The sequence below is a fragment of the Diorhabda carinulata genome, chromosome 8, assembly GCF_026250575.1.
Source record: "Diorhabda carinulata isolate Delta chromosome 8, icDioCari1.1, whole genome shotgun sequence".
Taxonomy (NCBI): domain Eukaryota; kingdom Metazoa; phylum Arthropoda; class Insecta; order Coleoptera; family Chrysomelidae; genus Diorhabda; species Diorhabda carinulata.
The window spans coordinates 5,655,084-5,936,149 of NC_079467.1; the positions used below are offsets into that span (position 1 = coordinate 5,655,084).

Sequence of the window (281,066 nt, forward strand, 5' to 3'; positions counted from 1 at the left end):
GCCTTCTAATAGAGTTTCTCTTAGCGTACTAAACTCCATTCAACAATTTATAATAGTCGTCATATTGCAAACGGATTGAAAAATTGCGCCTTTAAATACAAGAACCCAAATAAATGTGAAATATATCTAACTCACAACATTGGAATCTAAAAGAATGAAGAAACAGACCAACAGGCCAAAGAAGTATGATCAGTGATTTGAAGTATACTGTAAAAGTAAAAATGAACATGATGATGATGATGAAGTGCTTGATAAAATCAGTGGTTTGCTTCAAAATCAAAATAATGTAAAGTAAAGATCCAACGAAGTATTACTGATACAGAAATAACTCAATATTCATTTGCCAAGTTTCAAATATTTCATATTTCAGGTAAATAAAAATAAAGGTCCTATTACACGGTCATATCAGTTATCAGTTCAGTTTTGGACTCGTTCAAACTGTCAGTTTTTCCTAGGTGTAAAAAGATAGAAACTGAAAGAAAACCCAAACTCAGATGGAGAAATGACGGAATGGACAGAACTATTTGCTTCAATTCAGTTCTAAGAATTCTTGTGTGTAAGCAAATGCGTCGGGCTCATGCTTATGCATCAGTTCGAATCTGCTTTTTCTCGATGGTTGCATGTCCTTGTTTGTGAATCATAAAGAACTCAAATTGTCACAATGCAAATATTACGAAGTCTGCATACGTGCTACAAAAGCCATGCTCAAATTACCTACGTTTAACTTATTACAAAATACTTGAAGGGGTTGAAAATGGTGAAAGAAACGGAACAGGAGCTGAAGAACTGTACAAACCATCAGCTGTTCTATCAAAAGCCAATAGTCAATAGCTACAAATATCATTTACTATACTAACTATAAATTCCTTTTGAGGTACCAAGTTTCAGTCGATTATCTACGCTAAAGCTACTTAAATGAGCCAGTCTTCATCTCCAATGCTGCGAGCTTACTATATAATATAAGTGGAATACTGATAATTACCTGAATGCGATTCACATTGATACTACTACAGCAGGCGCAACCTAAGACTGAGCTCAAACGGACAACAGCAATGAGTTAAGCCTGAAAGGAATCGTATAAAAACATCAACAAAACGGGAATTTCGACTGAGACTAAAACTGAACTAAGAACTGATATGACCGTGTAAAAGGACCTTTAAACATATTTTGTTTCAATGATGTGGATCTACGAGTGAGAAACCCTAGCTAGTGGTGATGATTTCATGAATATAAGCCATGTTGTACTAGAGTGAAAACTGTTAGGTAATAACTATAGAAAATCGTTATACTGACTATTTCACTGAGTAATAATTACGAATTTGTAGATTTTTACTCAGCGAAAAAATATGTCATCAACATAATCACTAAATTAATAAAATTGTGTTTTCTCATTGACACCATTTATTGTAATAACTAAAATCTCCATTATTCAGAGTTGATTGTAATACAAAGTTTCCATTACATTCATAAAACTTTTTAAATATGGCTGCTGTATACCACGTTAGTGCTTCAGATAGTTGTCTTTGTATCATCACCGAACTTCAACAACAATTTCCGAACTCATCGCAACCAAATCGTTCAACAGTGTTGAAGACGTACAATGGGCTCTGTTTCCGACGCACCAACTTCTGGATCCGTTACAACTTAACGAAAATATGGAATTAGTGGCGCTGGATGCGGCTATCGAGAGAACTTCAAATATCCGATTGCTGAAACGCATGCACTATCGAGTTTACCGTTCACGTCTCTTACACGCACTTGACAAGGATTATTTCGATCACATATTAGAACTTTACGAGTGGTACCTTTGATACAGCCAGGATGATTTCCGCATTTCCAGCAGCTATTTTGTGGTCGGTTGAAGCAACCTTCAAGCTAAACGGTACGGTCAATCGGCAAAACTGCGTATACTGGAACGACCAGGATCTTCACGTCTTCATTAAAGTCTTCATTGAAGACGTGTGTGGGCTGGTATGCACACCAGTCGCGAGTACTGTACTTTTTTAAAGATCACGTGAATTATCTAGAAGTGCTCGAAGATTTACATGGTCAAATGGACAACGATCCATCACTCGCGAGCATTCGTCATTTCATTTAGGATGGAGTTTCGCCACACTACGCGTTACGTGTGCGGGAGTACCTCAATGTTCTTTTTGGAGACGATGATTCATCGAGTGGCCCGCATGTAACCTGAAACCCTGTGATTTCTCCCTGTAGGGCTTTTCCAAGGAACGCGTTTTTGCAAGAGGACCACACACCCTTCCCGACCTCCGAACTACAATTGAAGAAGAATTTGAAACTCTTCGCGAACAGCTAGACATGCTTCGCCGGACATACCGTGCCGTGAAAGCATTGATCAAGATGAGCATTTGGACACTTACAGCAACCCTTCTTCAAATCCCTTTTATAATTTTTCCTAATAAATTAATTTTTTCCTCATGCCGACCTCTGTATTATAAGCTTCACTGATATTATTGTGTTAACAACCTTGCAATTGTTGTAGCTATAAAAACCATTTTATTAACTACGTCAAATTCTGAGTTGGATCTTACAACCTTTGAGATAACGAATTTAGTATAAAATGCAGAAAATAGTTTGTTACCAATTTAATCGATTTGTGTATGAAGCTAGATTCACCAGATTTAAAAAATGTGAAATTAGAAAGACCAAAAAATATACAAAAATAAAATATTTAGCTCTTAACATATATATGAGTACTAAGAAATTACAAAATATTATGTTTGATACACGAAAAAAGTTTACAATAGTTTAAAATATCCCGACTAAAAATTTCATAGTGAAACCACTTGAATTAATTCTTCTTTGAGACCGTATGTTGGGAAATCACACAAATCCCTATCCGGCCCAAGTTGGGCGATACCGATTCGACCCTAATCGCAAAAGTAGGCCCTTTCACATCGTTAACTCTACCAACACAATGTACGCATATGTATAATATAAGCTTTTTTTTAATTCTTCATAAGAAACTTCACAGAATATACTTTTTTACTTCTTCAATATCACTATTACAAAATATAAATTGATAAAAGTTTTGTAGAATTTTGTTAAGTCTACGGAGGTAGAAAAAATTTTGTATGAAACTCGTGAATAAATTAACTTTTTTTCGTGGGGTCAAACCGTCCTACTCGTGGCAAAAAGTATTACTTCACTCACTTGTTGCATAAATAACAATTTAAGATTGGTTTTTTCACGTAGTGTTACTTTAGATTTTTATTTCAAAGTTGGGTTTTCTCACTTAAGTCTCACACGGGGCCTAACTGAAAATGTGAGAGAATGACTAAAATGGCAAAAGTTCCTTCCGTTTAAAGTTGGGTTTTTTCACTTTAGGTTAACGTAAGTGCCAATAGAACAAAAACTAATGATGATTTTTTTCATTTGAGATTTTCAAATGAGGTTACTCAATAGCCCTTATTTGGGTTACCTTGAGGGGTAGATCCTTCTTGAAACCAATAGGGTCTAAGTGTACACAATTTCTAATCGAGATAAGCTGTATGTGTGAAAAGATATTTTTGCGCCAGGTACCAGTGCATGGAACTTGTAGACGTTTTCACATAAGCTAAATGGTTTGAAATCTTATAAATCACATAACATTCCAAAGTATTATCTATAAAGATTAGAAAATATCCTAGAAGTTCAGTCTTTGAATAATTAAAAATGGAAATATACATAACTAAAACTTCAATTGTGAACAACTAACATGTCGCTAATAACCTTGTAGTTGATGCGACATTAAACAAATAAATAAATAAAAAACTTCAATGTTCGCCAAAGTGGAAATGTTAAGAATAAATATATAATGCAACAAAGGTATGTAAATAGGATTAATGGAACCATAAAATACCAGTCTAATAACTTCATGTGTTGAGAATAGTTCTTGAAAAAAGAAACGTCGATTTGTACAGAATGTGTCATGTGATATTAGCTAATACCAACTTTCTTCTTTCAAATACAGCCCCCTGTTTATTATTCATTTTTTTGTTCTTCAGAATATTCTAAACATAATTTAACTACAATATCCTATACCTATATTCAACTTTTTTAGAAATATCAAGTGTTTTTAGATTTGTTACAAAAATTCACTTTAAAAAAATATTTTATTTCACAAAATCCTTATATGACACTAAAAACTTAATAAATAATCCTGAATCTTTCTCAATAATAAACAAAACAAAAAAATTATTGCCTAATGTGTTACTAGTGTTACTAAAAATCTCAGGCAAAAAGCAACAAAAAATATTATTAGGGTCATCTAAACCAATTACAAGAGTGGCTACAAAAAATGTGACATTCACGCTAAATAAGGCTAGATGTCCTCCAATTGAATTAAATAATACAGAAATACCACATGTAGATAGCGCTAAATACTCAGGAATCCACCTAGACAAAAAACTTGACTAGAATCAAGAATTGCATTGGTTGATAAGGAGAGAATCCAAAGTTTCACTTGGAAACGAAGTCCTTATCTACAAGTCTGTCATCAAATCAGTATGGACATATGGAATATTATCCAATCGAAAATACTCCGTCAACTGTAGAAGCTCCATGTTAAGTATCAAACCACACCATTCACGTGGACCTGGGAGTCTCCACTGCACAAGAAGTTATCCAAGAAAGGATCATCAAACTATAGAGACCCACCTAAACCCACTACTAGAGGAATTGTTAAAACCAAGAAACACAAAAAGACTTAAAAAAGCTGGACAATAGATCTAGTATAAGATATAAGAGGTTACATCACTGGATATAAACCTTATCAAGACATTATAGGTGTTAGATTAAGTAACACTCGCGAGCAAATTAACCCAAAGAATGTGAATAAATATTCTTATTGTTAATAGAAACTATAAATAAAAATTCAAATCGATTTGAAAATTTAGTGGCAGTTTTCACCCCCATGCGGTCAGGATAGTTTTTTTTTGTCACATTCAGGACTATCAAAATTACGTGAATGCCAAATTTCTTTTTCGCAGTTTCAGGAAAAAACCTCTACGACTGAATTATTAAGCAGAGACATAATTTTGTACGGAAAAATAGTGAACGCTTACTAGTTTGGGTTTTAATTTTGTATACAATACCTTTAACATATCTTTATAAAAAGAAGTCTGATGGCGTTAGATCAAGAGATCGTGCTAGTTCAGGTACTGCTGAATATTGAGTTGATGATGGAGCGGTGCTCCATATTGCTGAAACAATATTATATTTGCAAGAACTTATGGGTTTGCTGTATCAAGTTTGTCAAATTTGGCACGACATTATCTTAGAGCAATTCGAAAATATATATCTCCATTCAAGTTCAATGATAAAGGGGACTACGATATGATTTTATGACAAATCCTGTTCTTAACTTTTGAAGGATATCGCCTTTGTTTATTTCTCATCCATTGATGAAAGTCCTCCCATTAGAAAACGAAACATCTTCTAATTGGGTCACATCATATGTTCACAAAGGTGCGTTCTCGTATCGAAATCGTCTTCCATAAGCTCATCATGTGATATGATTTTATTTTCCTTCAATATTCGTAAACTTATGCGTGGCTAACGTTGATCAGTGGGACTTGTCGACCAGATATTTGTGGTTTTTCTTGGAACTCAAGGATAATATCCAATTTCGTGTCATCACTTACATTACATTGGCAGCTAATTTTTTATCTAAAATTCAAACTTTCATGCAAGTTGCTAAAGCTACGAGTTTTGAATAATAGCAAAAAATTTATTTTTTTACCACTTCATACCAGTAGAAAGAAAAGAATTATTGTATTGAGTGTAGTGTAGGGAGTTTATGAAATTAAATAATTTTCTTGTATTAATGTTAACTTTTGTATTAAATCTGAAAACCCTTCATATTATCGAAACAGTTGAAATACGTATAGAACATTGCACATGCATTACTTCTATAATTTTCTGAAGAATCCAAAAAATAGATGACATACAGAGTGAAGAAAATTCACACTCTGTATTTATAATAAATTACCTATATATAAACAAATGCTGAAACTAGTATTGACCTACAGGATTCAGCGAAAGCAACTCCCAAATAATCTGGAGAATCCAAAATAAAGTGCTAAGGAGTATCGTTGATGCAAACTAGTACTTTCGAAATTACAATCTTCATCTGACACTGGAGATAGATACTTTAAGGAAAGTAACTACTAAATTTGCCAAGAGTCACAAACAGGGGTTCTTAAAACATGTGAACATCCAGACCATCCAGCCCTTCGACAACACCTACTTCGAGGGGAGACTGAAGAGGACGAAGCCTCTTGAGTTAATTTTCTCATCTTATGTATTAGTGTTAGTCTTAATTGCAATAATTGTAGTACAATTCATGGAGCTTTTACTGAGTGAGACTAAGTTTAAATTCATTTATGGTAATTTAGAATAGAATCCGTTCATTGATCACGATGATAATCGAATTACAATGTTAGAAAACCTTCAAAGTTTTCTCAAAAAAAAATCACTTAAACATGAATTTATTTCTATTTGTTGATCCCACCATATGTCTGCATTGTGGCAAATAAATCTAGGCCAGTTTCAGAGTCTATGATGGGATTGGATTTGCAATATTTTTGCATCAAACCAATAAACTTCGAAATCGTTTATTTATTAGAAATCATTGTTGGTTCAAGTTTTAATTTGCTTCTTCGCTAATTGAAATAAAATAATATAGACAACCCTATAATCAGCAACGCTTAATATCGATATCTGGGATTCTGGGAATTTTAATTTGTACATTTTTTCAGTATAATACTCATCCCCGAATAACAAATAGGTAGCAAAGGCAAATTTCCTAAATTTCCAAGCTTCAGTATGTTTGCAACTTAGAATTCAACAATATGTGAAAGAAAGCTTGTATTTGTGAAGAACTAACAGATGCGTTCGACAAACACATAATGAAATTATTAGCTGTTGATCGAGTTAAACAATAGCCAATTGTCTTTAAAGTAGGTTACAAAATTTGAGGATACTAAAGCTATAGCTCTGTAGCTATTGGCTTGTCACGCAGTGATGCTTCAGACGAAAGTCATGATGAGATAGCTTGTTGATTGTACTTTTTAAGGTTTGTTTCGCAAATAAATTTCGAAGATGTGATACAGAATTTACAAAAGCCACATGCAGAACCCCTTACATTCGGTTTGATGGAAACTTTGTGCTAAAGAAACTAAGAAAAGAGACTAATATTCCATGGAATATTTGTCTATGGACAGTGAACAACAACACCAATTCATAAAAAGAAAGAAGACAGGTCACCACAGAAAGTTTTATAGCGAATAAACAGCATGGTAATAAATACAAATTGGAAAGAAGTAACTTGAAGGACCTCATTGTAAATAGCGAGATAATATATTAAAGGATCCAGAAACTATTCTTATGTGGATTTCGAGAAATTAGATTATAACATGTCGTGAGGACCCAACTAAAGTTTATGCCATAAAGATGATTCTTCAAATGTTGAGTTTCAAATAATGAATATATATGGATTCGTACAACTCTATTATCCAAAGTTATAACTTGAGACTCGTTGTAAGTCACACTTTTTGATCTTCTCTTCTTTATCAATCCAACTATGAAATTATTTTATAACAAACGCACTCTCTACAGCTAGAAACTGCTCGTTCGGTTTTCGCAATTTATTCATTGGATGACAAAAAATGGAAATATATAAATCAGCTTTCTCGACTCCAAGTAGAAATTGTAGACTTTAATTTCCACATATTCAATAGTTTAACAAGGCTCGGATAATCTCTTAAGCCTACATTCTCAATAACTCAATAAATAATACTCCAGACCAAAAAAAAACCCTCATATATCAGGTTGAAATGAAGGAATGAAAGTTTTTTATCTAAGACCGTGATTTCCGTTCAACCTGCGACTAATAAGTCCACTAATTGACGACATGTGAAATTAATATGGCGTTAAAAAGTGTGGGATTTACCATTACTTATTGATGGATACAAAATCAAACCGATGAACTAGAAGAATGAGTTCAAAATAAATCTTAACCTAATGACGATGATTTACTTTCAAATACAGGCATTATTAGAAATTGAAAATAAAAAGGCATGACAGACCATCAAATAGAGAATCCTATTTTCTTTTTTATTGCCTATATATATTACTAGTGTCATCAATTCGGTCCTGTGTAGAAGAAAGAGAAAAAATACTTTGTACAAGTGATCGCACAGTATAAAGTAATGTAAGAGGAAAGCAGCGTCCAAAGTATTTCAGATAAATTTCTGTAGAAGCTTGGATTATCAATTGAGGTTTAAGTTTTGTGAAATGCTTCGATCTATCTCCAGGCCCAAATTATTTGGGATATAAATGACATCAGTAACAGAAAAAAAAGGGACTGTCATCTCCATGAACACATGAAAACGCTTCAATTAACAGATAATGCAGCACGTGGATTCTACTACGCAGAGGGCGGAACCTCTATCTACATTTTCTTGAAGTGTGAGAGGCTACAAACTTCCAGGGAGCGTATGAAAGAAAAGATGAAGATCTCTAGAAGCTAGAGCTTTCCCACATTCTAAACTTTTGAAAAGGAGTGTAATTGATAAATGAATATATTAGTAAAATCCTCAGTATAACAGCAATAAAGAGGGACATAGTCCGTGAAATTGTGGATTTCCAGCCTGTTACCTGTTTATTGAAAGGGCATTGCTGTTGCTGCTGGCAATAGACACTTGTAATTTGATTCCAGTCAAAATTTTAACAAGTTGTGCAAGAGGCAAGCTTCAGAAGAAGCTCTCCTCTTGCTAGGTTTTTTATCCCACTTGACTCGCTATTTTTCAATTGAGCTGATACAATGCTGGAAAACGTTTCCCGGGGTGTTGATTTGTCAGCCAAAAAATTAAAATAAGTTAATCCCCACCAAGGCTCCTTTTTTTCTGTGGTCCCCATCCCGGACTTACAATTTGTTGCTAGTAACTTTTTCTCTCGTCTATATTGCACTAGAAGAGTTTGCACTTTTCTTTTAATCTCGGCGACAATAATTTATTTACACTTAAATCTTTTGCAATGTCATCTCTTCTCTTCTTTTGATTTTGTTTTTATAATCATCATTATTAGGGTCCCACAATAAAGGTTTACCTTCGTAAACGTTAATTAACCTTATCAAATTCTCTTGGCTCCAAAACTCATTTTACGAAAAAACCACACTTTTCCACTGAATATTTTAAATAAAAAAATACAAATCATAATGTTTATATCCAAAAATTACGTCCGAAAACCACTTCAAAATACACTAAAACAAACCAAACAGGTGGTAGGAGAAGTCACTGACAAACAATGTACGATCTAGGGAACGGGAACATTCTAGACAAACAAAAATGGCATCCCCTTTTCTTTCCATACATGAAATGTTTGTTGGGATAGCGTCCACACCAAAAACACCGGCAAACGTTGTTTGTCAAACAAAAAAGTTTGTCGAAATTTTCGACAAATGTTTGGCAAACAATGTTTGTCCATTGTTTGTCGAGTGGGGACGCGGCTAATAGAGGACAAACAGCATACCAGAGATGAAGCAGTACGCTACTCAGAGTGAATCCGTACCAAAGAAGGTCTATGTGGGTTTGTCAGCAATTAAACTCTTTCAGATCGTTTCCACGATGAAATAATGAATGCATAGGCAGTTTCAATGGTAATAATCCATTTATTATATTACGAATTGCTTCCTTATTCTCCCTTTTTTTCGGAATTTCCCAACTTACTAGGTTTTGTTTCAAGTAATATCTGGATATCAATTTATTGGACTGCAACGAATACCTGTTAATTTTGTCAAAAGTATAGATCTATATGAAGAGTAACAGTCATTATACAAATTAAAAATTATGTTACCTTGGGAAATATAGATATAATTTTGTTATTAAACGTGAAATTTCCTAGTCTATAATATCGTTAGTGTAGTTGTATACTCACCTCCCCGCTAACTTCCGATTGCACCATTATATACGACCGGAAGAATTCTTTTGTTAATATTCGTCAACGATTCAATATTGTACTTTAATTAGGTAGAATTTAACATAAATTATAGTGAGTCTGATTTAATCATTCTAGATTATTGTGTAAATACACCTGCTTTTCAAATGAAAACTACAAAATATGGATACTGAAAATAGTATTATAGAAAATGAATGTATTTTTGCTATTTTGTAATATCACCTCACAATATCAATTTTCTGATAAATGACCGTTGACTAAAGGAAAATAAATAAATGTTTATATACTTTTGCGTGTATGATTGAGGTATCTGGCGCCATCTTTTAAAGGAATGTGAAACTATTATTTTTGAAGTAATAGATATTTACAATATATATGTTGTGAATGAGATGGGAAATTTGTCCCACTGAATATCGTAATATTGAATTTACCTTCTACCAAAATGTAATATCAAACATTACGATACTAATATGAATTTCGTAATGAAATACTTTACCGCATGAATAAAGAATTAAACCTCATTAAACCTTATTATAATAATTAAACACAACACCTGTACAATTAGTGATGTTTTTCCAGCGGACGTGGAGGCAATTGAAGAATTCTAGTTTTCAATTTCAATTGAATTTTCTGTAGAAACGATTTCTCCTCCCATTATTTTAGTAGCTATATTTTTTTGGTTTTCTAAGGATGTTTCTATATATCCTTCAGCGACATTACTGGATTTCCATCCCCCATGTCTCCTCAAAATGTGCATATCAAAACCAACATCAGAAAGTAGGGATGCTGATGATCTTCTAAAACAGTGACCTGTATATTGTGATGGATTTGGTAGCTCCAGAAACGTTGCTATTTCTTTTGGAATGCGTCCAAAAGTATTGATACCAATTGGTTGAGAAAACCATTTTCCATTTTTATATAAAATAAAAAACCTATATATACAAGCAGTCAAAACTAGCGATGTTTCCTCTAGTAATAGCAAATTCTCTTTGAATTTTAGTTTTAGTATTCGGTATTTTGATCGTTATGAACGTTACTTCGTCAACTACATCAGCAATTTTTAACTTCATCAATTCTTCTCTTCGGCAGGCGCCAAATACACCTAAGATTGAGGGAACCTATAAAAATAATATGCTACATGGAAATATCACCATATTTATGTATAATCTTACCTTCATCATCAAGAATTGATCATCATTGGGTTCTTTCAAAAATCTGTGTTTATTTTCCTTTGAAAATGTACTGGATTTTTTCGGTTTGTGACCTTCACTTTTCCGCTTCAAAAAAGCCAATAGCTGTGAATATTTACTTATGTCTACATTTTTCTTCACAGATATCATTATTCTCAGCATACTATAGTGTGTCCATAATGATGATGCCTTTTCTTTTTCAGCTTTCCCAGCAAAATAAGGTAATAACATTTTCTACGATATATCACGGACTTTTTTTCAACTACACCAGTCTTCGAATCGCTTATATTCTTTTTAGTATCTATTGCGGGTACTAGGGTTTGTATTGCGTTATTTGCAGCAAGTTTTATATCAGAATCCATACTTTCATAGTCGGAACTCATGTCGATACAATTATACAAAACTGAAATGAACTCGTCAAAATTTACAGTTCGCAAAATAAATCAACAATGCGCGCAACACTTGCTTGTTATATGATTCCAATATCATTAATTTAAGGAACATTGACTAATTTTGAGTAAATAATTAACATTATTGATAGTAGGTAAAACAATGTACCATAATCGTATCGTAAAAAATTTTTACATTTCGCCATCTGACCAGAGAATTCGCCATCTTTCTAGTAATGTCATTTTTAAAAGTTATTGCCGACAACAATGATCAGGATTGTTCTAAAAATTCATTCCAGATGAAACGATTAGCTATATAGAGCTCTGCGATGCCGACACGGAGTCAGTCAGTCAATCAGTCTGAATCCAAAACTCCCAAACCAGAGTCTGAGCGCCATTACGAATATTTAGTGAGCACAGTGGAAGGCTTTGTTAATTTCTAACGGATTTCTGTGCCGTGAGAATCTGCGAATGGCAAGGACACCTAACTACAGCTAGTGATACACCAGTCAAAAGCACTTGATGTCTTGAGGCTAGTACATAATGGCACCTAGGTGTGAAAAGAACTCTAATGCAAAAGCGATGGCGTTTTTATTGGATCCATTGCAGAACAACTGTTAAAGAATGGTGCAGGAAGTGCACAGTCTATAGCGCAGTAAAAGGATCCCAAACCCGAAGTAAAGGTGCAATAAAACTGTATTTGTGCGCCCTAGAAGAGGATTACATTGGATGTAGCAAAGTGTTTCCAGTGACCGAAAATGGAAAGAAGTACTTTCTTATAGTCATGAACTACTCTAGGAACTAGCCCGAAGTTTTCACAATAGCTAATGAAGTCTTCTGTCTATTTGGTATACCTTTAGAAATCCAACTGACCAAGGAAGAAACTTCAAGACACATATCTTTCAAGAATGCTACAAGAAGCTGTGTATGCGCAAAACGAGAACTAGCAGGTATCACCAGCATTCCGATAAGATAAGAGAGATTCAACCAGACTCTGAAGCGAAGTCAATCTCTTGAGTGACCCCCAAAAGAATTAGGAAAACTATTTCCTATCATTCCTGCTAGCATTCAGCTCATCTATCTACGAATCCACATCCATAACGCCAGCGTTAGTTCATTTTGAAAGAGAGATTAGTTTGCTGGTGGAGACAGTGGTTACTAGGCCTCTGGAAGAAATATCTTGCATCACCGACTATGTTAATGAGCTTAGGAAGGAGATAGAAGACATATTCTTTCTCATAAGGGGTATTGGAGAAGAAATGAACGAGATTATGATTGCAATGGAGTTAGTTACTTTTGGTGCAGACGATGTTATTAATTTCTTAAAAACTAATTGTCATGAAAATGCTATAACAAAACCTGACAATATCAAAAAGCCAAAAAGAATTTTGGTTGAAAGAAGCAATACTCATTTAGTAACAGATTTAATGTCACAGAATCAACTGATATTTTATGAAAGTCTCACAACCATTGATGATTGAGGTGATATAAATGACATTTGCCAATGTCTCTTGTTTTGTTATGTATGAACTTTTATAATACGCAGCCTTTTTTGATAGCCATAAAAAAACCTGCCTTACTTGAAAAAATGAGATGACGTAAAAGAAAAGAATCAAGAAGTTTCCCTTCCAAGAAATTACGGTTGAATTACTGAACAATTATGGATTTATATTTCTTCTTAAACCAGTACAACCAAGACAAATTATTGAAAAAATAGTACATTTTAGGCCTTTAAAACCAATCAGTACAAATTTTAAAAATCAGTGATCACCGTAGTTTGAGATAGTGATTACGTCCTTGGGCCACTTTGTAAATCTGAACATTCTTCCATCAGTCTCCTTTTGGACACTTTTTTAGAAAAAGATTGATGATATCTCATTCTTATTTGTCTAATAGGAACACTATCATCAAATTCTCTTCTGTTAAGCAAAAAAATATCAGATCAGTATTTATTAAACCCTAAAACCTTTTCAGGTATAAGGCATGCTGGAGTTGAGTCATTACATGGGTTCCCTTCTCCATTCTTCCTGTCTTTTTTCTGTAAGTTCCTGCTTGATATATACTCCTTATTAATTGTTTTTCTTCCATTCTCATAACATGTACAAAGCATCTTTTTTGATATTGTTTCGAATTGATTTTTAATCGAAATTTTCTCTGATAGTTTTATTCCTTATTCTATTCTCTATTTTTCTTAGAAACCTCATTTCTATACTTTATATTTTGCTTTTTTGTATGAGTGTCCATGTCTCTGCTCCGTATGCCAATAAGGAACTTTTTCTGTCATTCATTTCTGTTTTTACTTGTTTTGGTATTTTCTTTCTGGCTAGAAACTGTGTCTTAATTGCATTGATTAATCTTCCAGCGGCTCCAGTTCTCCAGTTTATCTATTGTTTCAATCTTGTGTTAGTTTCATGCCAAGGTATTTAAAGCTTTTGACCTGCTCTGAACTCGATTCCTCTTTTTTTATCTTTTGTGCCTTCTTCTTTCGGCGTATTATCATCGACTTACTTTTGTATTCTGTTATTTTCATATTCATTATCTGTAGACTGTCATTGTATATTTTTAAATTTGAGTTCAAGGGTTTCTCATCTTCTGTCATTATTACCATATCATCTGCGTACATTATCTCGGATATTGTAATGTCTTTCATTCCCCAATATCCGACTTTATACTGTTTAATTTGTGTTTTATTGCTTCACTTCTTTTGTTATTTCGAACATATTTGATACCTCTTGCCTAACTCCGATATAGTTTTTCATCTGTTTATATAAAAACTTTACTCCGTTTTTTAATTTTTTTTTCTATTCCTCTGTATTCTACGATTTTCCATGTCATTCCTATTGACTGTGTCGAACGCTATTTCAAGATCTATAACACTGGTGTATCTCCTGTCTTCTCTTATTGCTTTTTCAATTATTTGTCTAATTATGAAATTTACATCTGTTGCTCTTAGTCATTTTTTCTATTATTCTCGTATAAATCTTGCTGATTATGCTTAGTTATGTGATTCCTCTATAACTGTTACAGTTTCTTGTGTCTTCTTTCTTGTATATTGGTGTAATATATGTTTTTTATGGTCTCTAGGATTTCCCTTTCTACCTCTTTTATCGTCAGATTCAGTAAATACTACAAATTATGTACACGTTACCATTTACAATCATCCTTAATAATTACCACTGCGTCTTAATGATCAATTATATCCGCAAGACATATGTCGATTTAACGAAATCGATTCGAGACATTATACGAGGACTATTTCATTAAATAATTATTTACAAATCTAATGAAATGACGATATTTATTTTAACTTGATTCGTTTAATTATTTGGGAAACAAATTTTGAAAATTTAGTTATATATTATATTTCTTCGAAACTCACTCTTCCAAATCACTCGTAGAAGAAACTAGGAGACAATGACAGATGTACAGATGTGCTGCTTGTAGACTATTTATATTTTGACACCTCTTCTCACCTCTGAAATTCCATACCTTAGTTAATAATTTTAATTAAGATCTGATATAGACTGATATAACCGGTCCTGTCCTATTATGTTATTAAAAGGAACCTTAAATTTAGTGCATGCGGCTTTTTACGGCAAATTGGAGATTTCCAGGAAATCGAAGATTCTAGAATATGTAAATAGTATATTTAAAACGAATCTCTTGCAGTAAGGGATTTAAGAAACAACGTGATGAATCGAAAAAATTAAAAGTAAACTAAACGGTCTATTGAAATAAATTAGATAATAAGTGTTAGTGAATAGTTTAGTGTGTTAAGTATTAGTGAATAATTCAGAAAGTTTAATGAATAATTATTGTAAGAATAAATTACGTAAGTACGATGCACTATGTGCATACGAGGTCTGGCTATTAAATAACGAGACTGCGCACATATAGGGCGCCCTAGACGGGTGGGGTAAAAAACGAGTAGTGCGTAGGGTATCTAGACATCTTGTCTATGCACGTCCCAAAACCATGTGTGATGAAAAACAGGAGCAACGTATAAATCACAAATTTCTCGTTATATTGAAAAAAACTCCGACTGAGTGCTATAAACTGTTGCAAGAGGCCTTTGGGAACAATTCTCTATCTCGTGCGCGTTTTTATGAGTGGTTTAAGCGATTTAGTGAGAGCCGAGAGAACAAATCAAAATCCACGTCAATGTTGATCGCTTTTTTCGACATTAAGGGTATCGTGATAACGGTTCCAAAGAGTCGGACTGTCAAACCAGACTTACTATTTGTCAGTTTTGGCAACACTGCGAGAACAAGTTCGTAAATAACGGCCCGAGCTGTAAAAGAACAACTCGTGGATTTTGCACCAGGACAACGCATCTGTCCTTAGCGCGCTATCTGTGAAACAGAATTTGGCCAGTAAGCTCGCCAGATTTGGTACCGTGCGACTTTTTTGGGTTACCGAAGATAAAATCTGCTCTGAAAGAGACCCGATTTGAGTCGATGTAAGCGGTAAAGCAAAAAACGGCAGAGCATTCGAATGTAGAATAATTTTTATAATAAAATCCTTTTTCGTAACTAGTCTCGTTATTTAATAGCTAGACCTCGTATACTCACTCCTCTCTTTGTGATTAAAAACTGTTATGTTAATAAATAAATAAAAGGATTACCAGTCAAATATTTGAAAATTTATTGGAGCTATTAAGAAATTACAAAAAAAATATTATAAGGAATCAAGTAAAAGAAGTAGCATACGCAGACGATTATCTAGGTCACACAATAGAAGACACGTTCAAAGAAAGAATAAGAGAAAGAATATAAAAAGAATATCGAACATTTGGAAAAAAAGTTACTCAAAAGCAAGAATATTAGTAAAAAGTACAAAATAAAAATATATAAAACATTAATAAGACTAGTGGTTGCGTAAGCTATAGAAACAACTGTTATAAATAATAATATTACAAGAGATGACGAGAGAATATTGAAGAAAAATGAAGAAATAGAAGAACAACTGGGAGGAGAAAAATAATGTGGTATATAAAAGTTCAAAGACTAAAATAAGCAGGACACATCATGAGAAGGAAACCTACAATAATGGTGAGGAGGATAACACAATAGATACCACTACGGCCAAGAGGAACAAACACACAAGAAATACCTGCCGAAACCAAATTGAGAACATACCAGAATCCTAGAAATAGTAGACTGGAAAGTAGAATGCAGAAACAAAAAAGAATGAAGAAAGCTGACAAAAGAAGCCAGGACCAACAAAAAACTGTTACAAAAAGAACAAAGGGAGTCATCCACCCCGATATAGGAATTAGTAGGCACACAAAGCGCTAGCCATAATCCAAGAGATTGAACGGCATAATGAATAACTAAGGTGGAATTTCTGGAACCGTTGGCGATATTCATACTGAATACACTGTTACACCACGACTACACCAATACTCACAATTACACTGTTTGACGCTCGTTTCGATAACCAAGTTAACCGTCATCAGAGACTGATGGTAAACTAAAATATTATAACTTGATTAACCTGTTTTGTACTGAATTTTCCCACCAATAATCATTCTCCCGCGAAAATTAATTCCAGTGGGAAATAAACTCCTTGGCGGGAATATTCATGTTTCTTTCTTTGGCCACTAAACTAAAGAGTGGGCTGTAAGGAATTGGACCTTTGTTCCTATTTAAGCTACTCTAACTCTAGCAATTTCGATGCTCTCAAATGCATTCAACAATTTATTATTGGATACATTCTCTAACAATTTCACATTATTAATATTTATGTCATAATTGTGACTGGCAGCGTGATCGGCAATACCTGATTTTCCGGTTCGTCCATTTTTCAAATGAGCTATGTGCTCTTCAAACTGGTTGATAACGGATCTCTTAGTCTGCCCAATATACTTCCTGTCACAATCAACACAGCTAATTTCATATATACCACTCTCTTCCAAATCCTTAGGATTGTCCAACAATTGTTTTATTGTGTTGTTGGATTTATAAACCAATTTAAAACCCACTCTGTTAAATAATCCTTCCAGTCCTTTTGTATAAACTCTCATTTCCTTCCCAGTTTTGTGAATTTTGGGAAAGCAATAGAGTTTTGACAATGCTACTTACGAATAACTTATGCTTGAGTGTATCGATGACAAGGTTTTCACAATTTTTAAGTATTTCTCTCACATTTGTGATCATTTTATTTAGCGGATTCTTTGAGATTTTGGTGTATGGTCCTGTTTCCATTAAGTTCTCTACTCTCTCGAAGTAGTCCTTCTTGTGCATTATAATAATCATTGTTTCCTTTACCTGCTTTCAAGTAGAAACAATCTTTCCTTCTCAAACTCCTGACAGTATTCGGATCTCTTCTGTTGACTGATGGTTTTTTATCCTTAGTAGATATATCTTTCAAGATTTTACTTCTGCATGCCTCCTGGACGAAGTTCCTAGTGTCTTGGGGAAGATACTGAATGGAACTTTCAATATATCCAATCAATTCGCCGAGATTTACCGTAACAGCAAATCCCAAACCCTTATTCAACAGCTCCATCTCATTTCTGTCAAACGTCTGGGAAGAAAGGTTTTCCACAATGTTGATTGACTTCAAAGAAATTTTCTTGAGCTGCGGTTTCAACTTCTTCAATTTCTCACTTGAAATAGATATCTTCTACTTAAATTTTGAATCAATGACCCTGAACATGTTTCTTTGAAACTTACACCAGTTTTCAAATTCTAAATCGCTTAATTTATGTGTTAGTTTTTTGTAAAGTCCATATGCTTCTATTTCAAGAATACTTCGTTTACTGTAGAGATATTTGATTCCAAGATCCTGGCAGAACCAATTTGTTTAACAGTCTTGGTCCCTAATACAAGCAAACCAATGTGCTAAGCAAAATGAATCAAGACTAAAAAAAGTGAATTAAGGGAGCGTCCATGAACCACGTGGTTTATTATAGTCCTTTTGGGACCTCTCCCTAACTGCCCGATGCTACGTGGTTTTGTTTCACAATATTTCACGCTTTCTACTACATATCCATCAAAAAAAATTGAAGAGTTCATTATTTTTCGTTCCCTAAGACGTTCCGTTACAGATTAACTATTTAATAGTATATATAAAACGATGAAAATCGTATGCGAAGAATAAAAGAGAAGAAACAATTTGGTCTCAATCACTCTTCTCTGTATCATTAATTGAATAAATAATTATTATTAAAAACATTCATTTATTACTTATTATGTTTTACATGTTTTTCGACTTGAATTCAGTTATTTAAATAGTGTTTTAAACTATTAAGTTTTCTCTTTTGCAAAAAAATATTTAATAGTAGCAACTATCTGTTACCATTGACCTCTTCTACTAAACCTTCCTCGTATAATACCAACATTTTAATTATCATTCGGAAAGATTTTAGTCATTCTAGTAGTATAGTTGGATTGGCGTGTTTCGGTTGGTTGACGTGCGTGTTTAGCTTAAATAAAATTGTAAAAACCATTTAGAACAACAAGCATCAATTACAATTGCTTGAATACAGAAATCGTGGTGTACACCTTCATTACATAAAATGTAAAAGACCGCAATCAAAATTCTTAAATAAATAATTGTGAAGAAACCTTAAAATAAAATAATATCCCTTCGTTTTATTATCAATAATTCGATATGTATTCTTTGAACATTTGATTTGTTCTATTTTTGATGATAGTGACGTTTACTTGATTAAATTGGATATTTTAGTATCCTCTTATAATTCATGATTCTCAAGGGCGTCGCCAAAGGGGACCGGGGGGGCAGCACAAAGCGACCAAAGACATAAGGCTGTGGTGCGAGCAATTGACTTCCTTATCTATTCCTGAAATTAGAACTTCCAATGGAATCACCAAAGATACTATAAATTTTTTTCGGGAATCAGTTTTGAGGAAGTTGATACCTAATATTTCCAGACTTTGCGAGACAAAATGGAGCGAGAAACACAAAACCATCAGAGTTCTTAACGAAAATCTTCCAGTAATTCTGGAAGTCTTTCATGCGGCTACTTCCAGAATTTCTTTCATTCTCGGGATTATGTTGGTGGCCAAATACTCGGCTTTGATGGAATCTGTTGTCAACGTTCTCCGATCTGTAGCTTTGGACGCGGTCAAAGCCTCCGAACACGTTAAAACCACCGTGAAAATCCGGAAAAAGTGACAGACGAAATTCTAAAAGAAGTTGCTGTTGTTGCAGAGAAATTCGGAGTGGAGGACATTACATCAATGACGCGTATTACGGGGAAACAGCGTCCTAGAAGTAATCATCCAGCAGACAGCCCTTCAGAATACTGGAAGAGATCTTTAGTAGTACCATACTTGGTCCAGGAAACCAACACCTATGCCACATCTGTTTTAACGTACTCTTTTGAAATCCTAAAGTGGACGAAAACAGAGGGTATTCAGAGGTTGACACGAACAATGATGACGAAGAACAACAACCACCACCCGAAGTCATCCACTATTAGAACAACACCCCGAAAGGAGGGTGGAAGAGGCTTGATCGACCTTATCAACCTGCCCTCTCGACAGGGAATGAAACTACGTGAATTCTTTCATACTAAATCGGAAATCTCAACTCTACATCGGATATCCAAGGCGGATAAGGATTATTCACCCCTCAACCTCTCATCGCCAGAATCTGACTTGAATATAGTATTAGACACCGAGAAGCTGGAACAATGTCACGGTAGATATCATCACGACCTCAACCAGCCACATATTGACAAGAAAGATTTAAACAGATAGCTTACTAGTGGCAATCTCTTTCCAAAGACCGAACTCTTCATTATGGCTATCCAGGATCAAGTTATTAACACGAAATCATCAAACTTCATCGGAACAATATTTAACCTCATCTCTTCGGCTGCTATCCAGTCGGCACTTCTCTTGTGGATTTTGGGAGTTGACCACAATGAGGACCAATACTTCTCCAATGTCTGTTTCGATAGTATAGGTTGATTGGTGTTTTTATTGGGCGTAGCTACAAGTTTCCTGTAAAATCCTTTTTGATTGCTATGAAAAGTAGTATTATTCTGTGGCTTCTTCTTTGTACACTTAATGTATCTTCCTAAACATTTGGATTTCGCTTTCAGCTTCTGCTGAAGCAGATCACTATACTCGCGCAAATGTTGTTAATGTTCTGGATGCTGTGTGTGAGTACATATTTTCTTGAATATTTTTCTGATGTGGTTTCTCAAACGTTCAGAGGGTTGTGCACAATTCTTGTACTCCGTTAGGCGTCCTAGCTCACTCCTAATGGTATCGATGGAATGTTCCAGGCGGCGTTGCCACCAGGGTTTTTTGGTGGTTTTATTGGTACGGATATTTGTCACATATATTTGCTGATTATGTAGACGGAGTATGGCAACAGCTCCACAATAAATGAGTGAATAAAGACTCTCTAGCGTATTGTAGTCGGTGTATAGGCTTCCTATTAATGAGTCGACTCCTGCAATGATGTTATCAGAGTTTTTGTTGGTCCTCAGCTTAGGTAATTTTGAACGACGTACAAGGTTTGTGCCCTCAAATTCCACCAATGCTTTGTGCATTTCGATTGACACTTCATCGACGATATTTGGTTCGGTATTGTCTAAATCGGGTATAGTCCGATTGTTGGGGATTTTATCTTCATGTGAGCCAGTGTGGGTTTCACCATGTGTACCGTTTGCATCTTGCACTACGAGATAATCATCTATTCTGTGAAGATATAGAAGGACTTCTCCTCGTATTTGCTGCAGGATAGGTGCTGGAAGCAAATTTTTTTTTTTCATAATACTCCTTTTCTGGTCAGTTACTCGTTGTTATGTTAAATGCTGCAATTCTGGGTATCTCTCAACAAAATCACGATGAATGGCATATCGGTAGGTGATCATATCGGTCTCCATGTTGGTAGCTCGGTAATAGTCGTAGTCGTAGGCACATTGACTTGCGTCGCCGTAGAAACAACAAGAGCCGGTTGAGGTGAGTTAGTGATGTGTTCCTCCATTATGTTGATTATCACAGTAGCCCTACTCGGCTACTGAGGCTAGGCGAGGGAGTCTGTACCTCATTTTTGGAATAGGACCCACTACCTAAATCCTGAACGGGACAAGAGGTTATGGTAGTACAATGCCCAATCATCCGTTTACTCCGTAAATTATACATCATAATTGTTTCGCATTTTAACCCTACTGCCAGGGGATAAGGAAGATATGAAAATTGAAAAGGTGGCCAAGGGAGGCCAAATAGAGAGAATAAAGATGTGATCCCACAAAAAGGCTGGTTGAAGAAACCAGTGAAACAAAGTAAGGATCGAAGAGTGAAATCTCAGTTTAGTCGTCATTTATTATTATTATTATTATACGAAAGACTTATACACTACTCAGCTTAGAGCCAGTATTATTTACCTATCCCGGATACAAAGTATCAAAAGGATTAGGCTCCGTTCACATAATGAACTGGCTGTGGCAAGTATTCAGTAATACAGCCTTCTGTATGTCGGCATCGTGCTATCGTGCAGGGTCTTAGGCACGACGCCAGTTGCTGACATAATAACTGGGACTATTTCCTCATTTTCGCTGTGCCACATTTGCTTAATCTCAATTGTGTTTGTTGAAAACGTTATGAGTGTTCGGTATAGCTACATCGAAAAGAAGGACTGAATTGACTCTTCTATCAACCACCACGATGTCAGGTCTGATATTCATCACCTGTCTATCGGTGATAATGGACCTATCGTAGTAGAGTCCAAAATTATCATTTTCGAGCACCTTCTGCGGCTGGTACTTGTAGTACGGTGTATACGTATTGAGAAGACCGAACTTGCTGGCCAGTTTCTGGTGGATGAAGTAGCACACTTGGTTATGCCGGTGTAGATAGTCGATAGAGTATAGTAGATAGAGCTAACAAACTACAAACAGATGTTATATGTTGGATGGTCTCTGATGTTTGTTGGCACTTTCTGCATTTGTCAGATTGAGTATTCGGATCCTTAATAATATTTTTCTTGTAATTATTGGTGTTAATAACTTGATCCTGGATAGCCATCATGAAGCCTTCAGTCTCTGGAAAGAGATTGCCGCCAGTAAGCCATATGTTTGAAGCTTCTTTGTCAACATGCGGTTGTTTGAGGTCATGGTGATGTCTACCGTGTAGTGCCTTTCGTGACCACTGTTCCAGCTTCTTGATGTCCAATACTATATTTAAGTCAGATTCTGGCGATGCGAGGTTGAGAGGTGAATAATTCTTATCCGCTTTGTATATAATCCGGTGCAGAGTTTAGATTTCCGATTTAATATGAAAGAATTCACGTAGTTTCATTCCCTGTCGAGAGGGCAGGTTGATAAGGTCGATCAAGCCTCTTCCACCCTCCTTTCGGGGTGTTGTTCTAATAGTGGATGACTTCGGGTGGTGGTTGTTGTTCTTCGTCATCATTGTTCGTGTCAACCTCTAAATACCCTCTAGCTCTGTTTTCGTCCACTTCAGGATTCGAAAAGAGTACGTTAAAACAGGTAAGGCATAGGTAATGATTTACTGGACTAAGTTGCCTGCATTTAATTCGGATTGCATAAGTGACTTTGGTGTATTGATCCTGGATTCTAGCTTTTGCCTGCTTGTGATTCAGCAACTTAACTTGTTGAAATCCTAGGTATTTGTAGACTTCTCCGTTTTCCATCGCCTGTATGATATCTCCGTTGGGAAGTTCCACATCTCCGTTCAGGATAATGCCTTTTTCGATAGTCCAAGTCCAAACTCCATATTTATATCGGTGGAGAATCGATGTGTAATATCGAGAAGCTGATTGATGGGAGATGAAAGAAGATGGGAGATAATATAGTTGGTGTCTCTGTTCGCTTTAATGTCGAATCCGTACTTTGTATCATTGAGCATGGTAGATAGGGGATTCATTGCAAGGCAGAACCACAACGGAGTTGCCCTGGTATATTCCCCTACGAATGAGTATTTCATCAGCACTGAGGGAATTTGGACCGATTTCAAGATGTAGGTTCGTTCGCCATCTCTTCATGGTTATAGAAAGGAAGCTTACAATAATTGGGTGAACTTTGTAAATCTGCAAGACCTCCACAAGCCAGGAATGAGATACTCTATCAAACGCTTTCTTATAATCCACGAAAGCAGTGATTATCTCTTCTGTAAGTTTTTTTTTCCTCTGATAAGGTATTTTCCTCGACGTGCTTATAAATTCTGTTGGTGAAACAATCTTATATAAAATGGGTAGGCACGTGATAGGTCTGTGCTAAGTGGGGTCATCGTTTGGGAGCTCTATGGAAACAAATGAGTGGAACCCGGTGCTAAAAACGTTGGAATATCTTCTGGGTTCTGTAGAAGGTGAGAAAATTGCTTCGCTAATTCCCTGTGTACGCTCGGGAATTTCTTAGCTGAAGATTCTAGATTCCAGAAGCACGTTTTTTTAAGAGATATATTAGTTAAGGATGTAATAACATATTTCAATTTTTCATTTATTTGTTAAAAGATTTATTCATTATTAAAATTAGTTCTTGTATACAAGTGCTGGTGGTTTTATTTGGATGCTGGTTTTAAAGTTCAAGAAATATAACAATAAAATAAAATAAAAACTCAACAACCCCCTTTAGGATAGACATGTTCTGATGCCCATAACTCTCTTTTTAAATAACGATCTGTCTCTTCGTGAGGAAAATAATTAAGATGACATAAACAACAAGATATAAGAAACATACAAATATGTCTATATTGCATATTAAACATAAATAGTAAATTAATATGTCCAATTTATTATAATATTACTATTCATTCTGTGGTCTAATTGGATACTGCACGTTCCAAAATACCGTCTCTTAAGCAGTGACAGCTCTAGTTTGTCTTGTTCATATTCCTACACTCGTTCATAGAATATCACATATTTTAGTATATATCTTTCTCAATATAAACGCGTTAAAAAAAGAAAGAATAGGAAGTGGAAAATTTTCGTTACCACGTGTGGTACGATTTAGAATTGTTTTGTACAAATGTCATATGTAGGTTAATCCACTGCGTTTTGCTTTACTTTTAGACGGTTTTGGTTTTTAGCTTGGAATTGACGGATTGTGATAGGTGTGAATTTGTGTGCAGTGCGATTTTGAGAGAATGGGATTAATCAAATGTTAGTGTTGTGCTGTCAAGTTATTCGAAATTGATACGTTAAAAATGAACTTCTAATATTATTGTTATTTCGTGTCGTATAATGCACTCTTTATTAGTTACTGGACGATTGTTATCCAGAGCATTTTGGAACGGAATCGCAAATGTTTCAACAGCTACAGATCCTAATATTCACAAGAAAACTGAGCCACAATTAATATCAGCTGTTTGTGGCTTTTCCAAAGAGAGAAGAATCCAAAGACTGATTAAAGGACAATTTGGTGATGATGCTTGGTTTACAGCAAAATACAAAACCGCGGATGTCTTGGGTAAGAAATTAACAACCATAACCTAACCTTTAGCACCTATGACGTTTTAAGATTGTCAACTTATCTTCACAATAAACATCGAGTCTCCTACTTTGTTATTCACAAAATATTAACAAACAAGTATTTCTTTTTTCAAATATTGAAGATCTCATTATGTTACATAATATTTAGATTGAGAGGTTAAGTAAATCTCGTGACTTTTTTATTTTATTATATATATTATTTTAATATTGAATTTTGACAATTTATAATGAGGAAGCAACTACTTTTCTTTACTATATCTTGTTTTTTTTGAATTATTGCATAATTACAAATGAACCAAACAATATACAAAAAATACCAGTCTTATTTGAAACATTGGATTAACTACTATATGGATAATATTATAATTTTCTTGATCTAAATTTTCAGTATGAATTTTGTAAATTTAAATCAATTTTGAAATTCAATCACATGCTAGATGTGAATGAAATAAACTTTTATTCAATAGTTTTTTTTAAACCTCATTTTTCCACAAATACCACTCAATTGAAAATTACATATTTTTATTTCCTCCTTTTTCAGCCGTGGCTGATGGTGTGGGAGGTTGGAGAGCGTATGGTATTGATCCTGGTGAATTTTCCTTACACTTGATGAAAACATGTGAAAGATTAGTTAAATTAGGTCGCTTCACTCCTTCGAATCCTTCAGAATTGTTAGCAAAAAGTTATTATGAACTTTTACATCATAAGAAAGCTATTTTAGGTAAGTTTTAGTATTATATAAAATTTCATATCAATGTTATTGTTTTTGTCTGACTTACAGATATATTCTTCAATGAACTGGTAACATTCATACTTTTTCATTGATACTTACCACATAACTGAGGTTCAAATAGTTGTTTCTTTTGATTTTTGTGTTTTTCATATCTTTAATAAATCATATAATTAATAATTACGATGGTTGCTACTTAAGTTTCAGGATAGACAAATAAAAACAAATATTTATAATTGGATATGGCTTTATTGTTTTTCAAAATAATCTCCATTAAGATGGAGATTACACTTTTGTATGTGTTTGAACCAATAGTTGCAGCTTTTTTTTCATTTCAATCCAGGAATCTCCAAAACATATGATTTGCACGCATCAACCTCTTCTTCAACTACTCTAATGGAACATGTCGAAATACATCAAAAAAAACAGGCAACCATTTGCTTCATAGTTCTTCATGCGTGAACAACTTTTGTTTGATTTGGCTGGTCTTGAAAGAGCCAAACAGTCAATTGTTGTTTGGTTTTGGGCTCATATGCATAGATCTAAACTTCTTAGTGAATCTATTCTCAGTTGAAATAAGATAATTAACAATGTTTGATTTTGGTGATAGTTTTGTATAAAGCTTTTATAATAATTTTTATTTTCACAAAACTTTATATCTATATATACTGTTTTGCAGCACCCATCATCAATAATTACATTATTTCTCATCTCAGTTATTTTGTCATAGTGTGGAGAAATTACAGAATTTTCTGATTACTATTTAACAATTTTTAATACATTATGTTTTACAAGAAATAAACTTTCCTTCCTTTGGATGTCTGAATAGATTTCCTTTTGGTCGACTGGCCCTTATATATATATATTCTTTTGCACCATTCAACCCATCGTTCTCTTCTGTCGTACTTATTCCTCATTTATCAGCATTGATTTTGTTGTAGCTCAGTGGATCTTGATATTGCCTTTTTATGGTTCTGACTTTTAATTATATTTACTATATTAATTTTCTCCTGATTTTCAGTCATAACTTAACAACCTTTGATCTTTGGTTATTTGTATTTACAATTATATCTTTTTATTCCAAATCTTGATTCACATCTACATCATTCCCCTATCCATGTTTATTTTCTCCTACATGACCTTTATTTTCTTTTATTTGTTATTTATTTATATTTCTATTGTTACTTCTAAGTATTATTCCAAAACCTTAGGGCATAATATTAGCATTATGTTCAATACTACTTGGTACGAATTGTGTAACTAGCACCCTCTATTAGAGTCAGTTATAAAAACAAATTCATTGAATGTATCAGCTTCCAAAAAATATTCCTATAAAATTTCAATACAATGTTGCCAATAATTGTGGCAAAATCGTAAAAATGTGTATATTTTTCCCCAAAACTCATCTAAAATATGGATGGCATTATTTTTTACTGAGCAAATCCCAAATATTTTTCAGTTTTCTATCTATCCCAGAGTTGGGATCATCATTTTCTGAAACACCCTGTAAAGTTTCAAATTTAGCTAAATAAAATTAGGATGCAGATTTAGAATTTCATACATTAGCATTAATGGCAAAAATAAGTACATTCGCCTTCTATGTAGTTTTTTGTACTCGAAGTTTCTGGAATAATACTCATTTTTTTAATAGGACTACTTTGAACCCCAATTAGTCCGAATTAAAAAGTTTCTACTGTATTTACAGCTTAATTTTTCAATCCAACATTCACCTCATAACTGTTCTGTTAATATTATTAAAAGAGTATCAATTTACATAGATACATCCCACTTCAGCATTATTCTCCTTGATACTTTTCCAAGTTTCTTTATAAATGGTTCAATTGTATTGTAATGAAGTTTTAAGCTATATTTTTATCCTTCTACAGAATATTCTAGTCACTAGAATAACTGCTTCTGTACCCAACGTGCTAGAGTCTAGTGCCTCAGTTATAGAAGCACTTCACGCTGGAAGTTAGCAGATGAATTTTAGAAAAGCATTAACATTTTTAATACCAACCTTGATGTATGTAAAATCTAGGGAGATTGGACTAAATAATTGAACCCCAGAGTATTACAGTATTATTTTTAACTTTATTTGATCTCGTTATATCCAAGTATTTGTTGTTTTTTCCAGTTTTTCATCTAATTTTCGCATATTTGTACCGTTTGATTTTATTTTCATCTGAATAATTTATTTTCACCACATTTTGTCTTTTTTATTTTTGAACTAAACAAATGATACTGGTCTTTACTTTCATAGGGATTTCTTGTAATCCCCTTTGAAAAGTACCTCATATGTTTCCATAGAAGGAGAAGAAAATGGTGCAATGTATGAAAAAATTTATAGTTTAAGAGATAGAGACGAGGTTTGCACATCATTGAACAGTGTGGAAAATTTTATTTTATACCATTATTTCGGTATTGTTAGTAATGGTTTGGTGGGTTTCTGACAGCCCTGATCATATAGGTGTTCGGGGATGAAAATAAAGTTGTGCTCATAACATGAAAGCTGTCAGCAACTCACTCATTAGACACTTGATAGTTCAAGAAGACTAAATCCAAGCTTTCTGACAGCTTAATCGCTTACCTGGTGTACTTATAGAGTGCATGCATGAGTCTAATGTGTTAGTGTGAGTTCAACCCCTAAACCCATCCCCTATACGCTCAGGGCTGTTAAATAATAGTACAAAATAAAATATATACAAAATAATACCACTATTTGATGTGCAAAACTCGTCTCTATCTCTTTGTTTTATAGTTTAAAAGTAGGTATTGAAATCTCTATTTACATTTTAGCGTCGATTGAAATATTCTATAAATTAAATATCACAGATTCTGATAACTCTGTATGGCATTTGTCTGTTTGTAATAACAATATTTGAGAATAAACTATATCGTAAATTATGTCTAATATACAAGGGCAGTTTGAAGAAACTGTAACCTTATTTCCCCGGCAGGAGTGGTAAATATTTGGCATCAGTTAAAGTATATAAATAACTGGTAGTCAGATGGGGTGAACAATTAATATTAAATTGGACCCCACCAATTTTTTAAGAAACGAAATTAAAAGTGAATGAAAAAGGTGGAAAAGCTGGAAACACCTTTGTGGATTAAATTAAGAAAAAATGAAACTATCTCCAGACACGATTATCCAAATTAATTTTTATTGCTGTAGACAGTGAAAAAAGTTTCAGTAACAAATAAATTTATTGAAAAGATAATAAATTCGCATCAACTGCATACCCAAAAGAATAAAAATGAATAAAAAGCAGTTATAAATTTAAAATAACTGAACTGGATTCCCAGATGTTGGAGTTAGGTTAGGTTAGGTTGTATTTGTTAGTTTTGTTGTGGTGCACTGGTTGAATCTCTTGTTGAGCTCCCAACGTGGCAGTTGTAGAACTGCGGGAAAAAATTAAAATGAGGAAAGAAACTGGTGCACAAATGGATATTACTGAAGAAGAAACAAGTAAGTAGAACAGATTTGAATAAAAAGGAGCTTATGTTCTAACACAAAAAAACTGTATTTATATATTTTTTAAAATATAACCAAATAGAAATCTGTTCTATTCTATCCGTTCTGTTTCCCAACTAAATAGAAAATACGAATTTACATGGAAACTGTTATATGTTTAAAATGAGATTAATAAAGATAACTAGGAATATAATGGATAACCAGCGAATATAAAGAATAGTATCACCACAAGTTTTCTAAAATTTATTTTTATTTGAACTCTTGAGTGTAGATAGGTAGAGGACGATTTAGAATATATTCAGAGGTTTTATTGAATTTCTCGAATGGAGTGGCAGGTTGATAACAAATTAAATTCTTCTAAAACTCTAATGTTAGAATAAATAAATCAGAAGTGACTACGTGAACAAAAAAATATTCAAAATGTTTGAAGAAAAACGTTTGCAAACAGAAACAATAGCTGAGAAAGGAGTAAGTGCATTGTGGCGATAAAACAAAAATCTTTTCAATAAATGCTGCAGTTTTTTCTCTCAAGTCCAGCATCAAAATGTGTCAGCAAATTATTGGCTGGTTATCGTTATCCTTGTTTCTACATAATCATTAAAGATTATATCTTTGGAATCCCAAAACACTGTAGCCATGACTTATAAAGGTTTTTATTTCTTTTTCCATGAAGTCTATAATTTTGATTGTGTTTTAGTTTTTTGGAGCATAATCGTGTACCAATATTTCTTTTAAATTTTTATTATGGACGTGCTTTAAGCAATCGCGACACCTCCTTGCATATAGCATTTTCAGACCTTTGTATATTTTTGACAATAATTGAGTATATGACCGTTCCGGATGTTCAGTATTATTCGTGTTCATATGACCACATTAAAAAGCAGAGAACCGCTTACAAATAATTCCATAGGAAAGAGCACTTTCAGAATAATATTTACGCTTTTCTCGTTTTTTTTTTTAATTTTTTTTTTTCGTGAAAAATGTTTAATTAACACTCAAAATTCTTTTTTCTTAATATTTGCCCAACTAGGAAAAACAGTTTACATGCTATTAAAACTAGTGTGCTCGTAAGAATATTGTGAAACTTGTATCAGAAATATGTCAGAAACTAACAGTATAATCAAAAAAGCGAATTTGTTGTTAACCTCTAAGAAGTGACTATTGCTTCAAACGGCTCTCGTATATAAGAAAATTTGCTGTTGTTTATAAAAAATTCACAAACACTCTATTATCATTGAGATCTCAATAACTCAAAACAAAAATAATGCAATTAAATATGTATTTTAAGCAGAACATAAACAATGTCACACTATTTTTCAACGTTACTAATTCTAAATATATCTTATATATATATTCGATGTATATCACACGATTTCGTTTTTGTTGCACATGACTTAAATGACGCACGTTTTAAATCACAAGATAGATGATGACGACTAACTTAGTTAGTGCCAATAATAACTAAACTGTCAGAAATTATAAAAGAAATTGCAATAACAAACATCGTGTTGATCCTGAAAAGGTGACAGTTATTTTCCATATCAGTTTACTAATAAGGGAAATTGTGTATAGAAAGTTAATTACGTGATTCTCCAATTTCTTCCGTCTCGATTTTGAGACCTCGATGTCCATGATTCGGCCCCTCATTGGAGGTTTGCCTGCTGATCTTTTGGTGGTTGGCTTCTCTTTGAATGCTTATTTCGCCAGCCGATCCTCCCCCATTCCGTCGACTTATACCTTCCACTCTCGTCTTCTCTTCCCTCTCCATCTGACTACATCTAGTTCCTAGGCCTGCCCAATATCGGTTGTGTCCCAGAGGGTTACCTCCGGCTATTGATCTAAGGGTTGTTCAAAAATTTGTTTTGTCCTGCCTGCATTCGCTCTCGTTTCTGCTGCGTAGGTTAGTATGGGACGTACAGCTGTTTGGTATTTAGGCACTTTGCTTGAGGTGGACATTAACTTGTTGCGCCATATAACGTTGCGCAAACTTCCGGAGATTCCGGCGGCCTTGATGGCTTGTATGTGTGCTTACTCGTAGATGTGTCTATTGCTTGATGCTTTAGTTCCTAGATAGCTGAAGTTCATAATTTGGTCTATCATTTTATCGTCTATTGCTAATTTTCAGCGTACCGGATCTTTACTTATTGTCATAGACTTTGTCTTGGAGATAGATATCTTCATATTGAAATTTAGCCATTTGGTTGAATCTGAAAAGCATTCTTTGTATATTTTCTTCATTTTCTACTATGAGGACAACATCATGTGCGTAGCATTCAATTCGGACCTCGCTGCTTCTGATCGTGTGTCTTTCTGCAGTTTTGTTTCCATTTATTATGCGGTCTAGGACAAGGTGGAAAAGCATTAGACTTACGACTGTCACCCTGTATAATTCCTGATATTATTGGAATTTCAGCTGTGAGTTGTTGCGCTGAAATGTGTACGGTTTAGATGGTTAAGTTCCTTGATTATATTATATCATTTTTTTACTCGTTCTTTCTGTAAAATGTGTATAACGTCTTGGTGTTTTACCCCGTCGAAAGCCTGGGTTAGGTCAACAAAGCCTAGGAAGGTCGGCTTATTATACTCTATAACTTTTTCTATTATTTGTCTTATTATGAATGTTGTGTATGAAGCCTTGTTGCTCTTCATGTATTTCTATATTTTGCAAGAGGTACTGTGTTCATATCCTTGTTAGAAGTTTCATGATGGTGAAAGACATCGTCAAGTTCAATAATACTGTCAGCTCCTTTATTAGTGAGTTGCTACCATACTTAATTATTCCGTTGCTGATATTGTCCTGGGAGGACCAAGAATACAACCAAATTTTTGCTGTACTAAAGTAGACTGATTTATTAATGCCAAAAAAATGTTTTATATTTCGTCAATCTATAACTCAGTTAGATTATAAGCTTTTTGACAACTTTAGCAATATTCCATAGTAACGGATACAATAACCGATGACCATAACTTGATCTCAATTATGCCATATTATAACATACATATTTGTTAATTTTCATTCTTTGCCTTGTTAATTCTACAGTATCTTATATAGTCCAGGCTACCAAGGTAAAAATACGGTATCACATCCGATTTCCATGAACCTGCATGGCTTTGCAAGAAAATTTGGAATTAAGCTTGACTTACCCTTATCTTCAAAATCTACCCTATGCCTGTGCAAATTACTCTTAGGAGTGAAAAGTACCCCTTATTGCAAAAAAATCAATAAAATTATACTGTCAACATTCCTTGTAAATGACATTTAACAATAACATACAAGTGCGTTTTGAGAAGAAAACTTAAACTTCTTGGTTTAATTAAAATAGAATAAAATTTTTATAAGACTTTATTTGGTCTATTTACACAAATTTAGTCAATTAAAAAACATAAAAACTTCCAGCATTAGCGAGATATATTTAGGATTGAGAGAGTGATGCCCCTAAATGTAGGCAGCACATTATGCATTTTTTTAAATAGGACACGTTTTCTTAAGTAGCATGCATGAATGGGCGTAGAAAAAGTATAGTATGTTACACGAGTTGTAAGCCCATTACGCACTCGTGAAATTTTTCACTTCTTGCGTAATGGGTTACTTACAACTCTTGTTATGTAATATATTATTAAGGTTTGAATCAAAGTTGTTTAATGCTTTAACATATAATTTTTTAAAAATCGTGCTTGATGTATTTTATCTCTTATAAAACACCCCGGTTAAAATGAAATTCAAAAATTACTTTGTGGTAGCTTACTTATATTAAATTGATTCTCTTTGTTTGTGTTCAACTCAAATATTTTGCATCCCAAATCTTCAACCCTTATAAATCAGTCCTTATTTCGAAAAAAATTTATAGATGTATTTATTTTTAAAGATTTATTTATTTTAAATGGACATCTTTATCTGTTTCTACTTGAGTATTTTGTAATTATAATTTTCAACCCCTATAAATTATTTCTTATGACAAAAAAAATTATTTACAAGATTTGTGCAATGTTATGCGCCCCTTAAAAATTATGGGTTATGGGGAAAAATTTTTAATTACGCCGGAAATTTGTTAAATTAAAAATGAAAATTAGATTTTATTTAGATTTTTGACCATATCTAGGTTAATTTCCAAGCAAATTAGTCGCTCAAAACGTATATTTATAGGAAATTTAATAACGTATGAGTTATAAACGTTTTAAATCTTTTTAGCTCTATATTTTTCAAAGCGCAACGTTTAAAGGGTTCGAAAATGACATCAGTCATACTTCAGAGCAAGATTTTTGTGGTAATATCTCAGTTATTTTAGAAGTTACAAAAAATTTAAAAAAAGAAAAACATTTTTTAAAAAAATACTAACTTTTTGTTCTTTATTAATTTTCATGTATATCAGATAGTTTTTTAGAAATTTTGAGAAAAAGGAGAAATTTTTAAAAATTTTCGAAAATGATTTTTCGACTGTAAACATAATTTTTTTCGAAATTATGCATTCTAAATCCTTCAAACTTCCCGAAAAAATTTATTAGTACATAAATAAAGTACATCATCACTGGATTATATTTTTTTGCAATTTGGGTACTATTGCTAAGGGTGAAATTGAGGGTGAAATTTTTTCTACAATAAAAATATAAATCGATTTTATTCCGGCTATAACTTTCTTAGTTTTTATGCTAGAGAGCTCCGCTGACTCATTTTGAAGATTTTCAAAAGTACTTTGAATAAGATTATATACAATTACTTCGAAAAGTTGGATTATAAAAAATTTTCGTTCGATAAAAATATTCAATTTTTTCAAGATAAATCAAAAGTATTTGAGTTATTCATGGAAAATCGATTAAAAACGTGTTTTTTTTCGAGAAAAATTTAAATTTTTAATCGCGCATAACCAAAAAATTCCAAAAAAATGCTAAGAACATTTTTTGCTTAAAATTTGGTCCTTCATTTCCGCGGTTATTTTCAACATGTTCACTCCCTAGTTGGGGTGGAACGCCTAGGTCAAAAGCACACGTCGGCGTGGTATAGATTCTGCTTTTTAAGGTATTCCCCATATGCCGTCAAAATTTGACTAAAATCAATGCAAGTTCATGGAATCGAACCTTGGTAGCCTGGACTAATGGTGTTATCTGGATATTGTGTGATAGACGTGTTTTATATAGTTTCTCAAGCACATTAATGACTTCATATTGAATTTTTCTTTGTGTACCGGCTTTTCCTTTCAAGCTAGCTGGATGCCAAATCTCATTTTACAAATAACCAACTGTTGGCCTCTGGTGATACAAGGGATCGCACATCCAGGATTTGTGATATGTATATGTTTTTGTTGGTACTTATATAATCAATGACGGAATGGTAGCCCTGAAACTTTATCGTGTTAGCTTGTGTTATAGTTTATGAAGCAAAAAGTCACCGAAAATATCGATGCAGTTCATGGCATGATTTTATCAGACCGTCGAATTGGGCTAAAACGGATATCTGAAGCACTGAATATTTCATACGAACGCGAATGGATCCCCAAATGTTTGAATGTTGACCAAAAGCGTGCAAGGGTAGAATCGTGCTCGATTTGAAAACGATGTAGGCTTGGGTACATTTCTACGATCCAGAAACAAAGCAACAATCGATGGAATGGCGAAACTCTGGTTCTCCAAGACCTAAGAAGTTTAGTCTCCAAAAATCTGCTGGAAAAGTTCTTGCTTCAGTTTTTCGGTATTGCCATGGAATCATGATTGATTTTTTGAATAAGGGTAGAACAACTGGAGATTACTATTCGACATTACTGATCACTCTACGGGAAAAAAATTGAAGTGAAAAGACGCGGAAAGCTATCCAAAGGTGTTTTGTTTTTGCAGGACAACGCCCCTGCATACAAATCTCATGTTGCCATGCAAAAAATTCGTGATTTAGGATTTGAATTAATAGAACACCCCTCTTATTCACCAGATTTGGCTCCGTCTGACTATCGTCTCTTTCCTCAACTGAAAAAAAGTTTAAGAGGTCGTAAATTTTCCTTCAAACGAGGAGGTAATAAAAGCTGCGGAGGTCTGGTTTTCAGAGCAAGAAGAAACATTTTTTTGAAAGGTTTAGAGACGTTGCAGATTCGTTGTAATAAATGTATACAATTTAGAGGAAAATATGTTGAGTAATAAAATATTTTGACATTGAAATTTTATTTGGTTCTATAGTAGGCTAAGAATTTTTCAATATATTCTCGTATATAGAAAATATGTGTTCGATGAATATTAGATTGAGTCGCTTGGTAAAAGAGCTTCTCCTTTTCCAATTTATAGGCAATACACACCATTTGTTTATATATATATTTTTTTCTTGGAAATTCGTCATATTTTAAATAAAATTATTATTTTCCTATTTATATATGGTGCAATCCAGGCATTAAACAGAACTTCTCTGAACACCACCAAAATCAATCACGGTACGAAGATTGGCCTGTATATGTACAACCAGGGCCATGAGAACATGCCCGAAGTCTGCACTAGAGGTGATTCTAAATCTTACACCTCTCCAAATATTATTGGAAAACATGCGGAAACAATTTCACTCGGATTGTTGCTGTAAAAGTAAATGGGATCAAAACATCATATTGGAAATTAACATAAATCCCATCAAATGATACCCAGATGGCACCAAAACAGTTGACAGAACTGGAATAGGAGTGTATGGACCAAGAAACAAATACACTGAGAGCTTGGGCAATAGAAAAATGTGTCCAGTTCAACTTTGGAAAGAATTATAGCAAAGAGAACATTATCATCTTGTCCGATAGCCAAGCAGACATTAGAGCTGAATAAATTTAACCTCCAATGGGTTGTGAGACACACTGGAATGGAAGGAAATGAAATAGCAGACAGACTTGCTGAAGTAGGAGCGGGGTAAACCCTTCGTAGAACCTGCACCCTTCTTTAAAATCGGCTACAGAACAATATAGAAAACACTAGAAAAAGATGTAGAAAAAAAATCAGTTACTGTAATGGAACTAGATCCAACCAACATCCTAAGTTTTATGAAAGGAGTGGTATTAGTAGATCAGCTGCAAACACTCCAGTGGCACAGTAATAGATCACAAAAGTTCCTTTGGGTCGCAGTGTGTTTGGCACCTTGTATTACATACATACACATATTTTGAAATTGCTCTCTTAAATAAATTTGAATTCTTATTTTTTAAGAAACCATGGTCGTGTTCTAATCTGTTTTTGTTTTGAAATATTGGCAAAACTCATTACAATTTTTAAATTTAATTACAGGTAGTAGTACGGCATGCGTGGTCATCCTCAATAAAGAAAACAGTACCCTGTATACTTCAAACATAGGAGACAGCGGTTTTATGGTAGTGAGGCGTGGTAAAGTCATAAGAAAATCTGAAGAACAGCAACATTATTTTAATACCCCTTTTCAACTGTCGTTACCTCCACCTGGATACAGACAAGAAGTGCTTAGCGACAGACCGGATGCCGCTATGACAGATAATATTCCAGTCGAAGATGGAGACGTCATCCTAGTCGCTACAGATGGTGTTTTTGATAATTTGCCTCAAACTCTTATAGTCAACGAACTTATAAAGGTGAGTTTGACATTTGGCCATTATTCTCTAAAGATCATCAATAATTATTTGTATGCCAAGGACTGAAAATGCCATTTTGTTGGACGAGTCCAACAAAGTAGTATTTCAGCCGCGGCGTACACAACATTTTTTATACGACGTATAAGATCCAAAACTTTTTCAATTACACTGAGAAAAGAAAATAAATAATACGATAAAGAGAATTATAAACATTTTATTTATTGAACAATATAATGTACCTTGAGGACAATTATTAATATTTATTGGATTGGATGCAGATGGAATATGTATATCTCTACTAGATGTTGTTGGAATCTCTGTAAATGTGTTTGTGGTTTCAGCAGAGGCTGGCCCAAATTCAAAAGTATACACCACAAGGTTTTTCTTGTTTTAGAGTATAGTACAAAGAGTAGTACAAACACCATATTTGCATATTCTAAATTTGAATAAGTATCTGGCTTTTTGCAACACTAACAATCACATAAATTCGAAATTAAACGTTCAGTTACTGTACACTGTACACTGACAGTTCATCAAAACGTCAAAATTATTAAATGCCTTTGAGCCTCGAACATGGCATACGTTGATAATGTTAAAATTCAGATATAAGTGGAAAGCTAGATGAACATTTTTAATTACTCCATAACTTGAAAAAAAAATGAAAATCGAATAAGAACGTACGAGTTAGTTTTCATTATTTTCACATGTATAATACACTCCTAGAGTTTGGTGCGCTCCTCCCGACCCACCTTGTGAGTCGTCATTAGAAAATCTTTGGATCCCAATATCTCCGTAACTACTGTATATTATGCATTCATATTTTACAAATAATCAAATTGAAAATAAGCTTTCGATTAACCGCAAAAAATTTCTGTGTAGTATTAGCAAAGATACTAATTACAATCATCAAGGAGTTCAGTAAAATCATCATAATCATCAAGCCTTCCAATCCTTTTTTTTTGAGGTGGATTACTCCTAGTTTTCTAAATTTTATTTTCTCTATAGTTTGTCGTTTGTTTTGGCTGCTTTTGTTATTATTTTCCATGTTTCCATCGAGTGTTTCGCAATGTTTCACAGAAATAAAGCCATTTCATAACCGTGGATGAAATCGTGGATCCATCACTTCAAACCCAAAACAAGAGAATAATCAAAACATTGAATTGAAGGTTGGGTGGGAGGACCGGCTCCGAAGAAAGGCAAAGACCGTTTCATCTGCAGGCAAGGTCATGTAGGCAGTTGATGGCTATTTTGAGGATCTTGACTAACCTAACCTAACCAGACTTAAAAAAATGGATCGGTGGTCAAAGATTTTTGGATATTGACGATTCTTATAATAAAAAGAGTTTTGAACATCGCTGGGAAAAGTGTATGGAGTTAAAAGGAGATTATGTTGAAAAATATATATATTTTTTCCAAAATCTTTGTGCTCTCTTTGTTATTCCAGGCACTTAGTTCGGCGTTTTGGTTGATTTATTAGTTTGCTCATAAAATTTTAGGCAATTATTGGTAACAGGAGCAACCACTTCAAATCGAATAAAACACATTGTTACACTAAAGTGTGAAATATTTACAATTGTTGAGATCTTCCGAACAAGACGATATTAAAATATTTAATACAATCGATACAGAGATTTTGATGGAATTTCAGTAGCAGGCAAGGTCATGGTGTCGGTTTTTTGGGATAATTTTCATTAGCTATCTTGAAAAAAGGAAAACTATCAACAACGAGTATTATGCGAACTAATTGCAACATTTGAGCAAATTAATCAAGCAAAACGGTCGGATTTGGCTAAGAAGAAAGTCTTGTTTGATCAATGCAATCCACCAGCTCACACATCCATTATTACAATGGCCAAAATTGATGAACTAAAATTTGAATTGCTATGTATTCGCCCCCGCGGATTATTTTCTGCTGCGAGACTTGAAAAGTTAAAGAGTTAAAAGGAGATAACGTTGAAAAATAAATATATTTTTTTCCAATATTTCATCATAGTGCATAACTGAGTAACTAATATTTTCCATTTCTTAACTTTCTGTTCATAATAATTAATATCTAACAAACACAAACATTTTGTTACACACATTTTTCATTAAAGAAGTTCGATTATGAATAAAAATAGATTTGCCTCTCTTCTAATTTTAACTTGCCTTATATTTTTAGTATCATTACATTTTGTAACTTGTTTTTCGTTTTATAGTGGACTTTGAACATTTCGATAGGTTTGTTTTGTAATAAATATTAATTTGTAATCATCTAATGTCTATCTTAAAGAAATCATGCCATTTAAATAGATAATACCCACATATATAAAACAAAAAAATAATTCTTTTTCATTCTAATCATGTATATAGAAACCAAGGTATTTAAATTAATAGTCCAGTCAAAATAGATATATTAGAAACTAAGATCAGGAACAACATCTAAAAACCGATACAACAAAAATGAAAACTTTTTAAAACGCTAAGATCTTGAGGAACGATTACAGTTAACAACACTGGCCGACAAGATTTTTGTAACACAGGCGAGACCTTTATTTTTGAAATGGAAATACCCGTTCAATAATAGAAAAAGTATTTATTAAGCACTAACACGTACCACTTTTCAATAGCTTAATTATTCCTGTTTACATTTTATGGCCGAAAAAATACCTGAACTGTATTATTCTGAATAAAAAACATGAAAATAACATTAAAAATTAGTATTCTGTTGAATTTCAAAGTAAGTGGTTCTCGGTTCATAGCGCAGAAAGTGATTATAAAGACGAAAATGTCGAGTCAAGTGCGCCGTAGTTGCAAAACTTCTCCTGACAAATTTTGCTATATTTGTGGAGTATTTATGGTGAAATCGCAAGCCAGGGCATTTTCAGCCTATTTCAAATATTTCGATACTTTAATTGGAGACCAAAACAAGCAGTGGGCCCCCTTCGCGTGCTGTGTTAGTTTTAGCGTGTTATTGGTGCAGTGGATGAATGGAAAGAAAAATAGCATGTCTTTTGCAATTCCAATGGCGGGAACCTATAACCATTTTGACGACTGCTATTTTTTCTAACAAAGACTGAAGGTTATTGTAAGAAAGGAGAGCACAAGATCGAGTATCCAAATTTGCCGTCTGCTATGCGACCTGTTCCCCATAACGAAGATTAACCAGTACCGATTGCGTCTTTAGATCCGCAAAATATTATTTTCGAAGATACTGGAGACAAAGTATCATCAGGAAGCTCCGAAGAACAATGCACCGACCCTATTTTTACTCCAAGAACCAGTTCTGGCGAGCCACATTTAATTGTTCAAAGTGAGTTGAACGATTTAGCACGAGATTTGGGATTATCAAAGCAACAGTCTGAACTTCTTGCTTCCCTTCTTAAGGAATGGAACTTGTTAGCTAAAGAGACAAAAATTACGACCTTTAGAAAAAGAAATGCTACATTTTCTGTATGGAAAACTTGATATTGAGCATAATCCCAGTGAGTGGCGCCTATTTATTGACTCGTCTAAATACAGTTTAAAAGCAAGGTTATTACACAATGGAAATTTAAAACCGTTTATACCAGTTGCTCAATCTGTGAAGATGAAAGAAACTTATGAAAATATTCGCTTGCTTCTAGACAAAATTAACTACAACAAGTATAAGTGGCAGATATGTGAGAACCTGAAGGTGATTGGAATTGTAATGAGATTTCAGGGAGGATTTCAGAAACATTGCTGTTTTCTTTGTCTATGGGACAGTCGAGCAGTAGATCAACACTATGTGAAAAAAAATTGGCAAGAAAGTAGTGAGTTTCAACCGGGATCTCAAAATGTCCTTCTGCCCCCCTTCACATTAAACTTGTATTGATAGAAAACTTTACAAAGGTTATGGATACAGAGGGTGATGGATTCAAATTCAAATTTGGACCACAAATAAGAAAATTTTATAAAAAAGCTCACCAGACAGGAACTTAGAACATGGAAGGCATTTGTTAGTGTATTGCGGGGATTTTTGGGCAACAATATGGATTCAAACTTCCAACAGTTAGTTGATGAACTTCTAGACGCCTACAAATACCTTGGTGCTCGAATGTCATTGAAAATTCATTTCCTCTATTCCCATCTGACATTTTTCCCGAAAACTTAAGAGCTGTCAGTGATGAGCAGGGTGAAAGGTTCCACCAAGATATTAGAATAATTGAAATTCGGTATCAAGGACGATGGGATTCGGCCATGATGGGTGATTACTGTTGGTTTTTAAAAAGAAAAAGTGCAACCCCTCGTAAAAGGAAAAAGTAGAGCTAATTAATATTTAAAGTGATTTTTTTTGAAGTTTTTGTTTTTAATAGATGTGAGGCATATTTATTAGATGTAAACCATAAATATTGTCAATATATACGATTTAAAAAACGTGAAATTTTTTCTTTGATAAATATCAAATATTTTACCAATGAATATGATTCTATAAATGTAACTTAAAAACCTTACGAGTTAAAATTATTTTTTTCATATTTTCGTATTTGTATAGGTCTATTTTATCACAAAAATTGTGATGGTCGTCATAAGATTTACTAAAAAAAAGTAAATTATTCGTTTTGTAAATCAAATACAAGAAAGGTTTTTTTTTTAAATTTTATAGAAGAATATAATTTCAACTTCAGTACATTGTGAATTGATAAAATATCGTGTCGATTAAGGTTAATAAGAATTTATTTACTTCAATAAGCCTAACGTCAAAATATTTAAATTTATCATTCAGATAAAAAACAGAATGATTAACAATGCAAATTGTTTACCACCTTAAAGCTCACTTCACTAATTAATACAAGGGTTGCAGCTCAAGTTTTGAAATAGACACATAAAAACAAATTTTTATAATTGGATATGGCTTTATTGTTCCTTAAAATATTTTCCATTAAGATTAATACACTTTTGCATGCGTTTGAACCAATTGTCGATTGAGGTACCTTCAAAACATGTGATTTTAACGCATCACCCGCATCTTTAGGTGTAGGAAAACATTGGCCTCGCAAATTATTTGTGATTTGCGGGAATAAGGAGAAATCATTGGGTGCCAAACGAGGACTATACGGCGCTTGACCCACCAAGTCGTTGTTCAGATTATTCAAATTCAGTTATTCTGAAAAAAGAGGCGACCAATTGCTTCGTGAGCGAATAACTCTTCTTGGATTTGGCTCGTTTTGAAAGACCTATATAGTCGATTGCTATCGAACCAAATGCGAGTGAAACTAATTCAATAACAGTGATGTCACATGACGATCTTGCAATATTAGTGTACGCAAGGCATCAATGGTTTCTGACACAACAGCCGATTTGGGACGTTGCTTCATCCTCAAAAGTCGAAGCAAGTTGATCGGCACTTTGCTAGTGGTTTAATCCACGTCGGAAGTCATTGAAAATCATCACACGAAAATTTTCGCGATTTAATTCCATTTTTGACCAAGATCAATATTTCAAGTATCTATAAAAAACTAAAATAGCACTCGTATGATAAAACGCTCCTAGTCCGTTCACTATTAAAAATGTCAAACTTGACAATATCAGATTTACCATATTCACATAGGTATTGTCATATTTCAAAACTTAAGTATTAGGAAAAGCGACTTTTCCTTACAAAAAATCTACTATTTTGAATATGTGGAATTTTCTGTGACTTTCGACGTGGGTAAAACCAACATCAGTGTACCGATCAACTCGCTTTGACTTTTGGTTATGAAGCACTATCTCGAGCCATCGTGTTTTACTGGTATTCCGAATTCAATCGTAGTCGCACTTCGCTACAGGATGAATTTCGTAAAGGTCGTCCAAAATCGGCAGTTATGCCAGAAAACATCGACGCCGTGCGTAAACTGATATTGCATGTGATACAGTGATATTGAGGCATATTTGGGCATTAGTTCCGCTAGTATACATTCTAGATTGCATGAATATTTTGCTAGCAATAAGATATGTTCGCGTTGGATATCGCTCACTTTGATAATCGCTAAAACAAACCTCGTGACGATTGGTCCAAATGGTCGAAAAATTCAATCGCAGTGCTGCAAAAGACCGTTACATGCGTCGAATCATAGATTTATGCATTTGAAACCGAAACTAAACAATAATCGACTGATTCAAGACGAGCCAAATCCTACAAAACTTGTTCGTATACGAATAAAATCGAAGCAAATGATCGCTTGAATGGTTCACTAGCATTTGTTTGCCAGAAATGTTCGATAAAATCAGGGAAACTAATCGCAGAAGACACCACGACAATGCTAGCTCTCTTCCACCAGTAAATATTTTTGAACAGTCCCAACATAGAATTGATGAGTATTGCTCCATACAGTTTTGACACTCAATGATTTCTTCTTATTCCCGTATATCAAAAATAAATTACGAGATCAACGTTTTCCACACCCGAAAAAGCGGTTGATGGGTTCAATTCACATGCTTTCAAGGTACCTCAATTAGAATGAAAAAAAAATCTTTGACAATTGGTTCACACGCATGCCATAGTGTATTGATCTTTAATTGAGAATATATTGAAAACCAATGAAGCCATAACAAATTATAAATATTTGTTTTTATTTGTTAAAACATAAGTAGCAACCCTCGTACATCACAGATATGTACAGTGGTGAGTTATTGATATCCCCTATGAGTTACTAGGCTGGAGTCCAAAAGGTTGGAATTTTGGTTGAATCTGATTTATCCACCCCCCTCCCTCATTGTGCTCTAACTATATTCAAAATTACCCAAAGTGGTTAACATAATATTTAAAAAAATGAAGTAGTGATCCTTAAATTTGCAGATTACACTGGTCGACAAAAACAGCTTGTAGTAACACAAGAATAAATAGCATATTGTGATAAAATGGACCTATACAAATACGAAAATATAAACAAAATTGTAACACATAAGTTTTATATGTTACATTTATAAAACCATATTCATTGATAAAATATTTAATATTTGAAAAAAAATAATTATATAATATATAATAATATATTGACAATCTTTATAGTTTATATCTAATAAACACACCTCACATCTATTAAAAACAAAAACTTCAAAAAAAATCACTTTAAATATTAATTAGCTCTACTTTTTCCTTTTACGAGGGGTTGCACTTTTTCTTTTTAAAAATCGATAGTAATCATCCATCATTGCCGAATCCCATCGTCCTTGATACCGAATTTCAATTATTCTAATATCTTGGTGGAACCTTTCACCCTACTCATCACTGACAGCTCTTAAGTTTTCGGGAAAAATGTCAGATGGGAATAGAGGAAATGAATTTTCAATGACATTCGAGCACCAAGGTATTTGTAGGCGTCTAGAAGTTCATCAACTAACTGTTGGAAGTTTGAATCCATATTGTTGCCCAAAAATCCCCGCAATACACTAACAAATGCCTTCCATGTTCTAAGTTCCTGTCTGGTGAGCTTTTTTATAAAATTTTCTTATTTGTGGTCCAAATTTGAATTTGAATCCATCACCCTCTGTATCCATAACCTTTGTAAAGTTTTCTATCAATACAAGTTTAATGTGAAGGGGGGCAGAAGGACATTTTGAGATCCCGGTTGAAACTCACTACTTTCTTGCCAATTTTTTTTCACATAGTGTTGATCTACTGCTCGACTGTCCCATAGACAAAGAAAACAGCAATGTTTCTGAAATCCTCCCTGAAATCTCATTACAATTCCAATCACCTTCAGGTTCTCACATATCTGCCACTTATACTTGTTGTAGTTAATTTTGTCTAGAAGCAAGCGAATATTTTCATAAGTTTCTTTCATCTTCACAGATTGAGCAACTGGTATAAACGGTTTTAAATTTCCATTGTGTAATAACCTTGCTTTTAAACTGTAGACGAGTCAATAAATAGGCGCCACTCACTGGGATTATGCTCAATATCAAGTTTTCCATACTGTAGAATGCAGAAAATGTAGCATTTCTTTTTCTAAAGGTCGTAATTTTTGTCTCTTTAGCTAACAAGTTCCATTCCTTAAGAAGGGAAGCAAGAAGTTCAGACTGTTGCTTTGATAATCCCAAATCTCGTGCTAAATCGTTCAACTCACTTTGAACAATTAAATGTGGCTCGCCAGAACTGGTTCTTGGAGTAAAAATAGGGTCGGTGCATTGTTCTTCGGAGCTTCCTGATGATACTTTGTCTCCAGTATCTTCGAAAATAATATTTTGCGGATCTAAAGACGCAATCGGTACTGGTTAATCTTCGTTATGGGGAACAGGTCGCATAGCAGACGGCAAATTTGGATACTCGATCTTGTGCTCTCCTTTCTTACAATAACCTTCAGTCTTTGTTAGAAAAAAATAGCAGTCGTCAAAATGGTTAGTAGGTTCCCGCCATACCAAAGGAATTGCAAAAATCGTGCTTTTTTTCTCCCCATTCATCGACTGCACCAATTTCACGCTGCAACTAACACAGCACACATGGGGCCCATATTGGAGCCCATGCTTGTCTTGGTCTCCAATTAAAGTACCAAAATATTTGAAATACGTTTTTTTCTTATTTTCGGAAAATCGCCTGACTTGCGATTTCACCATAAATACTCGACTTGTCACGAGAAGTTTGGCAACTACGGAGCGTTTGACTCGACATTTTCGCCTTTATAATCACTTTTTGCACTATGAACAGACAACTATGAAACTCAACAGAATACTAATTTTTAATGTTATTTTCATGTTTATTATTCTGATTAATTCAGCTCAGGTATTTTTTCGGCCATAAAATTTGCCGATATTAACCGCCCCTTCATCAATTTACCTACATGCAAATATAAACAGATATAATCAAGCTATTGAAAAGTGGTATGTGTTAGGGCTTAATAAATATTTTTTCTATTATTGAACGGGTATTTCCATTTTAAAAATAAAGGTCTCGCCTGTGTTACGAAAATCTTGTCCATTGTAATTACTGTATGGATATGAAACCACCAACCTTACTTGTTATGATAATCACAATCAAATAAATGAAAGTTTCACTGGTCTATATATGTAAATTCATTGTTATGTTTTATATCAATATTGTAATTATGATATAATTTTATTATGTTTTCTTTAATAATGCGGAACATTAATTATATATTTAAAAGAAATAATTGAATTAAAAATTCACTACCACATTTAGTGTCGATAAAACTTCTATTTATTGACTAATATTGTCATAATATGGAGTGTCTCAAACAAGAGTGACATTTATAATGGGTGTCCTAAAATTAACGCAAGATTAAAATTAAATAGAAAACGGACAAATGGCCTCCGCTTTTCATACACATTCACACTGATTTGTCGAAATTTTCCACGATAAAACAGCATAAATGTAACTAAATTTCGTTGATGCAATCTCCACCTTTAATGCACGCATGGTTGTGGGTTTGTTGACGTAGACCTGTGATTCTAATAAAATATAGTTCATTTCAGAAAGGTATAGAGTAATAAAATCTCATTAGGTATGCAAAGGAACCACAGAGTGACCCAACGAATATTTAAGCCACTTTCATAGTTTGGCATTGATTTCATTGTAAGAATTTTTTTATCAAGTGCAGGTAGTACCACCCGGATTGGTGTTAATATATGGGTTTAGCCTATTGTTATCCATTCACAAACACTGAAAATAGTGTGCCTAAGGCGTGCCGGTAGGATACTCGTAAAAATGAAAGCCGAATCTGAAATAGGGTTGGAATTAGGCAGAGGCACTAATAGAAGGTTAAACGGTACCTGTTAAACGCAAAACGTAACTGTATAATCTATTACTTAAATAATCCCTACACAATATTTCAAGACCTACATCTACGGCCGACACCAAAATTGAGCCGAACTGGACGGAATTCCCGATTTGATTAATCTACACCTTTCTGTACTAAATCACACGATCTAAGAGGCCAATTTTGATCACCTAAATGAGAAAGGACACAACTTGGAAATGTTTCATGTGGCAAATGTCCAAAATGTACACCAAACAGTGACACGTTGTGGATGCATTTACTTTTCAATAATCACATATGGGATCTCAGAACGCCAAAAGCGGCAATTTTTGGCGACTAACAAACCCATGAAGGTGAAAATGTACTTTGTTGCTTAGGATGATTTTGATCGAAAAATTTGTTGCTGCTCAATAATTCATTGAACAAACTCTTCAGTTGTTGTGTTAGTTGAATTTTGTAAGCAAGGGGACTCAGGTCTTTAGTGAGTATACGCTATAAAAATTGACAATTCTCATCCACGACGCCGAATTAAGGTTCCTGGATTGTCACCGACACTCTCGCGTACTAATATATGATATTTGAACGACTTGGTTTTGGACGACCAGTCGAACTGCGGCCGTCAAACTTTCATAACTTTTGAAATATGAAGACACGTTGCTCTATCTTATAACGCTTTTTCACTGACTCTAAACTGTTAGCTGTCGATTTATTTTCCTTAGGATTGTGAACACTTTACTGTGTAAATGGTGGCAAATTTAAATCTGGGGTTAATTTTGGAACATGTGCAATTAAATATAAGAATTTTTTCATTTGCTCTGAGGCTGATTCAATATCAAACAAATTTTACTGATGATGCATTTATGTACCAAAAGTCAACCAATTAAGCTAACTTCATAGAAATTGGTAATGTAAGATATCACAGGGCTTTTAGTGAGGTCTCCAAAAGTCCTTTTTTTTATTTTAGCTCCCAACACTATTTTTGATAGATCACGCATGAATCTTGTGTCTTGTGTCATTGTCAAACTTGTTCAGTTTGGTGTATAATTTAAGCAGGTGTAAACCTTATAAGGATGCGGCTGGTGCAAGAATTGAAGCCACATGATCTACCACAACCTCTAACATTTGGTGAATGGGCGTTGGCAAAGTTGGAGGGAGATCCACTTTTTTATCAAAAAATTGTGTTCAGCGAAGAAGCTCATTTCTGCTTGAATGGATACGTCAACAAGCAAAATTGCCGCATCTGGAGTGACAACCAGCCAGAAGAATTGCAAGAGCTACCAATGCATCCCGAAAAAATCACTGTTTGGTATGGATTATGGGCCGGTGGCATCATCGGGGCGTACTTCTTCAAAAGCGACGTTACTGGCGAGCACTACCATGTGATGATTGACAATTTTTTTGCCCAAAATAGATGAATTGGACATGCCTGACATGTGGTTTGAACAAGTCGGTGTCACATGCTACATGGTACGCGAAGCAATGGACAAATTGAGAGCCGCCTTTGGTGAACAGTTCATCTCACGTTTGGGGCCCGTCAATTGGCCGCCTGGATCGTGTGTTTTAATGCCATTGAACTATGCCATGTTGAGGCTAATGTTCAAAGAGATAAACCAGCAACGATTGACGCACTGGAAGCCAATATTGAAGCATTTATTCGTGAAATACCGACCAATATGTTGGAGAGATTGTGCCATAATTGGAGCTTGCACATCTAAAGCGGAGCCGCGGCCAACATTTGCATGAAATCATCTTCGAACATTAAATTATACTGATCGTTCTATCGATTCAAATAAAGATTTCATAAATTTTTTTTGGTTTTTTTCAAAATCAAATTCTATACCTCTTAAAATATCCCTGGTGATATTTACCACATTGCCGCATACTTTTAATTTGACGATCGTGCTCAGAAAAACTTTTTTTTCATTTGTTCATGACTGCCAGATTAAATTAAACATAAGTTGTATGATTTGAAATGAAAATTTTCGTAATCAGCTACTTTCTTTCTGAAAAAACTCTAGTGGTTACACAATCGTCATGTAATCAACGTTTCATTACAAATATATGCGTTAGTACACTTCATACTAAAACATTCCCTTTACCACAATTCCCAAGAAAATGAGTGGATATCTTTAATAGGGGCTATATATACGAGGATGTATTGATATCTAGTTAGCCTAGACCAGTTCCATGCATTAACAAAATATTCCGTTAACATAGCAACGAACAATAACTTATTAGAAGTGTCAGTGTAAAGTTTGTCGTCAAAAAAGTGAACCAGAGTTACGCAATAAATTAAAAGAAAAAAGATGTGAAAATCGAAAAATTGGAGTATCGACCATCATCAAGTACCTGTATTTAAAAGGGTTAAGAGATAAGCAGATTTACGAAGATATGCTTAATACCCTTGAAATTTTCCATTGAAGATGATGACCGTTCGCGAAGGCCTGTTTTTGTGTCAGTCCCCGAAAATATCGATACAGTTCATGACATGATTTTATCAGACCATCGAATTGGGCTGAAACGGATATCTGAAGCACTGAATTTTTCATAAGAACGCGTTCATCATATAGTTCACGTCAATTTGGACATGAGAAAAATTGCTGGAAAATGGATCCCCAAATGTTTAAATGTTGACCAAAAGCGTGCAAGGATAGAAGCATCGCGTTCGATCTGTGCTCGATTTAAAAACGATGTAGACTTCTTAAACCGAATTATTACTATGGGTGAGACTTGGGCACATTTCTACGATCCAAAAACAAAGCAACAATCGATGGAATGGTGACACTCTGTATCTCCAAGACCTAAGAAGTTTCGTGTCCAAAAATCTGCTGGAAAAGTTCTTGCTTCAGTTTTTTGGGATTGTTATGGAGTAATCATATGATTGATTTCTTGGATAAGGGTAGAACAATAACTGGAGATTACTATTCGACATTACTGACCACTCTACGGGAAAAAATTAAAGACAAAAGACGCGGAAAGCTATCCAAAGGTGTTTTGTTTTTGCAGGACAACGTCCCTGCACACAAATCTCTTGTTGCCGTGCAAAAAATTCGTGATTTAGGGTTAAAATTACTAGAACACTCCTTATTCACCAGATTTGGCTCCGTCCGACTATCATCTCTTTCCTCAACTGAAAAAAAAGTTTAAAAGGTCGTAAATTTTCTTCCAACGAGGAGGTAATAAAAGCTGTGGAGGTCTGGTTTGCAGAGCAAGAAACATTTTTTTAAAGGTCTAGAGACTTTGCAGGTTCGCTAATAAATGTATCGAATTAAGAGGAGAATATGTTGAGTAATAAAATATTTTGACATTGAAATTTTGTTTGGTTCTATAGTAGGCTAAGAATTTTTCATTATATCCCCGTAACACTATTAGACAGTTTCAATCTGAAACAGAAATAAATACCACCATCATTGAAACCAGGAACTTGCTACTGCCCTCCAATAATTGGTAAATGATATTCCAAATTATATACAAATTTGGTCAAATGAATTGACTATTAACAGTAGTTACTTTATTTTGATGGGAAACTTTCCCTGGTAGTTTTTGACACGTTCAATTTTTTTCTGTCCCAGCAGGGAGTGTGTTATTCCTTTCACACAAGTATTTTTGTACAGATTTTATTCATAGGTTTGTTTTTTCCTTCTAGATTTGTTTCATTTTCAGTTATGACTTACAATCACAGTGACTTTATTTCGACTGTTTATTCACCCATTTTCATGAAAAATCTTACTTAAAGAAAAACTGACAAAATATTTTTGTGTTTGAATAACACAATTTGAAATATTTATCTTATTTAATCCAAAAATTTTTCTGTTAAATGAATCAAGGAATGCAAATCTGAATTTTAACACCTTTATTTAAAAAAAAAAAAAAAAAAAAAGAAAAATTTTATCAGTCAAAAAATTGAATAATCTGCATTAAAATATGGAAATCTAAAATCTTCATAAGCATTTTAATAGTTTTTATGAATATTGTGTTCCCATCAATTAACTATAAATGTAAAATCTTATATTGATTTCTGGTGATGATAGGTCCCTAAAAGTCTCCCTTTTTTCACATTTTGACTCTGATGTCCCTTTTTTTAAAAAGTTATAACTTATAGCACCAAATGTACTTCTTAAAAAAATGCTTTTAAATCAATTTTCATAAAAGAAATTTCCAAAACTAATAATTCGTGAAGAATATCCACTATTTTCACTTTTCACTAAGTTTTTATATCATAAATTTTGAATTCGTAGGTAGGCCAGATTGAAAATAAAAAAAAATGGACTGAAAAAGTGTGAAGTGATGGATCCTCATTTTATCCATGGTTATAACACGGCTTTATTTCTGTGAAACATTGCCAAACACTCGATGGAAACATCTTCACGATGCTGTTTTTGTTCTATTCTGAGCAAACGCGCCACAGCTTCCTCATGTCCAAATTTTCAGTTAATATGCGATGTACCGCACTTTTTGAAGTACCTACTATGTCTGCTGCAGTACCGCTTTGTGTATTTTCTTCAACATTTCTGGAATCGTCACCTCACTTGATCGTATGGCCTCGTTTAAACTCTGCTACCCAATATTTTACTGTTGATAACGAAGGAGCAGTCTCACCCAGATTTGAATCTAGTTCAGCTTTTATATTGGTTAGACCAAGGTCTCTCAAAAAGTATTTTATCACATAACGATGACCAATTTCTTCCATGTCCACAATTTGACTGAAACGATTAGATTGTGTACTTTCTAACAGTTAGTGTTAGAAGTTTATAGTGCCATGAATTTAGTAATTGATTTCTTCTAGTGGTGGTGGGAAAATTGAATTGCCTGCACTGGACATATCTTTAGATGTTCAGGTATCATAATTGCGCAATCCAAATAAAAATTATCGATCAGCCAATAAATGAACCCAAACAAATCAGAACTGATGCTGCAACTAAATTAGTATTTGTGGGCAATTAATTTCTTTATCGCAGTTATTGCTTAAACACACGTCATTGTTTATCACTTATAATAAATTAAAGATAAATATTTTGAATGAACACAGTTTCTTCGTCAATAAATAAAAAGTGTTTCTAGAATGATTTGAAAAGAACATAAAAATTTCTTTGTCGAATTTCAACACAATAATCCTCAATTTCTAATATTTTCTTTTCGACGGTTCTAACAAATCTTTAAAAACCTTAGTAGTCTATTTCCATTTACCATTCATGTAAATAAAAAATAGAGCCAACATGTTTTTTACTTGTTCACAGATCCACCGTCTCGCACTATGTTTCAAAATATTGACTAATCACTTTTAATTTCAATGTTAATAGGCCAGGAACCAGCGGCAAAAAAAATTTGAATTCAAGCTCTACTTATCCCCTTATTCAAAATCTACCCTATGCCGAATGGTGCTTTTTATTTTTTAGTGGTGAAAACCACCCCTTATCATAAGGAATACAGTTTAAATGAGTTATTTGTAGATCTGTTGATATATTCTCAAACAAGTTTTTGATTAATCGGATTCATGCAACTCCTCCAAAAACCATCCTCTAAGGGTAGTAATATTGAAATGTTTTTTTTTAAAGTCACTCATTTTCATGAAAATTTGAATTCAAGCTCTACTTACCTTCTTCTACAAAATCTGCCCTGTGCCGAACCAAGCTTTTCATATTTTGGGGGGTGTAAACTACCCCTTATTGCAAAAAACTTTAAAATATTCGTTGTATGCATGTAAAATAAAGTTTAAATGTATTATTCGTAAACCTGTTGACATTCTTCAACACTTTTATGATCAATCAGATTCATATAACCCCTTAAAATCATCCTCTAATCATATGAAAAGTTGAAAAATAATATCTACGATTCTTTTATAATTAAAAATTATTCAAAAATGTATTTATACTGAATTGAGAATATTTCGTCGGTATTTTTAAGAAGTGTCGCTTTTTAAATATTTCAACCTTCAATGACAAAAAATTTTTTTACATATCAATAAAATTTTCTATTTAGAAAATAATATGAAAAACAATTTTGAATAATTATATTTCATCATCATTAATATCTTTATACTCTTCTCGTTCGTCTAGCTGTTGCTCGATTGTACGCTCCACGTTTCTCTTTTTCCAATGCTCCAAAATTCGTGCTCCGACATTTTGAAAAAAAAAAGTTGGTTTTTCGACAATAACTCGCTCAATTTTCAACCTAGAAACTTTTTTAAAAAAGCAAATTTATGGGATTTCAAGTACTTCAACGTCATATCAATTATAACTTTTCTCAACCACCGGATTCGAAAAGGGGTTTGGTATTAGAAAGCAAACTTTGAACTAATTTACCTCCCTCAATTTTGATGATACGTGGTTTAAAAAAGCTCTAAATTTTTGGCAAGAAAAACCCTATAATTAATATTCGAAACATTTTCTCATAACATGGATAGCTTTTGGTTTATTTAATTTCAAGATTCAAGAAATGCAGTGTTCAATTCAATCAATTATTTAGTCTTAAAGTAATTATTCAAAACTGGTCAAATCACACGGATCATATCAATAATTAATTATTAATTAATTGCAAGTGTATTACTATTTATATCAATTAGGGTGGTTTTTTTCAAAAAAGAAAAAAGCAGAAACCTTATTTTCGTTATAAATCAGTCACCTCTTTTGCAAGACTTTTGACAGTGCTCATTTTAATGGTTATTCCATGTACTTTGATAACGATCTCTCCAGATTTTTCCAAAAATTCCATCAATTTCAAGTTATTTAAGGTTAAAGGTTTTCAATTTCGGATTTCCCAAAAAATACTCATTGTTCAACGAGCAATAACTTAGTTAGTATTGAATTTACAGAGGTCCTTAAACAACTAATCTCTTTGTTTTTTATTAGCTACATTTTTGTTCTGAATGATTTTGCTGATAAAATAGAAACTTTTCAAGTTATTCATGAAAATCTCTAAAAAATGAAATAAAACATGAGCATTTTCAATCGTTAATAACTCTAGAACTTTATAAAAAAACTTTGTAAAGTAAAAGTTGCTTAGATCAATCTATCGACCTACGAAATTATTTTGATGAAATGTTCATCTCCAAGAAGAGGATGCTTTCACTCCCAGGGCAAAAGCACCCTTCGGTACAGGGTAGATTTTGAAAAAGGTTACAAAAATACTACCTTCATACCAATTTTGAAGAAAATCGACCTTGATTATCAAAATTCAACGGGCAATCCGTTGGTACCTGACCTATAACGAAACGTAAAACTTTTGGCACAACCTTGCAATTAATTTGCCAATATTATTCATCACACCTATCACATATATAATATACGTTAGAATCTGTCCTTGTCTCATTTAATAATATTTTTAATGAATAATTTTATACGAAAAAAAAACTCATGCCTTTAATATTATGTAAAAATTACTAGTATTCAAGCTTTCAACATAAACTGTACACGAGTATCATAAGGAACTTTACATACTTTTACCATATGTACGGCCACTCAGTGACGACAAGACAAGAATACCATATAGCCTAATGTTCTTTTCGAATATTTACAGGACTAAAACGTCCTTCAGATCAGTAGTTATAGATATTAGTACAATTACTGGTGTCGCCTACAATGTGAATTTATTTTTATTTCTAACCGAAAAAGAGTATTCCGGGTCTTTATGCAAATGATTCCGGAGTGAAAATAATGCTGTGTCATGAAAACATTTTCTTATAAGACCCCTTGTTTCTGAGCTCATTCCCAATAGTTAATAATTCGTAACTTTTACGGGGCAGCCTGTACAATCTAAATATAGCAAAAATCAATTGCTCAATCGATTTGTTAACAAAAATATACACTTTGTTTAATTCCATAAAATTTATGGTTTAGGAAATATGTAGATTTTTAGATCGTTGTACATACCAAGGAAACCGTTCGCCATAAAGAGAAATTCTGAAGAAAATTATCATAAATTGTAATTATTTATTGAAAATAGTTACAGAAGGTATTAAAACATAATCAAACATTTCTTGGAGAACTAATAAATAAATAAATAATCATTTGTACTACATACTAGAAGTAGAGGATAATCCAGCAAGACTGACCTACGCTCATTGCTTTCTAGATAAACGAGTTGATAATAAATGTGTTGGAAAAGTATTGTTTACTGATGACACACAAGACGGCTCTATTAATTCCCCAATTTACATTTATGAGCTCTGCGAAGGGAGGAAGTATATAAAATGAAGTGTAATGATATTAATAATACCGGAAATGTTTTAATTATCACAGTACCTTATACAAAAACTCATGTTCAACGTCGATTTATTGTTGTTGGTGAAATGAGTTAAACTTTGTAAACATTTATAAAATATATAAAAATCAACGACACACAAATGTCAAAACAGATCATTTCTTTTTGCAGTATAGAAAAATACAAAACCCAAGTTGTAGGAATCAATACTTTTTCAAAAATTCTTTAGCTTAGTACAACATATTTGAATTTATCTAATCCAGAAACTAATCTGGGCATACATTTGGATGCTCTTCGGCGTCTCTATTAGTGGATTCCGGTGGTAATATAATTCAACTAAAGAAGCACGGTGGGTGGAAATCCAACACAGTTGCGGAGGGTTTCAATTTCAACAACTAGTAAGTCTACGGTTAAGTAAAGTAACTTTTTTCCCTTGTAGGAATTGCCGGTCACACCGTCCTACTCGTGAAAAAAAAGTATTACTTTACTCACTTGTTGCATAAATAACTAATTCTTTTACTAGTAAAATAATGAACGCTCATTATTGCACTAGTAACAAATTAATGAGAAACGATAGCAACGTCTTATTATGGGCGGTGTAACCAATTAGCCGGAACTGTCATTTAATTTTTATTTAATTTCATGTTTGGCTTCGGCAGTGCAAGAATCTGGACTCGACAATAATGATAGTCTTCTACTCCTAGTAACATAATGTACTATTCTAGTAATTTCGTAATCTCCTACATAATAAATATGATTGATAATAACATAAAATCCGCAATTCTTTGAAACGCATTACAATCTCCCAGAAAAAGGACTAAATATTTCGCTCATTTGAAAGTTTAATCTTAATCAAAAATCTCTGTACTATAATGACAGATGAATATTTATTTCACTAGTGCAATAAAGATCCACTTTTTTTAATAAATATAGTTCAATAAAGTTGTGTTTATTGCATGAAAGTAGAAAAATTATTTTTGTTTTGTTGCAATTTTTTGCAATTGTTATTTATGCGTCTTAACTACATAATTTTAGTTATTATTTTAAAATTGTTGCTCGTTATTATTATTAGTTACAGTTTTTTATTGTTGTAATTCGATACAGTTTATCATTTCAGTTAAAATACTCGAAATTTATAAAATTTGTTCAAATTAATACCATGTTATGTGATATGTCATTATGATTGTTCAAATTTTATCGTTCACTAAAAATTAATTAACGTGCGATATATGTTTGTGTCACTATTTATGTAATTTAAAAATCACTTATTGCATTTTAAAAAATATTATACAGGGTGCAATGTTCAATACGAATCCTGGAGCTGGAATTTTAAGTTTAGCTAATACCAGTCCAATGTTTGACATTATTGTACTGCATCATTAAAAAATTTAGAAAATCAAATGAGCTGTGTAAACACTAAAGCCAATTAAAATTTATAGTCAATTCCACAGTTAACCCTGTAAATTAATAGTTGTTGACACTTTTAGTAGCTACACATGATATCCTACTTGAGGAACTTTACAAATAGTAGAAGTTTGTAAAGTTCCACATCACTCATCCTATATTAAATTTGCGAAACTGAAGGAACTTTCTTTGTTTCGTAGGCTAACAAATACTAACTCCATAATTTTATAAAGATCGTTAACTTCCTCCTATTATGATCTTCATCTATTTTTTGTTTATTTATCGTTTGTATCCTTGTCAGTATTAATTCTACATATTTCTCAGTTATAAAAATTCATTTCATTCTTTAACAATAACATTGTCTCGAACTATATTATTAGTATCGTTTTTCGTATTTATTTGCACACTTTCTATTCGTGGGTTGAATTAATAAACACTGTCTCTTACGTACTTAATTTATTCAGACACTGTAAATTACACTTAACTTATAATAATTTACTTATAAATATCACTTAAATAATTTCTGCGATTAGCTTTACTAATTCATTCTTTTCACTACGACTATTTATTTAAACTAACTAAACTACGCTCCCATAAATCATTTATATACCGTAATAAAATACTACAAAGTTCTAGAACGAAAATAGATAAATAGAATTACTTCGAAATTATTTAGAAGAAATACTGTAAATAAATCGCCATTTTTGAAATTTCATAGTAGCTGGACAGGGCTGGCCTAGGGAACCATTTTGCGAATTTGTTCGTAACTGTTTTTTTTTTAATTTATAAAATTTTTCAATTAGAAAGAAATTCACATTGGACTATATCACATTTTTGTCATTTTGCAGCGAAGTTTGTACACTAGTTTATTTACAACCATCATATTTCGAGCAAAATTTATAATCTTTGTTTCGTTCTGAATACACCTAAAATATCACATTTAACAAAAACAGAATAATCAAGTGTATTGTTACTTTCGCTATGTGGTAAACAACTGTCACCAATATAAATAAATGTTAGATACAGTCGGATGGATATTGAGTTCGCGAATATATTAAGAAAAATGTCCTCCAATGAAGAATTGATGGATTGTACCCCTCCAGAAATACGACAGGCTGCTGACGCCAGATGGTTGGTGCCAGATAAAAGTAAACATCGGTACTTGAATCGGTATTTAATTATATAGGAAGTGGTGAAGAATACCAGTTCCGAAAGTGTACTCTTAGCATATTTTGGAGACAAAAAAAGCCGTTCACTTTGTGAGCAATGTACAGGATGATTCGAATGATGCTACTAATTGAAGAAAAAACTGATATTTCGTAACATGGCAAACCTAAAATGACAAAATATGGGCTTCATTTCAATAAGTAGTTTGTTATTTTTTAGTACATGTGTGAAATAAGCTAATTTCTTAGGTAAAAATGAGTGTGCAATCTATCATTTTCATAAGTGATCGTAGAAAAAAGCAAGTACTTATCTGGTCAGTAAATAATTTTGAATTAGAACAAAAAATTTAGATTTTACAATTATTTCAAAACTGATCCATCATAGTGTCTACAGCAGGGCTTCTTAAACTGTGGGTCGCGACCCCCAGGGGGGTCGCGAGACTACTGAAAAAGGGTCGCAAAGATCTGATACTTTTCAATCATTATAAATAAAATTTTAAAATTAGTATACACACTACGTACAAATATAAATACAAATAAAAATCATACAAAGTACTATTGTAGTTTTATTATAACTATTTTTTGAAAAAAGTGGCAATGCAAAACTGTTATGTAGGGCCTATAAATGAAAATATGGAAGTAGCATTTAAAATAATAAATACAACGCGCTCCTCGATTTTCAACTGAACGTTTATATGGAGGAGGGGGTCGTTTAAAATTTCCTAAGCTTGAAGGGGGTCGTTTAAAATTTCCTAAGCTTGAAGGGGATCGCTATATAAAAAAGTTTAAGAAGTCCTGGTCTACAGTATGCAAATAAAGGAGTGAATGTCGAGAAACGTACGAGAGACACGAAGTTAAAATGAGAAAGTATTCGGATGAATGACAAAGAGGGTAAAATGCGCTTGGTGAAGTAGTACGGTAAATAATCAAATTACTAAATTCTGTACCCCAGAATAAAATATATATATATATATATATATATATATATATATATATATATATATATATATATATATATATATATATATATATATAAGTAACATTCTTTAATTATTCAGGAGACGTAAATGAAGGTATTAATAGTATTTATTAGTGTTTAATAATATGATTAATATCCAGGGCCGAGCCGTGCCGGGGGCCTGGCACCGGGGCGGCAAAAGGCAAAAGAAATAACAGAACCCCATCATGGAAAAAAATATTTAGTCGCAAAGCGCAAAGTGCCTTTCTTTGATAGCGACATTTCTCAGAAATATTGTTTTCTTATTATTATAACAATACCAAAATAGTGCATTGAGCGGCGTACAAAGATAATAAATAGATATTAATAAAGAATAAGCCGCGAAGAACGACAGAATATATTAATAGGTACTTTTCTATCCGACTAGACTAGAAATTTACCTCATATCTCGCCTCACTAATCAAATTCCGACTAGATAAGTTAATAGGGTGGCATATTTTACCCTAGGCTCAACCCTGTTAATATCTGCTAGAACAATACAATTCTATACGAAATAAGAACGCAGATATTTACTTAAAGAAACAGGTAGTGGGAATTCCAATATTTTAAACTTAATCTGGATGTATGTCAGAACAGAATAGAATTATTAAATTCGGCCACGCTGAACACGTCAAATTTCACTGTCGCTCTCACTACTGTTTACGTCCCTGTCACTTTTATCACTTTCTAAATCTAAAGTGTCACTGTCGTCGTTCTGTGGACAAATTATAGTTTGGTCCATATCTACATCAAAGTAAGGTTGCATATCCATATACATTTTTTCATACTCTTTTGCATGGTTACTTCCATTCATTTTCATCGAATGTATTAAAAAATTTGGTACAATGATATTTTACCTCTGTCATATTATAATATATAATTATAATATTTTATGTATATTGCGTAAGGTTGGTACTCTCTTATGGGTCATTTATAATTCAAAATATATCTTCTTAGAACACCTTTATCACAATTATCCAAGTCTGTTATGGGTTTTGATATTTTTCTATTTGCCTCATCTCCTTTTCAATATTTGAAATCGTATGCATACCTACACCTGTGGCAATAGCAACACGTTCTATTTGAATGTCCTTTATTTTCTGATGCTTCCCGGCGCATAAAATATATTTGCCAAAATTTCTCGACTCTCTCCAGTCAAAATTTTTCTTTTCACTTTTGATTTGAATTCCTTTTTATATCACTGTAAGAATAATAATACCTTTATTTTGCATCAATATTTTTTTCAGTATCCAATAGAAACAATGAAAGTAGGTCCACTATCTAATAGACACAATAGAACTGACAATAGTATCAAGTATATCTGCTTGAGAGACCGTACTAATCCCTACTACCATCTTGTAGTAACGGGCGCGGCTATTTCACACTCATTTCTGTATTTGCCAAAGTGTAATTTTTGTGTTTAAAATATTTCCATAATTTATATAGTAATAGTTGTATATTTATTTTCCCATAGATTCAAGGTGAGAGGTGTGCCGGTCGATTACAAATGGTAGCAAATTCAATAGCTTGGATGGCAAAAAACCTTTCGTATGATGAAAATTTTGTATCACCTTTCGCTGAGAGTGCTTTCGCAAATGGTATTAATACAATAGGTAAGTTATTAGATGATATAGAAAAAATCCATTATCACACAGTTTTAAACTGTCCCAAGACAGGTTGTAATATTTTTTGGAGATGGACATTTATTACGAACATGCATAATTGGAAAAAACTACTAAACTAAAATTGACTTTCAAGACTTTAAACTTCTATCTTAATAAGGAAATACATGAATAATAACAATCATTATATTCATTACAAACACTTGAAACTGTTAACTAAATCTGGTTTGTACTAGTTCTTATTTAGTTTATACAAATTGTTTTTTAAAATTATTACTAGCACTATTTAGAAGGTTTATAGCTGTGGAAATGAAAAACAGCATAAATTTCTTTATTATTTTCTAACAGGCCTTTTTATCTGATCTAACAACTTCAGATTTCTAACATATCGCAAAAAAATGATGTTGAGCAAAAATTAGAATAGTTGTTCAGCATGATAATGAATACTTGCAGTTGGAAAATGCTTCGAAATTAATCTAGGAAGAAAAATACTGTCAGATTTGTGACTTAGCAGGTAATTCTGATAATCAAGGTGCTATCAGAGTATATGCCGGTCACCAAATAGCGAAAATTTTATCACACATGTTCCCACTTTGTAAAACCACAATCGGCTTACAAACATAGATAAGGGATTCATCGTGAAAAATTGTACAGAGTTGTCTTCAATATAACAAGCGAATATAATTTCAGTAAAATTAAATGCTTCAAAGCTTAATTTGTAACTTAAAAACTAAAATAAAAGTTACATAGCACTTTTTGATGCAAATTACTTATAGAGCTGAAAAAATCTTTGCTATATTTACGTGATTTGAGGCATTTCTTCAATTCTCGGTGCTAATATTTGAACATTCTTTCGTTATCAGTCCCACAACGGAGAAGAAATTTTTGGGTGAAGCATTTAAAACACAGTAGTTCAAATGTAATCGTAAAACAGTGTGATCATTCTTCTTGGCCGTTCCGTCGTCTACGGTATATTATTCGACAATTATTTTTTATTTCTAAATTAACTATGAGTTGCTTCTTTATATAAATCCTGTTTGATTAAAAACTCCTGTATGCCTACTTCATTTAATTGGAATTGTACGAATTTTTATTGGATGACACGAGGTGTTATCTAACACAATTACACTGTTTGCTTGTAGTGCTGGTACCCGTTTTTCTTTGAACCAAAACTCGAAAAGAGTCCCTCCAATATCCTGATGGTAATCTAAGGAGCTAGCCTCAACATGCTTCGATATTAACGGCTCTAATTTGTCCTTTAAGAATCCAAGAATCCTTGTTTTCTGGCTTGACGTATCTCGGCCATACATGTGCCACTTGTCCGACAATCAATTTTAAAGGCTAGTTCCCGGGGCATTGTAAAAGTATCCACAGGCGCTTGAACCTTTCTGGAAGACTACAACGAAGATATATCTTCAGCGACCTCGTTTTAACGGCTCTGATGTTGTTCAATGTCTCAAATTTTGTCTTTTAAGGGATTTTTTGAGCCAAGAGGATAAAAAAAATTCTCGTCTGACGATGTCAAGACTATAAGCTAGCTAGGGTATGACGCCGATCTCGGTTTTTGTCAACTTAATAATAGTGTATCATTCACCCTACCTTGCTCACCACCGCATATATGCTTTTACCTCTAAAATGGGGTGCTTTCGTTTTAAATTCCTAATTAACTTTTGTTCAGTTTTTACTAACAGTACCACGACCGTCAAACCATGTTTCATACAAGTAATAGATTTGTCTCCCTTTATTACGATACTCCCAAATTTTTGTTAAAACGACTACTTCCCATTACAGTTTATCTTATATTTACTGTTTTATATCTAAAACCAAGTTTTTTCAAAAATCTTCCCGTTGATCGTATCGAACATACTTCAAGAATATGTTTCCTTTTTAGGTCTGCAAGTATACCTTGAAGATTTGGCATTAAGTTTGATGCGAAACATACTGTAATTTGTTTCGCATATTGGAGCTAACCATCAGGTTTGATTTTTTTAAAATTTCCTGAAACTTTCCTTTTTCGTCCCATTGTCCCACCTTACTTTGCAATTTTGTAGAGTGAAGTCTTAGAAGTTGTTTCCTGGATAATATCTCTTCTAGACATTCCTCGACTACAAAGTCGGTTAAAAACAATTAAAACCACTTTTTGAACATCTGTTGATAGATGTTGTCATCTCTTTTCAACTGTTTGATCTCTTTCTGTGCTAGGCTGCATCAAAACGTTTACTGATTCTGCAAATCGATTTGTTGATGTTTGATCTTGAAGCCACTGTGACTTCATACTCTTTTGTGCACAAAACTTTCATTTAAGAATAATTTGACGTTTAATATACCCTACCCACACTAACTATTGACTATAAATCAAAAACCCTACTAAAAATACCTACTTGATGATTATAGAAAAAATAATTGGAATTATGTATAACACCCTATTTACATTCCTTATTTTCTCAGAATTATTCGATTTATGTTGTGTTCATGTAATGTTTTTGTTTATCTATATTTTTGAATGATTCACTGATTCTGAAAATTAAATATTTTAATGGTTACCTGGACAAGTTGTTTACTATAAGATTTTCGCTATATGATGACCGGATTTTACTGAGCACATATTCAAAACTAGATGTGCCAAAGAGACTTGACAAAATAAGCAAAAATAACAGACGCTCCTCTGCATGGATTCTTAATCGAATGAGATCCAAAGGAAATGGAGAGTACAACACACATGCCAGAATAGACGTACAAATTAATTTTATACAGAGTGTCCCTAAATTCGTTTACCAACGCTCTAGGGGAAATTCCTTGATTCAAATTATGCCTATTGATATAGGGAACTTATGTCCGCACACGCAACCTTTCCAAGATACAGGGTGTTACAATAAAACGATTTTTACAGATAAATTTCAAATGGTGTAAACGATTGTTATTGAAGTTTTTTTACCATCATCAGGTTGATAAATTACTCGTTCTAGCATGAATAGATGAGTATTAGCTTTTTCCAGAGGTGTGTAGCAGTTATCAAATTTTTGAATTCTACCATCATTCCTTAATAAAAAAGTAATAATTGACTAAGCTAAAATTAACAATTTTGTGATCGTTCTTGCCTTGACTCTTGACAGCATTGATTAGCGCACGTTGTGGAAAAGGTGTATTAGAAATTTCTTCTGTTGCTGCTTGTATACAGCCAACAAGATCTTCCTCATTATCTACCGGACTCTGATAGACGAGAGACCGGTTACCTAGCATGGTCAACCCATTAGCCCACCTCATTCTGTCCATGAGTGGCATTTAAATGGAGTCATACATTTGCTGAAAAATGTACAGAAGCTCCATCATGCTGAAATATATTTTGTCGGGTATAAAGAGTTCTTCCGGGTTATATCCCTTGAAAATGTCAAATAAATTTTATTATGTAATCGTCTACTATTCCAGCCCATAAATTTACAGAAAATTTTTGCTGATATGCATGGGTAAACGTAGCATACCGGTTTTCATCCGCCCATACATGACTACATATTTGTATTCAATATGTGACTAAGGAATCTCATACTTGAAGAGTTGATTCTCTATATTATTTAAAGCGTTGTTTTCAAAATTAACTGTACGGATAGTTCGAAGTCGTCCGGCGTTATTCCTTCTAATATTTAAATTATCAGTTTCTCTTAATCTTCCATCAATACTGACAAACCCTGTATCTTGGAAAGGATACATTTGTGGACATAAGTTTCATATCCTGATAGGCAAAATTTGATCCAAGGAATTTCCCCTAGAGCGTTGACAAACGAATTTAGGGACACCCTGTATAAAGAGGTGCATTCTGGTTGTGCCTCACTGGGCTAAATCACTTCCTTCGGAGCTTTGATAGTGTCATATCCAGAAAGTACTTTAATTTGGGCAAAAACAAGTTACAGCTCACAGATTTGCCTAGAGAGCACTGTTGTCTCAGGAAAATTTATTTATTTTTTTTTGTAAGAACGATAATTATTTTCTGACATATATTTTGTTTCAGGTGGCAAACCAGATGATATAACGGTTCTTTTAGCAACAGTTGCAATATGAAACCTTAGCAAAGTAGATAGTTGAATTTACTGCATCGACACATAATATTCTGAAATTTAAACATCAGCAAATTGCCATGTTTTTGTTTTGCATTTCAGGTACTTTGTATATCATTGAATCATTAATACAATGCGATCTTTTTCATTTTGTATTCATTTTATTTCATAGGTCTACAGAATACTGTATATAAACAAACATTCCCAAAACAAAAATAAAAGTACAATTGTTTGAAATAACAGCAGTTATATCAAAGGATCAGTCAGTTGAGAACAATTTTGCAATGAAGCAATATATTCATTCATTCATTTTCTCTAACTTTTTACTTCTTAGATCTTTATATACACTGGCGAGCAAAAAATTGAGGTCACCTTAAAATTTTCCTGTTCTTTGAAATTTTACGTTTTCAGATAGTATTCGAAAACTGTACATCATTGCATGTGCTTTTGTAAGCTGAATGTTATACTTTATACTAAAGAAAAATGCATTTTTCTCTTGGATTTAATGATTTATTCTGAAGAAGCAACAAATTAACATTTGGGCGAAATTCAACATTTTGTTGTTAGGGAAGATGTGGAACGAACAAAATAAAAAAACTTGACATAATAACATGTATTCACTCCTCTTGCATTGATGGTTGCTTGCAGCCGACGCGGCATACCTTGAATTAAATTGCGAATCACATTCTGGTCGATGTTATCCCATTCCTGCAACAGAAATATTCTCAGCTCCTGGGCAGTTCTTGGTCTTGGTATGTGTCTGCGGATCAGTCACACAGTCTCCTTAACTCGTCCTAGACATGTTCTATGGGATTCATGTCTGGGTTGCGGACTGGCCAGTCAAACCGCCTAATTTCTACCTCATCCAGATACTCCCAGACAATTCTGAATGTATGTGGTCTCGCATTATCATTCATCTCGTTGAGTTGTAACTCTTTTTCGCCCATACCCTGATCTTCTAGTGATCAGGCCAGTCTCCAGAAAGCTCTGGTACACCGTTTGCACACCACAAAGACTATCACTACAATTCTTGCAGTTTCACATTGTCCCCGACCATCTTGTCACAGCGTAACAATTTTTGCCACAACAATCGGATCTAAAGGCATTATGGGCCTGTAAAATCACTACACTTTTGCAATCGTTAGGTGTTACACAAAGAATCGACAGTAAACTGGAAAACAGGCAAGGGAAATGTGAATGTTCAATTAGTGCAAAGGCACATTTTTTATCGTACTCTAATACATCGAATGACAGCTGTCAAGTCTCGGAGAAAATTTGCTTTAACGCCTACTAATCCTTATCAATATTGACGCTAAAATTATTCGCAATTTCCGAAGTGGCCCGAATTTTTTGCTCGCCAGTATATATATATATATATATATATATATATATATATATATATATATATATATATATATATATATATCGTGATGATTTTAGGTCTCAAGAAATGAATCAGGCATTCGATCCTAACAAAAACTTGAGCTTAAAAAATTCTTTTGCCATGCCATTCCACTATCCTTTTTTTCCGGTGATGAAGCTGATTTGACAACACTTTCAATTCCATAGTAAATTTTTTCGATGGATGAAAATATATTATCTCATTCAGTTTTTGTTTTGTGATTGTTTGTGATCATGGTGTAATTTTGGTCATATTCAAATTTAATATTGTTTTTATACACACGTGGAGAAGTATTGAAAATAAAACAGTTTTACTTCTTTTTTTAACGGCCGGTTCACACAAATTGGTAATTATATTTTTAGAGAGTGAGTTCTTACTCCTCACCTATACAAGTTAAGTACCATAAGCACCTTTTCGAGACATTTTTTTTGAATAAATCAAAAGTGGTTCGCAGAATATCCTTAAAAAAAATTCATTATACCGACATGACTAAAGGGCATCGTCTGACACAAAAAACGAAGTAAATATATAATTGATGCGTGGCATTGCAAAACTCGCTGTATCCATTTTTGGAAAATTTTCAGAATTCAAGAAAAACTGTGTTAATCGGCAACAAATAAGTAATTGCTTTTATCCAAACTCATCCATCACATCTAAATAGCGATTCTGATAAGACATTGAATTTCAAAGTTATACTTCTTGAATACAAACTTACATTGGCCTATAACTGAGTTGAAGAAAGGCTCTCCAGCTGTCGATATATTATTTCGAAAAGATTTTTTGAATAAAAAGCGTTTTGCTTCATTAAATTAGAAATGCCAACTAGCAGGCCTCTTGAAACTTCTCCAGTTGTACATTTCAACTTCTCCCATTTAGAATACAGTGCAATATTCAGAAAAAATTGAATGGTATTCGGAAGGTTGAATAATAACCGGGAGACGTCTGAGTTTTTTCTTTATTAATGCAAATACTCTATCGGATGGTGAAAAAGAGTGCTCGTTTAAACTTTTTCTGTGTTCATGTTCTATCCAAGTATAGCAAAATATCTTGTCCGGTGTCATGGGGCCTTTGGAAGATCTCGTCACAATGGTGAAATTGTAAATATACAATTGTCTGCTGTAATATGCACATTAGTCAAACCAAATTTTTTGACAGTCAAATGACATAATAAATAGGTCGCTTTGTTCGTTTTTTGGCTTCTTATAAAAATCTTTGTACCTCACTTTGTGAACAGCATGTTCGAAACCAACTTATTAGTTTCTTGAACATCTGGTTCCCTCTTTACTTTCCCTTTGAGCTCAATGCATTTGGAACATGCATTAGATATTGGTGAACCGAACCCTATGTTGTATTCCTGCTCAAAAATATTACTGAAAAACGTTCTCTTGGCTTTCAGTTCATCAAGCTGCTGATTATTGTTCATACACCAAAGCTTGAGCAGATTTAAGTCACCTGAGACGTAATGTCTTTGGATCAATTTACCACGAAAGTAATGACTTTCAACGCAACTTAGTTTTTCAAGAAGAGCCTTAACTGCTGCTCTTTTTCTTAGACCTCTTTTAATCTAGGTCCTCCTCTCCACTCTACCAGTAAAGTTCTAGACAGTAAAAATTTTTTTGAGAGGAGTTTGACTCGAAATGGTGAAATTTCTTAGATTTCGACAAACACGAATCAGGAATTATTGAGTTCCAACTTTTCTAACAAAGTACTGGGTACTCACCGTTTTTGATGGAACGTTTTTCTTTACAGGGCGGGATAGTTTTATAGGAAAAGATTGCATAAATTTCTAAATAAAAGTATCCTGCTGGATTTTGTCTCTATGGGAGTAAAACTGTTTACAGTGGCGTAACTACAAATTGGGTCCTTGTGCAGAGATCTTCTCGGGCCCCATCTGTAAGTGTCAAAGTATAATATAATTATTGCTTTAAAAATACCAAAAGATTCTTCAACGAACAATTATTTAAATAAAATAAAACAATAAATTTATTATGTTTCAAATCTCTTTATAAACTTAAATTACAAACAAATAATATCACACACATTGCAGTTTTTGAAGGAACATGCATAGATTCAAAATCCACCGTTACCGGGATATAGTGAGTTTTGCAATGCCACGCCTCAATTAGTTTATGAGAAAAAAAAAATTATTGATTGGGTGCCCAAGTTAACCCAGTTTTGGGGCTACTTGGTCATGTTTGTGAAATAAGTTATAAATTCCATTTGAAAAAGTAATATGCCCATATTAGTCAGAATTTAGATAAAATAAGCAGAATTAAACTTATACATACGAAAAATTTTTTTATTTTTCAGGAATAAAACACTAAATTAAGTGAAAGATTCTTTTAAATTTGTTATAAAGCTCTATAAACGAAATGAACACCCGTTTTTGATTATGATGAAAAGTCAAACTTTTGGGAGTCCAAACAAAAGCTATCTTATAAAACGTTTATGTTTGCGCAAAATCTTTCTTCAAAACTCATCCTTGCATAGTCAAAAATATCCAAATTTTGTGATGTTGAACTAAAATCAGCTTCATATTTTGATTTTCACTGGGCATCAGTCCAAATGTAATTCGACAGCAATGCCATTTGCGTTTAGCTTAAGATTAACTCTATTTGTATAGGTTTTTCTTTTTGCCTACGAAACTTCAAAATGCTCGTCTTTTCTTTTGTCCTTAACTTGCGGGAGCTGTGTACTAAGCTCCAAGCTGAAACATTCTCAATGGTTTTACTTTGCAAGTACTCTGAAACAAGGGAAGGGACCCAAAACAAATCTAGTGAGACAAGTTTTAAAAATTGGATCGTTACTTATAAGATTTCTAGCTGTGGAATGGAGATTTTCTGTCAAAATTTCCATGGAAGATTTCTTAAAAATAGTAATTAAATTAATGAATTTACACTGAGTTCACTGATTATGGATTTTTCATCAACAATTGAAGAAAGACCATTCGGGGCGCTCTCGGGCCAGGGACTTATCTAGTCCAGGCCTGCTCCAATAGTACTCTTGCGAACTACTTACGGGAACCCCGCGTAAAACAACATGATATAAAAATAAATCATTTGTTGTGTTCTAGCAAATTTATTGCACGTTTTGACATACGCAGCAAAAATTATTGCTCAATTTCTTAATAATATGCTTTAATTTCAATAGGGATTGTAATTTGGTTTATGCATGGGATCAAAATTACCTAGTCATATTTTGTGTATTACCATCGTCGTATTTATTTTTAATCTCATCGTAATTAAGTGAATTCGTTAATTTAAACGTTAATGTTCTTGTAAACGCGTCTTTTATTTGACAAACGAAATATTATGTAAGTTTTCAATGGAAAACATTAAAGTAAACCTTACTGTTATCTAATTAGATGTAAACTTGTATTGAAACTGAAAAATTTTGTGGTTGTGCTAAAAATCCCATTCGAATTTAATTTTTTAAACAATTGTGCGTACATTTTCTTTAAATAGAATAGTCTAATTATAATGTACCCAAAAACACTTGTTTATTTGCAACTTGACAACAATGTTTTGGTTAATAAATTAGTTGTTATTGATGTTTGACTTTTATTCAACTTTCCAAGCTAATTACATATAATTTGATTTGAAATTTATTTAGTTTGTACAGTTTTGCCTCGACAATAGTATGTACGTTAGGGATCCGCCGGCTCTTTCTAGGAGATCCGTTGTCACTTTGAACTGCGTCTACGGATTAGTGCCGGTGGATGTGGCCTCCTTGCTCGATTTTCTGTAAAACTCCGGAGGCCGACTAATCAGAATGCTTACTATCTCGTATGTTCTCGCTTTGTGTACGCCGGATTTTTTTCTAGGCATCATTAAATGTTCCTTCATGATTGCACCCATTTGCTTTTGCCCAGTTTATTACTTCCGCCCTCGATCGGTGGCTGAAGTCGGGATCATTGAAGAAGCTAGCAGCTTCTTCATCACTTTCACAGCAACGAAAGCTCCCTGTTGATGGAGAATGACCAAATGAAGAGCAGTCACATGAAGTGGAATTACTAAAAAGCATAAGTGTAACGAATGTTATTTAAAAATGGGTTTTACGAGAGGAGGGTAAAAATCGGCGAGTCCTTCCGAACAGTTCGATAGTTCCAGTTAAATTGAGTCATCATTTTGAGGTTAATCGCCCGAATCTTCACACCAAAGAGGAAGAGCACTGAATAAGGTGCTTCTCAACACTGCATGTAAACTCAAAAAAAAATCATTAATAAAAACGTTTTTTTGATAAATTATCAGGTGGCAAAGATATGTAAAGCTCATACTATAGTGGAAACCCTCATAAAACCATATGGCAGCTATTATCAAACAATACTGTCCATAGACTCATAATTGACATGTCAAATAAATGAATCTACTGTACAGGTACAAATTACTAGAATTCAAATTTGGAGCAAGTACATGTTAAGGTTGGTTGTACATTCATCTTTAACATTTTATAGCAGAGCTGTTGTTATGTTCTGTATTAGTTAGAAAGAAGTTGGAAGAGGAATTTCACTGTTTCTGTTCTCCTGGTCTTTACATTTGGAAATGTAAATGTCGTGCTCCGCGATCCTAAGTGGAAAGCCGTGCAACGATCTTGCTGGAATTGGAAAAGCGCTTACGAATTAGGCAAACGAATTCGAAGATGAATAGATCTCCTTTTTTTTACATTCAAAATATCAATTTGTTCCAATGGAACACAATTTCCATCACCATGTACCCGCATTTTGGCGTGTATTAAATCCTTTTAATACTGTAACGTTTTTCGTATTTATTTACATTCTTTCTATTCGGGCGGTGAAGTGATAAACACTGTCTTCACATATCCAATGTATGTGTAGCCATCGTATTTAAGGTGTTGTCTAATTACCATTTTGTCCATAACTAAACTGCAAATAAATGCTTAGAAGATACTTGAACTTTAATTTAAAAAAATCCAAAGCTTCTAATGTAAATCCTGAAGATGCATTAACTGAACACTACCACTTAGATGAAGACTTAGGGTGAGGCAAACAATTTTCAAATTTATTTCTGACATAATCATCGTAGGGAGAAAAAAGTGCAAAGTGATTTTTCCTACAATCACGTAAAAAATTCTTCAAAAAAACTTATTTTTTAAATAAAAAAGTTAATTAAACAATATCACACATGTGTTTAAAAGTATTTCAACATACGTGTTGAAAAGTGAAAAAATCCTACAAAATATTTTTTATTTTGTAATAATAAAGATGACAAAAACAAAAAGAATGATTATGAAATATTTCATAATTAAAGAACAGAAAATGAACCAATAGAACAATATATTTTTTGTAACTATATCAGATACCTAACAAGAACTGAATAATTATTAATGATTTTGTTTTACTTTTTTTCCTCAGACGTTATAAAAGTACACAAACTGCATTGCTTTTGGGTTGTGCAGTGTCAGTATATTGTTCAGCATTTTGTTCAAAACTGTTCATGTTTCTATTTGCAATTTCTTTCTTTAATGTGCTTGTGTTGCTAATGACATTCATTATTTTATTAGCTGTCATTATTCTATTATTTGCAGAGATATCTATGTACTGCTCAGCCAAGATAGAGGATTTCCATCCTCCGTAGGGTTTTAATTCAGCTGCATCTACCAAATTTGTTGCAGAAGAACGCCTAAAGGTGTGGCCCGTATATTGTTCTGTTGAAGAATGTTTTCCTTCACTATGGAGAATAGATTTTCATTCAACTACTTTATACATTACCCAGTAATAGTAATAACACTTAATTTTAACTTATCTTGCAGACACTAGTATGTATTTGAACAAAAATTACAACAAACTTTCAATTTTTATTTTAACACTAATATAACCTCAAAAAATCATATCGTCTACTTCTTCAGTCTTCTTCAATTTGTCCTTTTGCCTAACATAAGAAAAAGAAGCATTTCAATACATGTACGTTTTGTTATTTTTTAGTACATGTGTGAAATAAACTCTTTTCTTAGCTAAAAATAAGTGTGTAATCTACCATTTTCATAAGTGGTCGTAGGAAAACTATATTTATATCATTGAGAGTATCTACGAGTATAACATAACTAAAAACCCAACTTAACCTTAGAAAATACTATTATAAAGTAAAAAGTAAGTAATAAGTAAAGACACTAAAACTTTTTTTGTCAAGACATGTCGAGGGAAACACGATAATAAACTTTTACACAATTCCCCACAGTCCAGAATATTTTCAGGTATTTCTACCTGCAGCCAAAATTTTTTATACCCTTTTTTAAGTAAACTTTCAGCTCCTTATTGGTGCTAAGCTCGAGAATTGGCAGGTAGATATTTACTTTTCCGACACTGGAAATCACTAATATCAATCAACTTTACTTTTCTTTACGAAAATCTGGAAACAAATTCCATTCATTGTCCAGTAACAAATGAGTAACGTTTATCATTTACATTCGTATTTATATGAGTGAAGAATAATCAAATAAGTTCATACAAGATTACAAGCATACACACCACAAGTCGTAATTAAATTGCACGTTTGAACAAGTGTTGCGGACGGGACTACGACCGGCGCGGCAACGGGTCTCGAAACGTTATACTGAATATGGAATATGCAAATTTTCACAAGTAACAGTCGCTGAGCTTCTTGAAATATTTTCTGCCTATATTGGTAGAAGTCAAGTCCGTATTTTAGTTCTTCACTATCGAAACCGAATAAATTTTCATGAACACCCGCTTACGATTGTGAATCCCCATTTTTTGTCACATCCAACGTAGAACCCCGTCGTGTCTTCCCTAGGACCACCTGGACCACTTTGGGAATCACGGCACTAGAGTGATGACAATATTCCATTAGGTCAAAATTGATTTAATACCAGAACGATAGATTTATTTGTTTCTTTTAAGTGCCTTTTTGTTATAAAAACACATTTTGAAATTATAAATTATATACAATAAACTAAACCAAAACTAGTGATAGTTAATTTTAACACAGTGATATTGTCTCTAGTTACCACATACTGGCCATTTTTTATCGAACATTCTGTTCTTCGTTATCTCCAGCTCCCCTATCTTGGTTTTGATTTTGATTCTGCCCTCCCCATTGAAAACCACCTGGATTTTCTTCTGGCAATCTTTGGTAATCTGAATCATCTGGAAGAGCATCAAACAATGTTCTCCTACAGACAAAGAAATATAAATAAGTAAATGTATATGTAACCAATAACAAATTAGATTTTTCTTGTTAATTCTTTTTAATTTTTGGGTATCTAGTTTGATACGAGGTGTGTTAAAAAATAAGTAAATGAATTTTTATGGCAATGAATGAAAAGAGCTACGAGTCACACTGACACAGAACACAATTTTACGTTTGAATAAGATCCTACTGCCTATCTTAACAATTTTAGACACTGTAATTTCAATCGCGCTCTCGGTCATTTGGATTCTACCGACTCAAAAATATATTAATATTGCGGTGAATTTCGTTTAATTTCAGTCAATTTTTTCTTATTTTCTAGTTATACTAAGTATTTATTATATTTAGTTATTGTTAGTGCAGTCAATTTAATTTGATGGACTTTCGTAAAAAAATTTTTTGTAGGAAGTGGATTAATTTATTTCAGCAACAGTAACTAAGTTAGAATTTCTGGAATCTCATACTGAACACACTGTTTACACCACCACTCACAATTACACTGTCTGACCCGCGTTTCGATAACCGAGGTAAACTTCAGACCTTCAGCCTCTGAAGATAATAACTTGGTTATCGAAACGCACGTCAGACAATGAATTGTGAGTGTTGGTGTAAACACTGTGTTCAGTATAACCTACAGTAAGGTATTTATAAAGTAGTTTTCAATAAAATAAGTTTGATTTATAGTCGAGTGGCACTACTTTGCACAGAAAATTGAATTTTAACAAATATTTCAATTGTTTCTTTATCGAATAGTTTAAAAATTGAATACACAAATAAATTTGAATAAAAAAGATAATGAGAATATTTTTTTTAATTTTCATATTCACTTTCAACTGTAAAAATGTATGTTCATTAATTCCTGAAATCTTTTTGTTTCAGGCAAAATTTAGAAGCATGAGGGACTCAAGAAAATAATCCTTAGTGAAGCTCGACAAATCATACACAGTCTATATCAATTTGTGAAAATATAAAAATAACTAAAAATGCCTCTGAGCAATTTTAAGCAAAGACTAGCCAAAAACTGTAAAGTTTCTGTCGCCTATGTTTCAAATCGACCCTAAAAACCGTTAACAAACCTTCAATTTCTAAAGAATCGGTTAATGAAGAGTAAATTATCTAGTGTAGCTTTTTCTCTCACTTAAAACCGTTCTTCTTTCTATAATAATATTTGCTAATTGCCCACCCTTGTATATATTGAGTTTAAAACATTTGAAGAATTATTTATTCATACACAGCGATATATAACAGAAGGCCTACCAAGAAAAGAATATTCAATTCAGTATAAAATGAAACTGGAATCTGGCAAAATAGATTTGTTTTAGAGATTGATTAATGTTATATAAATAGGTGTATGTAATCGGTTCTGTGCATACAGTTGATATGTCATTAGTCACATAACCAATTATTATTATTATTACAAGGACTTGAAGTTTGTAAACTCCTCCTGCTTATAATAGATTATAGTTAGTATAAGAAAATTTAATATTTATTTCATTATAACATGACAGTTAAAAGAAAAGAAGAAATAGATAAAGAAAACTAAAGATGACAGGAAACTTCTAATGAAGAAATACGATATAAAAGCATTAGATATTCAAGAAAGTTGACAAAATACGAAAAAGAAGGACGGCCAATTACATATACTAATGAATTTTACATTCACAGTTCACATACGGTACCGCAAGCAAAGGGATGATGGCAAAAATAAATGCTTAAAAGCACCTGTGTCTAAAGGTCAAAGGTTTATTATCTTATTATATAATTGAAGCAGGATTCATACCTATAAGGCGTTTACAATTTTTAAATCGGGACTGAAAACCTGAGATTATCACGACGACATGAACAATATAAATTTTGTCAAGTGGTTGAAAGAAAAATTCATATCCCAAAAAAATGCGTATGAGTATTAGATAATACTTCTATCACGTGTAGCAACAGCCAAAGAAATCACAGAGCAATAAATGAACAGAGCAATCGCAATTCAAGTGATGAGCAGAAATTCTGTGGAATGCTAACGCTGGTCCAGGATGAGAAGCTCAAAGAATTTTAGTTTAAAAAAGGAGGGTTTTAGTTGGTCGTACAAGTGCAGTACAGCCCCACACACCTGTTGGTCCCATATGGTCACTAATGATAATCATCTTCGGCTAAAAAGAATCTAATGTACTCACATGAAACTTGGTGTCTTTAAAATTTTAACACCACCTCTTTGTTGTGGAAAAACATCTTCTAAGAAATAATAAATGTGTCCCACTGCGATACCCATTAAATCTACATAAACGGCATTACCCAAAAGTACAGAAAATGCTAGAAGGATCCAGGGTAAGTATGGAGCCTGAAAAAATAAAAAAGGAATATATTGAACTAGTATTTTGGGTAAGTTGGAATTTCTGAAACCTTTGATTATATTCATACTGAATACGCTGTTTACACCACCACTACCTTAACACTCACAAGTACACAGTTTACTTTCAGTCTCTGAAGACCATAACTCAGTTATCGAAACACGTCATATAGTATAATTGTGAGTGGTGGTGTAAACAGTGTATTTAGTATGAATATTTTAGAATTAAAGAATTAATTGCGAATAATGAAATTTGAAAAATTATAAAATTCAGTGCTGATTTATTTTGGATTATCTCCATATGATTACAATTATGCTAGGATAAGATAAATCAAGGGAAAACAGAAAAATGGAAGATAAAAAGCAGAAGTAGAGCCTTCTCAAATGTATATGGTACATTTGTGAAAAATAAATAATAGAAAAAAATACTTGTTATAATAATAATTAGGAAAATGACAAGCTACAGAGTTAAAAGATTCATTTGAGAGATTACAGATATTCAACTTTACTTATTAATGAATTACCACTTACCTGGAAATTTAAAAGGCCAAAAAAGTTCAATCCTACATAGGGGTTTCGTCTGGACCAAACATACACTAACATGATTGTAAATGCTTGTCCTAAGAATATTAAATTAACAAAAAAAGCAAATCCCTAACTTCAGTTAAGGAAAAGGCTTTTGTTACTATAGAATCAGTTTAACTCTAGAATACTACATTATAATAAATTTTACGAAGAGAGATTTTCTTCGGCTAATTTGTCATCACTCGTTTGAGTTGCAATTTCTAAAACTGTTTGTGATAATCATACTGAACACAATCTTCACACTACACCAACACTCACAATTACACTGTGTGACACGTGTTTGGATAACTGAGTTATCTTCTTCAGAGAATAAAGGTAAACTGAAAATAATGGACAGTTGTTATTATAGATCTAATGATAAAAACAATATATTTGAGAGAAGCAATGCAAGTTTAAGCTTGTTGTAAATTACTCATCAAATTTGTTTGTATTGTAGTTTCTATATACTTTTCTACAGTAACATACACTTTGCTATAAATTTTATCAACTGCTTTCAGATGCTTAACGGCTAGAAGTTGAAATAAGTGAAAAATAATTGAAAAATAAGTAGGAGGTGCCCCCACAAACCAAAGGGTGAATTGGGGAAATTTAGTCAAATTTTAATTCTTTGAATTCGGGAAGTAATTTTACATAGGAAACGTAAAGAATGGTGTCAGGTCCATGCAAACCAAAATAATTAATTATTAATTATCTCTACTCTCAAAGACGAAAGAATATATATATATATATATATATATAAAAGTCATCAAATTTACAACACAATAGTATTAACGTAATATGAAAGTAGTATTCTAGGATTAAATTTCAATCATAAACTTTCAGATTTAAATTATACTGTGAAAAAGGATACAATCATACACACTGCTCCAAACAAAAACATTAATACAAAGTCAGCTGTCCTGTTCCTAAATGACCCTTCCTCTAGCATCCTGCAATACCTGTATGTAAAAATCATGTTGAAAAAAAAGTTGAATCCAAATGTGCCAAAGAAAAGAAATGTAGTTACAAGTCTCCATATTTGACCCTGTTTTACAATCAAAATTGGATTAAAGTATAACTGGAATGGGGATGCTAGCTCCAGTTGCTAAAAAATAAAACATGCATATATGATTATTGAGTATGTAAGATGCCATTATGTCACTAAATTTAGCAAACCACCCAAAAAACAGTAAGCTTAAAATTAAGTGCCACATTATGAAATTTTCAGCTGTGCAAGTTTCTAAGAAATTGACTATTACAAGTTTAATGTTCAAAATCAATAGATAAAGGAAGTAGAATGCTTCCACAAATAAATTCTAATTGAATGCCCCGTTATTGGATGAAAGAAAAAAATTTTTATCAAAAAAATTATTACTATTCTTATATGAAATTTGCAACTTTCACACTTGTATTTTGAGAGTAAAAATGATTAAGTTCTCCACTAATGCTTATTGAATGCTGCAGAATATATGAATTTTTCTGAGACATCATGAAAAAAATGACTTTTTTCGAGTTTTCTCAGCAGAACTATATAATTATATACTTTTGTGGCCTCGTTAGGACCTAAATATTTAAGTGCTCTACTAATTCTAATTAGGACCTAGCAAGACCACAGCTGCCTGTAATTTTCCAATAATTATTGTGTTCTGAGAAAACTCGGAAAAAATAATTATTCCATAAATCTGCGACATTTGTTTAACATTAGTCTAGCACATAATTATACAGGTCCCAATGAGTCACACACAAAAACTTCATTTTTTCCGTGGCATTTAATCAACATTGATTGAGCACTTAATTATTCATCTTTTTGTGAAGCTTTTTACTCTACGAAAACAGGCGCGAAAGTCGTTAATTCCATGCAAGAAAAATTTTTTTTCTACCATTGAACAATAGTGCATTTAATAATGGAAGCATTCTACTTTCATTATCTATTGATTTTGCATATTTAACTTGTGTTGCTTTTATTCATTCTTAAGTTAACACAACAACCAATTTATCAGAAACTTGCACATAGAAAAATTTTGTAATATGGTACTTAGTTAGCAATTAATTTTATGCTTATTATTTTCCCTCTCTGCTTGCTAACTTTAGTGAAATCATGCCACTCCTCTTGTTTAATTTTTCTTCAAATATTTTGAATATTCCTTAGTTCACATATTGTTGTACAATAGTCACTTCTGATTAATTTATTCTAAGGGTCGAGTTCTTGCTATACCTAACAACAAAGCAAATTTTGTACTTTATACTGCTTTTCAGTATCATGGAAATGAAAATGTTGAAATAATACGGAAATAAGTTGATAACACTAAAAACATTGAATTAATACAAAAATAAATGTTTAATATTGATCAAACACACCACCCAAATGATCAGCAAACAATACATTTATCTGGGCGCTAATTTGCAACCATACTTCCACGGCTGAAGAGAGTCAATTGATATTAAGTAAATTGGATGCCACCAGCTTTTTAAGAAACAAAGTTAAAAGTGAATGAAAGGAAAGGTGAAAAAGCTGGAAACACCTTATGAATTAAATTAATAAAAACTAAACAAACTATTTCCGGAAAAGATTCTCGAAATGAATATTTATTGCTGAAAACAATTAAAAAGGTTACACAAATAATAAATTTATTAAAAAATAATAAAATTCGTATTAACTGCATATTCGAGAAAGCAAAATGAGCAAAATAAATTAAAGTCAACTCAGATTTATATATGATAAAGATAAGAACTGGGACTTATCTATGGAAAGCTGGGTTGGTTGCAGCCTGCACTGAATTCCAAGTTATTGGAATTGAATTTGGTGAGTAGGTTGTGGTGCACCAGTTGGGTTCTTTATAATGGTCAAACTCAAACCTGGCAACTGTAGAACAGGGATGATAAAGAATAATATCAGCACAAATTTCACAGACCTTACTTGATTTTATACTTTAGTTGTATTATTATTTATATTATTTTAGCAACAAAATTGGAGTTATATTGATTTCTTCAAATGGAATGGGAGGTTGATAACAAATTAATTTCTTCAAAAAGCTCAAACATTAGAATAAATAAATCAGAAGTGACTACTGTGCCACATTAAGTCAACTTTCAGAATATTAAAATATTTGAAGAAAACCGTAACAAGCCAAACAGCATGTTAGAAGTAAAAATCAAAGAATTACTTATTCATTAAAATATAAAATCAAAAACTTATTTTTCGTTTATTTACATTTTGTTATATTTAAACACAATATGAAATGTTCTTGTTTTTTGGAGTGTCTTGATAAACAACTTACTTTTTACAAAAATGGATTTTGTCGTTTCCTTTTAACTTTGGCCTTTAACAAATTATCAAGAACATATATTATTGTTAATCAATCCATATGTAAAATTCCAAATATCAAAAATACATAAAAATTGTCTCTATGTTAAATAAATATTTTCGTAACTTTCTTCAAGAATTGTCAAATTAGAGAAATAAAGATATAATAATCAACTAAACTTACCACAGCTAAAGTTGTGATAACGCAAGCGGTTGTATATGCCCTCGTTACCGGGGGCATATTCATATATTCATTCCTTAAAGTTTGGTACGCCATTCTAATAATTATTTTGTATCAGGACATTATAGAGGAACTAATTGTAAAGAATTATTCTAGAGTATTTTTTTGGCCACATCAGAATATTTACTTATCTTACATTTGACAATTCTGACAATTGTTTATTTGTTCACTTCATCAGTAATTGTTGATATTTTATCAACATAGTTTAATCCTCCATTTATAGGATATCTCGTTTTACATCACGCTATGTCTTAATTTACCTCACTTCTATTTCATGCTCGAGATTCGTCTTTTTTTTATTCTTTAGTATACAAAATAAAGACAAAAAGTACAGTAAAAATATATGAATTAAAGTGGTGATAAATTTGACAATATATTTGATACAACTGTCATAGGTATTACTGAGTAAAATTTTCCAGATTTTTATTGCTCACCAAATTATTGTGACATTTTCTCTATCCATTTCTATTTGTCTATGTTTACTGCATTAGTCGATTTCTCAACAATGGAGACAATTGATGTAAAACAGAAATACGTCTATTTTTAACAAATTAGTCGTAATTAAAATAATTTAGACTTTGCAAATAACTTTTACAATTAATACAGTTATAAAGAATTCATCTAAAATGTAGAATGTAAGTAAAATGGTGTAATAGTAAAGCAGTGGTGCGTGTTTTAGATACATTTTTTATTTATTTATACAAAACATCTCCAGAAATTAGTGCAAGTATGGAGGTTGTTGGAGATTATGAATATAACAGCAAAGATATAATAGGACATGGTGCATTTGCTGTTGTTTTTAAAGGGAGGCTTCGAGAGGTCAGTGGTTTGTTAAGGAAAATCATAATAAAAATAAACCATTATTTGCTTTATTCTAGAACCCGAGTTCTACCGTTGCTATCAAGAGCATAGTGAAGAAAAACTTGGCAAAGTCACAAAATTTACTAGGAAAGGAAATTAAAATTTTAAAGGTATGTAACAATAATTTATTGACATCATTTGATAAGAGTACATAGGGTAAACTGCATAGTGATTGGCACTTTGAGAACATATACGATTTGTTCTACAGAAATAATATACTTAGTTAAAAACAAAATATTATTTCAAGTCTCCAATGTTGCACTTTGTTAGATTAGAAATACAGTACCACAAGAAAAATTACTCTAAAATGTTGCTAAAGATAAATATGCAGTATTAAAAATAATCTTACTAAATTAACAGTCATTGGCACTACTTAAGAAGTCTTTAACACTCAGTACCTTAGTTATTGGCACACCAAAATAAAATGTAAATTTCTAACAGTGAATAGAATGTAATAAATAGAATATCTTCTTCTCATACATAAGAAAATACCACATGTAAGAAAATAAATCCTAGGAAATATTCTAAAAATATTTACCCATAATCTACAGTACTATTAAAAAACACAACAACATTTTTAGTGTTTTTAATACAGGAAAAAATATATAGCTTTTTATGATGGACGACATATTATACTTACTAATACAGTGGGGATGAAATGTACGGGAATGTACATAACATTTCAATCGAAAAGTTAGAAGATATAAATGTACATATAAGCATAAATCTTCTCATTTTCAGCTTCACATGAACTGTCATTACTTTTTAACAAAATCTACTTTATTTAAGGGCGTTTGAATATTGGAAATAATATTTACAACTGGCTTTTTTTTATTTCTATTGCTTTCAATATCAATCATGTCCTGTAAACATTACTGCTTTTTGGCTTTCATATTCTTTGAATACCTTCATTCAACTCTATTTCTTTTATTTTATTTCTCATTTTACCAGCCCTTGGATGTAATTACAAGAGACAGTTCCTTGGATTTTACTTTTCTGTTCTGTTTACCCCTGTTCTTTCAGGGGTATCAAACCATTGTACATAGTTTATAATTATCAATTTTGTTCTACTTGCAGCCGTAGTTTCCATAATATTTTCTTCTTTGTTCATCTTTTGTGTCTTCTCTTGATTTTGATCATTAACATTTGTACCCAAACTAATTTTATTTGCATATACTTCATTAAAATTACTAATTTGCTCAAAGAGAACAAGCCTCTCTGGTCTCACAATTTCTTTAAAATCCTTGAGTGTAACAACATTAGTTGATGTAAATGCCTTCTTAGCTTCACCTGAGTCTTCTTTTGTTGATACAGTATAATCTTTGCCCTTTGAGTAGTATAGAGCTTTAATATCTCAAGGAACAATTGCACATGCAAGGAATCCATTGATTATCACTGATTTTTCCAAATTTGATAGAGCTCTTACTAAAATGATTAAAGTGGTGGTACGATTTTTTTCTTTGCCAAGTAAGTACCCTTTTCTTCCATAAATTTTTTAATTGCTGGAATGTAGAAACATCGGCAGGTTGAAGTATTCTCGTCGAATTGGGATACAATGCAATCAATAATTGTAGCCCAAATTTCTTTATACATTTCATCAAAATTATCTTGATGCCTGGTAATTGCTCAAACATAATATTTCTGTAGTTTATTGATAACTTGATGAGTCAACTTCTTCGTATTCGTTTCGTACTCCTTCCTCCTAATCCTTTGGTTTTGTTTTTTTAGATTACGTCATCGCATTCCCATTCTTTTTTTATGTGCAAGTAGCATTCTAATTTTTCTATACATATATCATTGTATGGATTTAAATCCAATAAGCCTTTGTATGTGGCACTATCTAACGCCGAAACGCCGATAGGCAGATGGAGCAGTTTATACATGTGAGATGTCACTCTTTAAAATGCTGCTCTTCAAAAAGTGTCACACTAATATAGCGCCTTTATGAAGGGTTCTAATCACTATCAGGGTGCCAACAACAACAACCCTATACCCCTATTGTTATTATAGAAAATTTGGTTTTACTAAAATATATTGTATAATGTTGAAAGAATATTTGATTATTTTTTTATTTCTTTGTAGGAATTGACTAAACTTCATCATGAAAATGTTGTTGCATTGCTAGACTGCAAGGAATCTGCTAATTATGTCTTCTTGGTTATGGAAGTAAGTAAATATTCATTTATTTTCATATATTAATGAATTTGTACTGTTATTAAGATCATTAGTGAAGCTAGATTTATTGTTCTATTGAATTATCTTGAAATCATTTCTTATAAGTAATAAAATCAGGAAATATCTTTTGGCATAGCCAGTCATTTATATATTTATCACTTTAATACAATTTAATATGTTTTAAGTCACAACGTAAATAAAATGTAAGATAAATCATTAAATTCAACAAGATAAACAGGAATATACAAAACCCAAAAGAACAGACTCAAAAATTGGCCTTATGGTACCTGAGATTGAGGAATATATGAAAGTTTAAGACATCAAAATACATACATATACTGAGATCTATCTGCTAGGTATGAAGAAAAGAGACTTTGACCGGTATACTAGGCCAAGAACCAGCAGTAAAAAACGTTAAAATTTTTATGAAAATTTGGATATAAGCTCTATTTACCCCCTTATCAAAATCTACCTTATGCCGAAAGGTGCTTTTTATTTTTTTATTTCGTGAAAAATTGAAAAATTTCCGATTTTAGCATGTATTTGAGTAAAATACAGTTTAAATGAAATATCCGTAGATCTGTTAATATTCTCAAACAAGTTTATGATTAATCGGACTCATAGAACTCCTCCAAAACTATCCTCTGAGGGTAGTAATATTGAATGCTTTTTCTAAAGATACTCATAATCTTGATTTTCATTAAAATTTTAATTCCAGCTTTACTTACCCTTTTCTATGAAATCTTCCCTATGCCGCACTGGGCTTTTCATATTTTGGAGAGGGTGTAAACTACTCTTTATTGCAAAAAAAAATTTGCTTTTTAAATATCCAACCCACCTTCAATGATCAAAAATTTCAAAATTGCATTTGTTTACAGAAATAATAAAAAATTGGAATAATTTTCAAAATCAATAAATTTCTTTTTTAGAAAATAATATAAAAAACAATTTTTTCTTCCTCTTCTCGTTCGTCTAGCTGTTGCTCGATTGTATGCTCCACGTTTCTCTTTTTCCAATGATCCAAAATTCGTGCCCTGAAATTTTGAAAAAAAAATCAGGTTTTTCGCCAATAACTCGCTCAATTTTCAAGCTAGAAAATTTTTTAAAGAAGCATTTTGTAGGGGATTTCAAGTACTTCAACGTCATACCAATTAAAACTTCTCAACTCCCAGTTTCAAAAAGGGTTCAGCTCAAAGGGATTGCATAAGCCACATTTGGTATGAGAATGCAAACTTTGAACTAATTTATCTTCCTCAATTTTGATGATACATAGGTTTAAAAAAGCTCAAAATTTTTAGGCAAGAAAAACCCTATAATTAACATTTCCTCATAACATAGTTTTTGGTTTATTTAAGAAAAAATTCATTTTTTTTTTCAATATTACGGAAATGCAGTGTTCAATTTAATCAATTATTCTTTCAAAAATAAGCATTCAAAACCGGTCAATTCACATGGATCATATCAATAATACATAAATAAAGTTAATTGCAAGTGGATTACGGTTAATTTCAATTAGGGTGGCAATGGCGAGAGTATAATTATTTTTCAAAAAAGAAAAAAGAAGAAACCTTATTTTGTTATAAATCAGTCAACTCTTATGCAAAAGACTTTTGACAGTACTCATTTTAAAGGTTTTTTTATGTGATTCGAAAAAGAGTTATTTGAGGTTAAAGGTTTTCAATTTCGCGCTTTCCCAAAAATAGTCATCCTTCAACGAGCAATAACTCAGTTATTATTGAATTTACAGAGGTCCATAAACAACGAATCTCTTTGCTATTTTATTAGCTACATTCATGTTTTGAATTATTTTGCTGCTAAAATCGAAACTTCTTAAGCTAATCGTGAAAAACGGTAAAAAATATGCGTTTTTTCAATGAAAAATTAGCAATTTCAATCATTAATTACTCTAAAAGACCTTTAGAAAACAAATTGTGGAGTAAAAGTTGCTGACAATTAGACAATCTATCGACCTACGAAACAAATTTTTATCCGAAGGCAAAAATCAGCTGGTACCTGTCCTATACCTGACGAGGAATTAAGAATTTTCAAAAAACAAATTCATTTATCTTTGATATTATTTTAATCATCAATAGATGTTTTTGAATTTCGAATAGAAGCATATTGAAATATAAAATCAATTTTTTGTTGAGTCTAGTTTGAAAAAGCTTTGAAATTATTAGTATCAATGCAATAGGTCTCTATAAAGAATTGTAAAATGTTAATATATTAATGTTAGATGAGGTATATTTTAAGTTGGAATATAATTTTTGTTCAGCTCCTGAAGAAATCTCTGATAGCTGTTATAATTTAAAAATTTTTGCATTGAATAAATTATGTCTTAAATTAATGTATGTTAATTTTTTTAAAAGGTTTTCCGACCAGATACATTTCTGGCACTTTTTTGCCGTTCTCAGTTGGGGTTTCTAGAAGGGCAGAAAAAAAATTTTCACGCGTGCACCATGTCGTTTTTTTTTTGACTGATTTTCCCGAACTTTGGATCGCTTCTGGCGAGGGTTTTCCGACCGATCCCGTTTCTGGCATTAATGCATCGCTCTTAGTTAAGGTCCCCAAATTCATGTGAAAAAAATTTTACGCGGGTACCCTGTCGGTTTTTTCGTAGGGATTTTCCGAATCTTTGAGTCGCGTATGGCGAGGGTTTCCCAACCTTTTTCATTTCTGGCATTAGTGTACCGCTCTTAGTTGAGGTTCTCACATTAGCATGCATCACTTTTCACACGTGTACCTCATCAGTTTTTCCGGCACATTTTTCGTCGTGGAAAACTGGCTGTAATTATCTTTTGCGGCCTGAACGATCAGCCAGAAATGCCATACGGGGATGTACTAAGTATTTTCTTACAGTTCACGAACTCAAACGCCGTGTACCAAATCAATGCTGTTTTTGTAGCTAGCTCTTGGACTATAATGGTCGAATGTATAATTTAGAGAATATACTCAAATATAAGTTCTGTTTTCGCAACTTCAAAGGCTTATAAGTCAGAAACGATGGGCCACAGCATTATTTTCGCGTCATCTACTCACTACCGAGTTTTTTGCATCAAGTCCTGGAACATCCTGTATAAATAATTCATAAGTAGTTTTTAAATAGATCTAGCAGGGGAGAGAATATGATGTAATGTTTTGAAATGTCTTGTTTTGTTTTATAATAAAAAATGATTTGTTTACCTAGATGGAATAGTTTTAACTTTTTATTAGATAGTAAATGTATCATAAAATGGATACAATAAAATAATACTCAAAATCTATCAGTGTGTGCATCTCTTTATACATATTATACCTTTAATATCAATTTTTCAAATATTTGACACATAGATAGCAATAAAAATTAATTAAAAATGTACTTACACAAACATTGTCATCATATATAAATATTAGTATACAATTCACTGAACTGCTTAGATACATAAAATATATTCAAAATTATTACCTAAGCATACTAATTGTGCTCTCATTTGATATCTAGACAAATATCTAGTTTATTTATAATCTGCTTTAAATCTATAATTTCGTACGCAGACAAACTTGAAATTTGCGTTATTCCAAGTACAATTTTAAGTATTTAACCATTTAATAGTTCTGTCAAGACATACAGTCATTATTAAAAAGTAAGAAAGCTGCAAAAAAAAACCAATCATGTGATGCATCCATATTAGTTGGGCTCTCCTACTTTTAAATTTTCAATTAGTGGTAACCACACCATAAATTTCATTCCATACCTTAGCATAATAAGGAACATTTAATGAAAGGTAAACAACCAGAATGATTTATGGTTTATGATAACTTAATCTTAAGTATACACCAAATTTGCTAAAACACTACCTCATTATCTCAAGGTGTTGTCTATATAAAGAGTGTGTAGTTTTTGACTTTATTTTTGGCTAAAAGTAATGATGCATTACATCATCCTATAAGCTGAACATACAATCTGATCACTAAAAGATTTTCTTAATGTCATACTTGAAAAAATTGAAGATATAAAAATATCTTTCATGTAAAAACAACCTATTTCAGTATTCGTATTGTTTTCAAATCCCCTTTTCAGCTAGCAATTGAAAAATTTACAATACGGCAAGTAACAAACGCTATTAGGACAAAGCTAAATCCACTTATTAATAATTACGTTACCCTTACATCCACCCCACTTTGGACAGAAAAAGGTAATTGGGCTAAGACTAATAGCGAGAAAGCAGCACTGTTTGGCAAGCATTTGGAAACAGTCTTTCAGCTGTTTCCAATGGATCCCAATGAAAACTAAGATGCTGAAATTAATGGATGTTTACAATCTCCTTTTCAGCTAGAACTTCCAATTAAAAAATTTACCATAGGTCAAGTAACAAATCCCTCTTGTTTTTATTATTGGTTTATAGTTTTGATATTTTATCTTTTTGTAGAATTGTCTTAAGTTATTAGTATTTCCATCATTGTTTGTTTCTTCTATCATCCTATTAAGCCATTCTTTCTTTTTTCTTTTATAAATTGCATTTGCTCTATTCCTTTTCCTTTCGTATTAGTCCCTACTTTGTTCATCTTTTTTTATCAGCAATTTTGTTTCCTTTTCCCTGTTTAGTGTCTCTTCTGCCGTTTCTGCAATATTGGTTTTTATTTTCCTCCATGTTTCGTTAACCTCTTTTTTTTTTGTCTATTTAGTAATTTTCTGTGTGAACCTCGAATATTCTTCTTGATTGTCTCTTCTCTTTTTAGTTTTCCTGCGTCCCATCTTTTTGTGCTTTTCTTTGTTTCATAATATCTGCTTAGTTCTAGATTTTTTATTTTTGCCATACTAGATAATGGTCTGCTTGTAAGTTCTTGTAGCCGTTGTTTTTCTGCTAATTCCCTTTGCCGCTAGGATGGGATCTATTTGGGTTTCTGCGTTTCTCCCTGGGTGCCTCCAAGTTGCTTTATGTTTTGTAGGGTGCTCGAACTTGGTGCCTGTGCTCGTTATCGTTAGTTTCATTATGAATTGTTCCTTTTTTATTTCCTATCACATTTCGTAGGTAATTTTCTTTTCCTAGTTGTGCGTTTGCGTCTCCAAGTAATATTATCTCGTCTCTCTTTGGTTTCTTTGGTATTTTCACCCCTACTTGACTTAGCTCATCATAGAAGTTATCTTTTTCCTTCTCTTCTGCCACCTCTGTTGGTGCATATATATATATATATATATTGATAACTGTAACATATTTATTCTTTAATTTCAGTCTCAGAGTTGCTATTCTTCCATTTACTGGTTTGAATTTCTCATTTCTTTCCTTGCATAGAATCCTACTCCATTATTTTCCCTTTTTGGTTCTCCGCTAAATAGGAATATGTATTTTTCTTTTTTTATTTCTCCCGCTTTTTCCCATCTCGTTTCTTGTATTGCCGTGATATCTATGTTATATTTTTCTATTTCCTTTGCTACTTCTTCCATCTTTCTGGTTTTTAAAAGTCTTTATGTTCCATGTTGCTATTAATAGTTGTTGTCTTTCTTGGTTCTCCTTCTTTGATTTAGTCTTGGTTGTTTGTTCACTGCTATTTTTCTGTTTTGACTTTTGTAGTATCCCAGTATTGATTTTATTTTTTTTGCCATTTTTTCTTTTCTTTTTACTATGATCGTTAGCATTAACATTCCCATTATTATATTTGCAATTATTGCTATTATTTTCCTCTAACAAATTATTATAACTAACATTTCTACCAAAATTACTACTAGAGCTACGGTTCTTATTACTAAACTTATTACTACTGTCGTTTTTCTCCTGTCCTTGCCTTTTCGTTTCTTTCGTTTTCTTGTATTAGTTTTTCGAATCGTTTGGCTTCACTATTTTTTTCTCTGCGTTGCTCCATTTCCATTTTTCCCTCTACTGTTATTTTATTATAACCCACTTTTACTGTTTTTTCCTTTTTCTGTCTCTTCGTTCTCTCCCGCAGTTTTTTTCTTTTTTCCAGTTCTCCTCGTGTGAGATCTTCATTAATGTACATTTGTTCTGTTCTGATTTCTCTTAATTTGTGCTTATTCTGGAGGATACTGTCTTTTTCCTTTTCCGTGTTTAATTCTATTAAGCAAATTCTCTTTACAATTTTTTTTCTTGTTTCACTTCAATATTCAGGTTCAGGTGGGTTTTTGTTATTCTTTCAGCTGCTTCCTTCAGACTCATTTGATCTTCTGTATTCAGTTTTATTCCAGTTAGCAACAAGACATTTCTCGTTCTTTCTTTTTCAAGTCGATCAATTGATTTTCTTAATTCTGTCAGTTCTGCTGTGATCTTTCGATTTTCTTCTTTAATGTTCTCATTTTCCTCTTTTAGTGTTTTATTTCCCATAGTTAATTTAATTAGTTCTTTCTTAATGTCTTCTTGTTTACTATTTGATCTAGCTTGTCTTCATCTTCTTTGTCCCATCTTGTTAGCGATATTACTGCTTTTTTAGTTGAATAGTCATCATCTGAATCCATTTTTTTTACCCTTTCTGTTTTTTCAAATTTATATTCTATTATTAGAACTCTATTTTTCGTGTTTCTTTTAATATTGTTCGTCCGTCTCTGTATCGTAAACTATTTTTCGCCTTCTTTTGCTTCTCCTTATCTTTGGTAGATATGTTTTTTACGGTTATTAATGGTTTTTATCTTTAAAATTTCACTTGACTGATACTTGTTTGTTCCTGTTGATTTTGTACAATTATAATAAATATGTTATTTGTACTCACTATTTGGACAGTTGTTTGGAGTTTTCAACAGATTTTCCTAGCTTCAGTTATGTTTGTTGGGTTGATAATCGTATTAGATTTCTGTTTTGTTTTTTTCCTTGAAAAATTAGACTATTACGGTAGGTATGACTAGAAGAAAAATGGGGGGCACATAATTTTTCCCATGTTTTGAGACCTCCTGAACACGATTATGATGGTTTTTCGAATGTCTGTAGTTTATATATAAATCTATATATCTGTTTAAGCTACAATTCTTATTTTCGTCTCTCGAGCAATTGCTATGGGTCCGATTTGGTTCAAAATGAGCATACATGGCTTTTTTGGCGGCGGATTGATGTTATTAGAGTTTGGTTGAAAACAAATGAATATTTCGAGGGGACGCAGTGCAAAAAAAGTGATTTTTGACCTTTGTTCACCTCTGCAGGTCAAACGAAAAGCGACTGAAAAATGAAATTTCACATGTAGGTTCAATTAGTTGCGAGATGATTTCCTGTCTAATGTCGAAACTTTCCATCTCCACCCCTCTCCATTTTATGGTCATTTTTGTTATATTTTCTTATTTTTTGGCCAGAAAAAGTTTAACTAGAGGGTTCGAACTTTGCATGCAAGTAGGGGTGATGTTGAAGAATTGTCTTTCTCATGTTCAAAATTTTCTTCTTCAGTTCTTCTAGCACAAAACGCCCGAAATCATTTTGATTGTTGTAATTGTTGAACTGTACCGCCTCCTAATGAATAATACGAGTATGATCGTTGCTAGGGTTATTTTTTTATTTCCCATTTTCGAAATTTCGAGGGTTCGAGACCACCGGGTCTATTGAAATTAAGAATTTTCATTCGAGAGAGAGAGTTAACTTGTGAAATGAAAAGTTATTGAGGAATAACAAATTTTCCATATAAAGAAATAAGATTGAGAATTGATATCATTTCCAAGAATTTCATTTTATCGAAAGATTTGTTTGTGTATTAGTTAAATTCTTCATTTGACGAAAAATTCAACTTTCGTGATGGAGCTCTGCTGCTCACGGCTTTTTTTAAACTTTTATAAGCTCTCACGTGTCTATTTCCGTTTGCCAGCTTGAAAAATAGATATGAAAAAAAAAATGTTAATGTTAATATAATTATTACGGTACTCGATTAAATACTCTTGACTCGGCTCCTTCGTCGCCTCGTCCATAAGCATCAATCTCGTACCGTACTAAATCATTTCCCGGACTTACAACGTAAGTAACTATTGTGGCATTAGGTTATAAATACTATCGATATATGACAAATAATAATTTCGAAATGCCTATTTTCTCACGAATTATTTCCAATATTTTGTATAATTTTCTATTATTTTGGTTTCTTTCGTTCATTCCTCATTATTGTTGATTCCCATATTCTTTTTGTTTGTCTAGTGTCTTCCACTCATACTAGATGTATTCGAATACTGGTTGAAGGCCTAATTCTTTCTTCTTATTCTATTTTTTCTTGACTTCACTTCCATTGCTTACATCTTATTTCAATTTAATATCCAAGATTCACAGCTTAATTCTAAAATTAAGTGTATATATATTGTTTTAAAAACTTTTCAACCCTTTTATTTTTATTTACAGTCAACACGAATTTTTTTACCTTCTACTGCTCAGGGCACCACATCATTGGAAAATTATTCCTCCACTATTTCTATGTTTATGTATGCTACTTCAATTATTTTGTTGTAGACACGTCTATCTTTCAGGACAATCTTATATATTAAAAAAATTGATGATTTCCATTCCGAGCCCGTTCAGGCGTTCTAACCAACCGATTTGCTTAATTTTTTTTTCAATGAAAGGTATTGATGCACAGATCAGCCATCAACCATCGGATTTCATCTAATTTTCACCATTCTCAAGTTATACTAAAATGCGATTTCCCCCTGTAGATTACTTATGGGAGCTTTTCACATACACACCTTCTATCCTCAATATCTCAGGTTCTATTCAAGATAGAGACTTCGTTTTGGTTTAAGAACACTCGCTGAAACACCTTCTTTCTTTTGAGTTTTTGAACACTTAAATCGGTTTAGTTGGAGAGGAGCTAGGCGCGGACTTCAATGTGGAGTTATTTATTTTTGTAGGTTTTTGGCAATTTTTCTACATTCAAAGATCTATATCTCAGGTTCTAATATAGCTACAGACTTCGTTTTGATTTAAGAACACTAGCTGAAACAACTTCTTTCTTTTGAGTTTTTGAACACTTAAATCGGTTGAGTTGGAGAGGAGCTAGGCGCGGACTTCAATGTGGAGTTATGGATTTTTGTAGGTTTTTGGCAATTTTTCTACATTCAAAGATCTATATCTCAGGTTCTAATATAGCTACAGAGTTCGTTTTGGTTTAAGAACACTCGCTGAAACACCTTCTTTCTTTTGAGTTTTTGAACACTTAAATCGGTTGAGTTGGAGAGGAGCTAGGCACGGACTTCAATGTGGAATTATGGATTTTTGTAGGTTTTTGGCAATTTTTCTACATTCAAAGATCTATATCTCAGGTTAAAAGGGTAAAAGCTAGTTCCATATGCTTCCAATGCTTTTAGGTTTATATATGTTTGCTGAACGTTAAGGTCAGTTCACTGTAAGAACAATGTATTTTTTTCTGTTATTTCTTGACGTCAAAATCATCCAAAATTCATTTCCACTTACCTCCTCCTCCAATGCAATCTATTAAATATTAAAAATGCCTGCAACTTGTATAAATAAAAGACAAGTGACAGCAAAGAAGAACTAACCTTGTTTTGTACACCTAATATAATGTAAATAATTAAAAAAAACAATAAAGGAATGTATATGAACTTTAATCTTTTTTTGTTCATAAAAAATAATTAAATAAATTACACTTATTAGAAATATTTTCATGTTTTCCTAATCTGATCAAAATTAACATATAAAAAATTTATGACTAACATATTTTCAAGTGGTACATTCTCATTTTTTTTAATATATTTTGAGAAATAGATATGAAAAAAAAATATTAGTGTTGTAATTCTACTGAAAATTTTAAAAATGGAATTACCGAAAGGATGAGTATCAGTGACGTGAAGTAGAAATAATTTAGATAAGATGAATCATCTTATCAATCAACTTAAAAGTGTATTTTCTCTTAATTCACTTGAGATTTATTTCAAACATAAAATACAAGAATTTAGAGCAACTCTTAAACACTTCTGGTTGTTAACAATGACTTGAATCACAGCTCTGCTATAAAGTAAGAAAAAGAGTACTAACAACTTATGTCAAGGCTCTGCATCCAGGAAAATTACTATTTCCATTTCCAGAAAAAAGGGAAATGAGAATTACGATCAATTGTGCAAACATCTGGTTATTAAAATAAAAATAAGAAGAAAATATTAACGATTTATATGAAACTAGAAGTATATGCACTCGATGACAACTCATTATTTAATTGTTAATTTTATTATGTTGTTAATTTTGTCCAGGGGTAATTATCATTCTAATAACGCAAGTCCTCAAAGTATTTTTGAAGTAAACAAAAAAATTTGTAATAAAACCTTTTGCACTTTTTAATAAGCTATCTAGAAATTATGTATAAAAACAGTCTATGGTAAAATGTATGTGAAAACTCACAACTTGAAATGTCAAAAAATCTAAGTTCACTCGTAATCTTTGGTTTAACATCATTTTTCATCTTTATATTCAACAGAATTATTCTCTTCGGGTGACTTCATTAAAGGTTTCATCTCGCGACCTTCCTCAGGATCCGTTCTCGAAGTACCATTTGCCGTGGTACTAACTGCCACGGCTCTGTTGCTTCTTTTCTTATAAAAATTATAACCAAAAGCTGCTGCACCTACTACTAAAACTGCTCCGAATATTACAAACAGCAAAGTATTATTCTTTTTACTTGTCTCTTGGGTTTCACTTGCTCCAGATTTTGGTTCTTCTGCATCAGTTGCTGTAGACTCTGGAAAACAATGTCATTATAATATTCTGCGTGTAAAAGTTACAAGCTGATAGAAAGAGGAAGTACTAGTTTGTCTATAACAGTATAATTGTAAGTCAAAAAGAATTATACACTTACTAATGCTTTCGTTGGATTTACTTTTTGCCAACTGCTTATCTGTATCTTCCATGTTAGCGTTAGTTTTAAAAATCGCAATTCCACTTTGAAGCGGGTTAATCTCTTCTTGACCTTCTTTTTTATTCTTACTTTCTTCAACTTTTACTGCTGTTTCACTTGATTTAGATTTATCATCTTTGATAGATGTTTCCACAATTGGCTCTTGAGGATTTGCCACTTCCTGCGTTTTAGGCTTTTCTTCTTTTGCTCCTTCGGTTTTCGCTTCTTCAGGTTTAGGAGTTGGTGCTGCTTCTTTATTTTCTTCAGGTTTATGCGTATCCTTTGAAACGGATTCTGGAATTTCCGGAATATTCAGTGATTGAGTTTCAAACGATGATTTATTGTTTTCTTGAGCATCAGCTGATTTAGCTTCTTGAATTGGTTGTAAGTTATCAATCGGTTCAACTTTAGGTAAATCTTCTTGGGTTGGTCCTGGTTTTTCTGAAGATTCAACGTCTTGAGTTTCTTCGATTTTTTCTTCTCGTAGAGGTTCTACATTTTGTGATTTCTCTTCAGGGGATGTTTCCTCTAGTTTTGTACTTGCTTCTGGTGTTTCTGGAATTTTCAAAGATTGAGTTTCAAATGATGATTTATTATTATTAATTTCTTTTTCCGATTTTTCTATTGTTTCCTCTTGTTTTCCATTTGCTGTGGTTGATTCTACGCCTTTCGGTTCAATATTATCTTCAGAAAGTGAAGAAACAGAACTAATATTTTCTTGAGCATCGGCAACTGAGTAATCGACTGATTTAGGTTCTTCAATTGGTTGTACGTTCTCAGTTTGCTCAACTTTAGGTGATTCGTCTTGGTTTGGTTCGAGTTTTTTTGCTTCAACGTTTTGTGTATCTTCTACTTTTTCTTCTTGTGGTGGCTGTAAATTTGGGGATTTCTCTTCCGGGGATTCTAGTTTGAGTGTATCTTTTGTTGTTTCGTCGTCTTCGGGCATATCAGGAGCTGATTCTGGTTTTTCTGGAACGATCAATGATTGAGTTTTAAATGATTTATTGTCATCATCTTTTTCTTGTTCAGATTTTGGTACTATTTGTTCTAAATCAACAGAGTCATTGTTTTCTTGTTTATCTTGAGTTGGTGTAATCAATGACTGAGCGTCTTGGATTGCTTTTTCGTTTTCGACAGCATTAACCGTTTGTAAATCATCTTTATCAGTTTCGAGATTCGGTTGCTTATCATCTAAAGACTCTACATCTTGTGGTTCCTGTTCTGATTTAGCATCTAATTTTTGAAGCTCTTCTGGTTTTGTTTCCACACTTGGTTCTAACGAAAGTGATTGGGTTTTAGAAGGTAAATTGTCGTTTTCCGCTATGTCATCTTCGTCTTCTAAACCTGCTAAAAATAAATTATAAGAATATTTAGATATTGTTTAACACAAATTTTGAAGCTATAATAAAATAAAACTTGTTCAAGATTGGTTCGATTATATTCTTACCGTCATCTCCGGAACCTTCTTCCAGATTATCTTCACTAACTTCTCTTTTACCGATTTGATGATTCTTTGTGAAATCCAATTTTTTGTGTTTAATTTTGATATTTTCACAATCGATCAATTTACCAATGTATATTAAATCGTAATCCGTACATATCATTTGGAGCATATTTTGAGTTGACTTTTGTTCAGAAAATATCTGATCCTCTTCATCCCATATATCATTCTGAAGAAGAAATACTTGTTAATGAAGATTTCCAAAATGAAAAACAAAATGCAGTTATATGCATTGTAAAAAAAAGTTGATGTAACTACTTAGGCTCATTAGAACATGTCAGTGTATGCAGCCGAGTAAAATGCGCACGCGTTACGAGGAGAATATTTCGTCTTTACACAGACTATTTTCAAATTATTAGATCATTATATTATAAGTTTATCTTCTATATATGTGAAAATTTCAATACATAAAGTTACCATAAAATAATCTTAGAAGCAAATCTTATAACATACAAGGATGTATTGATATCTAGTTAGCCTAGATCAGTTCCAGGGATATTGCGTTACCATAGCAACGAACAATAAATTATTAGAAGTGTCAGTGTAAAGTTTCACGTCAAAAAAGTAAACCAGAGTTACGCAATAAATTAAAAGAAAAAAGATGTCCACCGAAATTGTGAAAATCGAAAAATTGGAGTATCGAGCCATCATCAAATACCTGTATTTAAAAGAGTTAAGAGGTAAGCATATTTACGAAGATATGCTTAATACCCTTGGAGATCGATGTCCTTCGTATGCGACCGTGAAAAATTGGACTGCAAGCTTCAAAAGAAGTAAATTTTCCATTGAAGATGATGACCGATCGGGAAGGTCAGTTTCTGCATCAGTCCCCGAAAATATCGATGCAGTTCATTAAATGATTTTATTAGACCGTTGAATTGGACGGGCATGTCAATAAAGCAAAAACCTAGTTGGTTTTTATTGAAACTGGCGGTGGAGCGGGTGAACGATGAACCTATACGTAGGAGAAACTTTAGGGGGTTACGTCCCTACGCCAGTTTCATTGGCGAAAACTTCATCCTAATGCAGAACATTGCCCGTCCGCATACTGCAGGTTCCCTACAGCAGTATTCACAGGATGTCGAAATTGCCGCTACGGATTGGCCAGTGCGTAGCCCGAGCTAAAATCCTATCAAGCATTTGTGGAATGAAAAGTTCGGGCTAGAATTCCGGCATCAGTCACGAAATCGTACCACGAAATGATGGGCTATTAAATTTTGTGCAAATCAGAGCGGAGATGATAAAAAAGATGTTACAGAACGTAGGTAACTACACCAACACTCACCATTACGCAGTAATCTGTCCATTATTTTATGCGAAAAGTATGGAATTAAATTAATAAAAATACAAGAGTAAATTTTGCGAAAAATATTACGTAATTCATGAGATGTAAGTATATGTTACTTACATCTCTTATAGTATGAGGGCAGTTATTTTATTACCAAAAGTTTGTACACTTATGGTTACTTTTCGACATAATCACTGAAGAGATTGAGACATTTGTCATATCTGTAGACAAGCTTCTTAATACCGTCTTTAAAGAATATTGTCAATAAATTCAAGTGGAGTACAAAACAGACTTTGAAACCATTCTGTCAACTCGTTTAATCAGGTCATCTGAAACGACAGATTTACGTTCTTGGCCCCCTTCATCACTCATGAAGTTTTCCCTATAAACACGACTTATTCTCCGATGGATTTATGCAGCGAAATGGCTTTCAGCCTGTAGAAAACTGACACCTGAATGTCAACAATGGCGAAGTGCGTAGTGCGAAGCTTCGCAGTCGCCTACAGCGCATGCCCGCTTTCTTCTGCACGTGTAGCGTCTGCACGGAGCGATCGGAGGTTGAAAACAAAACGGCCCTCATATAAATAACTATTTTCAGTTATGTTTATGTTTCTAAATGTTCTTGATTTTATGTCTCTTCTGTTTTTAGGTTAGTTTTTTTAACATTCCATTAGTCGCGCGTGTATCTACGAGATACATGGCTAACTTTTTGCTAAATATTTATTTATGTAATAGCTCTAGAAAATGGAGATTTGCAGTAGTTCTCGGCAGATGTATCTCGAAGCCTTTCCTAGAAGTACAATCGGCTGATTTTACTTTTACAACCCCTGGCCACCCTAAAGCCGTCTGACCGCCGGATTTGTACCTGCTAGATACAGCGCGACCAAAAGCGTCAGTTTATCTTCAGATTTAGATCTCGTTCATTTCGACGTTTTGTAATTATTCAAACGTAAATTTTATTGTTTTTAAGTTTTTATTTGTATTCTAAAAGTGCTTGTGCGAGTGTCAAATTAAAACAAGAGTACAAAAATTTACGACTTTTCAAAACCAGAAGATATTGAAGAACTTACTAGTCTCGCTTTTTCCGAGGACGAAAATTTACAAGAAGATGTGGATAACTCTGATGAATCTGAAACAGAAGACCACGTCGAGACAAGATCAGTAAGCTGGAGCTATTTTATGCTCTTGTCTTGTGTTACATTGAAATGATCATTGTAGGCAAAGACGATGGAGTAAAATTGTACCAAGAGTAACTCGATCCCGTCCTCATAATATTATGATGAAGTTACCTGGTGTAATTGGTCAAACAGCCATAAACGCCGAAACTGAATTAGATTGCTGGAATCTATTTTTTAGTGATATGCTAAACATGATAGTTGATTCCACAAATCTATATATAGAAAGTATAAAAGCCAAATTCAACCGTGAAAGAAATTGTCGTTCCACAGACTTGATTGAAATAAGAGTATTGTTTGGCCTGTTATACCTAGCAGGTGTATTTCGAAGAGGTCACCGCAATTTGAAAGATTTTTGGGCATCTGACCGGCTAGGAATTGATATTTTCAAAATGGCAATGTCTGAAAAGCGCTTCAGATTTCTACTCAGATGTTTAAGATTTGATGAAAGGTCTACAACAGAAGAAAGACGTGAATTTGACAAGTTAGCAGCTGTTAGGAATCTCTTCAGTAATTTCATTGAAAACTGCAAAAAACATTATCATCTTGGGCAAAACGTGACCATAGATGAAATGCTGCCAGCATATCTTGGTCGATGTGCATTTCGACAGTACATACCATCGAAACCAAACAAATATGGTATCAAAATTTTTAATAATGTTGCTAGATCAACTAAGAGGTGGCCGATGGTAATTTTTTACCATTTACTGAACGTAGCTGGAATCAACTCGCGGGTGATATTTCTTGGAAACAAAAATACGTCAGTGTCTGCATATTGTTGTAAAAAATGTGGAATTCATTTATGTATAAAACTCCATACAAATATGATTTGTAATAAATGTTATAATAAAGAAATTGAAGAGGGTGATTACTCCGATTAATTTTATAAGTTTGTAAAATATTTTGAATGAATAATGTAACTTTAAACCTAGTTCTGTCGATAACCTAATTAAGATTTTACACATTTTACATATAAAATAATTATTTTTTTTTTACTTGAAAAAATGTTAAATTAAAAGCGGAGAAAAGAAGTATTCATATAAAATTTGCTGTATTAATATATTAAAAATAATAATAACAAAAAAAAATTTATTTGATATATGTATCTGCTAGATACAACGCGACCAAATACGTTAGAAATACCCACGCGCCTAATGGAAGGTTAAATAATTTATAAAGGATAAAAATTGACGTCTCCACTAATATATTTTGACTTAAAAGATTTAATATTAGTCGAAACGTTAGATTATTATTAGATTAGAATAAATTAGAAATTATTAGAAAAAAACTAATTTTGAAACAGAAGAGACCTAAAATCAAGAACATTTGCAAACATAAGCATCAAATGGTCTAATAAGAAATTTTTAATTATGTAGCTATTAAAAAAAATATTGAACCTTACGTATATATTTTCGGCTTCCCAGTCATCATAGTTTTCAGGCGCATTCTGTAAATAAAATTAAACAGATAAAGATTATTTGTTTTTGCGGAGTGGGATGAAACGTTAAGTAAATAAATAACAATGATAAAATAATTCGTCCCATTTTTATTTATATTTATAAAACAAATGAATATGGAATGGTAAATTTTTTCTTTTATTTGTTAACAAGTGTTTTATAATATATTCCGACCGATATAGAGGCAGACACAACCACCTGTAGTGTATAAATTACATTCTAATTTGAAATAATAATAATTTTTAACTCCTTTGAAGATGTACAAAAAGACACAGAGTACAATAATAGCAGCAGAGATGGAACAACTAAGGAAAATAACAGGAAGAATGAGGATGGACAGAATAAGAACTGATGTTATATTATAACAGGAACCAATAGGAAACAAAATAGTTGACAAATGTTTAAACTGGTACGGACACATGAAAAGAAGGACACCACAAAACCTAGTGATAAAAATGACAATAGCAAAGAAGGAAAGGAGACTCAGGAAAAATTTGCTAGAAGTAGGTACAGGAAGAAGGAACAAAGGAAAAAAATCAATACAAATGAATGGAGAACGAAAAAAAAGAAACAATGGTTAAAAGTAAACTAAAACCCCAATATTCTAACATTCGAAAGGGCACAAAGAGTTCTAAAGCCCAGCTGAAAGTTCTAATTTTGTTATTCATTTAGGTAGAATTATCCAGAAAAATTAATAAAGAAAATCTGTCACATCTGATTTAAGAAATATTTATTAACACTGAAATACATAATTTTGATATTAATACTAAAGAAAATTAAAAATAACTAATTTTCCTTTCGTTTTATAGTTATTTGAATTAGTTTATCTTATAATAAACCAACCTAATATGTTTTCATACCAAAATCTTTGTTGTCGTTGTTCAAAAACCTTTAAATCTTTGTGAAAACGTTCCCCTTATGAATTCCAAGCAGATTTTTCATTAATAGATAAAAATTTCTCAAATTGAAAACCTTTCATAATTTGACGCATTTTTGGGCCAACAAATATACCCTCTTTCATTTTTCCCTATGTAATGTTAAGAAAAATTTTATGGAAATACCAAAAACATCACTGTTTTCGTCAAACGCATTAACAAAATTTTTCATGTGTAAATATTTAAATGGGGTAGAGTCATCTTATTGGGATCTACCCACAGCTCGTGTTTAATGTTCATTTTGCCCGGAATATACTTATTCCGAATAAGCCATTCTTCTCTTAGTTGATGATGTTTTGCCCTACTATCCCACAAACAAAGGAAACAACAGTATTTTGTAATCCCAATAACATACTGATGATCTTGAGGTCACCGCACATTTTCCATTGGTGCTCTTCATACTGCATTAAAATAATTAAAATACGCATGGTTTCACAGTTCTCTTTAACAATTGAAGAGCTTAGTAGATGAAGATGTTATGAGACAAATAAGTGGAATCAGCTTTAAAGTTTTTAACTTGCTCTTTTCCTCTACATAACACAAACCGCAGAGTTTTTTTTGCATGTTGTTGTAGTTTTATTATTCAAAATATTTATGCCTTGTTGACTTAGTTGTAGCTTATCAAATAAAAGTGAAAAACTTATTATTTCCATGTTCAACATCAAAATTTAACTAAATTTACATTTACATAAGAAAAATATTTATTGATCAGATCTGTTAAAACATAACTAAAAAATTAATGCAAAATTATAATCATGGTTAGAGATTTTTTCCATTATTTGTAAAAATATTTATATTCATTTTTGATGTAAGGAAGTTGCTGTAAGTTTTGAATTTTCTCTGAAGTCAAGCTCCGGTTTCAGTGGTCCTTTCCAGGTCAACTTCTTCAACTTGGATGGGTGTCGTCGCACCACGATTCTGTTTCAACAAGTTGACTTTCTTGAAAGTAGTATACGGATCACAGCAATCCTTGTACAGGTATGAGCCAAATTCTTCAACTCATCCATTTTACTTCATCTCTGAAAGCTACTTTCTCAGTGAGAATGTTCTTTTTTCGATTGATGAGTTTTTTTGGGAGGTCTTTAAAATTTCTGAAGTGAGAAGTCATATCAGTAACATGGTTGTTTATTCCACTGTTCTGTATAATATCTCGATATTGGTCCGGAAGGAATATGGTCTCATGTTTCCTCACATTTTTTTCGATTCTTCCAAAATCTCGATCTCTATCAAGATAAGAATGACCCACTTCGGGAAATTTATGCTCAATCACTTTACTGGTACAGGAATAACATTGTCGCATTCTTGTTCTGGCCTAATGAAGAGTCTGGTCAGATAATGATCTGTACACCTCAAAGAGTCATCAAATTCGATTAGGGTTAGTAGAGAGCTAGCCACCTTATTGCTTCCCCGACAAGCAACGTATTCATTCTACGTAAAGAATTGAGCATAATCCTTTGAGTGAGTAATGATGTGCACACCGAGATTATAGAACCACATCTGCCTCAAATAGAACGCCTTGCTCACACTGAGCTTTATCGACTGTATGGTAAGTAACATCCTTTCTCAGTTTGGATGATTCTCGGTCAAATCTTTGGAAATCAAATGCTTCTCGATAGCTTGCAGCATGATTTTCATTGACTTATCCCATTTCACTGGTGCTGCATGTGTCGCTTCTTGGATGACCAAACGATAAATTAAATTGAAGAAAAGATATGACGATATTTGCACTCGGCGACTTTGAAATTGTCAGGCTTTCCATCATTATTGACCTTTCCTAAATAAAGTTGATACATTTTTTTTTATTTATAGCAAAGGAGACAAGTACTTTTTATGAATGTTTTTATTCCTCGAATAATGTGATTTTTCGAAAGGGAAACTTCTAATATGATTTTCGATGTATTCTGAAACTGCAGCTATCTTGTGAGACCGATTTGTATGTTTACGTCGCTATTTGGGAGGTGGGACACTATAATCAGCCTTTATTGATTTTTGGATGTGATCAATTTTTTCCCTGCCAACTCTAAAAAGACCTGCTAAAGCAGTTTTGCATACACGGACATTTTCACGCTCATTTTTCACTACAAATGCCTTTGCACAGGCATTATTGAAATGCAGTTATACAAATAAGCATTTTACGCATTCGTGTCTAATTTATAAAAATCTCGTTAATGCAGGTTAAATTTGTTATTGCAGTGAAATGGGCATTTGTTATTACATAACATTCCCATATTTGGGATTTTCTTTTGAATTTCTTTACCTGAATATGATAAATAGGTTTCTCCTTTTAACTCTTAAAGTGGAAGAAGATGTCTTGTACCCATAGCACGTTCGTTCATTAACAACACGGCATCGACTTGTGCACATAACAACTTCATCCACTGAAAGTAGCTTTAGTGGAAGGATGCTATGTTTAAAGGAGAGAATAACATGTTCATCCACTAAGCTCTTCAATGCACTGCGTGTTTTTTGGTATGGACGGTTTTTATTACCATTATGTAATAAAACAGCTTTTATACTATATTTCGAAGAATCGCTACTCTGTTTTATCATAGTGTTGATTCATTGCTTCAAAAAGTCCCGGGATATCAGTACGATAAGAATTACCCACAATCTCTTTTGAAAAAATCTGAGTTAACGTTGCTTCTGTTTCTGAAAAACGTTACTTTTGAGTCTGGAAGTAATAAGTTCTATTGTTGTAAGCGGGGACCAAGAAGCTCTGCTTTCAAGAAAATACTACACATTCAATTCGGCTTGGTTAATTGAATGTGTAGTATTTTCTTGAAGTTAGAACTTGTCAGAATCACTAGAAATCGATTTGATTTCAACATCACTTCCATTGTCATTTAGTATATTTGCACTCGAATTACCGGGATGCACAGGATGTGATTGGTAGATCTTTCGAATGTAATACGGGCTTAGTAACAGATGAAACTTGGCGTTGCCTTATTTTTTATTATATCCAAAGTCTTCGTAACAAAAAAGTAAAAAATAATTTTCATGATTACTTGGTTTTGGTGAACCAAATGGATTGTGAACGTTTTCCCAAAACACATGAGGTACTCACTTTTTAACTACAATGTGTTTTGTCTTTTTTGAAAATATAACTGTCCACAAACATAACAAGAATGATCAGAACTTTTTTTACATATTCTTCTCGACATTTTAAGTCAATACTAAACAAGATAATTGTCGTTTCAAGCGATCAAATAAACAATAAACTATCGTCATCGCGTTAAATAGTAAAAAAAACCTTTGGCTGCAAGAAAGAAATTGTGCCGTTATAAAATATTTCTGCTAACACTTTTAGGTTTAAGGAATGTACATATTCATATACATTTATGTTGAAGTATAAGTTCAATTTTGTAAACTAGTGTAATCTTTTGGGAGTTGAGCAAAATAATCGTTTGTCTACGCCCTCATTTCTCCATTTGTCTGAAGTTGCTTTCCACAGACATTTTTTAGCGTTTAACGTGCGTCCATCTTTAGTAGCGATATCTCAAGTTGTCAATGTCAAGTAATATGTTGATAAAAACTGCAACAGGTCGAAGCGTCAAATTTTTCATTGAAACTACCTTCTATAAATTAACGTTTTTGTTAATATTTATTGCTTGCTAACGACAAATAATGCGTTATAGTCTCTCATGTCGAGAGTGCGATGACTTTTTTCACTTGTTTTAAATTTGGGAATCAGATAAACATGGTTAACATATAAATATAACTAGAGTGTTTAATAATTGCCTTTTACAACAAACTCAACCAATGGATAGTCACGGGAAAAAAACAATAGCTTCTATATACACCCAATGGTATTCGGAAGTGTTATTAAGAAAAGTCAGTGCTGGTAATATAGTTTTTTCAATGAACCAACGTTCTTTCGTAAGTTTAACCGTCGAGGGTTCCATACCGTTCAATCCTGAAGAATATTCCGACGTTAACGAATTAAGACGTTCTTTTATCGTTAATTATTAATTTCGATAAACGGGAAGTGATGAAGGATCAATTTAAAAAATTAACGAGCGTCGATAACACATTAGACTTCAACTAATGAAATCTTTTGTGAAGGCTATGAATAAAGAGGATGAAGGATACCTAAGACAAATCTTCCCCCAGTATAAGGGTATATAAGTTTAGCTACAAATTGGAAAGTTGCTGGGCGTTATTAATTTCACATAAAAGTATCGTGGAAGGATTTTTGGGCAATAATACGTGGTGTAGACGAATGTCAACTGTTTAGTCTGATGCCTACTCTTTCGAATGCGATGTCTATCGTGTCTGAGACAAACCAGTATAGCCTTTTTTTAAATAGGGGCTGTTTTTTATGCCGTAAAAATGATCGACGTAAAACTTGGAAAAACTGCATCTAAAACTTATAATTCATTGAAAGAAGTGTATTACAATGATTGTTTGTCGTGTCCACATGTTTTTGAGTGGTTCAAACCTTTTTAAAATGCTTGAGAAGGCAAAAACGGATGAAATATCGAAAAATTTTATTTGAAAATTGTAACATGCAAAAAGTGCGTGTAAAACTTATGCGTAAAAATCCTCACATTTGACCAACAGAAGTTTGAAAATACAAGATCCTAGTGCTAGACCACCCACTTTATTCGCCGCAGCTTGCACCGCGCGACTTGAAGTCTTGGACTTGGAGTTGGACGCGTTGAACGTAAAAGCGGCGCAGGTCCTGAAGGAACTGGCAGAAGGACTTCCTATACTGTTTCTAACAATGGATGATTCGCATGGAACGATTTAAAGATAGAAGAGGGGTTTATATTGGAGGTGATGATGAATAAATATACATAATATCAAAATAAAATACTTTGTATCATCAAGGAAACTTATAACCTTCAATTCTCCCTACCAATCAAACATTAAAATGCAATAAGTATCTATGATGTTTAAGTAATTGCCAATTTAGCCTCTTGAGCTACCCGTTTATTATAACATTCTCAAAAGCAATTTCGAATAAATCATACCATACTTGAATATATTCAAATTAATAAATATGAGAAACATTGATTAGATATTAATCACAAGGATAAAGAAATTATGAGTAAACACTTAGTCATTTTTACTAATAAGTTGAGTATTAGGTTCAAATCTTATAATAGAATTTTCCAAATAGACAAGCTATAAGACTAATATTTTGTATATAAGTGTAAGAGGATTGCTATTTAAATTGTTATGGTTCTTACCAAGAGTTTCCGATCAAAAAGTCTGATAAGTAAGAGTTTATTAATATACAGGGTGTTCCGGGACTTGATGCAAAAAATTCGGGTGTGAATATATGATGTGAGATTAATGATGTGATTTTTTTCATATGACCCCTCGTTTCTTAGTTGTGAAACTTATATTTTCAAAATTATACATTCGAACATTATGAATTTTTGATGAATGATTACTTATGTTTATTTAGTGTGTTTTAGGGAATAAATAATTCTGTACTACTACCTGAAGGCCAGAGGCGGCTCATGCCCAATGGTTAACAATCCGTAACTTTTACAGGGACAACCTTTACAATCTAAAGATAGCAAAAATAAAGTTCGTTATAAAGAGACTTATGTATACAGCATATTGTCGAACACTGTGTTACTTACATGAGGAAAACATTGAATTATAGAAAAATTTAGTTGGTTAGCATACAACTTTTCAAATAAAAACAAAAAAATATATAATACATGTTCGAAACGGACACCTTGCACTTCTACACGCTTCCGGAGTCTACGGGGAATATTACTTTGAACTTGGAAAAGCGTCACAATGGAAGTTTAATTCTATCGATCATTATTAATATAATATTCGATAGTATGTAGTTCAAATGTTTATTTATTTACTCATTAATTCAGCAAGTAATGTTTGATTGCGCTTTTATACCTCCTGTAAGTATTTTCGATAAATAAATAATTTATGATAATTTTTTTCAGAATGTCTCTTTATAACGAACGGTTTTCGTCTACATATCTCTCAAACCATAAATTTTATCGAGTTAAGCACCCCCTTTGTTAAAAATTCGATTGAAAAATTCATTTTTGCTATCTTTAGATTGTACCGGTTGTCACATTTTATTTTCACGTCATCTACTCACTCCCGAATTTTTTGCCAACAGTCCCGGAACACCCTGTAGATATTTCGATAGCGGATCGTCTCCTGAGTAGAATGGCATAAAAGTTGATTTAGAAAACGACCCCTTAAAAAGTTTTAGGCAATTATGTGTCTCATTTTAACCCAATTGGAAATTTCTCAACGTATTAAGGCTCAGTGGCGGTCAGCAAAAGGCTTCTTCCACAGACAGACTTAATCGCAAAGAACAACGCGACCTTTTCGAGGCTTTTCTTTCTGCTATCCGTCGCAAATATACAGACTTTCGAACTTAATTATATTGTGCCTTTCTCATTTTGAATAAATTGAATTTTGCTATCGATTTTGTATTTCTACTTCGTTAATTTAATCAAGTTATGGTTAGGTTAGGTTAAGTTTAATCGTTGTGTGGCGCATGTGCAGAGACGCCGTTATCCTACGCCACCTATCGATTTTACTGTATATTATAATTTCCCATAAGGTCATATAATTACCTATAACTTTTTCGTCTTTTCTTAAAAGAAGCTTACATGCCGTTTGACTCAGGAGACAATCCCCTATCAAAAGCTATTACCCTGTATTATTCACGAGGGTACAATGAAGCTTATTATTCACGAGCGTTAATAATAACTCATTATAAGTGAGTAGAATACGATACTCCATCCACGACTACTAAATATTTTTGTTGATACCAATAGCAACCGTAAATTACAAAATGTATTTAAATAACTACATGAAAGATTTACTTAATATCTCACCTTTGTTGCTAGGTATTTATCATCAGATTCTTTAGTTAAAAAGTTATTGATATCTTCGTAAGAAAAAATTTTCGCTTTTTATGCTGAAAACCTTATGATTTTCGTTTTTATAAATTCATAGCGTTGAAGTTTCATTTTATGTGGATAATTCAGTGAAGTGAATTAACAAAGCCGATTCAGAAAATGGTTTCGTTTTCCTTTTACTAGTTCACAAAAGTTTCATAGGCCATATTATAAACTTTCCTTGACTTTTCTGTCGATAAATTTGAGGAGGCAACTTCAACATATTCTTTAATTTCTGGTAGTGTTCAAGAAAAGGCCTTTTCATTTTCTAAATCCAGTTTTAGTTGACTTTTCAACCCAATTCAACAGAAAATATCAAAAACATGATTTGTTGTTGTTTCGTGCCTTGTAACTGCGGGTCCTGAGTTCAAATCTGGCTTAGGAAAATTAATTTTTCAAATTTTTTACGTGTACAAAACTGAATTGAAAAAATTCATTCAATCACAAATTTATATGAGCATGAAAAAGTTTGTTTTTCTAAACGACTGCCGCGTTTTCTAAACAAGGGAACAGAAACAATAACGAATTGATGATTCAGATCATTATTTAGAGCAGTTTGTGTAACATAAAAAGAATTTTTTGAGTCGATATGATATCATCGATTAATCACTGCATAACTGAATCAAAACGGCAGAAATGCGACTTACGAAAAAAATGTATGTACTATAAGATTTTCTATAATTTCTTCTCCGAAAACTCCAGAAATCTAATTATTTCGTAGGGAGATTTTGTATATTATCAATATTTTTCAATAAGCAAGATTGAATGGACCAACTAATGTTGTATATTAAATTTTTCATAATTCATAATTTATTCACATAATATTTAACTGTTATGATTATTTAATATTATATTTAATATCAGTACTTACAAATTCTATGGAGTCACCAAGGAAATTTTGTCCATTACTCAATCTGAAACAACAAATATTAGTTAATACAATATTAAGTAGAAGTAAAATTATTTTAAATATTCGTAATTTATTTCTGCGTTTATAACGTTTTTTTAGGTACGGCATACTAAAAATTTCTGCATGATTTATTCTGTTAGTATTTTGAACTTCTTGTTCTTTAAATATTATTCGTTGGCACTTGCATCTTCTACGCTACTTTAAGAGCGTTAACTCCAATTTTAGGTCGTAATTTTCGACCTAGTAGACAGGCAGTAACAAGTTTAGTGAAAAAGTTTTAGTCTACATATTCGTTGTGTGATGTTGCCGTGCCAGTGAGACTACGGGTTTGTTAAAGTGTCAAAAATACCGCTGCCGTTGAAACGTCCGTAGCAAATCAGTCAATTCAACGTCGTTCTCAAGAGTTTGGCATCGCCAAGACTACTTTATGGCGAATTTTGCGTAAGGATCTTACTTTACACCCATACAAGATCAGGATCAAGGATCAAGATGATCAATTTCATCGCAGGATCATCTTCAATGACGAAGCTCATTTCTGGCTCAAACAAAATATGCGGTATTGGGCTGATGAAAATCCACATCCCATGAAGGAGTCCCCAGACTTGAACGACGAGGCTTAGCTTGGACTAACGCTGGAAAACTCGGCCTTGGCAAACCAATAAAGGCCCTAGCCTGATTGAAGTCTGGGTAACTTAGCCCCGGTTATTCTATAGTCTGCCATGCCTGGCTGAACTCTATGTAACCTTTCGTCGGCCATCCCATGGAAACTTGTCATAAAACTATAATTTTATTAACAATATATTAAAAATCTATTTTCACTAGCAACCAGCCTGATCCAGAGTTGTAGACAAGTCTTGGGCTTATCTAGGAAACTAGGCCAGGTCCAGGCTTGCAAATCAAGCGAGGGACATTGTTATCATCCCAGAATCTCACCAAGTATAGGCCAAAAATAGCTTCCAAGCTAGGGCCAGAGTTGTAAATACTTGACCCAACTCTGGGACCATCGTAAAATTCTATATAGGATGTGTTTAATGAAAAACCACTTCATCCACAAAAGATAATTGTTTGGTGCGGTTTGCATGCCGGCGGCGTCATAGGGCCATATTTTTCCGTCGACGATAGTGGTCGCCACGATACTGAGAATGGTGATCGTTATCGCGTCATGATTATCGATTATTTTTGGCCTGAATTGGAATATATGGACTTGGACACTTGGAAACTTGTGGTTTCAACAGGACGGCGCCACACAGCACACTAGTTACAATCGATTTATTGACGAACAAGTTTGATGAGCGTGTTATTTCAAGAAATGGACCGGTGGAGTGGCCGCCTTTTTCGTGCGATTCAACGCCTCTATATTTTTTTCTTTGGAGCTACGTCAAGTCATTGGTCTATGCCGTTGGAAGAGCTCAAAGCCAACATTGAACGCGAATTAACAGCCGTTTCGGCCGAAATGTGTGGCCGAGTCATGGAAAATTGGCACCAACGAATCAACCGCTGCAAACGTGCCCGTGGTGGCCATATAAGCGAAGTCGAGCTCCATTCATAAATGTTTTGAATGTACTTCAACCCGATAATAAAGTTTTTGAAATATCTCAAATGGTTTTCATTTTATTTTGAAAAAAAGTTTTCAAGTCCTTATCGGAAAACCCCTTATTTATAAATATTTTTTATTGTTTTTGACTGATGCTTTGAACCGTTCAGCTGTTTTTGTCAAGGAAATGTTTGATCTATTGCGAGGAAATACTGCACTAATTTGGAAAAAACCTTGTATGATCAATGCTGATGTAAAATGATATAAATATATGATATTTTAATAAAGAATTAAAGAAAAGTCGAAACGTCAAATTTTATCTTCCAAAAATTATTAAAAAAACTAAAATAAAGAACATTTAGATGCATTGATATAAATACATTTATGTAATATTTTCGGGATGTCCTAATGTCTCAATTAATGATGGGGGACGCTTTACCCTCATGGTGTTAAAAAACAATGGTCGCATTTAGCTATCGAAACCATTGTGCAACTGTTGTAAAACCTTAGCGGAATCTTTCATGCATGCGCTTCAAACACAACGCGTTCTGAAGCGGATGCCATGTTTTGGAGTACTTTTAATTTGCGCTAGGTAACGGAACCGAAACGTGAGAAACCGAGTCAAAACCACACTAGAAATTTGTTAAATCATCTGTGTTCTATGATGAAACGTTAAGTTGTAACCTTCTTAGAAAAACAAATTATTAAATTCGGTCCTGAGGACGAGAAAAACGAATTGAAGCTTTATGATTTATTCTAGATAATTTCATTTTGAATTATAATGTCCGTTTTTATATACATATAAAAGTTATTGAGTGCAAAGTACCACCACCTAATGTATCACTCTTTAAGTTCAATAAAAATAATTTCGTTTGAATAAACTAAACAAAAAACAAACAATGTAGCATCTATGGAAAAAATACACCTGTCAAAAACTAAAAATTTACAGAAGTCTTATACAGCTTGTGCTAAGCGCTACGTCCGCTGAATGCGACCAATGCTTACTGAATGTACGGGATTTTTCTTTTTAGAGCTTAAAAAACTTCGATGTTGTTCATTTCGAAACTCTTAACAAACTATTGAAAGGACTATCCTAATATTTACGAATCTATATATAAAATATTTTTTTAGATTTACTTTTTAATATCATACTATTTCTATATAGATATGATTTATGTTATGTAAGCTTCATTTATAATACTTTATCAAATACTCACTCAAGAAGATCTTGATAACCATTATCTTACATATTTTAATAAACGTCATAGTTGCAACTTGTTACAAATAAGTCAAATTTTATTTGTTCAGATGGGAATGTTATTTTTTTCATCTTCAATTTTTTCAAATGTTCCCCTCTACACAATTCATAGAAATCTGGTAAACGTTAACAAATATTTCAAGTCTTGAACGGAAGTGATATTTTTAACGGAAATTTGAGACTAGTGAATGATTACCATATTATGATAAAATGGACCTATAAATATAAGATAATATGAAAAAAATAATTGTAACACGTAAGGTTTTTAAGTTACATTTATAGAATCATATTCATTGGTAAAATAATTAATATTTATTAAGAAAATAATTTCACGTTTTTTAAATTGTATATATTGACAATATTTATAGTTTATATCTAATAAACATGCCTCACATCTATTAAACACAAAAACTTTAAATATCAATTAGCTCTACTTTTTATGAGGGGTTGCACTTTCTCTTTTAAAAAAACCAACATTAATCACCCATCATGACCGAATCCCATCCTCCTTGATACCGAATTTCCATTGTTCTAATATCTTGGTGGAAAAAATGTCTGATGGGAGTGGAGGAGCTAAATTTTCAATGACATTTGGCACAAGGGATTTGTAGGCGTCTAGAAGTTCATCAACTGACTGTTAGTAGTTTGGATCCATATTGTTGCCCAAAAATCCCCTCGATACACTATCAAATGCCTTCCATGTCCTAAGTTCCTGTCTGGTGAGTTTTTTTGCAAAATTGTCATCGTCCAGCAAGTTTCTTATTTGTGGCCGAATAAAAATACCTTCCTCTAATTGAGCATCACTCAACTGGGAAAAGACTTCTCTAAGGTATTTGATTACATCACCCTCTGTATCCATAACCTTTGCAAAGTTTTCTATCAATCCAAGTTTAATGTGAGGGGGCAGAAGGACATTTAGACAAGTTCCATTTTTTAAGACGGGAAGCAAGAAGTTCAGACTGTTGCTTTGATTACTCCAAATCACGTGCTAAATCATTCAACTCACTTTTAAAAATCAAATGCGGCTCGCCGGAACTGATACTTGGAGTAAAAATAGAGTCGGTGCATTATTCTTCGGAGCTTCCTGTTGATACTTTGACTCCAGTATCTTCTAAAATAATATTTTACGGATCTAAAGGAGCAATCGGTATTGGTAAATATTTCGATCTTGCGCTTTCCTTTCTTAGAATAACCTTCATTCTTTGTTAGACAAAAATAGCAGTCGTCAAAATGGTTAGTAGGTTCCCGCCATACTAAAGGAATTGCAAAAGTCGTGCTTTTTTTCTCCCCATTCATCGACTGCACCAATAACACGCTACAACTAACACAGCACACATGGGGCCCATGTTGGAGCCCATGCTTGTCTTGGTCTCCAATTAAAGTACCAAAATATTTGAAATACGTTTTTTTCTTATTTTCGGAAAATCGCCTGGCTTGCGATTTCACCATAAATACTCCACAAATATAGCAAAATTTGTCACGAGAAGTTTGGCAACTACGGAGCGTTTGACTCGACATTTTCGCCTTTATAATCACTTTTTGCACTGTGAACAGAGAACCACTTACTATGAAACTCAACAGAAAACTAATTTTTAATGTTATTTTTATGTTTATTATTCTGAATAATACAGTTCAGGTATTTTTCCGGCCATAAAATTTACTGATATTAACCTCCCCTTCATAAAATTACCTACTTGCTAATGTAAACAGGAATAATTAAGCTATTGAAAAGTGGTACGTGTTAGGGCTTAACAAATATTTTTTTCTATTATTGAACGGGTATTACCATTTTAAAAATAAAGGTCTCGCCTGTGTTACGAAAATCTTGTCGACCAGTATAATTAGACTGGCTGCTGGATACGAACCTGTAGAGTTTTTTAACTAATAAAAAGTATATTTGTATAATAAGATCATGTCTTCGAATCAGTTTTATGTAGAAAACCGTGACTATTTAAATATTCATTTTACGTTCTGGTCTTCACGTTGATACGTTGTTGGTTTATATGCAGGTGAATCACTTTAACTTTAATTAATTAAATTACAGAACACTGTGATTTTCAACGGAAAATTAAGATTTTTGCACAAATACATACTTTTGAGGCTTGATATGAAGCCTTGTACTTTTGCAACTCTATATAAAGATATCAGGAATAATTTTATCTAGATAACCTCCTTTTCCACTAAATTTGATTAATTTTCATTGAGTAAGGATATTTTTCACGTCCACTTGGTAAAAATGATGTCAAATCAAATATTCTAGAATCGTTATTTAATTTTGTATCCATAGAGGGTGTCTCATATCGGTTTCCAATGTTTACTTTGTATATAAAATAATCATAAAAAAAGGAAGAATTAATATTCGTATTCTATGATTTCAATCCAACTTTGAGCTAGCTCTTTGAGACCTTGGTAACATCATTCTTGGGCTTAGATTCAAAAAATTGTCGTACTGAATTTTCAACTCTCTCGTTTGGATTCAAAATTTTTCCCGTGCAATAATTTCCCCATTGATCTGAATAAATAGTAATCTGACTGTGCAAGGTCCGATTTAAATGATGGATAGTAGTAGGAGGTCAATACTGCCAAGTCCTTCGATCTTATTTCGTAGTATATGGGCATTGATTAATGTTGTGTTATTGGTAATACGATCGAAATAGACGGCTAGTAACGACGTAAGAATCATTGTTCAAGCGATCCATTTCCAAAACGCGAAAAACCAAGCGAGAGCAGTGCCGATCCCCTCACCGCACGGCTTTTACGTTATAATAGTGCAAAAATTATCGGTCCACCCTGTAATATCTGCACTAATTGAACACTAAATTATCTACATTTCGATCTGAGTCGGTATTGAGCGTTTGGCGTATGAAGCATTACTACACTGTTAGCTCAGAAGTTTTTTGCTTATGCTACTCGAACGTAAAATGTTGCAGAACTAAACTGGCACTACATGAGAACTTATTTTTCTGTCAAAAAAAGTGATTTTGACCAATTGACCATTCCAGCTTTACGGACATATTGTATTGTGGGTTTTCATATTTACTTCATTATCCATATTTCTATTTCTCAGTTGATCTTCTATAATGCGTAGTACTCTTTCCAGTGTCTAAATTCGAGACAAACATTGGACGTACTATTGAAATTTGATAACAATAAGTTCTAAAGTGAGATAGAAATATGTCACACGAGAACGGCGCCATTAATAGATGAGTTTTTGAATTTCCCGCCTCTCAACTAAAACGGAAACATTATTCGTGTTAATGGACATCTCTTATTTGTGTCTTGTCAAAAACAGAACAAGCTGCGTCATTTAATTTGTGTTTAAAAGCAATTGATATCAGACAACCACGTGATTTGAGATGGAAAATGGACTAAAGTGAATTTCGCAATCATTGCTCAATAAAATCGTCATTCACACCGAGGTTAAGCTTGATAGTCACGGCTTTATCAATCGGGCATCCTATAATGCATTTTTTGAACAATTTATATGCGAGACACTTTGAAAGTGGATTGAGAAATAATGAAAAATTGTTTTATTTCGTTCCATATTTATTTACGAGGATGGTTCCAGAAGTACCTGGTCTGCCCTAGATATGGCGGTAGCAAGTTTGAAGACGCCACGTTGGTTAGTGTTTGTTGTCCGTGAATTTGTAAACATGAAAAAAATTGGTCATCGTTATGTGATGCAATACTTTGAAGGACGTTAGTCCAACCAATATAAAAGCTGATTCTACTCTGGGTGAGACTGCTCCATCGTTATCAGCAGTAAAATATTGGGAGCAGGAATTTAAACCTGCGAAGACCATCATCGCAATGGTCGACCGAATGATGTGACGACTCCAGAAATGTTGAAGAAAATCACAAAGCGGTACTGGATGATCAGACATAGTAGGAAGATCAAAAAGTGCGGTACATCGCATAGAAATCCGTGAGCAAGGTAGGTATCGCGTTTGCTCACTCTGAAACAAAAGCAGCTTCGTGAAAATGTTTCCATCGAGTGTTTGGCAATCTTTCACAGAAATAAAAGCCGTGTCATAACCATGGATAAAACGTGGATCCATCACTTGGACTGAAGAAGGAGAACCGGCTCCAAAGAAGGTAAAGACCGCTCCATTTCCTAGAAAGGTCATGGCGTCGGTATTTTGAGATGCGCGTGGAGTAATTTTCATTGGCTATCTTGAAAAAGGAAAAACTATCCACGGAGAGTGTTATGCGAACTTATTGCAACGTTCAAGTAAAGAAGTCAAGTAAAAACGGCCGCATTTGACTAAGAAGAAAGTGAAAACAATGCACCAGCTCACACGTTATTGCATTAACCAAAATCAATGAATTAAAGTTTGAATTGAAATATAAATATATGTGTTTCTAAAATTTTTGTATTTTCTTTATTGGGCCAGGTACTTCTGGGAGCATCCTCGTAAATTGTGCAGTTCTAAATTTACGATGCAACTGAGAAGCTTGTAGATTTCTTGAGTGAAAAGTCCACTTATAGTAAAATTAGCCTCCATAAAATTTAATAAAAGTTCGATTGTTATATAATTGATAAAATTGAGTATTTTCACTATCATCATAAAAAATAAAAAAGATAAATGTGTTCCTCAATTTGACGAGTAGGCTCTGAATATATATTGTCAATAAAATATGTAATGTAATGTCAAGAAAACAAGTTAATCTATTTGCAAAGATGGTTCGTAGAATATATATAATATTGGGAGTGGTAATCTCAAAGGTATCAATGATGACACAAATTTTCAGTCAACTTACGGTAGATATTAGTTTTAAACACCCAATCAAAATCTAATATGCTCGATATGGGATTCTTATTTAAAAAAAAAACAACTATTGTGCAACACTATTTATGATCATTAAGAATTTTTACTTACCTGAGAGTAACTAACAGAAAAAACAATATAACTTTAGATTTGAACATTTTTGAACCAAGATCGATGTGCCTGTTTGACGTTATGAAATGCAGAAGCGAACTGAATAATTAATAAGTGTTACCAGTGATAGTATGAAATGGATTACCTGTGATAAGATAAGATATATTTTATTTACGTATGTGATAGGTGATACTTTTTGAAATGGTGAACAAATATTTCTGCGTTATTATACCGAAATCCGTATAGTCATCAGTTATTTTAAATAATTTTAAATATCATATCGCCGTATATTTTTGTGAAACGTGATTAATACACTTGCCAAAAACTGTTCATTATTTTGGATTTCACTGTTCGCCACCATATTCGTTTATTCATCTAAACCCATAATTTCCAAACCCCAATGGGTCCATAGGAAGCTGACAATTTCCATTTTTGGATCTGTACTTCACATTTTAGGCGAAATTTGGAGATATGGTAGAAATGTAGCACCGGTGGTCTACCGAAACCAGTTATATTTTCAAAAAAAGTTCTCTCCCACCCAATCGCACTTTTTGGTCTAACCGATTCTCTCTTCCTTAATTTTTTTAATAGTCGTTTTAACTTCGATTATTATTCACGTTGTAACCCACTAGCAACACGCTACGCCACCCCACGCCATGCGACGTTGGTTCACGTGATACATTGTTGTGTACACATTTATAACACGCTCATTTTATTCTATAATATTCTGATCTCTATATTGTACAGAATGTATATACTATAAGAAATAATATTGTCGCGATTTTTCTATTAATAATTCTTGTTGCATTTCGAGTCAATATTTAATAGAAATCCAATGCGATAAACTTTTCTATAGACTGGAATACAAAGGCAAGAGAGGGTCATTGACAACTCTTACATCGGAGAATTTTGAATCGTCCCAAGTGGGATGGCGTGGCGTCGGGTGGCGTGTATTGGACTGAGTGTGTACGCAAATAATAGGCTTGTTTTTACTAAGAATAAATCGGATGGCTTTGAGTTTCTAATGATTAACCATGATAATTAGTAAATAAAAAAACAACTTTTCTACAAAAATAATTAAAGATTAATGATATTTTTGGAAAATAAAATCGACCAAATGCGGCGTTTAATCGCGTGACATTAAACACCAATCAGAATAGCGTGACGTCACACCTCGCTATACGCTTTGTTGTAGCTGTTATTTTCGTATAAAGTGACCAGTTATTTCGAGTTTTCAAGCAATTATTGTTAAATTAATAAAGTTCGTTTTTAGTTTAATCTTGAAAGACAGGTATAATTTGCCATGGAATCAGGATTTAACAAAGCAAACTGCAGTAATTTGTCCAAAATGACGCCGCTATTCTTGACAAATTTTTTGCAATGTTAAAACTTAGCAGTTACCAGTCAGAGAGTCACATTTACCCACTGTGGAATTAAAATATTTAACTGATTTTGAGGTTAGAGAATACAAAGTTTCAATAACTTTAACTTAATTAAGTCATAGCATTTTATATGTTATGTGTGGTATATTATGGTAGATTTTGCAAAATTCATTCCTTTTACTATACATTTATAAATAGATACATCAAGTTTTGTTTGATACTTACATCAAAATGATCTTCACAGAAATAATTTGTGGAATTAGTTGATAAAGTAAGAGCATCTTTCCTCCCTGCCATTTTTAACCACTTTCTTCGTATTTCTTTGTTGTTTGGAAAGTATATGAATAATTTCTCTGGCGTTTTTATCGTTATACTTCCAAATTGGGGCATTATACAGTATTTATGATACGAATTTATTAAAAAACACAATTGACTGTCATAAACAAACACAGCTGTTTCGCGAGGTGTGACGTCATTCAAGACGCCATGACAGTCTTGGCCGCGGTCAATTTCAAGTTTATTTCTAAAAATTCAAAATACTAAAGTAAAAAGTGTTTTTTTCTTGAAATAACATATTTTTGGGGTGAAATAGATGCTAAATTATAATTTTAAACTAATTTCAAAATTTTGTCAACTATTGTCAAATATTCTTCTTTTCTACTGGAATTTGTCATTCAACTAATTAATTAAACTCTAGTTTATGGTCGATAGCTATTAATAACAGACTATCTCTTGATTTGAGGAGAAAGTAATAAAAACTACACATTGCTCAACACCAACTCAACTTTAAGTTAAACGACTCTTATAAGAGATAAAAAATTCTCGATTCTAATTTTTATTTTTGAGGAATTTTTTTCAAAAAAATGCACTATTGCAAGCATTTTCTCCGTTCGTCTGTATGTCTGTCTGTAGCAGCGATATCTAGTCACAGGTAACATGTAGCCATTTCGGGCTTTTGCATTTAATTCCTGTATAGTTGTAGATGTGCCGAAAAGAAACATTGGGCATTATTAGGAAAAAATTAAACTAAATGTAGTGATAAATGTGAGGATTGTCATTGGTTCCATTAAATTGTTTTTTTCGATGATGTGGACTGCTTTTTGTCTAAACGATGAGATCTCAATGTCAAGGTGACATTCAACCTATTAACCTCTTAACTCTACAATATGCCGCGCAAATCTGCTATATCCTAAATGGATTACGAGATTACGTTCGAGACGCTTTATCTAGACTGCGCATGCTTCATGCGCGCAATAGGTGCGCAGAACTAACTGAAGCGTTCAGAGGAGAGAGAGAACGATACACTATTTGTTTCACTTAGTCAGAACACCTTCCACTTATAGGAATTATCCATATCCATTATATATATGGTTAAGTGCGTGTGCAACCAGACTAACACACTTTAAAATTTCAACACTAACCAAAATCTAATGTTTCCCGTACATTTGCAAAATTTAGTGCTTACAAAATGGAAACTTTTATTTATGATCATACTTTTCATTCCACAAACCAATTATTAAAAGAAAGTTCAAGAAATAATTATAACAAGATTATTAATTAAATAAATGAAATTATTGATATTTTTCATGGAAACTTCCTTTTATAAATTGAGATTTTTGTAAATATTTACTGATTGCTAACGATAAAAAATACGCCATAGTTTCTCGTGCCGAGAGAGCGATGACTTTTCTACTTGTTTGAGGTTGAGCTATGCTTAACAAAATTTCTAAGGCGTCTTCTAGACAATCAATTTTATTGCGCAATATTACGAATTGTGCAATATTATTGACCGTTTACGGTTAATATTGAAGATTGCACAATGACGGAACAAAAGTTTTAGTGAGTTTAATTTTTATTGCACCATATTTTTCCATTGCATTGGGTAGGGTTAGTATTGCGCAATATTTATTAGTTTCAATCAATGGCGTGACCAATTCTAGTAGATTTTGAAACTGTTCCAAGTTCAGTCGTACAAAATTTTTGAAATCTGCTTCCTCAGATATCATCAAATCATTTAAAAGATTTTCGTGAGTGAATTTCTGCCTTTTCTTGTACCAATCTTTCGTTACCATAGCAACGAACAATAACTTATTAGAAGTGTAAGTGTAAAGTAAAAAAGTAAACCAGAGTTACGCAATAAATTATAAGAAAAAATATGTTCACCGAAATTCTGAAAATTGAAAAATTGGAGTATCGAGCCATCATCAAGTACCTGGATTTAAAAGGGTCAAGAGGTAAGCAGATTTACGAAGATATGCTCAATATTCTTGGTGATCAATGTCCTTCGTATGTGACCGTGAAAAATTGGACTGCAAGCTTCAAAAGAGGTAAATTTTCCAGGCCAGTTTCTGTGTCAGTCCCCGAAAATATCGATGCAGTTCATGACATGATTTTATCATATCGTCAATTTGGACATGAGAAAAATTGCTGCATAATGGATCCCCAATTGTTTGAATGTTGACCAAAAGCGTGCAAGGGTAGAATAATCGCGTTCGATTTGTATTCGATTTGAAAACGATGTAGACTTCTTAAACCGAATTGTTACTATGGATGAGGTTTGGGTACATTTCTACGTTCCAGAAACAAAGCAACAATCGATGGAATGGCGACACTCTGATTCTCCAAGACCTACGAAGTTTCGTGTCCAAAAATCTGCTGGAAAAGTTCTTGCTTCAGTTTTTTGGGATTGCCATGGAGTAATCGTGATTGATTTTTTGGATAAGGGTAGAACAATAACTGGAGATTACTATTCGACATTACTGACCACTCTACGGGAAAAAATTATGTTGCCACGCAAAAAATTCGTGATTTAGGGTTTGAATTACTAGAACACCCCCCTTATTCACCAGATTTGGCACCGTGCGACTATCATCTCTTTCCTCAACTGAAAAAAAAGTTTAACAGGTCGTAAATTTCCTTCCAACGAGGAGGTAATAAAAGCTGTGGATGTCTGGTTTGCAGAGCAAGAAGAAACATTTTTTTTGAAAGGTCTAGAGACGTTGCAGATTCGCTGTAATAAATGTATCGAATTAAAAGGAGAATATGTTGAGTAATAAAATATTTTGACATTGAAATTTTGTTTGGTTCTATAGTAGGCTAAGAATTTTTCAAAATATCCTCGTACATACAATTAAAAAAGAGAATGTTGCTTTTAATCGGCGAGAATTATGTCCACCTCTGCTGTGCCTTCCTCATGCAAGAGAAAGTACATCCACATTTCTTCGTGATATTCATTTTATTTAATAATTTTGACAACTTAACCTTTGCGTATGGCTTACAATTTTTATCATTAGAAATAGCCTCATTTATCCCTGTATAGGTATAGATATTTTAAAATTGGTTTGTAGGTTGTTCAAACAAATTATGAATATGTTTCTAGTATTTCTATATTTCTAGAATTTTTTTACAACGGGCTATTATACATCGATGGTATCGGTATCGAGAATCGATTTTTTAGATATCGGTATCGGTATCGAGAATCGAACAATTTTAGTATCGACACATCTCTAGAAAAAAAGCATCCGAGAGTTTCCAGAGAGGTGGAAAAAGAGTATTAAGGAAACTATCTAGAAAAACTGTGAAAAATTTCAGCTCTGTAACTTATAATTAAAATTTTTATAGCAAAATTCCGGTTTATACTTGATCTACCCTCCTAATTTATTATGTGCTTATTTTATCTTATAATACCTCCTATTGTTGATTTTGATTCTCTGCACATATCTTTTATTTATTTACTTTTTTCAAAAAGTGTTGTGAGACTTTTAAAAAACTTGAATTTACTCCGTGTCTTTTTATATTACAGTATTGCAATGGAGGTGACTTAGCAGATTATTTACAAGGTAAGTTAATAAGTTAAAATTATAGTCTAACGAATTAATAATGAAATTAGTTAGCTACGTTATCGGTACATAAAAGCGTCTCCCTGTTTCCAAACATCCACCTAACCAAATTTAACACCATACAACTTCTGGCTAATGTGTTTAATGGGAAACTTTTTCACTATTCTTGATTGATAAGTCCACGATATGTAATTCAAAAAGAAGTCTTCTAGATATGCTCTCAATGATGAATTCAATGTTTGTATCCTACCGGTTAAAAGTTTTTGTCGACCCTATAGTTTGCGTGATACACAACAAATGAAAACAATACAATCAATTCCAATATTCATACTTAAAAGAACATATATAAATAAAAATATAGTAATAATAAAATTACAGCCTATAGTCGTTACATATTTAAGTTTTTTATTCATCGATGTAACCCCTTTTTGGCATTCTCTGTTCGCTCTCTTTTGTTCCCTTTGTTTTTCAAGAGATTCCATAGATGTGAAGCGAAAGTAGAATACTGCTTTCTAACTTCCTTGTCCAATTTTTCCCACAATAACTCAATCGGTTTGAGATCGGGCGACTGTGACGGCGAAATCGTTACTTTAAGCGTATTCCTCCTTCCCAATTCTTTTAAATACTCTTTGCACAGCTTCGAGCAATATTTTTTTATACTTTCTTCTCTTCAAAATTTTCATCAAGTCTCCAGTTGCTCTTCCTCCAAAACATCCCCAAACCATCACAGAGCCTCCGTCGTCTTATACAGTCGGAATTACACATGGATCTAACACAAGTCCTTTCTTCGACTTGCGCATAAACACTCTCCTCTTAGACATAAAAACCTCAAACTTTAACTTATTACTTCATAAAACTCTTTCCCACTCTTCATGCGTTTAATTTTCGTGTTCATTAGAAGTATTCAAAGGCATATCCCTAATTTCATTTATCTGGGCTGCTATCTCTGGGCCTATGAGTCGTCCATCACGTTCTTCGAAGTTGTCCTGAACATCTTCCTCCATAAAACTCTTACCCAATCTCCATGCATTTAATTTTTATGTTCTTCAGAAGTATTCAGAAGACAGATCCCTAGATTCAATTATCTGGGCTACTATCTCTGGGCCCGTGAGTCGGATATACGGATATTTTTGCCTTTACTATGAGAAATTGTGATTATTGCATGAGTTTCAACCGATAGTTGTTTGGTTTTACCCATTTTACAACTTACAAGTCTGAATTTGCGAGAACTAAAACCATTCAAATACAAACTTTACAAAAAGGTGTCTTGGTTCAAAAAGTATAAATCACTGCACGTTCTTGCGTCTTACAGGGTTAACTGGGACTAAACTACAATCATAAACACCGAAGAAATAAGTCACAGTTAAAAAATAATAAACAAATCAGCTGGTACAAGTTTTAATTTGTCGCGCTCACCGGCAAAATATGAAATGACGGACACTATTATTTCTAGTTTATAAGACATCGTTTCGCCCTTCGCATATCAATATGAAAGAGGAATTTTTCAACATGTATTAATTTTGAAATTTAATGAATAAATTATGAAGTGGGCAAAAACTTTTGACCGGTAGTATACATTGTTAGCCAAGACAGTACTACTAAAGAGGCTCAATTCAAATTTGATCTTATTTCTACATGAAATTACTATTACTAATACTATAATCTAGTTATTTATATTAATAACACTAATAAATATTTTTTTTTAGCCAAAGGTACTCTAAGTGAAGATACCATTCGATTATTTTTGATCCAATTAGGTAAGTTTCTTTTAAAATAAAATATATACATAAATTAAATATATACATGATACAGTCTATTCATCAATTTAAAGCTTTCTGATAAGCAATATTTTTTGTTTTGTTTTGTGGTACGTAAATAAACAACTTCCAATGAGTGGCCTTGCGATTTATTTATGGTCATCGCAAAGGCCAGACGTACCGGAAATTGTAAACGCTTAAAATCGAATAGTAAATCCATTGGAATCATCGGTATAAGCGGGATCAACACATCCTCTCTTTTGTATTTTGTCTTTATGATTGTTGCCTCAATGACGTTATTCATTACCTTTTTTAGAGCCAGTAATATTTCATTGCACAGTCGAGGTTGATTAATGTTACGCAGCATGATGACAACTGATCCTACTTTCAACTGCACATTGTGAGGTGGTAATCCAGGCAATTCCAGTGAATTTAAAAAGAGATTGAGATCCTCGACATCTTCATTTTTCGCCGCTAATTTTACTCGTTCACCCAACCAATTTGATTTGTGTTTCTATATAATTCCGACCAGTTTAATATTCATTCAACTTTTAAATTTTTTTGTCGACTCCCACAAATAATTCAAGATCAATATTAGCCAAATCGGTCCAGCCGTTCTCGAGCTTTAGCGTCTTAGTACTTCGTCGTTTATGATTTTGTCAGTCCACGGTATCTTCTAAGTGCGTCTATAGAGCCACATCTCAAATGCTTCAAGTTTTTTTATTATTTGAGCTTTCAAGGTTCAATCTTCCACTCCGTACGGCAGTACTGACCACACATAACATTCCATGAATCATATTCTGACGTGGAGGTTAAGGTAGTGAGAGACTAACGAACAGCAATTCATTTTTATATATACGAGGATCCACAACTTTTATTACCTCCTCGTTGGAAGAAAATTAACGACTTTTTAAAAATTTGTCGGATAGAGAGATAGTCGGACGAAGGCAAATCTGGTTGATTAGGGGGGTGTTCTAGTAATTCAAACCCTAAATCACAAATTTTTTGCATGGCAACATGAGATTTGTGTGCAGGGGTGTTATCCTGCAAAAACAAAACACCTTTGGATAGATTTCCGCGTCTTTTGTCTTCAATTTTTTCCCGTAGAGTGGTCAGTTATGTCGATTAGTGATCACAAGCTATTGTTCTACCCATATCTGAAAAATCAATCATGATTACTCCATGGCAATCCCAAAAAACTGAAGCAAGAACTTTTCCAGCAGATTTTTGGACACGAAACTTCTTAGGTCTTGGAGAACCAGAGTGTCGCCATTCCATCGATTGTTGCTTTGTTTCTGGATAGTAGAAATGTACCCAAGTCTCATCCATAGTAAAAATTCGGCTTAAGAAGTCTACATCATTTTCAAATCGAGCACAGATCGAACGCGATGCTTCTACCCGTGCACGCTTTTGGTCAACATTCAAACATTTGAGGATCCATTTTGCAGCAATTTTTTCTCATGTCCATATTGACGTGAACTATATGATGAACGCGTTCTCATGAAATATTCAGTGCTTCAGATATCCGTTTTAGCCCAATTCGACGATCTGATAAAATCATGTCATGAACTGCGTTGATATTTTCGGGGACTGACACAGAAACTGGCCTTTTCGATCGGTCATCATCTTCAATGGAAAATTTACCTCTTTTGAAGCTTGTAGTCACAATTTCGGTGGACACATTTCTTCTTTCAATTTATTGCGTAACTCTGGTTTACTTTTTTGACTTCAAACTTTACACTGACACTTCTAATAATTTATTGTTCGTTACTATGGTAACGCAATAGTTTGTTTATGCATGGAACTGTTCTAGGCTAATTAGATATCAATACATCCTCGATAATAAATAAATATACATTATACCAAAATTATATATTTCGTTTTTAATAGCCACATCTCATATACACATTGATCCAGAGTATTGATTTCTATCAAAAAAATAATTTTATAGTTATAAATTTGTATTAAATTAGATTTAAATTTTCCAGCTGATGCTATGAAAGCGCTATACGCCAAGGGTATCGTCCATAGGGATTTAAAGCCTCAAAATATTCTTCTGTCACACAGTGGTCCCAAATTACATGCTAAACCGTCAGAAATAAAATTAAAAATAGGTGAGTGATGAATATTTATTTACAATGACACGAGATACACTGAATGAATTATTATAATTTGAGTTACATCTAAAAAAAACCGGATTATTTCAAAAAAGAAAACGCAAAAAGATTAAATTTCATAAATACTTTTATATCAGCATTTATTTCATTATAAATAGGAATATTTGTAATCCATGTAAAAAATTTGAGAACTTATTTAATTGTTTCACACACTTCCACTATCATTTCCCCATTTTCATTTATAATGTATTTTCCAAACTGACCTATTATGTCATTGTTCTGTCTTTTCCTAGTTCTTCAATTTAAATCTCAGGTGATAATTATTACGTGTCTTGTTCCAATTTTATCCATTTTCTCCTGCGAGGTGTTTATGAACTCGTCTCCAGTTTTGTGCTGAATTCTATGCCAAATATGTTGATCCATAGTTTGCATATTTTCTCATTAACGGAATCTCACTTTTGTGTGTATTCTTCTCGTATTTTATTTTCGGCTCTATTCTCTTTGAAACACATTGAAATAATTTATAATGTTAATAATAAAAAAATGATTTGTGAAACATAATCTGTAATATAATTTCGAAGGTGTTGCGGGAAGAGGACTAAAAAGAAAAATGTCCCAAGAGTTTTTTAAAATGCAAACGTTTCTATCTTTTATCTAACTGGAATGTTGAAGCCTTGATAAAGATAAAATCAAATATCGAAACGTTGACATTTTTAAAAACATTTGGACAGTTTGTTTTTGAGTTCTCAACCCGCAATACCATTCGAAATCACATACTTGGAAGGACAATAATTTCAACAATGACATCTTCACCTGAGTTTTTCAAAATTATCGACAACACATGTGGCACGGAGGTAACAGGAATGTTGAAGCCTTGATAAAGATAAAATCAAATATCGAAACGTTGACCTTTAAAAAAAACACTTGGACAGTTTGTTTTTGAGTTCTCAACCCGCAACACCATTCGAAATCACATACTTGGAAGGACAATAATTTCAACAATGACATCTTCACCTGGGTTTTTCAAAATTATCGACAACACATGTGGCACGGAGGTAACAGGAATGTTGAAGCCTTGATAAAGATAAAATCAAATATCGAAACGTTGACATTTAAAAAAAACAATTGGACAGTTTGTTTTTGAGTTCTCAACCCGCAACACCATTCGAAATCACATACTTGGAAGGACAATAATTTCAACAATGACATCTTCACCTGGGTTTTTCAAAATTATCGACAACACATGTGGCACGGAGGTAACAGGAATGTTGAAGCCTTGATAAAGATGACATCAAATATCGAAACGTTGACATTTTTAAAAACATTTGGACAGTTTGATTTTGAGTCCTCAACCCGCAACACCATTCGAAATCACATATTTGGAAGGACAATAATTTCAACAATGACATAATCTGTAATACTAAATATTGAATACATACCTTTTTTGGCTCGGATTTTTCACAAACAACTTCTTTATTCTTATAACTTTTTGCGCTATTCCTTTTCAGTTTTCTGGTATTTTTTTTTTCCATTTTGTTATATCAAGAATACGTTTTTACTCCGTTCTGTTCATCCATTTTACCGAACTGAATTGTATGTGCACATACATGTCAGTTGTCTTGTACTTAACCCGTTATGACTTGCATGTGTTGGTTGAAGGGGTTCAATCATGACCGTCTTAAAGTGCAAGTAAAAATGACTAAAGAAATGCTTTTTGGTTCATTGGCACTTACAACGTTGTGGTTTGGCAGCCTTATATACATACTCGTCAATTTTGTTGTTATTTACTTCTATAAATAATACTTCTTTTTCAGCTGATTTTGGTTTCGCGAGGTTTTTACAAGATGGTGTTATGGCAGCTACGCTTTGTGGAAGTCCCATGTATATGGTAATTAATATTTTTGTTTAATAATATATATAGATAAACATGTACTATTTTTGAGTGTTTTTATGATCTTTTTAGGCACCTGAAGTAATTATGTCTTTACAATATGACGCTAAAGCTGACTTGTGGAGTATAGGTACTATAGTTTTTCAGTGTCTCACGGGAAAAGCTCCTTTTCAAGCTACTACACCTCAAGCTTTAAAGCAATTTTATGAAAAGAACGCTAACTTACAACCAATGTAAGTACCACTGAAATTAGATGATAAGTTCGTTGTTTGAAAAAATAAAATCGCGTCATAAACTTTCTGGCATAATGTATATTGGTCGTTAAAAATTAAATTTGTTGCGACCACCCCTAGAGGCCGGGACACAACTATCATGCATCCTTCTGATCCGACTACGATCATTCGATCGAACTAGTGTCTGAGACGGAAATGATACTAGAGTTTGAATAACGTTGCTTTCCGACACGTGTTTGATCCCAGTCCTACACGACCCTGATCATGCATCCGTTCGTATTCCGATCATGCATCCGTTCGTGATCCGATCGTGTTCCGATGATGCATCCGATCGTGCACTCTATTTGTTTCACGGCTGCAGGACGCGTGTCGGTTGAAATTTGTGATAACATTTTTGAGTTTTTGGAATATTAGCTTTTTGTTACTAAATTGGCAATAATGTCGGGTATAAAACCGGAAGAGCTTATTGAAGAGTGAGGAAATATACAGTACTGTATAACCAGACAAGGAGCAGTACTGAAACGCCGACTACAAAGACATGATCTGGAAAAAATTTGCGAAGAATTTAAATGTTATAGATACAGTACAGATTAAATATTATCCTTACTTATTACATACAAACTAGACGCATAAACACAATATTCGATGCTAAGAAGAACATTTTTCGCATTTCGCGATTTTAAATGAATCGATACTGGCGAGATTGGCGAATGGCCAGAGCTGGAAATCGGAAAGAACTCGGAAGCGTATAGAACATGTGTGCTCACCCCTTTCCGATCCTGCACCGATACGTCCTTTGGAGCAAAATCGGATCGGAATGGTATATGACAAGTGTGTCTCGGCCATAAAAAAACACTGATAATTTTTTTTTAATTCAAAACAACACGTGCCTTTACACTCTACACCAATGGTCACCAAACAGTCAATCGCGAACCACCGGTTGCTCGGGGTAATTTTGGGTAGCTCGCGGTGACGCTCAGCGGGTTTGCAACACTGAGTGTCTGGGAGCGCTGCAGCGGATTAGTCATTATCGTTTTTATTGACTATTATTGTCACGCGTGTAGCCGGAATGAGGTTATGTCTGTGCCGTATATGTTTAATTCACGTGTACACGTTTAAGCTCTTTCCTTGTTTGTACTATGGTTAGTTCAAGCAAAAAGCCGAAAAACTATCACTATCATGCAGTGTGGGAAACCGATTACTTTTTTACTCAAGTTAAAGATAAATGTGTGTGTTTACTTTGTAATTTTGTGAGTGTTTCTGTTGGAAAGAAAGGGATTGTTGAGTGTCATTTCAAGACAGTTCACAGTAGAATTGAAAAAGATTATCCGCTGAATTCAGCTCTGAGAAGAGAGAAGGTGATGCAGTTAAAATCTCAGCTAAATGCACAACAGTCAACTTTTTTTAAAACACTAGACAAGAACAAGGTAGCTACCGAGGCGTCATTCAGAAATTCCAAGGTCATAGCTCAACATAGGAAACCTTATGAAGATGGTGAGTTGATTAAAACTACATTTTTAGAAGCTGCAGATACATTGATAACTTCAAAAATAAAATTGAGATCATGTCTGCTTTTAAATCTGTGCAGCTTACTGCTGATACAGTGATGCGAAGAATTGAAGCTATGAATTTTGATTTAGTTTCACAGCTTAAAACTGATTTTGATCGTTTTTCCTTACAACTTGACGAATATATCAACTAATATAGTTGATAAAGCTCAGTTTGCTATTTTTGTAAGTAAGGTATTTGAAGATTTTGAAACAAAAGAAGAAAATTATGTATTTTTAGCATTCAAAAAGCTCATTGAATCTGAAAACATACCCGTGAAGAAGTTTGTGGCCCTAGCTACGGATGGAACTCCTGCCATGGTAGGCGTAGATAAAAGATTTATTGCCTTGTGTCGTAAAGACAGTGACAAAGCAAAATTTTTGTCTTATCATGGCATCATACACCAGCAGTCACTGTGTGGAAAGTTCTTAATTATGAACAATGTCACGAAAACAGTTGTCAAAATAGTAAATAAAATAAGAGCACATGCACTTCAAAGAAGACTGTTCAGAGAACTAATTTAAGAGTTAGAATGCCAGTATGGTGATCTGTTACTTCATAAGGAAGTTCGCTGGCTTACTAGAGGAAGAGTTATGCAACGTCTCAAAGAGTTGCTCTGATGAAATTCTTGAAAGATCAGGGTGAACATCTCACCGAATTGGAAGATCCCCAGATAACTGAAAAGTTGAATGGCTTAAACTTGCAGCTTCAGTTTGAATATAAGCACTTTCCTAGTCTGAAGCAGATCGTTGACAAACAAAATCCTCCACAACATCCCAGCAATAACCAAGAATAGGTAGAAATTCTTTCAGTTTTAAGATTTTAAAAGCATATTGATTGTGACACATTTTGTCAACTCTCCCTTTGTAGAGATTGATGCAGAAGATTTTTCAGCTTGTGCTGTAAAACATTTTGGTGAAGATCAGATTGCCGTTGAAATAGAAGTTGTTTATTTTCAGAATGACCTGTATCTAAAATCCCTCTCTACCACTGAAAATTCCTGGCCTCTAGTCCCCAAAGAAAAGTATCCAATTGTGGTTCAAGTTGCATTGAAATTGAAAGCTATGTTCAGTTCTACATACTTGCGTGAAGCGTCTTTTTCAAGTATGAAATTCATAAAAAACAAATATGAACATTTGGACAACTGCATCAGAATGGCGGCCTCAATATACTCTACAAACTTCAAGAAAATTCTTGATGACCAAAAAGGGCTCCACTGCTCTCATTGAAATGAACATTTAACCTTTTTTTGTTACACTTCCTATATATTTTGATTAATAATAGAAATCAATGTTTTAAACGGGCTTAAATTCCATTATGTGTACTTTCTTTGGTCCAATATTAATAGGTAGCTCACTAAAAGGCTTATAAATGCTAGGATGGTTCACTAACTCAAAAGTTTGGCGACCACTGCTCTACACGATCTAAATTAATTTTTCGGTATAATCATCTTTTTTTAGGAATTTTTCAGGAAAAATAGAATTTTATTCGAAATATAAAAGATTATAGTTTTCAAATCCATAAAAATAACAATATTTGATAAAAATTTTATACTGGACTTAAAGTATAAAATATATAGTATTTGCAGACGGTGTGTCATATACTTGGGCTAAATACAAGTTGGTTATATGAAAATTGTGAGAACTGGTTAGAAGACTCTAATTATCAAAAGTATTGAGCTATGTGTAGCTCTTGATATATGGATGGAAACCATGAATGAAAAGAGTTACATTACATTTTTTAGATAGATCCTTACCATTTCAAATATGGCTACCTCTACCAGGGAACTCCAATCAAATTATACAGCCGAGTTACATATCTGAAGTATTTAGAGATATTTTTAAAGGTTGGGACATACCACTATCTAAAGTAAGTTGCAGCGATCACAAGAGCTTTTGGTGATGCAAAACATTTGCCGTGTATTGCACATACAATTCCATTAAAAATACTTCAACTCCAATTATTAATTATTAATAAAGTTAAAGATATTGTTAAATGGATTGAAAACAGTGTTATACAATGAGACAAATTAAGAAAATTGTGTTGTGGTTGATAGATTTTTAGATATGTCCAAAATTGCTGCACAATTATTACTCGATGCTGCAGACAGTCCAAAATTGGTAACTGGACAGGATATTTAAATATTGAAACAGTTGTTACAATCTTTCGAATTTGTTACAAGAGAAATCAGGCCAGAATTACGTTACCTTATCTAAAATCATACCCCTGATTAGCTTCGCAGCTAACAAAATTTGTCTCATCAATAGAATGTGTTAATCAGTTGCAAACACTTCTCCTAGCTGGATGTAAAAAAAAATTTGGTCTCATTGAATTCAACACACTTGCAGCGTTGGCGACATTTTTAGATCTACCTCCATTTTCAAGATGCGAATGCGTGTGGGAGAACAAGACAAAAATTAAGAAACCCACTATCAAACAAATTGAAAATCTCTTCTATGCCTTTTTTTAAAATTTGAAAACACTCGCAATTCGCTAGTGTGATAAGTCCGTTGATGCGGCTTACAAATTTAAGAGTTGAGTCTCTTTCTCAAACTCGTTAGTCTAATCGACATGATGCAAGCTAGGCATGAGGTAAAGATTGGTCTGCAATAAATGATGCACTGGAATTCATTGTCGAAGGCAGAGATGGAAAGTTGACTACACAGTGACAAGCTACGGAACTGCAGCGAAAAGTATAGCACACAGAACCAGCAATGCTAGTCTCTGGACTAACTTTTCGCACAAAAAAAAAGAAAAACTTCAATTTTTTTGGTGATCTTTCTGAAATAGATACAAAACAGATGAAAAGTCCAATAAACTAGGCAGTAAGAACTCTGAAGGTTTGGAAGAGACGTTAGGCAATGAAGGTATTCATTTACATTATCAACTGAAAGATTCCTTGACACAACCGGAAGATATATGCTCTGCACATCTTCGAGATGTTTATCCGAATGCGGACATCCGAATTTTTTGAGTATTCCGGCTACAAATTTTCCAAGAGAATGATGTTTTTCCACTCCGAAAAGAGTAAGAACATATTTAGCCGAGAGCGAGTTCAACTAGTCCAAGAAATTCATTTCAACGATATAATCGAAGACAAAAGCCAGGAAAACTCATCTTTAACTATCTTTCATGTTTATTATTTACACTTAAAAATTATACTTCGTTAAAATAAGTTATTTTGAAATAAAAATATTGGATCAAAGTTAGTGAAATCTATTTTATTAAATCCGCCACTGTAAAAAGCCCAAAAATAGAAGAAAAATTGAAGCAGGAGCTTGAATGACAAATATATTAAGCTTCTTATAAAGCTTTAAGTTAAAATTCATAACTTAAAATAATAACGCTGAAGGTGTTTCATTTTTAACTATTTTTAACTATTTTCAAATCTCAAAAAAATAATTATTTAAAATTTAATAAGATACTTTCAGAGAAAAAAATTATTATACCATAAAATGAACTTAGATCGTGTAGAGGGACGTGTTATTTCAACGACCACCACAATATTAGATCTAGAAATAGAAGTGATTTACTGAATGTCATCATTTTAATAGGATTCCATTTGGAACAAGTCAAGATTTAATTGAACTTTTAATGGGATTATTGAAAAGGAATGCCCGAGAAAGAATGAATTTCGAGACATTCTTCAATCACAAATTTTTGAAGAGGCCTCAATCGCAGAGTCCCACTCAAGCAGGTAAACGAAATTTTATCAAAAATTATATGTTCAAAAATCGCTAAATATTATTCCACAGAATTGCCATTGCCAATATATGGCTCACCTCCAACTACAACGAAAGTACCCATAAGACCTGCGACTCCTGTTAAAATTTTAACCCCACCAGGTTCTCAACCAGGTAAGTTTTGTTTGGAATCTTTTTTTGCAAATATAACAAAATCATGCAATTCGCAAACACTCTTCATTAAATACAAATTGCTAATCATCGCTCGATATTTTAATCAACAATGCCTCGTAAAAATATTTCATAATAGGGTACTTGCATTTTTCAAAAAGTATTTATTTTTTTGTTGAAATGATATGAAATAATGTCAGAAAGTAAAATATTTGATTTAAAATTGAAAAAATAATATCTGAATATTTAATTGGAAATCGCAAACATATCAAATTTGTAACTACTTAAGAAAACGATTCTCATTGGTTTTGGTTTTGGTCTGATTGATTATCACGAAGTTATCGTTGCCAGCAGCGTAGCGTGTGCTGTTATAATACTGTTTTTATTTATTTCTTACGTAAAAATGAAAATTTTTTCTATATATAAGATAAATTAAAAGTATTATAAACTTCATTACTATGAAATATTAAAATTTGAAACTCGGGGAGAGAAGACCCTGTTGAGCTTGACTCTAGTGTGGCATTGTAAGGAGACATGAGAAGTGTAGCATAAGTGAGAGATCGCCGGTGAAATACCACTACTTTCATCGTTTCTTTACTTACTCGGTAAGGCGAAACGCGTGCGTCGTTCCCTCACGAGGCGGCGACTGTCACGGTATTCTCGAGCCAAGGGCACGAAGTGACGTATCGTTGCGTCGCGTACCGTTCGTCGGTGCAGTTCGTGAGGCTTCGTGCTTTGCGGACGATCGAGGTTCGTGTCCGGCGTTTCGGATGCGTCAACTTACCTCCAGCCTGATTCGATTCGAGGACACTGCCCGGCGAGGAGTTTGACTGGGGCGGTACATCTGTCAAAGAATAACGCAGGTGTCCTAAGGCCAGCTCAGCGAGGACAGAAACCTCGCGTAGAGCAAAAGGGCAAAAGCTGGCTTGATCCCGATGTTCAGTACGCATAGGGACTGCGAAAGCACGGCCTATCGATTGAAATGATCTTGGCAACAAAAATAATTAAATCTCGCAGGATCGTCAAAATGACCATCACTTTCAAACCTTTTTTGTTGTAGTGGTCTCGAATTTCTTGGCATTATAAAAATATACGATTTTTCCAATCAATACAAATTTAATAATAATGCTTATTTTAAAATAACCTAGAGAATAAATGTCGAATTTACTTCGTATCATATATTCAGTGTTTATTTCATACCTATAACGTATTATTGAAATGTTTAAACTACCTACAAAATTTTTGAATTTTCAATATTTTTTTTTTCTATAAATATTGATCAACCAGTTAAAATAATTATAATAAAAGTTGTATATAAACTATCCAAAACTATTTTTTTCTCACACCATGCAAGTACCCTATTCTTAAAATGAAAAAATAACTTTCAGATTTTCTCCAAAGTGACTATTAGATGAAAAGGATTTGTAATAGCTTTAACATATTTTTGAGATTTATCAAACATAAGCATATTAATAAAATTAAAAGGTATTTAAAAAATTAAATGCATCTCTATTTATGAAATAGTGTACATACAAGGCTATACATTCTATTAAGAACTACAGCCGCTGAGATTGAGCTTTCTTGACCCTGTATTGTTGTGAGTGGTAAGTGGAATGCACCCTTGGTAAATGCAACTATATAATAGTGATTATGGTACCTAAACCCGAAAAACGAACTGACGTTAAACAGATCTATCTCACCATTGCTCTTTTTTTCCAAATTGTTTGAGAACATTTTATATATATGTTGAAAACATCCTGTGATTTCTAATTGCCACTTCTCTGTCGTTGCAGTTCTTATTGCTCAGATTTTGTATACTCGTTGGTTTCCTTACTCCATGTACCCACGATAATCTTGGTCTTCCTCTCTTTCTATTCTCCTGCAGGATCCATTACATTATTATTTTTTTTGGTAATCTCATCAACATTTTATCACTACGTAATTACAGCCTATCACATGAGAATGACACGTAAAAATAGAAGTAACAGAAGACTTCATTCCGGCAAAAGATCGCCCAGAGGCCAAAGGAACGATTGCCTTCTATTACGAGTGTTTTATACAATTTTCTCTGTTTCGGCTTGTTTTCACATTATTTATTTATAGAAAAATTGTTAAAAATATACATTAGGGTAATTACACCGTCATTTGCTAGCACTGATTCATGTTTGACAGTTGACTTTGTAAATATTATTTGAATTTTGCTTAAATCATTCATTTTAAGGTTAGGTCTTTCCAAGAAATCTCTTGATTGTAGATTGGTATGCTTTGGCAATATTGCACGACTACATTTACTACGCCTAAAAACTCATTATAATTCATTGTAAATAATATCTTACAACTGAAATAACCTCACACATCCTTACTTATGACCGAATAATGCATCGTCCTGTCAGCTGTCAAAATGAAACTTTTATTCAGCAACCCACTACAGTAAAGTACCAAAAATTCTTTATGGATGGAGCCCATCGCATGAGTGCGAGAATAACGTTGTTATAATATCGAAATAGAAAAATATAGATATACCTAAGTGTGTTGATTGAAGAGTCGTCATGTGTTTTAGCAGGACGAGAGCCTCCAATCAGTAGGAAATTAACAAAAACATATCTTCAAATCAATATAAACATTTAATAACAACCAAACAGTAATTTCATATCGTTGATATTCATTCATATTGTTGATAACCAGTCGTTATCAACAACTCTATGTTATGATTTCCAGGCGAATGTTATAGATACAATGTTTGTTATATTGTCATATTCTAGTGGTACGTGTGTTTTGATTGAGTCGCAATGCACGTATATTAATTTATTGTAGACTACAGTTAACCTTACTGTTTTTTAACGATCTTCTGATTTAATTACAATTAGTAAATTCAATATGGAATCACTAAAAGAGAAGAGTACCCAACACCTATATAAGAAACGATTGAACAAGAAAATATTTCAAAAATCTGTTAATACTCAAGACCTCACTCAATATAGACCAACAATGGAAAACAATATTAGACGCCGCAATGAATAATAAATTCAGGGAAATCGACTGCGGGATGTGTGCCGTTAGCATTATCTTATGGGAACCTAGTTGGGTGACTACATAATTCATGGACACTGTAGGGAAGAGACAGTTAAAATGTAAATACAATCAATAAAACGCCTTGCATCACGCGGGATGTGAAAAAACAAGCCTATATATTCAATATATACGAAATAAGACGCCTGAAAACTGGAACGGCTACCGTAAACGCAAGAATAAGAGAACTAAAGAAAAACTGTTGGGGATAATTCACAAAAAGTATGGAGAGAGACATGTATGAAAGTCAAAGAAGAATATGGGGGATGCTAAGAAGTAACAAGCTCGAAGTCAAATATACAATACATGTGCCAGCAAATCAAGTATTGCTCTAGTATCCTTCGATCACTACTCAACGCACCATGGTACGTCACAAACAAATTGATCTATCAAGACCTCCATATTCCAACAATACAAGAGAGAGTACAAGAAAGAAAACGGATTTAACAACCTAAAGCTGGACAGCCATCCTAATCTACTACTACAGCTACTAACCAAGAACCAAACAACAGAAGACTAAAAAAGAGAGAAAGGCATATAGGTCCACAGCCAACAGAATAGCTCATAGAAAATGTATTTCTGATTGCTGTTAATAGTACAAAAATAAACTAATAAAGTCACACCAAAGAAACACCCTTTAAAAATCTATATAAGGAAGAACAAGACATGGAACATATACAAAATGAAAATAAAGTTTAAGGGTGTTAATTTTACTATTTTCTTATAAAAAGTGTCCAGTCCTTTGTATACAAGATTTTAGTTTGTTGAATTAGTTTAGTCATCATCATCTTCAGATTTTTCGTCGACTTCAGCAACAGTGGAAGTTCTCAAAGTTTCAAAAAAAGGATGGTATGGACGAGGAATGATGTTCTCTCTGCACAAACTCAATGCATCCGCAATCTTCAAAACAGTTATACCTGGCGGAATTGTTTGACTCTAAGAGTTGGAGTGTTGAGTGTGTCATTGCTTAACTTTCCTCGACGTTCGTCTAAATGTTTGAAGTGAGTTTTCATCTGCTGTTTTGATCGATAAATCTCTGGGAATGATTGTTATAGAGTCATATTTTCTCTTTATAATCTTGCCATCCAGGTTAAATGATTTCATATCTTTTTGTTCATAAGATGTTTTGTAAAATACAGTGTTTCCTGTATCCTTCCGAACCTCCAAACATTTCAGCATTCGTCCACACATTTTGAAAGCTTTTACCGAAAAGGTGAATAGCTCCTTTCCAATCCAGGACATCTTGTGTCCATTTCTTTTAGTGGCTAATTTCATTTTTCTTTCGATCAGTGATCACATCTCTTCCATTTTAGGTATGCCCAACAATTAGATACTTATGAGTTATAAATGGAATATCCAAGTTTTTCACGGCATTGTGAACAAAACATGGTTCTTATTTTACCCACTACTGTTGTCTAAATAAAAGACTAATCTTTTACCAGTTCCACAGCAATGTTCTTCCAAGTAGTTGTAGAGAAACGATATTTCTAGTGCGCCACGCTTGGCACATGCTTCATCCCAAATGTGACAGTATCCTTGTTTATTGGTAGCATCAAAAATTGTGAAATTGAAGGCATTTAATTTTCTTTTATAATAAAAGGTTGATACTTGCTCCTTTGGTAATTGTACAATTTTAAATTTTGTTCATACTTATGCTGTTTTGCAAAAGAAATACCGTTATCTTGACAGCTTCTTTTGTATAGTCTGTACATTTCGGCTTGGCTATATATTCTCTTTTAGTATCGGACCTACAATAGTGGTTCTCTATTCTAGCAAATAAATTTATATGTTCAATTATATTTTTGATGATTTGAGGGTCTGTTTTGGGTTGGTTCAAATGTTTGCCCCTAAGATCTGGCTCAATAACGCCTGTAGATGACGTCTTGTTTTTATAATAGTTAAAAAAGTTGAGCTAATGCATTATCTAGCAGTAATCATCTTTTTACAAACTTTTACTTTATTTCTGTTGATGATGAAATTGTAAGAATAATTTACTGATCTGTGCGAGTCATCTTTCTTATAAGAGTATTTTGGTTTTACTTCATCCATTAGCTTTGAGATAAAGTCTCTTTTTCTGTTGATATTAGTAAGCGTTAGAAAATCAAATAACAGTTTGTTTCTATCCTCCAAGTCAACATTTTCTGAACACTTCAATTGACACTCGTCTCCACAACTTTCTTATACAGTTTTTGTCTGCCTCAGGTTACCTGATTTTGTTTGATAACCTTCACCTGAATTTACTTTGAATTTTTTCACATTTCTTGTCCAAAGTTTATCATTTTTCAATATTTTTTTTGGTTCCTCTGTTTATTTCAATGATTTCTTGATCTTGGGGTCCTTCTTGTGCTTGTTTCAATTCTAATATTTGATGTTGTATGTTATTTTCAAGGTTTTTATTCTCTTCATACTCGCCATAAGAACTATTACCATTTTCATCTGGTATGTAATCATCAATCTCATCAGAAACATTGTCCTCATTAAGGTTTTTGCCATTATTTGCTATATTTATTTCTTAATCACAACTTTTAACTTCTTCCTGTTCCTCATATTTCCGATTATTATTGCTGTCTTCCGTAACAAGCTGAACTTCTTGTAATTCAATATTAGTATCACCAAACAAAAATTCGCCTTTTAAAACATCATCACCTGTAATATTTCCAATATTATTTGCCGTTATAATGTAAAGATCTTCTGAAATTCATTTCAGAACTGGTCTCATCTTCAACAAAATTTGTTTGTCGAATTTCAACTTGAGGTCGGTTTTCCATCTGAAAAACAAGTGGAACGAGTTAGGCCTTCTCTTAAATACACGCTCAGAATTGTTAAATAATAAACTTAAATTTTACTTTTTCATGATTCGCTTTGGATTCATCTACAAACAATATCTGTAACATCTTTTTCCTTCTGCCATTGAGATTTTCAATAAAACCATTCATTCCGGAACCTAATAACTAATACACTTTCAGAAATAACAAACCACAGGTGATGTCTATAAATAGCTGATAAATACAAAAACATTTTGTGATATTACACTATTGCACTATAATCAAGGTTTTGATTTTGTAATGTTTCAGTGTTGCTCTAGAAACTAAAAGATATTTATTGGTGAAATAGTGTACTATTTTGAGTTGTTATTGTATTGACCAACCAAAACCATTAGCTCAGTATAAAGTAAGAGTAAAAATGTAATATTTTTATATATTACCGTGTTACTTTGGACGTAGTTCAGTGTCCTTAATCAGAATTAGTAATATATCAAAATGTCAAAATTTTGAGATATTACTGTTTTCCACTGGGACAGCGATATGGAGGGAAAAAATATTGACCCTATTTACTAACAACATAGAAATACCAAACGAGTGGAAGAACAGCACAATAATATTTATTTTTAAAGGACAGAAAGCGCATCCAAAAAATTATCGAGGCATAGAACTGCTTGACAGTATTCTTGAAGTATTCACAAAAACTACTGGAAAAAATCACCGATACCATAAGTATACAGGAAGACCAACAGATCCACCATCGATGCAATATTCATTATCAAACAGATGTCCGAGAAATCTCTAGAGTACAATAAACCTTGTATAAAGGGTGTTTCTAAATTCATGCGACAAAATTCAGGAGGTGATTGTTCATATGAAATTAAAATGGGTCTTTCCTATAACAAAAGGTGGTGACTAAAATTGACTTATTGAAAAGATAACAGTTTACTATGCTAAAACTTAATGTAATTAAAAAAGGCAAAGTTGGTCATTTCAAGCATTTATTATGAATCGTATTACATTTTACATCTTTACTGTTTTCCACTCAATTTTTAAAAAAAATTATTAATTATGGTGTTTGTCATTGTTCTCTGCAGCTATATTTTGGAAAAAAAATTGAGAATAAAAAATATTTTTAAATAAAAAAAATTATTTTAAGTTATAATCTTATTTCATGAAACTTCATCTTGAAAAAAGTTTTAATATGAAATAAAGTGAATGTTGCTAACAGGACAGGGTTCCCAGCGACCTGGAAAGTCAGGGAAAATCAGGGAAAGTCAGGGAATTGCAAAATGGCCAGGGAAATTTGGAAATATTCTCAAAAAGTCAGGGAAATTTACAAAAAATTTCAAAAAGTCAGGGAAAATCCTAAAATAAAGTAAAATCTGGAGTAACTCCAGATTTTAGAAAATCCTTGCACTACGTCTCACCAGATGGCGCTTCTGAAATATTTTGCTGTGTTTCTCACTAGATGGCACCTCTGAAAGAGAATTTGCTGTACTTCTCACTAGATGGCGCCTCTGAAAAGAATTTTTTTTTGGTGCCTCTGAAAAAGAATGTTGCTTTAATTTAATTCTTAGCTTCTATATTAGATGGATTAATCTGCTTCTGTTAGTCTATGCAAAAAGTAGTTTTCTAATTTCTGTGCGAACCCATGCTGCTGACTACCTTCATATCTAAATGTTAAACTGCTAAGAAATAAAAATTTAGTTATTTAGTTTTTGTTAATGTGTACTCATTCTTCAGTTCTCTTTTCTTTTCCTTTATGAAATCATAATTTATTTATTTGAATTTTAAAAGGAAGATTTCGCTAAGTATTTTGTGCTTTTTTTTTTCATTTTCTCATAACAATTTATTATGCTACAAATTAACCAAATTTATTTTCTCTTTCTAAGTTTTTATTAATTTTTTATAGAAATCAATCTGAAGCTAATTGAAAATGCTTTTAAATTAATTTAATTAATACTAATAATAATGATTAATACTACTATTAACATTAAGTAATCCAAGCTGATTTTGCGTGTACCTTTTGGTCAGGGAATTTTTTGAGTTTTGGTCAGGGAAAGTCAGGGAATTTATCAGGCAAATTTTGCTGGGAACCCTGCAGGAATATTGAAAAAATACCCTTGATTGGTCCTTTGCGAGTGCCCCAAAATCACAGAATTTTAAGTTTCTAGCGTTACTCAAATTTTATAAAAAAAAAATAAAAATCTAATTTTAGTCACTACCTTTTAAGGATGGTATCTCTGAAAGGGCTGGGTTGAGGAAATTTTATTGTAGGGAAGACCCATCTTAATTTCATATGAACTGAATTTTGTCGCTTGAAATTAGATACACCTCGTATTCTTGAATCTCTATACTTTGGCCTGCTCTATTTTGTACATTGTTATTACCTAGTACTAATACCTTGCATTAAAAACGTCAGCAGAATAATAATTAAAAGTAATAACGGACGAAAGAAAACAATTTTGATATAAAGATAACTAATAGATCGAGGGCAAGATTTTTTCTCATACATCTTTCTCTATATTAATTATCTTTCCTTAATATAAAGTTTTTTATTACAACTTTTGTATATAACCTATTTTAAAATACATATAATCCTGCAAATAAGCTCCTTTCATATTTTAATACCTCAAATCAAATTTTATTATCATCTTTTTAACACACTTGTAACAGTAGGTAAGCATCGTTAATTTGTGGTTAGCTTTATATTCACCAACCATACATTTTCTTGCTTATTCCTTGTAGAATCACCTCGATCTACAAGAAACGCTCTCAGTTCAAGTCCTGAAGATGATTATGTTATAGTGCCCCAAAATATTCAAATACCATCGGACCACTCCTCGGAGAGCATTGAAAAAGAAAAACCTGTGTAAGTATTATTTTTCTTATTGAAACTTTTACAATTAGTTACGCAAAGTTTGCTGAGTATTATCGACATTCTAATTGATTAGTTTGCTATTCGCGAAAATTACGAAGTGAGCGACATCTGTTAATTTTCTTTCAAACTTCAATAGAAGTGAACAACAAAGCCAGAATACGAACTAATTTTGTTGTTTTATAAACAATAGAAAGTTTTATTTGAAATTTTAGTCTAAATAGTAAAATAATATACCTGTTTGAAGTGCTTATGAAAACAACCCCACATCCATAAGGTGCACTTCGAGAACAATAAAAACGTGGTAAAAGTTGTATTGTTACAAATGTACTAGTTGTTAAAATCCTATTCTAATTACTCATAAAACTCTTGTGCACCTTTTTGGTAGTTTCGTATAGATGTTCAAATCTCTTCCTCTCGTATTTACATGAACAAATGCATTCCCAATCTTTAACTACATCTTTCAGATTAATTGTTATCTCATAATGCTGGGAAGTCAGACCTGACGTCTGTAGACACAAACGTTTAATGGTTTTTGAATTGATTCCTTCTGGGCCACATAATACTTTATGTCCCGCTTTAAAAACCGCTTCACTTTCTTTTAATGGTGATGTTAAAAAATATGTTTTGTTCTAATCACACAAACACGTTTAGAAAATAACGGAAACAGTATATATATATATATATATATATATATATATATATATATATATATATATATATATATATATATATATATATATATATATTTGATTTTATTCTTATTTGATATTCATGATGTTGGTGATCTATTGATCAATATAAATATATAAATACGCAAATTGTGAGTGTCAATATCATATTTTGATAAAGACTTGAAGAAAAGTCGAAACGTCAAATTTTATCTTCCAAAAATTATTAAAAAAACTAATCTTAAAACAGAAGAGACCTAAAATCAAGAAACCGTTTCCAGCAAACTCTAAGTGGCGCGTAATTGACGTGTATAAAATGTATCAAAATACACTATTCACCTCTGAAATAATTTCGAAAACGAGTTCTGTTTTTCGAATATTCGGCGAATATTTAATTACAACCCCTCTGAAGAGCGTGAAGTAAATCGACCTTTTTGTCGATATTAACATCCACAATAGCTCGCAATTGCAAGGAGAGGGTGTAACTACTGACTAGTTTCAACGTTATTACGTCTCATCAGAGCAGTTTAACACCCCTCGTTCGGGCTTGGTACCCGAACTGAAGACAACGTCAAAGAGCGTCGCTATTTGGTTCATGTGATTAAACATTACACAGCGAACGCTAAACGATTTATTAATTTTTGAAAGAAAGATAAAAATTGACGTTTCGACTTTTATTCAAGTCTTTATCAAAACATGATATTGACACTGACAATTTGCGTATTTATATCAATCTATAGATCATCTACATCATGAACATCTAAATAGAAATTAAGTCAAAATAGAAATTTATTTTTTCCTTCGTCCTTACATCTCAAATATGTATCAGTAATTAATTAAATTATTTGTAGTTTTATTAGAATTTACAAAGTAGACCTATAAATTTTACTTAAATTATTTAGGTCTTTTTTCATAATATATAGCTTTTTCGTTCTTATGAATGTGAACCATTTCTAAAAATTCTTTTTTTCGTGTATTAGATTCAATTTCAAGAGTTCTTTATAATTGAATTTATGTTGTTTCGATATTTCATGGTTCGTTAATACAGTTTTATTTTTTTTTATCGTATTGATGATCTTTTAGTCTATTTTTTAAATACTGAGAGGTCTGTCCTATGTAGACAGCGTCACAATTAGTACAAGGCACTTGATATATAATATTACTTCTTCTGTTAATTGGTGTATAAGATTTTAATTTAGTGAAATATTTGGATAACGTATTATGTCCTTTATAACTTATACTAATATCATATTTATTAAAATAATTTGATAGTTGTTTGGGAAAGTCCTTGTACAAATGGTAAGGAAAAATGTTTTATGTTTTGATGTTTCGTTTCTGTTTTTTTTTCAATTTTTGTAGTATTTGTTTATCCTTTTATTATTATAATTATTTTCTTTTCTTTTTAGTTTTTGCTTTTGAATAACTAAGCATCTAAATTCAGGATCTGATAGTTGATTAGATCTATCAGCGAAATTTATGATCTGTTTTGTGACATGGATGACATGAATTGAAGTTCAAATATCTTGAGGACCAAGTTGGTTTCGTTTACCATACCTATTCTTATGTTATTGTTAATTCTATATAATGTGACATCAAGAAAATTGATTCTATTATTTTGCTCGACTTCGATTGTGAATTAAAGTTTATTGTGATGAGAATTGAATTTTTTATTTATGTTTTCAATTTGATTCTTTGGTACGGCAGTCATGCAATCATCTACCATATCAACACTTGAAATGGAAGCTCCCATAGCACAACCATCAATTTGTTTGTATATTTCATTTTCATATTTGAAGTACGTTGTTGTAAGTGTCAGTTCTGTAGCTTTTATAAATTTATTTTGAGGTATTTCTGTATATTCTTTAATTTAGTCCCATTTTTTTATTAACATCTTCTTCACAATGGTTATAGGAATATTACAAACTTTTTCTTTGAAATCCCATGTGTTTTTGATATAGTATTTGTTTTGGTATAAAATTTCTATTCAAAATATTTTTCAAATAATTAGATAATGGGGTAAGAGGAGTTTGAATACTTGAAACAATAGGTCAAAGGGGATGTCAAGCTTGTGTAGCTTTGGTAAACCATATATTTTAGGGGGTAAGGCATTATGAATTTTCAATTTTTTTTTATATCTGTTAGCGAAATAAAAAGTTGTTCTTCCCAAGATCGAATTAGATCACATAATTTTTGTTGAATTCGTAGAGTCTTGTCTAATTTTTTTGTAAGTTGTCTTAACGTTTAATAAGTAATTTCATCATTTTATTATTATAATCTTCTGAATTCATGATAACAGTTTTATTAGATTTATCTGCTTTCAAAATTTTGAGATCTCTGTTTTGATTGATAAATTATTTGGTTTTAGTTATATTTTGTGTTTGATATTGCTCTGTTATTGTTTGTTTTTCAATTTATTTCTAAAATTAGTGATTATATTACAAGTATTAGATCTAATTCTATTTTTAATTTCGTTATTTAGATGATTGGTGTTGCATTCAATATTAGATAAAATATTTGTCACGGGGAATTCTTTGCCACTAGAAATATTTTGTGCAAAATTGGGACCTAAAGATAAAACTTCTTTCACTTCATCTGGTATTACAGTACCAGTTAAATTTTCGATCCATTTTGATTTGTGGCAATAGGTTGTTGTTTTAATATTATTCATCAATTTTCTTAATATTTTTCTCTTTGCATTTATTAAAAAGTAATTCAGTTCTTTCTCGATATTTTTCTTCAAATTTCTATAAAATATTTTACTAAAATAAAATCTAAAACAACAAAAAACAAAAGAAGTAATATTATATATCAAGTGCCTAATTTTCCTTATTAGAACAAATTTCTATTTTGATTTTATTCTTGTTTTGATGCTCATGATGTAGATGATCTATTGGTTGATATAAACATCCAAATTGTCGATCTCAATATCATATTTTGATAGGCTGAAGTTAAGTCGAAACATCAATTTTTTAACAATCTTTCAAAAATTATTTAAAAAAAACTAATTTTAAAACAGAAGAGACCTATAGATAATAGATAAGTGAAAAGTAGACGCGATTTTAACTAAATTCAAAATATTAAACGGTTTCAGATTTAGATTACCGGTACGATCACCCCCCGTAACAACTGCACCAGTTGCTAGTCCAACTAGACCGAGCTTTTTACCCATATCAGAACCAATTCCGGTTCCCACTCAACGTGAAGCTTTTGAGAAGATTTATAATCAGTCCGAGAAGAAAGAAGAGCCTCCATCTCCGACTAAGGTTCTTTGCATTATGTTTAAAAACAGTTACTTTAATAGTCTAGTCAACAAATTCAAAAAATAAAAAAAATAGAGACAAAGATCCTAAAATATCACCTCTAGAAAAATGTTTTTGAAGGATTTTAGTACAGGTAAACAATTGATATAAGGTGAAAAAGTGGAATTTAGTTTTTCGTTAATAACTCGTAATTTTACGTGGAGCTCTTTTGATACATAAATAAGATTCTGCGATAAATGTTCATAAAAGTTTATTAATTTGTTAATTATGATTTTTTATAACTATTGCAATTAAATATTTTTATAAAATGTTGATATTTGTTTTTCAATTAATGCAGGGTGGCGCAATAGAACGTGCATATTGTATCATCTTTTTTTGCAAGGGCAGGGGGAGCCTAGCGTGGTTCGATGATTCTCGCACAAAATGACGGCACAAATCGTGCAAATACTCCCTTAAATGAACGCGTGACAGCCTTGATGATGCAATCGCCTCCATGATTTTTGGTCAACTGGAGCCAGTTGAATTGGCTACGTCTAAACGGGGACTGGCGCCAGTCAGCTGGCTTTCAGTTCGCTCCAGCTAACTGGCGCCAGTCAATGGACTCCCCACTGGCATCGAGTAGATGCAATATAAGTAATTGAAAACAAATTGATGTTTGGACAACACATTACCAAAAAAAATTTTCATAAATATTGTATTTCTCTATTTGAATAAAACAAAAATTATAAGAAATCAGAATTAACAAATTGATAAACTTTTATGAACATTTATTGTAGGATCTTATGAAGTAGTGGAATACTAAAATTCAGCGGAAACGCGACGCCTTTGATGTTTGTTTTTTATATAAATTTTTATTGTGGCAGACGGTTTATTTGCAGTATTTTCTCTAAATAATTTCTAGGAAGTTCTATTTATTTCTTTTGTTTCTTTATTTTCTAGAAATTTTGAGAATTTCTTTTGAGGTATATAAGGAGTTTGTATAGCGCAGCTTAGTTTAATTCGTATAAATAAATAAGAAAAACATTACAATATCAAAAAGGCTCTAAAAAGTTTCAAATTTATACGCCAATTATCTATACCTTTTATTATTTATGCCAACGGAGATTAGGAAAAATTTGTTAGTTAACAATTGAATAACATTTTGAAAAATGGTGATAAAACTTTTTTTTCTACGGGGCTCTATTTTTTCAAGTATTAAGAAGGTACTACAATTTTTTTCAAATGATATTTTGTGTTATAAAAAATTATTTTGATATATATTTGATCAACTCTCTTTAGCGGCGTCGTGCGCACACTGCAACAGCCGCGCGGAGCCCTATTTTCAACGTCAAATTGAAATTATAAATAATGGAGATAGAGATCTAGGAGTTGGGACTTTTTTTATCGAAAATTTCCTATTGTCACCGAGCTTTTTTCAAAATTGCTAGATTGTTAATATTTTTTGAGCTATTAACGAAAAACTAAAATCCATTGTTTTTAATCTTATTTCGTTAATAACAATTGCAATTTTGTACCTGCACCAAAATTTAAAAAAAAATTGGTTCAAGGGATGGTTGCGAATCCATATTTTTAGGACCTTTGGATCTATTTTTTAGTACATCTTGCATTCAAGTATTTTTATATAATAGGTGAATGGTAGCGGAAGTGTGCCAAGAACCCAACCTATAACTATTAAAAAGAGACCAGAGAGGCAAACCTCAGATATAGACATAAGCTCAATGTCACCACCTTCGGTAAGTAATTAAAATGAATTTTTCTTTCTTAATCACCACTTTTATCTGTAATAAGTTTCTGGGTACTTCAATCAGAGACAATACTGTAGATGTCAATACCATAAAGTTTATTTGATGTTATTAAAATTTGTTGAAGAATATTTTTGTGAAAAAACTGCTCAAAAATTTTCATTGGTATGATATCATTTTCGAATAAACTTATTTTTTTTTTTTATTTAACAAACATTTTATATACTCAAACTGTCCGTGAGCTAGAAAATAGTCCTAATAGTATTGAGAATAGTACATTTATATTTGTGCGCATGTGTATAGTTGTGCGAAGAGCGCGTGATCTCTTGTATATGTGGAAGAGCTCATGCGCACTACGCGTGCCTTGACAGGCCCCAGATCTGTGTAAGATGTTTCTTTTATTATTCTTATTAACAGGCATTTTATTACGGGTAATTTGTCTGATCAACCACGTACCTTAACGAAGAATTTTATTGAATTCTTATCACTACAGCACTTTTTCAATAATCTTATATGTCATGAATTTCTCCAAGTCATCTTAAATTATTTATCATTTCATGTTATTGCTTCTGGAACATTACTCAAAAGCTTTTTTACTTAATCGTTACTGAGATGTATCCGACCACGTAATTCGAATTTTACTGGTTCCGAATAAAAAACTAAGTTTAGAATGTCAACTGGTTTATTCGATGAAGGTAAAGAGAAGGAATTAATTACAATGTGATATAATTGTGATACATTAGTGACATAAATTAATATTAAAACTATTAATCATTATTTCTATATTATTAATTATTATTAAATAAATACAATAAAACTCAGTAAATATCAAGTATAATTAATAATTATTAATTACCAGTTTACGTAAAAATACTTGAGTAGCAATAATTTTTTGAAAAAACATTTTAATCGCAAAGTGAAGATAAAAAAATGAAAAATATGGATGAATCTGGTGACTTTCTACCAATCTAGCTAAATTCGGTTCAATATTGGTGAGTTGCAGCCTTAAATCACCACGTTCGTTGATTTTCAAGCGGTACCTTTGTTTTTTCAAAATGTTTGTAACCACACTGAAGCCTTTTTCGACGAGGGAAGTTGATGGAAAAGCGATAAGATATTTTTCCAGCAATGTTCCACAATGCAGGATACTGTGTTTTAATGGGAGCGTGCGATACTTAGTTGGAAAAGGTTTGAAAAGCAGAATGTATGATTTTCAAATTTTTAATTAAAAAATTGATAAAAATTATCAAAAAAAGATATATTACATCTATTCTTTGAAATTAGAAAGACTGTACAAATTATCCTAAAGAAAACTTGATCTACTACAGGAGACGCTCAAAATTTTTTCTGACAGAAATAGATCCTTTGTTTCGTTACCTCCCTAACCTTCTGTAGGGTCTAGATATCAATCGTATAACATTGTTCTATTATTTATAGGTAATAATTTAGAGGAGTCAGATCTGGTGATCTTGGTGACCATTCAATGAATACACGACGCCCAATCTATCTTCTCAGATACAAATTATTTAAAAAATTTCGAACTAGAGCAGCGTAATGAGATGCTGCTGAAAAATAATATCCTGAGTGAATTCGCCTGTATTGTTTCTAATTACATCATTAATTAGAACTCTCGAAACGTATTTAAATACAATGAAGCTTCATTGGAAAAACAAATATGTCTTAAGAAATTTAAATCTTGTGAAATATTATTATCTATGGTTTCACAATATTGTAGTCGTCTATCTGGATAACAATCTGTCAATTTTCAATTTATATGGATAAAATTTTTGCTTTTTTAAAATGTTTAAAACGGTTCTATAACTTACTTCGCAATCATTAGCAACATTTCTACTTGAAATGGATTGGTTTACTACAAATTGAGACAAAATATCCACTTCCCCAGAAGCGTTTTTTCTATCATCCCGTTTCTTGTTTTCGACAGGTCTCACAGCTTCATGGTAGTTACGGTATGCTTGACTAAATATTATAAGTGCTTCATATTTTTCTGCTAAACCACTAGGCGGTACCATTTTGATTATTGTGGATTGAAAAGTCACAAAATTGCAAGTTTGTTCTTATCAATATTATTGACAATCAATTATTGATAAATGCTTGGTTTTGTGACATCTATAAAAACTTAAGACACACCAACTAGATTGTTAAAAAAGTTTTCCAACCACGAAACGATCTAAAAATTACAAAATTATTAAGAAAAAAACAAAACGGTATAAGCGGTATTTCATTGTTATTTGCAAAGTGTGAATCTTAAACCAATAAATCGTTATTAAAAAACAATTATTTGAGATTGAAGCAAAGTGTGATACTTTTTGGAATTCAGGATCCACTTATGCCACGAAATAAATGGAGATTTCGAGCATCTCCTGTAGTAGATCAAATTAATTTCAAAGAGTTAATGTAAGTTATCATTTTCTGATAATTTTTATTAATTCATCGTTTCATTCAAAATTTAAAAATTATAAATTTTTGAGCCTGCTTACTCTCACTCTCAGCATTACTCTTTCCATAACTATTTTGACTTAGTTTCCTTCTGTTATTTTGTTCATCTCCTTATTCACCCAGTTTGTGAGCTACTACTTATAAAAAGAGACCAGCAATTGTTGAAACTATTTCAAAATTATGTTAAATTGTCACTTTTTAATACATTTCACTGTTTCAGCTTAAATATGTTTGTGGTACACCTCCAGGAGGTAGAAGAAGATCAACATCAGGAAGTCTTTGTGAAACTCCTCCTCCTCCGAATATATGGACAGTCTCACCTATATCCGTTTCAAAAAATCTGCCTATTAACTCCCCACTAAGAAGATCAGGTAAAAATGCTCAAGTTTTCTTTATAATGTGCAAAAAATTCGATCCATACTTCTCTTTTATGAATTAATGTACATAAATTAATATATTGATATCTGCAATTTTTGTATAAATGCTCAAGAAGAAACTACTGGATATCTACAAAAACACTCATTCTAAAGTTCACATATGGATCGAATTTTTTTGTCAATTAAGAATTTGAATAGAATTAGAAAAAGTATAGAACTCAACGTTTTATCTGTAATTGAGTATGTTTTGGGTATTTTTAAAGTTGAAATCTTCTCAAAGGTTGTGCGATCAAAACACACCGAAGCCAAGGGAAAGAAAGAACCCGAAAGTTTTTGCTTTATTACACTTATCACTAGCTCATGTTTGCATATTCATCACGACTGTATGTATATCTTTGTCAACAATTATTAAATATTAGATGTTTATATTGGGTATTGGTAAGCGATGGAGTCCCTCAGGGTTCAGTATTGGGACCACAATTGTTTCTGCTATTTATAAACGATTTATTTGGTTTTATTTAAACAACTTATATTTAAACGAAGAAAAAACTTGAATAAATAATATTTAGCTCTGCAAAACGAGATACTAGAGAGGAATCTGTAAAATTGTTGGGAATCACATTCGATCCCCGTAACAATTGGAGGGAGCATATAGATTCACTATGCTCAAAAATTTCATCACAGGTTTTTGCAATGAGATAATTGCCCCCCTATATGGGAAGTAATCGCAACCCTATTGGTTGTATTGGAAGTATTGGGCAACCCTATCAGAGTTCATTTCAGAAGACTGCTTTGTGTATTACTCATAATGCAATAAGTCGAGTACATTGCAGCCAACTCTTCACGAAATATAGGATCCAGCCATTGCCTTGCATGTATATATTTGAAACACTTCTGTGTATTCATAGGGGTGTACGAGATAAGGTAATTCAGTCTGAAGTTCACAGTTATACCATCAGGGGTGCAGGTAGACTCATTGTACCATTTTATGAGCTACATCAAACAAAATATAACAAACTTACGATACATTGTCTAACAAGTTCTTGATAAGAGCGTTAAAAATATGAGCCTGTGTCGGTTCTATGAAACTTTTGAGGCAATTTTTTTATTCAGTTTGAGACTTCAATTTTTAGTCTCACTTATTCCATTTTCACATATATGTTATGTCAGAAATCTAATTTGATGAAAATATTGTTTTCACTTTGTTTCAATTTTATATTTCATTATCTCATGTTATTGATAACCGCTTAGTGATTTACTATTGGGACTACACAAATGCTATTGTATTTATACTGGACAATCAATTGTATCGTATCATATCAATCCGTGTTATTGGTTCAGCATTACATATTCATGTCAGTCGGTGTTAGCAAAATGTGCATTCACTCGTTTTAATAATCAAAATTGTCTTTGCTCAACTTCTCAATACACTTAGTCCTTGTCATATTTTATTATAATTAAATTTTATTTGTACTAAGCTAATTCATTTTAAGATCCCCCCAACTGACTATTAACTACTCCCCTTTATATAAACATGTTTAGTTATTCATTGATATACATTCTAACTAGATATTATTTCATTTCAAATTTTCCAAAGTAATTTTGATATTTGCTATTTATGGTTTTACAGATCTTCCATTGATGTATTCCTAACTCCTACATTCATGGTAAAACACTCTCTTTTCGTGGACATTTTAGTTTTGTAATAGTAAACAGATAGTGCTGCTTTTGGCCACAAGTGAAGGTGTTTAAACTGGTACATCATTGTTGTATGCATTAATGTTATTTATAATATTGTTTATACCAATCATTTTTTAACAATTGTGGGACTACTGCACCCACTATTCATACACTACCATTACACCAACACTTACAATTATACTATCTGACACGCGTTTCGATAACCAAGTTATCATTTTCAAAGATTGAAGGTAAACTAAAACCTAACAATTTAACTTACTTGTTTTATACTAAATTTTCCCACCAATAAACCCCCTGCGAAAATTAATTTCAGCGGGAAAACCCCCATTACGTTTATTCCCTAACTACTAAATTATATAGTAGGCTGTAAGGAATTGGCCATTTGTCCGTATTTAAGCTTTACTTACATTTAACAATTTCAATGCTTCCAAATACATCTAACAATTTATTATTGGATACATTTTTTAACAATTTTACATTATTATTTATGTCATGATTATGACTGACAGTATTTGAAAGCATTGAAATTGCTGAATGTATGAGAAGCTTAAATAAAGACAAAGAACCGCCAATTCCTTACAGTCCCCTTTTTAGTTTAGTAGTCGAGGAATAAATGTGAAGATTCTCGCCAAGGAGGCTTTCCCACTCGAATTAAATTTCGCGGAAAAAGGTTTATTGATAGGAAAACAGGTTATTACGTTGTAGATTACCCTCTGAAGACGTAACTTTGTTACCGAAACGCGCGTCAGTTAGTGTAATTGTGAGTGTTGGTGTAGCGGTAGTGTAAACAGTATGATCAGTATAAATATCACCAACGATTCCAGATGTTCCAACTTAATTGTGGAACTGCTGAAGTATAATTATTTTTTTATTTTAATATTGGGAATGTAAATAATTTCATATTTTGCTCTTATTTTAACAGAAACTTTTGATCCATGGTTGGTGAAACGTTGAATTCTTATTTAAAACGATTTTTTACAATTGAAATCGACAATAAAAATATTAATTGTTAAACTACTAATCTCAATTCTTGGTACAGTGCACAGCTACCATAAACTTTTTGCAGGAACTTCGCCTCCAGTATTATCTGGTCCATTAGCAAGACTTCCCATTTTAAGCAGTCCAAACCTAAACGACAACAATAACCTTGGAAGATCACCTATTATTCCGTTTTGTACGAGAGCCGTTACATTACCAGAAATTTCTGAAATGGGTAATTATCCAGCCTTCCTGAATGAAAATTCTATCAGTAACGATTTTCACCCCATAACTTTCTTAGCGCCGGAGTTACCCGAGGAGACTATATTAGAGGTTTGTATATGATGATTGATAAATGTATTTTTATTTACTACTTTTTCAACAGTTTGTTTTTGATATAACAATTAGATTGTAATAAGTGCACGTTTTCTTGCTTCAAAAATTTAATAGTATATCTCATGTCAATTTCTATGGATTTTTTAAAACGCATGTATAAATTTTGACAAATAGTTGTGTACCACAAAACAGCAACAATTATTTCATCTTCTTCCTCTGATATTGCCTATCTGGTCCGAATATTTGCGACTAGCATGGCTGTTGCCCGAAATTGTTCTTTGGAAGCTAGACCATTGTCAGAGGTTTTGGAGCTAAAAGTTTTTTTCCCGTCCTAGTCCTTCTAACACCATATCGATTTACATTCCACGTTACGTCACCCAAATATTCCACTTTTCTTTTTTTTATGTTATTATGGACATCACATATTTTATTGTTGTATATTATAGTACTTCATTTAACCATGATATTCTCAATATTCTCTTAAAACACCACATCTCAAAAGTTTCCAGTTTCTTCATCGACGTCCATGATTCGACTCAATATTAACAAGACCAAACATAAATAAATGTATTTTCGTTGCTATCGGTGAAGCAAGACTTTTAAAAACATTATTGAATTAGATGAAAGATTTTCTTGATGCACATTTTTATTTCTGCCGAGTGATCCCATCAATCCCATTATATTTTTATATTATACACTCTCCTTCGTGCTTATCAAAGTCTGTAGATCTTCTAGACCGTCTGTAAATATGATTGTCACCTGAATATTTTAAATTAAATTAATTTGTGATCTTGGGAGGGAATAGTTCGTGCATGTTTTTGATACAAATGTTTTGCATCATTGATTAATATTAATCTTCTTTTCTTCATACGCACCAGTACCAGTATGTCTCTATTGTTTTATAAAATATCCTCCATTGAGATCAATACACGTTTGAGGTACTTTCAAATCATGTGATTTGAACGCATCAACCGCTTCTTCGGGTGTAAAAAAACCTCGCAATTTTTTTGATCTACGGGAATAAGAAGAAAGGTGCCAAACAAGGACTGTAGCTGGATCACCCATCAATTTGACTGTTCAAATACGTTTTTGTTTGGACTGATCTGCGAGAGCTCGTATTGTTGTGGTGAAGAATGATTCGTCTTCTGCGATTGGTTTCTCTTATTTTTTCGAACACTTCTTGCGAACAAATGCTGGTGTACCATTCAGGACTGAGTATTTCCATTGCTCCAATGAAACGGTGGCGATATGTCCAGTTATTTCGAAACAACATGCGACCATTTTCTTCAGTCAACTATTGAGACTTTTGTCTAGAAAAGTAAATTATATGGTTATAAAGAGATTCATAATTTCTGATTCAACACTTGTTTCCTTGTTTTGATTTTTTATTTACTTTGTTGAGTCTGAATAATCGTTTTTCGTAAAATTTCATCCCTTGAGTGTTAATAAGTTGATAATCAAATTACACATCAAAGAAACTGATTTGATTCGCATACAAGAAAAAAAAGCGAATTTCGTTATAGCTCGACTTTATGTTACAGAAAGAACACAATGAGACGTTAGCGAAGATAAATTTCGTCTTAGCCTTATGTAATTGCATCCTAGATTTGGCTGCTCAACGAGCAACCCCCATTTCCGCTGTAGTAAATCCTCCTCGACAGATCCAACCAGTTAACGAAAAAACACGAAGGGCGGAACAATTCGTTTTATTAATTAGAGTTTTGCAATTGCTGGGATCAGGTCTAGCCATGGCTACAAAAGAGTTGCAATCTGGACAGTTGAGATTCAGTAGTACTGTAAAGACTGGTGAGTATATTAATTTTGTTAATACCATTCTGTGTCCTTTACTTAAAATTTCATTGAGTTGCTATTTAATTCATCATTGAGGTAGTTCTTTTGGTTGAATTCAAAATGATACGGTGGTAAATAAATAATTATTGCCTTGAGGTACTTATAACCTCTTAAGTCATCAGAAAGCACTAGGTAAGAATAGGTCTAGCAGAAATTGAAACTAATGCAAATTATTTGAGGTGAAGGATGAAACTCTGGTTCACCTAGTTCCAGAATGACTATTCATTACAAGCATTTACAAACAATGTTTTAAACAAAAAAACGTCTAGAAACGAGAAGCGTTGCTGAAGCCGGTAGGGATTATTCAGTTTTTTTTTTTACATTCAAATTATAAAATAATAGAACGTGTGAATTTGAATAAGTTGCGTCCTCTACTGGATGAATGTATAAAAGAGTGATTCACGTATAAGACAGCAAGAGATACGGTGCTCGTTGTAAACTATCTTAATTTGATTATCGCGTGCTTTATTTATTGTAATTTAAAAGTCAACAGTTAAGAACAAAGTCCGTAGTCTTAAAAATCAAAGGTATTAGAAAATAGTGAAAAAACCCATAGGAGTATACCGGAGTTAATCAGAACTCTAAGAGCTGTACATGAAGAAAACAGCTCAGATAAGGGAGGAACAAAATTAAATATCTTTTTCTACATTCCTGCAACAAACACAACTTCATTGAACTATATTTACTGGAAAAAGTGGATCTTTATTGGACTAGTGCAATAAAATATTTATCTGTCTTTATAGTTCAGAGGTTTGTGATTAAGACAAACATAAACATTCAAATGAGCGAAATATTCAGTTCTTTTTCTGTGAGATGGTAATACGTTTCAATGAATTGCGGATTTTATTTTATTATCAATCATATTTATTTTATATTGGATTACAAAATTACTTGAAAATGCAATTTTTTACTAAAATGCCATATGATAACAATTTATAAACACAAACCCAAATACTTCAAGATACGCGATCACAACTATTATAATTTGGATAATGCAACTTTGCAGCTCTAGAAATGTCAGTCAAAATAGCAAGACAGCGTCATTAAACTTAATACCTAGTAAATCAAGAAAACCATGTGAAATTCGTTATAATCGTTTGGAAGAGTGGTGCTTTGATAAAAAAGTTGTAAATCTTAAAGAAAATGTGCTTCTTGCATATTTTTCAAGAGTACACAATGGTGAGAACTTGCCTATCTACAAAAAAAAATATTAATATTAAAAATTACAAATAACTAATGGCATTTATGAAGTACAACTCTGCAGTATTTCGGTCAAAAAAGTCAAAAGTATTTAATAGGTGACACATTTATCAATTTCTAAAAGAAGCTCCAAATTCCCAGTTTTTGGTGAAAAAAGTAAGTAATTATTGCTTAGCTTTTGTAAGACATTTAAAATAACTTGTTGTAGGTCGCTCAATATTTGGCATTGCAGGGTCATGTCGTGGAGATGAGCTCCAAAAATTGAGTATTGAAGACATATAAGAAGTAGGTTCACTTTTAATTGTAAAAGTGCCACGTTCAAAACTGACAAGTAACGAAGGTGAGGTTGAAGAAGGATTAAATTTGATCGATATATACCGCAAATACACAAAATTACATCCCTGTCATATTCCACATAAACTTTTTTTATCAATTACCAAAATGAACTCTCCAAGCTATTGGTGTAAACACGTTTGCTAAAATCTTGTATGAAATTGCAAAATTTCTAAATTTGGAGAATCCTGAGCTATACACAGGTCACTGCTTCAGGAGATCATCCACAACACTTCTTGCAGATACTGGAGCAGATATACTGGAGCTCAAATGACATAGCGGATGGAAATCGTCGACAGTAGCGGAAGGTTATGAAGAGCAATCACTTACAAACAAACTCAGTCATACAAAACAAATATTTCACGATGAAGAAAATGACAATGTACAGATACCAAGTACTAGTACATTTAGAGAAGTCACAAATCAAGAAGTAGAATTGAAAAATAATTCACTAAGAAATATTACTATTGAAAATTGCAAAAATTGTACATTTTCTTTTAATATTAATGGTACAAATAATGTTTAAGTTAAATTATTCCTAATTACTAGTTCCTAACTCTCTCGATGTTAAACCAACTCATTATTAAATATTTTGCTCTTAAATGACGCTTTTTATTTTTCTACACCTGAATAAAACATTTTTTTCCATGAACGTAGAAACAATATTGTATACAACTCGTGCAAAAAGTGTATAGCACTCGACGTGTTGTCAAACTCGGCCTAACAGCCTCGTTAGACACATTCACGTTGTGTACAATAAACTCTTACTTGTTGCATAAATAACTATTGCTAACTATTTTCTGTTTAAAGAATCTGATGCACAACAACACATTATATTGTATTGTCACTTCAAATAATTTATATCTTTGTTTATTTCATGCAGTTCTTTCTACGATGAATATGCTATTCAGGACTACACAACAAGAATGCAAACAACTCAATTATAATGGATTGATGAATCATATTATATCTGCAGATATTTCGGCTGATAAAATTATATATAGTTATGCAGTACAAGTGGTAAGAAATATTTGTTATTTATATATCTATACAGGACAGAAAAAATGGGGGAGATTTATTTTAAATAATCGTGAGAGGGGTTATTGCGGGATTCTCCAAATAAACTGATCGTTTTTTTTTTAATTACTCAGTAGTTAGTTCCTAAAATTACTCAGTTCAGTTCAGCCTTATTAAGTTACTTGATACGCATTTACTTTATGCTCCATATGGAATATACCTCCGTAAATAATAAAATCATATGAAGAAGCATTTTTGAATGAGCTTTAATTTTGGCCGGATAGATGGGTCAAATACCTCTATGTACGACGTTACTACACAAACACTCACAATTCACTGTCTAATGCGCTTTTCGATAACAAACCGAAGATAATTTAAAAATTACTAACTTGACCTACAATAAACTATAGAGTAGAATCTAAGCAATAAGCCCTTTTCCTTATTTGAGCTATTCTTATATCCAACAATCTCAATACTTTCAAATGTATCTAAAATTTTATTGTTGGTCTCTATTTAGTTAATGAAACTTGTATCAGACAGTGTAATTATGTGTGTTGAACAAGTAGTAGTAGCAAACTGTTCAGTATGAAGATCATCAATGGTTCCGACTTAGTTGTCAAACTACTAAATCAATTCCCCACACTGGGTACGGCCATATTGAATTGTTTGATTAAGTTGTAATTTTTGGAACCGTTAGTGATATTAATATTGAACACACTGTTTATACTACCACTTCACACAGCACTCACAATTACACTATCTGATGCGCGTTTCGATAACAAAGTTATCTTCTTCAGAGACTGAAGATAAAGAGTTTACCTTGGTTACCGAAATGCGCGTCAGACAGTGTAATCGTGAGTGTTGGTGTGGTGGTGGTGTAAACATTGTTTTCAGTATGAGTATCACTAACGGTTCCAGAAATTCCAACTTAGTTGTGAAATAATTAAATTAAATATCTTGTTAAAAAATACTGAACAGATTTGTATTGCATTTTTTGATGCTATATTTTTATTATGTTATCTAGTGTCAGTCAGCTGCATTAGATGAGTTATTCGCCAATCCAGAAGAATGCTTCCAGAGGTATCAAACTGCACAGATATTATTGCACAGTTTATCACAACAAGAGAATTCCCAGATAGATAAAACGGCTATGGTTAAATGTGAGTTAATCCATTTCGTATAGACTTTTTTATTTGTATTATCGTTTTCTCATTATTTTCAGACAAAGACGCCGTTGAGAGACGCCTTCAGGTACTCCAACAACAAGGCTATATTTATGCTACAGATCTCAGCTAGAGACGGTATCGTCTATTCAAACGTATCATATTTTACTCATAATGTATGGTATAATTCATATGTTTCGCTTTGACTAAATATTTTATGTTCGTTATTTTTAATATATAAATGAATATAGGAATGATAAAGCGTCTATCATTGCAAAATCATATTGAGGAGTAACACCACTGTAGAGCCCGGTTTTTGAACATCATTTTTGAATTTTTTTTTAAAAAACTTTATTTTAGATGCAACATCCAATTAGATGACTTTATTTGGACATAATTTGAAGTAATTAAATTAATTTTTACAGAGCGTCCAAAAACAAAAGGCCGTCAATACAGAAGCTATAAGCATTCCACTACCACTAACTTTTCGTTGTAGCTATTATCTGAAACATAAAAGTCAAGTTTTTCTTACTGTTTGAACTAAAAGCAAGAAAAGTACGTAGGGGTTTCCACCAATTTTAAATTTCAACAAATTGGCGAAAGTTTGAAAAGATAATTTATTTTCGTATAAAAAAATTGTGAAAAATCTGTCATAAAACAAAAAGTTTTTAATTTATTAATAAAATCCTACGTAGTTCCTTAGAAAATGATGTCAAAGTTTCAAATCAATCGGATCAAAATTGGCTGAAAAATTATGGTGGTAGTGTTAAAAAATGTGATTTCGAGTAAAATGCGTTTCCAGTTTGAAAACGGGACGACAAGCGTGATGCAACGTTCAAACTAACGCTACACCGAGGGTGCTCAAATACTTTTAAAAGCGGGCCAAAATGAAATTTTCAAAATGTCTCCTGGGCCAGAGGACTACATCGCGTACACAGTGCACACGCGAATGTTTTGAGTGGAGTTTCTCTGTCCAAGAAATTTTTTTGACAAAAACACTATCATTTTAAAGCATTTGAACAGAAAAACTTGTCAGTTAGTAAAAGATAATAGTAATAATAAATTATCTTACTTAGGTGTATATGCGAAAAAATTGTGTCTAGTAAAATATGTCACGTAATTTTTAAAGAATTATGATCCATTATATTAAGTTAATCGTTATTAAATAAATCAGTTAATGAAAGATTTTATTTTGATGTTTATTTATTTCTTAACAATACAAATTGTTTTATTTTGGTCATACATAGTTATAACATTTTGTAAATATAATAGTAAATAGAATTATAAAAAGAAAAAGCAAACATTAAACGTTAAAATATATTAGTTTTAGTTAATGCAAAACGTGAAATCTCGAATGCTCATTCGATATTATTTCTTTGAAAATTGTATCTAAATCATTTGTTGCAATTTTTAATACCGAGTGTAGATTTTCAAGTCAAGTCAATTAGTTCTAATGGAATTTCAATAGGAGCTTCTTGCACGTCAAAATTGAAAGATTGACTAATTAATCATAAAGGTTTTTCAATAGCTTTGAGATCTTAAAATCTTTTTGGAATCCAGAATGCAAGTCTTCTGTTATTACACTATATCTAAGAAAATAGTTATTTTCGTCGTGTTCCTAACGAAGGGGAATGATTTAGTAATTTCTTATATAAGTTTTTGGCAAATAAAGTGAGTTTTATCAAAAATGCTTTGACGTTTGAGTGCATATTGAAAGCGAACTGATTTTATAGATTTATATTTTGTTCATAAAAATATTTCACAATATCTACTGAAAACGAGAAATCGTTTAGCTATGCCATGCAATTCAGTGAAATCATGTAATTTTTTTTATCGACAAGAAGGATACTATTTCATCACGTTAATATTGAAACCTGTTCAAAACTTAACCGATGCTAAGCCATCGCACTTCAGTGTAGTAAGGAATTTAGTAAAAGTCATTTTCAATTTCTTTCAAAAATTCAACAACTGTCGATGATTTAAAGCACGTCCCCGGATAAAACTCATAATAGTAATGAAGTGATTCAATTCCAATACACTTCTTGATGAAAAATGTAAAAATAATATATCCTGTTTTGGTTGCAATTCTTTTACTTTGTCGCTGATTCGTTTTAGTAAACCCACATTTGTCCCTAATAAACTAGGACAGCCATCCTTAGTGATGCTATTTTGTTCAAAGTTAAATTTACTTTAACTAAACACTCTTCAACAGCAATAAAGAAGTCTTCAGCGGGAGTTGTACTTTTAATTGGATGTACACTAAGAAGTTCCTTGCTAATTTGACATTTCTTGTTAATACCTCGGATAAATATTAATGATTGAATTGTGTGAGTAATATTGCAGGACTCGTCTAAAGCCAGAGAACAATATGTAAAATCGGAAATTTTAGCTCTTAGCTGGTCAAGTAAATTTTCCGCAATATTTTCGATCCATCGTACTATTATTCTTCTCGGAAGGCTTACATTTTCAAAAATATGTTTCTTTTCGGGACAACATATCTCCGACACTTGTATCATGCATTTTTTAACAAATTGTGCTTAATTAAAAGGTTTGCAGAACTTTTTGTGTTCAATAGCATTTGTGGTAGATTTCTCGATATTACTTTGTTTGGTAAACACATTTTGTTGCTTAATCAAGTTTTTTGTAATGTTTTCTGCTACACTTTGAAGTTCTTTTAAAGAAAGTGATCCATATTTTGGATGTTTTGATTTAAAATGCCTGTTTAAATTGAATTCCTTGAAAACGGCAATTGTTTCCTGGCAAACTAAACAAATTGCTTTTTTATCAATGTTTGTAAAAAGGTATTTTACCGACCATGTTTCATTGAAATGTCTGCATTCCAAATCAACTTTTCTTTTTTTAGATTGACTCATTTTACAAAGTCCTACAAATAAATAATTTAATTATTGCAATCAATAAAATAAAAACAATGTTTTAAAATTTTACCAACAAAAAGTTATCTTTCCCAATTTATTATTATATTTGCAAAATAACAAATATTAGTCTCAAAAGAAATGACGATTATGCGACTAGTGCTAAATCAAAATAAACAGGATTGCACGTTCAATTCTATGTAGTAAGCCGACTATCCACTTTTTGAGAGTATGTACGTTGCAAACATTAAAAAAGGGATATGGTTACAGCTGTTCAAATTATAATACTCTCTATTATTTATATATTTAATTTTTTATATGTACACTACGCCACCCCTGCGCTACACTAATACACTATCACAGAAACAGTTTATAATCTCACTGGTGCCTCCCTTAGATATGTACTATTTACTAGTAGAAATAATCTCTACAGTGGGATATCTAGTGTCTGATGCTCATAACTCACTCAAATTTTAGAAAAAGAAATTGACTTTTTGAAATTCTTACAGTAGTGTTACCCCTAAAACAGAAAACAACTTCTTTTCAAAATTTATCCACTACATAATCCATTGTATTGTGAAAATTTTTTATTCAAAGTATAGTTATTAAATTTGAAATAGATGATTTAATTCGTCATATTTTTATGTAAACGAATAATCCTAGAATATTAATAAGTAGGAAATCAAATTATATCTGTGAAAATTTTGTTTCTTTGTGTAATAAGACATTGTCCTTTCTCTATTCCTTAAAATTTAAAGTAGTGACATGTAAACTTATAAACCATTTATGTATAAAATAGTTATTTGGAATGCTGGTTCATGGAACAAATAAATGTACAGGAATGTATGGTTACAATTGACACATATTATATCAGATAAAAATAGGTATTTTTGAAATTATTTAAAAGTAATAAATTCAAGTAAACTTTAAATAACCAAAATCTAAAACAATTTATCACTACGGCAAAAGTACTACGATAAATTCATTTAATAATGTTTTAATTATATTCTCTACATCACCTGCATTCCAGAAGATTTTCATTTGATTTTGATATAACTTATTATAACTTATTTTTCAAGATTTTAATTTCATTACTTCTATAAAAAAGGGGTAGTAGTTATTCTTACATGGACTCTACTGGAACAATATCTTCATTACCATAACTGAAAAAGAAAGAAATATAATCTCAATGTCATACAGATTTTTTTTTCTTTTAAATGCAATCTCAACGTATTTTATGTATGACTTCTTTACTCAGTTACCGATGACAATTTGGGTACGTCTTCCTACTCTATCAGGTGTGGATCCTGATATTCTATATTGCTTTACATTCAGCAAATATGTAGATTCTTATCCACAAAATTTGATTTGCTTAAACTTTAGGTGCAGATTTGCTCTTGAATTCTTCCGATCTCGTCTGGTTATAGTTTCCCAGTTTATATCAACTCTACTATGATCATGCAGTAGTCCATATTATTACAATGTACCCTGACACCGAAAGCAGAGTAATTATATTATCTCTACCTACCTCATTAAAGATGCCTAAATTTCCGCTTAATAGGGGTTTTCAGAATGGTTTCTGGCGCAGCGCTGGTTTTTGTAGGTCTCTTTTTGCTGTTTCTTTAAGTGTCCAGTACTTCTATAGCATGTGGACACATACTTTTTTCAATGATTAATAAACTAATTAACTGATTTTCGGAGAAGGTGGAATTATATTTATTTATCTTCAACACAACTTCAATTACGAAACAAAGACAAAAAAATAAAATAATAATAGTCAAAATCGAAGTCACACACTTCTTGTTGGCGCCGTTCTCTCGTCCCCTCTTCACAACGGTGGTCGGCTTATTGAGACTTGAAAGACTTTGTTTTCAAACCATGTGCAAACTATTTAATATATAGGACAATTGGGAATTCTTGTAATATATAACAAGTGGAGATTGCATCTCCCACCCTTAGATATAGGAGGAGATCTCACTAAGTCAGGGTAGTCGTAAAGACTAGAGGATGTAACCAGTCTTAGTTCGATCGTTACAAACATACATCAATAAACAAATTACAAACTAAATACAGTCCTCATCATTTTAAAAAATTGGTCCTTCGAATACAAGCAATAGTAATAGTGTTTTCGAACCTGCTCCTTTCTGTTATGAATTTCCTCATCTATACTTTTTCGCGAATTTCTATTTCTAACTGTGTCTTATTCTTTACCATTACTATATGCAACGGCATTAGTTTTATTATTTCTTGTTATACAGGATAGCCTTTGAGTTTTTCTTATTTTTTCAAAGTTTTAGTTTTAATAGGATATTTTTGTTTGTTTCCAAATCATATATAAAAATGGTGTATCTGGAATGTTGTATAATGATTTTGCAAGCATAATTAGTATTACTATATTTTATGAATTTTTAGGGATTTAACATATTTCAAACAATATTATCTCATTTAATACAGAGATAAAATAATTAACTTGTGTTTATTGCTTTTACAGAAATTACATTAATTTTATAAAACTTGTATGTGTAACTAATGTAAATAGGTTGTGAATAAACGTTTGGTTGTAATTAAAAATTGTCCAGTTGATGATGTCTTGTATTTATAATTATTGGCTGTATCACGATTACTATTAATTTAATTGGATAGTATAAAGAAAATATATGTTTTTTGAAGGTCATAGGGAAGATAGTCCACTTTTTGTTAAATCTAATTAGTGATTGTTTTCGGGTTACAAATAAAGGTCTTATGGGGTCTATTCTGTAACTTTTTTGGTTAAAAATAATCAATAATAGTTATATTTAACCACAGTGTATAACCATAGTTCGTATTCTATAATCAAAACCTAGTGGTACAAGCACCAAACAGCCGTTATAGTATTATTTATATCGATAAGGTGTGAGGATATAGGGCAATCCAGAACCATGACCTGCGCAACACTAATATGGCCGCTGGACAACAAACAACGTGTTCAATGCTATTGTGACCACTGGGTTTACCAATAATTTGGCCGTACCAGAAATAATGTGCTTGGAGCATACTTACTTGTATATGTAGATTTTTTTCTTTTATATTGTTCGTCTCGAAAAGAGGTGACGGTGAAAAATAAATGTTCTAATGTATATAATCTTCAGGTTTAATTTCCACATTTATCTTTTAGAAACCAAGCACGTGTAATGAATAGAAATTCCAAATTTGTAAAACTTTTTAATCTAAATAAGGGTGCCGCTCATTTTCTTTTATACAAAATATTTTGCTACATACCCATGAAGGTATAAGAATTACATGTATTCCCACATATTTAAAAGTTTTATGGACACTGAACTTCTTGGAACCTGGATGGTATCAAATGGATACAGGAACAATGTTTCACTTCCCCATGAGCCAACCGTCTGTAATGCTATAACGTTTTATTAAATGGGTGGGTAAGATTCATCATCCATTATATTCCGCAGGTCCATATTACAACAGTAAGGGTTTTACAAAGTAAATGTTCAGATAATTGCAAATGCTGAGTTAAAAATAATCAATAATTCATAATTGATAATAAACAAATGTCAAGCATAAATGTACATTTAGAACAAGTGTATTTGCAAGGAAATTTTCCGCGAATGCTCAGAATGAAGATTTAATACGCATTTAAACGAATCAGAGTTACCATAGAACATGTTAATGGAATTCTAAAAGGTAGATTTAGATGCTTGTGTAAAAATCACTGAATTATACTCCCATAAAAGCTAGCAAATTGGTTAACTCTTATGCTGTTCTACAAAATATGGCTTTGCATTTCAACGCTGTCCTTCTTGATGAAGAAATGATTGTTGAAGAGAAATTTATTGTACACGATGGTGATCGAGATAATAATTTTTATATACAAAATACAAGAAAACGTGATATAATATGTAATGAGAATTATACTTGATAATTAATAGAAAAATTTCTTCCTTTATAATTTAATTTAATTATTATCTTAAATTTACTCTTACTTCATTTTTTTTGTAACGTAATATTGCTCTGTAGAGGGAAGTATATCGGTCGGGAAATAAAAACCTATAAATACTATTACAATCATTTTTACATCACTTCTTATATTTCACACATTTTTTTCTTAAACCTTTTAGTTTAATGTTAATTTAATTTTGACTGCATAAATTAAGCTTTAATCCCTCTCAATTTTTTTTGTACAGTTGATATTCTGTAGCTTCCTTTGGAGGGTAAACCATATCTACATGTTCTTCAACATCGTTTTTTTCCTTATTATTCACAAACAAAACTAAAGAATTATTGTGTTTATACCTATAAGTTTGGTTACGAATTTTAATTTGTCAGGTGGCGGGATGGTTTTTGTTCGTAGAACACAGAACTATTGCATTTTCAAGGATTTTGTAACGTTGCCAATCTTGTACCTAATTTGGGTACATAGATATAATATATCGTTAAAAATTGGGAGTTAAAACTGAACAATGCAGAATACTCATCCGGTTAAATTTTATATCGATCTAGTTATAAATATATTAATAACCCAATGACTACAAATAACCGAAAAGTTACAGGACAGACTCCTTTATGTAGTTTTCAGGACCTAAACAGTTATCTTTTTTACTAGGTATGTGAACAGAATAAGATTCTCAATTATATTTGTTTTTTAACAACCTCTATTTTATTTGCAATCTGTAAAATTTACAAAGAGCCGATGGTTAATAGCAATATATAAGTTGTCTACTAGGATAATTGCCCAGGGGTAATTTACATTCACTCAAAAAAAATATGGTTTGATTGAGGCATAATTACAAAACAAATCACTATGAAACTAAAATCTGTCAGTAAAATCACACAGAAGATATCTTCTAAGCTTTCGCTGGCTGAAAGGTCTCATTAAAGGTTGAACCAATGTGTTAGGATAGGTTTCAATGCGGTGAGAATATTTCTGGCATAAGGGAAATATTTCTTCTTTAAATGACTTTATTTCAAGGTCACAAGCAATAATGTTGTTAGGTACATACCATGGAACATCTACAATAATTCTGAATACTTTTGACTGAAATCTTTCTAGAATTGCTATATTTGAGTTGGATGCAGTGCCCCGTAGTTGAATACCATAACTTCGGATGGATTTTAGTGTGACTTTGTATATTAGCAACTTGTTATTGATTGTTATCGGGAAGATAGTTCACATTATCTTTTTCATTATGTGAGCAGAATTAGAATGTCAGTTATATAAGCCCCAAAGTAGTTTTTACACAGGAAACTGCTTGAGATTGTGTACTATAACTCACATCACCTTAAGTAAAAATATATTTTTTTCAATATAGACTATTCATGTATATAAATTAAATTGTCATCAATCAGAGTTTCTACCATTGATTGTCAACATTTTTTTAAATGTGCAATAACATACCAGTAACATATCATTAAATTATTGATGAAAAAAAAACAATTTATGTTCAACAAAAGATAAAATTATCGATTTGTTGAATACATCACTTGTTATAATGCATCTTTATGGGTATCTTGATAATCAACTGGGCATTTTTTACGAATACTTGGTTTAACTAGATATAAAGGTAATGATGAAAATTGGCATTAATATTTTTGTCGTGTTCCATTTATCCTATTCAAGCTAAGTTATTAGAGGGTTGTGGCAACAAAGTAATTTCGGTTGTGTAGTATAAAATAAAAAATGATTCCGTGCTCATAAAATTTCTGGTCCTTATCAGCAAAAACGAACCAGGTTCGATTGAAAGTCATCATCATTTGTGAAAATTTGACCCTTCAAAGCATTCTACCGAATTCAAAACAAATGGTAATCAGTTGGTGTCAGATCAGGGCTCTATGGGGGTGTGGCATCACTTTCCAGCCAAACTCCAACAGTTTCTCACGAGTTGCCAAAGTTGTGTGAAGCCGTGCATTATCATGGTGGAATACTAAACCTTTCCGATTTGACAATACTGGTCGTTTTTCTTTGATTGCTTCATCCAGATTTATTCATTGTTGACATTAAACATCAGGATAATCGAGTGGTTCCTTGGAAGCATCTCCAAAAACGCAACAACTTTGTAATCCCACCAAACTGACAGCGTGAGTTTTTTTCATCAACAGTAATGATTCTTTTCAAGAAAGGGTTGGTTTCATTTCGGTTAAGGTGCATATCGCAAATGTTGATTCCTTGTGTTAAATCGTGAGATACCCACATATCATGCTTCTTAACTAGCCCAAGACATTTTAAGTGTTTTTTAATTGTTTTGTGCGATACTTGTAGCAACCTCTCAAACAGTTATATGACGATTCTCTTCAATTATCACTTTGATTCAGTGATTATCAACTTCAGTAGGCCGACCAGGACGTTGTTCATATTTGAGGAAAAAATTTCTCGAACGGAATTGTTTATACCAATTCTGAGACGTGCGCTCTGTTTACCAATCAACACCATAAACTTCACTTATTTCTTTGTGAGCAGCAGCAGCTTTCTTTCCTTTGAGGAAAAATGTTCGTTTCTGCACTTCATTTAAAATTAACTCACAACCAATAGCTTTAATAAAAATCACGCACTACTTGCTGCTAAAGCTACGTCAATGTGACCAGTATCACGTGACAAACGGCAAAGTACAGCACTAACATAAGTTATTGAAAAAATACAGCAACGCTCTCTATCAGTAAAAAGCGAAAGTACTTAGTTGCCAACCTTTTATCTTTTTATTAACTTTGAAGGATGACTAATATGACAACTGCCCAACATAAAGTAGTGTTTACCGTGTTAGTTATTTTATGTGCATGTAATTTCACCATTTTATCATTTTACTGTGAAACTTTGTCTCAGGCTAAAATGATGAGATTAACATGTTTCAACAGGGCAATCACTTAACTCCTCAATTTCGTTATGGTCATTATCGTTTGTTTAAATATGGAAAATAGTGAAAATTAATTATAAAAAAACAATTTTTAACCGAAACGTTACAGTATAGAAGTTTTGGGTTAATTGAAGGTCTGCTTAAAATGCCTACCCAAATTGTAATTCATGGCAGGTTATAACTACTACTTTTACAAGCATCTATTGGAGTCATTCGAAAAGCTTTGAACTCTTATTTTGAGTAGATTTATTATGTTATAGATTAGTTAGAAGTATCTATACTTATCAACCAATATAAATATTTAATTGAAAAACTGATCAACTATGGGAATAAATAAAAAATATATAATTTTATTAGGAGTAAATAAGAAAATTAACAAATACGTAGTTTTTGAAAACTCAATAAAGATCAGATCAAGCACGTTCATGTTAAAGAAAATAACGTTTGAAAATAAAATAAATATATTCCACAAATACGCTCCGAAATCATCACATGGCTCTGTCTCATCGACACTATTGTTAGTACTACGGGTAGTTCCCATCATCAGTAAGACTAATGCCGCTCAATAGCTTTCTGACATCAGCTTTCCTAAGGTCACTAACCTGATTAATTGCTGACTTCTATGTCATGACCAGAGTATGTGGTGTGGACTTAGCAAATCACTGTCTGCTCTTTTTTCTGATACGTTAAGACCCGAGCTTCGGGACGAATTTCTTTAAAGACCTTTTCCAAAAAGTAGATAAGAGCTGTCATCGTATATAAAAAGGAAAACAAATCACAAAACATGTGGTGAAGAATTTGTCTGGACAGACATGCTTCATTCAAATAATGCATATGTCCGCATAGTTATCAAGTTTTGAAAAAACGCAAAAATTTGGCTACGCTATAGATCGTGTAGTTGTCGCGTTTCCATCAATCTGACACTACCAGCTGGTCGGGCATTTTTATATAGAATCCATGTATAACTCAATTTTCGCATAAATCTTTTCGAGTTTTTAAAAAATGCTCCTCAATTGATATATGAGATTGATAAAGTGTAAAATAGCAGTAATCGGTTTAGTAAGACGATAACTCGGTATTCGAAACTCGAGTCAGACAGTGTGATTGTGGGTGTTGGTGTAGCGATAGTGTAAACAGTGTATTCAGTATGAATATCACCAACCAACGGTTCTAAAAATTTTAACTTAGGAGTAATCGGTGATATCCATTTAAAAATTGAAAGGAAAGATAAAAATATAAAAATGAGCCTATAGGCAAACTGGTATAGGGGATTTATAAATTTTTTCTATAGTAAATTTAACAAAAATAAGACATCTATGATCATAGTGAACAAATAATAGCATACCTCTAATATCTTGATGTCCTACTGAAATGAATATTTGTTATAAGCAAATAAATCTGAATTGTAAATCAATCAAGGAAAATATGTGTCACCAAAAACAATTTCAGCAATCAAGTAATGAAGAATAATGAAGTTTATTTATGACACTGAATATAATGAATTCGAAGAGAAGACTCACTCACTACAGAACTGTCAATCGGTTTTGACGCATGCGTGCTTTTGTATGCTTCTTAATAGCTATATCAACATATTAAGATGTTCTCATGGAATAGGCGCCGTTTGGGGTTGTAAATCTTAACTACTACTTTGACATCTCAAATAATGGAAAACAGATAGTTCATTATTGGAGGAAAATTTAAGGTTATTTTTTAGTTAGAGTAATATAGTAATAGTCGACTGCTTTTCATCAGGTAGATGGGATAACTTTTCAGATTGGTTTTCTGGTGATTGAAAATATTATTGCTTTGGATCTCATCGACGTATTTCAAGTGATTTCAAACAAGGAAAATGTGGGTTGATCACATTAATACTCAAAGAAACGATTTTTGTGGGTTTCCTTAATTGACGATGACCACCTCTTTTATTATTTTTTAATGAGAAACAATACATTCGTTCGCGACTAAATTTCAACAAACGGGATCGACCCGCATTTCACACTTGTTCAGACGAAGACGGACAAACGATACAGACCCACATTGGGCAGTGCGATAAGTTTGAGTGAATTCGAATGAATTTGAGTTCACAGCTTTCTGTTACCTATGGACAAGAAGTTTACTAAAATAATATTTAGACAAATCGTCAATTAACAGTGTTTTGATGACAATGAATTAATTATAGACTTCTAAAAATACCGTTTTTTGAATATCCATTATTTTTTGTTGAAATATGCTCAATAAATATATTTTAGACTTAGCTGAACAATTTTTCAAAAATTCCAGTTATATATACACAATATGAATTTAGCACATCTTTAAATAATTATGCTATAGCCTTATTGTACATTTTAAATTGAAATTTTTTGAAACCATGAGAGGTTTTCAAAAATCTCAACTTTTTTTGTTTATCACAATGAATGCAGATTATAAATTTATGCCAATTTTTAAACTTAATTTGATTATAATGTGGATCTTGGACTTGGTAACAACTATTTGATAAAATTCTGTGTAAATACTAATTTTCTATATTGTCATCTCTACATTCATTTATCCACTATTCCATTAATCACACACATTTAACCAAACCTGTCTCTTCCAGAATGCATCTTTCAAAGAAAAATCATCTCTGGAAGAACTTCCACCACCACTACACAATCACGTCTGATGGGGTAGTTAGTCTTTTTTGTTGCTTACTCTCTGTATAATATAGCAGAAAACTTGATTACGCCTGGAATGCCAAGAACCATGTTATATGATTAATTTGACAATGTTTAATCGTTTCTTAAAAGAATAAGTGGCTGTTCGTGTTGTATTAAGTGTATACAGTGATATTAAAATTATTTGTAGTCATGTTTATTCGGTTTAATTTAATAAATATAATAATAGAGAACAGTTGTTTTATTCAATATGCAGGGATAAGTTTGATGAATGCTTTACTGCATGAGAGACCCAAAATTTTACATGTTTAGTTCATAGAATAAAATGCCAAAATGGTCATTTTGGAACGGCTTTTTAAGATCTCAAATATATAAATCATATCAATAAAATCATGCTCTCACAGCTAGATTTACCATTTTACGCTCCTTGGTTCAATAATTTCCCCGCCCCCTAATAAGGTTAAAGTAACTCTCCTAAAAAATTATTTCAGCTCTATACGTTAATTTCTCCACGATGCAATTTTATCATTGCAAGTTTTTTGAGGAATTTACTTCTGGGTCCAACGAAATGTCTTAAAATACAGCAATTTCTTTCGTATTGGCTCAATCGATAAATAAAAGTGCATGATGGAACAACAGGCAGTTCGAAAACGTCTATTATGTATCGAGCAGCTTTATACAATCTCCCTGAATCACAACAAACTCTCCAAACCATCCTGCATTGTCGCAGAGCAGAAATTTGTTACTTTTCTATGGTGGTCCTCATTAAAAGATTAAAATCGTGGATTTAATTACTAAATCAAATATTGCCTTATGATATCCCATCCCATTTCCATGTTCTTGGACAAAATGAAGACACTGCTTTCAATGATCTTTGCTTAAAAGTAACTTCGACTTCTGCCAATCTTCTCTAATGCGTTCGGAAAAATCGGTCTGGATTAAATTTTCAAGATTTACGAGTATATGTATATAAATTCCGAATTTCCGAAAACTCGGACAATACGCAAACTATATCAGAATTGGACAGTCAGACGAGCAATTACGAACATATGGTGCATTCCGTACGCAATCACGTCACGACCACGCTAAGTGGAATAGATTTAAAGCGTTGCGTTTTGAGCTTTGAGGTAAATAATGTCAGATGGCAAAACAGAGAAAAGACCTCTGAGAGGTCTTGTTACAATTTGTAAATTATTGAATTTTTTAGTGAAGAATTTAATTAATTTACATTAAAATCAAATTGTCTTCTGCGTGTATAAATATGCGCTTGTTAATCAGTGAGTAGTCAGTAAATAATTGTAATCATAGTAAACGGATCGGAATAGTAAATTTTCAGCATGTGATCTGGAATAACGGGCGACAGAAGTAGAGCAGATAATATATAAGTTATAGAGTATTAAAAAATATATCTGATATTTCAGAAATTTTGGCTCATATTTTTAATCTATATATAAAAAATCGATAGAGCCTAAAGCTCTTGAAAACGTTAATATAATAAAACACAATAATTCACAAAGCAAATGATAAAAGCATTATTTCAAATTACAAATGAAACCAAAAGTGAAAATCGTAAAATCACTACAGACGTACCACAAGGTACTGTCTTAGAACATTTTCTATTTGTATTATACATCAACGAACTATGTAACTTGCTAGAACTATGCTCGGGCATTGGAATGCAGGATTACAATGTAATTGACTGGTTTAAAATAAAATAGTCACGTTACCTTCCCGGCTGGAGACTCTTCCTCGGGAAGTGGTATTCAGTCTCAGTTAACATATATAAAAAACTGGTACTTAAATGGGGTTAACAATTAATATTAAATTTTACGCCAGCAGCTTTAAACAAACAAGGTTAAAAGTGAATAAAAGGAAAGGCGAATGAGCTTATGAATTATATTAATAAAAACTAAACAAACTATCCCCGGTCACAACTCTCCAAATTAATATTTATTTATGAGAACAATAAAATGGGTTTTAGGAAATGATAAAATTCGCATTAACTGCGTATCCAAGAAAGCACAATGAACAAAAGTAGTTATAAATTGAAAACTCTATATATCAATTAAATTTCTAGAGAAGTTGGTGATATTCATACTGAGTACTGAGTACACTACACAGATAGCCAAATTATCGTCTTCAGAGCCTGAAGGTAAACTGTTTAGTCAGTGTAATTGTGAGTGTTGGTGTAGTAGTAGTGTATTCAGTATCTAGATATCAAAGAAAAAAACTGGGACTTATTTCAGAAATGCCGGGATGGTTGCAGCCCTTAACTGAATTCCAAATTGTTGAAGTAATTTGGTGTGTTGATGGTGGTGTACCAGTTGGGTCTTTGGTGGTCAAACTCCAACCTGTCAGCTATAGAACAAGGAATAATATCATCACAAATTTTACTACATTTGCTTTGATTTTTCACTTGTAGAGTATAGATAGAGGATATTTAAAATAGATACGAGAATTTATTGAAAAGGAGTGGGAGGTAGACAACAAATTAATTTTTTCCAAAACTTGAACTTGAATATTTAAAATAAAAGTAACTACCGAGACACAATACGTGAACAAAGAAATATTGGGAGAAACGAAACAAGCATGTTACAAAATGAAATACGAAATCGAAACTATGTATATGTTTAAGCAAACTTCTGTTCGATCAAAAATTAACTAAACACTGCAAACTATAAACCCCTACTACAACAGAATTACGCTCAGCAATTTTAAACGACTTTCTTTAGGCAACAACACAAAAAATGACTGCAAACTGATTTCACAAACATAATTCTGCTGGTCACCCAACTAATCACCCTTCTTAAAACTAAGAATTTGCAGTAAATTAACCTGTATTCCAAAAAAATCATAATTTTATTGAGAAGTAAAATGGTAAAATATTGATATAGCTTGAAAAAGAAAACATACAAACTTTTTGCAGTAAGAAAAACTAGAAATCCTAAATTCCAGGTTTTCCAAGACGCGTAGGAACCCTGTAAGTATTATGCATGTTCTTTCTTTATTATGAACTTCCGGGGTTTTCCTTTAAACTATATCAATAGTCGAATTGAATACAAAATCCTAGTTATCTCATTAGATATTAACTTGACAAAGATGAGAAAATTGAAGTTGTATCGGTATGGAAAGTAATAATTTTGGCTAGATAAATTTCAAACAGACTGCAACCAATTCATTTCTGGGTATTTTATAATCCTAGTATAAAATAAAACTACAATTAAATGGCGGACAAATATATTACAGAGAAAAAATGGTATTTATACAACAGATAAAAAAGTCGAAACTTCGATATCATCTTCAACTTGAAAGTTATAAGAATAAGCGATACTAATTTTCTTATTATCATCGACGCAAATACCAATACAAATCTTTCCCATAGTAGCTTCGAAGTTCCTATCGAAATATTCACAGCATTTTTTTTCTAATATTTGTTTGTGCGCTGTAGTAGCAACATCTTTGTCAGTCTCTTCTCGTTCGGGATATAGAATTCGCGTTTCTAAAAATATGCCAACACCGGAATCGTTTACCGTCAATATATCCACAGTATTACTCAAATTACTTCTGTAGACTTCCGCTTGGGTTATACAAAATTTACTAGCCAATATTGTGAACAATACGTTCTGAACGTCGTTGGAATCTTTTGGTTCTTCAAAATAATTGGAACTAGAAAACAGGTCGTTGAGATTTTTACAAAAATTTTCGAATTTCACAGTATCGAACGAAGATACCGTAAAAGAATTGGCTGAATTGTGTAAAGCTCTTATGTATTTTTCTTTAAATAAATATTTCCTTATATATGTATCTTTGAGGATTCTCGCGAATTCCAATCGCACCTCGGAATTCGGTATTTTTAAGCAAACTTCCGATTGATCAAACGTCAAACTTTCGTTGTAAGTCAAATAACCTAGATGGTAGAGAAGTTTCAAGATTAACGTCGGTGCGCATCCCCACGTATCTTCGCCGTTTATTATCTTATTTAAAGTTTCGAAATTGAGGTTAGTAAACGGTTTAGAAACGTCAGTGCATCTTGATAAACCCAATAACAATTGTTGGATCTCGTCGGCGATATCTTTTAAAGAAAATAAAATTTTGAAATAATCATAATGTTCAGATTGGCACCAATAATTTAGCGGTACCCTTTTGTTATCTAAATAATTTAAAACTGACCAAAGGTTACAAATGGATATATTATGACTGGGTACTATGTATCCGCCGTAATATTCGGCTATTATCCTCTCGGATTTTTCCCTTTCGTTAGGATCCATAATGAACTTTTTCAAAACTTCTGTTAACTCATCAGTCGTTACACCATAATATTTACAATAATTGTGGTTGTCGAGAAAATGAAAACTTTTTATATTAGCTGTTACTGTGAATATACCTGAATTTGCTATTGGGAAAACTCCAGTTAGGAAGGCCTTATCTACATAATGATTAGACTTAACTAAATTTGTTGTAATATTATGGATAAATTCGAGAATTTTAACAGTATCTGGATTATTCTTAAACATTAAACTATCGACATACGCGTCGTAATTATCTATTAAAATCATAACTGGTTTTTTAAAATGTAAAAAAAGCAGTTCAGATAAATAAATAAAACCCGTTTCAACTTCTGATAATGTTAGTTCTAAATTCTCACTGGGGTCGCAGTATTTTTGAAAATGTTCGTGACTTGATTTCATCAAAAGTCCTAAACTTTTCATGAGATACTGATGAGATGAGAAGGTTTTCCTTAATATTGTTCTGAATTTTGATATCATGTCATCAAAATCATTCAAAATACTTAACGGTTGAAAATTTATGAACATAACGGGATGCTGACCCATGTGATCTTTACAGAATTTCGGATGTTTTGTTATTTGTAATTCATATTCTCTGAATAGTTTATAATTGTAAGTTGTTCTTATGTCTTTTGGATAGCCATCTTCTCCTGTTACTATTTCTAGAAATCGCCTTACCTAAAAAAAATGATAAATTAATATTCTTCAACTTTTTCACTTCTTAGATCTTTTTTATATATTGTGATAATTGTTCTTGATTTTAGATTTGTTTTCTATAAAAATCATTCTAAAATAACATGTAAAAATTGTCATCATGAATATCAAAATAAAAACACAATAATTTTGACTAGAAAAATTAATTTTTCCTTAGCTTTTACATCTCAAAAATATGTAGCAGACATCAATCGAATTATTCGTAGTTGCATTGAAATTTATAAAATAAAACTATAAATTTTACTATTTAGGTATTTTTTATCATTGATACTTTTTTCGTTACTATGAATGTGAACCATTTCTAAAATTTCTCTTTTTCTTGTACTTCATTCAGTTTTTTTATCTTTATAATTGAATGTATGTTTTTTTTTAAACATTTCTTGGTTGAATTGTATCGAAACATTTGGTCGAAGTATTCAAACTTCTCTCACCCCATTATCTAATTATTTTGTAAAAACATTATACCAAAAAAGATAATATATCAAAACACATGGGATTTCAAAGGAAAAAATTAAAAATATAAAAATTCCTGACAGATATTTTTTAACACCCCCATAGAGGAATGTTTTGTGATATTACTCTCTGATTAGAAAGAGATCATTGAGCAAAATTATTCTAACCTAAATTACTAAGGTTGGAAAAATTAAAACTAGGGTCTTACTCATTGGACCTTGGGCTCTAATGTTTTAATAACACTAAAATCAGCGCGTTACACTTATCCGCACTATGTTCTGCTTTCTCACTAAATAATTGTTGCACTAACTCGAAGGGTTTAATCCTCTTACACTTATCCGCACTATGCTCTGCTTTCTCACTAAATAATTGTTGCACTAACTCGAAGGGTTTAATCCTCTTAAGTCTTCTGGTCATGTTCGTGTTGTCTATGAGACGTTCAAATGATGAATCTGCCGATGTTCACGTCTACATTTGAAGATCCCGATGGATGTCATTGTTTTGGCAGTACCAGGATGCATCGATGATGTTCCTTAGTATCTTATTCTGGAACCGTTGAATAATTGTGATTTTACTTAAACTGACACAACCCCAGAGTTGTATGCCATAACTTCAAATAGGTTTCAATATTTGTTTTTATAGAAGCAGTTTGTGTTACGTGGATAACTTGGAACTTCGTCCTAGTAGCTAATACATCTTTTCATATTTAATATCAAGCTCTTCAGAAAATACAGAAACAGTTTATTTTGTGACATAGTTTGGGTTAAACATGGCTGGCACTGTCATGCGACTGCACTGACTCTATCAAGCCACTGTGGTTACATTAAATTTAATACCATCTTTTAGTCCAGTTGCTAATTTGGTCAATAGATGTTTGCAACTTTTCAGCAGCTTCTTCGTGGGTATCTTCCACGACCATAACTGCCATGTCATCGGCGAAAGTAGCTATTGTGTGGCATTCAAGTTCAGAGATGTCACTACTGTATAACAGATAGAGCACTAGACTAAGTACGCTACTCTGGGGTATTCCTGCCTTGGTTTCTTTTAAATCAGAATACAATTCGTCTTGCTTGAATCTGAAATATCTATTTGACAGGTAGGACTTTAGGATTTGGGAATATTGTTTTGGCAGAGCCATTTCCAATTTGTGGAGTAATCCTTTGTGCCATACAGTATGAAATATGTATTTATTTCATTAGATGGAATTTATGTATATATATATATAAATATTCCTATTACAATTGTGAAAGATAAACTAGAGAAAAAATGGGTAAAATTGTAGAATACACAGACATACATCGAAACGAATTTATCAAAGCTATAGAACTAACAATTATAACAATCTACTTAAAATATGAGAATGAAGTATATAAATAAATTGATAGTTGTGTTATGAGAGCTTCCATATCAAATGTTATAGCACAATGGAAGATCTTGAGGAAACTTTCACAAGCAAATTTAATATTTAATTTCGTTATGTAGATGATTGCATTACTGCTGTACCAAAACATCAAATTGAAAACAGATAAAAAATTCAATTTTTATCATAAAAAATCATAAAAAAACTTCAATTCACAATCGAAATCGAAAAAAATAATAAATCATAATTTTCTTCATATTACATAAAAATAACAATAAATTAAGAAACCAACTTGGTCCTCAAAATATTTGAACTTCAATACATGTCATACAAAAAATCAGTATCTTATTATAAGTTTGGCTGATAAAGCTATCCAACTATTAGATCCTGAATTCAGGTACTCAGCTATTTAAAAAGCAAAAACTGCATTGAAAGAAAATAATTATCCTGACAAAATGATAAATAGCCATTTTAAGAAGAGGATAAATAGATACTACAATCCATTAAGAAACAAAACAGAAATCAAAACATAAAACATTTTTCCTCGCCATATGTACAAGGACATAATATATTATTCAAATATTTCTCTACATTTGAATCTTAAACACCCGAATATTATATATCAAGTACCTAGTAATGGTTGTGACGCTGTTTGCATAGGGCAGACATCTCAGTATTTAGAAAATAGATTAAAAGGCCATCAATACGATAAGAAAAATAAAACTGCATTAATGAACCACGAAATATCAAAAAAATATATAAATTCAATTATAAAGATTCAAAAATGCTTGAAACGGAATCAAATACAGGGAAAAGGAAATTTTTAGAAATGGGCACATACATAAAAACGAGAAAGCTATGACGATTAAAAAGAATCTAAATAGTTTAAGTAAAATGTATAGTTTTATTTTATAAATTTTAATGCAACTACAGATAATTTTATTGATGACTGCTACATATTTTTGAGATGTAAAAACTAATTTTTCTAGTTAAAACAGATTTCTAATTATAATAATAATATGAAATACGAGGATGTATTGATATCTAGTTAGCCTAGAGACCAGTTCCATGCATAAACAAAACATTGCATTACCATAGCAACGAACAATAACTTATTAGAAGTGTCAGTGTAAAGTTTGACGTCAAAAAAGTAAACTAGAGTTACGTAATAAATTAAGAAAAAAAAGATGTCCACCGAAATTGTGAAAATCGGAAAATTGGAGTAACGAGCCGTCATCAAGTACCTGTATTTAAAAGAATTAAGAGGTAAGCAGATTTACGAAGATATGCTTAATACCCTTGGTGATCAATGTCCTTCGTATGCGATCGTGAAAAATTGGACAGCAAGCTTCAAAAGAGGTAAATTTTCTATTGAAGATAATAACCGATCGGGAGGATCAGTTTCTGTGTCAGTTCCCGAAAATATCGATGCAGTTCATGACATGATTTTATCAGACCATCGAATTGGGCTAAAACGGATATCTGAAGCACTGAATATTTCATACGAACGCGTTCATCATATAATTCACGTCAATTTGGACATGAGTAAAATTGCTGCAAAATGGAACACTAAATGTTTGAATGTTGACCAAAAGCGTGCAAGAGTAGAAGCATCGCGTTCGATCTGTGCTCGATTTGAAAACGATGTAGTCTTCTTAAACCGAATTGTTACTATGGATGAGACTTGGGTACATTTCTACGATCCAGAAACAAAGCAACAATCGATGGAATGGCGACACTCTGGTTCTCCAAGACCTAAGAAGTTTCGTGTCCAAAAATCTGCTGGAAAATTCTTGCTTTATTTTTTTGGGATTGCCATGGAGTAATCATGATTGATTTTTTGGATAAGGGTGGAACAAAAACTAGAGATTACTATTCGACATCACTGACCGCTCTACGGGAAAAAATTAAAGAGAAAAGACGCCGAAAGCTATTCGTGATTAGGGTTTGAATTACTAGAACACCCCCCTTATTCACCAAATTTGGCTCAGACCGACTATCATCTCTTTCCTCAACTGAAAAAAAGTTTAAAAAGTCGTAAATTTTCTTCCAAGGAGGAGGTAATAAAAGCTGTGGAGGTCTGGTTTGCAGAGCAAAAAGAAACATTTTTTTTTGAAAGGTCTAGAGACGTTGCAGGTTTGCTGTAATAGATGTATCCAATTAAGAGGAGAATATGTTGTGTAATAAAATATTTTGATTGATATTTGTTTTCTGACGTTTGTTTAAAAGTTACAAGAACAGTTTAAAGGAAAAAAAGCCTGTTGGAACATTTAAATCTCACATGTGAATAATACTGAACGAGACATCACAACACGACAACGGCGTGACTATCCACCCACAAAGACAATAGGTACCAACAGCAGCTCAATGGCTAAGACTTTTTCAATATAGCCTCGTATATATGAAATACAAACAATTTATAGTAATGATAAATGAAAATAAATAAATAAGTAATTGATAATGATGCACCGCTGTGATAAGGGTTGTTTTGGATTACTCAACTCCTCCCTCCACAAGTTCAGAAAATCTGGGTTCACAGTTTTTCTGAGTTTTCTCTTCATCCAAAGAATAGCTGTAATGTCTAGTAAGATGAAAACAGGAATCAAATATAGCCAATAGAGATGGTTGCTTGATTGTTCCTAAAGTTTGTCAAACTTAATATTATTGAACTTGAACACTTTTTATTTCTTCAAAACTGATTCTCTGCACTTGTAGGTTTGATATTGTTTCTTTAGTTTCTACGCGTAAATATATTATTAGTATATTCAGGACGTATTGTTGGTTGGATTTCTTTTCTTTTCCGTATAATTATCCATCAATTTCTACCGGACAGGTAGACAACTCGATGAAAAACAGATTGTTCAATTTGCAGATGGTTTTTACTGTTATTTTTCCAACTGGAATCATTAAAATTTCTTCTCCGTGTAGTTTTTCTACTAAGGTTTCGTTTTTTTGGTAATAGGGCACTGGTTTTCTGAAGTGGTTAGTAGAGTGTGGACGCAGGCATTCTTCTTGAATAGCAAATCTTGCTTCCAGATGAAGATGTCTTCTACTTCTGGGCATATTTCTGTTACTGACTATTGCGTGCTACAATTGTTAATATGTTGCCTACTTTATTGAACTTGGAGCCGTAATTTTCTAAAGGATTTGAAGTGCCTATAACTGAATTGACCGACTAGCTAGTTCTAGTTCTAGTTTTGAAAGAATTGAGGTGGAAATAAAATATTTAGATGAAAGTCAGGGGATAAGAACTTCGGTAACCCCTATAATAGTATTTTAATGAATAATTTTCAGTATTTATTTCACTAGAAATTATAGATACCTAGCATAGTAATAAATAAATGCTTACTTACCATATCCATATTTGTAGATTTTCCAAATCCACGCGGAGCCGTTAGTAAGACACAATCGTATTTAAAAAGTTCTTCTATCAACAAGGATTTGTCAATATACACTCCACTTTCAAGTACTTTAGCAAAATCGTCGGATCCTAGATGAGAAATACTATCTGGATTCACCTCTCGTCTGGATATACTAACGGTATACGCATCCCTTTCTCCAAACGCACTTTCTTTGATGGTGATTGAGGCCTCGGGTTGAATAAGCTGAAAAGTTCAATTCAATATTAGTTTAATTAGTAGTACTATGGAAGTTTGTGGAACAATAGTATTTTGTCTCTACTTTAAACAGCATATTCTTTCTCTAGTGTATTTTCTATTATTCTCACCAGTTTCGAGGAATTTTCCATCTGTGACAAATAGAAGTGCTTGTTTCATTTTCTGTAATATGGAATACATAAAACAGGTAAATTTTCTGAATGTTATCTATAGAAAATCCACTACGAAAAATATTTGTTTTCTAAATAAGTTTGGTAAAGTAACTAAGGAAAAAAAACATGGAAACATTGGAAACAATTTTATTTGTATCTACTTTAAAGTCTTTAAAGATAACAAAACCAAAAAGTATTAAAACAGGGTGATATATTTGAAACAGTCCTAAATTTTTTTAAGAAGGATTTGCAGTACATAGTAGGTAAGGTAAGTAAACCAAAAAGTCGTGAATAAATAATCCGGAATAGTTAAATAATGCTAATTAAAAAATATTTTTGAAACGAAAAATCAATTTTTTCCATTAAATATGAGTCTTAGTTTCTGATGTCACACCCTGAATTATTCACATTCATGGTCTTTCTCTTTTTCTCCAATTCCACAGTTTCCAAAGTACCAATATCTTATTCAGTCATCTTTTTGTCTATTTTATATCTGCCAGCCGAGAAACATCTATTTTTTTTGTTATGGATCCAGCCGTTCTTCATTTTATCTCTATTGAATTTTGTTCTGTGATCTATATGACTGGGATACCACATTGGCTGAAGATATACGAAGGCCGTTTTTTTTTCAACCTCCGATCGATACGTATAGATGCTACGCAGGCAGAAGAAAGAGGGAATGCGCTGTAGGCGACTGCGAAGTTCTTTCACTACACACTCCGCCATTGTTGACATTCAGGTGTCAGTTGGCGTTGTGCTACAGCCACGTAAATATGTCCGCCATTAATGATGCTCCCGCCAAATGTGATTCGTTTTCTACATGTTGAAGACCGTAGTGCTGCAGGAATCCATCGGAGAATGTGTCGTGTTTATGGGGAAAACTTCATTAGTGATGATGCGGAAAGTTTATAGATGTGCATGATGAAGGGGGCCAAGGACTAAATCTTTCTTTTCAGATGACCTGGTTCAGCGAGTTGACAGCATGGTTAAAGAAAACCGCAGATTCACCATTACTGCTTTGTGTGCACAATTTCCAGAAGTTTCAAGGTCTGCTTTGTACCCTATTGTTACTAAACGGTTAGACTACATTGGCGGCAACTTTATTTGAAGAGCTTGTCCATAAATATAACAAATGTCTCTACCGGCTTTAGAAAAATCAAGTTATGGTTTCGAATATAATGAATATTTTTTTAAATGTAATAAGTGATTTCCAAACTATGTGAATAACCAATGAAAACGACATATGCGACAAAATTCTCGCATTTTTATTCAATTTTTAGTAAACGATCAAATCTTATCAAACCTATATAAACATCCAACAACCAAAAACAGTAACAAGTAACAATAACGAACAACAATTTTAAAACAATAACTAAAATTATCTAGTTAAGACGCATACATAATGTTGAGACATGTAAATTCTTGTGAAGTGTTTCATATTCAGTTTTATTTCATTTTAGAAAATTTTACTTACGAATTGAGTTTGTAATACCCGCATAACTAAAGTATTTTAAGTAAACATTTATTCGTACCGTATAGTGGTCAACATATTGTAAAGCATTTGTACAGAATGTACCTAAAACGCGATGCGAACCTATTCAATTCAAATTTATGACTAATTCTACACAGGCATTTTTAATCTGGGAACTTTTCGACTGCAACCTTCATTTAATAATTTTATTACCCTGGGTTTTCTCAGCTAAAGATATAATCCCTCAAAACAGGTTTTGAAAATTTCGAATTTAACAGTTTTCTATCATCAAGAAGTAAAAGGGGGGTACACTTGACGTGTTTTTACTCATATTTTAGAAGATGGTCGTTCGTCCCAACTTTCTCTTTTTTTCTAAGCACCACCTTACCCATTAAATAGAAATCATGACGAAATATGATAACTTCGAGTCAGTCCTCGACAAACAATTAGTCTTCGTCAACCATTTAAGCTAGTAACCACGAATAAGATCGCATACCGCGGATCTTTAACCGAACGTTCAAATATTCAATACCATTCAAATTAAATTTTATTATTATTATTATTTATTTACAATATTAATTCATTTAGTTAATTTAGTCGACTTTATTTTAAATCCATTTAAATTTGGATTAAGTTGAATGATTACAAACACATAAGAACTGAAATCGTTATTATTATCGTTTGTTTTGGCTGTTTTTGTTATTACTTTCCATTCCTTTTGGTCCCGGCATTTTGCCCTCCAGTTCTCTATATTAAGTGCTCTTATATCCTCCTCTATTTCATTTCTCCAAATCTTTCTCGGCCTACCTCTTCTCGTTGGCCACAATGGTGTCTATTACGTTATTCTTTTGATCATTTCAGTTGGTTTCTTCTCATTATATGCCCAGCCCAGTTGAGTCTTTGTGCTTTTATGTATCTCACTATATTTTCCTTCCCCTATTTCATTGACAGCGTGTAATTTCGGCTCCCAATGCTACGATGGTCGCAGGCTTAGTAATAGTGTAAAGGCGTTAAATCTAAAGAGCGTGGAGGCCAATTCTGGTAACCGAATCGGGAAATGACACGACCAGGAGCGAACTCGTGCAAGATCATCAATGCTCTACGGGCGGTATGACATGTCGTCAAGATCAAAAGCTTCCAAATGAGGCACAAGAAACTGTGTTATCATAGCACGATAACATTCGCCATTCACCGTTACTGCATTATCTTCTTCAATTTCGAAGAAAAACGGACCATAAAGCACACTATACAGTGATCCGTTGTGGATGCATTTCTTTCTGATGAATCATTTGTGATTTTGTTCGCAAAATCAGCAGGTTCCTCAAGGATCCAATTGGTGAATTTTTTTCGTTGTTCATGGTCTAATGGCAGAAGTTGTTGAGTCAGTTGGATTTTGTAGGCATGCAGAGTACTTGTTCAAACATCCAATTCTTGTGCCCGATTGGGAACTGACGTCTCTGGCCTTTCTGTCACATTCTTGCGAACTGCTGTGACGTTTTACGAATTTACGAATAATGGCGATTAAACTTTCACCATTTTGACAATCAGGACGCGTTGTTCTACAGTGTAATGCTCCATATTAACTAACTGTTAACTCTGTCAACATTCGATCTGTCATGTGATAATCATGCGACATTATGACTGGCGAACAAGGCGCACAATTAAATCGTGCGCTTTTATTGAAACATCCTCTATTATTATCTCACAAAAAAATATTATCATTTACATTGAACACTACACATCAACACAAATATGAGATTTGACTTTTCAATCCATTTTATTATTTATCGAAATTAATATAAGATGTAATACAAAGTGGAAGATCAAGTAAAATATTCGAATTTTATGAAATTTATTCAAAGTAACACCTTATTATGTGATAGGTCATTATGGTTTGATAAGATTTGATCGTAAAAATACAACATTGTCGCAATTATGTCGTTTTCATTGGTTATTTATGTAGTTTGTATATCACTTATTACATTTGAAAAAAAAATTATACAAGGTGCAATATTCGATAGGAATCCCTAAATTTTTTTTATTAGCCTCATGACATCCTCCCTGAGGGACTCTACTTATGGTTGAAGTATATGAATTTCTCCATGACTCACCCTGTATATGCAAGCTTTCCATATAATAATCATATCAATTTTATTTTTATTTTGATCTTTGCAGTCTAGTTTTTTCAACATTTGAATTGTTAATAGTCACTGGTACCAATGCTGTTTTAATCTTCGTTTGCACTTTGTGCTGATAGTTGTTTAACTAAATTAAGTATTCTTCTTTTCTTTTGTCTTCGATAATAATGTTTCATTCTATTTCTGAGTATCAGTCGGATTTCCTTTTTTTGATTATTTTCTAGCGATTATTCGACATTTCAAACGTTATTAAACCTAGTATGTCATTATCCCTCATTTTGTGAAGTTGTTTTTTTTTTATATTGTTCTTACTAATTACTGGTTGTATGTCTGTGATGAAGATCAAGCATTGAGTCCTCCCATTACTTTTCGAAATATTAGTGAAAAGTTTATATTTTTTAAATGAAAATTAGTTAATTCCTATACAGATACTATTACATTAGGACTGTTTCATGTCTATCAGACAGTTGAGCTTTTTTTGATGGATAATTACCAAGTCGAAGTGAGGTGGAGACAGGTGGAAATAGCATATGATAATTTTGTTGAATAAAGAATCGAAATTTAGTTTTAAATAGAGCCACCAAGAAATGTATACGGTGTCCCTCAATTCGACTGCTAACGCTCTAGGGGAAATTCCTTGGGTCAAATTATGACTATCAGGATAGGAAATTCATGTCCGCAAATGTATCCTTTCCGAGATTGGGGTGTTAAATAAAACGATTTTTTGTTGATAAATATCAAATGGTGTGATCGATAGTTATTGAAACTTTTTGACGATAATCACGTTGATAAATTACTTGTTCTAACATGAATAGATAATTTGTAGTTTTTTCTAGAAGTGTGAAGCAGGGGGTCGAAGACCATTTTCCCAGCTCGGATTTCCCAGAGTGTTAAATAAAACGATTTTTTGTAGATAAATTTCAAATGGTGTGATCGATTGTTATTGAAACTTTTTGACGATAATCACGTTGATAAACTACTTGTTCTAACATGAATAGATAATTTCTAGTTTTTTCTAGAGGCGTGAAGCTGAGGTCGAAGACCCTTTTCCCAGCTCTGATTTCTCAGGGTGTTAAATAAAACGATTTTTTGTTGATAAATATCAAATGGTGTGATCGATAGTTATTGAAACTTTTTGACGATTATCACGTTGATAAACTACTTGTTCTAACATGAATAGATAATTTGTAGTTTTTTTCTAAAGGCGTGAAGTTGAGGTCGAAGACCCTTTTCCAGCTCGGATTTCTCAGGGTGTTAAATAAAACGATTTTTTGTTGATAAATGTCAAATGGTGTGATCGATTGTTATTGAAACTTTTTGACGATTATCACGTTGATAAACTTCTTCTAACATGAATAGATAATTTCTAGTTTTTTCTAGAGGCGTGAAGTTGAGGTCGAAGACCCTTTTCCCAGCTCGGATTTCTCAGGGTGTTAAATAAAACGATTTTTTGTAGATAAATTTCAAATGGTGTGATCGATTGTTATTGAAACTTTTTGACGATTATCACGTTGATAAACTACTTGTTCTAACATGAATAGATAATTTGTAGTTTTTTTCTAGAGGCGTGAAGATGAGGTCGAAGACCCTTTTCCCAACTCGGATTTTTCAGAGTGTTAAATAAAACGATTTTTTGTAGATAAATTTCAAATGGTGTGATCGATTGTTATTGAAACTTTTTGACGATTATCACGTTGATAAACTACTTGTTCTAACATGAATAGATAATTTGTAGTTTTTTTCTAAAGGCGTGAAGTTGAGGTCGAAGACCCTTTTCCAGCTCGGATTTCTCAGGGTGTTAAATAAAACGATTTTTTGTTGATAAATGTCAAATGGTGTGATCGATTGTTATTGAAACTTTTTGACGATTATCACGTTGATAAACTACTTGTTCTAACATGAATAGATAATTTGTAGTTTTTTTCTAGAGGCGTGAAGATGAGGTCGAAGACCCTTTTCCCAACTCGGATTTTTCAGAGTGTTAAATAAAACGATTTTTTGTAGATAAATTTCAAATGGTGTGATCGATTGTTATTGAAACTTTTTGACGATTATCACGTTGATAAACTACTTGTTCTAACATGAATAGATAATTTGTAGTTTTTTTCTAAAGGCGTGAAGTTGAGGTCGAAGACCCTTTTCCCAGCTCGGATTTCTCAGGGTGTTGAATAAAACGATTTTTTGTAGATAAATTTCAAATGGTGTGATCGATTGTTATTGAAACTTTTTGACGATTATCACGTTGATAAACTACTTGTTCTAACATGAATAGATAATTTGTAGTTTTTTTCTAAAGGCGTGAAGTTGAGGTCGAAGACCCTTTTCCAGCTCGGATTTCTCAGGGTGTTAAATAAAATCGATTTTTTGTAGATAAATTTCAAATGGTGTGATCGATTGTTATTGAAACTTTTTGACGATTATCACGTTGATAAACTACTTGTTCTAACATGAATAGATAATTTGTAGTTTTTTTCTAAAGGCGTGAAGTTGAGGTCGAAGACCCTTTTCCAGCTCGGATTTCTCAGGGTGTTAAATAAAACGATTTTTTGTAGATAAATTTCAAATGGTGTGATCGATTGTTATTGAAACTTTTTGACGATTATCACGTTGATAAACTACTTGTTCTAACATGAATAGATAATTTGTAGTTTTTTTCTAAAGGCGTGAAGTTGAGGTCGAAGACCCTTTTCCAGCTCGGATTTCTCAGGGTGTTAAATAAAACGATTTTTTGTTGATAAATGTCAAATGGTGTGATCGATTGTTATTGAAACTTTTTGACGATTATCACGTTGATAAACTACTTGTTCTAACATGAATAGATAATTTGTAGTTTTTTTCTAGAGGCGTGAAGATGAGGTCGAAGACCCTTTTCCCAACTCGGATTTTTCAGAGTGTTAAATAAAACTATTTTTTGTAGATAAATTTCAAATGGTGTGATCGATTGTTATTGAAACTTTTTGACGATTATCACGTTGATAAAATACTTGTTCTAACATGAATAGATAATGTCTAGTTTTTTCTAGAAGTGTGAAGCAGGGGGTCGAAGACCCTTTTCCCAGCTCTGATTTCTCAGGGTGTTAAATAAAACGATTTTTTGTTGATAAATATCAAATGGTGTGATCGATAGTTATTGAAACTTTTTGACGATTATCACGTTGATAAACTACTTGTTCTAACATGAATAGATAATGTCTAGTTTTTTCTAGAAGTGTGAAGCAGGGGGTCGAAGACCCTTTTCCCAGCTCTGATTTCTCAGGGTGTTAAATAAAACGATTTTTTGTTGATAAATGTCAAATGGTGTGATCGATTGTTATTGAAACTTTTTGACGATTATCACGTTGATAAAATACTTGTTCTAACATGAATAGATAATTTGTAGTTTTTTTCTAAAGGCGTGAAGATGAGGTCGAAGACCCTTTTCCCAACTCGGATTTCTCAGGGTGTTAAATAAAACGATTTTTTGTTGATAAATATCAAATGGTGTGATCGATAGTTATTGAAACTTTTTGACGATTATCACGTTGATAAACTACTTGTTCTAACATGAATAGATAATGTCTAGTTTTTTCTAGAAGTGTGAAGCAGGGGGTCGAAGACCCTTTTCCCAGCTCTGATTTCTCAGGGTGTTAAATAAAACGATTTTTTGTTGATAAATGTCAAATGGTGTGATCGATTGTTATTGAAACTTTTTGACGATTATCACGTTGATAAAATACTTGTTCTAACATGAATAGATAATTTGTAGTTTTTTTCTAGAGGCGTGAAGATGAGGTCGAAGACCCTTTTCCCAACTCGGATTTTTCAGAGTGTTAAATAAAACGATTTTTTGTTGATAAATATCAAATGGTGTGATCGATAGTTATTGAAACTTTTTGACGATTATCACGTTGATAAACTACTTGTTCTAACATGAATAGATAATGTCTAGTTTTTTCTAGAAGTGTGAAGCAGGGGGTCGAAGACCCTTTTCCCAGCTCTGATTTCTCAGGGTGTTAAATAAAACGATTTTTTGTTGATAAATGTCAAATGGTGTGATCGATTGTTATTGAAGCTTTTTGACGATTATCACGTTGATAAACTACTTGTTCTAACATGAATAGATAATTTGTAGTTTTTTTCTAAAGGCGTGAAGTTGAGGTCGAAGACCCTTTTCCAGCTCGGATTTCTCAGGGTGTTAAATAAAACGATTTTTTGTTGATAAATGTCAAATGGTGTGATCGATTGTTATTGAAACTTTTTGACGATTATCACGTTGATAAACTACTTGTTCTAACATGAATAGATAATGTCTAGTTTTTTCTAGAAGTGTGAAGCAGGGGGTCGAAGACTATTTTCCCAGCTCTGATTTCTCTGCCACTGAATGAAATTTTTTTTCCAATTTTTGCATTCTTCCATCATTTTTTCATAGAAATAGAAAAGTAATAACATTTGACTACTCTAAAACTAACCATTTTCGAGAAAAACATCATTTTGTGACCGCTCTCGTGATTATTTAGAAAATACAAAACAATTTCCTCCGAATCAACTTACATCGATAGGTTAATGGTGTACTACAAAATGATAATTTTTCGTTAAACGTAACCTCAAATTTTCTAGTTCCTTAGTTCCTAGCAGCATCGATATGCGTATGCTTTGGAAAACATTGGGTGTCTTTATGATGTTCATGTGAAAGTGTGTATTATAAGATGAATTACCAAAAAATATAGAAAACAGATTACAGTTTTGAAGAATTAGCAGATATTCATTTAATTTACAGAGAAAATTGACTAAATTCGAGATTGGCGGAGAGACTGTATAGAGAAAGGTTTCCTCATAGACATCATCCGGGCCGTTCCATTTTTTCCAATATTGTCAGAAGATTGAGAGAAACAGGAAATTAAAATATTAGAACTGCCGGACGTCCGCGAACTACCCGTACTGTTTTATTTTGAAAACAACGTTTTGAATAATATATAGAATCAACCATCTTTAACACGTTGAGTCCCAACCAAAATTGATAAACTTTCCCCATGGCCCATATGGGGTGTGGATACAAGGCAAAATAATGAAGATTTATTTCGAATGAAAAGTGCAAAAAATGATATTTTTTGTGTGTATTATACAAGTTTGGAGTTAGCCAGAAAGATATTTTTCAAAAGAAGATGAAGAGATGAAATTACTAGCAAAGAAAACGATAAAGGAATATCTACTAAAATGGAAGGATAATGATTGCTTCCTACAAAGTATGCTGATAAGACAATAACCATTGACAGACGATCAGAAATGGTTGTAAAGCCTTAAGCCGTGGTCGACTATAACAAAGGCAAATCTTCTATAGATCTGACTGATCAAATGCCAACCTGGAACACTTCTTTGAGAAGGACTTTGAAGAGGCATAGGAAAATTGCTATTGAGCTGTTATTTGGTACAGAAATGGTAAATGCCAATAATCTTTATAAAAGAATAACAAAAAAGAATATAGCAATCACTGATTCTCAAATCAGTGTTGGTAGCAAAGAAGTTACTGGCGAAAAGAAACCAAAACCAAAAAACCCATTGCCTAATGAAGAAAGAAGTCCAAGTCACAAGGTAAGGAAAGATTGTGTAGGGTACAGTAAAAAAATCTTGAAAAAAAAAACAAAAGAACCATGTGTAATGTAATGTTTCAAGGACCAAAGACGGTTCAACCAAACTGTAAAACTCATTTAAATATAGTCCCTTGGGTCGCAGAGAAGGTTCGAAATAAAATACGTCGTGCGGTCTATAGGACGGCTCTGGGCAGTGGGGAAAGGGCAGTGGGGAAAGGGCAGTTGCGGGCCTATGGACCGCACCGGAGCTCAACGTGTTAAGTATGAGATCTCTCAATCACAGATTGAATACTAATAGATACTCTGTATGGAGAATCGCAAATTAACAATTATTGCATCCTAATAAATTCACAAGATGTTTCACCAAGAGATTTTGCGCCTAGCATGGAGTTTTCTAATTGGTATCTTCAACAACCTAGGGATAATGACGAATTTTTTAAATAGTATTTACCGATGAGGCAATGTTTACTAGAGAAGGCATGTTTAATTCTCGAAACAGTCATGTATGGGAGGATGAAAACCCATATGCTACTTTTACCCATGCATATCAACAAAAATTTTCTGTAAATTTATAGGCTGGAATAGTAGACGATTACATAATAGGACCATACATGTTTAGTAAAAAATTAAACGAAGAAATTTATTCTTCTTATACATTCTCAAGGGAAATATTACCAGATGATCTGGAAGAAGTTCCTCTTTATAACCGAAAAAATATGATATTTCAGCATGATGGAGCTTTTATAAATTTTTCAAGAAATGTATGACTCAATTTGAGTGCCGATTATGGCAGAGAACTGGATGGGTCGAGGTGAGCCGATTGGTTGGCCAGCTAGGTCTCCGGATCTTACTCCCCTTGATTTTTTCTGTGGGGGAATATGAAGTCTCTCACCTATCATAGGTATGATAGAGAATGAGGACCTTGTTTGTCGTATACATGCAGCAAAAGAAGAAATTTCTATTTCGCCTGATGTTTTCCGCAATGTGCGCTTATCAATGCTGCGAAGAGTCAGGACTTGTCTAAACGAATGAGGTGGACAATTTGAACAGTTGCTTTATTTCATTGTATATTGTGTATTATATTTGTATTAATGAAATGCTACATTTTTATTTTGCATCATTTATTTGTAAAATTATCAACTGAATGGTATTAGTGTTAATTAAGAATTTCTGGGAAACCTTTTTAATAGAAGACTTTTTCGAAAAGTGTTAACTTATAGATGTAAGTTGAGCCGGAAGAAACTGTTTTGTATTTTTCTAAATAATCACAAGAGGGGTCACAAAGAGAGCATTGGCAGTCGAAGTTAGGGACCCCATGTATAAAAATGAAGTGTAATAGTGTCAAATGTAGTTCGATAATACACCCATTAGAATATAATAATTGGAACTAAATATAAACTAAGCTAAAATAGTCAAAATACTATAAAAATGATATGATTTCTTTTACATATAGGTATACTTAAATACTATGGAATTTCATAAAATACATCTAACATACATGGAAAGTCGGTCAGGAGAATGGGAATAAACTCTTGATATCAATGTTCGAAGCGGTTTACTAAGAAGTATTGAGATAAAAAAGTAAATTATGTATATATTTATGAATGTTTCGACTTGTAGTGGAAAAAGTAGAATCTTTTCTTCTGAAACATCTCATCCATCAAATTATATCATTTTTATAGCAAGTCGACATACGATTTTTAGTGGATACATAAAACTGTAATTCCTCTACATCCACAATGCTCAATCTATTTTTTTGCAATTTCTTACCTGACCGACTCTCCCAATACCAACAAGACTGGTAAATGTGTTTGAAAAAAACCTGAAAATATTCAATCACTAAATTCAAGTCATAAACAAAAACAAATGTAATTGCAATTAATAATGTACTTGATATGAAGTTTGGGAATGTCAAAGAAGGAAATATTATCCAGAACCAGAATCCATATCTATTTACCGAAATCAATGCAAAGATTGAAGAAAACGGACAAAAGGAAAATCAGATCTTGGTATATTTAAAAAAATAAATCTCCAATAAAAGGTTGCGAACTTATTAAAAACTGATCATGTAGCCATAATTTTTCTGGCGAGATTAATAAATTGTTACTATTCATTGGTATACGAGCGTTATATATTTAAGTTTTGAGATATGACAACACTGAAGTGGATATGTCAAATCTGAAATTGCCATCATAAAATTTGACATTTTTTAATGGGGAACGTACTCTGAACGTGTATTTAAGTTGTTTACAAATAGTTGAGACATTCATCTTAATCATAAAATGAAATTATATCACTTGATTAAAAAATTAAATGACTTTCGGCATTGAGAATTTAACTATTTCAACATAACCATTACTATACAAATCCATTCGAAAATTCTACATAAAATTTATAATATATGGATGGTAATAAACAATAACGTCTACATCAATCAATTTTTTTTAATTTAGTTAATATAATAATCGGACTCAGACATGATTGTTTAATAGAAATATCAGGGTCTCCACGTTTTTTAAAAAATTTTAAAATTTATAACTCCCATATTATTTATGATTACGTGAGTAGTTTACATTTTAAATACTGTATATTTTTCAACTACTCAAATAAGTTTTTTTATACGGGTATTTCTTCTTAAGTTCTGAGATATGGCAACAAATTGGACATTGCCATCATGAAGTTTAACATATGAACGTACTCAAAACGTGCTATCATACGAGTGCTATTTGAGTTGTTAACAGATACTTGAAACATTCAACATTCATATTTGGGCATTAGTTTCACTTACATACTTTAAATATTGCATGAACATTTGGATGTCAATATGATTTGTTCGCATTGGATACTGCATAATTTGACAATCTCCAAATAAAAAAGCTGGTACCAATTAATTCAAAGAAATGCAACAGTTAAAACATCGAATGAATTGTTCATTTTTCCTCAGATCAAAAATAAATCCCGAGATCAACATTTTTCTATACCGAAACCATTGATGCATTCATAGAATATTTTGAAAAAGAATAAAGCCATATCCAATCATAAATATTTGTCTACATTTGTCTAGCTCAAAACTTAAGTAGCAACCCTCGTACAAATGAGACTAAACCTGACAATATATATTTAATTCCATTTTCCCTACAAAAATATGAATTTAAAATGTCTCTACGCATCTAGCATTAACCATATTCCCTTATATATCCTTTTTTAAAACCTAGGATCTTATGATATGGAGGACAATGGAACTTCTTATTTTATTACACAATACAATGAGAATTCAATTTTAGTTTCTTGGGTTTATCAACTATTAAGATTAATACTGCTCAAAGAGTTAAGGTAACAAATTGTTTCATTAAGTTGGTACATGGTAATATATAAAAATATTTCATTTCTTGACCACGTGTGTTGATTGGAGGTGAGGAGCCTCCAATAGAATCATATCTTTAAAATCACGGGTGTATTTTCCAAATTACACATTTAATAACAACCAAAAGTATCTAACATGTTGATACTGACCTCTAACAACCTATCTGTAATCGTAGTACAATTTTCTCTTCTGTTTATATGCTGAATAAAATATACAAAATATATGGTATCTTGACCTTACTCAATCGTATGTTTATAATTAAATGGTTTGTTATATTTTAGGGTCTTATTTCTATCAATACGTGTTTGTTGATCGAGTCGAATTACACGGTTTTGATTTATCGCGGCCTAGATATAAATATACAAAGTTCTAATCTTAATAGTAGGAATTCAAATTTTTATATACGAAAAAGAAGTAGGTATCAATTTAAATTATTTATAGATGCAATGAAATTTATAATATAGAATATTTAATTTTGTTTGTATCACTTCTGTCTTTTTGGTCACTTATAAATAACTCTTTTTTTTTTGTCCATGAACAATTTCCAACAATTCTATTTTGTATTTGACTTAGTTTAAACAAATTTTAATTTGTTCATTTTTTGCTACTTCGTGGTTTTTTAATGAAGCTTAATTTTTCTGTTTAATATTAATGACTTTTTAATCTATTTTCCAAATATTGTGATGTCTGTCTCATGTAAACAACATTACAAGGACCCTCAAATATATTATTTATTTACTGTTATTCTAGATTTCAGACTACTGAAATATTTTATAATATCCTTCAGTTCCATGTTTTAATCTAATATTCACTAAAATAATTTGATTATGTTGAAAATGTCCTTGTAATGATAAGAATAGGTATTTTCCATTTTGTTTGTTAATTGATTATAATATTTCCTTATCATTCTATTGAATATGTTATTTATTATTTTTCAAGAATAAATAATTTCTCATACTGCAGTTTTTACATTTTTAATGTTGTAAGATTAAATTTTTATAGTTGGTTAGCTTTATGACATAAAGTAATAATCATTTACTGTATCTGTTTCAGGAGTGTGAATGTTAATGCTTATAGCAATGATAAATAATATGAAAGTATAAAAAAACATAATTACATCTCCTCGTTCCCGCAATTACAATAAGATTGAGTTTCTTTACTAAAAACACTGTTTACACCACCACTACATCAACAATCACAATTACATTGTCTAACGCGCGTTTCAATAACAAATTTATCATCTTCAGAGACTGAAGGTAAACAGTGTGTTCAGTATTATTACCAACCGTTATTTTATATCCTTATACTGATTTAAATTCTGAATTATTAGATAGAAATTACTCCTCAAGTAATCAGAAGCAACTTAGGTTGTTTATGCATAACTTTGTTGATGATGATTTATTAGTTGAAGACCATTTTGAAACAATATCACTTAAAAACTTTATGAAAAAAAGGTTTTGGGCATTAATATTGTAATAGTGTAAAGTTGAGCAATGGCATTTGAAATAAGGAATTACCCCACACTTAGATTTAATAAATATACATTTTTATTAACAAAAATAGAGTTTATATACTTACTTCGATACTCTCAGATTCTGCACCAATGTCTTCGCATGTCTGAGAATCACCCAAATCCTCTTTAATTTTCTTAATTCGCTTGGGTTTTGGATGATCCATAAACAGAATGTATCCTAAAGAAAAATTAGTTCTTACTCAAAAAAAGTTAAGATAACATAACAAGAGTAAGCAAGGTAGAGCAATAATTGTAGTTTTAAAAAGTGTTTTGCTAATAGTTATTTTTTTACACTTAAATATAGGTACATAGGTACATTTTGAATGGTCTCAATTTTACAGTAAGGAATTTGTTGTTTTGAAGTAATGTAACTCTATAAATCACTTACCACATAATATAAAGGCATGATAAATATTTCTAGGCTACTAGACAAATGACAATGGAACTTTTAACACAAAATTCACCTCTCTTACATTTATCACAGAACAATAATCATGGTATTGTTGTTTTCATATCTAAAGATAAGGGCTCTACTGTAAATCTTATAATTATTTAAACAGAATTTTTATCAATTTTTTTTAAACTTTGAGGTTATTATTTGGCTTTCTTTTAGTTGCAAAGCATCACTAAAAACTATTTTAAAAAAATTTAGTTTCTAAAATAAACTTTTAACAAGATGGAGGCTAGAATATTACTTATATGGAATATATTACGTATATATATCCTTGAAAATTAATAGTAAGTTAAATTATTTTTAATAAGAATTTATATGCAGTAAGGTATGTGAATGATTCAAAGTATTGTGCATATAAATTTCATCCTCACGATATTTGTCATAAGCCAATAATAAGATGATATTGCAACCATTTTCTTTCATTAAACCCAAGAAATAATATCCATAAGATTTGTGTTGACTTTCAAATTCAAACTGTAGCATTGTACATAATAGGTTTATTGATGTACCTTTCATTGAGACCCAGTCATATGATAATAATTTTAAAAAAAAATTCTTTATTATTTATATAAACTATTTTTTGACCAATATGGAGGAAATTCAATAGGTGTATAGATTCAGAATATAAATTTACCAAAGCTACTTCCTCTAGAGAATTCATATCCCTAATTTTTTATACACTCAATTATTTGTTACTAATCAAATCGATAATCTCTACTGCCCCCTCACACATGAATCGATTTTCGCACTGCTTACCATCATTTTCATTGGAAGTGTTATTTAACTCGGCCTCAGATGCATCCAGGTGGCGCGGATGCGTCCTCCTCAAATGTTCTTTTAAGTTTGTAGTATTCCCAAAGAATTTCATTTTTCTGTTGCATATTTGGCACTCCACACAATGAATAACATCATTTTCATATATTTTAACAAAATACTCCCATACAACCGATTTTTTAACTCTAGGCATAACTTGTTAGTTTTCTATTTTCATAAAATTTGCCGATTTATTTTAATCGAGACGCTATCGATGACACGACTTTGTTGCTCGTTATCCATTCGTTACTTATCGTGTTGTCATCTATCAAATAGATTGTCAAAGTTTTCTTTTGAAGTGAACTAAACAGAACATAGTAGATTAATCTCTCAATATAATAATAGCCAAATTAGCTACGTAGGGTAGAATTTACTTCATAATTAACTTTACATTTCATAAATACAACCTTAAAAATGTAGAAATAAAAATACATGAACTTTTCACAAGTTTCAGATTAAAGCTAGATTGAGCATTCGAATTTTATTTTTAGGTAGAAAGTCAATTTTCATCTACTGAATTGTTTTTAATCGTCCCCATTCAAATTTAATCAAAATATTTCTTGATAAAAGCCTATTATGATTTCTTTCCCTTTTTTGTAATATTCTGCCATTTGTCGATGATCTTGGATCACTGAACTAAAAATAAAAATAAAATGACATTACCACTGATACTAGCGCTCCCTTGTGCCTTGAAAGTTTACTTTTCTTATCGACAACTCGAGAGTCTTCCATTTCTACTTCAACGTTGTGATGGTAAGGTTTATTCATCTTTTTTCTCTTGCATCTTTTTATATTTTATATAATTTGTTCATTTTTATAATTAAGAATGTTACAACTCTCCAGTTGGTAATAATATTTAACCATTTTTCGTAGTATATAAATCACATGATGATTTAGATAATTTTATGTTTATGGTTTAAACCGAAATATAATGTGGATATTTTTCTAGGGCGGTCTGATTTTTTAACATTACCGTTAATTTATTTATAAAATAAACATCGGTTTTGATATATTATTTTTTTAGTCTCACAGAAAGTTCAGTGCGCCACGTCATGGGTCGATGGGATTCTATCCCAAGAAGAGGTCCCAGAGACATCGTGGTAAAGTAAAGGCTTTTCCAAAAGATGATCCCTCTAAACCAGTTCATTTAACTGCTTTTATTGGTTACAAAGCAGGTATGACCCACGTTGTACGGGAAGCTGATAGACCAGGATCTAGTAAGTTTATATTCTTTAAATGTTGTTGCCAAATATTCATCGCTATTTTTTTCAGAAATAAATAAGAAGGAAATTGTGGAAGCAGTTACAATTTTAGAAACTCCCCCGATGGTTATTGTTGGTGTTGTAGGTTACATTGAAACACCACATGGTCTTCGGGCTCTAGCTACAGTTTGGGCTGAACATCTTTCTGAAGATTGTAGGAGACGTTTCTACAAGAACTGGTGAGTACTTGAATATAACAACTTTTATTGTAAATTTTCCGAGTCTAGAGTCACTAATTGAATTTCAACCTATTCATATTAGTGCTAAATGAACTCGAAGAGCAATGATACCAGCTCTTATGCCCCAAACTTGTTTCATTATAACATGATTGGGTACCTTGTGAGGCGACAGTATTTTTAAAGGCTGTAACTATTCGCACGTTCCCATATAAAATGGGATATTATTGTTTGAATTTGATAGTTTAGTTTGTAGTAGATAATTTGAACACACTATTTTTTGTACTTTTATTTGATCCTTACATAGTGGTGTATAATAATCTTTGCTTCAATGTTACTTTTTTCATACTGAATTGTAATAAGTATGTAGAGAAATACAGGATAGACTTTAGCATCCTTCATGAACCAGTTATGGGATTCTTTGCTGATAGCAATTACTGTTACAAAAACTTTGCATAGCTGGGGAGATGCACAAAAAGAGATGCACAAGAACACATGATTTCAAATCCTGAATGTGTTTTATTAGCACTGCAAAGTTACAATTTCAAACTGCATGAATCAGATCGAGATGTTCAGGATTTCTACTGTGAACATGCTCTTCTATTTTTTGCAATTGTTATTGGTAGATCTTCGGTTTGTATTTTACTATTAGCTGAAGTTGATATTTGACTCTTAAGCTACAATTAGTGTAGCTTTATGATATTTGTTGAACTCTATGACTAATGGAAAAATCACAGGTTAAACCATAAATACATAAAATACATAAAATTGGTATGTACTAAAGTCTGGTGAAGTTGTCTGGGTGAATTTAGGTGTTAAATAACATAATCATTTCATTGAAACAGCATTTTCTTCAACCTTCCGCTAGGGGCTAGTCATTGTGGATGGCGTACAGATTTTTTCTGTTTCACTTCCCAATTCACTCTTAATGATTATTTTATTTCTTATTACTATAGGTTTGTTCCTGCCCATTAAATAACCATTCTTTTGTATGGTAACTATTTTGCGCAATTAAAATAACATGTTCTAACAGACTTATGCATCGTTTGTAAACAGTTTCCTGGACAGTGCTTTAGAAACTTTGCTATTTCAAACACTTTCAATAACTGTTCCAAGAACTGTCCACATTGGCAAGATCATATTTGTATTTTGAACTGTCTTTACAAATACCTTTCATGGCATTTAAATAATATTCCATATGACTTTGGAATATTTCCCATACACAAGTGCTTTTCACTTTTCACATGCTTTTGTAGTGTTTGATTTTCTTGATTTGCACTGCTTACATGAACTTTTCATTGGGAACTGAATGTGAATATGTAACAGTTTCTTCAACATGCTTTTCATGTGTGGCCTGGTGTAGAACTGCTCTTTAATCAAATTTTAGCCAGATTTTTTTAGAGTAACATTTCTTCGATAATGAACTCCTGTTAGTAATCTTGAAATAAACAATATCTATATAACTAAAAAAATATAAATTACAAGTCTCCACAGGAACATGTGGATAGTCGCAGCCATTTTCAAAATTTACATTTTTTATATTTTCCATGGTATATTTTATTAATTTTCTGCAAAGTTCTCCACTGCCTGCAAGAGAACTCTTTGGAACTGTATACTGAGCTCACCAATTTAGCTCTAGAGCTTCTTTGGAATTTAAGCGAAGTATATATGAGGGAAAAAGCCTCCTCTAAACTATGAGGCGATTCCTCTTGTTCTTGCAGAAGTCCAGCCATGCAATTTTAAGATCAAGATTATAAAAATGAGTTTTGGTGTGTGCAAACAGGTACAAAAGCAAGAAGAAGGCTTTTACCAAAGCTTCCAAGAAATGGACTGATGATTTAGGTAAAAAGTCCATTGAGAAGGACTTCAAGAAAATTATCAAGTATTGCAAAGTTGTTCGAGTAATTGCCCACACTCAGGTTAGTACTACACATACATGTGCTCGTCTCATTAATATTGTAATAATTGTATTTAGTAATCATTAGTGACACGATCAGTGTTGGAGCTTACCCTCCACCTGGCAGCTTAGTGGTTTCAATTTAATGGGGTTACTGCTGCAGTGTCATAGATCATGTGCCCTTCGGGAGGCGCAGGAAGCATATTCCATATTCAGTTGTTTAGTCCCTGGACAATGAAACTCTGATAAACCATGCTTTCTACATAACTTTTTTGAATAATCTTAATTCTAGATGCTGGTTCAAATCTAATCAAATTTTTTTTTTATTTAACCTATTGAAATCTAGTTTATTTGAAACTGAAAAATAACATTTCTCTATAACTTGAGTTGTTAATAGTAAAAAAAGTTAACTAAATCTAGAATTGAGATTTTGGAGCAATAGTTATGTCTTTAGTAGCTAGAATTTTGTCTAATTAGTGAGTTGAGAATTTTCAACAGTGCAGGAGCTCAAATTCTTTTAATGAATACTGCAGATTTTTAATGAACAGGTGTGACTAAAAAGCTCTATTGTAGTAAAGGCATAAAAAAGGCAAATCAAATGTCCTCGTGAGCTTGGTGTATCGGATTCGCAGTCTTTGATTTTATTTAAGATTGAAGTTGACACATAATTTTTCAGGTCTCAACTAAATTAAAAGGGATTCTGATCTAGTGTCTTTGATATTACTTGTTCTACTTGGAAGGCGAAACAGAATTTTTCTGTTCTGAACTAAATTCTGGATTCTGGTCCAGTGTTTATTTTGTTTAATAAAACTTTTCAGGTTGTTCCTTAACTGCATTCTTTTAGTTGGAAGGTTTGATATTTCTTTTGCTACATGATGTGCAAGTTCATTACAAATAATTATGTGCAACAGGATCCATGGATAGGGTTGCTAACAACAATCACGTCTCGAGGTTGAAGGCTATAGATCTGATGAGTTTCACCCAGTAGAATTTTCTATAACTTTATTGCAGCAGACTTCTTTATTATTGAACTTATTGTTGACCTAAGTTTAAATATTATTTTTTTTTCAGATGAAATTGCTGAAACAGCGTCAGAAAAAGGCGCATATTATGGAAATTCAATTGAACGGAGGTACTGTGGCTGATAAAGTAGCGTGGGCACGAGAACACCTCGAAAAACCTATTCCTGTTGCTAATGTATTTGCTAAAGATGAGATGATTGATTGTATTGGTGTCACCAAAGGTCATGGATACAAAGGTAAAATCCTTGATAAAATATAAGGTCAGCAACAACACTTTTAAAGTACTTGCCCACAAATTGCATTAGAAATTTCTTCTAATCATGTTTTTTTTTTTCAAGAATTACATCTAGTTACCGAGTGAAAAAGCGATTATTTTAGATTGCTAGAGCCATATTTGTTATAATTTTATAATGATTGACACAACATATTTTTGAACCCACCAAAACCCAGTGATTGAACCAGCTTAAATATATGTAGTATCTATTGTTATTATTAATCAGTTTTAATGTTAATTTTCATAAATTATTCACTAAAGAAATATATTTGAATTTCATTTTAGTAGTTTTATATAAAAGAATCAATTAGAAAAATATTTCTTAGGTCACAGAAAAGATTCCTTCTGTACATGATGCTATTCATATTTAGTTGTGTTTGAAATTATTATTCTCAATTTACGAATTGTTGTATATATGATGAAATAACATGGATTGTGCATCTGATATTTTTGAAGATAAAAACCATGCTGCCTTCCTTCTGATGAAATTCTAAATTATATATTTACACATTAAGTACTGTATTTTTTTTTTTTCAATTTGTATAATTTTTTTCTAGGCGTTACTTCTCGTTGGCACACCAAGAAATTGCCGCGTAAAACCCACAAAGGTTTGCGTAAAGTAGCTTGTATTGGAGCATGGCATCCTTCAAGAGTTTCGTTCACTGTAGCCCGTGCTGGTCAAAAGGGTTACCATCACAGAACTGAAATGAACAAAAAAATTTACAGAATTGGTGCTGGAATTCACACCAAAGATGGAAAGGTGAGAAAGACGATTACAATGTGTATCTTAGGATGTCATTTTTACTGCTATACCAGAAAAGCTGGTCGTTTATAGTAAACGAAAAATGTCGCTGGGCTTAAGGGTCCAATAGCAGCTTGGCTCAACATAAAAAAGTACTCATTTAAGTAACACCAAGTTTTTTTATGTATATTTTTTACTAACTAAACATATTTACTAAAGACTGTTTTTGACAAAATTGAAAAAAAATAGCTTCAGTTTTGAATAGGACTATAGGTCGAAGTAAAGCTTTAAAATAAAATAATACAATTTTAGATAATGTTCTTCATATTAGTTTGTTTATTGTTAAACATTGGAATACATTCATGTCAAAAATTGAATGAATTATTTCACACACTTATTTATTCAATTTTTTTATTCAAATACTCTTAAAATAATTCTTATATTCTGTTGCAATGTACAATATTTTTGTTTTTCCTTTTGGAGAAAAAACATAGGGCTGATGGTTTGCAAACTCTATCATCAAATGAAAACATTGCAAGTCAAGGTTTATTAACACACTAACGAGTGGCCTAAGGATTTATTAATAAAATTGTCGTGGCCAATGCAGGGCACCCTGGAAACTGGGCTTGTTAGAATTCACAAGTGGTAATTGATTTGTGTGGATGAAGGAATTGATCGATTTAAATAAATGTATTTGTCCATCAATTTTATTCTGATTGTTCATATTTAAAACATCTCGACCCAACTTCTAAACATCCAAATATACAAAACCTGATTTAACTATCATGAAAACAACGTCCGTTAACAGAGTCCAATTGTGTTTCTGCATTAATCAATCAAATAACTTTTTTTGGTAGTAAAGTGAAATATTAATGCTGATTGGTCGGTAGGAATCAACACTGAAATCGCTTTTTAGTGCCTAGACACTGAAGTAACTGAACTGTCATATACTTCATGTTCGGCAGCAGTCGATTACACTTTCATAAGCTTACACCCCTTGAACATTTGTAATAATTCGAACTGTTATATTATGATTAACGTAAATAAATAGGGGATAAGATTTGCATGCTTATATTAAAAAAATAATCATATTCAGTTGTGTAACTAAACGCGACACTTGTAACCTATTTTGCTAGCTTTGATTCCAAGTATTTTTTAATCTGGGCGATCATGAAAATAATATAATATACAACGCGGCACAAAAGTCTCTTTGGTCACTGGTATAGTTAGTTGCCTCGCAACTAATCTTCAACTTCTCGCGATAGAAAGTATGATGTTAGTGCTTTTATACATAAATAACTTCTGTTGCTTTCTGCTTGATCAAAAAACCTTGGTTAATAGATCTACTTTTACATTTTTTAACGAACACAAAAAATTATTAATCCAATGTTTTCGGCGTACATACATTATACAGATTCATTTTTATATGTAAGATTAAAGTCTGTACAAAAGTATCTCTTCGAATATAAACTGTAAAACCACTAGTTTTGAAGTCTGTCAAACAGTAACCACTTCAAAAAAAGTAGCTTAGAGAAAAACGCGTTTAAAGTTTCTGTTTTTCCGGAAATAATGCGAATTTTTAAAGGATTTTGAGGACATAATCTTATAAAGATATAAGCTTTGAAAATATGCAAAAAATCGTTTTTTTTTTTTCAAATTAGATTCTCTTAAATGAGATATCTAATTTTTCCATGAGCTCTAAGCGTTTATTGGTCTCAAACCCATTAGATGAGTGATATAATTTTTTTATCTTCTATAAACTATGATACCTTTCTGGTATAGCAGTAAAAATGACCTACCCTAGTGTGAATATACCAATTTAGAATGATAGGGAGATGTTTAATGATGATAACATTTGAGCCAAAAGGATTATGACTAATACCTGATTATAAATGATAGGACTGACTAAATTAAAGATAAAAATTTATGTCTTCTTTATGTAAAATTGGGAATTCAAAAGTTTTTTTTTTGTTTCTAGGTTATCAAGAATAATGCTGCAACTGAATACGATCTTAGTGAAAAAACTATTACACCAATGGGTGGTTTTCCCCACTATGGTGAAGTTAACAACGATTTTGTCATGATCAAGGGTTGTTGCATTGGACCAAAGAAGCGTGTTATTACTTTGAGAAAGGTGAGTCACTGTTAAATTATTTTAAATTAGCTTGAAATAAATTTTTGAGATGTGAAAATTTAAATATTATTAACTAGTTTAATAGGAATACATTTTCTTATTAAAATATTTAAGACACAGATTTGACATTACACAGGTCCATAGTGAAAGTGCTTTATTTTACGTAGAATATAATGTTTCATAATGATGATAAATGCGTAGGGACATATGAACACCCTGATTACTTACGCGTTGGGAATCTCTCTGAATTTACATCAAAGTATATCAAATTGAGATCAAAGAATTATCAAACTTCATAATATTTTTTCTCTTTTCCAGTCTTTGTTGGTTCATACTAAGCGGGTGGCTTTGGAGAAGATAAATCTTAAATTCATTGATACATCATCCAAATTTGGTCATGGTAGATTCCAGACTGCCGCTGATAAGTCCGCCTTCATGGGCCCTCTCAAGAAAGATAGGCTTAAAGAAGAAGAAAAGGTTGCTGCACCAGCTGCGGCTGCCGCGTCTAGTTAATTTATCAATTCAATGTTTTATATTGTTTTGACAATAAACTGAGTTATTGAAAATTTGTGTTTTGAAATTGAACGACGTCTTCTATGTTGAGAGTTTACTTAATCAAATACGGGCTTAGTAGACCCACGTAAAATTGGAGGGAGATTTTTATGCAAATCATGAAAAAATGTAGACAAAATCTTTTTATATGGATCTGTTTAAAATTTTTTGTGACTTCATTTTAAAGAATATTTTTAGAAACTTTAAGAAGGTAAATAAAACTTCTGTAATAAACCTGTATATTGTAATAATATAAAATATTGCTTAACAATTCTGACCACTCTGATTAACTATCGACTATTGCAGTTATTTTCAAATCTCCAAGACTTTCTATCAAATCTTCGCATCCTTTCTGATTTCTCAATAAAGACTTGTGACGTTCCAGTTTATTCAAAAGTTCCTTTTTATTTATTTTTGCAACTTCTTCCAAAACATCTAGAACAAATTTATGAGTGCAGTTACTTGCTATTCAAAATCTAAAACAAGTTTTGACAAAATCTGGCACTTTTAAAAATAACTTTTTCAATGTTAAATTGTTGACAATGCGGGGAGATAAATTTTTTTTATTAAAAAAATTCTTCAGACACAAGTGCTCTACGAGTACCTTTTGATTTTTTTTTCTTTTCTCCTTAAAAGAAACTATTACGGCCTGCTTTATTATAAAGTTGCTTATTTTAGAGTCTGAATTCGCTTCTAATGGCATAAGTTGCTGTGTTTGATTCTTTCCTAATTAATTTGTTTTTCCTTCTTATAGTTCCCTTTACGGCATCACGTACTTGGTACCAATCTCGAAGGTTTTTCAACCATGAAAATCTTTCTATCCAGGCCGTGCATGCCTTCGATATTCCCTTCCATGATCAGCTGCAACAAGGTATATTTTTGATTTCTAAAAATGTGGCCAAAGTAGGAAGCTTTACAATGGTTAATAGTTCTCGTTCTCTGTTCATTCGTCTTAGCACCTCGTTGTTGGTAACCCGATCCGTGTGCATGGTATTTTAAGGATCCGTCTAAAGAGCCACGTTTCAAAAGCTTCCACCTTACGCATGCTGGAGATATGTTCTCTCTACATTTATTATTATATTTCAGCATATTTAATTTTAAGTTGACTGGAAAAGTTGATTACATAATGCCCTCAATGTTAACTGTTATTTTTTAAGGGTCTAGTACCGGTTATAAGGGTAAAAAATCATGCATGATTAAATATTTTTTTCTTGTTTTCTTTTTTATAATTCCATACAAAACTTTTTGTTTATTATTGATGGATAATAAATTTTTTTTCTTCAACATCATTTTATAGAGGGCATGAAAGTTGAGACTGCAAAAATAATAGCCTCCCACTGCGCTGAGATAATTCGAATTTGGTAATATAATAAAATTGCTCTTTTTATTGACTTCCTATGCTCTAATAATTTTTTTTTCTATTCTAAACACATATTAGAAATTACCTTTAACCAATTTCTGAACAGATTCTTCTTCATCGTCGAAATGGATTAGAAGTGTATCTATAATAAGTTCATGGTGAGCTTTGAAAGTTGAATTTTTGAAATTTTCCGGTACATCTTTGAACAAAAAAGGCAGATTTCTTAGCGCGGACAGACGTACTTTATCCGTAGGATCGTCCAATCTCTTTAGGATTTCTAAAAATACAATTTTATTAAAAATAATCTATAATATCTGTTTCAAAAATGATAAACCCCGGGTTTTCGGAAAAAAAACTTCTAAACTTAATCCTCATGTTAATGTACTGAAACTGATCTGAACTTTAAATTTGTTCACTTGAATCAGTTAAATTTTTTAGAGGTTAATTCCATCATTACATCTGGTTTTTAAAAAAATCTGAGGTTTGTACTAAATAAATAACTTTAGAGCTTATTTACAACACGTACAATTTTCTTTGTTAAATCAAGATCCTTCAGTATCACTCTTCGAATTGAAGAGTGTATCGAAGAGGATTCAATCTTCACCTATTCTATGTGGATGGACCTTAGAGTATTGGGAAAAAACTTCTAAACTTAATCCTTATGTATCGTGTTAATGTACTGAAACTGATCTGAACTTTAAAATTGTTCACTTGAATCAGTTAAATCTTTTTAGAGGTTAATTCCATCATTACATCTGGTTTTTAAAAAAATCTGAGGTTTGTACTAAATAAATAACTTTAGAGCTTATTTACAACACGTACAATTTTTTTTGTTTAATCAAGATCCTTCAGTATCACTCTTCGAATTGAAGAGTGTATCGAAGAGGATTCAATCTTCACCTATTCTATGTGGATGGACCTCAGGGTATTGGGAAAAAACTTCTAAACTTAATCTGAACTTTAAAATTGTTCACTTGAATCAGTTATATTTTTTTAAAAGGAAATATTTTATATAGTATAATAATTTACTAACTAATCACAGAAAATATTTAAAGGTTAATGCTACTGTATTGTCAAGATTGAAACTGAGACTGCTAACTTCCGACCATGTCTGTGGTCTATACTATGGAGTGTAAAGGAAAAGAGAACCGAAAGGTGAAAAAGTGCCCATTTGTAAACAGCAAATTATTGTTCGAAGACTACCAACATGGCACTAATGTAGCAAGAGGAAATTATTTGAATTTAGTAGTTATAAACAGAGTGAAGTGTGCTGGGTTGATGCTTCTATATTATGTTCTTGATTTTAGATCTCTTCTGTTTTGAAATTTTTAAAAGATAGATAAAAAATTATTGAAAAAACTACTTTTGAAACAGAACAGATCTAAAGTCGAGAAAATTTAGAAGTATTAATATATTAGAAGGTCTGAGAAATAAGAAATTAAAGAATATTATAAATTTTAGGTTAGGTAGTATGACTTTAAAATAAGAAATCAATTTACTATCCTACTTTAATAAATTCTGGCGCTGCTTTTAAAATCTCTCAACTTGCTATTAAAGCGCCACCTTCATATGATATTTTTTAAATATCACTTTTTAATACAGTTCTCCTTACCTATACGCTCTAAAGTCTATACATAGAAAAATATGTAGGAATTCAAGAATATACTTTGCAAGTGTCATTTTGGAATAAATAATTGGTATTTCATAAATAAAATTATAAACAAACCTGGATAAATCTTGGTAAGATATTCGAGTGTCCAAATATTCTTTCTGCGACAGTTTTCTTTCAACAGAGTCAAACACTCTACAGCTATCTGTCTGCTGCGATAAGATGGATCGTCCAACAACGATATCAACAGTGGTAATAACTCTTCCACTACGGGTGGTAAACTATCCGCAGAAAATATTTCAACGCCGTCTGTAGGTAAGAGAGCGCTCTGTAAACAAGATGCTGCCATCGTCCGTATAGCCTCGCATGTTGCACCTGCGCGCCATATTAAAGAAGGCACGAATATATCTATGAAAAGAAAGCATCTAATGATTATTAATATACAGTTTAATCCTTACTAGTCTGTTTGATAATGTCATAGTGTTCAGCAAGATTATCGCTAACGGTTCCAGAAATTCCAATTTAAATGTAAATACGAAGATGTAGTGATATCTAGTTGGCCTAAACCAGTTCCATGCATAAACAAAATATTGCGTTACCATAGCAACGAACAATAACTTATTAGAAGTGTCAGTGTAAAGTTTGACGTCAAAAAAGTAAACCAGAGTTACGTAATAAATTAAAAGAAAAAAGATGTCCACCGAAGGCCAGTTTCTGTGTCAGTCCCCGAAAATATCGATGCAGTTCATGACATGATTTTATCAGACCGTCGAATTGGGTTAAAACGGATTTCTGAAGCACTGAATATTTTATACGAACGCGTTCATCATACAGTTCACGTCAAATTGGACATGAGAAAATTTGCTGCAAAATGGATCTCCAAATGTTTAGATGTTGACCAAAAGCGTGCAAGGGTAGAAGCATCTCGTTCGATCTGTTCTCGATTTGAAAACGATGTAGACTTCTTAAGCCAAATTGTTACTATGGATGAGACTTGGGTACATTTCTACGATCCAGAAACAAAGTAACAATCGATGGAATGGCGACACTCTGATTCTCAATGACCTAAGAAGTTTTGTGTCCAAAAATCTGCTGGAAAAGTTCTTGCTTCAGTTTTTTGGTGTTGCTATGGAGTAATCATGATTGATTTTTTGGATAAGGGTAGAACAATAACTGGAGATTACTATTCGGCATCATTGAGACATTTACCTGTTTACAGACCGCTCTTAAATACTGAAAAATCCTATTTTATGAAAGATTATAATTATCTATAAGTATAGTCGTTATAGTCACATCGATACAAAAACAAAGTACGTAATTTGATACACTCAAGTGTCCAAGGGACACCAGGAATCAATTATCTATGATGTGGGTCCCAATTAAGATCGTGTACCATAAATCTTGATGAATACTATGAACCTTGAATTTAAGTAGCTAAATTTATGATTCTTTACAGCCACATTAATGTAAGACAGAAATTTAGTAATCTGAGAGAATACGTTAATGGATGATAAATATAAGGAACCCTTTTGTATCCTTCAATTAAATGACTAACAGAATTACACACAAGAGATTGTATCTCTGTCTGGGTTACATTTGTGCAATGTTTTCAAATTTAAATAATTTATAATGGGAAATTATTATGTCAAAACAGTTACTGCTCACTAAATAAAATGAATACGTAATTTTAATATTCTCAATAAGATTATTTACATCAATGAGTGTACAATTGTGTACTTGTGACAAAATTTGGCAACGTGATGTCCTCAACTTCACTTTCAATCTGAGTTCACAAAACTCACTAAAGCACACGGTCAAAATCTTGTGCAGATTGCTGGTAAAAGCTCAGTTAGGTCTCACTTGTGAGACAGAAAAGGGACGCGCATTGAACTGAGTAACGACGTCAAAGGTGAGAATTATGTGAGTTCCGGCGTAAATGGAAAGCAGCTAATAATTAATTTAAGTTGAAACTGGAAACTCATCTCTGTCTTAATGCGAATAACATAGCCAGAGTGAAGATACAATGGGAACAAGACGGGACCTTGCGCCGAAAGTTTGGATCTGTAGGAGTGAAAATTTCAAATGTTGCATTTATTTATTTTTAAAGAGGATATCCCCTTGAATCAGCTGCTAGTGCTGCATATGCAACAAAAGCGTTGCTTTCAAATAAGTGCAAGCAATCCAGAATGGATGAGTAGCAATGAGCCTGGCGTTTGAGGAAGAATCGGTGCAGCGATTAACTCAATATTCTCGACAATATTATGTTGAAATGGGTAAATCAAACTTATGATGGAAAGGAGACGAGAAAGAGGCAATCAATATCGAATGCTACATAAAGTTGTTGGATCGTTTCACCAAGACAATGCACCGATTCAAAAGTCGATAGAAACGATGGTTAAATTGAACAAATTATACTTCCTTATCTACCGTACAGTCCAGATCTATCCCCCAGTGACTACTGGCCATTCGCTGATCCGAAAAAAATGATCCCCGGTAAAAACTTCTGCTCAAATGAAGGAGCAATCTCTGAAACCGAAGCCTATTTTAAGGCAAAAGGCAAATTCTTCTACAAGTACGGTATCGAGAAGTTAGAGAAGCGTTGGAATTGATGTATTGCCCTTGAAGCAGATAACATTGATGAATAAAATCGATTTTTGGCAAAAAATGTATTTTTCTTAGTTGACCACTCGATTTATTGAAAGTATCTCTTTATTGAAACATTCCGGATACAAATATAAAAAGGGAAATAAAAGGAGAGCGTAAATAGAATGAACAAAACCGAGAATAGGGATTCCTGAGCATTTTCAAACCGCCTCATCTCAATTATGACAAGTGGACGTCCCACTCTCCAGATTTAGACACTTGTGTTTTTCTCTATTGATTCATTGAAAATTTCACAAGATCCAAACAATACTTTGGGCATGGGGCTACATTATAAAGACCAAATTTTCGTCATATTATAATAAACAGACAGATTAATTGAAAAAAAGGAATAATTATTTAAAATAATTTAATGTCGTCTAACTATAAAATTTTTGCATTCGTTAATACTATTGTAAACAACTGATCCAACGAATTTTGTAATAATTTGTTATTTGTTAAGCAACGTTAAAGAAATACATCAACAATTGTTATCAACTGACGATATGTATTTCATATTCCTCAAAAAAAAAACACATTGCATGGGGATCTTAGTCAGCAAAAGGATCTTCTATAAAATAAAAGAATCCCCAAAACAGGATCAGCCCCGCGACTGTGGGCGAGTCAGTTTCGCGTCTGCAAGCGGAGCCGCTCCGCGATCCCGAGAGTTCGTTTAGCGACCTTTAGTGTGGAGGTGCTCCGCGATTCATAACGTTTGAGTGAATGTTGCGACGAGGTGAATGAAAACCTCGAAAGTGCTGGAAGCGTTTTTTTCATGTAAATTGGCGTCTACTTTTGTCAGATATTGTCGATTGACATTCATTGAAGTCGATTGAGGTCGGTTGTCGCGAAATATAATTTTTTTTGATTAAAGTTTTTTTAGGACGGTTCCCGTTATTTACCAGGCTTAAAATTTGAGATAAGGTGTGGCAGACGGATGCACAAGATTTTATTTTGACAGATTATTTTTAATAGAGAACTATGTATCTAAATACGTCCGTTTTTATTAGCGGGTAAATCTAGTAGTGTCTATACATATTATATTATTTTGTAAATCTATTAAGTAGATATTTTGAAGAAAGAATTGAAAATGAATGCATACAATCGGAAAGTCTTAGGTAGTGTTCATATATAATTGGTCTTATAACTGGTTTTCAAATGTGTAGATTATTCAAATAATAATTTTGAAATATAGAAAAATTCTGATTATTAAATAAACTGACTATTTGTGCTATTTGTTTATACTATTTACCAACTAGTTTATGAAATTGATAGTTGTGGGAATATGGCGATCAAACACTAAAGTGTACTGTTTTTAATATATACTCCGAGCTTTCGAATATTTATACATCATCGGGGACTGAAAATATAGTCAAAATACAATGTAAAAATATGTTGTATACATTTTATAAACGTATAATGATATTCAAAATTACTTACATTAATTAACCGAAAATTGTACTGTCTTGAAATGTTGTGTAAATTATTTAACTCATGAGACACAAAATACAACACTGACACTTGACATAAATATTGAGTTTGTTGAATCTTGTTGCTAATAAGTCGTTATGAGAATGATATTCAATTATTATAGGTTAAGATTGTGGATGACTTTGAATTTTTTGAATTGATATGAAGATTTTCAAAAATTCAACTCTGTCCGGATAAACATAACTTTGTAGATTTTGGGTTGATATATATACTGCGGAGAAAAAGTTTCCGAAAATTTATTTACAATTATGAAAAAGTAAAATAAATCAAGTTAAGACAAGTTTTATTTTAAAAATACTACGATTAAAACCATGAACATATTTTGTCTCTTTCATTTTATACTGCTACAATTTCAATCAAAGAGACCACCTCTGACCGCCACTAATTTCTACTACACACTACACACTACTACACGTAGCATTTTTTTCTAACACACTTTTTGGTATATTATTCCAAGACGTTCGTAGAGCCAAAGAAGTAGGATTCAATTTTCTAGCTTTCCGATCCAGTTCATCCCACAATAAATCTATTAGATTTATATCCGGAGATTGTGGGGCCATTTAATTATTTCGAACTCACCACTATCTTCTTTATTTTATACATAGTTGAGACAAACACATACCCACGGCCAATTAAGCGCACCCCAGAAAGGTTAGTATGCGTTTTTAATATGTAATGGTAACCATTTCTGTCCAGGGCTCTTTTAATTCTGTCGAGATCCCCTACTCCAGCATATGAAAAATATCCCCTCTCCATCTTAGAGCCACCTCCATGTTTAACAGTTGGAGTTATAGGAATTTGGACTCATCAGTTCACAGGACTTGCTCCCAGTTTTCTACTGTCCAATATTTATGTGCAAAGGCACATTCTAGTCTTTTTTTTCTGTTTTCGCGTCGTAAGAACGTTCTCTTTGTACAAATTCTGTCATTTAGGACATCTTTTTAAAGCGTTCCTTCACTACAATTACTGATATCTGTTTATCGTGACTTTCATTGAATCGCATTTGAATTTCCGGTGCAGTTAGCTTCCTATCCATTTTTGACATGATGATTAGGGACTTTCCTCTGCTTTAGAAGTTACACGGGGCCCCATTGCGTTTTCTGTCCTGATTTGATTTGTACCAGTTTTTTCAATATTTTTTTTTTATATCATGGCTTCTAAAAAAGCAGGAAAGTGATTTCTGTTGAAATGAAACAGGGAATAATTAGAAGGAGTGAATGTGGGGTAAAACAGTGCGACCTCGTCAAAGAGTTTGGCCTCAGCAAGACCACCATTTTGACAAATAAGGATGCAATCAAATCAGCCAAAGTAGCCAAAGGAGTATCAATACTATTTCATGGAAAACATAGGTCTTCAATCCACGATGAAATGGAGAGGCTATTAGCGATTTGGATTAAGGATAGGCAGGTGAAAGGTGACGTAACAACCCAAGATATTATCTGTCACAAAGCCAAGATAATTTATGACGATCTAAAGAAAAACGTCGCTGGAAATATCAACAATCAAGATAATAAAGAAGAATTCAAAGCCAGAGGGGGTGGTTTTTTAGATTTAAGAAAAGGTGTGGAATCCATAGCGTTACTATGCATGGTGAGGCTGGCAGTGCTGACAAAAAAGAAGCAGAAAAGTTCTCTATTAACTTTCAAAAATTTATCAAGGATGAAGGATACTGCGTTCAATGTCGATGAAAAGGGTCTTTTCTGGAAAAGACTGCCGATCAGAACCTCCATTACAAAAAGAGGAGAAGAAATTGTCAGGACACAAAGCCATGAAGGACAGACTTACACTTATGTTTTCGTCTAATGCTGGCGGAGACCTCAAGATCAAACCTCTATTCAGTTCAGGAGTTTACCAATGCCCACTATCCGGATTCAGCTGAAGCAGTTCGTTATTTCCGGTAGATGTTGGAGAAAAACAAACGACTTTGGACAGGTTTTTCATGAAACCATCAGCCAAAAAGCAGAAAATGGATGAAGATGTGCAAGATTCGGTAGACTCTACTTAAAATTTAAAAAAATGTGTTTTTTTTTTAAATTATGTTTTTAGATGTATCTAAATAAAAATAATAACAAAACATTTATCTTTTTTTATGTCATCTTAGCATATTTTATGCTACAGAACGAATTATTTTTTCAACATGTATTGTTATGGGAAAACGCGTTTCACATAACGAACTTTTCGCATAACAAACTTGCTCCTGGAACGAATTAAGTTCGTTGTGTGAGGCACCACTGTACTGAATGTTAAAGATGACGATTTTCTTTTTCACAAACAGTGGGAAAGTCGAAGACATGATCGTATCGTTCTTCCGATATCAATTGAAGATTATCAAAACTTGTTCGAAGCACTTACCGACAATTTTATTTGATCTACCATAGGCGTAGATACCTCATTTTATAAATTTGTTATTTTATTCAAATACTTTTTAAAATATGTATATTTAATTGGAAAAAAATCATTATTATGCCTAGTTAATTTGCTCCAACTGGATATTGAATTATAAAACGTAAATAGACGAGTAGAATGTATCTGCCTGTAAGGGAGTATGGTTTAAACAGGGTACCAGACGTGAACTGAGCCCTTTTTGAACCCCATTCGTCTATCACAACTACGGTAGTCTTTTATCTGTCGCCATCGAACAATTCTTCACGATTTGGTTATTTCCATCCGTTTATTCAATTTTCTGTGTTCAAAACTACATGATGACAAAAATTGACGCAATGTTTCTTAACTTGTATAATTGTATTCTGGATAATCTGCTACCTTTTGCTGTATTATTTCTGCCGCAACCCTGTCCCCCTTATATAAACTATAAATTGTCCTACCTATAAAATCTTGAGTAACTTTGTCAACTGATTTCAGTTTTTCTTTACATATTTTTCGGTTCTATGATTGATCCATCTCAATCCCTTTCGGATAAATGAAAAATTTATTTACTCTAGTTAATTCAGCAATTCTTATTATGACTGCATTATCAGATTACTGAATATTTTCCTTTTTTCGAATTCGAATATATTTAAAATAACTACAGACGTAAATTCGGCAACGCTCATAAATCTGGCAACGCTATCGAAAAAGACAGTTGTGTCTAAGTCGTATCTGCATACGAGCGTGGTTTACGAAACTATTTCAACGAATTTCAACAACTAAATCGTTCAGCAGTGTGGAAGATGTATTGGAAATTCTTAAAAACGGGTTCTGTTGTCGACGCGCCTCGTTTTGGACCACCAAGTCAATTCAGCAATTCTTATTATGATTGCAATATCAGATTGCTGAATATTTTTCTTTTGTAAACAACCGAACATATTTGAAATAACTTGTTGTTGTTGTTGTTGTTGTGTTTGTATATCTAAATCTATTCTCACTACACTGTGTAATTTCATTGTCTTCATTCGCTCATGATCTAAAGAACGCCATATTTATTTTTATGCAAAGAAATTTATGAATTAAATAAATCTCACCTAGCCACGCGACTGCTTATTGCAGACTGTCTGGCAGGAATATTTTGAAGAAATTGTGTACAAACGCATTCCGACAGATTCGGCAAACAGAAATTCAATTATGTTTACGCCTCGATGTTTTCATGACTGAAGCTTTGTTAGAAGTTCACCGAATTTTATATGGGGAGTAAACATTCAATTAAAAGTAAAAACCTTGTCCGGAAACTTTCCGTCGGTAGTGTATATATTTTTTGTTTGTCACTGTACCTATTATTTTTAATTAGTTAGGCTCATTTGTTATTTATTTTATTGTTGCAATATAATTGTTATCTTTAGATCTTTTGTTTAGATATTCACCCTCCCGAAATTCCTTTCAATCTCGGTGCACTTTTCGTTTAAGGTAAAACGGCTCAGCTACCAAGGGTAAGTGCGTGAAAAACTGAAAACCTCTTCAAGGAATTCGAGGGCACCACGTCCTAACGATTTCCTTTTCGCTAGAGCTCACTGTCCACTTTTTACCAAATAGGTAACAAACTAATCCGTTAGCCATGTGCCGTTCCGGCACTAGTGACAGCAGCTGCCCTCCCAGTCATGTAGGAAATTGATTTTATTGCTATACATGGTCAAGTAAAAAATTATTACACTAGTGATAAATTGTTATACTAGTGACAGTAAAGTTTTCAACGCATTTCTACAAAATAATTGTTTTGAAAAAAGGAAGTGATGCTGCTACGCGAGGTACTGTTACTGAAATCATTGATAGCATAAAATAATCTGGAGAACGGCGACTGAGAGGAAGACGGCGCCTTAGCTGGTTGGAGGACGTTCAGGCGGACCTGATCCAGCTAGGGGTTCGACGTTGGAGGCACCACGCTCAGGACAGAAAGGATTGGTAGTCGATTGTTGAGGAGCAATTATTGAAATTTTTTTATACATACCTTGGACAAGTTTTTCTAAAAAGCCGGAAACATCTCTCTGTGTTCCAAATATAATGTCTTTTTTCTCAAATAGTGTAGCTAAAACGTACAATATTTTCAGACGACTTTCACAATCACAATCTATATCAAGGGCCTGCACGAGTATGTCTTTAATAATTTCCAAATTTTCTCCAAAAGCTTCTTCCATGTTTGTCAGAATAAATAAAAATATACATTCTTCTTCAGTAACAGTTACCCATAAACTTGGATTCTTATTAACGTGGTTCAGTAGTTTTGGTGAATAGAGTTTCCATAATTGTTGAATGCTTTGCAAATGTAGGGATTTTCTCAGTTCTTCTAAAATGTCCGCGTCGCTAATTTTATTTAAATTGTCAGGGTGTTTAAGAGAAAATACGGATACTGCTATTTTGAACAAACAGAAGCCTATTGATTCATCTGTATCTTTTTGATATTTTTCAGACAATACTCTTAAACATTTGATCAGTTCAACTTGATATTTATCCTAAAAATTAAATTAAAATTAAATTTTTCTAGTTTTTTATATTATACAGGGTACAGAGTGTTTCCTAAGTAATCTAAAATATTGTAATGTAATTTGTAATAAATGAGCTCAGAATAAGTGAAATTTATTTTTCCTGGTGAAGATACTAGAAGTAATTCGAAAGAATATGCTAAAGACTAACGCAAAAAACAAATGAGAAATTTTTATCACACTGATTTTTATGTTAACAACGATATCTGCGTTTATTAATAGAGAAAGAGAGATTAATTGGAACATTTTTAGGTAGAATTAGGGAAATTTCTTCTAGGAGTTAGGTTTGTTGGAGTTGGCACTGATACAGGAGTTGTTCATCTGCAGGGCTAGGGTTGCGTGGGGCTGTGTTGGCTGGAAAGAAGGAAAATCGACTGACCATTGGCTAGAAGAAAACAACAAGAGAGCTTTGGTGTATGTAGAAACGGCTCTTCTCGATTTGGGGATATATTTTTTTTGTTTTTTGAAATTTATGTTTTTTTTTCTTAATTTAAATGGCGGGTACAGGTGCGGCCATTTGGCTGGAGAACGGGTTCACCAGGTTGCAGAAAACCGACGTAGCGTTTATTAAATAATAATAAAATTACTAATATGCACTTTTTGTAATTATTAGTGAATGGGAATGTTCTGATACGTTCACTCATATAAATATTCGTTTACAAGATACTGGAACTTTGGCTAAGTCAAAGAATATTATTGGACTATCCAGAAATGTGATAACTCAACAACTGGAAAGCCAAATTATTGACCAACATCCAGAAACGACTTCCAGAAAAATTACTAATGAAGTAAATGGTAGTAACATAGCTGTTTGGAATATTCTAAAATATAATTTATTTGTCCATATCGTGTTAAACGTGTTCAACATTTTCTACCTAGTGATTATCCACTACTATGTATATAATATTGCCAATGGATTTTAAATAAAATCGCAAACAATCCCAATTCTGCTGCCAATAATCTGTTTACCGGATGAAGCCAACTTTTGAAGACATGACGTTATTAATTTTCATAATGACTACATTTGGGCAGATGTAATCCACATGCAGCAGTTGTAGCACGGTTCCAACACTCCTTTCCGTTCAATGTCGATTAATTCATAGAATAACCGGTCAACGTTCTTCCTGAACAGTTGATCGGTTATTTTTTTTTAAATGAGCTTCCGGTTCGTTTGAAAGATTCACATCTTATTTTTAGATCGATCCTAAATAGTTTAGTAAGTTCAGTTTTTAGAAAAACTTCGCCTCAATAATAAAATGTAAAAGCAAGTGGAATCGAAACACCAAATAAGAAATGAACAGAAATACCATTAAATGGCAGCAGACGGAACTGGAATAGGACTGTACATGCCCAGAACCAAGCACTCTGAAAGCATGGGTAGCGCACCAAGCATTTTCTAAGCAGAAATTTATGCAATTGAAAATTTCATTCCGATAAATCTAGAGAGAAACTATCGCAAACAGATCATCATCCTGTCCCATAGTGAAGCAGCCATTAAAGCTCTAAGCTCCAATATCATAAAATCCAAACACGTTTGGGAAAAAATTAAACGAGCTAGGAAACAAAAATAAAGTTAACCTACAATGGATTCCGGGACATACCGGAGCTAAAGGAAATGAGATAGCTGATAAGCTCGTTAAAGCGAGGGCAGACAAGCCCCTCATGGGACCCGAACCCTTCTGTTCTGTATCAGCTACAGAACAATGGAAAAAGTACCGGAAAAGAAGGTAGATAGGAGTATAACCAATTATTGGGACAACCTACAGGGGCTGGGACAGGCAAAGACTTTTCTGGGAAACTATAACCAAAGAAGATCTGCTGAATGTATCAAAATGAAGACGCTAGACCTAGCAGATAATGCGGCGTGCAGATTTTATTGTACAGAGGACAAAACCTCTATCCACATTCTCTCGAAGTGTGAAACTAAGGAACTAAGGAACTCCAGAGCACTACACCTGGACGCGCTTGAAATAGAAAACGAAGATCTATGGCAATTGCAGCCATCCCAGATTCTAGATTTTTTAAAAGAAGTGAGATTAAGGGATCAGCTGTGAACACTAGGTTCTCCAGTATCGAAGCAAAAAAGGGGGATACAATAGATCCTTTGGGTGGTAATGTATACAAGACCTCAAATCTATATGTACATTCATATACATGATTTATTACCACCATTTTGTCTTTCTGCATCGTTAACCTGTGAGGAAAATCTCAATTTTCTACATAATAAACTTCTAATTCTTGTGGTGGATGTAGTTCCAACAAGAAGAAGACATCTGTAGGTCATACATGACGGTGTTCCTCTAAATTTTACAGTTACTGAGTTTTTAGGTAACCCTTCTCCATAGCGTTGGATTGGTCGAATGTCTCAACATTCCCAAGGTCAACTATATACAATGGAATTTTTTAAAGCAACCCTGCTATATGTATAGATCTAAAATAGATCATTTGGATCGCAGTGTATACTCTACCCCAAAATCCATACACACATATTATTAGGAGGCGCATGAAGTGCTCCTCCACATTTTGCAGTGATTCAACGCGAGTTTTTAAATAACGTTTTCCCAGACCATTGGATAGGGTGAGGATCTCCACACCCGTGGTCCTCTAGTCGTAGAAGTCTGCCGCCGCGTCGCGAAGACAGCTTGAAACCTCTTCTTCCAGCTCTTCGTCAATTGTGAAATGCGTCCCTCCAAAGTGTATCTTCAACTCAGGAAAGAGATGGTAATCACTAGAAGCTGCTTCCAGACGTTGCCGTTTGTTGTCATGAATGCAGGATTTACTGATGTCATTATGAATTTTCATAATGTAAAGATGTAAATCCACATGCAACTGTTGTAGCATGGTTCCAACACTCCTTTTCGATCAATGTTTGCTTCATCGAAGATTATTTAATACGACTATTTTTTCTTCCTGAACGGTTTTACTTCCAGTTCGTTTGGAAGATTCACCTTTTATTATTAGATCGTTTCTAAATAATGACCAACCTAGGACATTCCTCAGGACGCAATTAACTTTAGGTATAAGATAGAATGGTTGGTTATTATGTCAAGAGATGTGAGATTCGATGAAACTTACTTTTACTACCATAAAAAAAACGAAATTTTGAAGAAGACCACTACCTCTATGAAGAGTAAAGTATATTAAGATGATCAGAAAGAAAAAGAAGACGTAGAAAAGAAGAAAGAACATGAACAAAGACAGAAAGATGAACAAAAGAAAAGAGGACGTAGAAAAGAAGTAAGAACATAAAAAAAGAAAGAAAGATAAACAAAAGAAGAAATATGAACAACAGAAGAAAGAAGATGAACAAAACAATAGGTATTGAATACAATGAAGAAGAAGAAAATGAAAACCTGCAAAGCGAAGGTAATAATCCACGAAAACACAAAATATACTTGAGTATCTGAGTGATTATGAAATGTATGAAGCATTTTTTTCTATGTGAAGTGAAGAAGAACCTAAAAATTACAAGGAACCGATGGAAAATTGTTGGTGGGAAGAGATCAAAACATAAATAGAAGCATTGAATAAAATAGACATTAGACTGATGTAGAATATGTTGCAGCAGCTGCAAGTGTTTGTGATTTGTTGTACGTCAAAGGACTGAACTGTGAAATTGCAAATAGCAAGCGTGCTAAGCACATAGATATAAAGTATCATTTCTTGAAAATTAAATAATATTGAATATATTTCAAGCAATGAAAATACTGCAGACTTGTTCACAAAGGGTTTGTCATGTGAAAAACTTTGTGAAATGAAGATTAATATTAATATCATTTAACACATTCACGACTACTTGGCACATATATGTGATGCATAGTTTTCCTTGGAAACTACAGTCATATATATGTGCCATACACTTTATTGCATTTGAATGCAAATCATTTCCTGACGGTCCACAGGCGAGAGATGCGATTTGACTACGGTTTCTAGCCACGTCTGGAGCGCACTTATTACACACAGTTTTGGAATCGGACGGACCCTGTAGACATAACCTTTAAAATAAACGTGGCTGCTATTGTTAATATTGGCTCCAAATTGATTGTTAATATCTGTGGTATTTGGTCAATAATAATAAAATTGTTGTATGTATTCAATGTTATTGAGCTAGGTCCCATTTAATACTATATAATTTAACTTATCTGTGAGTGTTTTGTATACAAATTTATTGATGACACATATTTGTAACACGTGGTTATAACTTATTATGTATTTATGTTACACAATTCTGTAATTACCAGAGTAGCCAACTGATTATTTCAAATTATTTTTATCACGAGATTCTCAAGTAGGCAATGCTGATGTATGGACTTTTGTTTAGTCGTATTTTGAATAGAATTGGGGTGGTTTTTTCCTAGAAAAAGTCAGTGTTTTTTTAAGTGGCTTTTGTCTTTGCCTACCCGGCCTTTAGGTTAGGTTGTTAAGGGTTAGAAATTATGTCCAGAAACAATCTAAATGACGATGACCTCGAACAGGAAGCGAATAATGCGGCTTTTGAGGTATAACGTGCCAGAGAACTGATGAAAATTGAACACCGGATTTAGAACTACCCGATGATAGTGATTAAATTATATATCAGCCTGGAAAGTGATGAGGAAAGTGAAAGTTCAAAAGAGAGTAAAAGGAATGTGTCTGATGAAGATGGAACTAATACAGATAATAAAGAAAATAACGCTAATCAAAATATGAATATCAGCGATGATGAAGGGAATAACGACAGTTACGAATAAATAAATAAATAAATGGGATCAACAATCCCAATGTTGAAGAAAAAAGTAATGTGCGCAATTGGACAGATACTAATATTGAAGAATTTCAAAAATTTTTAGGCCTTTGTCTTCTTATCGGAAACATACATATGCCCTTTTTACTACATTCTTGTAGCAGTGATTCTGTGTATGATCATCCTATATCTGGAAACACACACAAAATTTCCAATCTCACCTCTCACATCTTGAATAATGTTGACAAAGTATATTATCCATCAGAAAATTTATCGGTGGATAAAGCGTTACTCTTTTGGAGAGGACGGCTGAAATTTAGACAATACATACCAAATACATAAATTTGTACTCCTGAAGGTTTTGTATTAGACTTATTGATATATTGCGGACAAGGTACCGTGACCAATGAGCAAGGTCATGCTTTTGAGGTAGTAAAGAAGCTTGCAGGAAAATTCTTTCAAATGGGACACAGAATTTATATGGACAATTTTTACGGCAGTTTTAAATTAGCCAAATAACTTCTTGAAAATAAAACTTACATGTGTGCGGTACTTTACGGAAAAATAGAAAAGGAAATCCTCCAAGGGATGTATCTACAAAACTAAAAAAGGGTAATTCTATATGGAAAAGAAAGGGATGGACAAGAGTTTTAAATTGGCACGATAAACGAGATGTTCTTATGATTTCAAGTAAACATAAGTTAGGGATGACAGAAGTAACTTCACAAAAGGGAGTAAAGAAATTTAATTCTGAAACGGTAGCTGCGTATAACAGGTATATGTCCGGAGTTGACAGAGCAGACCAAATGACATCGTATTACTGCAAATCAAGAAAAAGTTAGGTGGACATGAAAGTGTTCTTTCATCTTCTGGACCTATGCATATGGAACGGAAATTGGTTGCTAAATAGAATCAATAAAAATTATCCTCTCCAGTACAGAGAGCATGTTCCATTCGTTCTATTATATTTCTAGTTTTTTATTTGAGTACTTTTCTTAAAAATTATGAGTTTTTTACAAATTTAAACATTCACAAAATTTGTCTTTAATTTTGGGCATAAAATCCTAAAATGTGTAGGATTTTCTTCAAAATATCAAGTCACGTTATTGTGACGTGATTTATTTTAATAATATTTTACTTTAAATTAACGACACATATTTGTGACCTTACATAATAACACAAAAAAAGATAAAGTAATACCAAAAACTAAAAAAAAGATTTTTGTGGAAAGTTATTTCACACCAGAAAAAAGTAGTTGGTTTATAGCATCGCCAAATTTAGGAATAGCAGTCGTGAACGTGATTGCACTGTTTCAGTATTAATGTTTAATACTTTCAATCGAGAGAGGGAGTGAACGGTGACAGATTAATTTCTCTCGTTTTTTTTTTTGATTTTTGTAAGGCTGATTGTTAAAATATAAAATAAAATTGATACATTGAGACAGTCTATTTTATCGGACTTCTGTCCAGATCAACCAATAACACTATCAATATGAATCTACCAACACATTCTGTTTTTTGATTATCAGCAGGCAGACAATAATAAGAAGAAAAATAACAAAATATCCCAAAAGAGATAAAAACACCTGATTAATTAATATAAATAATCAACTAGAAGATCAATGAATCAAAATTTACATTACCACTAGGTCAAATTCCTGCAGCAGAATTTAAAATAAAAAAATTAGGAGGTTCATTATCGATACTTGCATCATATTTGATAGTATTAGTAGAGAAAAAAGCAAGGATATAATCAGATCACATAATAAAATATGTAGTCAATATATCAAGAGAGCGGGATGAATTGGACAAAACATTTAAATAACAAAGTAGAAATCAAAATAAAAAGGATAAGAAAGGGAAGTGAAAATAGTCCAAGCGGCGACCGCCGTGAAAGGGTGGTTAACCAGAATAAGTACTAAATTATATTTTATTAAATTTTGAATATTAGATGAATAATAAACCATTGGTCTGGCGGACTTTGACGTGTCCAAATTTTGTTATTTTAATAAAATTTCTAATTTTTTTTTTTTGTAAAATCTATCCACATAACTTAAGTATAATTTTTCAGTTTACGATGGCGTTTTGACTAGATAAATACAGAAATTCAAGTCTGACGTTCTTGTTCTTGACGCAACTGTGTGTCAGACAGTCCCCAACAAACTTATAACAACAACAAATTTTCTATACAAGGTATAAAAAAAAATTAAACGTCAATATTTTTATCTTTTATTCCTCTTTCAAATAGAATTGGTCTGGCACGTGAATACTTGACCAAAATTTTGCCAGACCAAGGTTAAGTACGTTCTTCTCTCCTACATGTTAAACGCGAGGTTTTTTTGTTTTTAACGTAACTGACTTCATTCAACCATTTAACCTGTTTAATTTGTCAAAATGTGACGTGCGTGTTTCTAAGAAACGTCTATCTAGCTAAATAACCAGTTATTAAATTAAGAAAATGAAATGCTTTATCTGTAATCTCACTACTAACAAGGAGAAAGTATTATCGTTTAATGCTGACACATTTCGAAGATGTTGTTTATTTATTGAAATAAGAAAACAGAATCATTTCAAGTACGGCGATTTAATATTAATACCCGAATTACAAACATCTGCAGGTTATTATTTGAAATGTTACCGTAATCTAGTTGCTGTAAAAAAATCTGTTGTTGACGAATATGATAAATCTTCACAAAAAGTCAATACAAATAAAGATAAATTTGTTAATGTAAGTATATAAATAGAAATAATTCAAGTTAACAGGATTTTCTTTCATTTCAAATCAAATATATGTTTTTAAAAATTAGCTAAAAAAACTAGAATTATATAGTAGCAAATACAATTAAGGTAAAAAAAATTCGTTTGATGAACAATACATTAATTAATTAAACTAACATGAAATGTTCAAGACAATAAATCTTGAAAAAAAAAATAAATGATGTTTTGCTCCTTTTACTATCATACGATATTTGTTTCTTATTATGATATAAAAAGATTTGTTATCTGAGACCTAAATACTGCAGAAAACTTTTTTAACCTTTACAAAATTATTTCTCATAATGTTAAGATAGAATTTTGCAAAAAATCTTACAAAATCCATCTTTGCGTTTTTAATATAAAGATAAAATAATACTTTTGTAGAAATCGTTCGTCAATTATGCTTCGAAAATTGTAAAGTTATAAAAAAATCAATAGACTAAAAAATAAAATCCTCGCGTTTAACAAGTAGGAGAGAAGAACGTACTTAACCTTGGTCTGGCAAAATATTGGTCAAGTATTCACGTGCCAGACCAATTCTATTTGAAAGAGGAATAAAAGATAAAAATATTGACGTTTAATTTTTTTTTATACCTTGTATAGAAAATTTGTTGTTGTTATAAGTTTGTTGGGGACTGTCTGACACACAGTTGCGTCAAGAACAAGAACGTCAGACTTGAATTTCTGTATTTATCTAGTCAAAACGCCATCGTAAACTGAAAAATTATACTTAAGTTATGTGGATAGATTTTACAAAAAAAAAAAATTAGAAATTTTATTAAAATAACAAAATTTGGACACGTCAAAGTCCGCCAGACCAATGGTTTATTATTCATCTAATATTCAAAATTTAATAAAATATAATTTAGTACTTATTCTGGTTAACCACCCTTTCACGGCGGTCGCCGCTTGGACTAAAACAAAAACATAAACTGCGATAGAAAACAAAAGTATGACAGAATTGAGGATGGGCAATCAAGTAGTCGATAATAATACCTAGATAAACCTATGATTAGGAATATTATCACGAAAAGAAGAGAACCTAAGAAAAAGCAAAATGAAAAAATAAGACTATTGATAAAGAAGGAAATTGTAAAATAAGAAAACAGTAGGATTTCACAAAGTTATGGAGTGTAGAGGTACCTATACACTCCATATAAAAAGTTCAAAAAAACCATATCGCCAAGAAGAATAACAATCGAATAAAACTAAATAAAAGACTAAAGTTAAGGTGAAAAATAAGTAGAATCGGACCTCATGAAAGTGAAAATAAAAAACAGGAAACATTTAATAAAAAAAAAGAAATTAAAAGAAAAATTATTATAAACTTAAAAATATACCAGGACCAGCGTCGGATTTAAGGGGGGGCTGAAGCACCAGGACCAGTATCTAATTGAGGGGGTGTCTGAAGCCCCAGGCCTCGAGCAGGTTGGGATCCCGCAAAATTACTAATTTGATCATTTATTTCAAAAGCAATATTGGATCCATAGCGAAATTTTTTTCCATAAATTGTTTGGAAATATAAATAAAATGAACGGTATTTAAAATCCAATGGATAGTGAATGAATTAATTTAATTAAATTTTAGAAATTTAAATAGTTTATGAAATAAAATTTCAATTTATTTATCCTTCTAATTTATATTTAATACAAAATTAATATATTATATTTAAACAAGTTTCGAGCTGATTTTTATTTTTATCAGTGGGCCCCGGGTCGATTTTAGCCCCAGGCCCCACTACTTCTTATTCAAATGCTGACCAGGAACTATGGAATGAAGAAAAAAACAGAAAATTCATAGTTTTATATTAAATAGTTTATTAGTGCTGGCTTTTTTGAAACATACTCAAAAAACTGATTCAACAGTATCATTTACAAAGTGCCCTAGCTCTCTTGGGAGGTACTTTTGGATAGAGATCAATTAGATTAGGTGGACATAAAATCATAACTATTATCTGTAGTTTGCATTTGTTAAGAGGATTTCTGGGCTGTGGAACATAACAAATTACTTCTTAGCTGGGAAGTTCATAAAGCATAAAGACTTATACAACCTGTAAATATTTAAATATATTAGAGACTCTTACCTTCCGGCTACAACAAATAGAATCCCTGGCCAATATTGTACAAATGTTCTCAATATATCCATCTAAATACTCTGTGGGAGCTCCTTTCACCAATCCTTGCAGAACAGTCAAATGCCCATAATGAGGCCCATCTTCAATTATGGGTAACATAAGGTCAGACCAAACATTGGATTTAACAAAACAACCAATAATTTCAGAAGCACATTCAATATTGTTGACAACCCTTGGATCATCATCTTTTGCTGCTGAATACATCGAAAGAAAAAGATCTTGCAGATTTTGTGTGATACCTTCTTCAGCATGTAAAGCTAAAGCACACAGTAACTGGGCACAGCGTAGTCTCACATCTTCTTGCCAACTCATCAGCTCTCTTGCTATACCTGGTGCTATTTTACAAATATTACGTTTTACTAATCCTCTACAACCTAAATTGGGGCGTTTCACGTTTATGGGATAATATTTTGGAGGCTTTATCAGATAATCTGAAAGTAAATTTAGAATAAAAGTATATTAAGGTTCTCTGAATAGTATTTTTACAACAAATTACCTGACTCCTCTTTGAAATCCTTTTCATTTTCATTCTGATATTGAATACCAACTTTTTCCCAGAGTTCTGCTGCTTCCATTCTCGTTTCCAGCACCTCATCATTTAAGCCAGTAAGTAATAGAGGTAAAATTTTGTGAAAGAATGAATACCGGTCTCTATATTCCAGTAACCATCTTGCAGCTACCTATAAACAATAAAAAAATATTTTGCTCTATTATCTTAGATCTTTAATTGAGCAATTCTTGTATGTATAAGATGCATCTCGGAAACAGTTACAACGATCATGGAATTTAGTAAACAGGGAGTTTCGGAGGAAATAAATCCATCTAGCTAGTATTCATTTTTAGAAAATTTTGTTTTATTAGGGTTTAACATAATTAGAAGGCATTTGGAGTAGTCCCAATGCTATCACTTAAATCTCCCTGAAAAAGTAATAGTACTAGGAGGAGATTTTCACTACTGTCTGCCTGTACAGCCATGTGCGAATAAACCAAAGTTATTAGATCTTTCTATCAAGTGATATTCCTTATGGTCCAGTTCAAGACTTTTGAAGTTTGAATTAGGTAACGGCGAACTGACCCTAAATACTATGGAAGAAATTGAATTGCCAACATAATATCATTTCAAGCAATAATCTTATTGATGAGGTATTTGGTAACTGCTTAGCTAATGGAAAATATGAGGGGATGAAAGACTGATGATAATATAGTCGTCAAACTTCCTAGAGAGAACAAAATCTATCAAAACTATGGCTCAATGAAAGATCAACCTGAAGAAGCAGTTGAATTTACAAAATAGAATTTCTGAATAGTGTCAACATTTCAGACTTGACACCACACGAACTAAAATTGAAACAAAATGTGTTAATAAACTTGTTGTGTAATTTAGATGTATCAGAAGGACTATGCAATGGTTTAAGACACATGGTAACAAGTTTGTGTATTCACATAATAAAGGCAAAAATTATTACTTGTGAACAATCTAGCAAAGAAGTACATATATCAACAATAACAGTAGACTTATCAAAAGGACAACTGCACCATGCAGCGTCACCAAATTAAATCTGTATTTGCCATGACTGTGCCCAAATTCCATGGCAAACTTTTGAATCTGTTGAGGTTATCTTTAAGTCAAGTCCAGTCTTCATGCATGACATGTTATATGTGGCATTTTCTAAAGTTAAGAAACCAATTATATTGAAAGTTTATCTTCCGAATGAAAATCTTAGACATACCCACCCACAATATAGTATGGAAGAAACTCTTAGATTAGGACCCGATTTCAAAATGAAACTGTGATGACAAAAATATTTATACTTACGTAATTGGTTGATAAAGTACAAAAAATAAGTTTTTGTTCCTAATATAATATTAAACTAAATGCAATCGAGATTTTTTTAATTAAATAAATTCATCTTATTTTTATTATTATGTCAGCAAGATCGAAAAATATTCACATTTCATCAGTATGTGATTCTTTTTAAATATAATTTCTAGAAAACACAAAATACTGAGCAAAGCTCATCTAGGTACTTTATAAAAAGATTCTTACTTGTCCAACTGCTCTTCTGACTATGGGAATTTGATCGAAAAGTTTCTCAGCCAGAGGGCCTACAGCTTCATCTAATGCTTTGTAGCTACTATGCATCACAATTTCCCCAATAGCTTGTATTGCTTCAACTCTAACTTTGTATCTTTGGTGAGAAAAACATGTTAAGACAGGTTTTATTAGGGATTCTGCTTGTTTGTGAAAATCTTTTGGTAAAGCATTCGCTAAATGTATTATTGTACGACAACTTAATTCTTTTATAACTGGATATTTGTCTTTAACAGTTTCAGACAAAATTATGATTGAATCATTAAGAAATGGCACAAGTTGTGCTGTGTTGTTATATTTCGAAATTATATCTTCTAATAATTGAAGTAATTGCAATCTAATTTCTTCAGATTCCTCTATTATTTCTACTGAACCAAGTCGTTCAACTAATACTGGAAAGACGTAAGTAAGATAGTAGTCATTCAAAGGTAATTTATCAATAAGAAAATATTTTATAAATTTTATAGCCTGTTCCCGAACTGATTCTGTTTTATCACGTAGGCCATTAAGAACATAAATATGGATATCAACAAAAATAGTTCGCAATTCTTGATTGCTGAATTCGTTTTCTTTTGCTGACAAATACTTTTCTAAATCAGCAAAAGTCTGCTTTCTTATTTTTCTGTCTAGACTCTGCAATCCAGTACAAACTTGTTTAATATTCGATATTTTATCTTCATTAGATAAAGTTGGACTATTCTTCATTTTTGAAATTAATATTCTTTTACCAATTAAATCTTAAATAACACGGCCACATATAAAATGCAACATTTGTAAACATATTGACAACTTTCGTAGTCATGACTACGAATCTTCTTTTTTAATTGATTTTATTTAAGCATGGAACTCTATAGATGTAGCCGTCCCAGCATGAATTATTTTAGATGGCTATTGTCTCATATTGCCAAATAAATTTGAAATAAATGACTGCTTTAACTGACATTAACCTATTTTTGTCATTATATCAAAAATTTATTGTTTTAACTCCAAAATAAAACTTTAGAATGTTTAGATTAGTACCTATAAGGGTATTCAAACAAATTGGAAGGTCAGTTGAAATATAATATCTTTACATCCTTGTTCATATTCTGTTTTTTAGACTTCCTTTTCGAAGTTTGAGTTTAAGTACCAAAGTATTTAAAGAAAATATTGAAGATACAGGACCGATAAAATATTCTACAAGTCCCGCTAGCAAATACTCTGCTAAATCTACTAGAACTGGTGTACATTCTGAACCGAGATTATGGTATGAGCCCTATGTTATTATAACGAGTATAACAGTATTCATGATTTATTTCACCATATTACGAGAAGAAAACGATATAGATGAAGAACTAGGAAGATCATTATATAGCAGAATTGAGGGTTTAGAAGAATTTCAACTAAAACAGTCTCTTGCTTATAATGAATCTCATGGTGAGGATACAAAAGAAATCAAACAAAGGTTAGCAGAACTTGAAGCTGAGAAAACAAAGACAAATCAAGACGATTAAATGATAAATATTTGATTATGTAGGTATTTATTGTTTGTAATATAAATTGTTATATAGAAAGTAGTTCTATATTGTATGAAATTGTTAAGGTAACTACAATTGAAACTGCCTAACAGGACCCTGATAATGTTAGTATTTTTGCTCAATTATTTAGTACTATACTCTATTTTATGAGAATAGTTATTCTCTTGAAACCTGATATACAGGCATTAAAGGGACTTTAGATGCTGTCAGATAGTTGTTATAAGCAATATACAAAAGTACATAGTCATATTAACAGTCTGAAGTATGGGGATAGGTTTTGCATGTTCACTTGTTTCCAAATAAAATATAAATAAAAGAAATAAAAAAGTTTATTTTCAAAAAATACATACTTACAATAGGTATAGTTCACAGACTACACTTAGGTTTTAAGTTTGATTTATATATAACAGTTCCGTGTCTGGGTATTTTTGATGACATTTATAAAATACCGAGTTGAGGCAGTGTCAGTGTCTCAAAGCGTGTGTGATCAATGACTGGGACTGAGAATTTAGCTATGTCGGCTTGGATAGAAGATCTCGCCGTATTGGCGTTATTACTAGATGAAGAGGAAAAGCGGAAGCAAAGAAGATGGAGTGTTTGTTCTGTATGGAAAAAAAGATTGAGCGAAGGAGAATTCAGAATATACAAAGAATTGGTGGACGATGAATCAAAATTCTACGAATATTTCAGAATGTCACAGTACTGCTTCAATATTTTACTGGAGAAAATTAAATATCGTCATGAGAAGCAACTTACATTTTGGAAAACACCAATCTCGGCCCGAGAACGTTTGGCTATATGCTTAAGGTAAGTAGATATTTAACTATATTTAAATAAAGCCACTTTTTAAATTATTACATTTTTATTGAAAATTGTGAAAAAAACTGCTTGCTGTAGGTTTAGATTGATTTTGTTCACCAAAGCTGGAGTTGTGAGGTTTGACATAAGGGGAACTGATTTGTATGCGTAGAACTAAACAAAGCTCCAGTTGGCGATGGTGTTGTCATAGGTGTTCTATTATTCGAATTAATTTCAACAGTGGGATGCTGTAATTGTTCCTCCTCCAATTGCTGCACCACATTAAATAATCTACTTTTTGCCAAGTGTTGGTAGTATGGAGAAAATATTTTGACAGTTGCAGCGAGTCCGGAAAAGAAGGCATCAAGTGGATGTACATTTTCGGTTTTTTGATTATCTCCTCTAGCCAACAGATATTTCATTAAAGTAGTTGATGCTGGGTCTTGTTCAGGAAGTTTTCTTTTGGTTGGAACCGATGGTCTTTTTATAACAGGGCTCAGTTGGTCCTCTGTTTCAGTATGACTGATTGTATCTGAATTATTATCCCTAGTTGGTTGAGTTGCATGTAATTAACTTCTTTCATTTTCAGTCTCATGATGGAGTATGTCGACCGTGCCTTCCGAATTTGGTGATGTGACATTAGATAGAGTTTCTCTTTGGGCAAAAAACGGAATTAGGAATTGCAGACAATCATCATATTTATATTTTTTGCGTTTTTCTGCTGCTTGTCCACTTTTGGTAACTTTCTTTGCCAAATTTTTCCCAAATTGATCTACCATCTATTTTTGCAAAGACTACCTGAAAATACATAATTTGATAATTATACCGTTTATTTTGCTTGACATAATAAACGGGACAAGACAGATTTTATTACAAATTTAGGTAAACTTAAAATCCCGCTAAATATATCAGTTTTTTGTCACTTCAATTGTTTTCATATCTGGCTTTGATTCTAATAAAAAAACACTTATGGAACGCCCTGTATAATACAGTTACAAACTGCATCCTGAAATCCCGCTCCTCCCGTTTATTATGAGCAACAGTTTAGTTAGTATAGTAAAATTTGCAAAAGTAATAATGACTATTAATATTTTTTTTTTTCAGATAATTAGCGACTGGAAACTCCCTTAGAAGCATTTCTTTTAGTTATCGTGTAGGTCATGCAACAGTACATAAAATTGTACACGAAACATGTAACATTATAGTAGATGAATTACTAATAGAAGTCATGCCAACTCCAACAACACAAATGTGGAAATAAATCTGTACAGGATTTTGGAATCGCTGCAAATTTCCCAATTGTCTCGGTGCATTAGATGGGAAACACGTTACCATTCAAGCTCCACCCAACAGTGGTTTCAACTACTTCAATTACAAAAAAACCTTCTCAATTGTACTGTTAGCCCTAATTGACTCTAATTATAATTTTATTATGGTAGATATTGGATTCCATGGTAAGAATAGTGATGGTGGAATCCTCAGGCACTCAAATATGGGCAAAGCCTTAGAAAATGGCTTTTTAAATTTACCACCAGAACAAATTCTTCCTGGAACAACAAGCATTTCCACTTAAGAAATATCTAATTAGATCTTTTCCTGGAAATCAAATCGAGGATCCTGCCAAGAAGAATTTCAACTATCGTTTATGCTTAGCCCGCAGAATTGTAGAAAATACCTTGAATAATTTTATAGAAAGGTATGATGGATTTTCTTTGACTACTACCGATCCGACATCTTCCACAATAAACTCCGCATTAGACAATATTCCATTACAAGGTGGTAATGTAACTGAAGAGGCCTTTCGAATTAGAAATATATTTAATATAAATTAACGTATGCGTTGTAAACCTACTGACATACTAAAATATGAAAATAAACATATGTTTACTTGCCTGTTTTTTTGTATTTCCTCTCCTATTTTGTTCCAGATTTGCAATTTATGTTTGGTGTCCAGATATTTTGCATGTCCTGTGTCATAAATTACGGGGTATTTTCTGACCAATTCGATTAATTTCTCGTCATCCATAAGTTTAGTAAAGAATTTAACGGCAACTATAAGGAATATGATATTAAAAGCAGGATAAACCATAGGAAATGAGAAATAAACATGTAAATATTGTAATTATAATTATTTCTACCTCTATTATTGTTTTTATATTTTTTTATTGTTGTCGCTAGCACGTTATTTGCCGGGCATGAAACTCATTCTCTCTTTGAGTTCTGGCATAAATAAATAACTTATGGATGTTTTTCCTTTTAACAAATCAATAAAAGTTTTATGTTAAAAGTTAATTGTATTATTTTTAATTCAAATAAAGTTTAGCCTATGAGTCTAACCTGAAGTTAGCCGTTCCTCTAATTTGATAATTCTACACAGTTATCTGTTATAAATCGACTCAGATGAATATTCTATTATTTAGATATACAATATAAGGAAAATACTAGAAAATTATGTCAATTTTATATGATATAATCAAGAAGTTCTATTTCTGTGGAAGGATTACATATGATACATTGAACAAAATTTAATTATACTACACAATTCATATTATTTCTACGGAAAAGGAATCTTAACCTCACAAATAAGGAATTTTATCCATTATCAACGTAAGTATAGGTAATATTCCTTTTTTTTTTTTTTTTTAAAAAAATTATTTTATATTGTTACTATTATTATTATTGGCCAATAATATGTGAAGGAACTGACCTGAGATGATAATATCTTGCAATATCAGATCTAAAACTTGCATTTACTTCTGTGAATTGTCAGCAACAAATCTTCAACTCATTGGATTCGTAACAAATCTTCAACTCATTGGATTTTCTTCAGTCCAGATATTTATCTTCCATTCATCTTTAATAATTCGCAATTATTTTGTATTTTGATTCAATTTTAACTTCTATTTCTTATAACTTTGCACTCCCCATTCTCTTTTCTGCTGATACTCTTTTTCAATAACTGATGCCTCTCTTTTTTTTTTATACATAGCAACCATATAATATGACTGACTAGACTTTTGCTCTTGTCTCCTCACAATGTCCTTCACTTTTCAAACACTTGTCAGTTCTTATATTTATGTTTTTAAATAAACTTTTATTTCATTAATAGTTTATGAATTTTCAATATTATGGGTCATTTTGGCAACAGTTTCATATATTTTTTTTAAAAAAAATCAATTTTCCACTAAGTTTTATATTAATTTATAATTAATAACATTATTCTATGATACAAATTATGATTTGTACATATGCAATCCTTTTAGAATATATCATTTTTAATAAATAATTCCTTATATATAAAATAACTATAATTAATTAACTTGCAAATATCAATTCAATTTCTTTTATTTTTTTTATCGATTTTCTGCCTTTAGTTTAATTATTATCTTTAGTAAAACTAATCTCAATAAATTATAAATTTTCATTATGTACCTACTTGCTTTTAGATTTCTGATCATTTCAATATATACTGAGAAAATAAGAATAACATGATACTAACCTTTTATGTTAAGAATACCTAGCAAAATCGAAAATTTTCTTATTTGTTTATATGCACGTATGACGAAGAAAACCACAACTGACTATACTCATATTCGCGTTTATAAAAGTTCGTGCGGTCCGTGTCAAGCCCGTGCACCAGCAGTGCCCCCAGCGAAAATATCGATTTGGATGAATTTCTGTCCGGGCACTGACGGGCCTCGTCCGGGAAACGCCAGTGTATAAACAGTATCATCATGATGTACATCGGAAACTTCATAAAACGGAACCGACACGGCACTGTTATATATACCTAAATCGACCTTTAAAGTAATGGACCATTTTAGTCTGTTTTTTTGTAAGCTAAGTTTTAAATATATTTTTGATTTCACATTTAATTGTTATCAATGTATCATCAATATTGAACTAGTCATTAAAGACAACAAAGGCCCCCTCTCAGTCTTTACGGAAATTGGGTTTCAGCCAATTTTCCTGAGACTTGGTACAATGATAGTTTGAAGTAAGCCGATCAAAGTTCTCAATGGGCACAAAACACAAAAACCCCCCAAGCCTGTCAAAACTACCCCTGAAGTGTCAGAAGGTAGTACCCCGGGAGAAAGGGAAATGGTTTTGGCTAATTGTTCTGAGGCTTAATACAATGATAGTTCAAAGCAAGCTGATTGAAAGTCTCAATGGGAACGAAACCCCAAATTCCTCCCAACCCCAAAAACTACCCCTGAAATGATCAATATCGTGAAATGAGGAATTGTCTTATTTAGAAGAATATCTGCTTAAATGTGGGCACAATGAAAACATATTAAGATTAAGTAGTGGCAACAATTTCTGGAAAATTAAGCTCTTCTAGTAAAAGATACAGTTCATCTTTTTTGTTTCTTAGATATTGAATATTAATAAGAAACAGGCCTAGCATGCTATCGTTCAGTCTTTCAGGTGGTGCTTCCTTCTCTGATCGAATAATTTTAACAATAAATTTTTAATTTTACCTGGAGAACTACTGGAATAATATCTGAAATAGTTTTCCCTAATTTTTTGAAGCTGTAGACGTTTTTCCGTTAAAAAGAAAGACCTGAAGGCCGCTTCAACTTAACTGAACTAATGCCATACATATATAATGTGTACTTATTGGTTTATATAGAGATGCGGCTGGGACTTTGCCATTCGGTTTCAATTGTTTACAACAATAATAATACTGAAGTTTTAGAAAAAAATTATTTAATTTCAAAACTATGATTTAATTGGCAACTCAAATATTAAAATTAGTAAAAGTTATCACTTCCACAGTACCAATGAAATTAAAATGATTGTATTGATAATCATAACAATATTCAAATTGTACACATTGTTTGCTGAGCTTGATCCATCAGGGTATAACATTATAGTATTGCATCTAGTTTCATTACAAGCAAAACAGGATTTGAATGTAACATTCACTGATGATTTCTCTTGTTTATACCAGTCACAAACATCAGCTACTTCCACTGGCTTGTTCACACAACCTCTATAGATACCAGTTTTTGTTGGATCTGAAAAGGAAAACAAGATATCGAATTATTTGATTTTTAATATGTTTCCATAATGACAGTATTTGTGAAAATATGAGACTTTGTATCACATTTGTAGATTAGGTTATCATCTGATGTGAATAACCCTTCAGACGGATCATGATTTTTAGTCTTTATGAGAAACATCAGTCATCCGTTTCACAAACGGATATGGAAATTTAGCTTCTTTTTTTTAAACTCACTCAATATATTGAGACATTTTTTTATCCCTTTTTACTTTTTTCACAAACACAAGAGTTATAATACAATAAAAAATGCCACTTATATCACGAAGAAATAACTAATAAAAGAATATCTCAAAACAATTAATATTCGACGTATGTAATTATTAAATATTAATCAAATATAATTCAGTCTATATATTTGGAATAAATTTTAACGATATTATCTACTATGTGAAAAAAAAACTGAGACAGGTCGATTTTTATTCTCAAATTGATAATTCAAAGTATAAAAATATTATCCTCCTCCAACACCCCCTCTTAATTATAAGCAACCCCTCGAAAATTTCAAATAAGAAAGGGGATTTTAGTCCTCTGTTCATCAATATAAAATTTTTTCAAATTTAGTGCAATCATAACTGAGAAAATTAATTTTTAAGAGGTAACATTTTGATAATGTCTTTATTACAAAACTTTACGAATGTATAATATTTAGAATGTATTTTTCAATGTACTTTACAATTAAATTGAATGTTCAAAATGACCAGCATTCATTTCTTGATAATAACCGAGGCGATTTTGGAATCCTCGTATTTTGTATGACCTCAGGGGTTATTTTTTTAATTTCTCTCGTTATCATTACTTTTAAATCGGCAATTTTGTTTGGTCCATTGAAATATACTTCAGATTTTGAATAACCCCATAAGAAGTAATCGAGAGGAGTCAAATCGGAGGATCTAGCCGGCCATTCGATCGTTCCACCTCTTCCAATTCACCTATTGGGGAAAACCTCGTTTAAATAATATCTAACTGTACGTGGAGCTCCGTCTTGTTGGTAGTAAATAGATCGATCTATCTTATTTGGATGATTAACTTCAGGAAAAAGGTTTTTGTAATGAAGGCACTAAGAAGTTAATCAAAAAATCTAGATAAATCTCACCATCGATCGTGCCCTCAAAAAAATAAGAGTCAATAATTTTATTATTAATGATACCAGCCTAAATGTTCACTTTTGATTGTGAGCTTCACATATCCATGAGGATTATCTCTGCTCTAATATCTACAGTTCTGTTTGTAAACCGTTTCGTTTAAATGAAACGTCAGAAAAAAACTATTTTGTTTATGAACTACAAATCTGCGTTCATTCTGTCCATATTCAATTCTTGCCTTCGATCAGGATCATCTTCATTTAACTCCTGAATAACTGAACTTTGTAAGGGTGGTATTTCTCTTTATGCAACTCTCAAAATAGATGATTTACTTACATCATTGTCGACGGCAAGTTCTCGAGTTGTCTTATGCGGATTTTCCTCAATCTCTATTTTTTATCAGTAAATTGAACATTTCTACCATTTTTTTCAATATTTTTCACATGTCCAGTTTCACGAAACTTTTTTTCAATTTCGCCAATTGTAGACCAGATATTTTAGTATCTTCAAAGATTTTTTCCTGATGCTTAGCAGAATAGATATGAAAATACCTGATTATTTTTAAAGGATACGAGCCCCGTCCCATTTCAGTTGGCCCACTTAAAAAAATTCTAAATTATTAAACTTTATTTTAAAATTCCAAAAAGTAGCTGTTAGTAAAATGTTTTAAACTTTTAGTTTTACGTCTAAAATAGGTTTTGGATGAATATTGTCAAATATTTTGAATGATATATAATATGATGGAAATAGATAGGTCTTGTTGATAATAATTTTTTATGCATTTAGAAGGGTTCATTGTTTCCAAAATTGTGTTCAAAGTTTCATTAGGTCTAAAATACGTAAATAATAAAGTAGGCTGTATAAGTCATGTTTTCACAAAATGTTTTTTTTAATAAAAATAAAACCAAACATTTATTTCTGAAAGCCCAAATTAATACTACATTATTATTTCTTGCAAAAATAAAAACAAAATATAAATAACAAAACGAATATTCTTTAAAAAAACAAATAAAATTCTAAGTCAGTCATATTTAGTTAGCCTTCCGCGTTTTCAGTGTTCTGCCTTTTTGTAACAAAAGCATCTAATGTTGTTAGCCTTTTTCTTTTGCTTTGTTCTCTTAATTGTTCTTCATAAACGGATAGAGCATCTCTAACACCACGCCTTACTTTTGAGCTCCTGTCAAAATTCGGATCATTTTCAATGAATTGATCCATTATTTCAGTTATGGTAGACAAACTCCTTTTTACAAACGCCATCGAAAGTTCTTTTTGCTATTCTTCTGAATCACTGCTGTCAACATTTTTGTTTTCTTCTTGTTCAGTTAATTCCTTGAGCTCATCATTAGAAAGAGTAGCCGCTTCTTGAATTATTTCTTCGACATCATCCACATTTACCCCTTCAAAACCGGTTTGCTTCGTTAATTTTACTATCTCTTCCACTATTTCATCCACATCGACAGAGTGTCCAACGTCATCGCTCTTACTTAAATCCGGCCAAATATTCTTCCATACTCCTTTCTGTTATCTCATTCCAAGAAAGGCCTATGTTTTCTACAGCATCGACGATGTTGTAGTTTTTTCAAAATTCTCTTCTCCGTCTGTTTTTTCAAACATTTGCTTAAAGGTTCGCCGCAAGTAATAAGCCTTAAAATTTGATATAACGCCTTGGTCGATTGGTTGAATTAAGGCAATTGTGTTAGGCGGCAAGAAAACCACTTCGACTGGAATGCATGTTGTTAAGTCTGATAGTAAATGTGTTGGGTGGCTTGGAGCATTATCTATTAACAGAAGTGTTTTTTGTTCAAGTTTTTTAATTTCGCAATAACGTTTAACAGACGGGCAGAAATGTTCAGTGAACCAATCCTGGAAAATTTTCGCAGTTAAGCGATCTTTTGCAGCTTTAAATCCTGGTGCCCGTGTCTCTTCACGGGATAGAAATGTTCGTTTCGGCATTCTTTTCCAAAACAAGCCCGTTTCATCAACATTAAAAACCAATTCTGGAGGATAGTTTCCTTCTTCAATTATTTTTTTTTAATATCGCTGGAAATTCAGCCGCCGCTTTTGTATCACCACTTGCTGCTTTTCCTGTAATCTTTATGTTGTGAAGGTTATTTCGATGTTTAAATCTATTAAACCATCCTCGACTGGCAACGAAAGTTTCACTTTTGTCAATTGTCTTAGCCTGAATGTAATAAAAAATTCTTCTAGCTTTTTCCATTATGATAGATTGGCTTATTGCGGTCAATCCATATAGATAGTCGTTTTTCCATTTTCTCTATGATATTATTTCTAGAACGGGTAATTCTAGTTGCAGAGCTTGACGTAGTTGCAGTTGCCGATGACAGTATTTTTTCTTTATTCTTCATGATGGTCCTTATTGTTGAAGTTGGCAAATTCAATGAAGCACTAATTAGGGTATGACGTTCACCAGAATCTAATCTTCTAATCACTTCCATTTTAGTTTTGAGTGAAATGTTTGTTCTGGTTGCTTTTTTTTTCTTTTTCATTATCACCCATAGTAAAAAACTAAAGATCAAAATATTTGACACAGTAATATAATATTAAATATGTAAATTAATACCTACTTACAATAATGTCAACAAATGTTTCCAATAATTAAAATATGTTAATACAAAACGGCACCAAACAAGAAATACAAGTACACTCTTTCGGATATGTATTTGAAACCTATCGCTGCATAATATTTCGGGGAATCCCCGTATGCTGCGAGCGATTTCGGGGAATCCCCGGCTTGAAATAAAAGAGCGCTAAACCGAAACAGCGCTAAACGAAATAGCGTTAAGCGGGGTCTTACTGTAATAAGGTGATTATAATTTTTGAAATAGGTAGAGGAAAAGTTATTTATGAAAAAATTCGATTAATCATGATAAACTTATTCAAAAATGGGAAAAAGAACTCAGAAATCGCGAAAGTTGTAAGCATGTCAAAATACAGTGTTCGAAATATAGTTCGCTTGTATAAAGCAAATGGTTCGATTGTCCCTAAATGCCGGTACGTAAGAAAATCGAAATTGTCAAAGATAAAGACGTGCTAACTATGGTCAACTGAGTGTACTTTGGAGTAACGCAGTGGGTAGACGGGTTTCAAGATGCACATGTCACAGAGAGGCTCAAAAATTAGGATTTCGGACATACAACGTGAATTTTGTAACACCTTAGTTTAATGCATATTTTCCTAAATTCAAATTTTATTTGCATAGGCCAAGTAAAAGCCATTATTGACTTAAATCCAAAAGAAAAATAGGGGCCCAAAGAGCATAAAAATTGGAATTTTGAACGGTGGAGTTGTATACATTGTATACGAAAAAATGAAGCTTCTCATCCAGATTCTTTGAAGCGGAAAGTAAAATATCTGTAAGAGGAGTGGGAAAACTGCATTTCATAAACGGAATTGTCAATACTGAAAAGTACCTGGATATTTTAGAAGAATCATTGTTGCCAAGAGAAGTAACTTTAACCGCTGGGAAAGCCTTCATTTTTCAGAAGAGAAGTAACTTTAACCGCTGGGAAAGCCTTCATTTTTCAGCAAGATGGAGCAGCATGCCATAAGTCAAAAAAGGCATTAAAATGGTTCTCAGACAACAATATTTTAGAGTGGGTTTCAAGTAGTCCAGATTTATCACCAATAGAAACACTTTGGCATGAAATGAAAAATCAGTTGCGTGCAAATCCAGCTAGAACTGTCATGGAATTAAAAGAAAGACTACAAGAAATTTGGGATGATTTTACTCCCGAATACTGCCATAATTTAATAAACACCATGCCTCAAAGAATTACGGCTGTTATTAAAAATAAAAGGGATGTTACGCATTGGTAACTTTTAAAAGAATGTTTAATATTTAAGCTTTTCTGATTACATTTGGTTTGGTAATTATAACATACGTTAAAACTTATAACTCCTGGAAAAGTATCTGAAATGTTTATAGAATATGTAAAGTGCTCAAAACGAAACAATTTGCCGGTTTTTATTAGCTGAAAAAGCAATAATTAGTAATTTTTTTCAATTGGGCCAACTGAAATGGGACGGGGCTCGTATTTCAATAGACCAGACAATATTGCTGATTTAAAAGTTAGGATAACGGAACAACCTAAAAGAATAACCCCTGAGGTCATACAAAATGTTGTACGAGGATTCCAAAATCACCTCGGTTATTGTCAAGAAGTGAATGCTGGTAATTTTGAACATTCAATTTAATTGTAAAGTACATTCTAAATATTATACATACGTAAAGTTTTGTGATAGATACGCTATCAAAATTTTACGTCTTAAAAATTAATTTTCTCAGTTGAAATTTGAAAAAACCAGCAAGGTGCCACACGATCCCCTTTCTTATTTAAAATTTTCGAAGAGGTGCTGATAATTCAGAGAGGATGCTGGATAATATTTTCATACAGTAATTTAAGTCAATTTAAGAATAAAAATCGAACAGTTTCAGGTTTTTTTCACATAGTATATAATAACGCTAAAATGGAATTTATTCCATACATATGGAACATACATGAGCAATTATCAAATATAAAATAATCAATCAATCAAATATAAAAAAAACCTGCTTAGTATCCTGTGAAAGGCAGTAAACCTCCGATATCGGTGTAGAGTAGGGTTAGAGTTAGACGCACCCTTTACTTGCTCCCTAACGAGATCTAGTACCAAATTTTTTAACATACAGATATTCCGTTTGAAGGGTTAAAAACCACCATTAAATTGCTCATCGCCATGTTCCCATGAGAATTACATTTATTGATAAATTTAATCTGATAAAATGTTTCATATACACATTCTAAAAATGCATTATTAATCAAATTATCGATTCGAATATTGTTAAGTTTAATTTATATAATTTTAATTTGATTGGGTATGAAATATAATTTAAGCTGCATTTGGAATCTTTTTGTATTTTATAAGATTATTTTTTGATAATGATTCCGATTAAAAAAGTAGTTGTAAAAAAGAAGTCTAGAAATGTACAGAAAGTTAACACATTCGTTCAGTTCTACTCATAACTAAATCAATCAATCACTAGCTTTTACCCGCGGCTTCGCTCGCATCGAATCCATTAAATAAGTATCAGAAATCATTATAATAGAAAAGAACGAACTCTGTAGCTATATTAGAACCTGAGATATAGATCTTTGAATGTAGAAAAATTGCCAAAAACCTACAAAAATCCATAACTCCACATTGAATGTCCGCGCCTATCTCCTCTCCAACTCAACCGATTCAAGTGTTCAAAAACTCAAAAGAAAGAAGGTGTTTCAGCGAGTGTTCTTAAACCAAAACGAACTCTGTAGCTATATTAGAACCTGAGATATAGATCTTTGAATGTAGAAAAATTGCCAAAAACCTACAAAAATCCATAACTCCACATTGAAGTCCGCGCCTAGCTCATCTCCAACTCAACCGATTCAAGTGTTCAAAAACTCAAAAGAAAGAAGGTGTTTCAGCGAGTGTTCTAAAACCAAAACGAACTCTGTAGCTATATTAGAACCTGAGATATAGATCTTTGAATGTAGAAAAATTGCCAAAAACCTACAAAAATCCATAACTCCACATTGAAGTCCGCGCCTAGCTCATCTCCAACTCAACCGATTCAAGTGTTCAAAAACTCAAAAGAAAGAAGGTGTTTCAGCGAGTGTTCTAAAACCAAAACGAACTCTGTAGCTATATTAGAACCTGAGATATAGATCTTTGAATGTAGAAAAATTGCCAAAAACCTACAAAAATCCATAACTCCACATTGAATGTCCGCGCCTAGCTCATCTCCAACTCAACCGATTCAAGTATTTAAAAACTCAAAAGAAAGAAGGTGTTTCAGCGAGTGTTCTAAAACCAAAACGAACTCTGTAGCTATATTAGAACCTGAGATATAGATCTTTGAATGTAGAAAAATTGCCAAAAACCTACAAAAATCCATAACTCCACATTGAAGTCCGCGCCTAGCTCATCTCCAACTCAACCGATTCAAGTGTTCAAAAACTCAAAAGAAAGAAGGTGTTTCAGCGAGTGTTCTAAAACCAAAACGAACTCTGTAGCTATATTAGAACCTGGGATATAGATCTTTGAATGTAGAAAAATTGCCAAAAACCTACAAAAATCCATAACTCCACATTGAAGTCCGCGCCTAGCTCATCTCCAACTCAACCGATTCAAGTGTTCAAAAACTCAAAAGAAAGAAGGTGTTTCAGCGAGTGTTCTAAAACCAAAACGAACTCTGTAGCTATATTAGAACCTGAGATATAGATCTTTGAATGTAGAAAAATTGCCAAAAACCTACAAAAATCCATAACTCCACATTGAATGTCCGCGCCTAGCTCATCTCCAACTCAACCGATTCAAGTATTTAAAAACTCAAAAGAAAGAAGGTGTTTCAGCGAGTGTTCTAAAACCAAAACGAACTCTGTAGCTATATTAGAACCTGAGATATAGATCTTTGAATGTAGAAAAATTGCCAAAAACCTACAAAAATCCATAACTCCACATTGAAGTCCGCGCCTAGCTCATCTCCAACTCAACCGATTCAAGTGTTCAAAAACTCAAAAGAAAGAAGGTGTTTCAGCGAGTGTTCTAAAACCAAAACGAACTCTGTAGCTATATTAGAACCTGAGATATAGATCTTTGAATGTAGAAAAATTGCCAAAAACCTACAAAAATCCATAACTCCACATTGAATGTCCGCGCCTAGCTCCTCTCCAACTCAACCGATTTAAGTATTTAAAAACTCAAAAGAAAGAAGGTGATTCAGCGAGTGTTCTTAAACCAAAACGAAGTCTGTAGCTATATTAGAACCTGAGATATAGATCTTTGAATGTAGAAAAATTGCCAAAAACCTACAAAAATCCATAACTCCACATTGAATGTCCGCGCCTAGCTCATCTCCAACTCAACCGATTCAAGTGTTCAAAAACTCAAAAGAAAGAAGGTATCTCAGCGAGTGTTTTCAAACCAAAACGAATTCTGTAGCTATATTAGAACCTGAGATATAGATCTTTGAATGTAGAAAAATTGCCAAAAACCTACAAAAATCCATAACTCCACATTGAATGTCCGCGCCTAGCTCCTCTCCAACTTAACCGATTTAAGTGGTCAAAAACTCAAAAGAAAGAAGGTGCTTCAGCGAGTGTTCTTAAACTAAAACGAACTCTGTAGCTATATTAGAACCTGAGATATAGATCTTTGAATGTAGAAAAATTGCCAAAAACCTACAAAAATCCATAACTCCACATTGAATGTCCGCGCCTAGCTCCTCTCCAACTTAACCGATTTAAGTGGTCAAAAACTCAAAAGAAAGAAGGTGCTTCAGCGAGTTTTCTTAAACCAAAACGAAGTCTGTAGCTATATTAGAACCTGAGATATTGATAATAGAACGTTTGTATGTGAAAAACTCCCATTAATAATGTACAGGGGGAAATCGCATTTGAGTATAACTTGAGAATGGTGAAAATTAGATGAAATCCGATGGTTGATGGCTGATCTGTGCATCAATACCTTTCATTGAAAAAAAAATTAAGCAAATCGGTTGGGTAGAACGCCTGAACGGACTCGGAATGGAAATCATCAATTTTTTTAATATATAAGATAGTAACAAATATATAAATACAGACCACTAACCAAATCAACTCAATCAAATATACATTATTCAGAGTGAGTTCTATGTATGGAACGCCTCAATTATCTCAATACGATTTTCACAAATGTTTGTGTCTTGTGATACGATCGGTATTATGGTGGTATTTACATCATTGTCAGATCTTTCCTTTTTCCCGAAAAATAATGAACTTTGTTATTTCAAATAGATCACCCTGTATATTTTTCGCTTTTCGATATCCTTAAGACATACTTATTATTTTTCATTTAAAGTTCCCTATTCCTAAATGTCATAATTTCGGAGTCATAGCTACATTTGCGTTATCTCCGCCGAATTTAAAATAATGCATTTAGGTGATTATAACTACTACAATAAAAAGTTTTACGTTTCAATAAATTATTATTGTTGAAGTTCAATCAAGTTGAAGTCACAATGGATCGTTCATCTGAAAAAGAACGAATTGATATTTTAATGATATTATGATATGGTGATAGGCGTAGAAGTCAACAAGAAACGTGTAATATCTTTAATGATTTATATCCTAACCGAAATCCCATAACAAGATCTACTATCAGTAAATTAGTAAAAAAGTTTAACGAAACTGGTTCAGTAAAAGATTTATCCAAATCACGGCGTAGAAAAACTGCATCAACTGAAAACAAATCATCAGAGGTTTGTGTCCTGTTAGAAGACGATCCACATTTGTGAAGTAGAAAAATTCAGTATTAGAAATTTTTAGACAATAACAATATCCCCAACGACAATATTTGGCTACAACAAGATGAGGTATCAACCTAACCTCACTATGCGTGTGTGGTGAGGCAACACCTAAATAATGTGTTACCCAGAAGATGGATTGAAAGGCGTGGTTTTATAGAATGGCCCCTGTGATCACCCGGCATGAATCCTTTAGACTATTACCTGTGGGGTCACTTAAAAAACAAAACCTATCAATATTCAGGAATTAAAAGATAGGATTACTATAGAGATAACAAGAATTGAGCAGTCAGGGATGTTGCAAAATGTATTGCAAAGTTTCAAAATCGCACGAATTGAAGTAAATGGACAACTTACTGAGCTGTAATAAATTATTAAAGAATATTCAAATTAAACGAGTTTATTTCGCATTTAGGTATAAAATATATCGCATGAAAAATAATCAGTATTTCTTAAGGATTTCTAAAAACACAAAATATATAGGGCGATCCATTTGAAATAACAAACTTCATTATTTTTCCTTAAAAGGGAAAGATTTGAGAACAATTTAAATACCACCATAATACCAACTGTATCACAAGACCCTTATGCACAAAAATTTATAGAAATCGGAAAAGTCGTTTCCGAAATAATTGAGGCGTTCCATACATAAAACTCACTCTGTATATAAAAGATACTTGCCTGTATTGTTAATGTAAGCTGATAGACACGCAGCAGTTGTGTTACCAATTTGTTTGCAAACTGTATTTGCTGCGTTATTCTTTACAGGATACTTGCATTCTTCTGAATGAGATGGATCACAGTCATAACATATTAGGGTTGTGTTGTTTTGACACAATCCTGGAATGAATCCCAAATAGTATTTATATATAGGTATATATGTTCAGAATTATTCCTACCAAGCTAAAAATCAGTAAATTTGTTTAAAATATAATGAAAAATAAAATTTTGAAGTTCCCCATCATTCTCGTGTTTGGAAAAAAATTATTCATGATCAAAGGTCAAAAAAATTAGTTTTCCACGATTTTCAACAAAACGGTAAGTTTTATAATAAAAATACTTCAGACGAAAATTGTAGATCATAAAATTATCTACAAAAAACGTATCAACACTTTTTTCCTTCGAGTCACTGTTTCTGAGATATAATGATTTAAAAAGGTGTGAAAGTTGTAATTCTCATAATGTGCACCGTTTCCACGCCAGGTAGTGTACTTAGCGCCTTTTTTTATAGTGCTTTTGCCATTCCACTGTTGTGAACATGTTTAATTTGAAACTATTGCAAAATAATGGAAATTAGCAGAGATTCAAAAGATAAAAGCGATTTAAATTAAAAAAAGTTGTGAAATTTAATCGTCCAAGTCGTAACTTTCAAATTCCTCTTCTTATTTTTCTTCTTCATCTTCATTATGAGTGCATGTGAACTGCGTCAATGTCGATGTATCACATCACTGTTGGTGATTAAATATTAGAGCACGATCGGCCTTGTCAAGATGTACATGCCAGAGAACAAAACATTCCGACTTTTTTGCAACCACATTTTGTACTGCATCCCTTTTTGCAGTTGCATAGGGTTCTAATGTATTGTTGACCAACTTCCAACCCCAGTCTACAGAGTCTAGCTAATAACCAAGTCACACTTGAACTTGGTAATATAGCCGAAAAAGATATTGATCAGCAGCAACTCAGGCTGGAGGAATACAAGCCAACTTGGTTTTTACTTTTAGTATTTTTAATAAAACATGCATATCAATACTTATCTAAGCAGGTAGTTTTTTTAGGAGTTCCGTACATAGAAAGAAAAAAGCGAACGCCGGTGGTAATAACTTCTTGTCGAGTTGAATTATTGTTTTTAAAAACTTCAGCACATTGAACTAAATCTTGTTTTTCAAACATTTTGAAAATTGTTATTTTATCTCTCCTGTGAAATTCAGATGTCGTGTTACAGCCAGTTTGCAAAAGTAAATAAACTTTTCGATAAATAGATTTCCGATTGATGTTGAGCTTTTCCTGGTAGTAAGAAGAATAGGCTAGTTGACAAAATTTGGAAATTAGCTTAAAACTATAGCTTAGCATCTGCTTCACCCCAAAAATATATTATTTTAAGAAAAATACGTTTCTTACATTAGTATTTTGAGTTATTAGAAATAAATTTGAAATTAAGACTGTCATGTCGTCTTGAATGACGTCACACCTCGCGAAACAGCTGTGATTGTTTTATGACAGTCAATTGTGTTTTTTAATAAATAATGAATTCCTCGTATTATAAATATTCACATACGTTCCAAACAATAAAGAAATACGAAGAAAGTGGTTAAAAATGACCAGAAGAAAGATGCTCTTATTTTATCAACTAATTCCACAAATAGTCCAGTCATTATAGTAAGTTCACCTCGGAATTCGAGATACCCAGCTGTAAGTCTGTAAATACTTGTATATTGACATCCTAAAAGTTGTCTCAAAACCTACATATGGTAGGGTGTAAGCAACTATTAAATTTCGAAGTCAAAGGTCACAAAAATCGGTTTTTTGCGCTTTTTTTGGAAATATCTCATTTCCTATAGGTTTTTTGCTATTTGTATTCATCATCAATATTGTAAAATACAAAATTCTCTACAAATTTTGTTTTAAAAAAATTTTTATACGGTGAACCGTTTTCGAGATAGAGGGCGGAGAGCGCGCGGTCACAGGTCAACCGGTGCCTCCGGTCGAAAACGCGCCATATATAGTTGATGAACTATCGATAAATCAATGATTATAAATATTTGTCCATTTGTCAATAGCAAAAAACCCATAGGAAATGAGATATTTCCAAAAAAGCGCAAAAAACTGATTTTTGTGACCTTTGACCTTGAAATTTAATAGTTGCTTACACCCTACCATATGTAGGTTTTGAGACAACTTTTAGGATGTCAATAAGTATTTACAGACTTACAGCTGGGTATCTCGAATTCAGGGATTCTTACCTAATTTAAGCTTAAATGACTGGACTAAAATTATTTCTGTGAAGATCATTTTGATATAAGTATAAAACAAAACTTGAGATATCTATTTATAAATGTATAGTAAAAGGACTGAATTTTGCAAAATCTACCATAATATACCACACATAACATACAAAATGTTCTGACGTAATTAAGTTAAAGTTATTGAAACTTTGTATTCGCTAACCTCAAAATCAGTTAAGTATTTTCATTCCACGGTGGGTAAATGCGACTCTCTGACTGGTAACTGCTAATTAAATAAGACTTTTTTTATTCTTCACATAATACGAACATATAAGTTTTAACACTGCGGACTTCCTATATACAAATGTGGGTGTTCATTGCAAAAAAATTGTCAAGAATAGCGGCGTCAATTTTGGGCAAATTACTGCAGTTTGTTTTGTTAAATCCTGATTCCATGGCAAATTATACCTGTCTTTCAAGATTAAACTAAAAACGAACTTTATTAATTTAACAATAATTGCTGAAAACTCGAAATAACCTTGTCAATTTATACGAAAATGACAGCTACAACATAGTGTTTCGCGAGGTGTGACGTCACGCTTTTCTGATTGGTGTTCAATGTCACGTGATTAAACGCCTCATTTTGTCGATTTTTATTATTTTTTGTAAAAAAGTTGTTTTTTTATTTAATAATTATCATGGTTAATCAATAGAAACTCAAAGCCATCCGATTTATTCTTAGTGGAAACAAGCCTATTGCAATGGCGTATAAATTAAAGGACTGGGTTTCATTTGACCTGATATTCTTCTAGTTATAAATTATGTATATTTCATATAAGTTACAATCACCGATAGTAGAATATTTTAACATATATTACAACTTTAAAGATGTATATACGTGGCGTACAGCATTTACAACTTTTTGAATCCTTATATCTCAGAAACAGTGGATCGTAGGAAAAAAATATTCATACGTTTTTTGTAGATAATTTTATGATCTACAATTTTTGTCTGAAGTATTTTTATAATAAAACTCACCGTTTTGCTGAAAACCTATTTCTTTGACTTTTGACCTTGAATAAAATTTTTTTCCGTACACGGGAATGATGGGGAATTTTCAAATTTCATTTTCAATTATATCTTAAGCAATTTCACTTTTTTCAGCTTGGTGGGAATTTATATAGCTCCATTCTTATTTTTTGGTCTAATTTGACCGGACTATATGTAGAAAAATGATAAATCAAATCCAATAGTTTTGAAAATGTATAATTTTTCTAAATTAGTTTCGGGACAAAAATTATTTTAATGTGTTTGCTTTGTTTTCCATTGGTATTCAAATGAATAAGAAATAAAAATATTAATATCAAATCTAAAATTTTTAATCTTGTAGACTTCTGAGAGTACCCAAGGAATTTCTAGGCGTTGTTCTGATATTTATTGAAAAAATAAATAACTTTTTTATTACTATTATATAACTTGTAGTCACTAAACATACAATATTGCGCAAACATTGACAAATGTAATTGTTAAACAAACTTATAATTTATTCGAACTTACCTGCAATGACAAAAGTTGTCAAAAAAGCTAATGTTTTAACAAAATTGGCCATATTATCCCAAGTCACAATGGAACACTGAAAATGTCTAGAAATATTGAAAATAATTCAGTGTCTTATCTCTTTTTTTATAAGGAGAAACCATTATCTGTTGAAAATTCAATAATCTATATGTAAGTAAATATTTACTTTAGTAATTTAGATTATGTAGATCAATGGTTTCTTTGTATTGACTACTGATAACATATATAAAAGTTTCATCATCATGCTCTATAAAAAGTGCTTGAGTCACTTAACACCTTAAATAGGTCTTATAATTTCATAAACTCCAATAGTAGTTGGATATTGGATTGTTTCAATATTTAACCAGACCCACTGTGTACAAAGTCTTACATAATATATTCCCAATTTCAAAATTGCTGTTTGCAAAATTAATTATTTCAACATCTATTAACAGTAAAACATTACATCGCACAGGCTGTCCTATAGGTGGCGAATGTAATCCCCGTAGACCTCCTTTCGAGCATAAAGTGATATCCAGAAGCAGCTCAGATATAAGACGACAGGATGCGGCAACCATCGAGCGCACTAGAACAATACAGACATGGCAACAACAGTTGAAAGAGGAAAAATATGGTGAATGCACGCGACGACTAATGAAAGACCTCAGACTGTGGACCAAAGGAAGTTTGGAGATGTAAACTTTTACATTACCCAGCTTCTGACGGGACGCCGCTACTTCCAATGGTATCTTCGTAAAATGGTGAAACTACAAACCCCTGAGTGTACATATTGTGAACACGACGCCAAAGAAACGTTCTTCGTGTGTAATCATTGGAGGGGTTTTTGGGAGTATGCGTGTATCGAGCGCACGGTGGTTAGAGCGCACAGATTATATAGGAGGGTGCATAGAGCACACGTTTAGAGGTATAAAGATGATATCTTCAATCCCTGTATCTAGCTTGAAATGTTTACTACCGTAAATAAAAGAAGAAAAATTATAAGAGTTATCAACAGAGTAACAAAGAGTTAATACTTTCTCATCAATGCTATTACGGTCATAGTCTCCTAACCTAACCCAACCTAACCTAACCTAACCCAACCTAACCTAACCTAACCTAACCTTTTTTTTGATGTGGGTGGGAAAATCTTCGGAAGATGCCTGGGAAGGTGTCCCTAACTTAATCATTCCTGAATTAAAAAGCTTTTTTTGTGGAAAATTTGAAATACGCAATTTTTCAATTATTTTGAACCTAATACCAAAAATACACTCTTCCTTAGAAAAAATACTTTTTTCTATCAATTTTTGTTCAATATTTTATATAATATTGAACATTTTGGAAAATCTCAGATGTTGCTGATGTTTTTTCGTTTTGTCTTAATGATAATAATTATTCAAAAGTTCGAATGTTTGCTCATCTCTAGAACTCACTTTGGCAGATCGAATTTTCTTGTGCGTTCGTCGAAAGATCTATCGGATTTGATGGTGTTCGCTAAATGCACGAAATGTTTTCTAAATGTGCCTGTGCGCTCGATGCACGTGCGCTCCTCGCACCCCACCATTGGGAGGAAGTAGAAAAGACTGTTGGCATCTTAAACCCTGATAAGATGCTGCTACATTCTATTGTGTAAATCATAATATTTTATTAACAAATTGCAGTCCTACGATTTCAAGGGAACACCGCATAACTTAAGTCCTACCTTACCAATAGAAGTCAGCTGTTATGGTTAATACAACGATATCCTTCTGGAAGCCAATAGAATGTGGAGTGCCTCGAGGCTCAGTACTATGGGCAATCGTCAAATCAAAAATACAATAATGTAATCGAACTCCGAAATTGAAAACAGTTTGTAGAGTACAAATTGTGACAGTAGACCATCAAGAGATTTGGAAATATTGTGTCGAGTCTGTAATTAAAAAGGAAGATTAGTATGTGATTTTACCCTATATCCAACCTAAAAAAAATCTGTCTTGATGACATGATGATGAGGGTGACATCTAGAGAATCCGGTAGATGCGGCAGCAGTTCGAAGCCCAATTTATGCAATTGTTTTCATCGATTTGTAACACCTTGCACTGTCTTGATTAAACAGCACTTTTTTCTTCTCCAAATGGTGCCGTTTTTGTTTGTCAAACGCTCCATAACGCCACTTACTAGTCGCTGTTTATGGTTTTTTCCTTTCTAACATAATCGAAGAACATTTTCCCATGTGCGACCAATCTATACATTATAGTTTTAATAAATTGACGTCGCAAAATGAGATTATTAAGCGTGAGTTATTAATATCGCGATTACATTGAAAAAGTAGCAAAACCCAGTGGTCACAATAGCGTTAAAATGATGATAAAACCGATAAAACGGTGAAATGATGATCAAATGGATTTATTGCTAGTAGCTACATCTAGTTGTCAGGCTACGAACTTTTCAGCCCATCTAATAACCTCTATCAGAGGTAACTTAGGAAAACTTAAGAAAAAGCAGAAGAAAGTTATTATGTCTCTGTGAGGATAAAGGTAAATTATATTGAATAGAGTTGAAGAAATGCGTAAATTTTATTAGAAACACGTTAACAGCTAATAATTAAGTTTACGAAAACTATGATCGGTTTAACTGGAATTCAAGTAATCGGATATATGATACAATTTTTTTTATTTTGGATAAATGCGATCAACTGGCAGCTTATTTTTGTTTTATGGACTTGAAAACCTGTAAGCTGGTAAATCGCTGATAACTGCTTAATCATTATTATTAACAAAGCTTGCATAGCTGAATTGAGGTCTATGATCACAGAAAAATTCATTATAAATTAATTCACCAATCTGAACTGATGAAAATTTTTGTAGATTCTAGTTTAAATTTGAAATTTTAATCAAAAACTAAACGCAACGTTCAGTAACTCTGATAAAAACCTCGTTATAGGTTAAAAGCCGCAATCAGTTGATAGGATCATAGTTTCCGAAACACCCTATTATCTTATAATCAAATTTTGATCTGACAAATGAAATTGTTTAGAAACAATTCAAATAAAAGTATAATGCAGTAACGAAAGATGTGAGAACGGTTACGGCTGATACATTGACAGTTTCTCCAGAATTGCAAAGATTCGAGTTACATGTGGTACATGTGGTTAATGTTCTGTGTAGTGATTGTAGAGCTTTTTCAGTATCGCAAACTGACTCAGGAGCGCATCTTCGATGTATGGTAGAGATATTATATTCTGAAACGAAATATTAAGGTTATTAAGGATAATAGAATATTTGCTGTATTGATTAAGACAATTCACCGTTAAGTTAATATTCAAAAACACCACACGGTATTATAAAGATAATCATAATTAGGGTTCACACCAGCAATGAAAATTTAGTGGTCCAAAAGGACCACTCAAGTTATGATTTAGTGGTCCAAAAATATAACGTGGTAGACAAAAGTAAAAAAATTAACATATGCATGCTACACACACTTTTATACATATTTTTACGGCATATATAAATTCTTTTATGCAAAAACACCAAGGTAAATATAAAACATAGGTTTTTTTAAAAATATTTTGGGCGACAAATTTGTCGTCGATGTGTATGATTTTGGCGACATTTCTTGATGATTTGGCGACAATTGTCGCTATGTCGCCATGCTGGCGTGAACCCTAATCATAATAATGATCTTATGGAGTATATTTTATTGGCATTTAAGATTTGAATGATGCGCCAGTTGCCCATCTTAGGACAGATAGACGGATTTAGGCTTAATGCCGCCCTAGGCCCTATCTATCGCGTCGCTTTTAATGTTGGAATACATTTTATTAATTTTCATACATTATTTTTAATCAAAATTTGAAATAAATGTATATAATTTTTTATTATAACTGATAAATATTAGAAATACATAAAAATTAACGTTAAACTAATAAATAAATATGTTTTTTTGGTATTCATCAATTTCAAAATTTCCTTTTCTTCATACTGTATTGTAAAGTGGACTTTACAGTACTAATTTGAGTCCTTGTACTTCACACTACTCTTAAATGGACCCTCGTATTTCTTACGCCAGTCGCAAAACATCGCATATTCTTTTTCGTACCTTTTCGAAGACTTAATTAGAATAATAAGCCCTACTGCTTCCACACTTTTCTCAGCAATTTTATTTGTATTATCAATCATTCTTTCGGAAAATATTTTTTGTATTTCCAAAAATTCAATATGTCTTTCTATGTTTACAAAATTACCTTAGTGACTTCTGTTAATTTTTATTTTTTTTTAAATAATAGGAGAATAATAAAAGGAGCTATTTTTCAGTAAAATTGTCAAAGATGACATTTCGTATTTTAATATAATTTTGCTTTTTATTTAAAACCGAAAACATATTACGATATACGTACGTGAACCGTGAAGTTATTATTACGGTACTCGTTTAGATATTCTTGACCCGGCTCCTCCGTCGCCTCGACCATAAACATCTATTACGTACCGTACTAAATCACTTCCCGGACTTTTAACTAAATAAGTATTTCCTGGCTCTGGTGTGCGCAAAAATATCAATTATATCATCATATTTAAAACTGCATCATAATGCAAAAACATTAAGTTTATCTCAACATATACTTGCACGTAAATAGGTTTGTTACGAAAGCGTCTCTGTCCTGGAGCCGGTCATGTCTAGATGTGAAGCAATTTTAAAATTTGGCGAATGCATGCTTCGCCTTTCACATACTTTCTATAAACCGCGGAATCCGTTTGAACGTTGTTTTATATAAGTTTTTATTATAGCAGGCGGTTTATTTACATTTATTTTTTTTGTTTCCTCATTTTTTAGAAGTTTTGAGTATTCTTTTGGAATATATATATATATATATATATATATATATATTTCTTCAATTTCTCATTTCTGAGACCTCATGATATATTAATGCATCTAAATGTTCTTGATTTCAGGTCTCTAAATTGAAATCTAACATACCAAAAAATAAAAGAAGAAATATTATATATCAAGTGCCTTGTACTAATTGTGACGCTGTCTACATAGGGCAAACATCTCAGTATGTGAAAAATAGACCAAGAGGTCATCAATATGATAAAAAATCGAACTGTATTAACGAACCAGAAAATATAAAAAACAACAAATTCAATTATTAAGATTCAAACATTGTAGAAACGGAATCTAATACACGAAAAAGAGAATTTTTAGAAATTGATAAAAATGATAAAAAAGATCTAAATAATTTAAGTAAAATTTAAAGCTCTATTTTGTAGTTGATTTTATCCTTATTTTGATATAAATCAATAGAAATAAGCAAATTGTCAGTGTCAATATCATATTTTGATAGAGACTTAAAGAAAAATCGAAACGTCAAAATTTATCTTCTTTTAATAAAAAACTATCAAAAAAAACTAATTTTGAAACAGAAGGGACCTAAAATTACCATAGCAACGAACAATAAATTATTAGAGGTGTCAATGTGAAGTTTGACGTCAAAAAGTGAACCGGAGAAAAAATATGTCCACCGAAATTGTGAAAATCGAAAAATTGGAGTATCGAGCCATCATCAAGTACCTGTATTTAAACGATTTAAGAGGTAAGCATTTTACGAAGATATGTTTAATATCCTTGGTGATCAATGTCCTTCGTAGGTGATGGAATGGCGACACTCTGGTTCTCCAAGACCTAAGAAGTTTCGTGTCCAAAATCTGCTGGAAAAGTTCTTGCTTCAGTTTTTTGGGATTGCCATGGAGTAATCGTGATTGATTTTTTGAATAAGGGTAGAACAGTAACTGGAGATTACTATTCGACATTACTGACCACTCTACAGTAAAAAATTAAAGTGAAAAGACGCGGAAAGATATCCAAAAGTGTTTTGTTTTTGCAGGACAACGCCCCTGCACACAAATCTCATGTTACCATGCAAAAATTTCGTGATTTAGGGCTTGAATTACTAGAACACCCCCCTTATTCACCGTCCGACTATCATCAACTGAAAAAAAAGTTTGAAGGAGTTTCTTAAGGAGTTTGTGTAGGGCAGTTCAGTTAATTCATAATAAATGTAGAACATACCGAAATAACAAAGTGATCGAAGAATTTAAATAAATAAATAATCAAATAAATAAATTTAAATAAATAAATAAGTTAGTTAAGTGAATTATATTATGAGTTAGTTTAGTGTATTGTATTTGAATAAATGAAGAGCATAAGGGGGTCATCCCATGTCATGGGCTCAAAAAAATCGATTTTTTTTCAGAAATTGCTCTCTTAACATGTCTAGAATACTGTAGTAAAGTGATTTTTGAAAATTCGAATTCATTTTAAAGATATAGTAGGTAGAAGAAAGAGCTTAAACAGAAATTTCTAGAGGAAGAGGAAGGAATTTTCATATGAACCAGGCATCCGCCGATTGAGAGTAAGTTGAGATTTTCATAGTTTTAAATGGACTTGAAACTTTAAAGCTTTTGAAAGATGGCATTGTATATGTGTGTAAATATGAAAAGGTTCATTTGTGGAAGAAAGCTGAGCCAAAATCACATGTTATTCATGACGACAATGAAAACAATTGTAGCTTGCTATCAAATAATGATGCTTCAACTATCTCTGATATAAATGGCGATACGATAATCGATGACTGCAGCTTTAATTCTGTTGAGACAGAAACTATCAATGAAACAGTAGAGCCTGAAATAGTAAATCTTACAAACACAAATTTTTCTGAGGATACAAATACCGTCATTGTTGATGACAATTCGCAGGTCATAAATGAACCTGAAGAGTTTTCTTTTCATTCAATAGAAAGAATTTTAGAAGCTCAGCCACTACGTAAAAATTGTAGTTGGACAGTCATAACACATACTTTTATGTCGTTATCCTACATAAGTTCAAAGTTGTAATTGGTTTGTTCCATTAAAATTGATAAAGATTTGAAATTAACGGTAAGAACTTTAAATGGAAATAATTATTTCGATAATAACATAAAATTTTTCTTTCGTTACAGATAATCAATGCTAAAACAAACATCGTTATAAATATGAATGTAAATATCTGTTCTTATTCGTTGGCGACGCCTCCAAAAGGCTCAAATGTAACTGCGGGATAGTTATTAGGATCATTAATACAGACTAAAGAATCATTTGAAGCGAGTAATGTTAATAAAGAAAACTGGAATAAAAAAATTGATATTATTATTGAAAATACGCCTGAAAATAGCAGTAGTACAGAAGTAAATACTGATGCTGACTCTAATAATGTAATCGATAATAATAACAATGATGATGATTATGAGGACGATAATGATAAAAATAACAATATCAATAATTACGATGGTAATGATGATGATAATAACAATAATTATTACAGCAATAATAATGTTAACGATTGTGATAATAGTTATAAATCTTGAGGTGATCATAAGGATGGTGATAATAAAAATGAAGTGTCTTTGAACTCGGTGGATCCTAGATATGAACACGATTATGACATTGCTCAAACGAGAGATTATGTGGTCTCATATATTGCGGGATATGTAGCACGTAAAATGGGTCGGTTTACCAAGTGCTTTGATTGCACAGATTCTATGCAGTCAATAGTAGTAACGGCTCGTGATAAATTCATTAAATTAATGGATAAAGGTGCATTAATTTATCCTAGTGAAAATTATTTAATTTAATTAGAAGCTTGGAAGGAGTAGTATTGATGATGGTTGGTACAGAAACAGTACAGTACAGTACAGTACAGTACAGTACAGTACAAATAACTCGTTTTTTGTTGGCTGTGATAAGCATAAGAAAGAATTAACGAAAAAGATCATTGATAATTTCTAAATGATGCGAAGACATTTTCTTGTCAAATGTTTTAATAAAAGTGCTACAGAAAGAAAAATTAAATGTAAAAAATCTCGTAAAAATTCTAAATTATATTGATAATAAAAATTATTTATCACTTTTATATAAATATTTAATTGGGTTTTTGAATATTTAACAAGTTTTATTTGTGTCTAATACTATTTTAATAAATAACATGTTTGACAATATTTTTTTAATTATTTTTTTATCAATTATGTTTATCGTAATACTGAAAAGAATAGACAAAATTCGGTAATTTTTAAAAATAGCAACAAAACTTCCCGCGTAAGAATTTAAACGAGTACTTCTTGAAAAATGGCGCACTCTTCCGGTAAAAAAATCAGTCGCCTATATTGAGACCATTCGTTTAACATTACGTTCAGACCAAAGATTATATATACGTTGTTCATTCAATAATCTTGGTTGTTTCTCGATACATGATTGCAACTTAGTTTTAGAATCCAGATTGACAAACATTCAAAAATAACACCAAAAAGTAAGCTTTTAGATGTGAGCCAGTCACAGAGGTGGCGTTGAAAATCGTCCTGAAATTCTCCTATTCCAGTGCACTTAGTGAGTGTAACGAACGATTAGTATCGACAGAACTTCTTGTTATATTAAGGTTAAGGCAAAAGAGAAACCATCAAATTCTTTGAAATTATACAATTCAGATTTAATCAAACCGTTCATAATATTTATTACATTCTCAGCCCACCTCGCTAACTATTGGCTGAATTGTTAATTTTTGGACAACAATAAAGTTTTTTAATTCGTCCTGATACGGGATGATGCTACCTGTCCGATACAGAAATATAAAAAAATAGTCTTCTAGGAAATTTTTTTATATTACTTGATTGGTTCAGTCTTACGGTCATAGGTTCATAGGTTTTACGAGGGTCACAAATATGTTTTATTCTGACGTATTTATGAATATACATATAGAGTATGAGCGTATACAATTGCCGAGAATTTATGAACTCAATTTTAAAAAAAAGTTTGTTTAGACATTACAAGAAAAATGATTCATAATTTTCTCAACGATTTGTTTGTTTTGTTAACGCAAATTATACTTACTCGTATATACCTAATTCCTGCCAAAATATTTGTAATTCAATACGATTACAAAAAAATGTCAATTGTTAATCAATAAACAACGTACAAAACATTTATTTACAGCTTCTATTTTAGTACTGTCTCTAAAATTAATCAACTGAAATAATGTGTAATTTGTCTATTGAATAATATCCAACACCTTTTCATCCTTCTTCTCTCCTGGTACAACTAAAACATCTTAAAAGATGACGACATCTATTGAATGAATTAGTAGGAAAACCTGAGATCAATTAGCTAATAATGAGAGATGATTCATATTATTTTGATGTACATCTATTTATAAAGACAATATTCAATCCAAGTTTTTGCTATAGTAGATTGCATAATATTTCAATGGAATATTTAACGATTCTGATTCTAAATCGGTATAATTGTGAATAAAATACAAATCAGTATATTATTATTATTATTGATATATAAATCCATAGACTTCAAAAATGAACTAGAATTCTTATATTGTTTCGAAAAGCAGTCTACATACCTTTCCAAATATATTTAGCACACACAAAAGATCCCGTACAATTTTCAGTAAGAACGTTTCTCACATTTTTTTCACATTGATTTCCCATTCGCTCTTCACATTCGTAACAAGTGATAGACAAACCTGCAAAAAAATAACAAAATTAAGTTTCAAACATAGGTGTGAATGCGATTACTATTTAAAAAAATGAAAACAGTGACATTTTTGGATTTTTTTGCTTAGAAATACAAGGTATGGATATTTAATAACGAGACTGGTAATATAAACTAATTTTTCTTTCATATCATGTATGTTTATTTATTATCACTTTCAATATACCCCCCCCCTCTATCTATGCATATAAAAAAGGTATAAAAATTACTTTTTTTATGATTTTTGGAAGGCAAGTACAAATTTGACGTTTCGACTACTTTCAGTCTCTATCAAAATATGATTTGACTGTTCCAATAGTTTTAAGTTATGTGTCTAAAAACATGCTTTAAAAAATGAATCATCCAGATGAACTATCGTACTATTTACTTGATAATCAATATATTCCTCTACCTAGTGTAGCATGTTCCCACCTAACTACTTTTAAATAGCCTTGTAAAGACTAAACTTCCTATTACTTCAGAAAACCACAATAATTAACACGTTTACTGCCATAAATTGCTTTCTTTTCTAGGACGCCAACTACGAGTTACCTCGTCCGGTGTTTACTTGCCATTTTTGTGCAGCTACGATTAAACTCAGAATATATAAGTGCTAATATCGATTGATGGCTTCTGGGAAAAAAACAAAAAGTCAATGCTGGTTGCTTGAACAGGATATTTATTAAAAAACGAACAAAAAATATAATTATAAAAATTAGTTCAAATTCACGAAATAAAATAATATTTTATTGTTTGTGGAACTTCTTAAAACAATCTTCTGGCTTTTTTTTACATGCTGGACAGAAATAACGCGTTTTGCCACGTTTTTTGCTTGCGTACATATACTACATGACTTTGTCGGACGCTGCTTTTTTTCGGTAGGTAGTAGAGTACTTTAATTTTTGCCCAAGCAGGTCGCTGGCCTCACTCGGAACCTTCCTCTTTTATCCAGGCTTGGGACCGGCTAATCAATGCACCCAACGCAATCATAGACATCCAGGATGTAGTGAAGTGGGCGAGAAATCGGAGAAGAGAATGAAGACACCACGTAAACCGAATGTCAGAAGACAGGTTGGCAAAGATTGTAAAGCAAGAAAAACCGAATACATCCCGACCGCTTACAAGATGGTATGAAAGCTGGTCTTCATCATCCCAGCTGCAGCTAGGCTACCATTGATGCAAACATAGGACTAATGATAAAGAAGAAGAAGAAGAATTAAGTTATGTTGACAATCTTGATGATATACTTGTTAAGCTGATAATGAAAGTACCAATAAATACTACTAGTTAATAAATATAGTTTTAATAGAACAATAAACAACGATACTGACAATTTGCGAATTTATATTAATCAATAGATCACCCACATCAGCCATAATCAAAGAGTGCTCTGCAGAACCTCATTCAAATAACTTACTTAGATATTACTAAATAAAAATGGAAAGTTTGCTTAAAGACTTTAAACGGGTTGCAACAAAATCTTCTAACGAAGGCGAAGGTTTAACAGCAGGAATATGTAGCAATTCCAGATAAAGGTAGTGATATAACGACGTCATGCTCCCCGATTTCAAAGCCGAAGAAAAGGAAATATCAATTTCTAACGGCGCACCTCTCTGCTTCCTAATAGTTCTATGATGCTCGCCAAGATGCGCCGAAATTTAGAAACTGTACACCCTGAGTTTAAAAACACAAAAAAATAAATTTGTTTCTGCGTAAAAAAGAGGATTTATTGGAAAGTCAAAAAACTATGATGCACACAACGCAAACGATACAACGAGAATTTGATGAAACCACGTATGATGGACATAACAAAATGTATGCTCGACGATAAATCCGCAAACCATCTTTCTACCGTACCGTATCAAACGATACTGTTTCTCGGCGAATTCATGATCTGTGTCATGTCAAACAAGAATTAGTTACACGTCTACAATTCGTCTTGCAAATGAATGAGTCGACCGGTCTAGCCAATTTGCTGGTTATTGTGAGATATCCATATGACTCTTCTTTTGAAGAAGACATGCTTATGTGTTCACCGCTGCCTATGAACACTACGGAGATAAAATTTTTAATAAATTAAACATATTTTTCTTAGTTGAAATGATGGCATCAACATTTGCACAGATAAAGCCAAGCCGATGACTGGCAGAACAGCAGGAGCAGTGTCACGAATAAAAAATAAAGCGCCTAATTGCAATTAAAGTCTTTGTATCCTGCATAGACAGGCACACAAATGCCGCCAAATCTAAAATTAGTTCTCGATGAAACGGTGAAAATAATAAATTTCATCAAATCACGACCACTTCAATCCCGATTGTTCTCATTATTGTGTGAAGATTATGGCAGCAAACAGAAAAAACTGCTGCTCTATATAGAAATGTGATGGTTATTCGAACTTATAGCGGAATTAGAAACGTTCTTTTCAGATATTTCTTTGAATTTGAAAGATCGTTTGTATGATTGAACATGGTTGTTCCGCTTGTCTTTTCTGGCGGATATCTTACAAAAATTGAGCAGATTGAATTTATCATTACAATGTAAAGAGACAACAGTGGTCCAGGCTTGCAACAAACTCACTGTTTTCAAAAAAGTAAATAGATTTTTTAATTATTTGCGTTGATAAGAAAGAAATAGAAAGCTTTACGACACGCAATGAGCTTGTTAACGATTGCGATTCAGAAATGTTTTAAGATGATATATTTGAAGAATTGTCCCAGTATCTCACTGCAATGCGCGCATCTTTGGAGATGTATTTTCCCGAGGAACAGAATACAAAAATGAAAATGAATTCATGGATACAAAATCCTTTTCTATCCCATGTGCAAAAGCCCGAAAGTATGTCAAACGAGATATATAAGTCGTTATTAGAAATGTCATCAGACATAAGTATGGAGTCATTGTTCAAAACGACGCCGACGCCTTTCAATGGTTTTTTGATTAGAATCCGTGATAAATATCCAATGCTTGCCAAAATGGCCTTAAATGTTCTTCTTCTGTTCCCAATAATATATTTGTGCGAAATAAGATTTTCCATCTATGTAGCTGCGAAAACAAAATACCGCAATATACTGGACGTCGAACCTGACATGAAACTTCTATTATCTACTATCAAACCTGACATCAACCAATTGATGAAAAACTGTTTCATACCTCTCATTAGATTCTTTAACTTTTTTCCAGTGTACCTATCCATATTATGATTATTGATAAAGAATGCGCATAAAGACGTATTGGTTCTATTTTAGGGTTCCGCGAAGTATTTCGCTTTCTAAAAAGGTTCCGTCACCATAAAAGTTTGAGAGCGACTGACCTACATCATGAATATCAAAATAAAAATGAAATTTAAATAGGAATCTGTTTTAAACAGAAAAATTAATTTTGCTTTAGTTTTTACATCTCAAAAATATGTAACAACCAGTTCTAAAAATTCTCTTTTATTTGAATTTATGTTTTTTGTGTTATTTCATGGTATATTTTAAGTCTTTTTCAAAATATGATATTGACACTGACAATTTACATATTTATATTGATGAACAGTCACCTTAATCATGAATATCAAAATAAGAATAAAATCAAAATAGAACTTTGTTCTAATAAGAAAAATTAATTTTTCCTTAGTCCTTACATTTCAAATATGTAGCAGTAATTAAATAAATTATTGGTAGTTTTATTAGAATTTATAAAATAGAGCTATAAATTTTACTAAAATTATTTAGGTCTTTTTTATCATTCATAGCTTTTTCGTTCATATGAATGTGAACCATTTCTAAAAATTCTCTTTTTTGTGTATTAGAGTCCGTTCCAAGAATTTCATGATTGGTTAATGAATGAATGAAACAATGAATTGGCTATTTTTTTTATCATAATGATGACCTCTTAGTCTATTTTATAAATACTGAGATGTCTGCCCTATGTCAGTGTCAATATCATATTTTCATAAACACTTAAAATTAGTCGAAACGTCAATTATTTATATAAACCTTTTGAAAATTACTAAAAAAAAAACTTTTTTGAAACATATTGTGTGCTAAATAAATAGAAATTCGATTTAAATTTGGCGTGTAACAATTTGGCGCCATTTAGGCCCGCTCATCGTGTTGGGATAGGCTAGGACAGGGATGGGGAAACTACGGCCCGCGGGCCATCTCCGGCCCGTAAAGCGTTGAAATCCGGCCCGCGACCAGCAAACAAAAGTTAAGTACAATTTTTTTTTATCAGAAATTACTTCTCATGAATTGGCAGTAAAGGCAGTACACGTCGGGCATAAAACCCGTAAGTCCGACTGTCGAACGCACTACCCATTTGAGGCAACTATTTTTGAACACCAGCAAATTGGAATTTTATAAGTCCTTATCTCGGACACAATACCCAAATATAGTGTCCCACGCCCAGAAAATAATGACTATGTTTGGTACAAGCTATTTGTACGAACAAACGTTTTCAATAATGAAAAAATTGTCTTCGTAATACGTCACATGACCTCCTTTTTTCATTGTTAAAAATTTCAGCATCACAAATGGAGCCGGCTTATGATGAAGTCATGCAGAAACAAAAACAGTTCCACATGTCACATGTTCCCACAAAGACCAGCGCCCCTCAACCTTCTACTTCGCAGCTAATTAAAGTTCAATTAATTGCAATTGAAAATGTTATTTTTTAATATTGCACAATAAATTAGTATTTCAGAAAAATTATGGCAATATTTTTATTTTAGTAAATAATGTAATGCCTCAACTTGGCCCGCCATATATTTCGTTAGCAAAAATTGGCACGCGAAGAAAAAAGTTTCCCCATCCCTGGGCTAGGAGGTCGTTCCTTTCAATGTATCCTGGTCGGAAGCTGTTGACAACCCTCCGATAATCTTAACGAATATCGCAATCGAGCTATCGAAAATATTCGAAAAATTTTTTTCACTCAAAATTCGACGAATTTTCTAAAGAACCACTCAAGATACGCTCTCTTGATTTTCAGCAAATTTGTAATATAATCCTAGAAATATATTATGTAATATTGAATAAATTATATATGGGGCGATAAAGTAATTTCTGTCTTGTAGTGTGAAATAAAACACTTTTTTTCAAACAAAGAATAGTTTTTATTCAATTATATATTATTCCATTTGCTTAATGACCTTTTGCAATCGTTCTTTCAGCTTCATTATTTCGCGCTCATAAAATTTCTGATCCTTATCAGCTAAAAACTGAACCAAGTGCGATTGAAGGTCATCGTTTGACCATTCAAAAAATTTTGCAAACTTCCAAATAAATGGTAATCAGATGGTGCCATATCATGACCAATGGTTCCAGAAAGGGTTGGTTTCATTCCGTTTAAGGTGCATATCGCATAGTAAATCTATAATTTTTGATTTCCTATCGGAGCATAAACTAATTTATCTATGGATATGATGAATATTATAGACTCACATATTGTGGAAAAGTTTTTGTAAAATATAATGACTAATATGAATTATTTATTCAAATTCTTTGTAATCTATATTCGCACTATTAAACGTTGGTAAACCTATTTACATTATACCTAATTATGCAATAAATTTAAAATGGCATATTCAGCTGTATTTACTAAATTCGGTGTTATCACACGCACTTGGACAACATCCTCACTTTCCATTTCAAATATTTTTAAATACGGTATTAAACCCAAAGCAATGCGTTTTTGATAAGACTTCCGTATCATGCCGATGACGGAAGTGGGGTTTGGTTATTTAGGTTGAGTTGGAGGTGAGAACTGAAAATAGGGCAACTATTCATTGCGGAAATGAGAACAGGCGGAGTGATGAAAAAGTAGATCTACACCTGTAATTGGACAAAAAATGTATTGAAATAAAAAAATTGCATGAAAGGCTTACAATTTGACAAGAAATTTCTTGAAATAACCCAGAGGGTTTGAAGGGACACGTAGAAAGCTCGGGTTGTGGAGGACTTAACTTTTTCCGTTTTTTGTAATGAGCAATACCCACTAAACTTCATCTCTTCTACTGGAACCGTCCTAGTGGACTTCTACCGTTTCTTGTTTTTTATTTTTATTTTTACTTGGGCATCTCTCTCGTCCTTTTCACTTTTTCTTTGGATATCTGCTTTGTTTATCTCTTGTCATCAAAGAAATTAGTTTGTATTTGTTCAGTGCTACTACAATTTTAGTTTCCACCGGTTTTCTTATTGTATTCCATTTATGACAATGGAACAGAGTATGCTTAGGTGTAACTTTACTATCGCAGTAGATGCAGGTGTCCTTTGTCTTCGCTAGTCTTTTTTGATAAGCGCAGAAGGGGATCCGTGTTCTGTTAGTACAGTTGGCAAAAAATAATCCTGTCTTTTGTGTGAGTAGTTAATCCATATATCCACTTCTATATTGGGGATAAACTCTTTTGTCCATTGACCTTTGGTCTCATTTCAGTCCCATTTTGTTTACTATTTTATTAATGTCATTTGTTTGCCACCTACTTATTCAATTTGGTTTCATTATTCCAGGATTAGGTCTATTGGAGGGATTCCGGTGAGGACTTGGATTACCGCCGTTGATATAGTTCTCTATCCGCTAGCGACTCGTGGTAGGGTTTTTCTCTGGATTCCCTTTGTTATTTGCTGGTATTTTTTTGTATCTAGTTGTATGCCCATATCGAATATCTATACAAAAATAGCGAGTCAACAACCCTGCAAAGAAATCTCCTTATCTTTTCCTTCAATGTACCGCATTATCCTCATGAGAGCGTTTGGTTTCTCGTTTTTCACATGAGCTCTAAAATTGATATCCTATCCTAGGTATTTTCTTTCCTTCAAATATGATATTTCTTATATCTCTCAGCCCGCTAAGTATAACTTCTTGTGTTTTTTCTGATGGCAATCTTAGTTCGTTTTTCCCTCCAACCATTTATTTTCCGAAAGCTACAGTTGCCTTGTCAATTAAAGCCTCCTTTTTCCTGGCTCTAAACAACTTCTAGGTCATCAGCGACATCGATTGTATCCACCCCATACTCATGATGGGTACAGTATCATTACTAGAAGTAACCTCGTTAGTAGTTCTTCAAATATGAGATTTTTTTGTTCCTTAGTTCTCTCAGATATGTGTCCATGGTGCTGAATTGAAGGCAACTGTTATGAATGCACACCATCGCGCTCTCCCTGAAATTGTTGTCTCGTGGTGATGTCTACCACCTTTTCTACAGCTTGTATTGTTTTTTTTTTCAACTTCGTCTTCTAGTCTTGTTAGTATTGTTTTGAGAAGAGGTTCGAGTTGTTTGGCTACTATATCGATTATATAGACCCGTCTATAAGCGTTTGGGTGGTCAAAAGGTTTACCTGGTTTATGGATTAATACTAGTTTAGCTACTTTCTTACACTGCGGGGATTCTTGTCTAATTAGTAGCCTGTTCATGACCTGTAAAATAGCGTCTGGTGCTACGGCTACGATCTTTTTCACATGTTCACAGCTTCAGTGGGGATTCCATCCAGTCTCGGGGCTTTTCTTGTTTTTAATTTTTTACATGCCTCTATCAATTGTAAAAGTGGAGTGTTTTTATGATTTTTTTTTGACACTCGTCAATATCAAAAGTAGCTTCTGTTGTCTTTATCTGTTTCATCACTATCTTATACTCTTTCCTTTTTCCTTTCTAATATGGTTTTTAAGCTCTTTTTTGTCTGTCTTGTAGACTTCCGCGGATCTCTTCGCTGCCCTGAAACGAACTCTCGATCATGTGACACTGTTTCATTGACAAAACTGTATTCTGACTAGCAGATGTATCTTTGTACTTTCCTTTATATTTTTTAAGATAAATCGGCGACTTTCGTAACAAACTTTTCATCTGAAATCTTCTGAGCAGTCCAATCTCCAACAGCCAATGGCCCTCAAGGACTCGGCCTTTATAGAACTTATGGCTACCAAATATAGCCTCATATTTGCACTAAAGTACCCTGTACTCTAATCTTTCTGTTACTCTGCTGATTTAGTTACCGCTCTATTATGACTTCTCTATAGTAACTGTTTATAACGATGCTCTACTACCTTCTTGCGCGAACTTCTTTATTGCAGTTGTATACGAGTCCTCAATGCCGAAACTGTAACGATACATACTTCTTAAGGTTAGTCAATGCCTCTCGAGGTGTGTTGTTTGCCTATTGTTTCACTAACCTCAACTCTTGTCATCGATCCTCTATTTATGTCCAACATTATAGGTTTGCGATAATATGAGCATTGGACTTACGTAATAGCCCATGTTCTTGAGACCATACTATGACATTTGGTTGGTCACAAATGACCTCTTCCTTCAGCAACACCAACTCATTTTTCGACTAAGTATGAATCTAGAACGATTACCATTAATTGCCGAATTTTAGATTCAATCCAGGACCACAGGTTACGCAATGTCAAGCACCTTAATCAATTGTGATATTGCATGAATAAAAGTTTATTACAATTTTAATTTTTAAACATTTTCCATATTTCGCAAGTCACCGTCACCATCTAAAATATGCGTTGACATGCGCGGATCCAGATGTTCAGAAATTTATTAAAAACATTTTTGCTCGTATCGAACTACTATTGAAGTTGCTGGAACGTAAAACCTATAATTGTTACTTGAGCTTAACACCGTTGGAACGCATTTTTCATATATCGCATGATCAAGTAGCTACAGACAATCTAGTTTACTCCACCACTACACCAACACTCATAATTACATTGTTTGGCGCGCGTTTCGATAACCAAGAAGTATCTACAGAGACTGAAAGTAATCGGTTTACCTTCAGTCTCTGAGGACGATAACTTGGTTATCGAAACGCGCGTCAGACAATGTAATTGTGAGTGTTGGTGTAGTGGTGGTTTAAGCAGTATATTCAGTATGAATATCATCAACGGTTCCAGAAATTCCAACTTAAAAAAACGATTCCATAGGCAATACGAAATTGCCATGGATTTATAAAAAGTCTTTAAGACCATGTTGATCGCGATTGCTTTTACTGCTAGACATAATATACTATTTAATATCGATTGCATCATCCATGTTGAGTCACTGTGAACGGTAGTGTCTGAAATGTGTGACTTTTCAATTTCACTGTTGTCGTTACAACTTAATCTTTATTTATCAAATATAAATCAAATGGAACAAAAAGATGTCGACAAAAATAAAATTTTATTGAGATTATATCTTAGTTTGATATATTACTATACCGGGTGTCCCTTATTGGAGTCGTATCATTAGAATTTCAAAGCGGTAATGGTAATTTTATACTTTCACGGATTTAATAAAAAAGTTATAGGAATAAAAAAATGAAAACTTATATTGGTTTCAAGGCTTTAAATGTTGTTGTTGTTGTAATTATTGATAAATTTTTTTCAAATAATTAAATGAAGTTGTTATATATTTTTTTTCGTAATCTAGACAAAAAAACGAACACATTGAAAAAAAATTTCTCTTAAAATTGACCTTTTTTCACATATAATCGGTTGTACCTTTTAATTAAGTAATAATTAAAGTTATATGTACAAAAACATTATTAAAATCACTTATTTTAATCAAGTGTACAATATAAAAAGTTAACTTAGAAAAATGGAAAATTTTCACCATAAAAAGTGGTGGGACGAGGGGGGTGTTTGAAAAGCAGACCAAATGTTAAAATTTGTTTTCAGCACACCCCCTTCCCTTAACTTAATCTAACCTGACCTAACCTAACCAAACCAGTTTTCATTTTTTTTATTCCCATATTTTTTTTCATAAATCCGCCGTAAAAACGATTTTTCGATTTTCTAGAGCCAAAAAACGAGGGGACAGCGAAAGTATAAAATTACCTATTAATATATAACGCCGAGGAGAGTATGTAGCTAAAGGTAAATGAAAAAAAGCCGAAGAAATGTTTGAATTTACAAATAATATGCAAGCAGAGGAAACTAAGACAAGAGGAAATCAATACGGAGAAGTAACAAGTATTTAGGTGTCTTTGTAAAGCGAGATAACGACAGTAAATTCGAGGAATAGAGTTTTTTAAGATACAAAGGATACTTACAAAATAAGAAAAATAGAACACTAAAACGGAAATATATAAAGCACAGATGAAAACAATAGTGATACGATGCTGAGATAGCGAATCAAACAATGAAATGAAGATATTCGGGAGAATAAAAAACAGTTATGAAACAATTTATTTGCCATTGGTAAAAATGGGGTAGCATTCCACAATTTTTCCATATAACATCGATTTGTATGAGAATTCTAAAGAAACAATCATTTTGTGAGCTAAAAACAGGTCAAATGAATACAACAAATATTGTGCACATAAATTTGATGATTGAAAAAACAAATTTTAAAAAGGAAAAACTCCTTTGATTTCGGAAATATACTGGATCTTAAATCCTTGCGTACATAGAAATCGGACCACTATAAACTTTTGACTTTAATTTGCTTTAATGTGAGGATAAATTTATGGAAACTTAGTTCATTTGTTTAACATAGTGGAATCAATACATTAATGCAACAATAAGCTATGGAATCGAGTTTGGGGTAGGAAGTCTAGCTCGAATTTTTCTCTCTAGCTCATCCTATAAATATTATACTGGATTTAGGTGAGGACTGTATGCTGGCTACTGCAATGTAATCTTGCACCGATTCTGACGGCGTGCGGACTAGCTTTATCATGCGTAAAGGTAAATTTGTCTCCAATGTAGTCGACGTAAGGTACCACACGAATTGCTAAAATCTCCTCGATATATCTATCTGCCGTTAAACCACTTCTTTTGTAAACACGATCGCCCCTACGAACAAACACAGGGTAAATTCGTGTTCTTATAGAAATTACACCCCAGATCCTATTGGAACCACCTCCATAAGCACTCCGCTCATCAAAGCATCAAGCTGCAAATCGCTCTCTTGGTCTTCGGTACGCTTTCTTTCTTCTGTCGCTACCATGGAGGCATATTATGGTCTCATCTGTCCATCTAGAAGATTTTTGCGTGCCATGGACGCTTCTTTACTTTATTTGATACACTGTGGTGATCTGATGATTTGCCTTTACAGGAATTATTGGGATCACTAAATTCCTTATACCATCATCTTCTACTCTTGGTTTTATACTAATTAGACAATGTTTGAAAAAGTGAAATTTTGCCCTTTTGCCCTAATAACATCTCTCATACAATTAGGCATAGATCTAATCAAATTAGTTGTTGTTTATTGTGGTATGTTAAGCTACTTTTCTTCTACTGCAACAATAAGTTATAGGATCGAGTTTGGGGTAGGAAGTCCAGCTCTAATTCTTTGTTCTATCGGATTTAGATCAAATCTTGCACGATTCTGGCGGTGTATGCCCTACAGAAAGATAAATTCTCCAATGTAGTCGATGTAAGGTACCGCATGAATTGCTAAAATCTCCTCGATATATCTATCTGCCGTTAAACCTCTTCTTTTGTAAACACGATCGCCCCTACGAACAAACACAGGGTAAATTCGTGTTCCTATAGAAATTACACCCCAGATCCTATTGGAACCACCTCCATAAGCACTCCGCTCATCAAAGCATCAAGCTGCAAATCGCTCTCTTGGTCTTCGGTACGCTTTCTTTCTTCTGTCGCTACCATGGAGGCATATTATGGTCTCATCTGTTCATCCAGAAGATTTTTGCGTGTCATGGATGCTTCTTTACTTTATTTGATACACTGTGGTGATCTGATGATTTGCCTTACAGGGATCATTGGGATCACTAAATTCCTTACACCATCATCTTCTACTCTTGGTTTTATACTAATTAGACTATGTTTAAAATAGTGAAATTTTGCCCTTTTGCCCTAATAACATCTCTCATACAATTAGGCATAGATCTAATCAAATTAGTTGTTGTTTATTGTGGTATGTTAAGCTACTTTTCTTCTACTGCAACAATAAGTTATAGGATCGAGTTTGGGGTAGGAAGTCCAGCTCTAATTCTTTGTTCTATCGGATTTAGATCAAATCTTGCACGATTCTGGCGGTGTATGCCCTACAGAAAGATAAATTCTCCAATGTAGTCGATGTAAGGTACCGCATGAATTGCTAAAATCTCCTCGATATATCTATCTGCCGTTAAACCTCTTCTTTTGTAAACACGATCGCCCCTACGAACAAACACAGGGTAAATTCGTGTTCCTATAGAAATTACACCCCAGATCCTATTGGAACCACCTCCATAAGCACTCCGCTCATCAAAGCATCAAGCTGCAAATCGCTCTCTTGGTCTTCGGTACGCTTTCTTTCTTCTGTCGCTACCATGGAGGCATATTATGGTCTCATCTGTTCATCCAGAAGATTTTTGCGTGTCATGGATGCTTCTTTACTTTATTTGATACACTGTGGTGATCTGATCATCTGCCTTTACAGGAATTATTGGGATCACTAAATTCCTTATACCATCATCTTCTACTCTTGGTTTTATACTAATTAGACAATGTTTGAAAAAGTGAAATTTTGCCCTTTTGCCCTAATAACATCTCTCATACAATTAGGCATAGATCTAATCAAATTAGTTGTTGTTTATTGTGGTATGTTAAGCTACTTTTCTTCTACTGCAACAATAAGTTATAGGATCGAGTTTGGGGTAGGAAGTCCAGCTCTAATTCTTTGTTCTATCGGATTTAGATCAAATCTTGCACGATTCTGGCGGTGTATGCCCTACAGAAAGATAAATTCTCCAATGTAGTCGATGTAAGGTACCGCATGAATTGCTAAAATCTCCTCGATATATCTATCTGCCGTTAAACCTCTTCTTTTGTAAACACGATCGCCCCTACGAACAAACACAGGGTAAATTCGTGTTCCTATAGAAATTACACCCCAGATCCTATTGGAACCACCTCCATAAGCACTCCGCTCATCAAAGCATCAAGCTGCAAATCGCTCTCTTGGTCTTCGGTACGCTTTCTTTCTTCTGTCGCTACCATGGAGGCATATTATGGTCTCATCTGTTCATCCAGAAGATTTTTGCGTGTCATGGATGCTTCTTTACTTTATTTGATACACTGTGGTGATCTGATGATTTGCCTTACAGGGATCATTGGGATCACTAAATTCCTTACACCATCATCTTCTACTCTTGGTTTTATACTAATTAGACTATGTTTAAAATAGTGAAATTTTGCCCTTTTGCCCTAATAACATCTCTCATACAATTAGGCATAGATCTAATCAAATTAGTTGTTGTTTATTGTGGTATGTTAAGCTACTTTTCTTCTACTGCAACAATAAGTTATAGGATCGAGTTTGGGGTAGGAAGTCCAGCTCTAATTCTTTGTTCTATCGGATTTAGATCAAATCTTGCACGATTCTGGCGTTGTATGGCTTACAGAAAGATAAATTCTCCAATGTAGTCGATGTAAGGTACCGCATGAATTGCTAAAATCTCCTCGATATATCTATCTGCCGTTAAACCTCTTCTTTTGTGAACACGATCGCCCCTACGAACAAACACAGGGTAAATTCGTGTTCTTATAGAAATTACACCCCAGATCCTATTGGAACCACCTCCATAAGCACTCCGCTCATCAAAGCATCAAGCTGCAAATCGCTCTCTTGGTCTTCGGTACGCTTTCTTTCTTCTGTCGCTACCATGGAGGCATATTATGGTCTCATCTGTTCATCTAGAAGACTTTGCGTGTCATGGATGCTTCTTTACTTTATTTGATACACTGTGGTGATCTGATGATTTGCCTTTACAGGAATTATTGGGATCACTAAATTCCTCATACCATCATCTTCTACTCTTGGTTTTATACTAATTAGACTATATTTAAAATAGTGAAATTAATGCATTAAGCAAATTGAGCTTTTTATTATTAACAAAAATGGGGTTATCAATAATTTAAAACTTAACACTCAATTTATTAATAATGGGTGTGACATCCTTTTGCCCTAATAACATCTCTCATACAATTAGGCATAGATCTAATCAAATTAGTTGTTGTTTATTGTGGTATGTTAAGCTACTTTTCTTCTACTGCAACAATAAGTTATAGGATCGAGTTTGGGGTAGGAAGTCCAGCTCTAATTCTTTGTTCTATCGGATTTAGATCAAATCTTGCACGATTCTGGCGTTGTATGGCTTACAGAAAGATAAATTCTCCAATGTAGTCGATGTAAGGTACCGCATGAATTGCTAAAATCTCCTCGATATATCTATCTGCCGTTAAACCTCTTCTTTTGTGAACACGATCGCCCCTACGAACAAACACAGGGTAAATTCGTGTTTCTATAGAAATTACACCCCAGATCCTATTGGAACCACCTCCATAAGCACTCCGCTCATCAAAGCATCAAGCTGCAAATCGCTCTCTTGGTCTTCGGTACGCTTTCTTTCTTCTGTCGCTACCATGGAGGCATATTATGGTCTCATCTGTTCATCTAGAAGACTTTGCGTGTCATGGATGCTTCTTTACTTTATTTGATACACGGTGGTGATCTGATGATTTGCCTTACAGGGATCATTGGGATCACTAAATTCCTTACACCATCATCTTCTACTCTTGGTTTTATACTAATTAGACAATGTTTGAAAAAGTGAAATTTTGCCCTTTTGCCCTAATAACATCTCTCATACAATTAGGCATAGATCTAATCAAATTAGTTGTTGTTTATTGTGGTATGTTAAGCTACTTTTCTTCTACTGCAACAATAAGTTATAGGATCGAGTTTGGGGTAGGAAGTCCAGCTCTAATTCTTTGTTCTATCGGATTTAGATCAAATCTTGCACGATTCTGGCGTTGTATGGCTTACAGAAAGATAAATTCTCCAATGTAGTCGATGTAAGGTACCGCATGAATTGCTAAAATCTCCTCGATATATCTATCTGCCGTTAAACCTCTTCTTTTGTAAACACGATCGCCCCTACGAACAAACACAGGGTAAATTCGTGTTCCTATAGAAATTACACCCCAGATCCTATTGGAACCACCTCCATAAGCACTCCGCTCATCAAAGCATCAAGCTGCAAATCGCTCTCTTGGTCTTCGGTACGCTTTAATTCTTCTGTCGCTACCATGGAGGCATATTATGGTCTCATCTGTTCATCCAGAAGATTTTTGCGTGTCATGGATGCTTCTTTACTTTATTTGATACACTGTGGTGATCTGATGATTTGCCTTTACAGGAATTATTGGGATCACTAAATTCCTCATACCATCATCTTCTACTCTTGGTTTTATACTAATTAGACTATGTTTAAAATAGTGAAATTTTGCCCTTTTGCCCTAATAACATCTCTCATACAATTAGGCATAGATCTAATCAAATTAGTTGTTGTTTATTGTGGTATGTTAAGCTACTTTTCTTCTACTGCAACAATAAGTTATAGGATCGAGTTTGGGGTAGGAAGTCCAGCTCTAATTCTTTGTTCTATCGGATTTAGGTCTGAATTCCATAACCCAAAAACCGAGTTCTGCAATGAAATCTTGCACGATTCTGGCGTTTCTGGTGTTTGGTCTGTAGAAAGATAAATTCTCCAATGTAGTCGATGTAAGGTACCGCATGAATTGCTAAAATCTCCTCGATTTATCTATCAGCTGCTTAACCTCTTCTTCCGTGAATACGGTCGCCCCTACGAATAAAGACGGGATCGGCTCGAGCTCCTACTCAAACCAAATCTGTTGTGCATTTTATTGGTAGCGCCTCAAAAGTTAACAGATAGTACAGACAAATTGAGCGATTTTGAACTTATACCTTAAATTAAATTGGAATTTTTGTTTTTCTATATTTTGGGAGGTTTTAGGATATTGAATTAGCCTAAGAACTCTTAACAAAATTACGGGTACGGATTTTCGAAATTTTGAAAGCGACAACTCGAAAACTATGAGGAATTAAAAAAACTGTTGTGACAGAAAATGTAGAGTACAAAATTTTCTACAAAAATTGTATTGTATTGCAGGTATTTGTTCCTGACCTCAAAATTTTCACCTTAAAATGGGTTTATACACTCAAATATATTTTGAATCGCGAATAACTCGGAAATTACGAGGAATTCGAAGAAAAGTTCTAAAGAAAAAAATATACAACATAAAACTCTCTACAGATTGGTCAAAATTTTCACCGTAAAATGGGTTCGTGTACTCAAAAACATTTTGAATTGCGAATAACTCGAAAATTATTAGTATTTCGGCATAAACTGCCGGGAAAAAATATGGAGCACAACTTTCTGTAAAAAGGTTTCAATTTTTTCCTAACCTCAAAATTTCCAATATAAAATAGGTGGCCAAAACTACAGAGCATAAAATGAGTACCCAAATATTTGTGAAAGAGAAACTATTAATAAGTCTATGAATATTGGAATAATAATCAACCGAAAAGATAGTGTTCCATGATCGCGTTTTTTAAAACTTAGTTCATTTGAAACCAATAAGTAGTCCATGTGTGTTATATACATGAAAATATTGATTATAACACGAACGACAAATCTCTCATTGGATTTTCTGGTTTATATGGAAAGTGATGAAATACCCATTGAAACCTCAAGTGCTTATGTGGCCAATATACCTCTTCATCTCGCAATATGAAGTCGAAAATTATGCTAGCTTACTCGAGTAGAAAATAAAGATCTTAACTACCATGATGTATTTTGATTTTTTGAAAACGAAGTAGTTTTTCAAAAGCTAGAGCAATTTCTATATGCGCCTGGAACGTAAATTGGTTTGAATTCGCACTGGCGGGAATGAGCGAGTAGATGCTACGCCTTGCGGCGCGCGTTGAGGGAGGGAATTTTGTGCTCTACATTTTTTGTTTAAGCAGTTTTTTTTAATTCCTCTAAGTTTTCGAGTTATTCTCGTTTCAAGATTCTTTTGAGTTACCAGTTCTAAAATATAGAAAACTCCTGCCCGTAGTTTTGTTAAGAGTTGCTAAAAATCAAAAACCTCTGAGAATCTAGGAAATCAAAAGCGTTCAATTTAATTTCGAGCTTAATCCTATTTTTCCTGTACTAAGAAAAATAGCAGTTTTTATCATTCACGTCCAAAATTGTTTCAATACTTTTTTTTTTATTAAATTGTCACTTTTCCTTTAAATTCTGTGAGTAGCCCAGAGTTATTATCAATTATTATCGCGAAGTCACATTTGAAAGCCAGATGACAGCAGAATCGTGTAAAAAGTCACGCAAATGTGCCGTGGATAAATATTGGATGTCAAACATCTGTATCTCATTTGACCGGTTGGTTTAATGGACAGTATTCAGTAATATCTTTTGGTAATCTAGTGATATAGCTCGAATCTACCAACCAGAAAAGCGACTGTTAGTTTTGCTTGACCAATATCAAAGGCTTTTTAAGAAAATATAGGCATATATTAAAATACGCGGAGGTGTATTCAGTAACAAAAACACCTCATAAGAAAGAAGTTCCTGTGCCTTTTCCAGTTTATGGTGTTGAAGAAAGTTCAAGCAGTTCCGAAAACGAATAGATTGAAACAGAATTTACAGCCTCTGTCTATTCTAAACCACCATATTTGATTAACCAATTGGAGTTTAATGATCTCATATGAGATTTGCATTTGCCCAAAGAAAAACCTGAAGTGTTGAATTCAAGACGAAAACAGTGGAATTTGCTTAAAACGAGAGTTAAAGTTACCGCGCACCGTAAACATCACAGTTCTTATGCTAATTTGTTTTCTAAATAGAACGACTTAGTGCACTGTAATGACATTGAAGGCTTGATGTTAAAACTAGGATATGAACTTGAATCAGAGAATTGGAGACTCTTCATTGCTTCCTCAAAATCAAATCTAAAGACTGTACTGCTCCATAACGAAATAAATTTCCATAACTACCTTTAGCTTTACCTTCACAGCAAACACCAATGGTTTATCTGTGCGGATTTGATTTTAGGATTACAAACTAAATGAAATACTGTTGCTTTTTATGCCGCCAAGAATTGTATATATTCATGGGTAAAAAATGTGAAAATTGAACCTTTGGTTAGCCTTGAAAAGATGATATTATCACCTTTTCAGATCAAATTAGGGTTAATCCAAATTTTTGTGAAATATATGGACAAAGATGGAACTGGTTACAAATGTTTGAAACATAAATTCCATTCTTCATTCTTCATTCAATATTTTGACATACATTATGGATTGGAATGTAATATGTCCTCGAAAATACACTTTTTACATGCCCACATAAAGTTTTTGCTGGAAAATATGGGCGCTTCAATTGACAAGCATGGAGAAAGCTTTCATCAAGATATTGCTGCAATTGAAAAGCGCTTCCAAGAGAAACGCTTGCAAACTACTGTTGATCTTTATTTAGAGATACTCTAGACTTCGAATATAGGAGACATATGAAATGGTCTAAGTTTTTTAGTGGTTATAATAAAACTGGAGTTTCATCTTTCGAAACAATAAATTTGTTTCTCACAAAATGTGACCTGACTAAATTATTTTCACCTTTCTTATTTAATTTTTTATTGTAAATCTTAACCATGAGCAAAAAATTGATAACTGTTTTGTTTCCTAATACATAAGAACGTGTATCTGTTTGGGACTAATTTCAATTAATGCAACAAAAACTGTTCACGACAGATATATCTTCATTGATCTTTATCATATTCGTGATTTTGGAATACTGTTTATGTTAAATAAATTAGAAACTGAAAAGTATACAACTTACCTATTGGAATGTATTGCACAAGTACAAATATAACAAGGGTAGGGCACAGCACTTTATATTTCATTTTCTATATTGTGAATAGTTCCAATTGTTGAAGAAAAAACGAATTTGTCATATATATGTTTCGTCGTTTATCGTGGATAGGTGACGGCACAACGTTCAATGTTAGCAAATATTACCAAAAAATAAATAACTGGAATAAAATACGAAAACAGATAAGATTACGAAGGCAAATATCGATGTAGTTATTGAAATACCTGTTGGAGTGGGGATATCTTGGAACATAATTTTTTGTGCGTGTAAACAGCTCAGTCATAATGATTGAATAACTTGTAGCAATAGATATTTCTCATTAACGGAAAAAAATCTATTGATAACGTGATAGTGATGTTCAAATTAAGGATATTTGTCAGAAGATTGTGACCCGAATTTCATAGAAAAGCTTCGTAAAAACATAATGATTGAATAACTTGTGATAATAGATATTTGTGATAAGATAAGCTTCGTAAAACTGAACACTAAACATTACTCTGAATAAAACTCTAATTGATTCGTTAATCCTAGACATTCGGCAATGGGCTGCGGCTTACTCAATACTAGCGGGATTTTTTCTCAAATCAAATAAAATTCATGCGAGCAGATCGTTATTGGAGAGCTCCAGTTCAGTGTCTTTAGAGTGTTCTGTTTGCGCATAATGAAGTAAACAGAACTACTAAAATGAAAGAGAAAACAAGATGACTAAAAGCAAATTTAGAATAGATTGGGACAGGTAAGTCAGAGGCGAATTTACAGATTTGCCGCCTGTAGGCTATACATCTTTTGCTGACCTCTTAAATTAGCTCAAAATCATATAAATCACATTTTTCATCAATAAAACATTATAATTTGAAAACAAAGATTTCGTGTAAGAACTTTGATTATTTTCATCTATAATGTTTAAAATACATTTTATCCAGCAAAGAAAACGAGTAACGTTAAGACATATTCGTTATTACACTCAGAAATAAATATTTTTTCCTTGATTATATGTTGATATTGCTTATAAATCTATTATTGCCCAGAATTGTGGAAATGATTAGAGTATATATTGTATGACCTAAAGAAATGTTTAAAAACATCTTTGAATTGTAATTCATCATATTTATCGCAGTCATAAGTACCCCCTAGGGTACTTATGGAAATAAAGTTATTATAAATGTTATTTTTATTCAATTCTATGTAATGTAGGCACAAGTTCATCAAAACATCTATCATGTAGTGGAACTCTACATCAACGTTTTAGAGGTTTAATTATTACACAAGGAGCATCTTCTTCTTGTCTGTTATGTATATTTCTTTCTAAAAAAAAATCGGAGCTGCAAATAGTTCCATAGATGACTAAGGGCACGTTAACGACCCATCGAACAAACACGGTTCATCGTTCACGTAAGAATTTTAGTCAAAACCATTGATTGAATGCAGTACCTGAATCTACGTCGAAACAAATTTGGTATCGGTTGACCATAACGATAAAATAGGAATCCCAACATCGTTATTCATTCGCAAGTAAAGGAATTATGCATAATATGATAATCACTAGAGAGTATTTATTGTAGGTGAATTAATAGTAATGACACTTAGTGATATTCTTTCTACCTGATTGAATGTTCTATATTGTAATCCTAGTCAAAATTCATTTAAATGAAAGTTGAGGATTAAAACATATCGGATTATGACCAAGTATTTGGGAAAAATGGATATCCTTTAAATTGATAACTATTTAATGATTAAATGATTATTTAACAATTTTTAAGAATTTTCTGAGTACTACTGCCTATAGATTATAATACGACTTTCCGCCCACTTTTGACACATTCTCAGATTGGTTTTCGTCAGTTAGTTCTTCGATTCCGGATAGATTACAATCTTCATCTTCCTGTTCTGATTCAGTGTCGCTATCCTCATCATTTAAATCAATAACCAGATCATCTACGATAATGTCTATTATGGGTTCATTCGTCATGAAATCGTCTTCAAATTTCTTCGTTCTTTTGCTAAGAGATTTCCACTGCTCTGGAGAAAATTATTTGAAAAAAATCGACGCAATGTTGCATAACATCGTTGAAATTAAAAGATACATTTTTATTTGCAATATAGTCTTTGAGTTCGGCCCAAACCGATTCGATTGGATTCAAATCCGAATGATATGGTGGTAGTTGCACAACGTTATGATTTGCTGCAAGAAAAAGCTGATCTATTTTATACCGCTTATATTTTGGCTTATAGTTCTCTATGAGGGAATATAATTCAGGTTTCAACATCGTTTTATTAAATGGAATATTTCTCTCTGATAACCATGATTGCACCTCGGCTTTTTTGCTTAATGTCGTTGGCATTTTATCGATTTTTTTATTATGATAAGGTGCATTATCGATAACCACAACGCTCTTTGGCGGCAAATTCGGAATCAACTGTTCTTATAATTATCAAAATTCATCTCATTATGATAATCACCTGTATTGCAATTCGACTTCCATCTTATAAAAGCATTAGGCACAAATCCATTTTCTCCACCTGCATGTATTACGATTAAACGTTGCCCTTTCCTGACGGGCTTTTTTAGACCATCCTCGGTATTATCACTACAGCCTTTTTAGTGCGTCTGTGAAGCAAGAATATAAGTTTCATCAATGTTAATAATAGGTCGACCCTCTTCTCTGTAGGTCTGCATTTTTTTAAGAATTCTATTCTCAGTAGTCGAATGGACTGGTTCTCCATTAATATTTTTCTGTTCGTTTTCACTTTCTTCCATCGAAATGAAAGTTTATGAATGTTTTTTCTCAAAGACTCTTTGCAACCCTATTAGTCTATATCTCGAAACATTGTTGACAATTTCTCTGCTTTGTCCACTCAGAACCTTGTTGTTTACTTTACTGTTCAAAGGCACTTTCAAAGTAACGAACACAGAATTATCACAACAGTTCATTAAATAATTCCTGCACTGACTGTACTAACCGATGTTGACTGCACGAGATCCTCGACATTAATGAGCTCTTGCCCCACTCCGTCGACAAGTCTACTGCGCATCCAATTCTCAGAGGCAAAGCTATGTTGGTCGATCTGTACTTAAATGAAATAAAATTAAAACATGTATTCACAAGAACTCCTATTAACGATATAAATTGTAATATAAGAAAAAACTCGTGACAGCAAAGCTACTCACCCATGAAAGTTTAAATACTTGTAGGATCCAGATTATTGCTCTGCTCCATCACGAGTTCTCTTCAGCAGCCTAAGGGCCATTTCACACCAAACGAATCCGAATCAATTAGAATCACTCCGAATCAAGTTGAATCTGATTGACCAAGATTCGGCTTCGAGCGCTCCGTTTAAATGTGAAGGGACTCTTTTTCCGCCTTCAGACCGGGCGAATCTGGTTCAATCAGGTTTGAATCGAGGTCGCACTCGATTCAATCTGTCAGATTCCTCGTCCGGTCAGTCTTGAATCAACAACCATACGAGATGGACGTGGAGTTATTGATTTTAAAAGTTAAAGAAAATAGTGCGATTTATGACGCCAGTGATAAAAATCACAGCAACAGAAATCTCATATCTTCTGTGTGGAGGAAAATTGGCGAAGAATTAAACATTCCAGGTAAGAATTATTCACGTTGATTCAGCTGGTGTGAAAGAGTGGAGATGACGAATCAGAAAGTGAAAGAGGCATAAATCTTGCACCACTTCTTGGGAGCGATGCTTTTAACGACATAGTATTCAGATATCAATAAGCAGCAGCTGCAAATCAATCGTGGTTGAAGAATTGCAGTAGAAAGAGTACGAGTTGACATCTCGCAGAGTGCAGCATACTTTTACCACGTCATTCGGAAGGCTTTTTTATTAATCTGAACCGAAGAGCAATTATTGTGGGTAGAAATTGTAGATGGAGAAATATTATCAACGTCAAAAAAGAGAAAACCAATAGGGAGAGATTTTGATCAGATGTATACATAAACACTTTTTTTGAGGAGAAAGACGGTGACTATTATTTGGAAGGGATAAGGAGAAAAATAAAAAATGTATTTGGAAAATAATGTCTTGTTTTTTGTTAGGTTGGAAACTTTCCAAACAATTCTCGTAAATAATCCTTTATTCTCTATAGCCGGGAAGACGACCGTTTCGCTGAGTAGTTTGACCCTTATGTTCAGAACTATACGGACCTCAAGTCCTACGTTTTAATATTTGAAAAGCCTTCTTGAGTATTTTATAGCTTCAGTGACAATAAATCTAAAACTCATCAAGCAATGACGAATGTACATTCAAAAGGTGTCTAGCTCCTTTTACGAATGTTTAGATTACGTTTCGTTTCATAAGAAAGTTAATCTTTTTACCAAATCCTAATAAGCAGACTCGTACTTCTCTGGTTCTGTTATTGATCTATGTAACATGACTTTAAAAATGATAACTATGAATTTGTTCCTGTCAGAACATTAGTCTTATATCCTCTTACTCAGTCTAAATGGACTTTACGCGATCGTTTTCTTTATCCTATATCATAATGCATACCTATTTATACCGGATTTTTCAAATACCTTTCGACTCATAATGCTCACTGGGTTT

At 32.6% G+C, this 281,066-nt stretch overlaps 10 protein-coding genes and 1 non-coding gene across 26 annotated transcripts; 5 read left to right on the forward strand and 6 right to left on the reverse strand.

The window, feature by feature from the left end:
* Positions 1-24,517: 24,517 nt before the first annotated feature.
* LOC130897456 (protein phosphatase PTC7 homolog) lies at positions 24,518-68,818 on the forward strand. 2 transcript variants are annotated; one of them, XM_057806322.1, is made up of 5 exons: positions 24,518-24,950; positions 25,515-25,694; positions 36,415-36,731; positions 59,670-59,808; positions 63,821-68,818. In XM_057806322.1, the coding sequence occupies exons 1-5, from the start codon at positions 24,725-24,727 to the stop codon at positions 63,868-63,870; spliced, it is 912 nt and encodes a 303-aa protein (XP_057662305.1). In that variant the 5' UTR covers positions 24,518-24,724; the 3' UTR covers positions 63,871-68,818. The 2 variants fall into 2 exon arrangements, with proteins under 2 accessions (XP_057662305.1, XP_057662304.1); XM_057806321.1 differs by lacking the exon at positions 63,821-68,818 and having other exon boundaries at positions 59,670-62,468.
* Positions 68,819-72,106: 3,288 nt separating this feature from the next.
* On the reverse strand, positions 72,107-79,037 carry LOC130897460 (derlin-2). Its single transcript, XM_057806334.1, has 5 exons — positions 78,828-79,037; positions 76,211-76,444; positions 75,307-75,429; positions 74,603-74,766; positions 72,107-72,417 (listed from the first exon to the last, which is right to left on the reverse strand). Exons 1-5 carry the CDS (start codon positions 78,918-78,920, stop codon positions 72,270-72,272), a joined length of 762 nt encoding a protein of 253 aa, XP_057662317.1. The 5' UTR covers positions 78,921-79,037; the 3' UTR covers positions 72,107-72,269.
* Positions 79,038-79,171: 134 nt separating this feature from the next.
* LOC130897457 (serine/threonine-protein kinase ULK2) lies at positions 79,172-169,572 on the forward strand. Of its 7 annotated transcripts, none has more exons than XM_057806326.1 (20): positions 79,225-79,519; positions 79,600-79,703; positions 79,763-79,855; positions 81,828-81,911; positions 119,736-119,772; positions 121,479-121,529; positions 123,518-123,643; positions 125,461-125,534; positions 125,610-125,770; positions 130,873-131,015; positions 131,074-131,175; positions 139,755-139,878; positions 143,647-143,818; positions 145,444-145,548; positions 148,235-148,385; positions 151,159-151,403; positions 152,948-153,212; positions 155,674-155,810; positions 156,832-156,967; positions 157,030-169,572. In XM_057806326.1, exons 2-20 carry the CDS (start codon positions 79,614-79,616, stop codon positions 157,101-157,103), a joined length of 2,370 nt encoding a protein of 789 aa, XP_057662309.1. In that variant the 5' UTR covers positions 79,225-79,519; positions 79,600-79,613; the 3' UTR covers positions 157,104-169,572. The 7 variants fall into 7 exon arrangements, with proteins under 7 accessions (XP_057662308.1, XP_057662306.1, XP_057662309.1 ...); XM_057806324.1 differs by having other exon boundaries at positions 79,358-79,519; positions 151,132-151,403; XM_057806329.1 differs by having other exon boundaries at positions 79,368-79,519; positions 139,815-139,878.
* On the reverse strand, positions 92,136-114,668 carry LOC130897459 (titin-like). Of its 4 annotated transcripts, none has more exons than XM_057806331.1 (6): positions 114,552-114,668; positions 106,841-106,883; positions 98,084-98,128; positions 94,165-94,387; positions 92,679-94,061; positions 92,136-92,561 (listed from the first exon to the last, which is right to left on the reverse strand). In XM_057806331.1, exons 1-6 carry the CDS (start codon positions 114,596-114,598, stop codon positions 92,275-92,277), a joined length of 2,028 nt encoding a protein of 675 aa, XP_057662314.1. In that variant the 5' UTR covers positions 114,599-114,668; the 3' UTR covers positions 92,136-92,274. The 4 variants fall into 4 exon arrangements, with proteins under 4 accessions (XP_057662314.1, XP_057662313.1, XP_057662315.1 ...); XM_057806330.1 differs by having other exon boundaries at positions 92,679-94,064; XM_057806332.1 differs by lacking the exon at positions 98,084-98,128 and having other exon boundaries at positions 92,679-94,064; positions 114,552-114,650.
* A 2,987-nt stretch (positions 169,573-172,559) lies between the features above and the next one.
* On the reverse strand, positions 172,560-195,504 carry LOC130897073 (uncharacterized). 6 transcript variants are annotated; one of them, XM_057805642.1, is made up of 5 exons: positions 195,185-195,492; positions 194,040-194,152; positions 190,868-190,919; positions 179,506-179,757; positions 172,560-174,303 (listed from the first exon to the last, which is right to left on the reverse strand). In XM_057805642.1, exons 1-5 carry the CDS (start codon positions 195,194-195,196, stop codon positions 172,600-172,602), a joined length of 2,133 nt encoding a protein of 710 aa, XP_057661625.1. In that variant the 5' UTR covers positions 195,197-195,492; the 3' UTR covers positions 172,560-172,599. The 6 variants fall into 6 exon arrangements, with proteins under 6 accessions (XP_057661625.1, XP_057661622.1, XP_057661624.1 ...); XM_057805639.1 differs by having other exon boundaries at positions 195,063-195,471; XM_057805641.1 differs by lacking the exon at positions 195,185-195,492 and adding an exon at positions 194,363-194,942.
* Positions 195,505-195,924: 420 nt separating this feature from the next.
* LOC130897618 (60S ribosomal protein L3) lies at positions 195,925-203,314 on the forward strand. The gene is made up of 8 exons (XM_057806553.1): positions 195,925-195,994; positions 196,266-196,458; positions 196,514-196,682; positions 198,463-198,598; positions 199,648-199,834; positions 200,430-200,632; positions 202,593-202,748; positions 203,067-203,314. The coding sequence occupies exons 1-8, from the start codon at positions 195,992-195,994 to the stop codon at positions 203,259-203,261; spliced, it is 1,242 nt and encodes a 413-aa protein (XP_057662536.1). The 5' UTR covers positions 195,925-195,991; the 3' UTR covers positions 203,262-203,314.
* LOC130897651 (small nucleolar RNA U43) lies at positions 196,127-196,204 on the forward strand. The gene has a single exon (XR_009059740.1). It is a non-coding gene; the product is annotated as a small nucleolar RNA U43 (small nucleolar RNA).
* Positions 203,315-203,522: 208 nt separating the features above from the next.
* Positions 203,523-227,841, reverse strand: LOC130897617 (dynein axonemal assembly factor 5). Its single transcript, XM_057806552.1, has 7 exons — positions 226,971-227,841; positions 225,420-225,603; positions 224,873-225,354; positions 214,779-215,280; positions 206,387-206,677; positions 204,746-204,937; positions 203,523-203,735 (listed from the first exon to the last, which is right to left on the reverse strand). The coding sequence occupies exons 1-7, from the start codon at positions 227,718-227,720 to the stop codon at positions 203,587-203,589; spliced, it is 2,550 nt and encodes an 849-aa protein (XP_057662535.1). The 5' UTR covers positions 227,721-227,841; the 3' UTR covers positions 203,523-203,586.
* A 39-nt stretch (positions 227,842-227,880) lies between these two features.
* On the forward strand, positions 227,881-228,568 carry LOC130897620 (uncharacterized). Its single transcript, XM_057806556.1, has 2 exons — positions 227,881-228,063; positions 228,115-228,568. Exons 1-2 carry the CDS (start codon positions 228,020-228,022, stop codon positions 228,506-228,508), a joined length of 438 nt encoding a protein of 145 aa, XP_057662539.1. The 5' UTR covers positions 227,881-228,019; the 3' UTR covers positions 228,509-228,568.
* Positions 228,569-229,375: 807 nt separating this feature from the next.
* LOC130897410 (uncharacterized) lies at positions 229,376-232,351 on the reverse strand. Its single transcript, XM_057806247.1, has 4 exons — positions 232,038-232,351; positions 231,219-231,382; positions 231,006-231,128; positions 229,376-229,899 (listed from the first exon to the last, which is right to left on the reverse strand). Exons 1-4 carry the CDS (start codon positions 232,078-232,080, stop codon positions 229,447-229,449), a joined length of 783 nt encoding a protein of 260 aa, XP_057662230.1. The 5' UTR covers positions 232,081-232,351; the 3' UTR covers positions 229,376-229,446.
* An 18,487-nt stretch (positions 232,352-250,838) lies between these two features.
* Positions 250,839-276,791, reverse strand: LOC130897621 (uncharacterized). The gene is made up of 4 exons (XM_057806558.1): positions 276,728-276,791; positions 276,471-276,663; positions 257,720-257,842; positions 250,839-251,522 (listed from the first exon to the last, which is right to left on the reverse strand). The coding sequence occupies exons 2-4, from the start codon at positions 276,532-276,534 to the stop codon at positions 251,314-251,316; spliced, it is 396 nt and encodes a 131-aa protein (XP_057662541.1). The 5' UTR covers positions 276,535-276,663; positions 276,728-276,791; the 3' UTR covers positions 250,839-251,313.
* Between the last annotated feature and the right edge of the window lie 4,275 nt (positions 276,792-281,066).

Coding starts and splice junctions, on each gene's coding strand:
- LOC130897618 (XM_057806553.1), top strand. Junction 196,683..198,462: donor AGACGTTTCTACAAGAACTG/GTGAGTACTTGA, acceptor GTGTGCAAACAG/GTACAAAAGCAAGAAGAAGG. Junction 199,835..200,429: donor CAAAGGTCATGGATACAAAG/GTAAAATCCTTG, acceptor ATTTTTTTCTAG/GCGTTACTTCTCGTTGGCAC.
- LOC130897457 (XM_057806323.1), top strand. CDS start 79,614: ATGGAGGTTGTTGGAGATTATGAATATAACAGCAAAGATATAATAGGA. Junction 143,819..145,443: donor AGCCTCCATCTCCGACTAAG/GTTCTTTGCATT, acceptor TTTATATAATAG/GTGAATGGTAGCGGAAGTGT. Junction 145,549..148,234: donor GCTCAATGTCACCACCTTCG/GTAAGTAATTAA, acceptor TCACTGTTTCAG/CTTAAATATGTTTGTGGTAC.
- LOC130897456 (XM_057806321.1), top strand. CDS start 24,725: ATGCACTCTTTATTAGTTACTGGACGATTGTTATCCAGAGCATTTTGG. Junction 24,951..25,514: donor CAAAACCGCGGATGTCTTGG/GTAAGAAATTAA, acceptor CTCCTTTTTCAG/CCGTGGCTGATGGTGTGGGA. Junction 25,695..36,414: donor TCATAAGAAAGCTATTTTAG/GTAAGTTTTAGT, acceptor ATTTAATTACAG/GTAGTAGTACGGCATGCGTG.
- LOC130897621 (XM_057806558.1), bottom strand. CDS start 276,534: ATGAAATATAAAGTGCTGTGCCCTACCCTTGTTATATTTGTACTTGTG. Junction 257,843..276,470: donor TGTGCAATACATTCCAATAG/GTAAGTTGTATA, acceptor ATTTTTTTGCAG/GTTTGTCTATCACTTGTTAC. Junction 251,523..257,719: donor TGCTAAATATATTTGGAAAG/GTATGTAGACTG, acceptor ATTTCGTTTCAG/AATATAATATCTCTACCATA.
- LOC130897073 (XM_057805638.1), bottom strand. CDS start 195,395: ATGCCTAGAGTTAAAAAATCGGTTGTATGGGAGTATTTTGTTAAAATA. Junction 194,153..195,184: donor CACTTCCAATGAAAATGATG/GTAAGCAGTGCG, acceptor ATTTTTCTTTAG/GATACATTCTGTTTATGGAT. Junction 174,304..179,505: donor AATCTACAAATATGGATATG/GTAAGTAAGCAT, acceptor CATTTTTTTTAG/GTAAGGCGATTTCTAGAAAT.
- LOC130897459 (XM_057806330.1), bottom strand. CDS start 114,598: ATGTTCAAATCTAAAGTTATATTGTTTTTTCTGTTAGTTACTCTCAG. Junction 94,065..94,164: donor AGAAGGTTCCGGAGATGACG/GTAAGAATATAA, acceptor ATTTATTTTTAG/CAGGTTTAGAAGACGAAGAT. Junction 92,562..92,678: donor TAAATCCAACGAAAGCATTA/GTAAGTGTATAA, acceptor ATTGTTTTCCAG/AGTCTACAGCAACTGATGCA.
- LOC130897617 (XM_057806552.1), bottom strand. CDS start 227,720: ATGAAGAATAGTCCAACTTTATCTAATGAAGATAAAATATCGAATATT. Junction 225,355..225,419: donor GGATTTCAAAGAGGAGTCAG/GTAATTTGTTGT, acceptor ATTTACTTTCAG/ATTATCTGATAAAGCCTCCA. Junction 204,938..206,386: donor TCTTACCAAGATTTATCCAG/GTTTGTTTATAA, acceptor TTGTATTTTTAG/AAATCCTAAAGAGATTGGAC.
- LOC130897620 (XM_057806556.1), top strand. CDS start 228,020: ATGTTTAGATTAGTACCTATAAGGGTATTCAAACAAATTGGAAG. Junction 228,064..228,114: donor GTATTCAAACAAATTGGAAG/GTCAGTTGAAAT, acceptor TCTGTTTTTTAG/ACTTCCTTTTCGAAGTTTGA.
- LOC130897410 (XM_057806247.1), bottom strand. CDS start 232,080: ATGCAAGTTTTAGATCTGATATTGCAAGATATTATCATCTCAG. Junction 231,383..232,037: donor GCAAGATATTATCATCTCAG/GTCAGTTCCTTC, acceptor TATTCCTTATAG/TTGCCGTTAAATTCTTTACT. Junction 229,900..231,005: donor TTTCTATAAAATTATTCAAG/GTATTTTCTACA, acceptor GAAAGAAGTTAA/TTACATGCAACTCAACCAAC.
- LOC130897460 (XM_057806334.1), bottom strand. CDS start 78,920: ATGGCGTACCAAACTTTAAGGAATGAATATATGAATATGCCCCCGGTA. Junction 76,445..78,827: donor TTATCACAACTTTAGCTGTG/GTAAGTTTAGTT, acceptor TTTATTTTTTAG/CAACTGGAGCTAGCATCCCC. Junction 72,418..74,602: donor TTAAAGACACCAAGTTTCAT/GTGAGTACATTA, acceptor CTTTGTCTGTAG/GAGAACATTGTTTGATGCTC.